Raw genomic sequence first — 204,763 nt, 5'->3', positions numbered from 1 at the left:
CTAGATTCTTCACAATGTTTTGTGAGTTAAATCACTGGACCAGGTGCTACACAAGAAGAAAAATTCATCAGTTCTTAGTTTTGCTTTGTTTTAGTTTTTTTAAGAGTATTTATTTTGAGAGAGAGAGAAAGCAAGGGTGGGGCAGAGAGCGAGGGAGAGAGAAAACCCCAAGCAGGCTCCATGCCGTCAGCGCAGAGCCCCATGCAGGGCTCAAACTCACAAACCATGAAATCATGAGCTGAGCCGAAATGAAGAGTCAGATGCTCAACTGACTGAGTCACCCAACTGCCCCAGTTCTTAGTTTTTTAATAATAAGACTTGGTTGGGTGAAGGGATTTCTTTGTATATAATGGCACTCTTTAAACTTATTGCCAGTTTGTAGCATTTATACCAATGCTACATCTGTGCCCATAATCATTTTAATATCTTGAATAACACTAGCATTTACTTGCTTTTAATTTAGCATTTATGGATCACTTTGAAGTGAGAATAATCTCACTTCATCTTTACAATCCTAAAAGTTAAGGCACATATTATCTGCTTGATACAAGAGAAAACTAAAGCTTCAAGAAGCCAGAACATTTGCAAAAAGTGGAAACTCCCAGGAACAACATGGCAGATTTCTGCTTACATGTTATTGGGCCAGGACTGGGGTCACAGAATCATCCCTGGCTACAGGGGATGCTGGTAAATTTAGAATCTGGTAAAAAAGAATGGATTTGCCTTGACTGGTTTAGATAAATCATGATTTATCTCCTGGGTTTGTACACAAACAGATTTTGTTAGCAAAGAAGGGGGAATGGTTGTTGGTTCAACAGCCAAGAGCCCCTGCCACACTGCTGCAAAGGAATTATTGCTTTTTGACCACTGATCTTGTATTCTATGGAATTTTCTCATCTAAGAGTTTGTGGGGTTTCTATTTAAGATTATACTATTTTCAAATAATGATGTTAATTCCTCTTTAATCCTTTTACAACCTACCTCATTTCTTTTTTCTATTTAACTGCTATAGCCAGGATCACCAACATTCTTTTGAGCAGTAGCAGCCATAATAGCAAGCACTCACTGTCTTGTTCGCAATGTTCAAGAAAATGCTTAATTTTTTCAGACTTCCAACTCCATGATAAAAATCTCAAAGCCACTATTATGCTAATATTAGCCCTTTGCTAATCTCATTGCCAATCCTAACACTCAACTCCCACTTCAACTACCATTTGACCACTGGTACTCAATTAAGATAACTTTCTATCGCTAGTTTCAATGGTTTTCGTCCCGACTAGGTCCTGAAATGTATCTGTCAAACATGTTGAGACTTCTCGAATTGGAAAGCGATTGGCAGTGGCCTGATTACAAATCTGCCCCTCGCTCTGCCAAAACAACTCAAATCAAGTAGAACAAATAAAAACTACACAGGGTTCATGCCTTCATTACCAGAAGACTATAACTTCAAGTTTCCTGTAAGTAGCAGGGGAAGTTCCAGTACGGGATCCTGCTGTTACCGTAGCGTGAGGAAGGAGGTTAAATCACCCCACAGAGCAGCGGGAGTAGTGGACTTAGAGGAAGCACACGGAATCTACAGGGGAAGAAGGAAACCGCAAAATACCACAGTTTGGCCCTTGGTAGATCACAGTCCTCGCTTTAGGGAAAGGTTTGAAAATGTGTGGGGTCAGGAGCAGCAGCATCATAGAGGCCGTGTTTCGGGGAGGGGGGGAATCAGTAGTGAACAGGCAGTGAAAGAAGGGGAGATGTAAGACTGACAGAGAAACAAGGCCTATCAACCTTTCTTGCAAAATTCTTAAAACTTCACGAAATGTGCAACGGACAGATAAGGGCTCTGAAACTAAGAATTCTGTCCATGAAATTGTTTGGAATCGGGTACAGCCATCCATGTCCTACAAGACTATTGCAAAAAGTCTGAATATGTAAATTAGAACCTTTCTGGGGGCGCCTGGGTGGCTCAGTCGGTTGAGCATCTGGCTCTTAATTTCGACTCCGGTCGTGATTGCGCCATCATGGGATTGAGCCATGTATTGGGCTCTACGCTGAGCGTGGAACCTGCTTAGGATTCTTTCTGTTTCTCTCCCTCTCTCTCTCTCCCTCTGTCCCTCTCTCCACCTCCCGTGCACTTGCTCTCTCTCAAAAAATAAAAATAATCTGGGGCGCCTGGGTGGCTCAGTCGGTTGAGCGTCCCATTCCGGGCTCAAGTCATGATATCGCAGTTGGTGAGTTCGAGCCCCACGTCGGGCTCTGTGCTGACCGCTCAGGACCTGGAGCCTGTTTCGGATTCTGTGTCTCCCTCTCTCTCTGCTCCTCCCCTGCTCGTGCTCTCTCTCTCTCAAAAATAAATAAACATTAAAAAAAAAAATCTGTTAAAACCTTTCTGCTGGTGAAAAGTCTCCCCAGCAAACAACCACAAAGTTAAAGAAAAGACATATCCTTTTAAAAGCATCTGGGGGCGCCTGAGTGGCTCAGTTCATTGAGTGTCTGACTTTGGCTCTGGTCATGATCTCAGGGTTCATGAGTTCAAGCCCCACCTCAGGCTATGTGCTGACAGCTCAGAGCCTAGAACCTGCTTCAGATTCTGTCTCTCTCTCTCTGCCCCTCCCCTGCTCGCGCTCTTGTTTCTCTGTCTCTCAAAGATAAATAAACATTTAAAAAACATAAAAAGTTCAAAGCATCTGAGAGGGGTGCCTCGAAGGCTCCGTCAGTTCAGCAACCAACTCTGGATTCAGCTCAGGTCATGATCTCGGTTCATGGGTTCAAGCCCCTGTCAGCATAGAATCTGCTTGGGATTCTCTCTCCCTCTTTCTCTGCCCCTCCCCCATGCATGCTAACACTCTCTCTCTCTCTCTCTCTCTCTCTCAAACTTTAAAAAATAAAAATTAGAAATAAAAGCATCTGAGAAAGTGAAAAGCCATCCTAAATCAGAAAACAAATGACAAAAATGATGAATCTGACCACGCTAAAGACGTTTTGCATGACCAAAAAAAAGTACAAATGACAACTGGGAAGAAATATCTGCTCATATATCACCAATAAAGGGAAAATACTCCTACTAATGTATAAAAACATTTGAAAGAGGACATGAACAGACAATTCCCCAAAAGATTTAAAAATGGTTGTTAACTGTGTAAAGTTGTTTGCTTTCACTCATTAAGAGAAATGCAAATTAAAACTATGTTGAGAGGCTCCTGGCTGACTCAGTCCGTGGAGCTTGCGACTTGATCCTGGGGTCGTGAGTTCGAGCCCCACATTGGGTGCAGCATTTACTTTAAAAAAAAAAAAATGCCTACACTGAGCTGTCAAATCGCTACGTTGTACACCTGAAACTACTGGAATCCTGTGTGTGTCTGCTATACTCAAAGAAATTTTTAAACTTCACAACCTACATTGAGGTACAATTTCTCATCCAATAGTTGGGCAAAAATTCAGAACTTGGCAATAAACTTCATTGGCCGAGGTGTGGGAAAACGTGCTCTCCTACATTGGTGACGAGAATGCAAAATGAAAACTCTCAAGAAGAGGCAACGGGCAGTCGACAACAAAAGTTCATCTACATCTCTTCAACCCGGCGACCCCACTTCTAGGAACTTACTGTGAAGCTATGCCTCAAAAAAACAAAAACAAAAACAAAACATGTTCATGATTTTAGTCATCACAGGGTTGTTTGTGATTGCAAAATATTGGGAACTCTCTAAATGCCCAAGCACAGCAGACTGGTTGGATGAACCAGCACACACGGTGGAATACTACGCAGCTATACGAAAAGAATGATGGAGGAAACAGCCTTTCGGGCTCTCTCTGCTCCGGAAGCCACAGAAACAGCTCAGAGAGTTTCCACACTCACCGAATTTTCCAGGAATGCAACTACCGCGTAAATGGAGGGCAGACTGCTTTGGCGTGTTTGAAACTTTACCAAGGAAGCTGCTTGTTTGGGAGAATGAGGTCACCTGTAGCAATGCCACCTGCCCGCGGTATTTGGCCAGTACCCACACCTTCGTCACTCTGCGTTTGAATTTTCATATGCAACTATGAAACGGAGCCATTTGGAGTCTCTTTTCAACTGCCTTACAACCCAAAACTTACTCAGTCATCAGAGAGACCTGACTACAAAGATCTAGTTTCATTGCATTAAACGGGTTCTAAAAAAAATGAGAAAGATCTCTATGAACTGTTATGGAATGACTTTTAGATGTTATTAAGTGAAAGCAAAGGGCAAAAGATCGAGTTACTTTTTATGTAAGAAAAAAAAGGGAAATAAACATATGCATCTATCTGCTTGTCTTCACAAAAGGAAACACTTGAAAGGACAAACCGGAAAATAGTGAAGTTGGTTACCAGTGAGGGGTGAGGAGGAGTGTCATGGAAGGGATTCAGGGAGAGTGCCACCTCTTTGAGTATACTGTTTGTAATATTTTCACCTTTGAGACATAATAATCTGTTACACATTCGAAAAACAAGAATGGAAGGGGAGAACTAAGATTGAAATAAACAAATGAGCCTAATTACGTTTCAAATGAATACCGTGACTATCCTGAGACAGGGAGGGGAGAGAGGCACTAGGAAGAATTAAAGTAACTCGTGAACACAGTATTTGGCTGTATATGCTCAGACCTTGGGTAGGGAGGGGTGTGAGGGTAGGGATAGAGGGAAAAGGTACAAACAAATTTTGAACTCTTTAGTGGATGTGCTTTCGTAGTATGGGTCAAGCGACTGGGAAACTTGTTTAAATACATTACAGGATTGAACAAATGAATAAACACATTGATATCATTAGGGATCAGAGTTCTCACTGGGGAAGAAGGTATGTGTAAATCTGGAGAAGAAGAAAGCAAGAAACAACCCTGTGGGGATTAATTGGAATCAAAAATATTGTTTTAAACTCACGGTTTCTAAAATATGTATATGTATGTGCATATGCACATGTATATGTGTATCATGTGTGGGGTTGTAGGTATGTGTATTTACATGCATATATATTCACCTCTGTCCACTGAAAGGGCCAAGAGGCAAAGATAGCCTAGTAGCAATGAGCACACTTAGTGTCAAATCTTGGTCTCATACTGAAAGAACTCAGAGAAATGGCCGATTCTAGAGTTAGGACAGGAAAAGTACACATCTTGCTAAGCCAGCAAGTAAGAAAGAGCTAAAAAAAAAAAAACAAACAAACAAAATGATGGAGTTTTATCACAAGGATGCAGGAACCAACTTGAAGGGACTCCCACTGGCCAAGCCTGAGACATTTGATCCCCAAATAAATACAATTGAAATGAATAAACGAATTATAAGCCATTTGGAGAAAAATAAGAATTCATGAGCCCATGCCAATAATTAAGAGAGAAAGAAGGAAAGAAAGAAAGAAAGAAAGAAAGAAAGAAAGAAAAGAAAAGAAAGAGAAAGAAAAAGAGAAAGGAAAGAGAGAGGGAGGGGGGGAGAAAGAGAAAGAAAAGAAAAAAGAAAGGGGGTGCCTGGGTGGCTCAGTCGGTTAAGCATCCGACTTCAGCTCAGGCCATAATCTCAGTTTGTGAGTTTGAGCCCTGCATCGGGCTCTCTACTGTCAGTGGGGAGCTCACTTCAGATCGTCTGTCTCCCTCTCCCTCTGCACCTCTCCCGCTCATGCTCTTTCGCTCTCTCTCCCTCTCTCTCTCTCAAAACTAAATAAACATTAAAAAAAAAAAAAAGAAGGAAGAGAGGGAAAAAGGAAAAGAAGGAGAGAAGAAAAGGAGGGTGCTTAGGCTACTGTAACAAAAACACTGTAGACCAGATGGTTCAGACAACATTCTCACAGTTCTGGAGGCTGTGAAGTTCAAGATCAAGGTGCCAAGAGATTCGGTGTCTGATGAGGGCTTGCTTCTTCATTCATATATGGTGGTTGTCTAACTATGTCTTCAAATGGCTAAAGGAGTGAGAGAGCCCTCTGGGACTTCTTTTATAATGGCACTAATCCCATTCATGAGGTCTCCACCTTCCTGACCTAATTCCCTTCCAGGGCCCAGTCTCCTAAAACTATCACATTGGGGGGTTAGGATTTCAACCTATGAATTTGGGGAGGACACAAGCATTCCACCATTGCATTCTTCTTCTGGCCCCCAAAATTCATGCCCTTCTGACATGCAAAATACATGAAAAGGCATCCCAACAGCTCAAAGTCTTAGCTTATTTCCGTATCAACTCAAAAGTCTAAAATCCAAAGTCTCATCTAAATATTATCTAAATCAGATATGGAGACTACAGTTCATCCTGAGGTGAATTCCTCTCCAGTCATGAATCTGTTAAACCAAACAAGTTATGTGCTTCCAAAATGCAATGAAAATAAGAGAGGAGTAAGAGAGGATAGATGTTCTCACTCCAAGAGGGAGAAATAGGAAGAAAAGAAAAGAATGAATGGCCCCAAGCAAGTCCAAAACCCAATGGGGCAAATTTCATTCGACGTTAAGGTTTGAGGATAATCCTTGTGGCTCGATGCCCTGCCTTCTGACCCACTGGTAGCGATGCCTGGTAAATATGAAGCACGTGCTAGTCTCGTCCTGTAATAATGATAGTAATGATTGAATGAGGCAAGAATCATGAGTGAAAGGGAGTGGGAGGTGCAGGCTTCCAGTTATGGACTGAATAAGTCACAGGGATGAAAGGCACAGCATAAGGAATATCGTCAATGATACTGTACTAGCAGTTGTATGGGGACAGATGGTAGCTACACGTGTGGTGAGCACAGCATAATGTATAAACTTGTTGAATCACTATGTTGTACACCTGAAACTGATGTAACATTATGTGTCAACTAAACGTAAATTGAACACAATATTTTTTAAAGAATTGTAAAAAGAGCAGCACTGGCTGAGTGTGACTCTTGATTTCAATTTCGGCTCACGTCATGATCTCACGGTTCATGGGTTCAAGCCCTGCATTGGGCTGTACGCTGACAGTGTGGAGCCTGCTTGGGATTCTCTCTCTCCCTCTTTCTCCACCCCTTCCCCTCCCTCTCTCCCCCTGCCTTTTTTCTCAAAAATAAATGAATAAACATTTGAAAAAAAAAAAAGAATTGACAAAAGAAAACAATACATACCACTATTTGGCAACCACCATACTGATAATTGTTTGGGCCAGAATGATTGCTGAATGCTAAAACTAATGAGCAGAAATGTGAATGAGAAACCAGATACATACATAGTCTCAAAGTACCTCACCACCAGATGCTTATTATTTTTCCCTTCAAAATTAATAACCTTTAGGGACACATGGATGGCTCAATCAGTTAAGTGACCGACTCTTGGTTTTGGCTCAAGTCATCATCTCTCGGTTCATGAGTTCGAGCCCCATGTTAGGCTCTGCACTGACGGCTCAGAACCTGCTTGGAATTATCTCCCTCTCTCTCTGCCCCTCCCCCTCTTGCTTACACGCACATGCTCTCTCTCTCTCTCGTAAGATAAGAAGAAATTTAATACCTTTATGGTGGAGAATCTTGGCAGATACTGCCTTTAACCACGTGATCAAAATTCATCTCTGTGATGGGAGAAGGAGCTGTTACGTGCTTCCTGACAGGACGCATGGAGAAGCACGTGGCATCACTTCTGGATACACTATTCCCACCCAAAATGCATAACGTGAATCTAAGTATGAGGAACTACAAGACAGACTCATTTAAAAAAAAAAAAAGATTTTATTTTTAGGTAATCTCTACACCCAACGTAAGGCTCAAACTCCCCACCCCTGAGATCAAGAGTTGCATGCTCTTCCGACTGAGCCAGCCAGGCACCCAAGACACTCATAATGGGGACATTATGCATAAGGAACCTGTAATCTTCGCAAGTTTCAAAGTTATGAAAGACCAACACAGACGAAAGAAGTGTTCCAGATAAAAGGAGACTAATGGACGGGTAAATGCAGTGGATGATACTGGATCAGATCCCGGTCCAGAATTTTTTTAACGTTCTTTTCCTACACAGCACATAAGTGAGCAATTAGCAAAATTCGAAAAAGGGTCATAGATTAAATAAGAGTGTCGATGTTAATTTTTTTATTTTGATAACTAAAAAATAATAGAAGGCAATAGACTTATTGTTAGAAAACACAAGTATTTAGGGGCAAAGGGACATTATGTCTGCAATTTATTCTCAAACAATTCTGAAAAAAAATCTTTGCGTGCATGTGTATGCACAGAGAGAGAGAGAAAGAAAAATATACAGTAAATGTTGTAAAATGTTAACATTTGAAGAATCTCAATAGAGAACAGATGGGGATTCTTTGTATGAGTTTTCAACTTTCTGAGAAATATTTCAAGATAGACTGTCAAAATGATACACATATTGTAAGTCTATTTATATAGCTATTTTAAAAGAGAAAAAAAAACTATGTTTAGGGATGCATATACATTGATACAAGTCTTTTTTTTTTTAATTTTTTTTAACGTTTATTCATTTTTGAGAGATAGAGACAGAGTGCGAGTGCGGGAGGGGCAGAGAGAAAGGGAGACACAGAATCCGAAGCAGGCTCCAGGCTCTGAGCTGTCAGCACAGGGCTCGAACCCACAAACTGGGGGATCATGACCTGAGCCAAAGTCGGACGCTTAACCAACTGAGTCACCCAGGCGCCCCATATACAAGTCTTTTTAAAAAGCAAGAAAAATACTATACAAGTCGGGAGAATAGTCATCTCAGGAGTAGGGAGAGTGTTGTGACCCAGAAGACAATCCAACAGCCTTTCTGGTGTTAGTATTGATGTTGGTTAGACAGTTGTTTGCTCTATCAATATTTGTTCAACTGTACATCTAATATTTTTCTGTATATGTGTTATATTTTAAATGAATGTTTTTTTAAAAAAGACAATACCCTGGAGGGAAATAAAAATCATAATATACTAAAAACTTTCCTGTTTCTCAGACTGGCCTACGCTCCCCTAGCTACTGAATAGTGATAGAAATTTTAGAATGAGGGAGATACAAAAGACTGACCTTTGGGAACTCCGGAGTTCCTTTCTTTTTTTTTTAATTAAAAAAATTTTTTTAATGTTTATTTTTGAGAGAGAGAGAGAGAGAGACAGAATGTGAGTAGTGGGGGAGGGGCAGAGGCAGAGAGGGAGACACAAAATCTGAAACAGGCTCCAGGCTCTGAGCTGTCATCACAGAGCCGGACACGGGGCTCAAGCTCAGGAACAGTGAGATCACGACCCGAGCTGAAGTCAGATACTTACCCAACTGAGCCACCCAGGAACCCCTGGAACTCCGGAGTTTCTCATCCAAATTTCAAAAATATAGTATCCACCCTAGTGGATCACTTAGGAGATATTATAAAATAATAACCATACATGCAAACCAAATCTTTAGGACATATTACATGATACATGCTTTTATTTTTTTTTATTTTTTTTTTTAACGTTTATTTATTTTTGAGACAGAGAGAGACAGAGCATGAATGGGGGAGGGTCAGAGAGAGGGAGACACAGAATCTGAAACAGGCTCCAGGCTCTGAGCGGTCAGCACAGAGCCGGACGCGGGGCTCGAAGTCACATACCGCGAGATCGTGACCTGAGCCGAAGTCGGACGCTTAACCGACTGAGCCACCCAGGCGCCCCAATACATGCTTTTAAATAAAGCACTGGATACCTAAAACATAGACCGTTAAAAAATATGGGGTATTTGAGGGCACCTGGCTGGTTCAGTTGGTAGAGCGCACGACTGTTGACCTCGGGGTCATGAGTTTGAGTCCCACGTTGGGTGTGGAGATTGCTTAAAAATAAAATCTTTTTTAAAATATATGGGGTATTTGATTGTCACAATGGTAAGAAGCCACATTTTATTCCCTGCCTCATATCCTTCCTCCCTTCCCTTCCCTTCCCTTCCCTTCCCTTCCCTTCCCTTCCATGCAAGTTAAAGAACAATCAAAGGAATGAGAAAACATACAGTTAGATCAAGACCTTGTGATTAGCAAATATGTATAAACACACAAAAAAGAACGAAACAGAAGTTCTACTTGGTTACAGGACACTGTCTCCAGAGAAGAGGCTTATTGGATTATGAGGTTTGTGTGCACGGCAAGAATCCTGCGGAAAGAAGGGTATGTCTTCCTTTTGAGGTTCATATCATCCAGCTATGAGATCCTGTTGCCTGCCTTGACTCCTTCAGCTGCCAACCTTCCAGGCCCCCCTTCATTGTGAGTTATGTTTGGGCATCTTTGTATCTTCCTTTCCATCATCCTGGGGGGGGGGGGGGTGGTTCACGTCCATGCCTCACCTTTCCTCAGCCTCTTCAGTTCTTAATGATCTTCAAATCCATAGACTTCCACCCACGATCATGCAAGGGGGCTTCCCTGGCTGAGGACCTACTCCATCTCTCACACTCTGGTTCCCAGGATTCAACTCTCTGACCCATAAACTTAACTCCCCCCCCCGCCCCGCCCCCAGCTTGCTTACTTCCTTACTCCTATTTCCTCCGTCAGCTAGTTCTTCCTGGAGGCAAGACCCTGTTCATTTTTTTTTAACCCATTTTGAGGGGGTGCCTGGGTGGTTCAGTCGGTTGAGCGACCGACTTGATTTCGGCTCCTCATCTCATGGTTGGTGAGATCGAGCCCCGCATTGGGGTCTGTGCTGACAACGCAGGGCCTGCTTGGAATTCTCTTTCTCCTCTCTCTCTCTGTCTCTCAAAAGAAATAAACATTTAGAAAATAAAAACAAAGGGGGACCTGAGTGGCTCAGTCAGTTGAGCATCCAATTTCAGCTCAGGCCACGGTCTCAGAGTTCATGGGTTCGAGCCCTGCATCGGACTTTGTGCTGACAGCGTGGAACCTGTTTTGTATTTTCTGTCTCCCTCTCTCTCTGCCTTTCCCCCACTCGTGGTCTCTCTCCCCCTCTCTCAAAAATAAACAAACATTAAAAAAAATTAAGAACTAAACAAAACACACACACACACACACACACACACACAAACCCATTTTGATTTTCTTTTTTCCAAACTAGTCTTGGCTTCACAATCATTTAAACCAGGGGCTGAGAGAGAAACTAGAATGTTGCCAGAAATTGAGTGATGCAGACCCAGGGCTTAGCTGGCTCCACCACCATAACAAAATACCATAGGCTGGAGGGCTTAAACACCAGAAATTAATTTTCTTGCAGTTCTGGAGGCTGGAAAATCCAAAATCAAGATATGGGCAGGGCTTGGTTTCTGGTGAGGACTCTCTTTCTGGCTTGCACATGGCCACCTTCCTGTTGTATCCTCGCATGGCAGGAGAGAGAGGGATCCCACTTGCCTCTTCTCATAGAAACACCAATCCTATCAGATCGGGAACGTACCTATCTGATCTCATTGAACTGTACTATTTCCAAAAAGATCCTGTTTCCCAAAACAGTCACATTGAGGGGGAGGGCTCCAACAGGAGAATTTTGAAGGGACACAATTCAGGCCATAGCGCCTGGGTATTAAAGCTATTATAGGAGATGGTAGAGCCTGTGACAAACTAGGGAAGCTCAGGCCTGGTCGCAGTTGCCCCTCACCCCCAGAAGATACTGCTGTAGAGCAGAGGCCGTTAACAATAATTGTGCAACGGAGCGTTTTGACAATCTCATCAGGCCTTTGAATCCCTTGTTCAAGTAACATTTTAAACGCACAAAATAGGGCAGCTGGGTGGCTCAGTTGGTTTGGCGTTGGACTCTTGATCTCGGCTCAGGTCATGATATTGGGGTTCATGAGTTCAAGCCCCGCATCAGGCTCCCGGCTGATGGCACAAAGACTACTTGGGATTCTGTCTCTCCCTCTCTCTGCCCCTTGCCTGCTCACTGGCTCTCTCTTTCTCTCAAAATGGATTTTAAAAAAAAAGAAACCTTAAAAAAATATAGATAAATGCACAAACTAAAAGCACATACACTCAACACATTTGGACTAGAAGGAAATTTCCTCCACTCGGTAAAGGGTACCTATGAAAACCCCACAGCTGACAACATGCTTAATGGTGAAAGACTAAGAGTTTTTCTCCTAAGGGGCGCCTGGGTGGCTCAGTCGGTTAAGCATCTGACTTTGGCTCAGGTCATGATCTCACGGTTTGTGGATTCAAGCCCCATGTCAAGCTCTGTGCTGACAGCTCAGAGCCTGGAGCCTGCTTCGGATTCTGTGTCTCCCTCTCTCTCTCTGCCCCTCCCTCGCTTGTACTCTGTCTCTGTCTCTCAAAAATGAATAAACATTAAAAAAAAAAAAAAAGTTTTTCTCCTAAGACCAGGAACAACACAAAGTTGCCCACTCTTGCCACTTCTATCCAGCATTGCACTGCAGCTTCTGGTCAGAGCAATCATCGTGAGAGAGAAAGAAAAGGTATCCGAAATGGAAGGAAAAGGAGTAAAATCATTTTTACTTGCAGAGAACATGATCTCTTTTGCCAAAACATCCCCCAAACTGTTGGAATCAACCAGTGAGTTTGGCGAGGCTGTAGGATAACAGATCAACACACGAAAATCAATTGTATTCCTACACACTAGCAACAACAATGGAAAACATCTGAAAATGAAATTAAGAAAGCAATTCCACTTACAATAGCAGCAGGAAACAACAAGAGAATCATAGGAATGACTTTAGCCAAAGGAGTGCGAGACTTGTACACTGGAAACTACGAAACTTCATGGAGGACTCTGGTGAAAATGGCACAGCAGCAAACCCCAAAAGTCCATCCCTCCACCAAAGCAGTGAATAAACGGGCAAAAGTGGTCAACTTGACCGGAATTGAAGACGGGTCAGCAGTTTCCAGCAACCAGGCCCAACGGGTCAGTTGAGGGAAAAAAAAAAAAAAATCTGGATCTTGGTAAGAGAATTTCATGGTGTTTTAGCTTTGGCCCCATCTTCCGTCGCCTGGCTCAGCAGTGCTTGCCTGAAAGACACGGCTTGCTTGCATTCCCTGCACAGGTTCCTAGTGCCGAAGGGAGCGGAATGGCTCGCCTTTACTCCTCCCAACTCGGAACTCTCCCAAAGTGGAGGCAGCTACCCCGGGGACACGAGTCAAAAACATTTAAGGGCAAGTGTATTAGCCGTGGCGGCCCAGGGCAAGGGATAACTGACAATGTCTTATTTCAGTTCCTTGCGATTTCTCCAGGGTTTTTCGCAGCAGCCTCCAACTGCGCTCCCTGACTCCAGTCTTGCTTTCTCTCGAGTTTTTCATATTGCGTGCAGAGTGAGAGTGATTTTCCTAAAAGGTAACTGTGACCCTGTGTCTCTTGCAGGCTTACACTCCTCAGAGGCGCTCCTCCCTCCCCCGCTTAGGGTGAAGCACGCACCTCTGTGCACAATATCGCAGTTCGCTGCAATTGACCCTACCCTCTTTAGATCAGTGCTCCTCAGAGGACGACCCTCAGACCAGCAGCCCTTGCTGGTAGCCTCCCTCCAACCAACTAAGTCAGAATCTCCAGGGATGAAGCCCAGGAGTCTGTTTTCACACGGGTGGTTTTATGCACATTCAAGTTTGAGAACCATGACTCCAAATTGACGTCTTCTGGTTTCCTTTTTCGAACGCCATGCTTCCGCCATGCTGAACTACCGATTTCTGGAAAGCGGGTGCTGTCTCTCATTGCCCCCGTAATTTCCCCTCTCCCACCTCGTCCCCACAGTGCCCTTTATCTCAGCCCTTAGCCCATTCCAGGGGCTTTGCCTATTCTTGCCTGTTTTCCCCACCCCTGTGCAAACTTTGAAGGCAAGGGCCCCGTCCTATCACTGCATTGGGCCCCGGCAGTGCCTGTCGCATAGCTGGTCCTCAATAATGATGTCTGTAATGGCTACTGAGGTTGAGATGGACAGAAAACCTAATTGCTGAAAGCAGGCAGCAGTCAGCTACTGGGACTCAGGAGGCAGAACCCAGTGACCTGTGCTATCGCTTAGGAATAAATAGAATCAATGTATATTCTATCTACTTGCATTGTACTCCAGCCCTGCTGAATAGCATTGCCAAGTGATCACTTAACTAAGTTGACAGGGGGAATAAGAGGAAATGACAAATAAAAGGCAATGACAAAATGATATTGTCAAGGAAAATCAGTACAAATGAATGGACACGGGGGCAGTATGTTCAACTCAGGATCTCATGTCTTATATTTTAATCCAGACGGCCAGAGTCCTAATGTCTGAGTGCCAGCAGCATCAGTCAGCCTGCGTTGAGCACCTAGTAGGTACGAGACTTTATCTGTGTTAATCTTCACAACAACCCTAGGAGGTGGGTATTAGTATTGGAAAACTGAGACACAGTTATTAAATATTTGCTTCAGGGGCACCTGGCTGGCTCACTCAGTAGAGCATGCAAGTCTTGATGTTGGGGTTGTAGGTTTGAGCCCCATGTTGGGTGTAGAGATTATTTAAAAAAAATATTTGCCTCAGATCCTACATAGTAAAAGCACTGCTTTAAAACCTAACTGTTAGTGAGTTACATGGCCCCGAGTTACATGGCCCCAAATTACATCCTGGCTCCTGACGTTGACAGACTGACTGATCACAGTGAGGCCCCCAGATGCAGGTGAATGGATCCTCCAAACTTGAGGAACAGGTGTTATTTATTTTATATATATCCATTCTTTTAAGTTTATTTATTTTGAGAGAGAGAGAGACAGTGCACACAGGAGGTGGGGGTGGGGGCAGAGAGAGGGAAAGACAGAGTCCCAAGCAGACTCCATGCCATCAGCACAGAGCTGGACATGGGACTCAAACTGATGAACCATGACATCATGACCTGAACCGAAACCAAGAGTCAGACACTGAGCCCACTGAGTCACCCAGGTGCCCCAAGGAACAGGTCTTTTGATAATGGTTCATATGTGTCATCTTTGACCAGAAAACATGAGCCATTATTATTATGTCATAAGATCTAAGGGCAATTGTTGGAGTAATAAGACTTGGGGACAGAATTTGCTTGCTCCCCTAAGATATGCGCCCATGGTCACCAGACCCTCTGTTACCTTAATTCTCAACACAGAGTAGTGCAATTACTTGGTAAGGATGGAATTCGGTTTTCCCACTCACTGTAGCTCCTCCAGCACAGTACCTCGCAGGGGAGGTTATCCCAATCTAGTGCCAAACAAGCCAATCTGGGACTAGCACAGGCTCCTTAACCTCGCCTGCTCTGCCTAGTCACAAAGATTTTCTCTATATGTATAAAATCAAAACCACACTCAAATACCACCTCATGCCAGTCAGAGTGGCTAAAATGAGCAAATCAGGAGACTATAGATGCTGGAGCAGATGTGAGAAACGGGAACCCCCTTGCACCGTTGGTGGGAATGCAAACTGGTGCAGCCGCTCTGGAAAACAGTGTGGAGGTTCCTCAGAAAATTAAAACTAGATCTACCCTATGACCCAGCAATAGCACTGCTAGGAATTTACCCAAGGGATACAGGAGTGCTGATGCATAGGGGCACTTGTACCCCAATGTTTATAGCGGCACTTTCAACAATAGCCAAATTATGCAAAGAGCCTAAATGTCCATCAACTGATGAATGGATAAAGAAATTGTGGTTTATATACACAACGGAATACTACGTGGCAAAGAGAAAGAATGAAATATGGCCTTTTGTAGCAACGTGGATGGAACTGGAGAGTGTTATGCTAAGGGATATAAGTTATACAGAGAAAGATGGGTACCATATGTTTTCACTTTTATGTGAATCCTGAGAAACGTAACAGAAGACCATGGGGGAGAGGAAGGAAAAAAAAGTTAGAGAGGGAGGAAGACAAACCATAAGAGACTCTCAAAAACTGAGAACAATCTGAGGGTTGATGGGGGGTGGGAGGGAGGGGAGGGTGGGTGATGGGAATTGAGGAGGGCACCTGTTGGGATGAGCACTGGGTGTTGTATGGAAACCAATTTGACAATAAATTTCATATTAAAAAAAAGGGATGGAAAGTCCAAGTTTACTTTAGATACTGTGGATTAGAATTTAAACTCCTGTGCTTGGGGGCGCCTGAGTGACTCAGTTGGCTAAGCGTCTTACTCTTGATCTTGGCTCAGGTCATGATTTCATGGTTTGTGAGTTTGAGCCCCACATCGGGCTCTGTGCTGACAGCTCAGAGCTTGGAGCCTACTTCTGATTATGTCTCCATCTCTCTCTGCCCCTTCCTGCTCGTGCTGTGTCTCTCTTTCTCCCCAAAATAAATAAACACTAAAAAAAAAGTCTAAGGAGAGAAAAATTCTCCTATTTCCTCATCTCCCAGCTACTTGTTCTTCTCTCCTTGGAAGCAACCACTGTTATTTAATTGTGTATCCTTCCAGGAACATGTTTTATTTTTTTATTTTTTAAAAGATGCTTTCTTTTTTTTTAACTATCATTAATGTTTATTTATTTTTGAGAGAGAGACAGAGACAGAGCGCAAGGAGACACAGAATCTGAAGCAGGCTCCAGGCTCCGAGCTGTCAGCACAGAACCAGATGTGGGGCTCGAACTCACCAACTGTGAGATCATGACCTGAGCCAAAGTCAGACGCTTAACCAACTGAGCCACCCAGGTGCCTCTCCAGGAACATGTTTTAAGTGTATACAAGTACATATGTAAAGACATTTTTTCCTCTCCTTCCTTCCACAAATGGAATCACATCATAAACATTGTTTATATACCTTTTTTGTTTTCTCACCTAATATATTTCAGAGATAATGCTCTATCAGGGCATGTAGGTAGACTTCCTTTTTTAATGGCTGAATGCTATTCCATTGTATATTTGATAATAGAAAGACAGCAATAACAATAACATTTAATATTTATGTAGAAGCTAAACACTATTCTAATTGTCTTCAATTAGCATATTTAATCCTCTCAACAATGCTATAAGATAGGTATGATTATTATGCAGAAATGGTACCTGAGGTACTGACCATTTAAGTAACTTGCCCAATGTCACAAAATTAGTAAGCAATGGACAGGACCAGCTACTTAATTTGAGGAACCCAATGTAAAATGAAAATGTGGATCCCTTTATTCAAAAAGCAGGAAAGAGTTACCATTAAAGGTACTAAAATATAAAGCCTTTTCTTTTCTTTCATGGTCTCTGTCTTGATTTGTCATGGTGTTTTTCATTTGCTATGTCATCTAAGTAAAGAAAAATTAAAAATTTAAACCATTAGATGAATTACACCATCCGTCTTTATATTGTGTGATGCCAGTCTTCCAGTTTTAAAGTCATTTAACTCCTATGCTGAGACACCGAAATTATACAATTTATATTTTGTAGCTTTTATTTAGATGTGCATTTTGTTCTTACCAGGACAGTGGGGACTCTGAATAAAGTAACTCAAATGTTTTGATTTCACTTTTTGATACACACACTTTCTACCAACACATTGCTTTTCACTTACTGATGAGGAACAAAGGATGGAAAGGGTAAGGAACACTGACTTGGCTGCCTTCTCCTTCTGCATCCTTTTAGCAAGAGTGATGGACTTATACGGAGAAGTAACACCAGTAAGAAAAGATAGGATGTGTGTCCTTGGTTTTTCGTGTTTCTTAGAATACCACTGTCTTCTTTCTGCGTTTGAAGCAAGTTCTAGTTTGAATGGAAAGCATGGCTTCTCAGGGCCCATCTCTTCAGTCATCCATGTAACACACTTACCTTGCACTCACTTTGAGTTTTGCTGAGCTCCTGTGTATCACGGACCCACCAGAATTCTGTGTTCATGGGCCATCACCAATGCTGTTTGTGAATGGGATGGCAAAGAATGGTGACACCTAATTGTGCCTGTCACCTCCGCTCATACGTTTGCTTCATTGTCCCATCATACTTCCTGTACAAAACCCAGGTTCAAAAGTAAAATTGTTGAGTTTCAAAATGGTATCAGCAGAATGTGTGTGTGTGCTTGCACAGGGTCACAGGCCAATGAAGCCTTCAAATCATAATTTATTGAACCAGTCCTGTAATGATGTGCACTTAGCTTTTATTTTCCTCATCTGTTGTTATTACAAACAATTCAAAACAAACAGATAACTGCGTTTATACAGATTATCTGAAAATTTGGAGGTAGGGAAAATACTTGTTATGCTTTGTTTCTTTTTATTTAACGTGATCTGATATAATTGTAATTATATATATTCTAGGTTGAGATTCAAACCTTCCTCCTCATAAACCACTCCATGGTAAGAATGAAATAAATAGCCTCATATTTCCAAACTTTTCAAAGAATATATCAGCAAGTTAAATTCTAGAGCATAAAACAGTGCCTGTTACATAGTAGGTGCTCAATAACTATTGGGGTAATAAATAAATACATTTCTAGAGAGAGGATTTCTGAATTAAAGAGTTGTTTGCATTTATCATTTTGATGTCTATTGCCTAACTGCCCTCTGTAGATATTGGAACAACTTATATTTTCTCCAGTGATATATGAAATAGCTATTTCCTCCTCCACTGTCAACACAATGCATTAGCAAATGCTGTTTATCTTCTTTTTTAAAAAGTTTATCTATTTATTTTGAGAGAGAAAGCGTGCGTGCACGAGCAAGGAAGGGACAGAGAGAGAGGCAGAGAGAGAATCCCAAGCAGGCTCCACACCACTAGCACGGAGCCTCTCACGGGGCTCAGTCGGACAACCGGTGAGATCATGACCTGAGCTGAAACTAAGAGTTGGTCGCTTAACGGACTGAGCCACCCAGGCGCCCCGTTTTGTCCATTTTTCTAAAGAGATGCTATTTTAAAAAATATTTTCACTGTGAAATGTAGCATACATACAGAAAAAATATATAAAACTTCTTTTAGTACCCTTTAACAAATAGTTATAGAGCAAGTACTTGTTCACCCTATTACCTGACCAAAAAGTAGAACATTGCCAGCCCCTGAGAACAACCCCCACTCCCAGACAAAATTCCCTCTGCCCCCTACTGGCCCTCCGGGCTTTTATTGTATTCACTTCCTTTTCCTTAGAATTTCATCACCTGCATATGCATCCTTCAACAATATAGTTTGGTCTTGCCTGCTTTTGAACTTTATATAAATAGACTCACACTATATAGTTTGGATCTTGCTATTTTGTGTGTGTTCAATATTACCTTTGTAAGAATTTATTCGTTTTGTTGACTACGACATAATCATAATTTATTAATTTTCATTGCTCATATATACCACGACTTAACCATTTTATGGTTAAGTTACCTGTTTGTAGACATTTGGAATGTTTCTAGTCTGGGGCACTGAGGAACAGTGCTGCTATGGATGTCCTTGTACAGTAATTCCAACACATAAAATTCTGTATTTCCTTATAATATGTATCCAGTGGTGGGGCTGCTGGGTTCGAGTATTCGTATCTCCAATTGTCTTCGAGTATATCAGTCTTCCCAAGTGGCTGTACTAGTTTACATTCTCACTAGCAGGGTATGAGGATTGCTGGCCTTTATTGATTTGTAGAAAGTCTTTAGATACAGGATTATGGACATTAGCTCTTTGTAATATGAGTAGCCAGAATATTTTTCTGAGTTTACAATCCTTTTAAAGAGGCACTGAGGTTTTTTCCCCCACTAGAGGAATGAAAATGTAACTGGAGTAGTAGAGCATTCTAATTTTGAAGAATTTAAATGAAAAACAAGTGTTCAGGGTTAACCCCTTATCGCTACTCATTTGCATTAATACAAATAATCATACCAGAAATTTTCATGGAATGACCTGGTTTGCAAGAGGCTAAATATAAAACAACAACAACAATAGTCATTAAAATTGAGTGTTTAGCCTGTGTCAGGTACTATTTTACATCCATTATGTGTATTAACTATTTAATACTCATAAAACCGTAGGAGGTAGGTACTATTTTCCCTCCACCACTTTACAGACAGATGAAATAAGGAGCTGGATTGAAGATGTTTTCTAGGACTGATTTAAGCAAAATTCATCAACTCAGGGAAACAGTTTTTTCTAAGCTGATACAGATGTTTTCTGTTTATAATGTGTTTTCCCTCTTGGGCATGAATGATACCCCATCCTGGGCTCCTTTTCATCATCTTATCACATCCGCAACATACCTCATAACTTTCTCTTTGTTCTCTGAGGAAAGACAAGATGTGTGTACCTCTCTTCCAAATGTCATTCAGAACCTCTTGTTCTTTGTGTCACAGGGACATTAGACATCTGTGAACAGTCAGAGAGAGTGCTGGGAGCAAGTGGGGGAAGGGAAGAGAGAGACGGAGACAAGGGGTGAAGGCAGAGTCACATTCCTATGTGGAAGTGTGGAGGGTGGGAAGAATGATTTCTTTAGGGTATCGGTTTTTGTTTTTTGTTTTTTGTTTTTCTTGACCGTCTGTTTTGTAGGGTATCGTTTTTTAAATCTGTCCACAGATTAGGAAACTCATGAACTTTGATCAGGAAAAGTAATATGCCTTTATTTGCCAAGGTCTAATGAAAATCAGCATTACCTTCAATTCCGGGTGGAGACAACAAGCCAAGCAGTATTAGTGGTACCTGTGACCTTGTCGTTAACAGAAATCATAGCTGTTTTCCTATTTTATGACAGTTGTTGCAAATATCTTGAAATATTATTTATGCTCATCTACTGCCTCAAAATTATGGTGGTGATTAGGCCTGCCATTAGATCTTGTTATTTAATACATTAATATAAAGCATATATATTACTATATCACACTTCTAAAAATATTTTGTTCTAATATAATTGGCTTCCTTTGAATTTGTAGGTATGTTTCTTATGCATTCAAAATATTTTGAGAAGGGTCCATATGTTTCACCAGACTGCCAAAAGCTTCCGCTGTTTGAAAAAGTTAAGAACTCTGCTTTACAGGTGTTTTCTTGGCTTTCCTTCTTCTTGAATGACCCTGAAGAGGGTCCCTGAAGTGACCCTCAAGCCTGGTGAGGCTCTCACGGTTTCTATTATTCTATTTTTCCAGAGATCCTCCCTCCCTTAATTTTCAACATGCATTGTTTTTCTTACCTCGCTGATCACCTGTTTCTTCTCATCTTCCTGACTTTAACTGCGGGTGTCTTTTTAAGCTTCTGTGGGGAGTTTATCCTTTAGCATGTCATTGATCACCATATTTCGGTGGAGAACTGGAAATCTCCCCTAGTCCAGATTGTCCACCCTCTCCCAGTTCCATAACCCCACCTGCCTCTGGGACATCTCCACTTGCTTTTATCACGGATATCTGGAAGGAACATATTAAAAACTACGATTCCTCTCCACACCTGCATGTTGTCCCACTTTGCCTGGACGACCATCTTGTCTGTCCTCCTGGCTTTGTGGCCTTAGAATTATTTAAAGGTATAAATCAATAGATTAAAAAAACACAACAACAAAAAACCCTGGAGCCTTTGTGAATAGCACAAAAATCAGAAGATACAAAAGGATATGCAGTGAAACGTTAAGTCTTCCTCCCACCTGGTCTCCTAGGCACTCAGTTCCCCTCCCAGGAGGAAACCACTGTTCCTAGCTCCTAGAGTGATTTTTGATTCCTTCTTATTTTTGGCTTTATCTCAAGTCCTTCCCTGTTTGCAAGATGAGTGCCCTTTCCTCTCCAGGCCCTCGTGACCATATATGTGGTTGACTTTATATATAAGTACTGGTACGTGTATATTTTATGTATATGTATAAAATCTCCCCCTGTGGCCTTCCGGCCTCGAGTTTTCATCGCGTCGCTTCCTGGATGAAGAACCTACAGGGGTGAGGGGCCGGGGTTGGGGGTGATGGAGAAGAGGATCTACAGGGCACTTAGGTAGGGGTTTGGAGTGGCAGACTGGTGGGAAGCTCTGCCAGGGCTCCTATTTCTATTCCTCCCGCCTCGGGCCCCCTTCCAGTCCTCTTGTCCAAATGTCTCTCGTTTCCAAGAGCCCAGACAGAGACAGAGACAGCGAGATACACAGAGACGGAGACGCCGAGGCACCAGCATCCCTCTCCCCACTCTGTCCCGCCCCAGCGCTCTGACGGACATCCCCCATCAGCCAATGGCGCTCGCGATGTGCCCCGGAAGGGCCAATGGGAGATAGAGGAGGGCGGAAGGTTTCCCCGCCCCCACTTCTAGGCTTGGTTGAGCCGTGCAGGTAGGTCCGGGGCCGGGGGAGTCGCCGTTGGCACTGGTGCCCGGGGGGGTGGGGGCACGAGTCGGTAGGGGTGATGGTGGGGAAGGGGAGGCGGCCCCGACTGCGGGAGTTTGAGGGGGAGGCCCGGCCGGGAGGCAGGGGGCCGAAGGGCCCGGGGAACGGGCGCCGCCGAGGGCCCTGGAAGCGGCTGGGCTGGGGGAGCGGGGACGCGTGTGTGGGGCACCGGGACCCCCGCCCCGCGCCCACCCGCAGGCCTGGGCCGCCGGCTGCGGGCCGAGGGGCCGGGGGGCCCTGGCTGCCCGGAGGCGGGCCGGGGCCGGGCCCGGGGCCGGGGGCGCCGAGCAGAGCCCGGGGCGCCAGGCCGAGCCGAGGTGGGACGGACCGACGCGGAGAGGAAGGGAAGCTGCATCCCGCGGGCCGCCCCTCCTGAAGCAAGCCGGGGCAACGGCCGCCGGCGCCCCTGCCCTGAGCCCACTCCCCCACTCGCCCCCACCCTAACAATGGGGATGGGGCCGAAGGAGTCGCCCCTCAGCGGGAAGGTGGGGGGGGGCTAGGTTTGGGACTAGGGTCCAAGGTGGGGGGAGGGGTGGGAACTCGGGCTCTCCCCTTTCTCTTCTCCCTTTGGCTTTTGCGGTGAGGATCTTGGAGGGGCTATTAAACCCTCCTGAGACTTGGGTCAAGAGTCAAACTCCCCCCCCCCCCCGCCCCGACTCCGCCCTCCCCCCAAATCCGATGAGCGGTGAGGAAAGTGATGCCAAGTCTTCGAAGCAGAAGTGACAAGCGCATAGCAAGAACAAATCTACTCTAGAGGTTTTTATTTTTAATTTTTCTTAAGAAATCAGGGTACTGTAGCCTTTGATTTTTCAAAATTTATTTTTGCGGGGTGGGGGTGCTGGGTTTTTTTTTTGTTTTTTTGTGTGTTTTTTGTTTTTGTCCCTGCTCGGGCAAGCCTCCATTTTAAGCGAAACAGTAACTGGTTAAGCTGGAATTTTCATCCAGGCCTAGGACTTGAACAAGGATCCGACAAGAGGTCATTTAATCGATCTTCCTTCCTCCACATAAACTTGCCTGCTCCCCATCCTCAAAATTAAGTTGTTTGGTCTGCTTTTAAAGATCCCTAGGAAAGAAGGGCCTTTTATTTGCTTGCAGCACTTAAGTCAAGAATAGATTTTTCATGTAGAATGGGCTCTGAAACTTAAATTTCATAAAATTTAGGACCATCAGGATGATCAGAGAGGTGTTAATTTATTGGATAAAATTAAATGTGGCAAGGGTCTTTTTAGATGGTCCGTTAACAAATCACTTTTCAATAGTGTTTTTGAAGTACCCTGGATAATCATTTTTTCATCTGGGTTTTTGGTTTTCCAATTATTTATTTGATAAGCAATTTTATGTTATCTAAAGTGTTACACATTTAATCCACATTTTATGTAAAATACATTTCTGCATATAGATGGAGATATACATACACACATTTGCCCTTTTCTAAGCGGACTGTGTTTTGTACATCTTTTTAGGATGGTGAGGCAAATAGTACTTTGAATTTCTGTCCAGATAGCTTAAACTGTTGGCTTCTTGATTAGTTTTTAGTCTCACTGAAAGTCCTCTCTTTCAGATACCTTCTTGAAACAAAAAATTTTCCTACCTGCTCATACTTGGTGGCTGAGGGACTACAGAGACTCCCTTCTTGCTCATTTCTGAGTATTGTCTGAACTCTTGTGACACTATGACTGCTCTTTGGATGCCTCTCAAGGTAAGATGTGTTGTTTTTAAAATTAAAGTTCTCATTTTATTTTTTTTTTCTTTAGAATTGAGAATATTCCAAAATCCTTGAATCTGCAGCTCTTCAGCCCTCTTGTCTGACACTCCTTTCCCTTCCAGAACTCCTATTGTGTGTGCTTCCAGGACTGATTAGTTACTCCTTACTTTGGCTACTTACTGTTCTTGATTATTGGTGTTAAAGTATTAGGGAAGTTCTCAGATTAACTTCCATTATAATGATGTGTTTACTTTTTAACTTTAAATCATGACAACCCACACACAGTTGTAAAAATTCTGTTCCAATCTCATAGGATGGATTGACAGTCAAACATCCAGGTCTACTTTCAAACAGGTACTTTAGAGTCATAGGTACTAGGGTGTGTCCCACTGTTGCAAATCTGTAGTTGATTCATGTGTTACAAAAGATGTGTCATTAACCATTTGTTTACTCTGAAACTTCATATAGTAAGTAGATGAGAACGTTCTAAGACCTGTTGGTTTACCCGTACTCTGTTGGAGGGTTCTCCTACTGCCCCCTGGTCCTGTGCATTTGAATTTACACTATTTTTCTCAAACGGGTAGCACTTTGTGTCGAGTTTCATCTCACAAGATAAATTTCTTGGACGGTGTGGCTAGATGATCTTGAGATGGAAAAGCCCTCATTGATAATCATGGTCCTCCAGTCTCTTGGTTCCTTCTGTCTCTTGTACATAGGTGGTCAAAGGACTTTGCGTTAGGACTAAACAGAGGGTAAAGCTTAAGACATATGTAGGGAGGAAAATGGGAGGAATGATGGAGAGAGAAAGGTAAGGAATGATGGATACCCTCTGCCAGCTTTACCAGGTGGCACAGGTTGCCTTCCTTTCGAACTAAATCCTAGTGTAGTTGAGACTATTGTGTGGTGGTCTGCCCTGTGGAATTCCAAGTTAATGCAGTGGAAAAATCAGAGAATAATGCAGTCTGTGTAACTAAATATTTAGACTGAGGGAAATCTTTAGGTCAATGTAGACTGAATTCTCATCTTCATTTATGTTCCAGCTGCTATTGTTGGATAATGAGTGCTTATATTACTATAAAGGAAGCCAAAGTGACACTGTTGCCAGCCATTCTCTTTGTAGAGTTGGAGGGGTTGCATGGGGAATCCAGCCAGCAGTCCTGAACCCATGAGAATTAGAGGACCTTGTACAAGAGTATTTTTCTTTGGCACCGAGTGTTTAGTGCCAGGACCTGGTGGCCCCTATTATCTTCAGGAAGTAGGCAAGGGGCTATGAATGGGTACCAGTTCTCTAGAAACCTAAGGAAATTGAGACCCAATATATCAGATTTTATTTTACAGTCACCTTAGTTTTAACTAAGCTATTAGGTGCTTAGAGGCCTGGTTTTGAAGATGTATATGATGTTTAAAATGTTAACTCTAAATCGCTGAACCTGGTGTGTTACAATATAGTCCCACAGCAACCTCTGAAGTCGTACGAAAGGCCTCTGGCTTGGCAGGCAAACAGAATGGAAGTGAGTGTTCCATACTGTGTGAGTTACCACCTGTTACCTACTGTGTGGCTGCCTCACCAGTTCTTTGATCACTGGAAGACCTCTTTTGAGTCTAAACAAATTTGTTTGCTATCATTCTCCTATTCCTTTTATTGCTTAAAACAAAATAGAAACAAACCATCTTGAAAGCTATAGTGTTTCATCTGGGCAGGAAAAAAAGGGCAGCTTTTGGGAAGAAGAGGATGACATTGAATTTGAAGGATAGAAAATAAAAAAGGGAGAGAGAACTCTCTCTTTTGTTGTGAATGTCCTTAAAATGTTTCTGAGATATATTTTCAGATTACAGCTGCTTATTTTTGAGTAAAAAAAAAAAAAAAAAAAAAATGGTCGGCTAATTAAAATGTATACTTTGGAAACAAAATGTTTGTTTCTTATAGCTCATATATTTTGTTTCTCATTGTCATATTTCAGAATGAACTCCAGTTATATCAGGCATTACTTACATGTTAGACCTGAGTATGTGCTTGTTTCCATGCATTTAGAAAATAGCGCCAATACGCACCCTTTTCACCAACCAAAGTACCAAAGGAAAGATAACAAAAGGAAAAGAATGCCAAACAAAAACTCCTCAAGGCGGTTAAGGCACTGTTGTTAATTAGAAATTACTATGGAGTGGTGCCTGGGTTGCTCAGTTGATTGGGTGGCCAGCTCTTTTTTTCAGCTCAGGTCATGATCTCACTGTTTGTGGGATCAAGTCCCGACTCAGGCTCTGTGCTGATAGCTGGGAGCCTGCTTGGGATTCTCTCTCTCTCTCTCTCTCTCTCTCTCTCTCTTTCTCCCTCTCTGCCCCTCTCCAGCTCGTGCACATGCTCTCTCTCTTTCTCAAAATAAATAAACTTAAAAAAAAAAAATGGGGCGCCTGGGTGGCTCAGTCACTTGGGCGTCTGACTTCGGTTCGCGTCATGATCTCATGGCTTGAGGGTTTGAGCCCCATGTCGGGCTCTGTGCTGACACCTCCGAGCCTGGAGCCTGCTTGGATTCTGTGTGTGTGTGTCTCTCTCCCTGCCCCTCCCCCACTTGCGCTCTGTCTCTCTCTCTCTCTCTCTCTCTCTAAGATAAATAAATGTTAAAAAAAAAATTCCCATGGAGATTATGTACCCCTTTATATATGTCAGGGATCTACAGCTTTTTCACTGCTAGCCATGACTAAGCACTATGGATGATGTTTGATGTTCCTAGGTCCAGTGGTCAGGGTTGGGACATGGGTGAGATGGGAAAGGAATGGAGAGGAGGGGGAGGAGAAATGGGCAAGTTGGAGAAAAGAGCAAAGAAAAGATGAGGGGCTGGGAGAAGAGCTGTATGGGCCCTGGCATGTGCTATGACACCACCATCACTTGCCTCAGGTTGCTTTACGGACTGCTGGTTGCCTTGTGTTTGAATTGTGATTGAACTATGATGGAAGCAAGTAAAAAGTATTCTTGACCAGGAGCGCCTGGGTGGCTCAGTCGGTTAAGCATCTGACTTCAGCTCAGGTCATGATCTCACACTCTGTGAGTTCTAGCCCCACATCGGGCTCTGTGCTGACTGCTCAGAGCCTGGAGCCTGCTTCAGATTCTGTGTCTCCTTCTCTCCCTGCCCCTCCCCTGCTCATGCTCTGTCTCTCTGTGTCTCAAAAATAAATAAAAACATTAAAAAAAAATTTTTTTTTTTTACGTATTCTTGACCAGGGGCGCCTGGGTGGCTCAGTCGGTTAAGCGTCCAACTTCGACTCAGGTCATGATCTCACAGTTCGTGAGTTCGAGCCCCGCGTCGGGCTCTGTGCTGACAGCTCAGAGCCTGGAGCCTGCTTCACATTCTGTGTCTCCCTCTCTCTCTCTGCCCCTTCCCTGCTCCTGCTCTGTCTCTCTCTGTCTCAAAAATAAATAAACATTAAAGTATTCTTGACCAACGGGCAGAACTAAAATATAATTCAATATGATATGGAATGGTCTCCAAGATACATAGTTAAGTGATCAAAGCAAGATGCAGAATAGCATGTGTGCTATATTACCCTTTATGTGTTTTGGAGGAGAAAAAAGGAGAAAAGAAAATTTGTATTGTCTCGGTGTATAAGCCCTTAAAAAAACTTTAGAAGAATAAACAAAATGGTGACTTTGGTTACCTGTTAAGTCTAGAAACTGGGCAGGTAGAGCACAGGGTGAGAAGGAGATTTCTTACTGTACTATATTTTTTATACTTTCTGATGTTTGTATCAAAATAAAAAATTTAATACAAAATTTACAAAATCCTTCAAAAATAGTATCTCAGTTTTACATCTCTTCTCGTCCTGTGTCTGGAAGTCAGAGAAACAGCCAGGGCCACAGCTGAGAGAGCAGATGGCCTTTGAACAGTGGCTGAAGGGATATATATACACAAAGGGTACTGTCATCTAGGACACATATTCTCCTGAGATCTTGACGAATTTTCAGCTTATAGATGTATATTTCTAGTATTGAATTGGAAGGTCAGGCCTTTACACGTTTTACTTGCTCTTAAAGTTTTAGTAAAAAGATTTTCTTTGTTTACTCCTTCATGTTGGTAGTTAGATACACTATCATGTTCTTGGCTGTGTGATCTTAGGCAATTTCTTAACCTCTCTGAGATTCAGAGTCTTTCTTTGTATTGGAAATAATATTAATATTGCTGTGTATATCATAGCTATAAAGGCCATGGTATCTGACTTAGTGAACTACTACTGTTATTATAATAATTATTATTAATAATAGTTCCTTATAGCCTGGTGGTAAGAGTGGGGGCTCTCGCTGATGTTGGGCAAGTTCCTTTACCTCTTAGAGCCTTGGTGTCCTCATCTGTATAAAGGGTATAATTACAGTATCTAGATCCCAGGGTGGACTTCAGAAGAACTAAGAGTTTGCTGTTGCAAAATTCTTAGAAAAACACTTGGTGTGTGCTCACTAAACATGAGCTGCTAATTTTCTTTATGACATCTGTTTGCTAGGGCTGCCATAACAAAGTGCCACAAATTAAGTGGCTTAAACAACAGAAATGTATTGTGTCTCAGTTCTGGAGGCTAGAAGTCTGAGGGCAGGGACGTGCTCCCTCTGAAGGTACTAGGGCAGGATCTGTTCAGGCCTCTTCTAGCTTCTGGTAGTTCCTTGGCTTGTGGCCACATGACTTCAGTCTTTATACAGAGTTCTCCCTGTGTGCATGTCTTTGTGTTTAAAATTTCTCCTTTTAAAAAGGATAACAATCATACTGGATTAAGGCCCACCCCAATGGCCTCATTTTAACTTGATCACTTCTGTAAAGACCCTATTTCCAGTTTTGCTGTAGTGGGCATCAGGAGTCCAAAATCTCTTTTGGGGGCATACAGTTCAACCCATAACAACATCCAGTAGCCTTGTCAGCCCCACAGACTTTCATCCCTCATCATGGGTGACAGACCCTCAGACCCTCAACAACTATCTATACATAGGAAATGAAAATTTTGGTGCAAATTGGGAACATGATTTAAAGAAGTAGATTATTTCCTTAGGCTTCTCATGGATTTATCTCTATTATGTATAGATTTTTGTTACCATTGAAACTTTAGGTTTATATAAAATCAAAATTTTACAAGGTTAGATTATTTTTTTTTAAACTGAGTAAAATTCTGATTTGAAAAATTAAGGTCAAGACTACAGTCTTGCTCTCCATGTCTCATCCTTTGTGGAAATTGATATTTGGGATTTCCTTAGGCCCATGTGTCTGTCTCTAGGTGTTTGGGAGCTAAGGATACCCAGTAATGTGGAATTAACAGTGTCCTCACTGTGTGTTTTCTATGCAATCAGATGCCATATTTGAAGAAGCTGGCGTGGTTATCCTCTAACATTTGGCTTCAAACTGTCATTTTTGGGTAGACAGAATGGGTCCCCCCAGGAATAGCAAGACCTTGAGCAAGTTCCTCCTGTGGCTTGACTGATTTGGTTAGTCCTCTGCTTCCATTCCTCTCCTATTTGCCGTTAGGGTAAAGTTCAAACTTTTTAACGTAGGATGTAGACCTCTGATGATCTAGCTGCTGCCAACCTGTTTTGTTTTTAAACCTTACTTTTTGCCACTGGCCTGTATGCACCTTTGTTTAATGATTTCCTTCTCCTGAAACGTCTAGTGCTAAGACTTAAAAAGTTAACATTGAGGTGAAAATTTTTCTAAAGGTGTTACATGCTTCTCTGCCTCCTTAAAGGAAGCACCTTGAACAAAATTATGTCTTTTAATAATAATCCAGAATTATGAAACATCCTCACTATGCCTAGCAGTTACTGTACTGGGCTAAAATATAATGTGCCTTTAGAGACCAAAAAAATATACTGTATAAGTGAGTGGACTAGAGTGTATGTATTACATACTCTGGGGTTATTCTTTTTCTTTTTTTTTTTTTTTGGGGGGGGTATTCTTTTTCAAATTTTATTTTATTTTTTATTTTAAGTAATCTCTACACCCAACGTGGGGTTTGAACTCATGACCCTGAGATCAGGAGTTGCATGCTCTTCTGGCTGAGCCAGCGGGGCATCCACTCTTGGGTTATTTTCTATATTCTTTTGTCTATTGTCATCTACTTTCATGACTTCCTACCTTAGTGTCAGGCGGTTATTGTCCTTGTTCTTGTTCCAGCCTCCAGCAGCTCTCCCCGCTATTTTAATGCTTTCTTTCTGTAGTAGATTGGGATACTGGCAAACTAAGCTTATATAAATTATCTGCCAAGGAAAAGTAAATAGATCTTTAGTGATAGCTGGAAGGACTTTGCTATAGATAAAATATATGAAGAGTGACAAGTTTTTGGCAGCCTGGTTTTGCTTTTGTGCATTTTATGGAGAGGAAGCATCCATTGCTTTTATCGGATTTTTACATTGCTCTGGGACTGTTCTGGATAAATACGTATTATGAAATTGCTTTGTGAGTTGTCATCAGAGGCTGGTTCCTAAATTCCTTCTCCTATCTCCCTACCCTGAAGAGAAGGAGTTCATAGTGTTGGGTAATCGTTTGGACTATGGGAGGAAGAGCCATCCATCTAGGCCAGAGAGTGCTGATGAGGCCTAGGCAGACCACCAGAGGTAGGGGCTGGAGCTGGGGAGAAAAGTCAGGTAGAGAGTAGGAGAGCAGTGCTGGGCCTTGTTGACTGGTTTGCTCTGGAGGACAAAGAGTAGCCATCGTAATTCTGGAAGCTCAAAAAATTATGCAGGTACTTGACTTGAAGAGATTGAAAAATACTATCTTTTAAAAAAATTATCTTTTTATTCTGGACAGCCTAGTGATTTAAGTTTTTGCTGGATTTTTTTCTTCCTTAGAAATCATCTGGTGAAATGTTTCAGCCTAGATTGTAATTTGATAAGTGAGGCAGCCAGATGAGAGTGGAAACAGGGCTAAAAGAATCAAATAAAACATTTTAATTAACATTATCATTCCGGAAGCATCTTACTGTGGGGGCTTCTTTGGAAGTCAGACAGCTAGCTGCCTTGCTTATAAAGGAAATCGCCCTTCCCCCAGTGACTTTGTCTCTTGGGTCAGAGAGCACACAAAGCCTATCAGGGAAGAAGCCCTCTCGGGTCCACTGTCCCTGTGTCTGTCTTTGCCTCTTCCCATGCTAGGCCCACCCCTCTGGCCGCTTGAGCTATTTTCTTCCTCCTTGTAGGGACCTCTGGCTGTCAGTCGTCTCTTTTCCCAACCAATTTTCAGCCTCCCGTGCCCTGTCGGCTCCTGTTCTTCAGCTTATAAATACATTCAAGTCTCTTACTTTTTAAGAATACAAAACCCTACACTATAACCATTGGTTCTTGGCTAGATTCTACCTATGAGTTCCCTTACATGTTCATCTCTGTTGCCAAATTCAGAGGATCTCTTTTGGCCATCTTCTGAGACCTCCTTGTAGTCTCTGACACTGTGGATCGTCCCCCCTGGTTGTGGTGGTGGTGGTCCCTCCTGGCCTCTTGTCTTCATTTCTGAGAAGCAGTGTAGAAGAGTGACACAGGATATGGACTCTGGATTCAGAATCCTAGATTCAGATCTCAGCTCTTCCACTTATTGTATTACCTTGAAAAAATTATTTAATGTCTCTGTGCCTCAGTTACCTCATCTGAAAAATGGGAAAAATAATAAAAATAATAGCACCTCCCTCAGAGGACTGTTGTGAGGAGGAAATGAGTTAATACATGGAAAGCACATGGAGGGGTGCTTGACACAGAGTAAAGTACAGATGATGTGACTTCAGCCTCTTTCTGGATCATTGTCATCTCTGGCTGCTCTGTTTTCTTTGTGGACTCTTTTCTTCTTTCGCATCACTGTTTACCTTAGCTTGGCCCTCTCTCCTCTTACCCTTTGCATTTTCTCGGGGACATTTTAAGAGCAGTTTTTGTCTCATTCACCATCCATATAGTGATGATTTGCAAATGTGTTTTTTCTAGATATAAATGGTCTTCTTATCTCTGATCCCCTACACGCAGCTGCCTCCTGGACATCTCTACTTGGCTGTCCCATGTTCACTTCCAAATGACCTAATCAGGGGCACCTGAGTGGCTCACTTGGTTAAGTGTCTGACTCTTGATCTCAACTCAGGTCTTGATCTCACGGTTGTGAGTTCAAGCCCTGCATTGGGCTCTGGCTGGGCGTGGAGCCTACTTAAAAAAAAAAAAAAAAAAAGACCTAATCAACTACTCCCCCCTGGTCCAACCTCTTCCCATTTTCGTGTCCCTGTGAGTGGTACCATCACTCACCCAGTCACCCAAGTCAGGATTCCTCCTTGTGGCATAATGGTCACCATGTTCTTGAGATCCTAGCTCACAATGTTTTCTTAGTCTCCTCCACTTCTCTCTCCTGAGTTCAGACCATTGTCACCCTTTGCCTGCATGACCTCTGTCACCTTATGATCATTCCACTTGACTGCCTTCTGTCTTCCAAGTTGCCGCCAGTGTGATCCTTATAAAATATCAATCTCATCATCTCATCATATGCCTGATCTAGGTAGAATTCAAATGCTTTTGCCAAGCATCCAGGCCCTGGTGATCTGGCCCCTGCCAGATCATCTGTCTCCTTTCTGAGCACCCTGAACTCAATGGTGCTGAATTGCTTGCAGTTCTTTCTGTGCATCTTACTGCTCCTTTGCCCCTGGGCCTTTACATAAGCAGTTGCTTCTGTTTAAAGTGACTTCTGCCCTGTTGTAGAAACTTAGTTCTCCCAGTTCTTTAATAACAGTGATGATAATAACAGTAACAGCATAGTAGCTGACACGGACAGCTTCCTGTGTCCCCAGGCATTGCCTTTGGGTGTGTGTGCACATAGCTGGCACTTCTGTTGTACAGTGATTGCAGGTTTACTTCTCACACCCATCTAGCTTCCAAGTCCTTTGAGAGTAGGGCTTGAGTCTTGTCTTTTACTATCACAGCTTGCTGTTTATGGCACTTGGTGAGTGAGTGTATGTTGAACGGATGGTCTAAGGACTACATTGCCCCGTTGAAGTACTTCTTTAGGAGGCTATCAATCAAAAAGCTGAGTTAGTCACATACATTCGCCAGTCCTGGCCTTACCCTTTGGAAATGTAGGACCCAGCTTGTTGGGTGTAAGCAGCTGAGTAACTTGGAATAAGAATTGCAAGGAAGTTTTTGTTTTAAATTTCCATTGAATAGGACATAGGTGTTTTTGTTTTCTTAGTTTTGCTTTTAAAAAAGAGATCAATTTGCCAACAAGCCAGTGTCACCTGGTAACTAGAATGTTTTCACATTATTAGAATAAAATATAGGAAAATGAATATTATTTAGGCTTGTGATATTCCAACCACGTAGTGTATTTGGTAGTGAACTGATTAGAATTCTTTATTAGTGATCAGGTGTCCCCTCCCTCCTTTTTCATCAGTGCTCTGTTGAGTTTAGACACAGAACTGTTTTATCACTGTATAAAAACTGTGTTTTTAGCCAACAATCCAGAATATGGACAAGCTTATATGTTTGACTCTTGAACAACGCAGGAGTTAGGGGCGCCAACCCTGTACAAAGATCCACATATAACTTTTGACTCCCCCACAATTTATTAATAGCCTACTGTTGACTGGAGCCTTACCAATAACATGAACAGTTCATTAACATGTATTTTCTATGTTACATGTATTCTGTACTGCATTCTTAGAGTAAGGTAAGCCAGGGAAAATAAAATGTTATTAAGAAGATCATAAAAGAAAATACATTTACATTTACAGTACTTTACTGTATCAGTATTATCAGTTTACATTGTCTCTTTATAAGATGAATCATGTAGGTGTTACATGACAAAATACTGCAGGTGTTACATATATTACTAATAGTAGACATCAAAAATGAAAAGATAATGTACAGTCTGTGTGTATGTAAGTTTGATAAATTTTAAGTTTTATAGTTCATATATATTTTGTGGTAGTGATAAAATAGACTAGTATCTGTATACATTTTATGCATTCATGATATACCCTAACATTTTATTTATTTTTTAATGTTTCTAGACTATGTGGCTCCTCTGCCAGTTTTTTTAAATTGTCACAAATTTCCAAAAATTTTTCCAATATATTTATTGAAGGCAGTCTATGTATAAATGGATTCACGAACTTCAAACTCTTGGTCAAGGGTCAACTGTGGTTGTAGCCTGTATCTAGGTTTTGATCATGTAGTAATTTTTTGGCCAGCAGGGGGAGCCGAAGTCACTGATATGTGACTGCATCACCAGTTTTCAAAGTTTGTTATGCCAAAGGAAAGTAAGAAAAGCCTTACTGACAAAGAATTAGTCAGAGTTCACAAGGAAGAAATACAACTGCCAAGAGGCATATAAGAAACATATTTATTCTGAAGTAATCAAAGGAATGCAGATTAAAATGATATACTTTTTTTTTTTTGAGTAAACTCTACCCCCACTGTGGGGCTCAAACTCATGACCCCCAAGACTAGAGGCACAACTCTACTCACTGAGCCAGCCAGGTGCCCCATAGAGTTTTGTTTTTTTTTAACCTATCAAATTGGCAATTGAACTATGTCGTCAATGGTAGTAAAGGGGCAGTCTCCAAAACTGCTAGTGAAGTGTGCATTGGGCCCAATTTTTCTGGAAGATATTTTGGCAACATGTATCGAAAAACCTAAAGGTGTCCTTTAACTTAGTTATTCTACTAGGAATTTACCTTAAGAGGGAGAAAAATAGAGATATACAGAAAGATTTGTGAACAAAGGTATTCATTGTAGCACTATTTATATTGGGGAGGACTGAGAATAAACTTGAATGAGCAGTGAGATTAATCGGTACATTATGGCATATTTAAGGATGGATGATTATACAACCATAAAACAGTGTTTTTGAAAACTTAATGTCTTAGAATGTTGAGTGTGTGATAAATGAAAAATTCAGTGTATAGAGCTATGTAAGGATTCTAAATGTATAAAAGATAAAGAAAAATATAAAAACACATATAAATAAAAGAATTAAAAGAACTATAGCAACAGACCTCACTGAGTCTGTTAGACAGAGGTCATTAGCCAGTTATTCTGTCACCAAGACATGTTTTGAGGTGAGGCATTGTTACCTTATAAGCCATTAACCCCAGAGATTTAGGGCCTCACTTAAGGTATCACTTGTATCCTGTAGGACCCCAGAATGGACTTAATATACATAAGTTTATGCACTTCTTGAGTATTCTTAACCCTAAATCCCTCTTGGTGATAACACATTCCACACATTTCTTTTTATTTATTGTGGACAAAAAGACTACCTTTTGAAGTTTAAAAGCTTAGTTTATTGTACTGAGATCTGGTGAATAAATTAGTATATTTGCCATATTGATACATTTTCAGATTTTGGTCATAGTGCCCTTGGCTTTCATGTTTCTCCGTTGAAGATGATTGATTTTAAGTTGTAATCTCTGGGGAAACCTCCTTCAGCCTCTTAGTCATTCTGTTTACACTTTGGATCCTTGTTAGCATTGCTTTGCCTTTCCGGATTTATGGTAACCAGTCAGAACTACATTTTGAGATATAGCCAAATTATTATTTGCTAGAAAGATAGGAAAATATGTTCTGTTTTTAGTCTTTTCCTTAACAACCCCTCCCCATCCCTTCCTCCGCCTTTGCACAGAACATCACAGTATCTTTAGGGGAACATTCTATAATTATTCAAAAATTCATTTTTTTGACTGGAAGCCATGAATTCTTTGGGGACAACTTAGGTTTTTTCCCTGTAGGTGCCTTACTTTCCATTTGTCCATGCTGTAATAATACCTGCCATTCTCTTGCCTGTGGTATCTTAGCTTCCTCTATCTCACTGGGATCTTAGAGGTAATTCAGGGTAAGAATCACCTTTTTAGTTAGGTCTGATGGTCAGAAAGCTTGACCTTATGTTGAGTTGAAATGTGCTCCTTCTGCAATTTCCACTTTGGGCCCAATTTTGTCCACACAGGAACTGCAGCTCTAGTTTCTCTTCTGCTGGACAGATCTTTTAGATATTTGGACAACTTTCAGGCTTGCCAACGTATTCTCTAAGCTGAAAATAAATCCCAGGTTTTGCAAATGTTTCTCATTTGATACACTTAAAACTCCTTTCCGCCTCTCCGTTCCCTTATTTTTACAGCTCTGTATTATTTCACTATCAGGGAGCTCGTCATTCCATCTGCAAAATGGGGAATTTCCTTGTGTCTTGAATATAATTCATTCAAATATCACATATAGCATTTCCAAAAATGCTACCTACGATCAGTCTTGTGCTTATACTTCTTCGTTTGGGGAGGTGCCTCAGCATCTACCCATAATATTCTGTCTAAATCACAACCTATCTATGGTAAATATTCACAATTTTGGAGTCACTCAGGCTTACAAAAAATGACCTTTTACTTAGAATCTTGTCAAGACTTTTATAAAAGCCCATTATATTATATATTATATTCACATGCTTACTTTCTTCTCAGAGAATTTGGGTAGACTGGTATGATGTGATTTCCTCTTTTAGAAGCTGTGATGTCTTTTCCTCAGAAGGTTATTCATGCTGATGCGTCTTCTGGTCCCATCCCCTGTTAGCAGTTTGCCAGCTCGGTCAATTTGAAGCTCGCAGCCAGCACCCTTCTCTTGAGTACATGGGAGTTATATTGATGGCATGTTTCTGTTCATTTTTGTTCTGCAAATATATTTTGAGTGCCTAAATGTGCCAGGAGTTGAGCAAGGGGCTGGATAAATGTTGATAAAGGAAACAAGTCTGGATTCCATCTTTCTGGTGCTTATAGGAGGTCACTCCTCTCATGACTATTGGCCAGTTAAGTTCTTCCCTGCAGTTTTATAATTTTATACTTACATTGTTTTAAAATGCAGAGGATACTTTGGGATTCCATGACTACCTAACATCTGATATATTAGTTTGGAAGCATCTCTTTGTGGCTTTGCATTTTCTTGCAAGATTTTAATTGTTTTGCCTCCGTATGTCTTAGTGCTCCTGCTCAGCTACAATTTGTCATCTTTTGTTGCTTTTCCTCACTTTTTGTCCTTCTATTCTGAGTAAGTTGTTTTTTCCTTCTTCCACTAGCCCCTTTCCTCCCCTTCCCCACCCCCAGACTAGTTAGCGATTCAAAATATAAACATTTCTACAAAATTTGGGTTGAGCTCCTAATTTTTTAATCCCTTGCGTTCAGGACAGTATTGTAAAGTCCATCTCTTTGTTTTGTATTACGCATTTGCTTCTTAATGTTAATTTTATCTAAAGTCTACATTTTTTTTTGCCAAAAATAGGGAACCATATAATACATTTTTTTTGATAAGCACATTTTTTTTATGAATGTGTTTAGGACAAGAAGGGGCTGGGCAGAAAGGAGAGGAGGCAGGGAGGTAAATGTATTCAATATAAACATTTAAAATTTTCCCTCACTCTACAGAATGTTGGTTAAGTGTGCTTTGTATCTCTGTTCCTAGTGGGTCATAATATGTCTGTTCCTGATTATAATTTAGAACCAAGTTTTGTAATTTGTATATGTTGTAGGTTCTAATTATTTTTGGGAAAGCATTATTGTGTTACTTAAAATTTTCTATCAGTTCCCTCCCAAAGAAGTTTTGTGTTGTTAAACACATAGATTGTTGAACCCCACATTATTGTTATTTTTGTAGTTTTCGGGTTTCTGAATCATTGAGTGTTAGAGTTAAAAAGAAATCTTGGGGCGCCTGGGTGGCTCAGTTGGTTGAGCGTCCAACTTTGGCTAAGGTCATGATCTCGCAATTTGTGAGTTCACGCCCAGCGTCAGGCTCTGTGCTGACAGCTTGCTCAGAGCCTGGAGGCTGCTGCGAATTCTGTCTCCCTTTCCGCCTGCCCCTCCCCCGCTCACACTCTGTCTCTATCCCTCTCAAAAAATAAATAAACATGAAAAAAAATTTTTTTAAAAGAAACCTTGATTTAACTAGTCTAGCTCCGTTGTTTTCTACATCAAGACAGAGAGCGGTGCTGCCATTTCCCCAAAGTCACATAGGTACCTAGTGGCAGAGCTAGAACTTGAATGCCAGTTCAGCATTCATTTAATCAGTCTGACGATTGCTGGGGATAGACTTATATGCTAAACACATTTATATTGGAGCATATACAAACAAAAAAGAATTGTTGATTTATGGGGGGCGGGAGGGGGACAGATGATTAACCTGGCTTGGAAATGAGTTGACTGATCAGCATACTTTCCTGCTCAACATATACTCTTCCTCTCAGATCCTGGATCTGTGGATCAGGGTATCTTATTTATATTCCAAATAGTGCTGGGGATGACAATGCCAAATTTTTTCTTCTTGAACTACCCATGTATAGAAGCCTTGCCAACCATCTGTTATAAAATTCTTAGGGCAGAGTATAATATTGTTGCTTTTGTTTTGAGCTTTTAAAATAGCAATACGTTCCAATCCTATCTCATTGAAGATGACTTTTCCAGTAATAGGATTTTGTGTTCCTTAACCTCTTCACTCATTGAGGTTCTAGTTTGTATTTTCCTATAGATGACTGATTGTATTGCTGACATGTTGGGTCCTCCTCATTTCACTCTCATATTATTTAGAGTAAGTCAGGTTTGATGGGAACCACATTTTTTTTCTTATGTATATTGCTGGTAATGAGTTTGCAACTGTAACATGAAGGCAAATTGGTGCTCTGAGGTAATCTCTTAAGCGGAAAAATAAGTATGGCTTGCCTTCTCTTGACATTTTTGCAAGCGGTTCAGCATTTTTTTTTTTTGAAAGTGAAATTGTTTAGAAATTAAGTATTATTTGGCTCCATCCATTTTTGTTTTTACAGCTTTATTGAAAGACGCTTCACATATAAAATTTACCCATTTAAAATGTACAGTTGTTTTAGTGTATTCACATGCTTGTGCATCTGTCACAGATGCACCGTTCTAATTTTAGAACATTTTCAACTCCCCAGAAAGAAACCCTATATCTATTAGCAGTCACTCCCTATTCCCTTTTGTCCCTCAGCCCTTGACAATCACGAAGCTACTTTCTGTGTCTGTAATTTGCCTATATTGGACATTCATATAAATAAAATCCTACAGTATGTGTTCTTTTGTGGCTGGCTTCTTTCACTTAGCATGTTTTCAAGGTTCATCTATGTGGTAGCATAGATCAATACTTTACTCATTTATTTTTATGGCTAAATAATATTCCATTGTATGGATATGCCTCATTTTGCTTATTGTTAATCGATTGGTGGGCTTTTGGGTTGCTTCTGTCTTTTGGCTATTATGAATAATGCCGCTATAAACATTCTTGTATAAGTTTTTGTTTGGACACCTTTTTTGAGTCTATACCTAGGAGTAGAATTGCTAGGTTATATGGTAACTCTGTTTAACTTTTCAGGAACCACCAAACTTTTCCAAGGTAGATACACCCTTCTACATTCACACCTACAAATTTCTTCACATCCTTGTCAACGTGGTTTTTTTTTTTTTAGGTTTATTTATTTTTGAGAGAGAGAGAGAGAGAATGTGAGCGCAAGTAGGGGAGGGGCAGAGAGAGAGACAAAGGGAGACACAGTCTGAAGCAGGCTCTAGGCTCTGAGTTGTCAGCACCGAGCCCGACCTGGGCCTCGAACTCATGGACTGTGAGATCATGACCTGAGCTAAAGTCAGATGCTTAACTGACTGAGCCACCCAGGCACTCCCCTTGTCAACATTATTAACTGTCTGTCATTTTGATTATAGCCATACTAGTAGATGTAAAGTAGTAGCTCATGGCTTTGAACTTATTTTCCTGATGACTAATGATGATGAGATGTTTTTATGTGTTTATTGGCTATTTGTAGGTCTCTGGAGAAATGTCTATTTCTGTCAAAACTCCCCCCCCCCCTTTTTTAAAGTTTATTTATTTATTTGGAGGGGGGAGAGGATTGGCAGAGAGAGAAGGAGAGAGAGAATGCTAGGCAGGCTCTGCGCTATTAGAGCAAAGTCTGACATGGGGCTCAGACTCATGAACGGTGAGACTACAACCTGAGCCGAAATCGGGAGTCAGTCAGATGCTTAACTGACTGAGCCACCTAGGCATCCCTGCCCTTTTTAAAAACTGGATTGTCTTTTTTATTGTTGAGTTATAAGATTTCTTCATATATTCTGGAAAGAAGTCCTTTGTCACATATGATTTTCAGATATTGTTTCCTATTCTGTGGGTTATGTTTTCACTTTCTTGATGGGGTCCTTTAATGCACAAAATGTATAATTCTCATGAAGTCCAAACTACATGTTTTTTCTTGTTACTGTACTTTAGTGCTGAATCTAAAAATGAAGATTTTACCCTTGTTTTCTCCTAGGAATTTTATGATTTTACCTTTTAAATTTAGGTCTATGATCCATTTTGAGTTAATTTTTGTGTAAGGTGTGAGCTCTAGGGGTCCAGCTTCATTCCACTGCATGTGAATATCCAGTTATCCCTGCACTGTTTGCTGAAAAGACTACCCCCCATTCCCTTTTGAATTATTGTGGCGCTCTTGTCAAAAACCAATTGACTATGAATGTGAGGTCTTTTTTCTGGACTGTCAACAATACTTCATTGATCTATATGTCTGTCCTTATGCTGGTACCACACTGTCTTGATTTCTATGGCATTGAGTTAGATTTTGGAATCAGGAAGTGTGAGTCCTCCAACTTCATTCTTCCTTTTCAAGATTATTTTGGATATTCTGGGATTGATTTGAATCTATAGATCAATTTAGGGGGTAACTGCCAGCTTAATAATGTTATATCTTCCAATCCATGAACATGGGATGTCTTTCCACTTAATTAGGACTTCTTTCACTTCTTTTGACAATTTTTGTCATTTTCAGAGTGCAAATTTTATAAATTTATTTCTAAGTATTTTATTCTTTTTGATGCTATTGTAGATAATTGTTTTTTATTTCATTTTCAAATTGTTCATTATTAGTGTACTGAAATACAACTGATATTTGTATAGTGGTCTTACATCTTATACTATTGATGGAGTTGTTTTCTAGCTCTAACAGTTTACTTGTGGGTTCCTTAAGGATTTTTTATATACAATATTATGTTATGTACAAATAGATTAATTTTACTTTTTCCTTTGTAACTTGAATGCTTTTTATTTATTTTTCTTGCCTAATTGCCCTGGCTAAAATCTGCAGTACAGTGTTGAATAAAAGTGGTGAGAGCTGACATCCTTGTTTTGTTCTTGATCTTAGAAAGTATTCAGTCTTTCTCCATTAACTGTGATGTTAGATGTGGTTTTTTCATAGATACCTTTTGTCAGGTTGAGGAAGTTTTCTTCAGTTCTTGGTTTCTTGTGTGTTTTTATCATGCAAGGGTATTGGATTTTGTCAAATGCTTTTTCTGCATCAACTTGAGTGATCGTGTGGTTTTAATCCTTTATTAGTATAATGTATTACATTAATTGACTTTCAGGTTATAGACCAACCTTGAATTCCTAGGATTAGTCACACTTAGCAAAGGTGTACTGTCCTGTTTAGATGTTGCTGGATTCATTTGCTAGTGTTTTGTTGAGGATTTTTACATCTATATCCATAAGGGATATCGGTCTGAAGTGTGGTTTTTGTTTTTTTGATTTTGTTTGTTTTTCTTTTTATGTCTTTCTCTGCTTTAGGCATCAGGGTAATAACAGCCTTATCATGTGAGTTGAGATGTGTTCTTGACTTCATCTCGAAATAATTGTGGCTTAACTTTGGACATTCATTTAGCAGTAGCAAATTCTAATTGCCTAATTAGTAGAATGGAGATAATAGTTAACATAACTAATGTTTAAGAAATGATGTGTTTTTGAATCCATGGCAGTCAGAACTAAAAGCATCCCCCCAGGGCAACCACAAATATTTGAGAATGAAAAGGGGGATGCAGAATTAAGTACAATTGGATTAGGTCACAAATTTTCCTCTTCTAGACCTTTGCCTATCTTGAGACATGCAGGGTAGAGGTTCTGAGTCCACTACTTAAGATCCTTGCCTCCTACTTGGTTCCCTTAACTTCTCTTGGTTTTATTTTGGGGTACTCTGTTACCTCTTTCTGGTTATGCCTAATTTTAGCATCCTAATTTTAGCATCCTTGGAGTGGTTTAGGCAAGCTTCACAAAAGGGATCAGAAGAGAATGGAGTTGGAAGCATAAAGCACTAAAATTTTGCTAATTGTTCTCTTATGACTTCTTAGCTTTGAATTTTTAACCATTTAAAATGTCAATGAATAGAAGGAGTTTTTCTTGGCTACCACATAACTTATGATGGTGACTTAGTATTTTTTTTTCCAGAGGTACGACAGTGATTGGCATTTGGTAGACAGTCAATAAATGTTTATGAATGAATGGAAATGAATGTTAGGGCTTTAAGGGGATATCCAGTTTTACTGAAAAAGAAAGTCCTCCAAGGCAGGAACGCTAGTACTACTGTTGTCATGTTATAAAAATTTAATGACTTAGGCTAAATATTACCAGCAAGACCACATTTTGATGTTGCCAGTATAGTTATAATAGGAAATGTGAGTTTAATCCCTTCCCCTACACAGAACATTTTATTCTTCTTGATACCACAGAAGATACACTTTTTACACTTGATCTTAGCCAAAAGGCCGAGAAGCAACGAAGATACACTTTTTACAGAAAATGTTTATTTTAGGGGCACCCAAGTGGCTCAGTTGGTTAAGCATCCGACTTAGGCTCAGGTCATGATCTTGTGATTTGTGGTTTGAGCCCTGTGTCGGGCTCTGTGCTGACAGCTCATGAGCCTGGAGCCTGCTTCGGATTCTGTGTCTCTCTCCCCTTCCTCTGCTTATGCTCTTCTCTGTCTCTCTCTCAAAAATAAACAAACATTAAAAAAAAAAAAAACAACCCTTTTTTTTTTTTAATGTTTATTTTAGGAGTACCTGGGTGGCTCAGTTGGTTGAGCATCCAACTCTTGATTTTGGCTCAGGCCATGATCTTGTGATTTGTGGGTTTGAGCCCTGCATCAAGCTCTGCACTGACAGCATGCGGAGCCTGGTTGGAGTTCTCTCTCTCCTCTCTCTCTCTCTCTCTCTCTCTCTCTCTGCTCATCCTCCTGCTTACGCTAGCACATGCACTTTCTCTCTCTTTCAAAATAAATAAAAATAAATACCTTTATTTTGTGCTGGCAGCACAAAAAAAAAAAAAAGCCTGATGTGGGGCTTGAACTCATGAACCAATCATGACCTGAGCTGAAGTTGGATGCTTAACTGACTGAGCCACCCAAGGTCTCCCAGAAGTTATACTTTCATTTAGCTGTTTTATTTTTTAAATTAAATTTGTTTGTTCTGCTAGTTGAAGTTAGTTCATTTGGGACAAGTTTTGTTAGATAAATTTGTGTCTAAATTTGATTGTGGGAATTAATTTGGAATATGGCTGAAAATACCAAATATTATATTTTATTATTTTTGTCTAATTCAGAAATGAGAAAAGATTATTGTTAAGGAGATTATATTTGATTTCTTAGTAAATGAGTGACAGAGATAAGACAAGGACTTTAGCATTTCCTGAATTCTAGTCATGTTCTCAGTAGCTTATGGACTCATTTGTAATATTGTATCCATGACAATTTTTATATAAGATCTCTCCAAGTTATATTATCTTTATGGAGGGATTATGTTCAGGATTTTTTGGGATACATCTTTATCCATAAATGATCTAAAGCATTGTTTCTCCTACTTTCCTTTAAAGTACCCTCAGTCTAGGGTTGTCCAGAGCAACTTCACACGAAAAGGACATTTCTCTGAAGACTCCTTTATCTTGAAAAAAATGAGAATTTTGTATTTTGCTACATAATATATTTGTGTTTATTTTAATAAAAGTATATGCAATTTTACTACAATCTTTGATGAAATTGACACTCCAGCAAGGTGTCTCTCTTGATTATTCATTGGCTTCAGTTACCCCCTATTTTATATCACTGTGCTCATAGTGTACATGAAAACCTGGTTCAAGAATCCAGAAATTAGTGGTTTAAAAAGGTATGTTCCTTTTCAAGAATGGTGTGCCTTTCCAATGGAGGGAACACGTGTGGTGTCTCCAAAATCCCTAGGTTTGTTCTGCCATCAGAGCGAGATTTTGGAAGTTGCATCTTAACTTTGGACTTAGCAACTGATTTAAAGTTTTGTTTTTGTTTTTGTTTTTGAGAGAGATTGAGAGAGCCTACCCACGAGTGGGGGAGGGGCAAAGAGAGGGAGAGGGGAGGGGACAGAGAGAGAGAGAGAGAGAGAGAGAGAATGAATCGCAAGCAGGCTCTGTGTCCAGTGCAGAGCCTGACCTGGGGCTCAATCCCACAACCATGAGATCATGACCTGAACCGAAATCAAGAGTCTGTCATTCAACTGATGGAGCCACTCAAGCACCCTGGACTTAAAAATTTTTTAAGTGACATTTGCCTTGTGCACCTGTTGTCTCCTTTTCTCTTTGAACATTTTTCCCCCTCTGACTCTCTTTGTCAGGCCTTCCACGAGTTGGCTGTTCATGGCTGCCTTGAAGTTCTTCTGCATGTTTACTTCTATGTTTCATTTAGAATAGAAGCCAGGCAGTTTCTTGGAAAATTTTGGGCAAATTTTGACATTTAAGTTTATCATCTGAAACAGTGTTTAGGTCCTAGACAGATTGCTTCATTTGACATTGCCTCGTCAGCTAAGTCAGAATATTGGAGTACTCCTTTTGTTATGTTTGGTCAATGAACTTTTTTTGGTTAATTCTAATTATTTGAGAATTTTTTTAATGTTCTATATTAAAATTTAAAGCAGCAGAATTAATTAAAATCCACCTAAATAATCAGTGTAGTTTTTGACAACTTGAGAAACTTTATTAAAATATTTCATATAAAGTCTTCATTAAACTGCACGCATTAGAAAGAAGTAAGTGCCTGTGTTGCTACTTTCAAATCTGGTACCATGGAGGAGAAAACCTAGATCTTAACGTAGCTGGTGTGAAAGAACCCAACTTGTTTAAGTGTTACAGTTATATTCAGTTGCTATCTTCTGAGTTATCCCTAAATAAAGTATTTATAGATTTAGAAGTGTTTTCAGAGTTAACCTGTGACTTTAGTTATTATTATTAGTAACAATTATTATTACTTACTGCCTAAGATTAGTTTTTCTTCTCAGTGAGTTATTGGATCACTTCTGTGGTGAAATGGTAAGGTAATTTCTTTATGTAAATTTGACAGTGTGTATCTCTAGTATGGAGAAGAAATTTATCTTGTTTTTAGGTGGGATTGAAACTAAGGAATGCCATGCATTCTTATACTACTTTGCCATTTACAAAAGTTTTTCACATGCCTTAAGCTGTTTAATCTTACTGAAAGTTTGTTGCTAGTGGACTGAATACATAAGAATATATATTTTGAATGAGTTGAGACCTCCACTTAATGAAAAAAAAAATCTTGATTTCTGAGCCTTACAATTCTTGTAATCAGTGTGAGGATTTTCTTTCTGGCTAAATCTTGACACTTGTGAAACTATGAAATAGGTACTATTGTTTGAGCTTAATATCTTTGTCACATTTGTAGTTCTTATTAGTCAAGTAAGTAGCATGTTTCTGTTGGGAGAATGTAACTCTGGAAGGCAGGTGATATAATGGGAAAGTGAGAATTGGAGACTGACCTCTGATCCCATTGTGTCCTTCTGCTGTGGGGCTTAGGGTAGAATCTTAACTGTTCTCTCTTGGCCTTACCTTGTTTTCCCACTAATAAAAGTTGGAGGTTTAGCTAGATGACCTTCCATATTCCTTCTACATCCAAAATTTCTTTGATTTAAATTTCTTACTATTGGCTCAGTTCATTCAATTCTAGCTTTCTACTGAATATTTAGCTGATAACATATTAACATGAGAGCATGCACCAATTTCAGTTTAAAGTTGTTTCTTTCATGATAGAATTTTAATGTTGTCTTAAATAGATTGACGTGTTCATTTCTGTGACATCTGGAACAGGGTCTTGAGCTTAATAGATACTCACTAAATTTTTGTTGAATAAATGAATTTTACCTTTTTATGTGGTTTTGGATTTATGAATGTAAATCTTTTTCAGAATTAGAATATGCTCTCGGGGAGCTCAAAGTATTTTTATGGATAGTGTTATCTGAGTTTATGAATGAAAACATTGTTTGCTGGAGTGTGTAGATAGGGATTTGAAGTTTGAATTAGGGAAGAGGTGCTGACCTTATCTCATATTTTAACCTCTTCAATTATTGAACTTGGGAAAATAGCTTCATTAGTTAACTAATAACGATAATAGTTAAATTTATGAGGTAGGCATCACTATCTCCTTTTTGCAGAGCAGAAACTGGGGCTTATAAGTTTAGTACTTTGCCCAAAGTAACACAGCTGATAAGTCAAGGAGGCAGGTAAAATCTAGGGCTACCCCTGGATCCTATATTCTTAGTTACCACACTATAGCTTTCTTCATTTATTCAGCAAATTCTTACCAAGTGCCCCCTTTTGCAAGGCTCTGGACTAGGTCCCCAGGATGTAATGATGCAACAATAAATAACAGAAACTGGGTCCCTGTTCTTTTGAAACTAAATGGTTTAGGCTTTAGGACTTTCTCCTTAGTTTTAATACATATTTTTAAAGTGCAAAACAAAACAATCCCTTGTCTTTTTGAGATTAGTTTGGACATATGAAGTACTGAATTTGTGATAGAATGTTCTGTTTAGGACTATCTGGCTTGTTTATATATATATATATATATATATATATATATGGTGAAGTTATTAGAGAGTGCCTTCTTGGGATATGTTTATTGTACAGGTGAGAGTTATAAATCTGAAGTTGGAATAGCCATAGTTCCTGCCTTTTAGGGCTTTCAGACCAGCTTCAGAGGTAAGACTGATAGATGAAAACAACCTCAAAGGAATTATAGAGAGCCTTTAACTATTATAGGGCCAATTATCTACCTTGTTAAATAAGGTATGTAAATGAAATGGTGGAACATGTCTTGAAGGAAAAATAAGTCGCAGTGGGTTGGGGGAGAAGAATGAACAAGGAATGGTTGTGAGGAGGGATGGTCCTCTTTTTCTAGGCAGAAAGAACATATAAAGACATGGATGGGTACAGAGTTGTATATAGAAGGAAAGGACTTTTCTGAGGAATAAATAAGCTTTTATATAATATGACAATATGAATAATCCAAGTAATATAATATAGGTGCTCTAAAACATGAGAAATTAATTAGAATTTTTTTGACTTCAGGTATAGAAAACCTAACTTAAATTGGCTGAAACAATAAAGAAATGTTGTTACATTGTTCTTGTGTAGCTGAAGTCCAGTAGTCTAGCAGAGGTCAGGATTATTTGATTTAATGGCTTAATGCTGAAAAGTTCTTGCCAGCTCTCCATTCTGCCCCCTTTGATGAGGATTGTGGCATCTTCAGGCTTCTTGTAGGGTGACTGTAGCAGTTTGAGGTGTCATTTTTCGCACAGCCTAAAGAAGAGATAACTGTTTCTCATTTCATTTTTAGGAATGAAGATGCTTTTCTCACACTTCTCTCTAGCAGGCCTTCCAGTGGGCTTCTACTCATGTCTCAGTGGCCAGGATTGGGTTTCATGCCCATTCCCAACCAATCATTGGCAGAGGGGATGGGTTAAACTAATACAAATATCAACTTTGAGAGTCAACCATAATGACTACTCCAAGAGTGTTATGAATAGTAGGGTGTATGTGTGTGTTTAATCAGCCTTGACATCCACTGTGTTTCTGGGGTCAATTTTAAGAAAATGTATCTCTCTTCTTAAGATTTTTGCATTTTAGTGGCTTACCTTTGAATCTTTTTATTTGTAAAAATTGGTGCCTTAGGAAAAAGACATCTGGTTTGAGATAAGAATGTAAAACATGTTTGACTGATTTAAATGCCATAAACACTGTGAACTCCTGGCTCTTGGGCTAAACATTGAGAGAATGGGAAAGTTGGAATTTATTTTTCCCCAAAAAGCATGTTTTAAAATGAGCATTCCCACCTTTTTCCTAATCCACTGAATAAAAAAGTATTTCACAATCTTCGTTATTTGGGGGCCTAATTAAATCTCACAGTTGAGTTTTAGGGCTAGGCCCAGTCCACTTACTAATCAGTAGTAAGATTAATTATTTTGTGGTGGGTGTCTTTGAACATAATATTTTTAAGTATATGCTGGAAGGGGCTTTGCCTTATTCGGTGTTTTTCATTTGGCTCATTTAGATTTCAGAATCCTTAGATTAGGACTTGAGTTTGCCATCTGTTGGTCTGTGTTTAACACCTTTCTGCTATATTTTATGGAATTCCTATTTATATGGAGATATGTGTATACTTTTTTAATCAACTAAATTTTCTTTCGCAGGATTATAAAAAGCCAAGACCAGCATCTCTTTTGGATGGTACACTTATATTAGTTTATTCTTTGTGTAATTTGACCGTGACTTCATTGTAGTGTGATTTTAAGAGTACAAATGGGAGCTCACTGACATACAGGTGTAGATGCTATAGTTGCTGGTAACTTTGTGGGAGGACTACAACCGAGAGGGTGTTTGTTTGGCTAGCAGAAGTGAGCATACCACCGGATATTGGTTCTGGTAAGCCACAAAACAGTATTGAGCATTTCTTATCTTCCTTTTCATAGTAGAGCATACCCTTCCTGTCTTGCTGAATTTGATGATTTAATTGTTGTAATCATTTTTTCCTTCAGTCATTTAAAGCACATTCTGACGAATCCTAGAGTTCTGTTTTAAAATCTCAAACCACTGAAATAATCTTTCGGCAACTTTTTTTTTTTTTTTTTTTTGGTTTTAAAGGATGGTGGAATTATACTTTGTGTAAATGTGACACTTTGCGTTATATTGCTTAACTTTTTTAATCTAGAAAAGGTTCCATTATTGTAAGGCCCTGTTTTGGGAAACAAAATACTGTACCGACAAACTGGTCATGAGAAAGATAAAGTGCCACCACTTTAAACCAACTCTGGTAGGAAAAGTGGGAAGTTTGCTTTTTGTTGTGAGATTTGGTTTCTCTGTGGAGTTCTTTGTTAAACTTTTAGCATAGCAGTGAACTTCCTTTTGGTGGCGACAGGAAGCATAAATACTCATTGTGTAATGCCATTTGCCTGCTTTGGCGGATCTGCCAAACCATGACACCCAAAACAAGACGCGTGCTTCTTAACGAAAACTACAGTTCCCAGCGGGCCCGGCGCGGGTGGGTCATCACTTCCCCTCTAGCTCCCGGTCGTCCCTTCCCGGGCTGGCCCGGCGCGGGCCCTGGCCTGCGCCTGCGCAATGACGACGTGCGCCTTTTTTTTTTTTTTTTTTTTTCCACCCTGGCGGCTGCGGAGCGCTGCGCTGGGGCTAGTGCCCAGGCGTGCTGCAGTGTATCGAGGCAGTCGCCTAGGACAAAGGGCGGCAGAAAGCGCTTCGCTGGTCAGGGAGCTTCTTACCCGATTCAGCGCGCGTTTAACCCTGGAATAGTGTGGCACCGACTGCATTAGCCTGTTTACTACACAGTGCAAACAGTTCCTCGCTCACGTCCTCTTGCTCCGCCGCGCCTGCCCGCCTTGCCCCCTCATAGCCTGCGCGCGGCCCCGCCAGCCCCGGCGCGGAGGGAATGTGACGGCGTCAGCGCCTCAGGTTAGCCTCACCTCGGCCGGAGCGAGGGCCCTCTCCCGCCTGCCGCAGTGCCCCGTGCCGTGGCCGCACGTCTGGGAGCAGCTGGGTCCCGGCGCCGCGGCCTCCGCAGATGGAGGTGCAGAAACAGCGGCCGCGGCAAGGAGCCATGACTGAGGCGGCGGCGGCCGCGCCTCCTGGCGGCCCGCGGGGGTGGCGCGGCGGGCGCCCCCTGGCGGCGCGCCGGGGCGGAGCGGCCCTTCGCCGCCGCAGCCGCAGCCGGCGGAGGCGCTGCTGTCCCTCCTCCCCGTGTCCCCGGCGCTCGCCCGCTCGCTCGCTCGCTCCATTCTCCCTCCGCTTCAGATTAAAGGGGGGGAGGGAAAAGGAGCTCGGCCGCCATTTTCCCAGTGCCGCCGCCACCGCCGCCACCGCTCGCCGAGCCGGCGGGAGAACCGAGCACCGTAGCGAAGCCGACTCGTCTCACCGCGGCGGCGCGGGGGGCGGCCGGAGCGCGCTCCCCGGCCGGGAAGAGGCGTGCGGGGGTGGCGGCCGGGGTGCGGGCTCGGGCTGCAGACGGCGGTGCTTGTTTGTGCGGGGCGGGGGGGCGGCTTCACCCTCTGCCCCCGCCCGCCAGTCCTCCCCGCCGGGCTGCGGTCCCCGACGGTGCCCAGGCCCCGCCGGAGCCGAGGAAGGCCGGAGAAGGGGCCCGAAAGAGAAGAAAAAGCGGCCGCTCCCCGCCGCCGCCGCCTTCCCCTCCCCCTCCGCCTCGCCCCCCCCCCCCCGCCCGGAAAGTCAGGGCGGCTCCGGGCGCCGGGGGGGAGGAGAGCGGCGGGCCCGGGCCGGAGCCGCCGCCGCCGCGCGCCCCCGCCTGCCGCCGCCGGCCCTCGGCGCTCAGGCCGGGGGCTGTTTGCAAACTGCGCCCATTTTGTGGGGCTGAATCCGCCCGGGCAACGCTCCTCCATCACGTGGTAGGTGCTGCTGCTGCTGCTCCTCTCCTCCTCCTCCTCCCGCTGCCCTTTCTCCTTCTCCTCGCTCTCCCTGTGGCTCCCATTTCTCTCTCTCTTTGTTAGTTGTAACTAGAAAGGCAGGGCAGGGCAGGAAAAATCCCCGGAACTTTAAATGGCCTCACCGGGCTTCCCCGCTGCGGGTCCGGGGCTGGGAGTCGCCCCAAGGGCGGGGGTGTGCGGGGGCCCTTCTCTACCAGCTGCCGCCTCGTTCGCCAGCTTTTCCTTTGGCGTTCTATTTAAAAATGCGGCCTTAAGAACACGATTTATTCCCGTAAAAAAAACCCCAAACAAACTCTGGCTCTTGGCTTGAACTTCTCTTGACTGCAGAAGGCCTTTTTCTGCTCGTAACACACATCTTGCGCGGTGCACGGTGTGTATCACAACTCTGATTGTTGTGAGATGATTATTTGTTTCATTTATTTATTATTTTTGTTGTCTATATATTGAGGTCACTTATGTTTTCAGATCTAGTCTCCCTTAGGCGGACGTGTTTGTTTGTTTAAAAAAAAAAATCCAAAGAGGAAGAGGCATTTATTTGCTTTTAAGTGAGTTTGGGGGGCCTGTTTTCCGGCTGTCTTTTGATTCTTCAGCAAATAGTTTGATTGTTTTCCATACGATAAACAATCTTAAGCGCATGTCTTACTTAAAAACCCTTTTGTTTTCCATTGTCGGGCCCCCAGTGTGGTGGTTTGTTTTTTTTTTGTTTTTTGGTTTTTTGGTTTTTTTGGAGAAACACGTTACTTAACTATTGCTTATTGATTGCCTTAGGGGAAAGGGGGTGACATGATGGCGCCACTTTAAATTGCTCTCTTTCCTCCTCTGATTTACGCCTCTTTATCCTGGAGGTCACTAGAGCATTTTTCGTGATCTGTTAATAAGACTGTATTTGAGAATGTTAACGTACAACTTGTAGAGCTAGAGTTTGGTACCTTAAAGGTCGAGAGACCCGAATCTAGAGGTCCCCAAAGTTCCGAGAAATCTCCCTAGTCGTCCTGCCTCTCCTCCCTCCCCTCCATTCACAATCCTGGTGTTGCCATCTCCTTTGTCACGTGGCTAGCAGTCATTGTGTTTTTTTGTTTGTTTTGGGGTGTGTGTTTATATTTTTAAACTGTAGCCCAGAAGAAACTATCCCCTCCCCATCGGAGAGATGAAAACGTTTTAGTTGTTTTAGTTTGAGAGTAGGAGAACATTTATAATAAATGATAAAATTACATAATCTTCGCCTTGCATAATCATGATATAGTTATAGATTGTTACTGAACTTTGTCTCTAAAGCACTTTCAAGTATGGACAGTAGTACACTGGAATATCTTTTACACTTTTTAGAATAGTCTGTAGTTTTGATTTTTCCCAGCTTCTTGGGTCTTTTAAGTACCACTGTTTACAAAGGCTTAAGTGGGTGTGTTTTTCTCCTCCCCCCCTCCTATACCATATACTTGGTTCCTTTTCTGATAAACTGTCTCACCAGTTTAGAAATTTTCAGTTGTCTGCAGGCATTGTCAGTTAAAACTATTTTTATTTTCTCCTAACAACAGGGAATACTTTTGAGTAATAATTGTTCTCCAACTGGAGTATTACATTATGTTTCTGTTGCATTTTTGATCCAGACAATTTTTGCTTTTAATTCTTGAGGTTTGGAAGAATGTTCTGTTATCTGTTTCTTCATATCAGTTTTCCCAGTAATTGGGTAAATTCCTATTTTGTAAAATATCAAGTACATTTTTCTGTTGTTCCTACATAGGTTACTAGCTACTTTTCCAGTTAATAAAAAAGTCTACTGTAATAGAGTTAGGAAACATCTTCAAAAATAAAAAAGGTAAATGTGAAATGTAGTGATTCTTAAGTATGCATTGATTCATTTCCTCTTAATGTATATTTTCAATGGTTTGGGCCATTTTCTTTGCTAACAGTTACATCATGTCATGTGATATGTACAGTGTGATGTGTAGTTCTAAAAATAAGGCAAGGTAAAAATGCTCATCCCTTGGGAATTTAAAAAATGTATTATATGTGGGGTAACTGTCCTCAGTCATGGAATTTCAATTTCCGCTATGTTTATCCAACAAAGTATGCAGTTTCTTTGACCTTTCTTGTGTTTGATGTATTTGTTAGTGATCTTGTGATTTGAGGTGGTTAACTTTTTATTTCTCAAGTATGCACTACTCAGAGGGAAACCTTAGATATGACAAAGATTGTTAACCTCTGTATTTTGGTGAAGATGGTTGGTTTCTGATGACTACTACATTTAACTGTATGTAAGTATTTTTGATTTGTGTCTGTAGATAGTTGAGTGATCAACTAAGTATTGATAGAGCTTTGTGGTACGATCGGGTTTTTGGTCCTTTCACTTATATGAATCTGTTGAATGAAGTTTTTAGAAGTGTCCCTGCATCTTTACTGAAAGCCTTATTCAGAACGTTAGTATTTAACTGTGCTTTACCAAAGTGAGATGTTAAATCTTTGTCTGATTTTCTTTATTCCTGCCTACACACGTTATTTCTATGGTTAAACCTGCAGAGCGTTCTTTGATTGTTAGACTTATCATTATCGTGTTGAGGAAAATTCTGGAAGCTGGAAAATGAGTACGCCTTACAAGTTCACTTTTGAGCTTTTATCAAGGTGAGAAGAAAGGAAAATATTCCCATTTTTTTCCCTTCTTCAAACACTGCCAAAATACTCTTCCTTTTCTAGTAATGCTACACTATAACCAGAGGCTGTACATCCTCTCCATTTTATTGGGTTGACCACAGATTTTAATTGTATTTTAAACTGAAAAACAAGTTTTAGATTTGTTCTGTTTGATATAACCTGAATTATGTAATCTGTAAACATAGAGCCATTATGGGTGGTGATGCTGGTTTGAGAAGGCATTTAGCTTTGAGTGCAGTAAAGCGTAGTTGCCTTGTTTTACTGGAAAAGCAATTTTAAAATGTAAAAAGATGCTAGTCCGTATTGGATTTTCTAAAGAGTTTAAAAGAGTAATGCTTACTCCTCTTATATTTAGCTTCCTTGGGGGGTTTTGTAAAGGTTATTTTTTCTTCTTGGTGAGGCCATTAAGACACAGAAACTAAGTGATTTCCTTCCTGGAGAGAGAGAGGGAGAGAGAGAGGGATTTTAAAAAATTAATTTTTTTTTTTCCAAAGGATCTCTCCCTTGAGTTTGGAAAGGAGGGAGTAGTGCAGAATAAGTATGTGGTCTGTGGCAGATTGCCCCAGAACAAAACCAAATCTCATCATTAAGTGGTTTATGTAGAGTTTTAAGGCACCTTTTCTCTACCCTCTTTCTCTATTTTAAGTAAGTTTCTTCTTTGATTGGTTAGACTGTTCTGGGTCTCAGGAAGCATATTTTACTTTAGTGCCCTATTTGATCACTTTATGAAGGAGTACAGTGCAGGTGTCTCAAGTAAAATGGCCTTATACACCTGGCCTGCGTACTGTGTCGGTGCAAAGAGTACTTGGACCATGTCCTTTTCCTAAAAATAGGACTTTACTCTTTGGAAATCTAAATTCGGATTGGTTTTTGAGTCTTCATGTTGCTTGTGAAGATACATGTTTGAATTATAGTTTCTATCTTAAGTGCTTATTAGTCTTTCTTTGGGCATACTAAAAGTTGTGCAAAAAATACTCCTGCCTGAGTGTAATAATTCGTAACACAAAATAAGACTCTTTCATCAGTACTTCCTATTCCTTGGAATGTGACATCAACTCAGTGAACCACAATAATAGTTAGAAAAGACAAATATTCCACTGTACTAGAGGTCCCCAACTTTTGAAGGCCACAAGAAGGTCCTTGGGTGTTGCTTGCAGATTGTGTGTCATAGGAAAAAAAGACTTGTTGTGGAAGGGTCACTGTTAGTTACTCAGTTATCATTTGTTCCTAAGATACGCCATGTAGCCTGTTTATTATAACGTAGGGTGAAATGTATAGAGGAAAATTAGCCAGTTGGTGTGATTTTCCAAAAAGAACTGAAGTAGATACTTTTTATGTGTTAAGCTTTTTCACCTCTTTGATAAAGGTAGAGCTAAAATGCAGAGTATGAGGAAACCAACTTCAGTGTAGAGAACACAACTCATGTTCGTGAATGAAAAACAAACAAGCTTGGGTAGTTTGAAAGAAAAAGTTAAATATTGTGTATGAAGGTTTTAAGTTTTTATGCAAAGAGGCCTTTCAAGGTTGGAGTTGTTTTAAATTCTTGATTTATTGTTGGGTAGCAGTGTCTGGCAAATGATAGTTGTTTAATAAATGTTACCTTCTGCAAGCCTTGCTTTTCCAAGATTATAAGATAGCTCCATAAAATTTAACATTTGAATGCCTAATGCTTCTAGAGAGTTAATTTAGCTGGGAATTATTTAGCTTTATATTTTATGTTGTTGATTGTAAACTTGCCCATTTTTCTCTAGTCCTAATTTTTTTTAAGAATTACGGTTGCCCCTCAAGTTTTTGAGAGTCGGGAAATGTAAGGTGGAGGTGAATTCAGTGCAGTTTTATCTAAATGTTATCAAAAACTCTGGTTCTTGTTACTTGAATAGGAATCCCAAATGAGATCTCATTCTGAATTTTAAGTACAGCATATTCTGCTCTTGTTTGGAAAAAGTTGTTTCTGAGTGGCATCAAACTTAATGGAGTCCCTTACTTTTTAATTTCTTTTTAAAAAGGGAGCAGCTTAAGGTCAGACCTGGTTAAATTCAGTTGGAGAAGTGTTGAGGAATAAAACAGATGAATAATGATTTTGTTAGGATGTTACACCAAAAATTGCTAAAAACTGATATCCCAGGCTTTCTTTTGCTACTCCTATTTGGCCTTTGTGACTGCATATTAGCACTTCCATGGGAGGTTGTGAAGGGATAGAGGTAAAGCTAATTAGTTTCTGATGTTTGCTAGTAGAGAGGCTTTGTAAAAATGCTAGTTGATTAAGTTGAACTGTTAGGGAAGTTACATTAAACTGTTCGTATATTACTGTGGAGAACTGAGGATGTTTGAAGACCTCAAGCATATATAAAAGAAATTGGACTGCTGTTTTTTGCAGTTATTGATTTACTGCTTACCTCTTAGTTTTTCCTTTGACCTCCCAAGGGAATGAAAGAAGGATGGTAGTATTTCTTTCTTGCTTTTTTTTTTTTTTAATGTTTATTTACTTTTGAGAGACAGAGACAGAGCGTGAGCAGGGGAGGGGCAGAGAGAGAGGGAGACACAGAACCTGAAGCAGGCTCCAGGGCTCCGAGCTGTCAGCACAGAGCCCGATGCGGGGCTCGAACTCACAGACCATGAGATGATGACCTGAGCTGAAGTCAGATGCTTAACCGACTGAGCCACCTCAGGCACCCCTAAACTCCATTATTTTGATACATAGTCATTTTTCAAAAAAAATTTCTGTTTCTGTAGTTAAAAAAAAATTTGTTTTTAATGTTTGTTTATTTTTGAGAGGGGGCAGTGAGAGAGGGAGACACAGAATCTGAAGCAGGCTCCAGGCTCTGAACTGTCAGCACAGAGCCTGATGCGGGGCTCTAACTTAAGAACCACGAGGTCGTGACCTGAGCCAAAGTTGGACCCCTAACCAACTGAGCCACCCAGGTGCCCTATCTGTTTGTATAGTTTTTAACATAAATGGGATTATACTTAAGTGGCTTTTTTTTTCATGTTGCTGTATATCGTAGAGATTTTTTTCAAATCAACACATACAGTTCTCTTTTTTTATTTAAAAAAAATTTTTTTAATGTTTATTTTTGAGAGAGAGAGACAGTTTGAGCAGGGGAGGAGCAGAGAAAGACATGGAATCTGAAGAGGCTCCAGGCTCTGAGCCATCAGCACAGAGCCCGACACGGGGCGCGAACTCACAAGCCGTGAGATCATGACCTGAGCCGAAGTCGGAGGCTTGACCGACTGAGCCACCCAGGCGCCCCCAGTTCTCTTTTTTTAAATAGCTGCATAGTATTCTAGTGTTCCTTTTTAAGTGTTGTGGGTTTTTTTTTTTTTGTATTACAATTCTTCATTGAAAGAATTATGATATTTCTATATCTATGAGAATATTTCTGTTGGATAGGTTCCTAGACTGCAGTTACTAGGTAAATGTTTGGGTAATGGCATGAAAAATTTTGATAGATAGTGCTTTCAAAAGGCTTATGTAACCAAATTTAATAGTTTTAAAAGTACAGTTAAAAAGTTTGCTAGTCTGAGTGCAGGTGCTTGGCATTGTAAATGACTAGAACTTGAGGTAGATGAAGTCTGTCCTAGATTCAGTTGATGCCTGCTCCTTGTTAGGTTGTTATCACCTTATGATCAGACATATCCATTAACTTCATGGTGGATCTCCATCTGATGCATTCAACATACAGTGTTCGGGTTAACTAACATGTATTGGTCTACTTTCTGCCAGGCATGGGACCACCTGTAGAGAATAAAGATAAAACAAGCCATAACCCTCCCTCTACACCCCCCCCCCATTTTTTTTTTTTTTAAGAAGTATATAATCTAGGGAGGGAGGGGACAGACAGGATGACAAGATGGGGAGTTTATATCATGAACTGTTGCCCAGGGTATCATGGGAGTGCAGATAAGACCCTAGAGAGGGAAGGACCCCTAACTCAACCTGAAATAAATGGTGAATACTTGAGAGGACATGTGATCTCTTGGAGCTGAACCTTGAAAAGAAAGTGTGAGCAAAGGTGCAAGAGCATGGAAAGAGCCTGAAACTCTAAATAAGATTCAGGTGTTTGGAGTGGGGAGAGGTTGGAGATGAGGCTGAGTATAAAAAGGGGCCCAGATATATCCTGTGTGGAGAGTTTGGATTCATCCTTACTCTAGAGTCAGTGAAGGATTTTTAAGAGGAGCACAGCATAGTCAGATTTATGTTCTGTTTCTCCTTCCTTTCTAATAATCATTTTGGTAGTGGATGCTAGATTGAAGGCTTGCTGAGACAGGAAGAAAGAACAGTTGGGAGATTATTACTGCTTGAATTACTGTAGTACATAACGAGGCTTTGAACAAGGCAGTGGCATTAAGGATGAAATGAATGTGCCTGTCATTCTGTCTATTGAACCCTCCCTATTTAACCTTCAAAATTCAGTCAGAATGTCCTCCTTTTCTGGAAGCCTTCCTTGATCTTTGTAGGCAAAACAGTGCTTTATCATCTGGGCTTACCTGTGCATGTACTTTCTATCCTCTTATCTTTGGCATTAATGAAACTACTCCAGTAGTCTTTCTGTTGTTTGTATCTGGCATTAGTATATATTTAAATGAGGTATTTATGATAGATGGTAAATCAGTAGTTGAGATCAGGATTCACTCACATGGGGCATGTTGAGGGGCCGGAATTGGTTTTGGATTTGGTATTGGGGGAGGGAGTGGATTTGCATGTGGGACGCTTGCAGTAACTGTATGAGTGATGCTGGACCCTAGTTATTCTTTAGGTATCAATGTAGATGTTGTCTCCTGTGGGAAGCCTTTTATGACCTTACTGACTCCGTTTGTGTGAGGGTCCCTTAAGGTCCCCTGGGATTCTCTGGTCACATAGTAGTGTCTGTCTTAAGTGGCCCTTATCAACCTTGTAGGCACTTAGTGCAATAATTTGAATGTTGTAGGCATTTTTGTAAAATGTTTATTAGAGAGATTCAGTATTCCCTCTCTGGCTTTCTTCTAAAGACTAAACAAAATTCGAAGTCTAGTGTCCAGCAGTTAAGGTCCTTCCAGTATATATATGTAAAATAATTACATATATATTTTTTTTAATGTTTATTTCTGAGAGAGAGACAGAGTGCGAGCAGGCAAGGGGCAGAGAGAGAGGGAGACACAGAATCCGAAGCAGGCTCCAGGCCCCGAGCTGTCAGCACAGAGCCTGATGCAGGGCTTGAACCCATGAACTGCCTGGCCTGAGCTGAAGTCAGCTACTTAACCGACTGAGCCACCCAGGTGCCCCAAGCCCCTTCCAGTTTAAACCTAGCCTTAAACTACTTAGTATAGTAGTTAAAAGCATGGGGTTTAGAACTGGAGATTTGAATTGGAATCCTGCCTCTGCCGCTTGGTAGTTGTGTGATCTTGGACACATTACTTAACTTTTGGAGCTTCAAACTTCATCTATAAAATGCGAGTAAGAGTACCTTATAACGTTGTGAGGATTAAATGAGAACATATGTATAAGGCAGTACAATGACATGGTAAAAGGTCAGTTAAGGTTTGTGAACAGCAGTCGTAGTAATAATCTGTCCTCCAGTCAGAGAACTGTTTCCCTTAGTAGTTACAAACCGTATTCAGTTATGAGAAGCCCTGTTGGCATGGGCACATGTTAGGGACTGGGGTGGTGTACTGTCCACAATAGTGGGTTTTATCATAAAAATTTTGCCTCCTATTCTCTATTGTATTCTATAACAAAACATTTGTTTCCATGTAAAAGAAGTACTTTGCAGTGTGTCCTGTTCTGTAGCTTTCAATACCTCATTACAGATCACTACTTGCTACATTCTTCCTCTTCTTGAGAAGGTGTACATGTACCTCTTGGTTCATCCAGCAAGTTCTGTAGATCATCTCTCAGATCCTTTCCCATTATTTTGATTGTGTTGGTTTCTTGATTAGAATTTCCTCATCTTTCTCTGCATAGCAAAATCTTATTTATACTTGAAGGCCTACCTAGCCAAGTCTTTTGAATGCTCTAGCCCAGTCAGTAAGTGCTTACAAGTGCTTACTATGTTCCAATTTTTAGATCAAGTTAGTGAGCATGCAGAAGGATGTTAAGGAACTTTGTCACCGTGGAAATAGAATTTGTAAATTGACAATTGGGGAATATTCAGATAATTTGAATTGCGTGATGGTGACTTTAAATGAGTTTTACAATTTAAGCAGGAAGAAAGTGATGGCAATCTAAACAGCCTGCAGAAGTTTTTGTGGAAATGCCATGTATTGAAGGATTAATTAAATTTTGAGCCTAAAGGTTAGAAGGGTCTCCCAGGTAGAAGCACCGGCATAGGCAAAGATTATGGCTTTGGGAATCTGGGGGAGTTCTAGGTCTACCCAACCTGATGCATTTGCTGTGATATTGTGTTAAGTTTCATCTTGGAGAATTTGGACTCCTGAGAAAGGTACAAGGAGCTATTCCAGAGTAGAGAAGTGATGTGATAAAACGGTATGGACCAGATTGAAGGACCAAGGCTGTCAGGAAGCTGTCAGGCTAATTTAGGTGTGAGTTAATAAGGCCCCAGGCTGGGTTGGGGTTGATAATGTTAGGAATGGAGAATATATGAAACCTGAATAGCGTCATTAGAAATAAATGGAAAGATTTTATCATGAAGGAGATAAGATCCTTTACGTTTTTCTTTTTCTGTTATTTATTTGGCCCTTCTGCAGACTTTAGCCCCTTCCAGTTTCTGGATTTAAGCTTGAAGGAAATTTTGCTGTTCCTGCTATGGTGAACACCTTAGTTGAGGTCCGTGTTGCACCCTGTCTGGATTATTGCAGTAGCTTCATCGATGGTTTTTGGCTTTTTACTTTCTTTTAATCCATCCTATCCAGCTGGTCTCTAAAGCACAGTTCTGATGTTACTCCCTATTTGAAAAATCTTTAATGACATTCTGCTGCCTTTAAGTCTGAGTAAGGGCTGGTTATTCAAGGTTGTCCATTAATGATCTGGCTTCAGACTGCCTTTCCACTTTTTTCTATACTGTTTCCTCTGTTAAAATATACTTTATATTTCAAGCAAACTGATCATTTCTTTTAACCTCCAGGATGTCCTGTGTTTTCCCACAGCCTTGCCTTTTCCCATGCCGTTTCCTTTCACTAGAATGCCACATTTACCATTCTCTTGCCTTCGCCTTTTACATGATGACATTTTAGCTAATTTTCAAGTTTCAGTTGAAATTTTGACAACTTCACAGACACTTCCCTAACCATTTTTCCTCCTCCTATTTCTCACCTTTGTGCAGAGTAATGAGGTAATGGTGGGGAAGAGGTTAGTAGAAGCCACATTATGGGCATACTTTTCTTCCCCATCTGATTTGTGCTTCTGTTTCCAGTGAAAGTGTGGTTTGCTGGCCAGTCAAATGACCAAAGCCCTCCCCTTGGGTTTCTGCATTTTTGCAGGGTGGATGCTGCTGGGTTGTTCTTGTATACCTGGAGTCCTGTCTTGGGAACTTACGAGGAATAAAGGCAAGGTTTTCATTTGTAGGTGTAGAGGTCTGACTTGAAATAGTTGAAGTACCGGGATAGGTTTTGCTTTCTGGGAAGAATACATCTACATGTAGATAGTCTGTATCTAGGCAATGGTTTTCTAATGAGAGGTGTGATTTTTTACCCCCTAGGGGACATTTGACAGCTCTGGAGGCATTTTTAGGTGTCATAATTGGTAGAAGGGTGCTACTGGCATCTAGTAGGTGGAGCCAGGGATGCTACTAAATGTCCTACAACACACAGGAGAGTCCCCTTTCCCCACTCATACGATTTGGCACAAGATATTCATAGTGCTGGGCTTGGGAAACTGCCTGAGGGGTATACTTTTTGCTTTCCCAGTGTACTTGTGTTACGTGGAAGTTTTCCCTTGAACCTATGTTGCAATTTAGACTTAAGAGTCATAAGCATAGGAAGAGACCCTGAAAGTCACATGTTTGAATTTTATCCCAACTTGTATCCCTCAGAACAATGTTCTGCAAGATACTAATAGGTATAATAGGGGGAAAAAGTGTTTGGTTTGGTAAAGGCAGGCATTTGAGCATTCAGTCTGATGAAGTGCATTGTGAATTTCCATCAGGAACGTTTTTCCTAAGTGTGTTTGTCTGCTGAACCTATCTGACATCTTCCAGTCCCTAGAATGCTTCCTTGGAACTAGGAGAGAAACCATTAATATCTAGCTCAATCTTTTATAGCTCTTTGGGTTTTTTTTGTTGTTTTTGTTGTTGTTGTTGTTGTTTTTTTGGTGTCTTTAGGTTTACTGCAGAATCTTAATGTCAGTGACAGCAGGTACATTAACTCCATCTGTATTTATTTGTCAAATTGTGATTTATAGATGAACTAAAAATTGGGATACTTTAGGTTTCTTTATTAAGAATGTGCAGTACAACTTTATTATCTATTCCCACTAGTAAATTGGAAGTTGTAATCCCAGCCCCAAACCTACTGCCCAGGTTATTATGAGAATTGATAAGTTAATTGTAGCTTTTAATACTTTGTATTCTTTGGAGAAAGGTTATTTATCATAAGCTGTTCTGTTCTTGTAAAATTGCTTAAGTTTGACAATCTTTCTCTGCTATAAATTATTGAAGAGTGAAGCTTTTGGGATTCAAGTGGGATGGGAATCATTGCTTTTAATCAACATTTTGCTCAGTATGTTAAATTTAAGAACGCTGCCATGACATTTTGCCTTACTCAGATTCTTTGGCTCTTTAAGAAGTTGCATTATTTTCTTTTTGCTTCTTTTCCTTTTATTATACAAGTAATACATGTTTATGCTGGAGACATTATATACACTAGAAAACAAAAGACAAAAGAATCTTACCACCTACCCTTTTAAAACAAAAATGAGGCCATAGTATACGTTTTGGTTTTTTGTAATGCCTTTTTTTCATTTAACAGTGAAGCAAGCACTTTTTCAAGTCAGGAAATACTGTTTTACATTGGTTATTATTCATGGTTGCATAATATTCCATTGTATGGCTATTCCAGAATTTAAGTGAATTATTGGGCATTTGATTTGTTTTGTTTTTATTGTAAGCATCATCATGAAGTACTAAACGCAAATCTAAATAAAAAAAAGGAAATCTAAACTTATAGCAAAAATTAAAATTCTAAGCTTTGGTAGTTTGAGGCAGGTACAGCTAATATTGAGTGCTAACTAGATTTGCCAAGTCCATTTTTACATGCACGGGTCTTCAGGTACAGCAATGTTTTAGGAGATTACTTACTTTCTATTTTTCCTGTGCATTAAGAAGTCTTGCTGAAATTCCTTTTATGTTTGCTTTTTGTCTATAGGTTATAATAATAGTGCAAATAATGGGTGTTGTTGTCAGGCACTAGGCTAAGTAAGTAATGGAGAGTATTTTCTTTAATCATCAAGCAGTCTTGTGAGGTAGGCTCTGTCATTTGCAGATGGGGAAATTGAGGAACAGCATAGTTAAATAATTTAAATGAGGGTAGAGCCAGAATGTGAACCCAGACCTGTTCCCCTTACTTAACAAAGTGAGTGCCTTTGGGGGTAATATTGAATCTCAGCATACTTACAAAGTGAGTGCCTTTGGGGTAAGATTGAATCACAGTATAGTATTTCAAAGTTTATAAAAAGGGGGAGGGATGAAGACTTCAATCTTTTTTTTTTTTTTTTTTTAAACAGTATTGTTTGGCTATAGAAAGATAATTATTTAGGAGTTAGGAATGGAATTCCTTCTGAAGAGGTCGCTTTTTCCCCTTCTGTCCTTTTCCTCCTCCCTACTTATTTAGATGATTGTTTTAGTAACTGCTCTTTGCAGTGCATCCTGTGGGGATATTGAGACCAAGGAGAGCGGGTGTAAACAAAGTAAACTCTTGCCTTTGAGATGTACGTGATTAATGTCAAGTTCACAGATGTACTTCGAGGGTCAGAGAAATCTTGAAAGAGATGGGATTCGAGCCAGCAGATTTTTAAGTTGTGAACTTTAAGGAATTGTATAACTCTAAAATAACTTGGAATGTTTGCTGCTTAAGTACCTTCTGTGGTGTGATGTTAATTATGACCTTTTTTATGTGTGCTGGGTGAACCTGGGTTTTCCTAAGTTTTGTGTAAGCTATGTAACATCTGTGTCCTTGCCTGGATCCCCACGGGGAAGCTGTTTCCTGCCATGGTTGAGACTTAACTGCAGAGCTCTGGGTTAGTAGGCTACAACTCCTCACAACTACTCTTCTCACACGTTGTACCGATCATCTTATACTGATAATGTGCTTTCCTTCATTGCTAGTATCAACTGTGTATTGGTATGAATTCAAAAGAGGAGGAGATGGAATTGATGGGAAAGACCTGAGAGTGATTTTTGTTTATGGGAGAAAATTCTTTGCATGTTATAAAACTAACTCAGTGTATTTTGAACGAATAACTTAAACATTGGTTTGTTTACCAGTTGGTCTATAGCACAACTATTTATGCCATATTAGGAATTACTGCTAAATTTAAAATTTGAAATAGGAAAAGTAGACATAGAACAGTTTGTGTCACATAGAATGCCGTATGCCCGAAAGGTCCATAAGGCTCTGTAAGCCCTAGAAGATCTAGTTATCCATAGGATGTTCATTAAAATACAATCTTAGAACAAGAAACTTTTTGGCAAGTATAAGGAGCAGTAGATATATTTGGTCTTTAAGTGTATTGGTATTTCTCAGTCATTTACTTAAATATTTCAATATTTGTAATTTGAATTGTCATCCTGTAAAGAATCTTAGTGTATTCCTATAGGGCCTAATTTCCTATGTTGGTATTGATCTAGAGATAAAAATGTTTGACCAAATTGGAAGTTGCCCTTCTTTATTTTTTACTGGGGAGAAGGTTGCTTTAGTTCAGTGATCTACAAATTTTTTGGTCTCAAGACCCCTTTTCACTCTTAGAAAATGTTGAGAACCACAAAGAGCTTTCTTGCGTTATCAATAGTTGCTGTATTAGAAAGTTTGAGAAGTTTGAAAAATAATTATTTACCAATTCATTTAAAAATGAGAAACCCATTACATATTATGAAAAATAGCTTTTTACCAGAACAGAAGAATTTAGTGAATGGGATTGTTTGTTTTTGCAATTCTTCTAATATCCAGTTTAAGAGAAGACCGTTCTTGTATCTGCTTCTGCATACATTCATTCTATTGTGATAGGATGTTTTGGTTGAAGCAAATCTGAAGCAAATGAAGAAAATCCAGCCTCCCACAGATAGGTAGTTAGAAAATAGAGAAGTATTTTAATAGCTTTTTCAGGTAAGTGTGGGTATTCTTTGACGTTACACCCATACTCGACAAGTAGTTTCATAAAGGTTAGTTGCAATGTAGAACCTAAAACCACGTCTGTGAATTTTACATGTTCTGTTATGTTAAAGTCCATTTGTCTGTCTTGCATTTGCTTTTACGTGCATGGGTTTCTAACATACATTGGTCATTTGGTCATTCACTGAGTTACACAGATCTTCCTGATGTTGATACATTTCATTATGTGGTATTGAAAACTGAACATTCATTGATATCAGCAGTAATCTGTTTAATCAGAAACAAGCTTTTTAAGTATAGGGGAAGTGTTCAAGCTCATGGTGGTGGATATAAGTTTTCAAAATACTTATTTTTGCTTGAAAACTCAGATTTTATCATTGGCAGCAAACATCAGTGGTTTTTCTTGAAGTGACAGGTTCGCTTTGTTCATTTTTGAGAAAATACTAACTGCTCAAGTCTTAATAAACCATAGTTTGTCAGTTCTGCCAAGTAAAAATAGTGTTCTGTGAAAAAACCTTCTGGTTCAGCTTGCAACTTCGTTGTATTAGGTGCCTTTTCTCATAGTTCTTAAAGCAGCAGAAGTTGTTTTCTGCATATTTTTCCTTTTATCACACAGTATTTAAAAAAATACACTCAAGATTGGAGATTTAATCAGATTCATAATTTCATCAAAGATATTAAGTGGAATGGACTTTTTAAACTGTAAATGAATTGAGAACATAATGACCAATAATTCCTCTGCATTGATTTATGTGAAGGTACCAGCAGTTTTGCTCAGCCTTGTTTTTGTACCCTCTTTGCAAACTTCAATGCAGTGAAAAAAGGCAAATAATGTTTTAGTATTCATATGAAAATAGCTTTGATCTTGTGGCCCCTTGAAATGGTCTTGGAGCTCCTAAGTCTGTAGACCGTGCTTTAAGAATAGCTGGCTTAGCCCCTATGTTTGTGGTAGCATTATTTGCAATAGCCAAGATATGGAAGCAGCCTGAATGTCCATCAAGTGATGAGTGGATGAAGAAGATGTGGCATGTATATGCACAATGGAATATTATTCAGCCACAAAAAAAGAATGGAATCTTGTCATTTGCAACAACATGGATGGAGCTAGAGAGTATAAATGTTAAGTGAAGGAAGTCCGTCAGAGAAAGACAAATAGCATGCGATTTCACTTATCTGTGGAATTGAAGAAACAAGACAAACAGGCAAAGGGAAAAAGAAAAAGAGACAAATCAAGAAACACTCTTAACTGTAAAGAACAAACCGAGGTTACCAGAGGGGAGGTGGGTAAATAGTAAATGGGTGATGGGGATTAAGGAGTTAACCATCATAGTGAGCAGAGTGATGTATGGAATTGTTGAATCACTATATTGTACACCAGAAACTAACACTGTATGGAATTAAAACAACCCCCCCCCCCAAAAAAAACTTAAAAAAATAGTTGGCTTAGTTCTTTACATAAATTTCCTTTTGCTCTTAAACCAGTTAAGTCAAAGGGGATATAGAAGAAGCAGGTGACTGAGGTTTTTAGTTTGGGCTACTAAATGAAAGCAACACCATTACCGGAGATAATAAAACAGGGTGAGGAGTGTGTTGGAGGAAGAGAGTGAATTTTGAGTTTCTGGGAGCTTGAGGATCCTAGAGGTAGGAATGTTGATCAGTGAAGCTCAGCAAGCGGAGCATTAGGAGGCCGCACTCTACTAGTGGTTGTTGCTAAGGAAGCGAGTTGAGAGAGAAGGGCAGAAGGGACCTTGGTGTCAAGGACATCTGGAAAAGAGCATTTCGAGAAGAATGGGGTGGTTAGCACTGCCTAATGCTTCAGAGAAGTTACATAGATTGGGGACAGAGATTTGACCATTGGATTTGATAATGAGATCACTAGTGCCCTTTGCCAGAGCAGTAGGATTAGAAGCCAGATTATGAGAGAGAGAGTGCAGAGGCAGCTATTTATACTATTCTTTTAAGAAATTTTGGGGTAAAGAAAAAGAAACGAATTGGGCAATTAATTTGAGAGGTGGGCTGTACTGAGGACAGTGAAAGAAAAACTTGATGAAACAAACTGGTAATACAGATGCGATACAGTTAAGCCTTTAGCATGAACTATCTTTCAGAGAAGCGAGAAGCTGATAAGCACTGTATTCTCTGGCTAGAGAGATGTGCAGATCTATGACATTTTGCATAGCAACTTTTTGGGGAGTTCCTTACTAATTCTTCTCTGTTTAATTGCTAAGCATTTGATACATTTGCTTTAAATCCACCAATTTCAAGAAGTTGTAAAGTATTATTTTTTTTTAACGCAGATGATTTAACTTTAACAATCTGATTCTTTCAGAATGGAACTTCTGTTTTGGCTGCTTTCAATCTGTGGTAACAAGGAACAAAAAAAAAGAAGGGTGGAATTCTTTCTCTGTGCAGGAATTGTCCTGTCCCTGTCCTTCTTCTGCCCCTATCCCCATATTCGAGTATCCAGAATAGTCTGAGTGTTTTTCTTTCTGGAGGCAGAGTGAATTATAGCCTCAAGTGGTGTTTGTATTAAAAACGTGTGTTGTTTTCTAGTGTGCGTATATTTCTAACTTCCTTTTTTTCTTTCTCTTTTAGTCTGTTCTCTGGGGAGGCGGTAAGGGGCCGTGGAACTGGCCTCGGCACCGGGAGAGGCTGGACTTCCTGTCTCTCTGTGCTGAATGGCTGCGATGGCGCCCGCTCTCACTGACGCAGCAGCTGAAGCACACCATATCCGGTTCAAACTGGCTCCCCCATCCTCCACTTTGTCCCCTGGCAGTGCCGAAAATAACGGCAACGCCAACATCCTTATTGCTGCCAACGGAACCAAAAGAAAAGCCATTGCTGCAGAGGATCCCAGTTTAGACTTCCGAAATAATCCTACCAAGGAAGACTTGGGAAAGCTGCAACCATTGGTGGCATCTTATCTCTGCTCCGATGTAACATCTGTACCCTCAAAGGAGTCGTTGAAATTGCAAGGTGTCTTCAGCAAGCAGACAGTCCTTAAATCTCATCCTCTCTTATCTCAGTCCTATGAACTCCGAGCTGAGCTGTTGGGGAGACAGCCAGTTTTGGAGTTTTCCTTAGAAAATCTCAGAACCATGAATACGAGTGGTCAGACAGCTCTGCCACAAGCACCTGTAAATGGGTTGGCTAAGAAATTGACTAAAAGTTCAACACATTCTGATCATGACAATTCCAGTCCCCTCAATGGGGGAAAACGAGCTCTCACTTCATCTTCTTTTCAGGGGGGTGAAGTGGTGGCATCTGAATCTGGGGACTTGAAGGGGGGTATGACCAATTGCACTCTTCCACATAGAAGCCTTGATGTAGAACACACAACTATATTTAGCAATAATAGCACTGCAAACAAATCTTCTGTAAATTCCATGGAACAGCCGGCACTTCAAGGAAGCAGTAGGTTATCACCTGGCACAGACTCCGGTTCTAACTTGGGGGGTGTCAAGTTAGAGGATAAAAAGTCTCCCCTGTCTTCCATTCTTTTCAGTGCTTTAGATTCTGACACAAGGATAACAGCTTTACTGCGGAGGCAGGCCGATATTGAGAGCCGTGCCCGCAGGTTACAGAAGCGCTTACAGGTTGTGCAAGCCAAGCAGGTGGAGAGGCATATACAGCATCAGCTGGGTGGATTTTTAGAGAAGACTTGGAGCAAACTGCCAAACTTGGAATCCTTGAGGCCCCGGAGCCAGTTGATGCTGACTCGAAAGGCTGAAGCTGCATTGAGAAAAGCTGCCAGTGAGACCACCACTTCAGAAGGACTTAGCAATTTCCTGAAAAGCGATTCAATTTCAGAAGAATTGGAGAGATTTACAGCTAGTGGTATAGCTAACTTGAGGTGCAGTGAGCGAGCGTTTGATTCAGACGTCACCGACAGTAGTTCAGGAGGAGAGTCTGATATTGAAGAGGAAGAACTGACCAGAGCTGATCCTGAGCAACGCCATGTACCCCTGTGAGTAAAACCTGTGCATAATGTCATTCTTGAGAAGTGTTGGGACAAGGGAGAAAGAATTAGTGAATTCCCACCATGGGGAGAATAGGATTCTTTGTAGGTAGGTGCCTATGTTCCATTTGTCTTTTTTCTGATTTTAGGGAGGTGGATGCATATACCTGCTAGTGGAGAAACGAAAGATATTTCTGGCAGAGTGTTATGTTGCTGTAGATCTTGTTTATTAAGAAAAAAACTAGAAGACCTCCTATTTGTGAAACTACATACCTCTTTCAGAGTGACTGGTTAGATTTCTTTTGAAATTGTATGTAGGGTATTTTTGTAGGTTTCTATAACTTGACTTCAGATCCTGTTGTTTCTGGTTAAGTGGGGACAGAAATTCAGCTGATGTAGTTAACTAAGCTGGAATTTGGTTTTATTTTTTATTTTTTTTTTAACATAAACTCCACCCCCCCAGCATAGGGCTTGAACTCAGGACCCAGAGATCAGGAGTCACATGCTGTACTGACTGAACCAGCCAGGCACCCCGTAGTTGCTTTTAATTGAACTTTCAGCAGAGAATGTACCCAGTCTTCACTTTTAATACTTGAGATTTCCTTACCTGTTAAAGACTAATAATCAGAAAATGCTTCAGAGTATTTTATTTATGGGTTGCTTCCAAATACAATCTGCTTTCACAACTTGATTTACTTCCTAAAAGAGCCCATCTTGATCACATTTGGATTTTATTTTTCTCTCAGCTAAGTTTAAATACATTGACATATTTGGGATAGGTTCTTACTGGTTTTTTTTAAATCTCTTGTTTTGAGAAAAATTCTACACAGGCTTTGGGTGGCGCTCCAAATTGGCACGGTGAATCCAGAGGTACCTTACTCATGTCCTTCCGTCCTGCATTTGGCTCCTTCCAGATAAGCAAGGGGGTATAGCATATCTCCTTAAAGATAAATCAGCCTGCCTTATATCTACTTAAAATAAGTGTTAGACTTACGAGAGAGGGAAGCACGAGATGTTGGAAAAGAGGGGCAGGAGAGTTGACTCCTTCCATTTTCTCTTTGGGCCAGGGATGTTACTAAGGTTGGGATTACTAAAGTAGGCTGAAATAGATGGATATGTTGGAATAATTGGGTTTTCCTTGCCTGTGGTATAAAGGTGACCAAGATTTTCGCTGGAGACTGTTGAGATAGCCATGCTTTAAGCATAAGTAAATTTCCTTTTTTCTCGATTTTGTTTATATTATTCACATGGATAACTGTGCTGTATCTGAATATGCAATTTTGGTTTCTGTTACAGGGGGAAAAGTCTGGATTATTTTGCTGGAATTTCTTCTTTGTAGATCTAGTTCATTACCTTTTGTTAGCTTATTGTACTCAAGTGTCCACTTCTGTATTCAGATCTAAAGTAGATCTATTTCAGTGGCTTGCTACTGCTGTAGCATAGTTATCTTTCCTTAAATGGATTAGTAATTTAAATCAGCTTGCAGATATTTGTGGCATTATCCCACTGACTTTGTTGCATAAGCCACTGCTTTAAAAAATCTTGGTTAACGTTGAATATTTTATGTTTTAAAAGTAATTTCATGAAATAAATACTTTAGTTGAAGCATTTTAAGTTTCATGTACTTTGTGTATTTGAGGGGAAAAAAATCTAGAATCTGTAAGCTTATTGTTTTCAGGATACTTTGTATTGGAAACATTTTTAAGTTTTGGTAATGTTGTGGGAAACCGTTCAATTCAGTGAGATCAGAATACCTAAGAGAGAACTTTTCTTCCAGGGAATAATCTGATTTGAAAAGACTGTTTAGGCTTAGTCCATTCACCTACTAAATTCTGAGCATTCTTATCACGTAATGCTTTGTTGATTGGAAGGTTGTGAAGTGTAAGGATAGCTAAGGGATCATTTTAGGAAACTTTGGAATCATTTGAATCTTTTTCAAATTAAGTCAACTAAACAATGCTTTAAAAAGTTGAATTTCCATGTACCCGATCATATTAAAGTAAGGAAAATTGGAGCACTAAAAGTACTATGGAGTAAATAAACTTTTTGCTCTTTATGATATAATTGAATTTAAATTAAAACGACCAGTAAAGCATAAGTACTTTAAAGTTCTTGTTGAGCCAGGTCACCAGATTGACTCCTAAGGCTGCTATTTAGCCAGGTGTTGACCTTCTGAGTACTTTACAGCTTTTCAGCAATTGGCCACTGAGAATGGAGGCATTACTTTGATTAAAAAAGAAAAACGGGGATGGGGAAATAGTTGTTTGGACACGGAGAATCCTTTTGTACGAGTGTGTGATTTAATAGTTCTTCCCAGATCTCTTCACCACATTTATAATTTGTAATTCTTGAGTCCTACAGTAAGAAGTTAGTTAACTCTGCAGGAGATTGACCCATCTGGTGAATTTCAACTGTTTTTCCCCTTCTAGTAGCTTAATATTTCACTCCTTTGCTGAAATACTCCTGCCAGAGACAGCTAGATTTAGTCTAGGCAGCCATGATGAAAATATTTAGCACATGAGGTTGTTGAAATGAATTGTTTTTAAATGATGGTGCTTAAGTTGCAAGTGGATGGTTCTGTGAAAATGACCAGCCTTCACCAAGAATTTGTGTTTTTTCTTCTTTCCTACCTCCAAAAGGAAAAACAGTGATCCATTGTAAGTCATAGGCACATGCTAGCAGTAGTAGAAATGATTGATTTTTATGTTGAGTTTTTGGCAAATCGTATGTTTATCATTGTATTATACTTTATAGTTAGTAAACTATATTGCCAGATGAGGTATTTTAGAGAAGTTTTTTCCTCTTTATTGATTAACCTTTTGGTTAACTGATTTTATTTAGTTTAAAACTGGTATTCTACCTTTTTAAGTTCTTTTTGGAAAATCATCCTGAAATGTTTCCTATGTCTTCCTGTCTTGGTATATGTAACTACTTTGAAATTCTGCACTACACTGGGTTTGACCTTTATCGTTGTTTAGTAACATCACTGTGGAAGGCGGAGGAATTTAAATATTATCTTCTTGATGGAGGAACTAGCAAGGAAGGCACATGTTTCAGTAAACACCTTAATTTTTAATTCTTAACTTTAGAAGTAGAAATAAAAGCATCTAGTTATCTCCTGTGGATGTAATACAGTTATTGAGTGGGCATGTGTGTTTGTGTGCACATCTTTTCCACTTTAGTTTTTCTTTATGTTCCACCTTCTCTTTAAGAGTTTTGTTCTGCTGTTTTGTTATGAACTCCTGGACCAGTAAATTTTGCTAAATTTGGTTTTTATTTTCTTGGCCCTTGTACTTAGAAACTTCTATAGTAAATGCTTGCTGTTAGGAAAACACCTTTTTTTCCCCCCAGATATTCTCTTAAATGCTTTCTTAGGTCAGTAGTGTTCTGGGTACCTGGACATTAATTATGTAAACCTTTTTTTCCTAAAAAAAATATTTTTTTCTTTCTGAACTGTTACTATAGGCTTATCTTGAGGATCATTATAAAAATCCCATAAAACATTTAATTAGGACTACTGAAATATTTGTTGTTTTACATATATCGCATATATCTTTATATTACACAGTGCCTTCTTTATAAGAACCTCAGGGAGAAAGATAACACAACCAAGACTTAAGTGTATTTTTTCCTAAGCTTTTACGTCTGTTTCTGTTACTTGGATGCTATAATTTGTGTTGTTCGCTTGGTTTCTGTTTTCCTATTGGCTTTTCGAAGTTTAGAGCCAGGCTCGTAGGTCTTGTACCTTTTTCCAAGCCTCATTCTTGGCTTCATTTTGTTCTTCTTGTTCTTGTTTTATTTTCATGCTTTTATTTCTGGTTTAATTTACGCTAACCTATGTTTTATTTGATAGCCTCCTGAGGTCTGTTTCCGATCAAGCTTGGGTAAAAAATAAACTAGATGCTCAGTTTAGTGATATTAAAGAAGTTGTTTGAATTTTAGGTTATCTTGATTGCAGTGACTTTTCTTTATTTCTGGGGAATTTCATTCTCTTGGAATCGTTAACAAACCGTGAGATAATGACCTGAGCTGAAGTTGGAGGCTCAACTACTGAGCCACCAGGTGTCCCTAGCTTCGATTCTTTTAATGCCTGTGTGTGTGTGTGTGTGTGTTAAATAGTCCATTAAAGTGATTACTGAATTTGTTACTGTGTGGGATGCATATGTGGGAATAATTCCATTGTGTATAATGAATTACTAGTGTGTTTGTAGGTTTTGCTTTTTAGATACTCTAGCCAGGATGCTTTGTGTTGTAGTTTCCTATTTGAATTTATTAAGCACACACGAGTGATGTTGCTAACAGTGGTAGTCAACATAAATTGTCCTTATTTTCCTATTCTTTATGCTTTCACAGCATGATGGAGCGAGAGTAGTATTAGCCAGAACTAAGTCTTATCTAACCCTTCTCTGCTACAGACTAGCCATAGTGCTAATCATCTAGCTACTTTTATAATAAAAATGAAGGAATTGACTAGATAATTTCTGAGACTCAAACACTTTTGAATTCTGACCACTCCATCTTTAAATAACATGGGTGGATGGAGCTGTTCTCAGCACTGTTTGTTTCTGTTTTTGCATTTGGGGAAACTGAAGCAAAAGTCCCTCCCTATAAGTCACTGGTGTAACGTGAAACAAAACAACCTTCTTGATTTGTGACTTAGAGCTTTGATTCTTTGTTTTTAAATGTTTGAGAGAGAGTACAAGTGGGAGAAGGGCAGAGAGGAAGAGGGGAACAGAGGATCCTAAGTGGGCTCTGTCTGTGCTGACAGCAGTGAGCCTGATGCGGGGCTCAAACTCATGAACCGTGAAATAATGACCTGAGCTTCAACCCACTGAGCCACCCAGGTGCTCCTAGCTTTGATTCTTTTAATGCCTTAGTGTGTGTGTGTGTGTGTGTGTGTGTGTGTGTGTTTAAATAGCTTATTAAAGTGATTACTGAAATCGTTATTCTGTGGTATACATGTGTGGGAATAATTCCATTTTGTTTTTATAGAAGTTACTTCAGAGAGGAGTAAACTTTAATTTGTGGAACATCTTTGATGGTTGATTTAATGCCCCTTGTTTTTCTGCTGGACTTCATATGACATCCAGTGACAGAAATAGCTTCTGTGTTTTCCCCCTACCCCCCCCCCCCCTTAAGTATGTAGATAGAATTTATTCTTGGTGTTTCTTGTGTGATTCTGAAGGAGAGAAGTTAGGCAACGAGGAATTTAGGGATTACCTATTTGCTGCAGGTCTGGTTGCTGCAAATGTTTTCTGTTGCCTTGTGACTGGTGTTTTCATTCTCTAAAATTGAGTGAAAGTACTCTTCACCATCATGCTAAAGTGGTCATGTAATAAGTACTAACTGAGTAAATGTTTAAGATGCAAGAGATGAGGTAGGTGAATAAACTTCCTCAAGAAGTTTACAGTTTAGATTTGGAGACATGGTGTAAAGCAAAGGTGAGTACTTAGCACAATGCCTGGCACCTAGTAATATAAGGCAAATGTTTGATGACATAGTGAAATAGGAAGAGGTCACAGCTGGTTGATGGAACTGGAAAGAAAGGATATTAGAATGAGCCTTGAAAGGTGGCTAGGATTTTGGTAGGAAGTTTTGTTTTGGTTGTGGTCTACCGAAGTAGGTCAGTACAGGTAGAAGGCATAACATATAGAGGACAAAGGCTAAAAGGCATTGGGCTTTGTTGGCTAGACTGAGAATATTTTAGAGACCTAGCAATATAGGTAAGAGTGATAAATGTATAAAAAGGAAGGCGAAAATTGCGGAGATGATGCAGAAGTAGAGGTAGTGGGACTTAACAGTGAATGTTTGGGGGCAATGAAAGAGGGATCATCATAGATGGAGTTTCAAGCTGTGGGTGACTGGAAGAATACATTTTGCAAAATAACCCTAATAGCTCATGAAGGTCCAGGTTCTTCACTAGTGTCTTAAAAATGAACATTTCTGTATTCCTTTGCATGTTCCAGCAAGTGTTAAAAATCAGGAAATGAGCTTCCAAGTAATCCTGGGTATACAGAGAGTGAAGAGTTGACTTGTACCTCAGAGCCTTACATTGGAAACTTTGGAATTGATGAACTCATTTATCAGATGTATTGAATGCCTACTATGTGCTGAGGGTGCTAGGTGGTAGGGATATATAGTAGTGAGTAAGACACAGTCCCTGCTCTGCCCTGCCCTCATGGACAGTATAGGTTAGAAAGAGAAAATAATTGTTTAAGTAAATCACATAGTTAATGATACATTTGCAGTGGTTATGTGTGCTACAGAAACCAAGTTCAGAGTGCTATGGGGGTGCATATCAGGAACATCTAATGAAGATGGGTGGGGATATTATAGCAAGTATACTGATGAAGTAATAAGTAAGCTGAGACCTGAATGATGAAAATTAATTGGTGGTAAAGAAGGGGAGTGCTACAGACTGAAGAGTCAGCATATGCTAAGGCCTGGGAATGGGAGATGCTTGATACTTTCAAAAACAGAGCACTGTGTAAGAAGAGTGATGAGAAATGAGGCCAGAGAGGTAAGCTAGAGGCCAGGTCATACAGGTGGTTTTGTTGGTCATCTCACTTTTATTTATTTATTTAAAAAAAAAAATTTTTTTTTTTTACATTTATTTATTTTTGAGAGACAGAGACAGAGCACAAGTTGAGGAGGGGCAGAGAGAGAATGAGACACAGAATCCGAAGCAGGCTTCAGGCTCTGAGCTGTCAGCACCGAGCTCAACGTGGGGCTCGAACTCACAAACTGTGAGACCATGACCTGAGCTGAAGTCAGACGCTTAACTGACTGAGCCACCCAGGCACCCCGGTTATCTCACTTTTAAAATCATTTTTTTAAGTTTATTTTTTTTATTTTGAGAGAGAGAGAGAGCATGCACACGCAAGCAGGGGAGGGGCAGTCAGAGAGGGAGAGAATCCCAAGCAGGCTTTGCTCTGTCAGCACAGAGCCCAGCGCATGGCTTGAACTCATAAACCATGAGATCATGACCTGAACTGAAACCAAGAGTCAAAACGCTTAACCGAAAATGTTATTGTGATGTCTAAACATCATTGGATTTTTTTTAAAGACCCCTCTTAATTGTGTGAAGAGTGAAGTGCGTGTAGACTTTGGGGGACCAGCTAGGTGTTTGTGGTAAACCAGGTAAAAGAATGGTAGACTCAGCCTTTGTCAGGAAGGAGTGAATTGGATACTGGAGGTAGGATGACTAGGATTTGTGATTGATTGGATGTGATGAGTGGATGTTGAGAGAGAAGGAAGAGGTATTATGAATGATTACTAGATTTTTGGCAGGAGTAACTGGATTGGATGACTATGTTGAGATGGAGAAGGAACCGTTGGAGGGCCTTATTCAGTGCGGTGGGCACTAGCTAATTTTCATTTCAACACTTTTTGGCTGTTGGGTATGTCCAGAGGTTTCATGGTCATTTGCAGAGCACCCTGTTAGGTTCCATGTTCATGTTAAATTATTTTACTAGAAAAGGGAAAGCTTGGGGCCACATTTTATATCAAATGAATAGTAACCCAATTAGTTTCTCTACTGTCTGTCTAAGCAAAGACCAAAATGGACCAGATTATTTTGCAAGTTAGAAATTTATACCTCAGGTCATGTCCTTTTATGTCTGTCAGTTCATTCTCCTTTTCCTGTTTCCCGTATGTATCTGGGAAAATTATGGTCATATATTCAATGTAAAGAGAACATTGAGTTTCTCAAAATTTTAACTAAAGGGTGCAGTATATAACATATATCAAGTGACTGTGCTTCTGATTGCCATTAATGCTTTGTGGTCACTTTAGCCTGTTTGATTTTATATTTGTTTAATTATAAAGGGTTTTGCATCACAATAGTAAACAAAGTCGCTTTGAAAACAATTTCAGTCTGATAAAAGTGTCTGGAGAGTCTCTTCCTCAAACAGAATATACTGAAAAGTTGTTGATAAAATATGAATGTTGTGGGTTGCTCTGGTAGCCTATTTAGTAGTATTGTAACAACTGTATAGATTATATTCAGAACTCTCAGGTAAGAGGATTTGTGGAGAAAAGGTTGGGGGGGGTGAGGATTTGAGGAGTGACAACTAGGAAGGAGGAGTTTATTCAATTTTAAATCATTTTCTTTTAAGTTGTTTTACCGTTGTCTAATAGAATAGAGGACACGAGCCAGGGGATTGAATGATAGTGCATACGTGTAGTGACTATTTTTTTGGTCACCCTTTAATCCTTTTCTTCCTGTTTGTTCTTCTGGCACTTGAGAGACGCATCCTGCGAATATAGAAACTGGGGGAGACAGAGCTTAAGACTATTGGGACTAAATTAATCTGAAACCTGGGAGATCACAGAGCCCCAGGAGAAAGTGATTTGGTTGAATTAGAGAACAGCATTTTTAACCTACCTTGCTAATCGTACAACAGAGTTGAAACATGTTAGGAAAAAAAATAATAGCCTACCTTGGTTGAATATTTTGAGGTGTAGACAGTGTTAAAAGTGCTTTATACTCATTAACTTATTTAGTCCTCACGGTACAATGAGATATAGGTATTGTCTTAGTTTTACAGACTCAGAGTGAGGAATGAAAAGTTTAAGTAACTTGCTTAATATCTTAAAGCTAAGAAGAAATCAAGGTATTAATCTAGGCTGTTTACCCACAGCATGGGTAAACAGTTTATGGGACATAAACACTAAGCTGTATTAGTGGAAACAATCAAATTGCCCTTTAGACTTGGTCAATGAAAAGAAATTTACCAAATGTAAAATATGGTATTTAACTTTACATTCAAGAGACTTTCTAGTAATAGTAAGTAATTTGGTAATAAATTTTGAGGAAAGGTAAATGATCTGTCTGTATCTTAACCAGATACACCCTTTAGCCTGCAATAACCTGTTCTTTATTTCTTTTATTGGAATAGAAGTTGTATGGGTTGGGGAGGGGCATTGTTCTAGGGCAGAGATAACATCTGGGAATTGGCTGGAGTGACTTTTTAATTTATTTTAACATTTGTTTTTGAGAGACCGAGACATAGCATGAGTCGGGGAGGGGCAGAGAGAGAGGGAGAGACAATCCGAAGCAGGCTCCAGGCCCTGAGCTGTCAGCACAGAGCCCGATGTGGGGCTCGAACTCACTGACCGACTGTGAGATCATGACCTAAGCTGAAGTCAGACGCTTAACCAACTGAGCCACCGAGGCGGCCTTGGAGTGACTTTAAAAAAAAGAAATGGAAATGAGAATTGGTGCGTATTGATCACACTTTCTATATGTTAGGTGGTTTACATTTGGTATCCTGTTTAGTATTTAAGACCTCCAGATGATGAAGGTGATCTTCCCATTTTACGGTTGAGGCCTAAGATAATAGACATGATAAATAATTTATTTGAGTGAAGATAAAAGCTAGTTCCTTGTACCTGCTCTTTCTACTAGTATTTTTCTTCTAAACTGATTGGGAAGGAGCAGAAAGAAGATTTTGTTTTGAGAAATGGAGCAAGCTGAAGTCATATAGCTCTTTAGATGCCTCTCCTGACTGTCCAGTACAGTGATGGCCATTGCACTGACCATGAGGGATGATGGGAAGGGTAAGTTGTTTTCCCCTACTGTAATAAATAATCCAGAGAAGTGACCTAGTTCATAATTTTTCCCATCAAATGGATAACATAAATATCTTTGACATTCTAAGGGGATGATTTGTATTTCAACTGAATTTATATTTCAACTTATATGGAAAAACCTTATTTCCCCAGTTGCTGGAAAAAGAAATCTTTTAAAATATGAAAAGTATTTTATGTTCTTTTTCCTTTAGTCTTGCATTGTGCTTAAGGCTGTTAAATGAATTTTAAGCATGTACTTAGTGTTTATTGAAGTATTTTCCTCAAAAGTTCTTTTTCTGGTAAGTCTGGTTATTATAGGAAGTTGAAAGGCATAAAAGAGCAGTTAAATAGCCTGATTGGTTTTCCACGCGCTTCTATGAGTTTTTGTTGTTTCCACGTCTGAGTATGGAGTTTATGATTAACATTCAATATCTTATGTTTATTGATTTGATAATCACCAGAAAACCTGAAGGGTGAACTGGAGGTTATTATTTTTCTTGGCATTTGTGAGATTAATACCAGAGAGGGAGCAATATAATAAAAAGAATTCTAGACTACCGTTGAGAATTGTTAATTTTAATTTTGTCTTTTAATCTTCCTAGGTGCCTCACTTATAAAGTCTAAAATACACTTTTTTAAAAAATGTCATTTGTGGTTTTGTAATGATGAGACCCAGACTGGGATGGGAAAGACTTTTGTCACTGTTAGGCACACCGTACGACTTGTTGAGGTATGCCGAATGGCCAGGTGATCTCCACGGAGCTCATACTGCCTGTATTTCCGTAGGGAGTCTGCGCACTGGGTCCCATCAGGGAGTTGGTGGCAGGGCTGCAGCAGTCCCCTCACTTGTTTCTCTCATGAGGCAACCTGGTGCCAGTGTGTTGGCCTGTAGTAACTGTCATGTTTTTGGGTTTTTTTCCTTTTTTCTTAAGTGTTCCACTTAAGGCATTGAAGAAACCTGAAAATAAAGTATGGACCCTGAGGATGGGGTATAGTGAGAGAGTGAAGACAGAGGTCTTTAACGGAAGGGTATCCTTTTCGCTGAATAAAGCTATTAGAGTGTTATGCTTTGGAAATAAATATCCCTAATGAAAAACAATCCTCTGTCTCTCCCCTCCCCCAAAGTAAGCAAAACAATATAACTTTTTCATTTTTGGTTCTTTTTCGAGCAAAACAGCAAAAGTTTTCTTTTATTCCCGTTTCTTTCCCAGAAATAATTGATTGGAAACCATTACAGATTGTAGAGTTCATCTATATAGAATAAGAGACCAGTTGCCCTTTGACCCTGTCAAATAACAAAGGCAGAATTTTAGTTATTGCTTTTTAGGTGCATAAAGTTAACATTAATTCACTTTTCCATTGATTCGTTTAGTTGCTTTTCATAGAATTTCACTCTGAGGATGAAAAGATCTGGGTTTTTTCTAAAAAAATTTTTCTTCACATCTTAAGAGTGTTCAGCTGAGTGGCTGTAACCACTGTTTCTAGATTTCCAACTGGGTGAAAATGTTTTTCTTTTTAAATTGGCACTTCCCCAGCAGATTTTTTCAACCAAGTATTCTTTGGGCGCACCCTTTGCATAGTGAATTTTGTAAGATCTTTATTCACAAGGCTGGAAGACAGGCCAGTCTTCTCTTTGTAAGATGAAAACAGAGTGAGAGTTGCTTAAGACTCATTTTGCTTCTACCCAGCTGTATTTGAAATTGATCTTTTATGTGAATACATTCAAGCATTCACAGAAGAACGTTGACTTGGAAGTTTAAGTGGAAAGGCTAATTTTATATTTGCAGGAAGTTTTCTTGGTGCGATAATTTTCCTCCCAGTTGAGAATTCTCTTAATTTGTTCCTAATGATAACTTGATAGTAACTGGGTCTCAGACTTGAAAAGTATGAGGTGACTTTGATATTTGCAAGTGTACATTCAAGACATTGATGTGATCTATATCTATATTTATGTATATGTACGTGCGCGCGCACGCACACACACACACACACACACACACACACACAGTTGATCCTTGAACAGCATGGGGGTTAGGGATGCCAACCACCTATGTAGTCAAAAACCCACATATAGCTTTTGACTCCCCCAAGGCTTAACTACTAATAGCCTGCTGTTGACTGGAAACCTTACCAGTAGTATAGTCAGTTAACACATATTTTGCATGTAATATGTATTAGATAAATAAGCTGATATAGTAATAGTAATAATTTGTAGTTTAATAAGCTAATAAAGTAAGCTAGAGAAAAGAAAATGTTATGGGAAATAAGAGAAAGTATGTTTATACTAATGTACTGTATTTATTGAAAAAAAATCTGTGTATAAGTGGATCTGCAGACTTCAAACCCATGTTGTTTAAGGCTCAACTGTTCTTGGTTTTACATTTTATTAGGTGCAAGAGGTTATTATTTCCATTAATGTTCAAAGCAGTGTTAGATTATTTACATTTCCATGGTTTATTCTAAATAGTGTAATGGTATTACTAGATGAGACAAATTAATTTCATCCATAAACATTAAGATTGGCTGACAAACTTATGGAAGGGTAAGATATACAGTATTGCTCTTGGGTGTTTCCCAGCAGGCTAGCCTTCAAAGAGCTACATCTTCTATTCCTTTAACACATAATCCTTCATCAGTTATAGGAGTAGCTATAGTTGATAATATCAATAGAAACCAAGATGTGTCATCATTGAGGATAGTCAAAAGTGTCCCTGTGACAATTCCAGAAAAGGAGATCTGGAATTCTCTGAGCAAAGAATAATAAATATAAAAATTTTCAAGGTAACTCAGTTATTTGGAGACTAGCCTTTCCGGATCATCTATCATCAAGATTAACCTGGCCCCTAAAGGGCAAGAGAAACACTTCTCTGATAGTAAAATAAGGAATGATGAAAACACTTCAGAATTGAGAACTTGGTTCCTGCCTTCAAGGAATAATTTATGTGACTTGATTTTTTTTTTCTCCCACATTCAAGTAGAAAAGGAAGCATTAGAATTAGGCAGTGAGGGGCGCCTGGGTGGCGCAGTGGGTTAAGCGTCCGACTTCAGCCAGGTCACGATCTCACGGTCCGTGGGTTTGAGCCCCGCGTCAGGCTCTGGGCTGATGGCTCAGAGCCTGGAGCCTGTTTCCGATTCTGTGTCTCCCTCTCTCTCTGCCCCTCCCCCGTTCATGCTCTGTCTCGCTCTGTCCCAAAAATAAATAAAAAACGTTGAAAAAATTAAAAAAAAAAAAAAGAATTAGGCAGTGAATGCCTTAATTGTAATTAGATAACATGGTACAGCACCAAAAGCTGAGATGAGACTTGGAGGAAGGAGTGATTACTGTGGGCTAAGGGGATCAGAAAACCTGAGAAGAGTGGAACTTTAGTTTGAATAGGGATGACACTTAGGTTTCCAAGAGAAAATGGGATGTTCCAGGTCCAAGGATGAGGGACCTCAGATGAAGAGGTTGTGTTGGATAACAGGGAAGAGAGCTATCCGCTAGACATAAAAGTTTCAAGAAAGTAGAAGATGAAATTGGAGTATTAAGCTTTGGTCAAAGGCTGGTGCATGTGAATTTTATTCTAAGAATAGTGCAGAATTATTAACATGGAATGGCATGGTTGGAGTGCACATAAAAGAATCTTTGCCAGTGATGTGGGGTGGCTGGATTGGATATGTAGGATAGTTTGGAGCCAGGGTAAGAAAGGCAAGTAGCCCAGCTGTGAATAAAAAGTCTTTTGGGGGAAAAAAAGTCTTTTGAACCAGAGCGATGGACACAGAATGGAAAGATAGGTACAGATGCAAGACTGATTAAAATATAGAGCTTACTGTGGGAATAGGCACAAATTTGTCATTTACAGATGAGAAACCTAAGGACAGAGCGATCAAATGATGGTGCTAAAGATTATTAGGTTAAGAGTCAAGGTTGTACTATAGTTCTTGACTCCAAATCTCACATATTTCATTAATTGCACAGTTGAGTAAACTTGGTGACATGACTGGATTTTCATGCTAGAAAATTGGCAAAATACTGATGGAACTGGGAGAGGCAAGAAAAGATGTATGTCAGTGTTTGGGAAGGGAAAGAAATGTAATGAAATTATCTGGAGTGTAAGGCCTTTTGTTGGAGAAAAGGAGCGACTGTATGTAACTTTTATGTTTAGCTTTTAAAATTGGTTTTCTTTTTAACTGAGATGGAAGTGACATATAATGATTCACTATATATATATATATATTTTTTTTTTTTTTAAAGGCTGCCCTTTCAAATTTTCTTTGCTTATTTTTAAAGTTTATTTATTTTGAGAAACAGACTCAGAGAGCATGAGAGGAGAGAGGGAATCCCAAGCAGGCTCCATACTGTCAGTGCAGAGCCCCATGTGTGGCTCGAACTCCCGAACTGTGAGATCATAACCTGAGCCAAAATCAAGAGTTTGATGCTTAACCAGCTGAGCCACTCAGGCACCCCACTTTTTGCATATTTTGCAAAATGATCACCATAGTAAGTCTAGTTAACATCAATCACCATAAATTGTTACAGATTTTTTTTTTTTTTACTTGTGATGAGAACTTTTAAGATTTAGTCTCTTAGCAACTTTTAAATGTGCAATACAGTGTTATTATCTATATTTGCCATGCTGTACATTGCATCCCCATGATTTATTTTTATAACTGGAGGTTTTTTACCTTTGACTCTCTTCACCCATTTTGCCCACCCCCAACCCTCTGCCCCTGGCAACCACCAGTCTGTTCTCTGTAACTATGTTTTGTGTATGGTTTGAAGTAACATTTTAATCCCGCTACCCCCTCCATGGATGACCAGTTGTCCCTAAATATACTATTTGCCATAGCTTTAAATACTGATAGAGTAACTGCACTCTTCTATTTAAAATTATATATATTTTTTTGTGAGGGTGCTATTGCTCATTATCTTCTTCCACATTATAATCAATTTATCGGCTTCCTTAAATCCATTTGGATTAAGACTGTTTTGTGACTGTACATTAATTTGAATGGAGATAGGACATCTTGACAACATTAGGTCTTCCCAGAGTTGTGATATTTTCCTCTACTGAGGTCCTTTATATCTAGAGTAAAATTTATACTTTTTTATAGGCCCTGCACATTTCCCGTTAAATTTATTTGTAGATATTTTGCAGATTTTAATGCTACTAAGAATGAGATAATTTCTTGTTGATAATATGGGAAAACTATTGATTTTTATATGCTGATTTGTTCTTTGACTGCCTTACTGAATTTTCCTACTCTTAGCAATTCTTTGACTTATTTCTGTTTGATATTACTAGATGAATATTCACCTGCATGATAGATGGTCATGTTTTGTTTTCTCCTTTTCAGTTGTTAGATTTTGTGTTTATTGAATGCATTATTATTTGCCAGGAACTCTTCAAGACACTGGAGAAAGAGCAATGAGCAAAAATGGAAAAAAAAAAAAAATCTCTGCTCTCTCTGGAGTTTGCATTCCAGGGGGGAATTCTTAGGCTAAACATGATCAGATACTGACTATCTGGATGATTTGGATTATTATTTTAATATATGTCAAATGGGATTTAGGTGATTTTGTGGGGATGGAGTACTGATTTTCCTCCCCCATCTTCATAACTTGACTGACCTATAGGGTATTTTTAGGCTGGCTGTGGTTATGGCAAGCTCGTGAACTGATTTGGTAAATTTTCCCATCTTTTTCTTCACTTGGAAGTAGTTGACAAGGATTAATCTGTTTGCTAACATTTTGCTAGAAATGTCTGAACAGCATAGAGGCCATTTTATAATTATGAATGGGTCTTTGCTGACATTTAAATTACTTCTATGGTTATTGGTTTAAGGTTTTTAAATCTCTTCCTTCATGACCCAATTTTGGCAACATTTTAATTAAAAAAAATTTTTTTTTAGGTTTTACTTATTTGTTTTGAGAGAGAGCACGAGCAGGAGAGGGGCAGAGATAGAATCCCAAGCACACTCCACACTGTCATCGTAGAGCCAAATTCAGGGATCAAACTCCTGTGAGATCATGACCTGAGCTGATCAAGGTCAAGAGTTGGACGCTTAGCTGACTGAACCATCCAGGAGCCCCAGCAACATTTTTTTTCCCCCAGCAACGTTTTTAAAGAAAATCACTCATTTTGCCTAGATTTTAAAATTTATTGCCACAAAATTCTACCTGGAAATCTCTTAGGATCTTCTCGTAGATTTATTGTGTGTATTACTTTACTCTGTTGTTATTTCTGCTCTTTCACTTCTGTTTTCTTTTCTTGGGTACAGAGTCTTCTGCTTTATAAATGAGGTTCTTACAGAAACTTTTGATTATATTGATTGAATTTATCTTTTGTTAATATTTATTTCATTGGTTTTGTATTTATCTTTATTCATTTCTCTGCTTTCTTTGGATTTTTTTTTTTAAGCTGCGTTAAGTTACACATTTAAGTCATTTATTTTCAATCTGTCTTATTTTCTTCCATAAGCATGTAAGTTTACGGCATTTCCTCTGAGTTAGCTCTTTGGCCAAATTCTAAGAGTTTGGTCTGTCATATATTCATTGTTGTTCATTTCTAAATGGAACAATTTTGGTTTTTCTTTATCAGAATTACTTAGAAAGATGGGTTGCTAAATTTTTCCATCTATTTTTTTCTTTTTTGCTACCCTTTTAAAAATTGTTGGTTTCTAGGGTTTTTTTGCATTGTGTTCAAAGAATGTGGCCTGAATGCTTTCTGATTTTTGGAATTTGAACTATGTCTTTGTGACCCGTTACATGGTCAGTTGTTAAACTTTTTATGAGTGTTTGAAAAGTCTTTGTTCTCCTTTTAGGTGTAAAATTCCATATGTATCTAAGAAGTGGTCATGATTATTTTTGCTAAATTCATAATACTCCCACCAAATTTTTACTTCAGTTACTTATTGCATTCAGTGTAGCACAGTGTGCGAAACTTTAGACGTGCTCCACTTGGCTTTGAATCTAGGCTCTCTGATTTGCTAGTTCTGTGATCTTTGCACCTTAGTTTCTTCTGTAAAATGGGATTTATAACACTTAGCATATGGGTTTTTTGTTAGGATAGAGGAAATAATATATGTAAAATGCCTGTGTCCATTCCTGGGTCTGGCACATTAAAAATAGTAATGATACCTAGATTTTTAAGTGTGTAGATTTTAAGCATTATAATATGCATTGAGTACTTTTGCAAAGAACTTGTGTTCTTTCTTTTAAATTGGGTTCTCTTGGCAAAGGATGGCATCATTTTTGTGGCTGTTTTTACCCCAGATTGCTTTCTGAAAGAGTTGTCTCACTTTATTCTGCTGTCACAGATAGATGAGTGTGCCAGTTTAACTTCAGGCTTGAGTGTTATTACTATTATTTATAAAAATGAATTTCATAGGTTCTCATTGACACTTTACCTGCATTTTAAAATAATGCTTGGGAGGACAATCTATTTTTCTGACATTTACAAGTTTTTTTCCTGACATTTGTGACATTTTAATTTGTCATTTGAGTAACAGCTGCCATAAGATAGTATTGTTGTTTTTAGACTACCTTCGAAAATAGGTTTCTTATAGACTGTAGGGACTATATATACTCCATTACCCTTCTTTTCCATGTTTGTGTGGTTTTCCAGAAATGAATTTGTTTGGGTAGGGTTTCCCAACATAGGTGCTCCTGACATTTTTGGTCAGATACTCTTTTTTGTGGGGGAGGGGGCTGTCTTGTGCATTGTAGGATGTTTAACACAATCTCTGGTTTCTCCCCACTGAATATCAGCACCCTCCCTCCCTCCCTTTAGTTGTAACTATAAAACGTGTCTCCAGACATTGCCACATGTCTCCTGACAAAAATAATGTGTCCTGGGGGGTGGAAATCACCCTCAGTTGAGATCCACTGGATTAGTCTTTATCTCTCTTTGGAAGGGAAAGGCACTTACTATCCTGGATGCCTGGAATGCTCTTCTATATAGCTATTCCATTTTTGATAATATTCTCTAGTTATGTTAAGTTTTGTATCTGTTTCATAGATGAAGAAACCAAAGCTGAGATCAAATCTTGAGAAGGCATCTTGTAAACCGTATAATAGTATTTTTGCTCTGCTTGTTTACTCCCCCCCACCTCCTCCCAACCACACATTTGTCACCAGCCTTAAGAAAATATACCAGAACTGTGTTCTGGTAGTGTTGAGGGGTTTGCAGTGAATGAAGATGGACAGTGATGCGTCAGACTGCAATTTTATTTTTTTATTAAAACATTTTTTGGGGCGCCTGGGTGGCGCAGTCGGTTAAGCGTCCGACTTCAGCCAGGTCACGATCTCGCGGTCCGTGAGTTCGAGCCCCGCGTCAGGCTCTGGGCTGATGGCTCGGAGCCTGGAGCCTGTTTCCGATTCTGTGTCTCCCTCTCTCTCTGCCCCTCCCCCGTTCATGCTCTGTCTCTCTCTGTCCCAAAAAAAATAAATAAACATTGAAAAAAAAATTAAAAAAAAAACAAAAACATTTTTTATCTCTTTTGAAAAAGTTTTTTTAATCTTTATTTTTGAGAGAGAGAGAGAGAGAGCAGGAGGGCAGAGAGAGGGAGACACAGAATCCGAAGCAGGCTCCAGGCTCTGAGCTGTCAGCACAGAGCCTGACACGGGGCTCAAACTCCGAACAGTGAGATCACGACCTAAGCCGAAGTCAGACGCTTAACCAACTGAGCCACCCAGGTGCCCAGGAGTTGTCTCTTTAAAGCCCTTGCATACTGAGGCATATGAAGTTGTTCATGAAATAGGCAGTTCAACTCTTTTTGCTCTCTTACCTGTCCTGATTTAGGCAACAAACTCCTGGGGCTGAATTTTTCCCCCACCTTGCAGTTCCTTTTGGATCAGATTTTCTTAGCTACTCTCTCATCTTCTTACTGATATTTTCTTTTTTTGTTTATTCTTGTCTCACCAAATTAAAAGGAGTGAGTGGGTTGCAGGCTTTCAGAGTTTGTAACTTGCTCCTGAATAAGTGACCCTCATCACTTGATGGTCACAATGGTCTTCGATGCCTATATCTCTAGATGGCCCTTCCACGTTTTCATCTCCTCTTTCTCTATGCTGGCAGTTCTGTTCCTATTATATGAGACTCCTGTACGTGGAAACATTTTGTAAACAGCCAGTGGAGTTCATAACCTGTGCTGTTTTGTGTTTGTTTCCAGCCCACATTTTGGGAATGTGTATCTATGGCTTCATTTATTCACTAGTTAATCCCAGAACATTGTTTTCCATAGGCTCTTGATAAAAAGAGAAAGTTACTAATAAGAGGACAGTACTTTTTGTAGCGTAAAATGACATAGCAAGCTAAAGCTGCCCCTGTGCCCATTGTTATAGAAGGGAAATTAACATTTTTTCCAAGTCTGATCATTTTGCATTTACTCATGTTTTCTTTGCATTTCAAGCCCAGTCTCTTCAACTAAAATGGGCTGTGGAATTATGTACTTGCAATTGTCTCTGCATTTTCTCACTAAATTTACTTGGCTTACTGGATAGGGGAACTGAATAAGACAATATGACCAAGAAGTCAAACCCTGGAGACTTCATAGGTAGGTGTAGTCCGTCTTTCTTCCCCCAATGCCTTTTAGATTTAAAAACTGTTGTTCAAGTTTGTGATGTTCTGTATCAAGTGGGCTCATGATCTGGTGCTTCTGTCTCAGCAAATCTCTCTATATGATCAAGAGTCCAGACAAGAAGGGTAGGTGAAACAAGTTCCTTGGTGATTCTAACTATCCCAACATTTAAAATTATTTGCCATTATGGACTTTAGCATTGCTGGATTTATTTTTCTACAACTATGTAGCATTTTGGTGTTTTGCTCTCTTACCCTGTTAAACACTTTTTTTAAAAGGGGCTACTCGGGTGAGGATATAAAAACCAATAACCTGTAATAATCTGGATTGGTAAAAATGATGAATTGGCTCATTACTTGATGTTTGCTTATTGGACTTAAAAAAAAAAGTACCACCTGTGGTCTTGTCTGACACTTGCTCTTTTCAAGTCCTTGTTGGCATGATCTAAACAAATCTCTGAAATTCCCCATCTCCTTCCTTCTTTTGTGTGTGTTGTCAATATTAATTTCACCTAAATCCACTGTGTGTCATACTGTATAGCAGTGGGGGCTAAATGGTACAAGTACATTGCTTCAAAGAAGTTTTTAGCAATAAAACTACAAAGGACTTCTTCATAGTTGTAATATGCTCCTTGATTAGTCATCAGAGAGTATTTTGTCATTCTTTTGATGTATTTAGGTTTTAGCTAGTATATTATTAACAAATGAGCTTTTGTATGAAATCAGTGTGTTTTAAATGAAAAACCCGATTTATGTTCTGGGGGTAAAAGTCTGAAATTTCAGTGTTAGATTAATATTTAAGTTAGAGAGTTAGATTACTCTTTATGTAAAATGATTCTATGACATAGAACTAGTCATGCACTTGTATATTAATATGTTTGCCAGAGGTGCTAATTCTTTCAGAAATCTTATTTTTTAAATTTTATTTTCTTCCATATATAAGTGGCTTTGAGAAATCAGATCCATTTAATATCTGTTGCTTCCAAGTTGCAGCTTTCAGTTTTTGCTGTTTACTGGAATCACCTGGGTAACTTAAAAAAAAAAAAAGGCAACAAAACCTGATGTTAATGCTGTACCCAGACCAGATAACACACGTCATGTCTGGGGTGGGACCCAGGCATCTGTATTTTTAAAATTCTCCAAGGAGATTCCATGGTGTAGCCAAAGTTGTGAATCATTGCTCCTACGATGTTTTTGTGATTAGGGACTCTTTAAAGAAATGCTGGAGACTTCTCCCTCCCAGAAAAATGAGTATAATGACTCCCTGAAGCTACAAATTAAGAACCTCTGTCCTAGGGGTAGCCTTGACATTGCTAGATTTAATTGGAAGCAGTTGATTATAAGAAGCTATGTAATTTGTGATGATGAAGGACTATGCCTCATCTCTCATACACGTGTAATTCATTTAACCAATAACAGTTGTGTATCCTAGTATGCTGTATGTTCCAGACATTATTTTATTTGCTAGGGATACAGCTGCTAATAAGAAATTGCTTTTTTCATGAAGTTTTACCCTAATGTGAGAAACAGATGATGAATAAATGACCAAAGGCTAGTTAACAATAGCTATAATGAGAAATAAAACCAAGTAAGGAAATTGAAAGTGATGGTTGCTTCGTGGGGGTGATTGTTTTAAATAGGGTGGTCAGGGAAAGCCTCTGAGGAGGTGAGGTGTGTGCTGAGATCTAAATGAAGGAAGAGGGGAAGTCTGTAAAGACTTTGAGGAAGAGCATTGCTGGTGAAAAGAATAAGTGCAGCAGCCCTCAGGTGGGACTGAGCTTGGCTTGTTGAATTTTCAGCAAGAAAGCCCGGGTGGCACGAGCACATAAGACAATCAGGTGTAGAATGAGCACATATGACAATCAGGTGTAGAATGAGCAGTAGAAAAGGAAGTCAGAAAACCTTGTAGGCCATTGTAAGAAGCTTGACATTTTAATTTGATAGGAACTTGATTTGATTATAACTCATTGTTAAATGTTTAGAGTTATGCCTAAAATAATTTCAAAATAATCTTCATTCATTCTTTTCAGAGTTAGCTGGAAGGTTAACACTCAATATGTTGTGTTACTTATCTGTGAAAGGATCACCACCAGACTGAATTTCTCTATAACAAGGGACCATCTATGTCTTTATTCTTCATAGTGCTGAGTAGAGAGGATGTTCACCATTGTTTGCTGGACAGAATAGGGACCTTGCAATCAACTTAGGTGTCTTTCAATTTATATGAAAATCATAATGCATAATAATTTACTCCATGCCTGTTATGTGCTAATAGTTGTTCCTAGTCCGGTCTCCTCTTTCCCCCAGGTGTAGGTAGCGTTAATATCTATTTAACCAGGGAGGAAGTAGAGACTCAGCAATGGCAGAACTAGGATTTGAATCCAGTCCTTTTATGCTCTTCCCACTTTACTATTTTGCTTTCTGAGTAATGAGATTGAGACTGATTTTTGAAGGCATAATTTGTAAAGCTAGTGTCATTAGTTTTTATGCAATATACTTTATTAATACAGAACAAGAAGGCCTCAGGCTTCTTCCCTTAAAAGTGCTGTGTGTTATGTCAAGAATTTTAATTGTAGGAATATTTTCTTTGAAAACAGTAATAATTTGTTATCTAAAATACTTGTTGAGTATAAAGTACTATGGGAAACACACAGATGAGTCATAAATCCTGTCCACAATCTTAAGAGAGCTAAGATACTTACATAATTTACCATGGTATAAGAGATAAAACAGTCATTGTCACAGAGGACGAATAAGGTGCCATGGAGGTTCTGCTAAGAAAGAGTTTCTTGATAAAGAGGAGGGGACTTTTTTGGAGGATGGGTAAGATATAATAGATTTGGATTGGAGTGAGGAGAGCAAGGAAGGTGTAGGTGTTCCAGAGGGAGGGAAAGAAAGGTCATCAGTTCTGTATACAGATTGAGTAAAAGCATGGAATTGGGGAACTGTAAGGAACCACACCAGGGAAATCAATTTGTCTGTAATGTAGGTGGAGGGAAGGGAAAAAGCCATTGATAATGAAAATAAGACCCATATGGAGGAAGTCTTTGTGTATTAGGCTAAGAAGTGTTCTTTGAAGAAAGGGGACTTCTGACCAGAAATAACATGATCTACGGTAGAGTTTGAGAAAGCTGTAGTCAGTTGGGTTGGTAGGGATCAGCAATTTGGCCTGTAAGCAAAATTTGGCCTGAAGTTAGTTTTTGTAAATAAAGTTTTATTGGAACACAGCCATGCTAATTTACTTGCATATTGTCTATGGCTGTTTTAGTTATACAGTGGCAGAGTTGAGTACTTGAGACAGAGACTTTATGACCTTCAAAGCTGAAAATATTTACCATCTGGCCCTATACAGAAAAAGTTTGCCAGCCCTTAGATTACAGGGGTGGAGACAGAAATCCTGTTGAGCACTGTTGTTCTGGCCAGGGTCTAAACCTGTGCCTTCATGTCAGATGAAATGAGAGCCAGAATTGCAATAGCCCTAGTAGTAGAAAAAGAAAGGAGAAAATGGATCAGAGAAGGATTATTGAGTTTGGCAGTTGATTAGATTATCAAGATTCTAGGGAGAGGAAGGTATCATGTTTTGTCTTTGTTTTATTTTGGTTTTTTTTTTTTTTTTTGAAAGTGTGATTGAGGATGATGGTTTTTTTTGTTTTTTCAATGTTTATATATTTTTGAGAGACAGAGCGTGAGTAGGGAAGGGGCAGAGAGGGAGGGAGACACAGAATTAAAAGCAGGCTCTAGGCTCCGAGCTGTCAGCACAGAGCTCGACGGGGGCTTGAACCTACGAACTGTAAGATCATGACCTGGGCCAAAGTCGGACGCCCAACCGACTGAGCCACCCAAGAGCCCCTGAAGATGGTGTTTTGGGATAGAGTAGGCTTTAAATTGTAAGCCATTCTGTGTGCTGTTCTCTTAAAAAACAAAACAAAACAAAACAAAAAACACCTTTTGTGAAATATTGGTTCAGAGCTCTGATCTTTGGGAGTATGAATTTTCCCTTCTTTTGATAATCCATATATAATTCCTTCCTGTTATGATTAGGAGTGGGTTTTTCTCACTCCTATAGGTGATGATTATATATGTAAACATAACAAATTGTATATAATGCTTAACTTCTAGTCCTTGAAATGTGACCAAACTCTCCAGTTTGGCCTGTTCTTGAAGGAAAGGATGCTGACTTGTGCCCTCCTTCCCATCCCCTTCAAATCTCGTGACTCTCATTTTTAAAATGGTGCTTTCTTTTGGGAGTTGTAGGGGAAGGAGTGAAATGACAAAATAATGTATAAAGCTTGGTATGCTATTTGCTAATGTTAAAAGTGTTAAGTCTTGGGGCACCTGGGTGGCGCAGTCGGTTAAGCGTCCGACTTCAGCCAGGTCACGATCTCGCGGTCCGTGAGTTCGAGCCCCGCGTCAGGCTCTGGGCTGATGGCTCGGAGCCTGGAGCCTGTTTCCGATTCTGTGTCTCCCTCTCTCTCTGCCCCTCCCCCGTTCATGCTCTGTCTCTCTCTGTCCCAAAAATAAATAAAAAACGTTGAAAAAAAAAAGTGTTAAGTCTTTATAAATAGAGGAAATTTGCCACCATAGTTGCTGCTGTTTATTACTTACTGTGTGTTTAAACTGTATGTTAAGTACTTTCTATAAACCATCTCCTCTAATGCCTTAGGACTTTTCTATGAAGTAGGAAAATTGTCCCTACCACCCCTGTTTAACATTGCGAAAACCAGGGCTTAGGATAAGTAATTGCCCAAGTTGTGCAGCTACCAAGGCCAAGGTTATTTTTACCCTAAACTTGTCCTCAGTTTGTACCCTGGTGGTTCTTAATGTTCATTAGAATCACCCCAGCACTTAAAAAATACAGATATCTAGGCCTTTTTCTGCCAGAGATTTTACCTCATGGGTAAAAGTAATATTTGTGATCCTTGTACCAAACTTGGAGAAAACACTGCCATGTGGACTTCTATTACCAGATACTGCTTCATGTGGAAAACCACTAAATTCTGTCCCAGACCTATTTCCATACGGACCAAAGTTTTTGGTTTTTATAAACATTTTGATACATTTGTTAAGTTGGTCAAGCAGAAGATAATGTGTTATGTAGTATCTTACCAGTTGAGATTTTTCCACTCTTTAAAACATGTTTAGAATTTTAAACCAGTAATACAAAAAAAAAACACATACTTTTTTTTTTTTTTCTCTCTATTACATTTGAGCACATTTACTTTTTTTTAATTGGATCGTAATTTTGTGTCCAGGTACTATGACTTTTCCAGGTCATTCTGATTTGAAGCAACACATTTCTTAGTCAATTGAAAGAAGAAACAATCTAGATATGAAGAATCTTAGGCCTTTCAAATTCCTGTGATAGATACGTTTCAGTTTTACACTTAGGATCTGTATAGAGGAAGGTGGAAGAGCGATGGACTGTCAAAGGAGCATGTACCAGCTGAGTCAGTTAGTTACTTCGTGATCTTGGCTATGCCATATAGCCCTTCTTAATCAGTCTATCTGTAATTTAGAGGTGACGCATGGCTTGATGGCTTGCCCTCTTTCCTATTGTTTTGATCAAATGAGTATGTGAATGTTTCTGTAAAAACTAAAAGCCTATTCATATATGAGGCCATAGTATTTTCAGAAGCTTGTGGATGAATGATGCATTTAAAGTGCTTTTCACAGTGTCCTAATAATGAGTGCTTCCTGGGGGGTTGCTTATATTGAAGGTACACTGATTTGTCTCTTTAGGAGATGTTTTTAGCTATCCAGAATGGAGAACAAAAGGCTTTTGAAAAGCTAATGTGGATGGAGCACCTCCATGCTCATCATTGCATTTAGAGCTTAAAGTTATTTTAGACACACTTTAGGTAAGTTTTATAGTTTGGTTTCCTACTTCATAACAGATGGGGATTCTATAAGCTATACCAGCTTGACAATTCATGGTTTTTTAATTAAAAAAAAATCTTACAAGCTATTTATTTCATGAAAATTCAGACCTAAGCATTGGTTAGCCCTGAAAATAAGGCTGTGTTTTGGCAGAGCACAGCTCTGTTCCTCAGGAAGATAATTTTCTGGATAGCTATTATCTTTTCACAATTCCTGATGATGGAATTCTGGGGAATTTAGAACTGTTTCCAGAAACTACATTATCAAATTGGTTAAGTAGGAATAGAAAATTTGTTGCATAAATCAGTGGAGTTGTCTTCGGAAGAATCTTAAAAAATAGGAAAGGCCAGATGGTGGTGTCTATATTTAAAATAGAGATGGGGCCCATTGAGGGTGAGTTGGCACATGACAGTAGGTGAACGTGGACTCTTAACTGAGTTTACCAGTGCTCTTAAGTCATATTAGAAAACACCTTTACTTTGATACATGATCACTCCCCATGGCTTTTCTTTGTGTAGAGTGGGTTTAAAGCAGACTCTAAGCAGATTTTTGGATGGGAAGGTGGAATTTGTATAGTACCTGTCAGTCCTAAAAGATCTATTTTTAGCCAGATTCTCTCTTTTCACCATCTAATAGAGTTTGACCGTGTTTCCACTGTTAAGAATTGGAAACTGAATTTAGAATATCTAACTCCTAGTGAACTTTAAAACAGATTAGTATTTATCTTGATACTTTATTCTTTATCTGCTGTGTGCCTTCCAAATAACTTTAAATAAGGGAGTTAGAAGCACGATTTGTCCTGTGTAGAAAAAAGCATACGTTAGCAATAAATTTTGGCCTAGAAGGTTTAATATTCTCTCTTCTCACATAGAAAGTTCAATGCAGTGTCATTATCATTCCTTTCTGAAGGAGGGGACTGCAAAAGTAAAATTATAACCAGCTGTTCTAAAGGGTCTTAATTTCATTTTGGGGATTATTTTGTGCTGTGTAGTGTCCCTAGCTACATTTATTGAGGGGGTGGGGGGGGGCAGCCTCTTTGTAACTGGTGCTCTTCATAAACTGTCATATACAGGCAACCTACACCTGTAATTTCTGGCTGTTTATAAAGTTTCAACAGAACCTTCTCTTAAGTACTTTCGTTTTCATAATTGGTTAGAAAACACCTTTACTTTGATACGTGATCGCTCCCCATGGTTCCCCATGGTATTTTTGTATTGAGTTCATTTAGAGAGCCATAGATATTGGCAGAGTTGGTTCAATTTTGGTTTAAGTTTGAATATGGAATTAGTAGTCTACTGGTATTTCAGAAGTTTGCTTTTGTAGGTCTTTGTACTTATGGGGGAGACCTGGGATTTCTTGTTCTATTTTAACTTAGTATTTGTTCATTCATTCATTCATTCAACAAACATTTCTTGATTATCCCTTAGAGTTTTGGCACACCATGGGAAATCTAGAATTGTATATAATCTGCATCTGCTGTTGGGAATAATAGAGATCTTGAAAGGACTGGGAAAGCAAACCTTTGAAAATGATAGTTCTATATTTTATCCTTCCTTGGGTTAATTAAAAAAAGTTATTGTCTTTTCCTGATGACAAAGTAATAAATACCTTGTGTAAAAAAACAACCTCTGTTGTGAAACAAGTGATGAAACCTATGATACATGAAACAAGTGTTTTACCTCTAAAGTTACGTGTTACGTGATGCCACTGTAGAAAACATTCCCTTCATTTAGAGTACTGTGGAGAGCATGTGATTTGGAATCAGACTTCAGTTCCAGCTCTATCATTTGACTAGTTCTGTGGTCCTCGGCACGTCACTCAACCGCTCTGGACCTCAAGTATTCCCATCTCTCCTTCTGGGAAAGACCGTAAGTCACGGAATTGTGGTAATTTTAATGTATGAGCATATAATATGGTATTTGACTCTTAATAGGTATTCTTAACCTACTTTTTTTTGCTTTTCCTTCCATTTTATCTGAAGGTCCCATAATTTTAGTTTGTGTCGTGGCCTTTGAGGACTTGTTAGTTTGAGTGTACTGTTGCTATATGAATGTGTTTGTCTTTGCAGTGTCCTTGTGGTGTTGGATTTTTAAAAATTTGCGATATTTTGGTATCCATTTGATTGGACATAGTATGAAAAAGGAAGGCATAAAAGGTTTTCTTTACTGCATACTTATGCTTTACTATTACTCTGTTGATGAAGTTTTCTAATATTTGTTGTTTGTGCTTAAAGTTCTTGTTTTTTGTACTAAGTTGTCAGAATCTACAGAAGAGGGTTTGAACGGTTAAAAAGACTGCATGTATATCTTGGGTTAATTCATTCATTGTCAGTTGTATTCATTTATACCAGTAGTGTATGGGATTGTTTGTTTAACCAGACTTCAGTTAACATGGAGAATGATCCTTTAATGTGTGCTAATAAACCAGTGGGTGAAAAATAACATCTTTACTTAAATTTGCATTTAAAATTATTAGTGAGGTTGAACATTCTGATCTGTTTTAAAAGGAGTCTTGTCCATTTTTATAAGACTTTGATACAGTGGAGATATTGAAAATAGTGGAAACAAGCTTGGATAAGATACAAATTATAAATATTTAAAATTTTTGTCTTGGGGCACGTGGGTAGTTCAGTTGGTTAAGCATCTGACTTTGACTCAGGTCATGGTCTCACTGTTTGTGGGTTCGAGCCCCGTGTTGGGCTCTGTGCTGACAGCTCAGAGCCTGGAGACTGCTTCAGTTTCTGTTATCTCTCTCTCTGCCCCTCCCCCACTTGTGCAGGCGCACGCGCGTGTTCTCTCTCTCAAAAATAAATAAACATTTAAAAAATGTTTAAAGCCTCTTTTAAAAAAATAAAATAAAAATTTTGTCTTTTGATCTTTTCTCTTCTTGAGTTTTCTTGCTCAACCTAAAATAATGGCAATCCTTCATCTCTTCCAGACATTAACAGGAGAACTTCTTCCTGTTTTCTTCTAGATGGTTTTAGTGGTTTTATTTTTAGAAATTAGCCCCTTAATTCATCAAAACATTTATTGTTACACGCTATGATCTAAATAAGTCCTCTCCACCTCATTTCCCAAATAGCCAGCTAATGTCTGAGAACCATTTATATTTATATTACTTCCCTTTTGGGACTTTTGAAGTTGCATTAAACCTACATGTTAATTTGAAAAGAGTATATATTACCATCCAGAATTTGGATTGTCCAGTTTCCTTTATACTCCTATAGTCTATTTTATAAGGGCATTTTTGAACATTCTGTATTTTTTTTAATGCTTTTATGAATAGCATTACTTTCATTAGAAGTTTTTATTGCTGGCAAATAACAAAAATACTAAATACTAAAAAAATAATTTTTTGTTTTTTATTTGGTATTTTATCTACTGAAAAAATCTAGACTAAGCAGCAAGTAATAGGAAGTAATTCATTTGATAAGCAATTTATAATTGTATACATGCATGTCTCCTGTTCCTCTCTCTAATAGGTTGAAAGGGTAAATGACAGGATAGATATTTTAAAGGAAAAATATCTTGGTGATTTAAATTCTCATGCGATGTGTGAAAGGCTGGATAATAATATTGCACATCTTTAAAATGTTAAACAAGGTAATGTAAATGAAAATCACTGCCTGTCATCTAGTAGGCACTAATGGTGGTCTGTTTACATTTCCCCTTTTCTAAGACTTGTGTGAACTATTGCTTTTGGTAAAATTTATCCATAACTATGGGAATGCAAACTGGTGCAGCTGTCTGGAAAACAGTGTGGAGGTTCCTCAAAAAATTAAAAATAGATCTACCCTGGGGCGCCTGGGTGGTGCAGTCGGTTAAGCGTCCGACTTCAGCCAGGTCACAATCTCGCGGTCCGTGAGTTCGAGCCCTGCGCCAGGCTCTGGGCTGATGGCTCGGAGCCTGGAGCCTGTTTCCGATTCTGTGTCTCCCTCTCTCTCTGCCCCTCCCCCGTTCATGCTCTGTCTCTCTCTGTCCCAAAAATAAATAAAAAACGTTGAAAAAAAAATTTTTTTAAATAGATCTACCCTATGACCCAGCAGTAGCACTACTAGGAATTTACCCAAGGGATATAAGAGTGCTGATGCATAGGGGCACATGTACCCCAGTGTTTCTAGCAGTGCTTTCAACAATAGCCAAGTTATGGAAAGAGCCTAAATGTCCATCAGCTGATGAATGGGTAAAGAAGATGTGGTTTATATATACAATGGAATACTACTTGGCAATGAGACAGAATAAAATCATGCCATTTGCAGCACATGGAGGGAACTGGAGGGTGTTATGCTAAGTGAAATAAGTCAGAGAAAGGTATGTTTTCACTCATATGTGGATCTTGAGAAACTTAACAGAAGACCATGGGTGAAGGGAAGAAAGAAACAGTTACAGAGGGAAGGAGGCAAACCATAAGAGACTCTTAAATACAGAGAACAAACTGAGGGTTGATGGGGGTGAGGGAGAGGGGAAAGTGGGTGATGGGCATTGAGGAGGGCATTTGTTGGGATGAGCACTGGGTGTTGTATGTAAGCCAATTTGACAATAAATTATGTCATAAAAATTTGTGCATCCTTATTTAAAATACTGCCAGTGTTTTCTTTTGAAGTGATAGTTCTGTGGCCTGAAAACTAAATCTGGCCAGTCCATGTGCTCTGATGAAAATGGTTTCATTTTTCCTCTTTTACATAAGTAATGATCTTAGAATCATGGGATTTGGTAGGAATTTTAAGGAGCCTTGGGTGGTACCTGCACTACTCTCTTCCTCTTATAGATGGAGGAACTGAATTCTAGTTAAATTGTCAGTGGCAAACTAGCAACTGAAATCATATATGTAGCACGGACTCACTCATAACCCTTTATAGTAACTCTCCTAAAAGGATTGCGCATACTTAGTTTGAATAGAGACCACTGCTTCCTTGGACAACAAGGAAAGCCTTTACATACCTATGGGAAAATTTTTTCCCCCTGTAACTTCAGTGATGGTGCTAACTTTGTTTCTTCTCCTCCCTCACTGTATGTCTTCTCATGATACCTGCTCAAATATATAAAAGGCATTATTTACCTATGGACTGACACTTGACTAGCTTGTGATACTAAACACTTCTAATCTGGATTATTTCATTTAATGAATCCATGTGCTTTTGTTTTCTGTCTAAATATAGCTGGTTTCTTTTAAGCATTCTTAGGTCTGATAGACCATACTTGTTACTTCCTTTTGTGTTTCTCCCTGGATCTATCTGTGAGAACAGTCTTGTGGCGTAAGTGGTATTACAGAGTCCAATGTAATCACCAGCCCATATTCTGATAACAGTACTTTTATTATTGCATTTTCAGCTGCTTTGGCAGTCTTATCCCGCCTGGTGTCAACTTAAACCTTTGTCTTTCTCATATATAGTCTTCCTCATTTTGTCTTTGCAGCTGGCTTTTTGATGCCAGCTGTGGAAATACGGATTGTCCATAAAGTCTAAAGTAGAGACTGCTTTAATATGATGTATCTGTAGTTGATTAGTTTAATTTTTCTTCAACTGGTTATTATCTTTCCAGAAGAGATAGGACTGTGAGAACCTTCTGCTTGATGATCTAAAGAGCTTACTTCTCTTCAAATTTTAATTTAGTTGGGAGAAATGGTCAATTCATAAAGGTCTGGGAAGGATTGGAAGGTGATGTTTGATTATTAAAGCTTGCTCTTTGTGCCACTCATGTACAGTAATTTAAAACAACAAGAAAGAGTAACAGTGTAATTATATTCCACTGTTTGGAATCTAAGGTGAACATTGCCTTCTTTTTCTTATTTTTCACCCAGTGTTTTTAGTAGCCCAGTGGAATATTTTGAGCTTAGTATGAGAGACCTTTTGTGAACTCAGGATACTGTTTGGAAGTATTTATTTACCTTATACATCCCCTCTTTCCTCCCTTCAGTGAACTTGACTTAGATGTGCAGACAGCTTTGAAGGAAGAGAAGAATACTTTGGCTGTTTTCTTGTCTACATCTAAATCTAGAGTTCTGTGAAATGTTTCCTAGTGGCAGAACTTGTGTATGGACCCTGTTCCATGAAATTGCCTCTGAGTTTAAATGTGTATGTTCCTTGTGTAGTAAGACCTATTCACCTTTGAAAAGTAGCTTTATAATTTGAAAATTGAGCTGGCTTAGGTTCCCACTGTTGAGGGGGAGGGGTGGATAGATTTTAGTCAAGTTTGGGTGTCTAAACCATATGTTGGGAAGTGGAATGTGACCAGAAACTGCCAGACTTCGCTGTTTCACATCTAGTAACCCACCTACTTGACCTAGCTTTTAGCCAGTAAATAAAAAATTCTTACGGCATACAACTATATCTTCCTTTTTCCTAGCTCAAATATGTGTTGTTAGTGATCAGTGGCATTGATCCTTGGAACGGCACACTAATGTCAATGGCTGGATTGGATCACAGAACTGCAATGGCCGTTACTGAATTGTGCTAGGGCAGTAGGGAGGTGACTTGAAACCCCTGGGTAGGAGTGATGGTGGAGGGTCTGAAAAGGCCTGAGAGGAGGTTTGCTTTCATTTTAGCAATAGAAACATTTTTGTTCAGGGTTCTGACATAATGGAATAGATATTTTAAGATGAAGAATCTCACAAATGTATGCACTTAGTAGGACAGAGGAAGGGGCAGAAGACGTGAAGCTAAAAAACATTTTTTCAAGTATTTAGTTCACTGTGGTAGCCCTCAAAATAATAGGTAATTTTACCTCATTACTTTGTAAAATTACCAGTGTCCCTTGATATGTAGGCCTCTGCATTCCTCCCGATTTTCTCTGAAATATTTTTCTCCTGAGAACTGTTTATCTCAGTTGTTACTGTGTATAAGACCTTTTTTTTTTTAAGAACAAATACCAATGAACGCAATTTATTTTGTATCCATTATAAATTTTGAGAGGCCCAGCTTCTTTCAGTTATATTGGCCTACATGGTTTAACTCTACTCTATAAACAATTTTTTAAAAAATACCAAAGAAGGGACACCTGGGTGGCTCAGTCGGTTAAGCGTCTAATTCTTACTTTGGCTCAGGTCATGATCTCACAGTTCTTGAGATCAAGCCCCACCTCGGGCTCTGCACTGACAACATGGAGCCTGCTTGGAATTCTCTCTCCCTCTCTATCTGCCCTTTCTCCCATTTGCATGCACTCGCTCGCTCTCAAAATAAATAAGTAAACTTTAAAAAAAAAAAAAAAAGAACACACGAGCAAAACCCTTCTACCTTCAGCCTTTTACTTTCCATCCCAAATATACACTAAAGTGTCATAAAACCATACTAATATTATCCATTATATCTAGACCTTTAAATTTGCCTCTAGACTTAACTTTAACAGTGGTTCTCAAGGTGTGGTCCCCATACCAGCAGAACGCACATGACCCAGGAACTTCAGTTCTGGTTAGGAATTTCTGTCTTAGGTCACCAATACAAATTCTCAGACAGTACCCCAGGTCTACTTAACTAGAAACACTGGGGATGAGGTTTAACAGTGTTTTAACAAGAAAGCCCCACCAGGTGATTCTGGTGCAAGGCCAGGTTTTGAGAACCATTGATTTGAGAAGCAAAGAAAGGGTATTACTTGTTTCTTCTTGAATTATTTCAGAATCTGAAATTCAGAAGGAAAGGGATGGGATAGAATATATAATTCATGACTTTTGTGGGTTAGTTTCACTGCTACAGTGGAGGCTGTGATTACTCTTCATTTCTCCTAAACTACAAAAGTAATTTGTCAAAACAATTTACTATTAGTATTAATGGAGAAAGGTGAAGTTTTGGGTGATTTTTGTTCACCTGAGTGGCCCTTCTGTAATGAAATCTCTTGCTAGATCACTTTGTTTAAAGATTTTTATTCCTAATCCAGTTCAGAATACTGGCTAGAAGAAGCATTATAAAATGATAGCAGGTATTTCCAGGGTCAGCAGTGGAAATATTTCACACTGATTATTTGGGCACTAGGCTGTGTTTCATCTTCATTTAATATGAATGAATAAGAGTGTGTGTGTGTGTGTGTGTGTGTGTGTGTGTGTGTGTATGTATATGTATTTTAATAGTCTTATCGAGATATAATTCATATACCATGTAATTCACTTGTTTAAAGTATACTTCATTGGCTTTTAATGTATTCACAGAGTTGTGCAAATATCCGCATAATCTGGTTTTTTCCTAATAAATTCATTTACTCCAGATATTTACTGATCACATAAAAATTAAAGTCAGTGGAAGCAACTGAAATGTCCTTCAACAGATGAATAAACAAAATATGGCATAAACATAAAATGGAATGTTATCCTTAAAAGGAAGCAAGTTCTGACACCTGCTACAACATGAATGAACCTTGAGGACGTTATGTCCTCATTATGCTAAGTGAAATAAGCCTGTCACAAAAAGACAGATAGGTATGATTCCACTTACATGAGGTACCTAAAGCAGTCAAACTCACAGAAAGAAGATACAGAAAGTTTGCCAGGGTCTGGAGAGAGAGGAGAATCAAAAGTTGCTATTTAATGGATGTAGAGTCTGAGTTTTGCAAGACGAATAAAGTTCTGGAGATGGATGGTGCTGATGGTTGCACAGCAGATTGAAAAAAGAAAAAACTAAATCAACAAGACATGATACATTTCTAGTTATATGAAATATCTTTGTAGAATCTTCTTTTATATAAGCTGGCAGATTTTAGTGTTACAGCATTTTCATGAGTTGCCAGGTACCAATTCACATTTAGTGTGATGTGATACAGAGATTTGAAAGAATTTTATTATTTTTAAATTGAGGTATAATTCATATTATCGTAACATCCATTTTTTAAAAGTGTACAGTTCAGTGTGTTTCAGTGTAGTTTACAGGATTGTGCAGCTGTCATCACTAATTCTGAATCATTTTCATCATCTCTAAAACCCTCTACCCATTAGCAGTCATTCCCCCCATCTTTTCCTTTCCACAGCCCCTTGCAACCACTAACTAACCTTTCTGTCTTTGAATTTGCCTATGCTAGTAGACATTTAACGTAAATGGAATCACACATTATGTGGCCTTTAGTTTTGTGCTTTTTTTTCATTTGGCATAATGAAAACATTTTTCAAGGTTTATACATGATACAGCATGTATCAGTATTTCCTGTTTATGGCCAAATGATATCCCAGTGTATGATTATACCACATTTTGTTTGTTCATCCATTGCTGGACTTTCTACCTTTTGGCTGTTATGAAAAATGTTGCTAGGAACATTCATGTACTAGTTTTTTGTAGACCTGTTTTCAGTTCTCAGGTGTGTACTTTGGAAGTAGAATTGCTAGGTCATATGGTAATTAATTCCATGTTTAATTTTTGAGGAAATGACAAACTTTCCCATGCTGTATGATTTTACATTCCCACCAGCAATGGATAAGGGTTCTAGTTGTTCTACATCTTTGCCAACACTTTTTATTGTTTGCCTTTTTGGCCATATTGGTGGATGTGAGGTGGCCTTTCATTGTGGTTTCATTGACATTTCTCTAGTGATTAATGATGTTGATCCATTTGTATATTATTGGAGAAATACCTATTTATATCTTTTGCCCATTTTTTAAAGTGGCTTGTTACTTGTTTTTAATTGTTGAATTGTGCTTTTTATATATTCCAAATACAAATCTCTTGTCAGATTTGCAGATATTTTCTTCTATTCTGTGGACTGTTTTCACTTTCCTGATATGTCCATTACACAGAAGTTTTAAATTTTCAGAGTCCATTTTGCCTTTTTTTTCTTTTATTCCTTTTGCTTTTTGTGTCATAGCATGAGACACTATTGCCTAACCCAAGGACCTGCAGAATTTACTCTTATGCTTCCTTCCACTTTTATAGTTTTTACTCTTAATCCTGTGATCCACTTTGTGTTTAATTTTGTATATGGTGTGAGGTAGGGGTCCACATTCCCTTTTTTTTTTTAATTTTTTTTTTTTTTACATTTATTTATTTTTGAGAGAGTGAGACAAAGTGAGAGTAGGGGTGGGGAAGAGAGAGAGGGAGACACAGAATCCGAAGCAGGCTCCAGGCTCTGAGCAGTCAGCACAGAGCCCGATGTGGGGCTCAAACCCACAAACCGTGAGATCATGACCTGAGCCGAAGTCAGGCTCTTAACCGACTGAGCCACCCAGGCTCCCCCCCCTCCCTTTTTTTTGGCCTGTTGTCTCACCATCATTAATTGTAAAAACTATTCTTTGCCCATCATGTGTTTTGAGATGAAAATGTGTATAATTTTAAAATGGAAACATATTCTTTAAATTTTGGTGGTTGTACAGGTGATATTTTCTTTGCTATTTTTTATCTTTCAGTATCTGTAACAGAACTTTGGTAACAAAAATACACATACACCAGAGTATTAACAGTGACTATTTCTGAAAGTGGGGATGGGTATAGAAGAAGAGGAGATGTTGACTTTTGTTTATTTAATACTTTAAAATTTTATTATGAGGTTTTTTAAATGTAAAAAAGTAGAAAATCCTTCTTATCACTCTTCATTATACTGATTTACTTAAATAATTATGGCAGCTCTTAGACCAGGACCAAAAGTGCTTTAAGTGTGTGTGTGTGTGTGTGTGTGTGTGTGTGTGTGTGTGTGTGTGTGTGTTTTAAGGACAGTGTCTTCTAAGAATGCTTTCTGTTGTTAGAGTGAGTTTCCAAAGTCATTGGGTGCTATTATAGGATAGGGAAGTAGGAAGGAAACTTAACACTCACTTAGTGCCTGTTACTGACACTATGCCAGATAGGAAAAATGAGTACTAGACATCATGAGTAACTTACCACTGTCCCGTAGCTTAGTAGTTGTGGGTTAAAAGCAATAGCTAGAATAAGGGTTGTATCACTCTGGTTGTATCACTCCAGAGCTTAGGTTTTCTCTGTACTGACTAATACATAGTAAGGAATTCATTGAATGCTTTGAAACCCATGTGGACATATAGATGGAAGAATAATGGGTAGAAGAATCCTGGTGGAGAAATAAATGTTAAAGATAAAAAAAAAAAAAGAATGGAAATTGTAAAGTGTCTTGAGGAATCTATGACTTGATGAGAGCAAGCATTTAATTGTATTTGTCATAATATCTAAAGCATGTTAGGGACTGTACATTTCTTTGGCTATGAAAGAGTTTTTTCTTTAAGTTTATTTATGGACTTTGAGAGAGAAAGAGAGTGAGCACGAGCAGGGGAGGAACAGAGAGAGAGAGAGAGAGAGAGAGAGAATCTCAAGGAGGCTCCACACTGTCAGTGTGGAGCCTGATGCAGGGCTCGAACCCACAGACCGTGAGATCATGACCTGAGCTGAAAAGAGTCGGACACTTAACTAACTAAGCCACTCAGGTACCCCAGCTGTGAAAGATTTTTAAACTTGGTTCCAAAGATTTGGTAAGTGCCATAAGGGGACAGAAAATAATGAGAATACTGTGAGTTAATTTTAATGAAGATGAAGAAAATTTTCCTTCACTTAGTAAATAGACATTATGTTCCAGTGATGTCCCATGTATCACTCTAGGTTTGGGGGTGAGTAGCAAATAAAGACTGAGTTTTTCTTTTACTTGCTTTCCCTTTTACTGAATTGACACTAGTTTCTTCTCAAAAACTTCAGATTTCATAGCAAATTACAGAGTTAATGGTAATACTTGGGTGCCTTTAGGATTGATTCTTAAGCAGCTGGAGGCGGTGGAGTGTGAATAGGTTTAATGAATTCTGTGACAGGATTCCTGGTTAGAGGTAAAATTTGTGTGAGTCCTGTATTTCTGTTACTCATGAGTTCTCCTCACCTTGTGAGTACGTTGGTGGGTTACTATGATGATCGATCCCTGGACTCCAGTTCTTGCTGTCTGGTGAGGGAGGCCTCTGATCAGGTGAAAAGTACTACCTCATCTTTGTATTGGGTTTAGTGTTTTTAAAGGTCTTGGAACCTCTGGATGACTATATATCCAGATAACCAGGTTTGCTCTTGATTTAGGGAACTGAAGGCTGGTATTTACTTTAAGTGAGAGGGAGCAGTGTTCTCCTGAAGTTAAGTGAGGAGTCAGGAAATGTGAATTCTGTTCCTGGATAGCTTGTGGTACCTGGGGCAGATCACTTAACGAGTCTTAGCGGCAGTAAGCCACTGTTTACTTCTGAGGGCAGCTAGAAAGGCTGGGAAATGATTATAACACTCTTCAACCACCATTTCATCTGGATTTTTCCACTGAAGGATGAATCATTCTTGTGAAATCAGTTTTCAAAACAGGAAGATGAAAGGTACATTGTCAAATTGTTTAAGTGCACATTGAAAACTTTTATGACAATTGTTTATATCTAGAGGGGCGAATTCACCTTTTCCTCCAATAAATATTGTGTCTGCTAAAAAATTGCAAAGATTTTTTGCTGGGCTCTGAGGATATATATGCTATAGTCCAATTTTGAGGATGCAAAATTGGATATATGTATATAACACTGTGATGAATGAAGGGCAGAGATAGCTATGCACTCTAAACAATGTAATAAGCTTCTAAGGTTTAGAGAAATGGGCAGATGATATCTGGTTAGAATATCTGGAAATAGTTCAGAGAATGCTTTGCATGAAATACTATTTCAACTATTAGGGATTAGAGAGAATAGGACTGGGTAGAGAATAAATCAGAGTATAAAAAGGAAGAAGGAAGGCCGGGGGACAGAAGTAAGCTGAGGGAATAAATGTGAACAGAAGCCCAGAAGAAGAGATAAGCATGTTTTGGAAGAAGGGTTTGACACACTTCCTGTGGGGCGTCTGCTCTCTATTTCTGTGTCACTGTACTCTACCTCTGTCATAACCCCACCCCAAATAACAAGTGTTCAGGAGAGGTATTTTAATCTGGAAATAATTGAAGAATGTGATTTTTTGGTATTTTAAGTTTGGTTTGTGGGACTCAACTCCTAGCCCAGAAAATAAAAGTAACCATGAAAAGTGCTTTTTTTTTTTTTTTTTTTTTAATTTACAGATTCTAGGAAATACTGTGTGTTGGCTGACATAATTTGATCCATATTGGCAGTTAAATTGCACTTGTGTTTTGCTTTCAAAGTCATTAGTGTTTTGACCTTCTAGTTTTCTTCCCTTGGTTTTATTTGATTTTGAGCCTAAGGAGGAATGATACAGTGTAAATTTAATGAAAGAGTCCCCTTCCCTTTTTGGTTCCTTCTGAATCTTCACAAAACTTTTTGGGAACAGAGGGCCTGAGTGGGGTGGGCAAAGAGAATGGCCTACAAGTTTGGTTGATATGACATCAGGAAGAAATGTGGGGCGATTTGGCTTTGGGCAACCAGTCTACTTAGTGCATTTATGTCGTGCATTTTATTTACCATTGAGGATTTCGATTTAAATGGGAGTCCTGATATTTCCAAATTTCTTCTACCTGTGGATTATTTTAGGTCATTTCTGGGGGAAATTTTTTATTTTTGATGGATTTGTTTCATCTCTGTTTACTACTAAGAGGGATGACTGTGGGTATGTGAGCATATGTGTGTGTATGTAAAATAAAATTTAAACTTTGTAGTGAATTCAAAATAACCCAGGTTGCAGAAAAAGGTTTTGATCAAGATAAGGGTCTCTAGCTTATATAGAGTTCAAAGCACTCAGAAGAAAGTAATACTGTATTTAAAGAATGTATAGATTAGGAATTTTTATCTTGAAATTTGGGTCTTTTATGTGAAGATTACTATGGATTATTTTTTTAAATACAATATTCTAATTGGTTAGTGTATAGGGTTGTGACTCAGAACATGCAGTGCCCAGTTCCTTACCGCTTAACTACTGGGCCTAGTGCATCTCACAGAATGTGTGATGACTGATTTTTTTTTTTTAAACTAGTATAGGAACATTTGATGCCTGCTCTGTTATGTGTGAATGTTTCATAGCTCCACAAGGTAAAAGAGTCTCAAAATGAAGAAATTTTATTAAATCCAAGTAGATGTCTTAGGAAATGAAAGTGTTGTGTAGAGCCTAGTTTGCTATAGCCCTTTGGAGAATTGTTGAGTCACTCTTTTGGTAGATATGTGCCTGATTTAAGCACCTATGACACATTTTAAGACAGTAATACATGGTTTAGGAAGAAATCTTTCACCTTTAAAGTTCATTGGTGTCATGCCTTTTATCTTTTAGAATGTCTGGGTCAACCCTGTGCATCCTTGATCGTATCTTTACCTGGATAACATCAAGAGGTTTCCTTTAGGCTGGTGTTTGCCGCTCCTTAGCCCCCTTATGTTTTATTATTGAAAATGTCATCTTATATACAAGTGGAGAGGAACCCCATTGTGTGTATCACCCAGCTTCAACAAGCATCAATTCATAGCTATTCTAGTTTTACCTAGACTATTCCACCATACCCACAAATACATACTTTGATTATTCTGAAGCCAATTCTCTACAACATTATTTCGTCTAAATATTTCAGAATCTGTCTCTAAAAGATAATAGTTATTTTACTGTCCCCTCTGGTCTTATTCTTTTTTTTTTTTTTAATTTTATATTTTTTAAAATGTACATCCAAATTAGCATGTAGTGCAACAATGATTTCAGGAGTAGATTCCTTAGTGCCCCTTACCCATTTAGCCCATCCCCCCTCCCATAACCCTTCCAGTAACCCTGTTTGTTCTCCATATTTATGAGTCTCTTCTGTTTTTTCCCCCTCCCTGTTTCTATATTCTTTTTGTTTCCCTTCCCTTATGTTCATCTGTTTTGTCTCTTAAAGTCCTCATATGAGTGAAGTCATAAGATTTTTGTCTTTCTCTGACTAATTTCACTTAGCATAATACCCTCCAGTTCCATCCACATAGTTGCAAATGGCAAGATTTCATTCTTTTTGATTGCCGAGTAATACTCCATTGTGTGTGTGTGTATCTTCTTTACCCACATACTACATCTTCTTTATCCACATACCACATCTTTATGCATTCATCCATCGATGGACATTTGGGCTCTTTCCATACTTTGGCTATTGTTGACAGTGCTGCTATAAACATGGGGGTGCATGTGTCCCTGCGAAACAGCACACCTGTATCCTTTGGATAAATGCTGAGTAGTGCAATTGCTGGGTCGTAAGGTAGTTCTATTTTTAGTTTTTTGAGGAACTTCCATACTGTTTTCCAGAGTGGCTACACCAGCTTGCATTCCCACCAACAATGCAAAAGAGATCCTCTTTCTCCACATCCTTGCCAACATCTGTTGTTGCCTGAGTTGTTAATGTTAGCAATTCTGACAGGTGTAAGGTGGTATCTCATGGTGATTTTGACTTGTTTTTCCTGATGATGAGTGAAGTTGAGCATTTTTTCATGTGTCAGTTGGCCATCTGAATGTCTTCTTTGGAGAAGTGTCTATTCATGTCTTTTGCCCATTTCTTCACTGGATTATTTGGTTTTTGGGCATTGAGTTTGATAAGTTCTTTATAGATTTTGGATACTAACTGGTTTTGTTCTTTTTATTTTTTTTAATGTTTATTTATTTTTAATTTTTTAAGTGTTTATTTATTTTTGAAGGAGAGAGAGAGTGTGTGTGAGAGTGAGGAGGGGAGGGACAGACGAAAGGAAGACACAGAATCTGAAGTAGGCTCCAGGCTTTGAGCTATCATCACAGAGCCCAGTGCAGGGCTCGAACTCACAAGCTGTGAGATCATGACCTGAGCTGAAGTTGGACACTTAACTGACTGAGCCACCCAGGCACCCCTAATGTTTATTTTTGAGAGAGAGAGACAGAGAGAGAGAGAGACCGCGCGCGCGGGTGAGGGGCAGAGGGAGAGGGAGACACAGAATCCGAAGCAGGCTTCAGGCTCCAAGCTGTCAGCACAGAGCCTGTCATGGGGCTCGAACTCAGGAATGGCGAGATCATGACCTGAGCCGAAGTCGGATGCCTAACCGACTGAGCCACCCAGGTGCCCCAGTCTTTTTTTTTTTTTTTTTAAAGTATTCCTGTGTTTGTTGAAAAAGATATGAAGGAATGACAAATAGTATGGATGGGATAAAGAGTAGAAATTAGGTCCAACTGTTACTTGACTTTGAGATAAGGATTGGGTAGACCCAGAACCATAAAGGGGATATCAACTTGAATCCATTTAATTATCACAATATGGTACATTCCTCGCCTCTCCCTTCCCCTCTGCCTTATAGGCCTCTCTATACAGATTTGTGGCTCCTCTTCTTTCCCTACTGTTTGAATGTTAAAGTGCCTAAGGGTTTAGTTTTCAGGCCCAGCTATATATCATTTCTGAATTTAGATTCATATCCAATGTCTGTCTTATTCTGTTGTGCTTACTCTATTGTGAATAAGCTCACCCACCCCAACTCCACCTCCACCTCCCTATCCCACCCTCATTACAGTACCTAACAAAGTCTAGGAGTCACCTTTGCCTTAGTTGAGGCTGCTATGACAAAGACCCATAGACTGGGTGGCTTATAAACAGTAGAAATTTATTTCTCAGTTTTGGAGGCTATACATGGAGATATTAGGATCGGCACTCTCGGATTCAGGGTTGCAGACTTCCTACTTTCTGTTTATAGGGAAGAGGGCTAGAGAGCTCTCTGGCATCTGTCTTTACAAGGGCACTAATCCCATTCATTAGGGCTCCACCCTCATGATCTAATTACCTCACAAAGTCCCAACCTCCTAAATTCATCATATTAGGGTTGGGATCTTAGTCTGTAACAACCTTGGTTCTTGTTTGATCATTCCTATGCTCATTCTTCTACAAGACTTTCTGATTCTGTCTCCAAAATCTCTCGAATCTGTTAACTTCATCTCCTCAGCCATCATTATCTCTCCTTGAACCACTGTAATAATCTCACAACTGGTTTCCTTGTATTTACTATTTCTTCCTAAATCTGTTCTTCATATTGCAGTTGGAATGGACATGTTAAAACATATTGTTACTTCCTTGCTTAAAAATACTTCCACAAGTTTCCCATTGTTCTTAGGAAAAAAACCCAAAGTTCTTGCCATAGCCTTTAAGGCCTTACAAGATGCCATTGTTCCCGATTGTTTTTTCAGTCTCATCCCCTACTTTTTGGTACTCTAGCCTCTTTTCCTTGAACCAATCAAATTCTTTCCTAACTCAAGAGTTCTTGCACCTACTTTCCCTGTAAACACCCTTTCCTCAGCTCTTAACGTGCTGTCTTACTCTCTTTCACAGGAAACGGCTTAAAACTTGCCAGTGATGCCTTTCTTGACCACCTTTTCCAAGATGGTTTTCCCCATTAATTTTGTCCCTTATCCAATTTGCATCATAGAACTAACCATAAGTTCAAATTAATAAGTTAATGTATTTGATTGTTTTGTCTCTTATCCACTATGGTGTAAGCTCTGTTAATGGTACTTACTCTGTAGCTCAGTGCTTAACACAAGGTTGGCAAACAGTACATATTGTATGAATAAAGATAATAGAGAAAGTAGAAATTAATGATGGATTTTGTTTTTCTGTTTTCTTCTGGTACCTTTTAAACAATGACACTGGAGATTGCAGAAGAATTGATAATATTTAACTTGGTTAAATTAATGTGGGATTTAAGTCACCAGATATGTTTACTTAAAATTTTTATAATTAAAAATTCTTACAGTTAATTTAGAGTAAAAACACCTTGTTATTTTCATTGAGTTTTTAAAAATCTGTAGCCACCCTAGTGAGCTGATAATTCACTATATCAAACTTCTCCCTATTCCCAAGAGCCTAGATCAGGAAGATTGAATAGCAAATTTTTTTTATACTTGGGTATCTGCAAAATTACCTTTTCCATATCTGTGTCTCCACACTCTGACATATGCTTCTTTCTGTCTCTTATCTGTTTTTGTAGTATGTTGTCTTCTTCTCTTCCTGGTTAGAGTGCAGAACAGTTTACCACCTCTCTTCTGAGAGTTGCTTTTTAAAGTAGTAGTAGTTTCTGGTTATGTTTCATAGTAACATTACTGCACTTGAAGTGGTGTAAAAAGACTTAATGTCCTTGATTGAAGGAGTCTTAAGGCTCTTTCAGTACTGCTCCCTTGTACAGGTTGGTAGTAATAGTTCTAGTAAAGATTTGGGGATCACATACTTAGGTTTAAATGAGATGTTAGTTTTACCAATATTTTAATAATTAAATGATGAATAATAATCGAGCAACCTTTAACAAATTACTCCCCTGAACCTCAGTTTTTCTTCTGTAAAATGGAAGCCTTGCCCTGTTTGGGTGATAACAAGTGTCCAGCATAGTATCTGGCATGTAATGGACCCTAAATAAATACTCTCCATTATTGTTATTTTGGGCAAGTCACTTAGTCTCTAGGTTTCTACTTCCTTATTTGTAAAGTTAGGAGATTTGACTAGAGCATTGGTCCCCCAAATTTAGTGCCCATTGCCATCACCTGAAGACTATTAAGACACAGATTGCTGGGCCCAAAATTCAGAGTTTGTGATTTGATGGGTCTTAGGTGGAGCCCTAGAATGTGGGTTTTAAAAAGTTCCCAGGTGATGCTGCTACTGCTCATCTGGGATCCAAGCCATGAAAACCACTCAACTTGATAATCAGATAATCCTGCCAGCCCTCAAATTCCACTGTTGTCTGACAGTAGTGATGGTAATAGCCAGAGTTTGAGACTATGTCCCAGGCATGGCACAGAGCACTTTACATGTTCACATTGTTTGGTTTTCATGGTGATCGGTAGTTTTAACTTCTTTTAAAGGGTTAGGTAGATTGTTGAAGTTCCCACAGCTAGCTAGTAAATGGCAAAGTTGAGACTGCCCTGTTCTGCTTGCATAGACACAAACCACCTTTCTCTTGACCCAAATGAATGGCTTTTAACTTGGGCTTCCCACATAGAGTTTTTCTTCTTAATTATTTGGCTTACCAACAGTTTGTTGTTGTTGTTTCTGAGACTCCAAAGCTGGAACTGCTATTCAGAACTTGATTTGTACTTCCTGATGTAAGCCTTTAATATGTGTTTTATTGCTATCTTGCTTATCTCCTCAAAGTTATAAGCTTCTTGAAGATATGGACCCAGTGTTTTGGTCATTGTACAGTGCTCAGCAGAATGCTGTTTACACTGTAATGGTCCAGATGGTGAAGGTGATGGATATTGTAATCATTTTGGCAGGTACCAGTTAGGCATTCAGGTTTAATGTATAGGGTGTACTCATGACATTCATCTATTCATGGCATTCAAGTTCCTTACCACCTTGCTGCATTTAAACAATTAAAATAAGACAATGCTAATTAAATAATTTTATTGAGAAAATTAAAAACATTTTTTTTAACTTTTTTTTTTTTTTTTGAAAGAGACAGAGCGTGAGCCGGGGAGGAGCAGAGAGAGATGGAGACGCAGAATCCGAACCAGTCTCCACGTTCTGAGCTGAGCTGTCAGCACAGAGCCCAACGTAGGGCTCAAACCCACGAACCACAATATCACAACCTGAGCCAAAGTCAGATGCTTGGCTGAGCCGCCCCAGCACCCCGAGAAAATTCTTAATTGGTTAGATGAACTTTAAATATAAACATTAAATGAAAGGTCCTGTGTTCTGATTTCAATTTTCTTGAAACTGGTTGAATAAGAACAATGGTGTAGACCCCTTCAACCTAATACTATGCCCTAAAATCTTTCCATTACTTTATTTGAATTCCTCTTCAGCTGTCATTTTGACTATTGAATTAATTTACTGTAGAAGGATCTAAATCATTGTAAAAACCAGATTGTTTCCCACCTTTTACCCCCCTCTCTCTTATCATTGATGGTAGATAGGGATCAGTCAGTTCTCTGATATTTAAAAATCAGGGGCACCTGTGTGGCCCAGTTGGTTAAGTGTCTGACTCTTGATTTCAGCTCCAGTAATGATCTCACAGTTCACCAGTTCTAGAAAGTTTTCTCTTTCTCTCTCAAAATAAGTAAATTTTTAAAAATCAGTTTGAACATCTATAATGAGGTATACATAGATCAGCTTGTCCTTTAAAACTAGGACTGAGGGTTTTAGGGCATATTAAAAAGAAACTATGGCAGCCTTCTTCAGGTTTTCAGGAGGACGGAAAGGTGTATCAGTTAATTAACCAAGGTTTTGCTTTGCTCTCTTGTGCTGTATAGAATTGCTTGCTTGCTTGCTTTCTTTCTTTCTTTCTTTCTTTCTTTCTTTCCTTCCTTCCTTCCTTCCTTCCTTCCTTCCTTCCTTCCTTCCTTCCTTCCTTCCTTCCTTTTCATTTCTTTCTTTTCTTTCTGTTTACATTTGAGAAAGAGACAGAGTCAGAGCTGGGGAGGAGCAGAGAGGGAGATAGAATCTGAAACAGGCTCCAGGCTTTGAGCCCTCAGCACAGAGCCCAACGTGGGGCTCGAACGCGCGAACTGTGAGATCATGATCTGAGCCGAAGTCAGATGCTTAACCGACTGAGCCACCCAGGTGCCCCATGCTCTGTAGAATTTCTTAAAGAAATTTGTTTTGGTGCACCTGGGTGGCTCAGTTGGTTGAACACCAACTCTTGATTTAGGCCCAGGTCATGATCCCAGGGTTGTGGGATCTAGCCCCAAGTAGAGCTCTGCACTGAGCGTGGAGCCTGCTTGAGATTCTCCCTCTCAAATTAAAGTAAATTAAAAAAAAGAAACTTGTTTGTTTTGATGGCTGGAAATGTTTTTAGTTTTACAGCAGTAATTGCTGTTCTAGAGATTTAAGGCAGCTTTTCAGGAAGACCTTGAATACCTCTCTAGTGTATTGGTCTAGTGTTGTTGCTGGGAAATGTGGATGGGGTTAACCAGGGTTTTATTTATTTATTTTTAAAAATTCTGGGGGGCGCCTGGGTGGCTCAGTTGGTTTAGTGGCTGACTTCGGCTCAGGTCCTGATCTTGTGGTTCGTGGGTTCGAGCCCCGCATCGGGCTCTGTGCTGACAGCCCAGAGCCTTCAGCCTGCTTTGGATTCTCTCTCTGTCCCTCCCCTGCTCACAGTGTGTCTCTCTCTCAAAGAATGAGTAAAAACATTAAAAAAAAATTAAAAAATCTGTTCTGTCCTTACTTGAACTGTTTGAGTATTTATGAAACCAAACTATTTACCATTCCAAGTCAAGTATTTTTATCTGCTTTGCAAAATGCCCACTGTGAGCTACATGTTAATATGAGGGCTCAACTTTGTTGACTCAGATGTTGAGTTTTGGGGCAACTGGATGGCTCAATTAGTCAGGCGCCTCACTTCAGCTCAGGTCATGATCTCATGGTTTGTGAGTTTGAGCCCCACATCGGGCTGTCTGCTGTCTGTGCAGAGCCCACTTCAGATCCTCTGTCTCCCTCTCACTCTCTCTGCTCTCCCCTCACTTCTGCTCTCTCTCAAACATTAAAGAAAAAAAAAAGATGTTGAGCTTCTGTAATAGTTTTTTATTTAAAACTACTTTGATCTTTATTGCTGTAGGTTGGTGGTTCACAACTTGAGTTGCTAAATAGAATTATCTGGGAAGCATTTAAAGAAAAAGTCCAAGCCCTGCACCCAGTTAAATTTAGTTTTATCTGGAGTGGGTCTCCAGCATCCATTTTTTAATACCTCCCCAGATAATTCTAATGTATGGCCAGCATTGAGAAATACTGCCTTAAGTTCTGTTTTTAAATTTCTTGGAGGAAAATAGTTCCCCACAACCCCCATCCCAAGTAGCTCCTACAGAGGAGGTGAAGGAGGTCAAATCTGAATCTTACTTAAAATCATAGAAATTTAGGGGCGCCTGGGTGGCGCAGTCGGTTAAGCGTCCGACTTCAGCCAGGTCATGATCTCGCGGTCCGTGAGTTTGAGCCCCGCGTCGGGCTCTGGGCTGATGACTCGGAGCCTGGAGCCTGTTTCCGATTCTGTGTCGCCCTCTCTCTCTGCCCCTCCCCCGTTCATGCTCTGTCTCTCTCTGTCCCCAAAATAAATAAACGTTGAAAAAAAAATTAAAAAAAAAAATCATAGAAATTTAGTCCTGTAATTTGCAAACTACATGAGTAGGCTTTGAGTCATTTAAAAAATAATTTTCATTTTCCTCTTTAACAGAGTTTGCTTGCTAAGCTTATTTTGTCTCTTAAAAAATTCAACATGCTTTGATTTATGACTGATGTATCAGATTCCTGATATCACGGGACTCCAAGGACCTCTAGCTCTCTACTTGATGAAGCAAGTTTGTCAGTTTAAATAATCATGTCAGGTGGTGTAGCCAATCTTGTAACTCACAAAAAAGCAGTGTTGTTCAGACACTGATTCATTTCCCTAAAATGAACCGTTTTCATATATATTCCATTTTCGGACAGGTGGTCCTTTGAGGTGAATTTGCAAGTTCAGTGACACACAGGTCTCCAGTTTCTTTTATTTGGGAATCTTTTAACTTCCCCTTCTTCTCCTAAGGTACTTAATTTCTATGCCTGACATTGCCCTTGTATTTGCCGGCAAAAAAAGTAAATGCTTGTATTTTTATTCTTTTGAGAAATAGTCTGTTATTCGTTAGTTCATTCAGCTAGAACATACAACACTGCTGCTGGACCTGAATAAGCTGAACATGTTCCTGGCTTTTATAGTGGTTAGATACTTTCTTATAGGGGTGACAACAGGCATCAGATTTTTCTCTTTCATCTCCACATTCTGATCCGTTGGTAAATCTGTTGGCTCTGCCTTCAGATTACATTATGAATGTAATTTCCCATTTCCATTGCTGTCAAACCAGTCCATGCTATTGTTATCTTTTGACCAGACAACCTCAGCAGCCTCCTCATTTGTCTTCCTGCTTCTGTCATTAATCACCTACAGTGTATTCACACCACAGCCAGAGTGAGCTCAAAAATGTAAATGATAGCATATTGTTTCCCTGCTCAAATTTCTCCAAAGCCTTCATATCATACTTTAAGCTAAAAGTCAAACTCCTAATCATGGGCTACAAAAGCTCTATAGAATCTAACTTCTGTCTGCTTTGGTTTACCTCTTTTATCATCTTACTACTTTTCCCTTAGCTCACTGTGCTCCAACAACACCGGCCTTATTACCCTTACTCTAGTGCACTCCTGTCTGTACATTTACTACTCCCTCTGTCTGGAAATCTTTTTTTTTTTTTTTTTTTAATGTTTATTTTGGAGAGGGAGGGGCAAAGAGAAAGGGAGACAAAGAATCCAAAGCAGGCTCCACACCGTCAGCACAGAGCCCAACGTAGGGCTTGGACTCCCAGTGTGAGATCATGGCTTGAGCCAAAATGATGAGTCGCATGCTTAACCAACTGAGCCATCTAGCTGCCCCTGTCTGGAAATCGTTTGTGCAGGTCTCCTGTCACCTTTGTTTGGTTCTTCATACTGTTCAGAACCCTGCCACTTTTTATTTTTTTTTATTTTTTTATTTTTTTAATTTTTTTTTTCAACGTTTATTTATTTTCGGGACAGAGAGAGACAGAGCATGAACGGGGGAGGGGCAGAGAGAGAGGAAGACACAGAATCGGAAACAGGCTCCAGGCTCTGAGCCATCAGCCCAGAGCCTGACGCGGGGCTCGAACCCACGGACCGCGAGATCGTGACCTGGCTGAAGTCGGACGCTTAACCGACTGCGCCACCCAGGTGCCCCAACCCTGCCACTTTTTAAAGAGCTGTTCCTGACCACCAGTTACAAACAGCTTCACATCACAGTGCTATTTTTATACATACATGCACACACACACATTTTTGCTTACTTACACACACATTTTGTATTGTCTTTCTCTACCTCTGGAATGTAAATTTCTTCCTATTAGGGACTTTGTCCTGTTCACCACAATAACAAAAGTATCTTGAAACATAATAGACATTTTAAAAAATGCTTGAATTAGATGATTAAAATTATAACTATGAAGAGTATAGCAAAAGACAGAGTTCCATGAAAAGAGGCTGCCAGAGAATGCTCCTTTGGACTCTGCCAGTTTGGCCAGGGCATAAACTAGCAAGGAGAGGTTTTGAGAGTGGTTCCTAAAGATGCTGAGGATATGCGCAGGACCTTTGGTCCTAGTTAAAGAACTAGGGAAGGAATTGCCTTTTTTTTTTTTTTTTTTCTTAAGTCCTTCATGTAGATATTGTATTCATGTAGATTCATGTATTGCAGTGCTGTGTGTGTGTGTGTGTGTGTGTGTGTGTGTGTGTGTGTGTGTATGTATGTGAGAGAGAGAGAGAGAGAGAGAGAGACATGTTTGTTTATCTGGGGGGAGAGAATCCCAACCAGGCTCCGTGATGTCAGTGCAGAGCCTGACTCAGAGTTCCATCTCACTAATGGTGAGATCATGACCTGAGCTGAAATCAAGAGTCAGACACATAACTGACTGAGCCACCCAGACACCCCACACTGAGTTCATAGTTAGATAAGGGTGAAGTATGAAGTTTTCTCTCTTTTCAGGTACTTTAACTAGTAATTGGCTTGGGAAGATGTCTTATTATGGATAATAGAGAGAGAGAGGTGCTATATGTTCATTCATCAGATTTTACTTTTTCTTACTATTATTTGATGCTGTTTTGAAGGTGATGAGCATAGATTTACAGCTCATTTTGTATTTTCTTTTTTTCTCTCCATTTGAGTCATACGTGATTTTTTTTCTCCATTATTGGGAAAGGAAAATTCTCCAAAGAACACAATTAAATTCCTTCTCAGAATATCTGATTACTTTGAGCTGCGATTGGCCTTCTTATCCTTGGAGTGAAAATAATTTTTGAAATCTCTTACAGGAAAGTGATGGTGTTGTGTAAAGACAATTAAATATGGTTGTTGCTGGCTTCGAAAATCCCATCATGTCACTTGACCTCTGACTGGACCCAATCTTATGAATCTAATGCGAGCCAGTTATAAATTACTTGTTGAATTTCCTGTGGCTTCCCTCTCTTCTTCTTTATTAACATGATGACCCAATTGGATGTATTACTTAGAGGTTGGGGAATGACCATGACCAATTTTTGAAGGAAAGATGCCATATTGTGGTGGGCATTGTTGATTAGTACCAGCAGAAACATTTTCACATTACTTTTTTTCACTTACCAAAGGAAATAAATAACTGGGTTATTTATGTATTTGCTTTTAGGGTACTCCTATATCTTGGAGGAAAGGACTGTGGAAAATTGAGGCCTAAATTAATTTAATATAAAGTTGGGGGAAAGTATTGCAATTCTTAGTAGGTAAATATTTTCAGATTTTAAGCCCCTTTCCTTTATTTTGCTAAAATATTCTGACAGATAACGCCTTGATATTTTCCAGAACCATATAAAGATATGCTTTTTATTTCTGTTGTAAGGATCTCAGTTTTGACTAAGAAAAGCAGTGTGATCTAGTGGAAAGAATGCAGACTTTTTTTTTTTTAACAGCTTTACTGAGGTATGTTTTAGAAAGACTTTTGAGTTATACTTGTTTGAATTCTGCTGTAATTGATTAACTGGATGACTTTGTTCAGATTGGTCCGTGGAATACAATAATAGCCTTAGAATATAATATTTATTTGCTAGTTCTTAAGATTAAAAAATAATACATGTCAAGTATGAGGCCCTTGAGGTTTCAATAAGTGGCAGCTATTTTTAATATTAACTAATGCTAGCATCATGTAGTATACTCATCACTTTCTGTCCTTTGAGATTTTAAAGCCTGGGAACTGAAATGAAATAGATATTGGTGAACAATCATACAAATTGATCTGAAGGGCTGGAAGTGTTGGTTCTACTACATCGTTCCTTAATTCCTCTTTTCCTAGTCAGGGTTAGGGCATTTATTTTTTTATTATTACTATTTTTTTTTACTGTTTATTTTTGACAGAGAGAGAAACCAAGCATGAGCGGGGGAGGGGCAGAGAGAGAGGGAGACACAGAATCCAAAGCAGGCTCCAGGCTCTGAGCTGTCAGCATAGAGCCCGATGCGGGACTCGAGCTCACAGACCACAAGATCATGATCTGAGCCAAAGTTACATGTCCAACCGACTGAGCCACCCAGGCGCACCCCCCCCCCTTTTTTTTTTCAACGAGAGAGCACGCACATGTGAGCCAGCAAGTAGGGCAGAGGGAGAGAGAGGATCCCAAGCAGGTTCCATGCCCAGTGCAGAGCCTGACCTGGGGCTCAATCTCACAACCCTTGGATCATGACCTGAGCCGAAATCAAGAGTCTGTGCCCCCTAGTCAGGGCATTCTTCTATAAGAGTTGGTTTTATTGTATTAAAGGACAGGGTTTTCTTATTCTGCCCATTTTATGAGAGATTCCCACTGAATGAGCTGTCTTGCAGGGAATAAAGAATAATGAGATGTGTTACTGTATGTATAGTATTTTATGGTTCTGCTGTCTCCACTCTTGCCACCTGATTCTTCGGACTTTGAGTGGTACCCCTATATAAGCAGATGTATTTGAAGTCTAAAACTCCAGATTTAGGAGAGGTACTTACTTTTATTTACATTGAAGCTTGATAATGAATATAAGTTGTTTGATTTTGATTAGGCTTAGTTTACTGTTTCTAGCCATGCTTGTAGTTGATAGAAGATCCCTCTCCCATATTTCTCAGCCAGGTAATCTTGTAACATTTTTGTTATGAATATGATTAGAAATGTTTCATATTTCACACTGTGAATGCTTGTTTATCTTTAAGCACTTAAGGCTAAATACATCTTTGTCTTTATTATAGCAGCCTAAATGTTTGTGTCCCTTACCCATAATCTCTTCCTGTCTGGTTTACTTAGTGACTGTGTAAGGGGCTAGTAAGTAGATGGGGGAAGTTCTGTGAAGACAAAAGCCCAACATGTTAGACTGTGGACATTTTTTTCTAATAGAAGAACCTCTGAAGCCTTTAAGAAAGTGAAGGAACTTTTGTATTTCCAGAATCAGTCACTAAATTGTCGATAATTGGGACTTTGTCTGTTTAGGCTGTAGGTGCTGGCAGTTAATTCTGGTTTTAATTTCCTACCAGTACTCAATGATATCACTTTCAGGACCCATCACTTATTGTTGAAGACCAGGTACTTTGTAGTTGCTGCAGAGAGCAAAACAGATAAAAGAGAAGTCCCTGCCCTTATTTTCTAGTTGGGGATCAAGATCATAAATAAGTAAAATATATGTTATGTTAAATGGTGATACATTCTGTGGAGAAAAAATAAAGCAGACAGGAGGGATAAGAAGCGCAGGGAAGGAGGGGAAGGAATGCAGCATTAATTACAGGGTAGTCACATGTGAGATATGGGGAAGGCATTTTGGGCAGGGGCATCAGCAGGTGCAAAAGCCCCATAGGCAAAGCCTACCTCAGTTTTTACTGCATTTTTATTCCAAGGTGGATAAGCCAGTGTCACCTTTGAGTAGAACAGTGACATGATCTGACCCAGTTTGAAAGAAACACTGCTGTGGACAGGAGTAGGGAAACAAGTTAAACTGGGGACTACCGTTAATATTGTAGTGAGAGAGAGGGATGGTGGCTTAGGTGAGGGTGTTCAGGGTGGTAGAGTTTGTGAGATGTTCGATTCTGGTTATATTTTGAAAGCAAAACAGGTAGAATTTGCTGATGGGCTTAGATGTGTGGGTGGTGAAAAAAATTTTTTTTAGTCTCAACCAGCAGTAGAAAAGTGTTCTTTACAGAGATTAAGAGTGGGAAAAGTAGGTGAGGGCAGCGGGATGATTAGGAGTTTCATTTATAATACTGTGATAAGGATATTGAGATGCTAGAACATTTCTCTCTTTGAATTTAGTATCCTACATTAAAAACGTAGTGCTGGATACGTGTCATACAGTTATAAAAACCCAAAACAAAGAGTGAACCATAGTGTAAAGTATGGACTTTAATTAATAATAATGTATCAGTTGGTTCATCAGTAACAACAAATGTCTTACACTAATACAATATGTCAATCATAAAGGAAACTGCAGTGGAGGATGAGAACTCCATACTTTTTGCTCAATTTTTCTGTGAACCTAAAACTATACTAAAAAGTAAATTCTCTTGGGGCACCTGGGTGGCTCAGTCGGTTAAGCGTCTGACTTTGGCTCAGGTCATGCTCTCACGGTCTGTGAGCCCGGCATCAGGCTTTTCTGCTCTCAGTGAGGAGCCCACTTTGAATCTTCTGTCTCCCTCTCACTCTCTGCCCCTCCCCTGCTCATGCTTGCTTGCTCTCAAAAATAAACAGACATTAAAAAAAATAAATAAATAAATTCTCTTAATTTAAATAAAGAAGTCATGCTGATATATGCCTTCATGCTTTTTCCAGTCTTAGTCTTTGGTTTGTCGCCAAGGCCTGTCTTTTTTCTTTTGCAGTAGCACATCAAATTGCCTTTTCCCCCTTCCCCCAGTTCAGATCTGTTTCTAACATAATTTCATACCAATTAGATGCCCAGAGTAGACCTCTCTTTTATTTAGTAGCTCAGTTACTTCTGAATTCTTTCCTCGACCAAAGTAAGGATTACCCCTCTTTATAGCATTCTTGCCATAATTTTTTGCCCTGGACATGACCAGTATCTTATAGCTCAGTAAGTTGTTGTGAATAGTAAGTGACATATATGAGAAACAAGAGAATCATATGTGGCAACAGGCTTAAAAACATGATTTCACTGATTTTTTCGTTGTTTTTGTGGTTTTGTTCAGTCTATTATCTGCACCGTCTCTTGCTTTGCAGAGTCATTTACACATTCCTCGGACCTCTGCCAGGTTTTATAGGCCAGTCTTGATGGTCCCTTCAAAGGATTACAGCTAGCACAGTCTTGACTTTCCATCTTTATGCCTGTCTGTGGAGGCTGAGTTTAGGATGAATTGGATATCACTTTGTTTTAAATGTTGTATCTTAAAAGGCAGGGACTAACGTGTTTTTATTTTGTTGATCTCACACAAAGACATACAGTGTTATTAATGTTGTTATAGTGGAATGTCTCCTTCCTTATGTAATTGAGAAATAGCATTACAAGAATTTCAAGGTTTTTTATATAAAATATGTTGCTTTTTAGGTGATTTTCAGTTTTTGGGATATCGTGTTGTGGGTAGAAACCAGGGTAATATTGAGAATGTATAGCTTGTCTCTACTGAAAGTTGCTTCTTGTGATGAGAGATTTAATTTATGTTGAGAGTTTATTATGTGTGTTGTGGAGCCAGGGGAAAAATGTTAACAAATACAAAATCATTTGGGTGTGTATTTTCTTTTTTTCTGATGCAAATTTTTAAAAAGAAAATTTTATTTATAAAATACTTCATTATAAAAATAATTTATTAAAACATTTAAAAACATAGGAAACAAAACAATAAATTACTGATAATCCTAATAACCCCTGTTTAACACATTAGATGATAGGATAAAGAAGAAAGGAAAATGTTAATGTTCTTACAGTGCCTGTACTTTTATGCTAGGGGCATTAAAGACATAAATCTCTATAATCACCACAACTCTGAAGTTAGGTAGTTTCTCAGAAAAGAAACAGAGGGTCAGGGGGGGGGGGGGGGGGGGGAGGCACTTGCCCGGAGTCACACATAAGCAGCAGAATCAAGATTGGATTCTAGTTGTCTAGTTGTACCTTTGGTCTTTCTTCTTTAAAGTGCTGCCTTTCTTGGGGCACCTGGGTGGCTCAGTCGGTTAAGCACCTGCCCTCAGCTCAGGTCCTCATCTCACGGTCCGTGGGTTTGAGCCCGGCATTGGGCTCTGTGCTGATAGCTCAGAGCCTGGAGCCTGCTTCAGACCCCCCCCCCCGCCCCCCGCTCTCTCTCTCTCTCTCTCTCTCTCTCTCTCTCTCTCTCTCTGCTCCTCCCCTGCTCAGGCTCTGTCTCTCTCTGTCTCAAAAAAAAATTTTTTTTAAGTGATGCCTTTCTCTCATTTTATCTGCTTAAGATATATACCTATTGCACTACCTTTAAAAGTAGTTGCTAGTGTCTCACTCGCCAGATACGACTCTTAAGAAATCATGGTGGTAGACTGTTCTATTGTGTGAAACTACGTGGCTTGTATAAATATACTTGAGGAAATTGTGTTGCTTTCATTTAAGCTAAAACCATGATTCTCCTGTGACAAACAACTTGGAGTTTGTTCATTTCAAACAGGAGGTTTGTTCCGGTCTCTAAAACTTTGGCCACCCTGACCCTAGAGTTAAGAGTGAAGCTTACCGTGGTTGGTGTTTATTATATTGGGATGGCTCAACAGTAAAGGTAGTTCCCGGCCCCCCAGCTTTATAGAAATGTAATTGATATATAATAACATTGTATAAAATTTAAGGTATACTTAAGGATTCTTTTTAATCTGTTAATGGGTAGATGAAAAAGGGGTTTGATGTTTGAATGTTTTAGTTTGAAAGCTTGTGGTTTTATACTTAGAAATGATACTTTTTTTAGGTTTCTCCTTGAAGTTTTTCTGTCTCAATACCTCTCTCTTCTCCTTCCGAAATAAGGAAAGTTCTTTGTCTGTATTGGTGTGTTTTAAGTAGAAGGCTTGTCTGTGTGTGGAAATTGAAAAATGAGTCCAAGAGATAAGTAAAGACCTTGAGTTGAATTCCCTGCAGTTGGCCTTTGACCCAGAGGCTGAGGAGTACTGCAACCTTGGTTGGGGGAGGACTAGAAGCAGAAAGAGTTATTTTAAGGACTGGTTATTTTAGAGACCAAGGGAAGAAATGACTAAAGGACTTTTAGGTTAATTGAATTAAAAAGGAAAAGGACAGGTGTGAAATGTAATGGGACTTAATTATTTCAAGAACTTCATGATTTCAGGGGCGCCTGGGTGGCTCAGTCGGTTGAGCGTCTGGCTTTGGCTCAGGTCATGATCTCACGGTTTGTGAGTTCAAACCCCACATTGGGCTCTCTGCTGACAGCTCAGAGCCTGGAGCCTGTTTCGGCTTCTGTGTCTCCCTCTCTCTCTGCTCCTCCCCTGCTTGTGCTCTGTCTCGTTCACTCTCAAAAATAAATAAACATTAAAAAAAATTAAAAAAATAAAAAAACTTTATGATTTCATACCTGAGCATCTGAGTAGGAAATTGAGAATATTGACCAATTTAAAGGAAGAGCTCGTTTGGGATGACATTTGGAAGTTGTTGATGCTGCATTTCAGATGGTGAAGGCAGTTGAGTGCAGTGGTTGGTTATAACTGAGGGCTCTGGGGTCAGAATGTCAGGTTTCAGATGTACGTCTGTCTTGTTCTTTGGGCAAGTGAAGTGCCTCATATTCTCCATCTGCAATATGGGGATAGCAGGCACTGTTGAATAGGGTTGTTATAATGATTAAATGATAAAATTTATATTGAGTGCGTAGCAATGCCCAGAACAAAGGAAGCATTCAACAAATTGGTAGCTACTGTATATAGTGACCAGCTGGAGAAAAATCAAATTCAGTAGAAAACATTAGGGCTGGTAATACACATTTTTGTTGGTCATAAAATATTGGCGCTGTAAAGTATTTTATTTTTACAATTTTTTTTTGTTAAGTTTATTATTTATTGAGAAAGAGAGAGAGAATAAATGAATCCGAAGCAGGCTCTGCACCAACAGTCCAGAGCCCTATCAGGGGCTCAAACCCACGAAACATGAGATCATGACCTGAGCTGAAACCAAGAGTCGGATGCCCAGCCCACTGAGCCACCCAGGCACCCCAACCCCTATTGTTTTATACATGATGTGTAGAAGAGGTAATTAAAACTTGGAAAATAGATAAAACCCATGAGGAAGAATGTAGGATTAAAAAATAGGACTAAGAATTTAATCTAGGATTATTACTAAATTTGATGTGGGGCAGCGGGTTTTCCACCTCTGGTAATTAAGGAAGGAGGTGGTGCTGTGATATCTGCAGTGATGGTAAAACGGCTATAGGCAGTGGTTGTTAAATTATCCATCAGGTTTTCTATGCCGCTGCCTCTCCCCCTCCTCACCAACCCCCCCCCCCCCCCCCCCGAATTCACAGAGGCTGGGCCCCTCTCTATCTTGGGTGAGGAGGAAGCTTCATTAATCTAAGGTTCTCAAAGTGCTTTCTCTGGACCAGCAGTATTATCACTACCTAGGAATTTGTTGGAGATGTAAATTCTGGAACCCCACATCAGAAACTGGGGGTGGGGCCCAACAGTATGTGTTTAGAGAGTCCTGCAGGCTCAAAGTTTGACTTATTAGGGTTTCCAACTCTGGTAAGATAATATAAAGGAATCAAATTTTTAGAATGGGGATGATTTTGAACTGAGTCATATGCCACATCTGAAGGGACCGTCTACTGTTTAGCTAATAGTCATTGAGACACTTACAGACCCAGCATTGGCACATCATCTTGTCTTTGGGTGTAATAGATTTTAAAGTGTTGGCAACAAACTGAAAAATTTTGATCCCCTTATGGGCTAATAAAACCAACTCCCAACGATGTGACCTAAGTTGTGATCTTTTATGTAGGAGTTTAAAAAACATTGTTGTAAGTAAAGCTTGCTTCATAGCACAGATTATTATCTTAGGTTGAATTTCTAGATGAGGAAATTTATTTTGGTCTTGGGATAGGGACAGTTTTAGTTTTTGGTAAGAGTTATATTATCCAGAATTGAACGGCTGTTTTGTCACTAATGTTTTCCTGAAACCTAGCAGATATTAGATTAAATTTTTAAAGACTTTGCATTTTGATAGGGAAAAAAAGGCATCCTTTAACTTTTTAATTTTTTTTTTTTTTAAGTTTATTTAGAGAGAGAGGGAATCCCAGGCAGGTTCCACACTGTCAGTGCAGAGCCTGCCATGGGACTCGAACGTATAAACCATGAGATCAGAGCCAGAGCCAAAATCAAGAGTTGGATGACTGAGCCATTCAGGTGCTCCCTCCCCCTTTAAATTTTTAATTGCTTTGATTTAGTAATGTATCTTAACCCTTGCTTTGTATTTTTTGGCCGTTTATATTTTTCATATAAACAAATCTGAAATCATTTGCTTATATCTTTTTGAATTGACTTGTAAGTGCAAATTGTTTTTCCTAGCTTTTTATTTGTCTTTTAATTTGTATGGTTTTTGAATTGCAGAAGTTTTAAATTTGTCTACTAAAATCCATCCATCTTTGTCAAATTCCCTCAAAAAAATTTTGCTGGGATTTTAATTGGAATTAGATCAAATCTGTCATAACCCCCCCCCCCCCCGAAGATTTTTGGCTGTCTTCAAGCATGTACATGGTTATATGCACAGGAACCACTATGTATTTAGGATACACCTTTTCTCAGCTCCACCCACCAGTATTCATTCACTTAAAACATTTATTGAATGCTCACGTATGAGGAGACTATTAAACTTGTGGAGCTACATTAGTAAATAAAACATACAAGAATTCCTGCCCTCTTGGAACTTTTGCTAGGGGAGCAGAGGCAGTAAACACATGTCAGGTGGTGAGTGCTGTGGAAAACAAAACAGGGTTGGGGGAGGGTAGTGGTAACAGCAGCAGCTCTACCAATTTGTGTCAGTCAAAAAAGGCTTCTTTGATAAGGTGACCTCAAGTAAATAAGGGAGTGTCTAGGATATCTGGGCTAGCTGCAGAAAAGGTGTTCCAAATCAAATCAGTTTAAATCAGAAAATGAGAGGAGATGTGAACTAGCCAGGAACTTTATAGGAACTGTGGCTTGTTTTACTCTGCGTTCCATGGGAAGGGCCTGAGCCAAAGGAGTGACAGGTAGGTCTGAGAAAGAAGGACTCCTCAGGAGATTGATGCCATTTCCAGGTGGGAGATGATCACTTGCTTGAAGTGATCAGGAATGGTCTGAGATTAGATGTACAGTTGACCCTGGGACAACATGGATTTGAACTGTATAGGTCTACTTATATCCAGATTTTTAAAAAATAAATATAGTATAATACTATAAATGTATTTTATTTTTCTTAACATTTTTTTCTGGCTTTATTGTAAGAATACAGTATACAGTACATATTAGATACAAAATATGTGTTAATTGACTATGTTAATGGCAAGGTTTCAGGTCCACTGTAGGCTATTAGTAATTAAGTTTTGGGGTAGTCACAAGGTATACATGGATGTGTTCTGCTCAGGGTTAGCTCACCTTATGCCCATGTTCAAAGGCTAACTGTATTTTGAAGGTAGAACCAAAAGAGTTTCTGGTAGACTAAATTGTGAGAGAAAGAGAGGAATAAGTTTTTAAGCTTGAGGACCTGGAGGAAGACTATTTTGTTATGATTTTAGGGTGTGTGTGTGTGTGTGTGTGTGTGTGTGTGTGTGTGTGTACACATGTGCTCATGCTTACAAAGGAAGGGAAGACCATTAAAAACAGTTTTGGAAGGGTGTAAGAATTTTAGTTGGGCGCATTTATTTTGTACCTCTTGTAACCTCTTTTTTTTTTTTTTTTTTTTTTTTTCCTCTTGAGATTTTTAAGATAGCCCATGACATTGCCTAGGAGGAAAGGCCTTTGCAAAGGTCCTGGTGTTTTCAAGTAAACAACTTAATGGATTCCTCTCAGTGTTGACCTGGTTGCTTTAAATTGCTATTTCCAGCTTCATATATGTTACTGAGTAGAGTCTCCAGCCAACTTGCTGATATTGACGGTGTTCAGATGTGCTAGCCTGAGAAAGGATCTTCTGTCTGATTATATCACATTGCCTTTCCATTATGAGTAGTAACCCAATGCAGTCTGTGATCCTTTCCTTGCTAGAAACAGTGAGTACCACTTCCCCATCATTTTATCAGCTTCAGCCATCTTCTCATTGTCAGCTGAACATCTTTGGATATCAAATACAGTTTTCTACCTGCTTTTGTCTAACTTTCATTTCATTATTTGAAATTTAATGAAGGACAGAAATGAGGGGTTTTTTGTTTTGTTTTGTTTTGTTTTGTTTTGTTTTGAAGTTTGCTGAAGGGGTTGGCCAGTAGATCCCCGTACTGTCTTTGGTTACTGAAGATTTTGTATATGATTCAGTGGTTGAAAATGGAAATCTGTCTTTCCTTATGTGTCCCTATTTTTTTTTTTTTGCCTTAATGCTGCTTCTCAGAAGTTTTGATTATTGGGTATTTCTCTGGGTACTCAAAGATTAATCAGCATTCTTAGTTTCTTGCTCTGTGAAACTGTAACATTCTTGTTTTCATGAGTATCTAAAGGGAAATTGGTGGAGGGTATATTGGATTTCAATATCTGCTGGCTTAAACTAGAAAAGGCATTTTTCTTAATGGTAATGTGGATACTCCTGCCCCTAACCCCCATTCTATCATAGCATGTCCTCCTATTTTATGTACTCCTGTGTATATGTGTATGTTTCTTTTTTTCTTATTTTATCATTTATTTTTTGAGAGACAAAGAGTGAGAGAGCATGAGTGAGGAGGGGCAAAGAGAGAGGGAGACACAGAATCCGAAACAGGCTCCAGGCTCTGAGCTGTCAGCACAGAGCCCGACGCAGGGATCGAGCTCACAAACTGTGAGATCATGACCTGAGCTGAAGTCAAGACGCTTAACCAACAGAGCCACCCAGGTGCCCGTGTATTTATTTCTTTCTAATTTAGACCTCTGGGCTCATGACACTGTTACTGGTCCATGTATGGCTTTATTTCAAAAGCAACATACACCTGTGACGCCACTGCCCAGCTCAGTGACTGCCGATACCAAGAACTTATCTGTAAGTAAGATCCACCCCCATTTTCAATCCTAAGTTATCATTTTCCTTTTTTTCTTTTTTTAGTTGCATCATGTATCTGTGTTTGCCTAAAACAATTACAAGGAAGAAAACAAATAGCATTTCTGTCCCTCCAACAAGATTCTAAGGCAATGGTAAAACATGTACACACGGCTTTTAAAGTTTCTCCAGGGATCTCTAGGTTACTCTTGCTTAGCCTTAAACTTTACAAAAGAGAGTATACTGTAAGTTGTTTTATGGGACTTGGATTTTCAACATTATGTCACTAAAATTCATCTGTGCTATTTCATTAACTTGTAGTTTGTTTTCATTGCTCCGCTGAGCAAACATACCCTAATTTATCCATTCTCCTCTTGGTGTGTGTTTGGGTTTTCCCTTGAGTTATTTTATTTTATAAATAATGTTCAGTGCCCTTATTTTGAAAAAGCTTCCTGGTATATGTGTGCTAAAGGTTTTTGGGTTTTGTTTTTGGTAGGTATATAGAATTACTGGGATTACTGGGTGGTAAAGTGTGCCCATGTTCAACTTTATTGGATAATGGCTATTTCTGTTATTTTTGCTGCTTAATAAGCCACTTCAAACTAAATGGCAAGGTTTATATTTATCATATTGTCTTAGATTCGGTGGGTCAGAATTCAGGAAACCGTTGGAATCGCTTGTTTCTGTTTCAGGATGTCACGGGCTTAGCTGGAGAAGATCCAAAGACTGGTGGTCAACTAGAGGGTCACTTCCAAGATGGCATCTTCACTCATGTGTGACGCCTTGTTAGGGAAGCCTAGAGTGCTTTGCTCAGCTGGGACCCACTGGCCAAATGCACCTGCATAACAGCCTCAGGGTTATCCGGCTTCTTACATGGCATCTCTGTGTTTTAGCAAACAAGGGCAGAATCAGTCTGTTCATTTATAACCTGGCCTGGGAAGTCCCCTAGCATCACTTTCACCATTTTTTATTGGTAAGCAGTTATAGGCCCTCTCACATTCAAGGGGGAGAGAGAGAACCCTACCTCTCAATGGAAGAAGTGTCAAAGAATTTGCAGCTATCTCTTAAAGCTGTTACGGTACTTTTTTTTTTCAAAGTTGGATGTTTTAAAACCTGTTTACAGTTTTAAAAATGTAATTTAAATATTCTAGCATTACTGTTGATTATCGAGATTGTTTGCCATTAAAAAAATATTTTAGAGGCTTATAGACCTGTTTTTGTTCTCTGTATAAAGTAATTCCTGAGGGTGGGTGCTTGGGTGGCTCGGTTGGTTAAGCATTTGACTCTCGATTTCAGCTCAGGTCGGGATCTCATGGTTTGCAAGTTCAAGTCCCTCTTCTGGCTCCACGCTGACATAGCGGAGCCTGCCTGGGATCCTCTCTCTCCCTCTTCTCTACGACCCCCTTGCTTGCGCACTCTAATAAAGAAACTTCAAAAAATTTGTGGATACCAAGTCTTGAAAGAAAATGATGGAACTTGTACTCACCATTAGAAAAGTTTTTGAACTCTCTTGGAGAATAGAAGTTGGAGGACTGTTAATGAAGACTTTAATGGGAAAGTTGATATTGCACTGTGAAAGGGAGTCACTGATAGAGGCTGAACAGAGGAGTCACACAGTGAAAGTGAATTGAGTTCTGTATCTTCCTGAACTACTTTGAATGTTTAGTGCCTTAATAGGAAAAATTCTAATAGTTTAATGGGTTATTCGACTTTATCAGCATTTCCTTTGAGGAATACCATAGCCCCCCGCTTACCCACAGTTTCACTTCCCGAGGTCCGGAAGCAGATTGATACTCCTGACATATCACCAGGTCAATAATAGGCTAATGCTGCATCATTTACTTTATTTCATTTAATCATATAGGCATTTTATCGTCTCACATCGCAAAAAGGGTGAGTACAGTACAGTATTTTGAGAGAAAGAAGGTGACCACATTCACATAACTTATTACAGTATATGGTTGTAATTGTTCTATTTTATTATTGGTTATTGTTGTTAATCTCTTATTGTACCAGATTTATAAATTAAACCTTGTTATAGGTACATACTTACAGGGAAAACATAGTGCATATAGGGCTCAGTGCTATCTGAAGTTTCAGGCATCCTCTGGAGGTCTTGGAACATATCCACCATAAATAATGGGGGACTACTTACTAGATGTGTAACCAGGCTATTCCTCACAGAATCTAAATTACTAAATGTTTAATTTTTGTGTGGTACAAAGTCCTTCCTCTCAGTTGAAAGTTGGGTCTAGTTTTCTACCATAAGTCTTGGCAGATCAGTTGTCCTATCTGTGAAAGACTTGGTTCCTGGGGTTCTTTTCTTTTCTTCTTTGGTTCTGTAATTAGTAATATGAATTCTAAAACTAATCAGAAAATGTGAAGTGAACCAGACTGTTTCTGTTCTACTTTTCAACCCTGGAGGCTCTTTCCCTGCTGCATCACACTGGTGATAGCCTGATGAATAACCCACTTTCCAGCACTTTTATAGCGTTTGCCTGGTGTCTATGAACAGCTTAAGCATTTTATGGCCATCCTGTATGATAACCCTAGTTGATCCCTGGGGAAACGTTAAAAGTTGTATGTGCATGTTTGGCAATTGCCATAGCATTTCTGCTTACCCTATCTGTTGGTTCCCTTAAAGATATTTGGATTGCTTGAAGACACTTTTTGATGGGAGTGGGAATGTCCTACAGATAAACTCTCTCATTTTGTAATGTCCTGGTGAAGTTTTTGTCTTTATTTTGAAATCACATATAGTTGTCTGAAAAGCTATATATGCCTGTGCCATCATGTAATACACCTCTAAAATCACCGTCATCTCTAAAATGTATATTTTCCCTAGGATTTCTGTTTAGCTTTCATGAGCTGTATAATTGGTGGCTGGGGTGGAAGGGTTGATCTAGAACTGTTGAGTGTTCTCTACAGCTTTATACTTTTTCTTCTTTTGCAATAGGGAAGAAAGAGCAACTGCAAACTTTTTCTGTTCTTTAAAGTAATTTTGTTTGCCTTATTAAAAAAAACCAGCTAAGTATTGTAAAAAGAAATGTTGGAGCAAACTTAATTGTGATGTTTAGTAAAAAATTCTAATGAGATCAACCTCTTTCTATCTGGACAGATCTTTAGAGCGTGTCTAATTTTAAAAGGAAAGACCATAAAAGAAAAATTGTTCTAAAGCTTTATCCAGACTGAATTTCAAAGTGATGTAATTTTTTTTTTTTCTTCCCTGTAGCTAGTTATCTACTCACGAAGTTGTCAGCTGTCAGTCAAGAGTCTAATAACTTAACCGGGCATTGTTTTCATTTTGTTATCTAGTTTAAAAATGGTTCGCCATTCTTTTTCTTTTAAGCATTCATATCAAGAATTATTGAATTGGTATATTAGAGACATTTTGTCTTGATTACAAGATTGTAATAAATGTTAACACGTGGTCATCACTAAACTGGGGAAGCATTATTATAAACTATCAAAAATGTAATATTCCTATGGAAAACTTGAGAGTGGCATGCTTAGTGTTAGTTTTGCAAGTTAGGAAATTAGTATCTTTATTCCTTCTTTAGAATTCATATGTAAGAATAAGATTTTTTTTTTTTTTTTTTTTTTTTTTTTGATACCTAATGAGTCTGGTTTAGATAGATGTTCTAGTTTTAGATGATGGGTTACTTAGGGTCTGTTTAAGCTAATAATGGATTCAGGGTTCTTAACAGTAAAATTTGATAAGTACATAGTTCCTAGTGCAGGAACTCTTTAGGATAAAGATAAGTAGCTTCATAAAAGCTAACTAAAGAGACAAAGGTTACTTTGACACACCAGTTATTTTGGTTTGTTATTAATTAGTAGGCACCTTGTTTGCAGGACGTGCAAATATGCCTTAAACTGGGAACAAACTGTTGAGTCTTCTGTTTGTAATGTGACACTTAGGAGCAAAGAGGAAGTAGAATTTTAGAGCTAGAAGGACCCGAAAGATCAATTTTGCGATTGAGGAGACTTGAGGGCCATGCAAGTATGGAATAGATTGGGGGCTTGACTTCCTTCAATGGTGGAATTCTTTATTAGTTCAGTATAGATGTTGCCGTTTGGATGGTCAGTGTGTGTTTTCCTATTATTCATGTGGCTCCTGCTTGTTTCTAAGAATAGATCATTCGTCTTAATTTTATGTATTTTTATACATAATGTATATGTATAGAAATGTCAGAGAAGGTGGTACTGATCGAGTAGTCTTATTTCTGAGTCAGTAAAATAATTATTAAATTTTTATCTTATTTTTTTTATTTTTTAATATTTATTTTTTTAATTTACATCCAAGTTAGCATATAGTGCAGCAATGATTTCAGGAGTAGATTCCTTAATGCTCCTTACCCATATAGCCCTTCCCCCCTCCCACAACCCCTCCAGTAACCCTCTGTTTGTTCTCCATATTTAAGAGTCTGTTTTGTTTTTGTCCCCCTCCCTGTTTTTGTATTATTTTTGCTTCCCTTCCCTTGTGGTTGTTAAATTTTTAAGAGATGACATTTGAGTCCTAGTTACCAGTGCCAATTAGTTAAAGAAGCCAAAATAATTTTTAAAATCAGAATTTAAGTTTTTTAAATGTTAACAAACATGTTAATAAACATATTTTTGAGACAGAGAGCGTGAGTGGGGGAGAGGTAGAGAGAGAGGGAGACACAGAATCCGAAGCAGGCTCCAGGCTCCGAGCTGTCAGCACAGACCCCGACATGGGGCTCACACTCATAAACCGTGAGATCATGACCTGAGCCAGAGTTGGATGCTTAATTGACTGAGCCATCCAGGCACCCCAAATCAGAATGTAATTTAAAAAAAAAATTTTTTTTTAATGTTTGTTTATTTTTGAAAAAGAGAGTGTGAGCAGGTAGGGGGGAGTGAGGGGGTGGTGCAAGGAGACACAGAATCCAAAGCAGGCTCCAGGCTCTAGGCTCTGAGCTGTCAGCACAGAGCCTAATGTGGGGCTCAAACTCACAAATTGTGAGATCATGATCTGAGCCGAAGTCAGATGCTTAACCGACTGAGCCACGTAGGTGCCCCCAGAATGTAATTTTAAGCTCATGTTGGCATGCCAAACTCTTCTGAGCATCTTTTTCTGATAACTTGCTTTAAGAGCTTGACTGACAGGAAATTGATTTTTGACTCACTCTGTTGGGACCCATTTTGGTTTCATTTTGACCATTTAAAAAATAGAGATGCTTAGAGATAATCTCTGAGGTTTCTTTTGGTTTTAAATTTTTTGGCACTTTGAGAGAGTGATTTAGATTTAGACTTGGCATCATAACTTCATCAAAATCTTAAGACTTACAGAGTCTGTATGAGTCTTATAACTAAGGGAAAGGATTTTGTTAAAAAGCCTTTTCTTAGTGAATTAAGCACACTCCCCCTTTTTGACTTCATTTCTGAAAAAGTTAATTTGGCAATGATACTCTCTTAAGTTTATACTATCCCAGCTGTTAAGAATAGGAACTCTGGGCCTGGGTGTCTAAGTCGTGTCCTGGCTCTTCAGAGTCTTTTTGTTGTTGTTGTTTTGTTTTTAAGTTTATTTGTTTTGGAGAGTGAGAGAGAAGGAAAGTGTGAGGGAGGGGCAGAGAGGTGGTGGAGACAGAGGATCCAAAGAGGGCTCTGTGCAGACAGCAGACAACCCAATGTGGGGCTCAAACTCACGAACCCAGGAGATCATGACCTGAGCTAAAGTTGGACACTTAACCAACTGAGAAGCTCTTCAGATTCTTAGCAGTATGAGCTTGGACAAATTACTTCCACCTTTTTGCATTAATTTCCTTAAATTCCTCATTGTATAGTGGGGTGATGATAATACCTATTTGAGAGAGTCTAAATTACATGAATTAATATATGTGATATGCAGTGTTTTGTACATAGTAAGTACCATATTTGTGATTTTTATAATTTCTGTTACTTAAGAAGAAATAGTAAAATGAAGTAAACCGTAAGAGCTCCTTATTATGTGATCACTGCTTTTTCTCAGACCAGTTGAAAATCAGAGACTCTAACATAACTATATTGCCATTATTCTAGGAGCACAAAGAAGATTTTTCCTGTGTGCTTAGGTTTATTTTGTTTTTGTTTTTGTGAGTATTGCAAGAACAGGTTCTTAATGAGTTAAGATGAACAGTTATTGTGGTTACTTGTCAGTGATCCTGAATTGGTGGTGGGTGTATCATCCACTTTTTTTTTCAGCGAGGGACCACTACAGGATAATCTGTCTGTGAATCTCTTTCCCTCATCATCTTCCAGTCCTCCATATGCAGAAGATACTTGGTGTCACGTTCCTGTTTCTCAAGACAAAACAAATGCTTGTCATTAGATAGAAGGGCATAGAGCATCTTGTGGTAGCTTAGTCAGTCAGCCAGGCCTGGTAGTCAGAACTTAGGAAGGGCAGCAGCATCTACCATTTCTTGAGCACTTACTACTGTATGCTCGTGCATTGTGCTCATTAATACTGCTTACTGATATCTCTCAATTATTAAGACAGTGAAAGTGTCTTTCTCTGTGCCTTCAGTCGTTCTTTTTTTTCTTAAATGTTTTTATTTATTTTTGAGGGGGCAGGGAGGGGCAGAGAGAGAGGGAGACACAGAATCTGAAGCAGGCTTCCCATTCTGAGCTGTCAGCACAGAGCCTTGACGCCGGGCTCGAACCCATGAACCGCAAGATCATGACCTAAGCTGAAGTTGGATGCTTAATCGACTGAGCGACCCAGGCACCCCATGTGCCTTTAATCATTCTTTACTGCAGGTTGGTTTGATCTCTGAGGGCTGACTAGGTCATTAAAGATTAATTCTTCAGGGTTTGAAGGTGGGGTGGGGTGGGCAGGGAGTAGATTTATATACTATGTGGTAAAGAAGAACCTGACAAAATAATTCTCAAGTCATGTGGAAGAATGTTCAAAATGAAGGAAACTTAGAAATAGAATATTTTATGTATGTCCTACAGTTCATGATGCTAACTCGTTAGGAAACAGTTTGAAAGAGTGTGGGAACTGAAATGTGAGAAGTTGGTCTTCCTTGTAAAAGCATCTAGAAGATTTATAATCCCCTCAGTAAGCATCCATTCAAGTGGTGTACTGTTGGTGTTAATATGGGTCAGATACCTCGCTGGCAGTTTTCATTTTGTGATACTTTGTCACCCATTTCGGTCAGGAGAGGACAGAGTTATGTCCCAGGCTGTGGAGGTCAGTTGGCACCAATTGAGAAAGTAGGTTAGCTTCACTCAAGGATTACTTTGGTTTTTATGTATCATAAGGAAAAGTTAGGACCACAGTTCTAACCTGTCTCCTCCCCTCTTTACCTTCCTGTTTTCCTCCTTCCTTTCTACACGTATTGGACTACCAACTCCGTGCCAGGCATTGTTCAAGACACCAAGGATGTGCTAGTAAACAAAAGTCCCTACTCTTCCAGAAGGGGTTCTAGTGGGGGGAAACAAATAAGTAAGATAGATAATGAAAATATTTTACAGGAGGAGGGATGAAAAGGAGAGAGAATTACGTGTTTGGGGAAGGGTGAACACTTGCAGTTTTAAGATAGGGCAATAAAGGAAAGTCTTCATGGAAGTGACTTGTGAGGAAAAGACCTGAAGAAAGTGAGGATGTCTGCTTGGGGATGGCAATTAAAAGGCCCTGTGGTTGATAGCTAACCTGGCAAGTTCAGTGAACAGTAGTAAAAGCAGTGACTACGTGGAATGAGCCAGGAGAGTAGGAGATGACGCCAGTGAGCTAGCAGGGAGGGGTGGTAGTAGGTGGTGCATGACCATTTGGGGCCATACAGGTCATTGTAAGGACTTGGGAGTTTTTAGTGGTTTTGGTTTTTGGTCTTTGGTCATTTTGACAGATGGGAAGCAACAAGAATTGATTTTGGGGAGAGGAGTGGCGTCTTCTAACTTACCTTTTGTACAACAATGTTCTGGCTGCTATATTAACACTGAATAGATGAATTTGGTCAAGGATGAGAGCCAGACCAATTGGCAATAATCTAGGCTGTTTGGACCAAAGTAGTGATGGTGAGGTGACAAAAAAGTATTGGCGAATACTGGATATATTTTGAAGATAGTTCCAGTAAAAATTTGCTGATGGACTGGATGTGTGTGTGTTGGGGGAAGGAGGAGGTGTCTGTGAGAGAGATAAGACGGGGTAAGGGGTTTGAAGTCAAGCATAACACCAAGGTTTTTCACCTAGACACATCAATCCAATTGAAGCATGTTTGGAAAGGTATAAAGGATGGGGAAGAAGGAGTATCAGTTTTGAATAGTAAGATTGAGATGCTTCTTAGACATTCAGGTGCTGGTGTTGAGTTGGCAGGTGTATACAGGAATCTGGAATTCAGGGGAGCAGTCCTGGCTAGCAGTAAGAATTTGAGAGTTAGAAATGTAGACAATACTTAAAGCTATGATATTTGATAAGATCCCCTAGGAAGTGAGTGTAGAAAGGTTTAGAGTTGTGGGCAGTTGGAGTCTTAAAAAGAATTGAAATAGGCAGGAGAAAAATCAGGTTAATATGATGTCTTGAAAGACAAATGAAGAAAATATTTTGATGAGTGATCACCTGTGTTAGATGCTGCTGATAGTTTGGGTGATAAGGACCGAGAATTGGATTTAGGACAGTGGAGGTCATTGGTGACCTTGAGTAGCAGTTTCAGTGCAGTTAGTGGGGGTGAAAACTTGGATTTAAGAGAGAATGGGAGGAGAGAGATTAGACATAATGAGTCTTTGTTGTAAAAAGTAAAGAGAGAAGTGTAATAATGTTTTCCCCTGGCCTCTTATTGTTTGCTGACCTCCTGATCCTTCCCCTTTTCTGTTGCTGCAGAGCTTGCCTGATACGGTTGGGGGTGGGGATGGTATTCCTATTCCATCCAGAGGAGTGATGAGCCTTTCTGGGCCACTTTTGTTGCTAGGCCGGAAGTTAGGAAATTCTAGGCCAGGGTTACCTTTGATTGAATGGGAGTTTTTAGATGCAATGTCACACTCTTGTTCTAGTCTTGAAGTCCCTAACCAGTTCCTCTTCCTTTTCCCACTTTTCAGAGCTTTTCGAAAATTTGGTTGCCTCTTGGGTTATTTCCAGGGATTCTAGCTGTGTTTTTTGCAGGGATGTGCTGGAAGAAGAGTCCACACCATCTCTCCTGGACCAGAAGTTCTTCTATTTTAAGAACTGTTAAGTTAACTAACAAATTGATTTTTGATTCAACTTCATGTTCTTTAAGATGAATCCTTTCATTTCTGAACCTCAGTAGCTCTGAGTTATGTTTCTGAAAGTATGGTCTTGCACATTTCTTGCCTGAGAACTATCCAAGAGGCTTCTTTTCATGCAAGTCCCTGGGACTCATTTTAACTCTCCGATAGTTCTTATACACACTGAAGTTGGAACATCATTCCTGGACATTGAGCATTGATAGGAATGTTGGCTCTTTCATATTTCCATACCTGGCTCAGTGATTATAGCTAGCTAGCTAAATGGTAGGGCCAGGATTTGGAATTTAGCATTTACTAACTCCATACACTATATTCTTTCTAACAAGCTCTATTTTGTTATTAAAGTGAGGATTAAAAACATTTCCCTATAGGAGTTCTGTTATTATATAGTTACTCTGTGAGGCTGAATCCATAGATTTTCATTGTTTTAGAGATAATCAGAAGCAAACTGTCCCCCATGGAATAAGAAGTGCCTGTCATCCTCCACTTTAACTCCCAGGGCTGGGGTGTTGGGAAATGCTGAAGATAGGATTGTTTCCCTTTCAGTCTTTATTGTGATGTTTATGAGAAGTTTCTAAGTCCCCTGCTGCTTACAATAAGTACTTTTAAATTGTAAGATATGCTCCTTGTCAGTCTCCTGCTTAGGTGAGTGAGCTAGATCAAAAAATAGCTACTCTTAATACTTTAATTTATGGGCTCTTGAACAAGTGGGTTTATTTAACTGTTTAGGAATATTCTAACCTCAGTTTGATTTTTGAAAGGTTCTAAAATGGAATCCACTCTAAAACAGTAGACTCCATAGGCAGAAAAGTAGACAGAAAATTGATTGGTTCACTCTGGAGTAGCCACTCTGGGGTAGCAGTTTTTGAATAACTGAGAGTCGTTCAGTATTAACTTTGTCATTTTGCTTTATTCTTGAAACATAACAGAGTCCCATTCTCTGAAAAAGATACCGTAACTAGGCCAGTGTTTTGTTCTGAATCTTCACGCTCAGATTCTGTCTAGTCCTACAGCCAGCCAAGAGGAACTATAAGCCACTTCCATCCTTCTTTGTCATGCTCTTTCTCCATTGGAATACTTCAGTGTGTCAAAGGCATTCTGGGTCTTTCAAGCTTCAGTTAGGTGAGGTTTTTTGTGGTTTTTGTTTTGTTTTGTTTTGTTTTTTACAGTTTGAAAATTAAGCAGGACAAGCCATTGCCTGAATAAGTCTCATATGTTTTAGATTTCCTGGAAGTTCTTATTTGTAAACTACATGTATGCAGACAGATAATCATTGAAAATTGATCTACAGTTAAAACCACATGGTAGGTAGTGCCGATAAAGAGGCATGGATAATCTAGTTGAAGGCCGATCAAGGTCTTCATGACATGACTTGGAAATATAGAACACATAAATAACAAAAGAAGAGGGTCACACTAAGCTTGAAGAATACAAAGTAATCAATTCCAAGCTAAAGTTTGCCAGGAAAGATGTCCCCAGAGGAAGGTGAGTTTTAGGCATAAAAGATGCACCTGGATATTATCAGGTTGGAGACTTAATTGAATGTGACAAACAGATTGATCTGAGTGCTGCTAGGGGCTCTGCTGAAGAATTGTTACATTTTTTGTTTTTACTGTGCATGGCAGAATTATATATTATGTGTATGTTACCATGATTAATAAAAAGCCTGAGAAATGGGCATTGAGAAGAGTTTGGAGTACTTAAATCTCTAAAGGTTGGGTGTGTTTTAGCACACCTCAGTCTTAAACATGTAAAAATGAAATGTTCGAAAGCACCAATAATTTGATCTGTACTAAGTAAACACTAAATAACAAACTTAAAGTAGTTTAAAGATTGAGTTTATAAAGTTCAAAAGTGTGGGCTTTGTGACAAGGATAACAATCAGTAAAATCCACTTTTTGTCCCTTAAAAGGACAGATAGTTCTGTTTTTTCTACAAATAAATTGCAAGGAGAAAAAGAAGAAATCTGTTCCAAATTTGAGATGCATTAACCAAATGCAGTGTGGATCTTACTTGTCTTTGATTTGGACAAACCAATTGAGACAGTACAGGATATTTGACATTAAGGAGTTCCTGTTTTTCAAATTATGAAAGTTTATAGCATATTATACTACAAATATATGATACATGGTATGGTATTATGTGTGTATGTATATATAGTGTAGTATATAGTATACTATATTTTAAGTGAATTTATCTTTTAGAGCTACATGTGGAGATATACACAGGTGTAATGATCTGATAGTGGGGATTACTTGAGAATTAATGGAGATGAGGGATAAATGAGATGAGATAGGATTGGCAAAAAGTTAATAATTCTTGAAGTTAGTTGATGGTTATGTGGGAATTCATTATCCATTAGCTTGTATTTGAAATTTTTCATTTAAAAAGAGTCCAAGATAAATGTAAGAACATAGGACAAGACCAAGACTGCTTAATACTGTTTCATAAAATTGACATAGATTACAGAGTTTTGTAGATCTGGCCCCACCTACCCATAACCAGTGTCAACAACTCCAGTGCATTCTTCCCCTTGTTCACTGTCTAAGCTCCAGCTGCACAATCTTGTATACATGTTGTTTCTTGTTAAGACACACCACAGCCCTCAGTATCTTCTACACCTCCCCACATTCCCCTCACCACCCCTGAGACCTTTCGTCCACAGTAAGTTTGCCTGTCCAAGTCCTGATTTATTCTTTGGAGCTTAGGTTAAATGTTTATAACACAGAGACATCTTCTAGATCTGATGTCATAGTTATAATCTCTTAACGTTTTGCATGATTATCTGTTTATTAATATTGTCTTGCCCATTAAACTCTAAGCTTAATGAGCCACAGTTCTTGTTTGTTATTACTGTATCCCCAGCACCTAGTACAATCCCTGGCAGTAAATAATAGGTGCTTAAATATTTATCAAATGGCATTGGGAGGAGGAGGAAGAGTTTGTGATCGTTGATAGTTTGGCTGAAATAATTCGCCAAAATACACAAATCTCCTTTCAGTTTCAGAGGTAATCTGGTTTAGGCCGTAGGACAAAAGGGTCAAGTGTAAGTGTTCAACCCCCCAGAGTCTTTATCAGGATGAATTGGCAGTTTAGAATTGGTCTGGTACATTTATTTCCTATTACTACCACAAACCTCTCTAGAAAACTGTAATAACCAGTTAGAATGACAGATACAAACCGTTTCTTAGCCCATTCTCCTCTAAGTTTTTTATTTTACAGCTAAAACATGAAAGATATTTGATGGTAGACTGCCCCCCTCCCTCTGTACTTTATTTCCTCCATCTCTGTATATTTGGGCAGAGGCTAATGTCATTGAAGTTGTCGCTGAATACAGTGGTCTGTTCTAATGAACTGCAGTTGAATCTTGAAACAACAGGTGTTTGAACTGGGAGGGTCCACTGTACGTGGATTTTTTTTCTATGAATACAGTACTATAAATGTATTTTCTCTTCCTTATGGTTTTCTTAATATTGTCTCTAGCTTCATTGGAAGAATACAGTATATAATACACATAACATGCAAAATGTCTATTAATTGACTGTTGTTATCGGTGAAGCTTCCGGTCATTAGAAGGCAGTTAGTTAGTTAGTTAAGTTTTGGCATCCCTAACTCCGTGTTGTTATTCAAGGGAAACTGCACTTTAGTTTTGCTGTGTAGAGTGGAGCTTCCTTTGGATGACTCTGAAGCCAAACACTCAAATTCAGAATTCTGCTAACTGAAAACCTCTATTTCCTATATTTGTCTGCCTCTTTGAGATTTCCTTATTTCTCTTTTCCCTTCTTTTGTATCTTTTACGAGACAGAGTTGAAATTCAAAGTTATGTTTATTTAATCTTTTCTAATACACACATTGTACTTTGCAGTTAGGATTTTATCATTTTATGAATGCCACATTCCTGTGAGGCAGATGTTGCAGTTATTTCCAGAGGCCAGTTTTCATGTTTAGGTTCACATAAAGTAAATAAAAGTGAGAACTTGCTTTTAACCTGTGTTCCTGCTCTTTCCCCTGTTGGTTTCATACTGCTTTTGAACTAGGTAGTGAATCATTGTATATACATTTTTTAAATATGGCTCTCAATAATGTCAAGATTTTCTATTCTTGTGATCCTGACTCTTGCCCTGGATACTGTGAATCTAGCAACTGTATATTCTGTGTGTTCAGTGATAATCTGAATTTTACTTTATTCGTTTTATAAGTCATCTAAAGAACCTGGAGATTCAGAATCTAGGTGTCTTAGATTTTCTTGCATTCTTGGAAATAGCACATAACTCTGTGAAATAATTTAGGTGCCAGTTTTTGAACATAGTACTATGTGGCTTGCTGTGAGCAGTCATTTTTACTTATAATTTGGTACTAGAACTTTTTTTTATATAGGTGAAAGAACTGGAAATAGAAATGAAATAGAATCAAAGATGGGATTACAGGTCTTTCTAGCATGTTCATGATTATTTAATGAAAAAAAATTTTAATTCTGGGTCAGGGAAAAGTATCACCCACCAGCATTGTTCTGCTGGATTTACACATTTTCCGTCTTTGTCTAGAAAGAAGTGATTTCATTTAAGACTGTACTAAGTCAAGTATGACATGATTCAGTGCCTAGCTTTAGTGTTACTTTTAGATAAGTCAGCTTTTGCTTTAGTTTATTTTTGAGAAAAAGGTATCTACCACTGCTGTTGCTCTGCTGTCTGTGGCAGTGCTGTAGGCATTGAAGATAGGGTTTATCAAATAGAAAGAGTTGTTATATTAGTAACCTCTTTTGTCGAACTCATTGACAGTAAGTTAGCAGCGGGAATGGTAAGGGGCATAGTATTGCAAATTCTTAACTTTTCTCTGTTAGCTGAAATTGCATTCCTTAATTTTTTTTTCTTTTTTTTTTTTTTTTTTTTTAAGCAAAGTTAGTAACCACCTCTGAGTTGATTCAGATCATTACCTCTTCTGGTGCAATGGGAGAGGTTTTTTTCAGTGATACCTTTTGAGGATTCAATGTATAATTCCTAATTTGTAGTAAAAATAGGAGGAGCTTGGTTGCCACATTTAAGAGAGGTTAAGCCTCCTTACATAAAAGTCCCTGTGTTGATCTGTTTCTCCTCTTCTAATGAAACATTTCCATTAAAATCACCATTCAAGATGATTTTTAAAAAATTAAAAACAAAACTCACTTTTTCGTTTTCCGTATTGGCCAACATGTAAGCTGAACCCTAAATTTTCAAGTGCTTTCCCATTGTGTAGTTTCAAAGTGTTTATAAATAAAAGAGCTTTTTTAGAGGAAATGACTTTTTGTTCAAGTAAGTACCATAAATATTCTATACTCTTGGATCCTATTAATCATCCTAAATTCTGGATATGTGGTAATATTCTTCTAACCCACTAAAAAGAACCATTAAAGTATAAATTCACATAGCTAAAAAAGAAATCTATACAGCATGTATAGTTTTATACAAATAAATACTGGTACATAGCTGGCAACATTAAATATATTATTCATGTGGTATTACCAAAGGAAATATTGGCACTGTATCTTCCTGCATTTATGTAACCAAAAATCAATCCAGAGTGTAAAATTTTAATAGATTTTTTTTATACAGCACATGGCGACAAAGTAAATTTACCATAAAATGCTTATAAAAGCAAGTGGCAAAATATGAGTTAAAATGAATTCCCACTCAAGATAGTAGCCTGGTATTTACAGACAGATATTTTTATATAAACTGGAGTAAAGCACACAGCAGAATAATAGATTGGGAGGCATTTTAGGGGGCACCTGGGTGGCTCGGTTGAGCGTCCAACTCTTGATATAGGCTCAGGTTGTGATCTCACAGTTTTTGGATCAAGCCCCATATCAGGCTCTGCTGAGCATGGAGCCTGCTTGGAATATTCATTCTCCCTCTCTCTCTTCTCTCCCCCTCTCTCTCCCTCTCTCTCTCTCTCTCTCCTTCTCTCCCCCCCCCCCACTCCCTCTCCCTGCTTAAATAAATAAACATTAAATTAAAAAAATTCCAGTGTCCTGCACAGATAACACAGTTAAAACAATTATTTCACTAATTGTTAGCACAGAATAAGCAACAAGAAAGAATTGAAAGACTCCTCTGTTTTGGAATCCATATCTTTTTATTCATCATTTGTAAGGACTACAGTAAAAACCAGTTCATTGAATAATCATCACTCTGCAACCTTAGTTATGTGCTCTTCTTTGAAGTTTGTATGACTGATACTAAATCGATGCCTCTTGTTTTTAATCTGTAAGTTATCAGAGTAATAAATTTACATTTCGAATATTGGGAAATCCACCTCTACCCCTGGTAAACTGAGATTCTGTGGCATGTTGTGTCTGAAACGGGGGGAAAAAAGATGTGAAGATCTTACTCTTGCAATAATGTTTTATGTTCTCCTCTATCACTGGAGTGTGGTAACATCTTCATAGCTACCTCTGACTCGTTAACTGTGTACCTCTCTCACCTTTGCTAACAGTTTAGCTTTTGCCCATATTGCTGGTATTTTATTTTATTTTATTTTCTCTTCTCTTCTCTTCTCTTCTCTTCTCTTCTCTTCTCTTCTCTTCTCTTCTCATTTTTAAAGTTTATTTATTTTTGAGAGGGAGACAGAGCATGAGTGGGGAAGGGGCAGATAGAGGGAGACACAGAATCAGAAGCAGGCTCCAGGCTCTGAGCTGTCAGCAAAGAGCCTGACACGGGGCTTGAACTCACAGACCACGAGATCATGACCTGAGCTGAAGTCGGAAGCTTAACCAATTGAGCCACCCAGGCTCCCCTATTGCTGGTATTTTAAACACAAGATACTTTTTGGACATTGGGGGTAAGGTTTTCCATTTTTCATTAATTATGTTATAATACTGTGACAACTTCCTATTGAAAATCCCTTCCAGTTCTAAACTGTCATATGACAAGTGTATTTGTAGAATGAAACCTGTTCATAATTTGGGAATTTCAGTATTCCCTTAATGCTGCCTATCTTTAATTTATTAGCCAATTTCCAAAAAATCTTACTAGGAGACTCAGTTTATTATTGATATTTAGGAAAATACCTATATAGCAGGCTTGGTAGTTTTGACCTTAGGAAAATTTAGAAGGGCTATTCCTTAATATCAAAGAAAAATAGTACTTACTCATCAAAGTTCTTATGAACTGAAATGTTTTAAGTAATTTTCTTTTCCTTTTATATTCTCAGGCTTTCAAACAGATTTAAAAGTGTTTGGGTTTATTATCTCTCCTCCCCGCCCCCGCCTTGACATCAGACAAGAAAGAAAAAAAAAAAAGAAATCTTTTGGTTAAGATGTATCTAAATTCAGAGATAACAAATAGGTTTCATCTTTTCTCCCAATTTAGAGTGCTTGGTGTCCTGGAACACTGTCATGAGAAGCATTATGAGCTAAGTTCAGGATCATTGGGAGAGACTGCCAGGATTCTTTGTCCACCAAGAGTGACTGAGGAGGAAGTGCTGTAAATTTGCCAAGAATCATTCTTTCTTTTGCTTTAACTTTCAACGTTAGGGTTTTGTTTTGGCTAGCCACTGTCAGTTAAAATAAATTTGTGAATAAACTGGCATTAAATGGGTGTTGTGTTAGTTTTATTAATCACTTTTTGTCTTTGAATTGCTGTCTTTTACAATATTTGACTCCCCTTACACTTTGTTTTCTTGAAAGCTTAAGATTTGAAAAGAAGCCACAAGAACTGTACGGTTCCTTACACATAAGAGTGATGGAAGAAATGAGGTTTGAGGGGAGTTTATTTAGGAAAAGTAGAGTATGACTTACATTAGGAGTAGTAGCTGAGGAGGTTTTTGGAGTAGCCCAGTGGTGATATGGTACATGGACATTTGGTGCTGTGGTAGCTTCAGGAATGAATGATTTGTAAAACCAAGAGATTTTGCCAGATAGGAAGGGGGTGAACCTTGTAGAGGAGTGAGAGTTCGAAAGTGGCTCTGCAGGTTAACTAGCCTTGCCTCTTAGAAAAGGGAGGACATTTTTATAGTTCAGGAATGATCCTCAAGTGGTTATACTTTACCTCTTGAGGTTCTTTCCTGAATTTGAGCTAGAACTAGACCTGCAGCCAACATTAATCCAGATAATTATACTTTTTAAAAAAGTATCTTTACATCATATACTGATTCCGTCATTATTAGGTACTATAAAATACCTTCTTTCTGAAAGAGAAATAATTGGATAATACTTTATGACAGTGATTGGCCTGAGTGGCTTATTTTGGACCATATAAAATAAAAGTTAGTAAAATACCATTGCTGTCCTTGGTCTTAATTATAATGGTGTAATTAAGAACTCATTTCTGGGACACCTAGGTGGCTCAGTTGGTTAAGCATCTGACTTCGGCTCAGGACATGATCTCGTGGTTTGTGAGTTCGAGCCCCGCATCAGACTGTCTGCTGTCAACACAGAGCCTGCTTCAGATCCTCTGTCCCTTTCTTCCTCTGTCCCTCCCCTGTGTGCTCGCTCTCTCTCTCAGAAAGAAATAGACATTAAAAAATAATAATAATAAATAAAAGAATTAACTCATTTCTAACCCTACCACGGTTAGATGTATTCTCTTTTATTATTGACATTATGCTGTTTTTTTACCCCATTAGTAGACTTTGTGAAAGTTCACTTAATAGCCACTTAAAATTTTTAGTAATGAGTATGTATATCCTGACTGGAGGTGGGGCTATGGTCAGTGACTGCTGCTTTGTTGAAAAAGAATTTTGTGGAGGATTATTACATATTTTGATTACAGAATATACCAGGTGCCATATACCTGCTTTAATATTTAAGGAATGTTAAAATGTTGTCATTTCTATCAGACTTTTTGTTTTTATTTTTATTGTGTTTTTTAAGTTTTTTATTTCTTAAAGTAATCTCTGCATCCAATATGGGGCTTGAACTCATGACACCAAGATCAAGAATGGCATGCTCTTCCAAGTGAGCCAGCCAGGTGTCCCAGACTTTTGTTTTTATTTTATTATTATTTTAAATGTTTATTTATTTGGAGGACGAGAGAGAGAGAGAGAGAGAAAGAGAGAGAATCCCAAGCAGGTTCCATGCCCAGCACAGAGGCCATTGTGGGGCTCAATCTCACCACCGTGAGATAATGACCTGAGCAGAAATCAAGAGTTGGACACTTAACCAACTGAGCCACCCAGGTACGGGTACCCCTTGACTTTTTTATTTTTTAATTTTTTAAAATGTTTGGGGGGGGGGGCGGTGCAGAGAGACACAGAATCCAAAGCAGGCTCCAGGCTCTATGCTACCAGCACAGAGCCCAATGTGGGGCTCGAACCCACAAACCGTGAGATCATGACCTGAACCGAAGTCAGGCACTTAACTGACTGAGGCACCCCTGTTTTTAAAGAAGAATCAATTATTACATTATAGGTCAAGCTAAAATCTGACTTCTCCATTCCCCTTCTCAGGACCTTAATCCTCAATTGTTGAGTGTCAGTTCTATGCATGTTTTTATACTTACTGTTTATGTATTGGCAACAGTTCTTATTTTATGTTTATTCTTTTTTAGTTTTCTTACAGTTTTCCATTCCATATTGTTGAGATTTAGTCATGTTGATAGATACAATAATTAATAAAAATAAACAGTATTCCATTAAATTCTTTTACTATTCTAAAGATCTTTTGTGTATGGCATTAGCATTTGTTGGTGTTGTGAATAGTGCTTTTTTAAAAAAATGAGTATTTTCTACATGTTGGCACATAGCAGCACTTCAAGTTTTTGTATCATGATCTGAACAGTTTTAATTGTTACATTCTAAGAATTCTTAGCTTTAATAATATGCGGTGTCTTTTGGATTTGCTGTGTAGATAATCTTTATTGTTTATATGTCTTATGTTAAAGTAGAAAATACTTCACTGTCTCCTGAGAAATCTGAGAATATTTCTCTCTCTTCTCTGAAATTTATGCAGGATCAGGATACTAGAAGACAGTTGCAACTAGTTAATTTGGGAAATATCTATATGTGAAGTGCCCTCCATGTGTGTCCTCTGACACACACACACACACACACACACACACACACACACACACACACAGTCTTGGTTTTTCTTGGTACTAGAGTCAGTTGGTATACGGGCATTTAGATGTTAAAACCCTCCCTGTCCCATTTGCTGTAAATCTTACTGCTACTTTTGGATTTCACTCAGTTTCTTTCCTTTTAGGAGGCGCAGGTCGGAGTGGAGATGGGCTGCAGACCGAGCAGCTATTGTCAGCCGCTGGAACTGGCTTCAGGCTCATGTTTCTGACTTGGAATATCGAATTCGGCAGCAAACAGATATTTATAAGCAGATACGTGCTAATAAGGTAAGAGATAAATGTCTGGTCTTTTTCAGACCAGTTAAAAACTACCATTATCCCTTTTTTCCCATCCCTCAATAACTCTTAGCTGTGTCAAAGAGCATGGTTTAATGTGATCTGTAGTGGTTTAATTTGTTTAAGGGCCTGATGTTTAGTATAGCACAGACAACACTGTTAGTTAATGTTAAATTGAACATGTGTTTAGAACAAAACAGTTCCTATATTTGGGCTAATAGGAAACATAAGAAAAAGACACTATATAATGTAAGCCATTGATGTAACTCATATTTGTTATATTTATGGAAAAGCAATGATGACCTAGGATTTCATCTTGGTTTTTTACTTTGATGCACTTCTGTTTTACCACTAAGCTTCCCTTGCTTTCTTGAGAAAAAATAGGGTTTTTTGTGAAAGATTGTTCCAGGGAAATTAGACATTGGTGTTTGGGATTTTGGTTTTTTGTGTCCTCCTATCTGCAGAGTCCTGATTCTTACCATAGAACTTTTCTCTTTGATAGTGACAGTGTGGTAGTTTTTCTTCTTAAAAATCAACTTAGAAAAAAGTCCCTTACTCAGTTTGGGTTTGACTGAGGGATAAATGTGCATGGAAAAGCCATCCGTTTAGCACACAGGTGAGTGCCTACTGTGTACGAGGCACTGATCTCATTACAGGGGGTCACAGGGATAAATAAAAATCCTCCTTTCATGGATTTTACATTCTTACAAGATTTTGGTTTTTCTGTGTCCTCCTATCTGCAGAGTCCTGATTCTTCTCATAGAACTTTTATCTTGGATAGTGACACTGGTAGTTTTGTGGTAGTTGAGCCAGTCTCCATGACTGGACTCTGGTCTAAATGTAGAGTTGACTGTTCCTAAAATAAGTGTCGCAACACTCTTTTGTCCCACCTTGGTGCTGGTCAAAGCCTCCAGAGAACTGCTGTACTGTGGACTGTATGCATTAAATTAACTAGTAGGCCAAAAGTTAAAGAGTAACCAGCTGACAAGGTACAGTGATGAGTTTGAAGTAAAAGTCTGCGGCCTCCCACACACGTCATCTAAGTTTGTATTCCAGAAATCCCCCTGGAGTGCTCTTCTTGTTGCTTTTTGGGGGGAAACATTTTAAGGACTACATTCTGTTGCCTTATTTTGGTGGCGGTTTTAATTACGCTGTTATTAAAATTATAGGAGCACCTGGGTGGCTCAGTCGGTTGAGCGTCTGACTTCAGCTCAGGTCATGATCTCGCGGTCTGTGGGTTCGAGCCCCACGTTGGGCTCTGTGCTGACAACTCGGAGCCTGGAGCCTGCTTCAGATTCTGTCTCCCTCTCTCTCTGCCCCTCCCCCGCTCATGCGAGAGCGCGCGCGTGCACGCGCTCGCTCGCTCTCTCTCTCTCTCTGTCAAAAATAAACATTAAAAAAAATTTTTTTTAATTATATTATAAAGCATACCATAATAAATATTTTTAGCTAAATCACATCATGGGTACTTTTATGTTCAGTTTTAGGAAACTTTCAAAAGTGTTAGGTATTTCTAAATATCTGGAAAGTATTCTGGGGTTTTGTACATTTATTGACTATCCAAAAGTTTCATTATTCAGAATATAATGTATTAAAGAAATGCCAGGCTTGGACTTGATAATCTTTGGTTCTCGTGCTCTCTGCTACCATATAGCTATATAAGGTTGGGAAGAAAAGCCACTGAACCTTTCTGATCCTCAGTTTTCATGGTCTGTAAAATAAGGCATTCATGATTATATTTTATTGCTCTGCAGTCTGAATACACAATGCTACAAAATTGTGACAGGAAGAGTAAAAGTTGAATGATGATCCTAATAAATAATATGTCCTAATAAGTAATATTTCAAGAAAATTGACAACTTTATTAAATATCTTTATTTATACAATGTCTGTTTAAAACAAATGTATTAGTTTCTTGGGACTGCTGTAGCAAAGCACAAATCGAGCAGTAAACTTAAAACAACACAAATGTATTTTCTCACAGTTTTGCAGGCTAGAATTCTGAGATCAAGGCGTCAGGAAGGCCATGCTCCCTCTGAAGAGTCTAAGGAAGGAGCCTTCCTTGCCTCTTCCTAAGCTTCTGGTGATTGCTGGCGTTTCTTGGTGTTCCTGCATTCATAGCTGCGTCATTCCACTTTCCTCCTCTGTCCTCACGTGGCTGTCTTCTCTCTGTGTGTCTGTGTCCACACTTCCCTTTTAAAAGAACACCAGTCATACTGGGATTTAGGGCCCACACTAAAGGGTTCATTTTAACCCAGTTATATCTACAAAGACCCTATTTCCAATAAGGACACATTTTTAGGTTCTGGGTTATATAAATTTTGGGGGGCTACTGTTCAAGCCTATATGACATATAAGCAATGAAATTTACCCCGAAGATAAAGTAACAGGCATTTAGTCTTCATATCACTATAATAATAGAAGTTGTTGGGCATTTACTATGTGCCAGGCACTGTGCTAAGCATTTTATTGTTACTTACAAATTTAAAGGTATACCAGTGGAGGGTCAGAGAGGTTAGCAGTTTGTTCATAGTCAAGTGAACATGTAATCACAGAGCTGAGATGTGAGCATCTGTTGCTCAAGTTGGCAGTTGCTTCAAGTGCTCGGCTACTTTTTGAGTTACTAAAATGGGAGGTTTTTAACTGCCTGTGTTTTAGTAAAGTGGATTGATGTTTTCATTTCCTATCCTGCTCCAAGATTTGCCAGGATTGACTGGGTAGTACAGACCTTTTCATGAGATGAATCCAGGTTTGGTGGTCAATTGTAGGTTGTCTTAGGTTGGGGAATTAGGGGGTGAGGGCTTTTTCTTTCTAAAGATTTTCTTTCTGGCATGTTAACGTTAATTTTCTTAAAGTAACATATTCCAAAAAAGAAAGCATTTGAAAACTACCACTAGTTGACTACCAATTTCTCTTCTGTTAGAAGTTAAGTGTTAACTTCCAGATTGAGAGAGTCTTGAGAGTTTCTTTGGTAGTCATGATTTCCTTTTGCTTTTTGGAGAAAAGATAGTGTTTAGGAGTTCCTCTGTACTCTGCTACTTACTCCCACCGTCCCCGCCCTTAATTTGAGAGGTGGCCGGGGAGGGACAGAGGGAGAGACCAAGAGAATCTGAAGCAGGCTCCAGGCTCAGGTCAGAGCCTGGTGCAGGACTCTATCCCATGACCCTGGGATCCTGACCTGAGCCAAATTCAAGAGTCGGATGCCCAGCCAACTGAGCCACCCAGGCTCCCCAAGTATTGTATTTTAATTTTCATATTCAGTGAGCTTGTTTTGTTTTGTTTTGTTATTTTAAAACTCCCATGCCTTAAAGTGAGAAAGGAAAACAATGTATGTACCTGGAGTGTGTACTGTATACGGGTATCTTCATGTATGTTAAATGCACAGAGCAAATCTTACAGCTTACAAGCTTGTAAGAGGCAGAGCTAAATTTGAACCTGGAGCAGCTTTTCTGAGTCCAGAGCATTTTCTGTCTAAAATTTCATACCTGCTACATAAAACTGAGGGGGGAAAGCACAGGGACCAGATGGGTTCTGTTGCTGAAGGAGACTTTCTCGTAGCACAGTCTTCAACATCTGTGTCTAATACAAAACATATCATTTTTCTTTTATCTCTTCCTTGACTGATCTGTGAAATTACATAGCAGCTGCTAACTAAAAATGGACATATTATTGGGAATGAGAGGTGGAAGAGCATTGAAGCTTCTGGATAGAAAAGGAGCTGAATGGAATAGCAGAAGCCTAGAAATACACCATTGTCTTCAAAAGTGATGTTAAGCAGTTTATCTTCCCATCTCAGTGGGGTTATAAGGCATTGTGGACAGCTGGGTCTTGCCTGGGTGGTAGCCCAGGATGGTTCTTGTGGAGCTGATGTATTAGTGAGGTCACTGCTTTATCTTAAGATGGGTAAGGGACATTGACCTACTCAGAATGAAAAAGGGAGCAAGTAGGTGAAATTACATCTTAATTCTGTATTATAAGTTAAGAGGTGATGTTTTTTAATCTTGTACTTTGACTCCTTCTGTTATGCAAAATTGGTGAAAGAGAAGCAATTAACCCAAGTCTACAACTTTAAGTTTTTTCTGTTCTTCCCTTTTTGCTTGCTTTCTTTTGCCCTGTTTTGTCATCAGGCTTAGCATAATTCCTTCTACCATTCCTTCCTTTTTAAATTCTGGTACATATTAATTTTTTTCTTCCTTTTTTTGACATACATGACAGCTTTGCATTTCCACAGAGAAATAACTTATAAGGCTACGTTAAGACTGCGTGCAACTCTAACCCATCCCAATTCCTTTCATCCTTATATAGGAGTTTGCTAGGCCTGGGCAGCTTGGGCATGACCCTGGTTCTGACTCGGGGAGCAGTGAAGAAGGATGGGGAGACTCTCCTGGTCTTTTTACCTTGGCCTCTGCCAGTTTGCTCTGTCTATTGTAGAGTGCAGTAATAGCACTGAGGTGCCCACTCCCATTTAATCCTTACACTGTCCCTTTATTTTTAGCATTTAACATCTTCTAATGTACTGCATAAAATTTACTTACGTGTTTGTTCATTGTCTGTCTTCCCCAGTATTAGAATGTAAGCGTTTTATGGGATGGGTTCAGGTGGTGTGGGGGTGGAAGGATAGGTCTCTCCTTCTTTCCTGTACCCCCAGCAACTAACAAATGTAGATAAATGGGTAATTGATGGCTTGATTTGAATGAATAAAAAAACAACAGTAGTTTAACCCAGCCATTAGCCTTAGTTTTGCCATGGATTGGCCTGTTGACATGACCTTCAGCCTGCATCCTCTCTGGGTCTGTAAAATGATGGGGAATAAATGGGCCCTACGAGGTCTCATAAAGTCTCAGGAGAGTATCCTTGTTGTCTCTCAGAGAGGTGTTTATTTTAAGAAATTAGGGTTTAAGGAAAAAGTTTTCTCTTTGGAAAATATTGGCTGTTATTCCTGACTTACCTTCTCACCTAAAAAAATTGAGGGAGTAACTTTATACCTGGTAATTGGATTATTTAGGCTTCTGGCTATAATTAATATAAACTTAATATTTTCCTATTCAAAGAAAAAACCTTTTAACCTAAAACTCAAAAAATAATTGTTACATATTTCCATTCTTGGTGTATGACTCTGCTAGGGAATATGGGATTCAGATATATATGTATTTTGTCTAAGTCTTTAAGAGCTTAACATTAGTTAATAAGCAACAAATTGGGGCGCCTGGGTGGCTCAGTCACTTGAGCGTCTGACTCTTGATTTCCACTTAGGTCGTGATCTCACTATATGTGAGATCAAGCCCCACATAGGGTTTCTGCGCTGACATAGCGAAGCCTGCCTGGGATTATCCCTCTTCCCTTCCGCCACTCACACTCTCTCTCACTCTCTCAAAATAAACTGAAACAATAACAACAACAAATTGAGGCAACAATAAATAAAATGAATATTTTGACCTAAGGTTCTGCTCTGGAAATGAGATTCAGATACACAGAATGTAAGACAATCACAATACTTTAGGACCTCTGGTAATGTGGATAGAGCAAGTAGGGCTCAGTTAACCAGGGACATTTTCTTGGAGATGGGATTTGGATCTGACAGGGTCTTTGAAAGGATGAATGACAGGGGTACTTGGGTGGCAAGGTTGGTTAAGTATCCAACATCAGCTCAGTCATGATCTCACGGCTTGTGAGCTTGAGCCCCTTGTTGGGCTCTCTGCTGACAGCTCAGAGCCTGGAGCCTGCTTCGGATTCTGTTCTCCCCCTCTCTCTGCTCCTCCCCCATTCACTCTCTGTCTCTCTCAAAAATAAACAAACAAAAAAAAGGATGAATGACATTTTGGATAGATAAATATTTTTTAAAGGCAAGAACCAGTATGAACAAAGGACATAAGAACAGGTAGTATTGTAATCTTTAATTGCATTTGTTTACTTGTAACTATATTGTAATAACCCCCACCTCTCAGTGATAACAACTTCATATACATTCAGACATTTTCTGGGGGATAGAGATTGGCATAATTGTAACCAGGGCTCTTAAGCAGGGAAGATATTGAATGCAGTATTTTGAGAATGGAATAGTGTGCAAGATAGCTTTCTCTTGCAAATAGTTTATGAAATCTGTTTTATGCTTGTGATTGAGACAAAGTACTTTGCGGCAGAAATTCTTATAGCTAGAATAACTTCATTTTGAAGTCTAGGGCACATGTTTCTTGCTTATTATTAGTTAATGACCTTTCTCCCCTTTTCTGTGGAGTTTCCACTTCACTTTCTACATGGGCGGGTCATAGTCTTATTCCAGGATAGGTAAATGCTGTTTCTCTTCCCTTTGGGCGGGGCCAGGAGGGTGTTGTAACACTTATTTTTCATATTTATTTTTTAAATTGTGGGGTGTGTTTTTTGGTGTGTGTGTGTGTGTGTGTGTGTGTGTGTGTGTTTGGACTGAGGTAGAATTCCATTGTCCTTTCTTATTTATTTTTGAGAGAGCAAGAGACAGAGCATGAGCTGGGGAGGGGCAGAGAGAGAGAGAGAGAGACACACACACACACACACACAGAATCCAAAGCAGGCTCCAGGCTCTGAGCTGTCGGCACAGAACCCGACTCAGGGCTCGAACCCACAGACTGTGAGATCATGACCTGAACCAAAGTTGGACGCTTAACCGACTGAGCCACTCAGGTGCCCCCATTGTCCTTTCTTAATGTCAGCCCTCCCCCTACCCCATTTCATCTCTTTGCATCCCCTATTTCATAGAGATTTTTGAGTTAGACAGGAAAGGGATCCATCCCTTGGATGGATCATGTGGTTCATTGGCCTATAAGAGCTTGTGTCATAATGGCTAGGGAGCTCAAATCAATAGTCAAAATCTCTAGGCCCTAAAATCTATATTTTAGGATGTTTACTGGGGGACCCTGATGCTGAGTCAAGACTGATCAACTCTAGTGTGTTTCAACTTAGAACTTGCTTTAGGATTTACCAGTGGAGTTTTTTAAAACTGTAGAATACCCATCCCTAACCCCAGGGACTCTGAGTAGATTTGATGATGAAACTGGGCAAGTATTAGCTTGATGAGTTTCCCCAGGTGATTTTAATACAAAATTACCTTTAAAAGATACTTATCAGTCCGCTCTCCTTATTTTCTGGATCAGAGAAGGAGAACCAAAGACTTAAAGCCCTCGTTACTTTCATCTCAGTCTTTCTATTACACAGTATCAGAACTTGATTTTGGTTACCTCTATTTGAGTTCATGGGGAGATTCATGTGTGTGGCTTTTTGTTTGTTTTTCACAGCAAGCTCATTTCTGCCTTTACCAAGCTGGGCCCTTGCTGACTATGGATAGGATTTGTGGAGTCGTTTTAAATTTCTTTTTACATTTTTTATTTCTTGGGATGAACATAAGATCTGATTTTGAAATTGTGGAGCAGGAACCCAATCTGGGGTGATTTTTATGCATATGAGAAACAGGTGCCTTTGGAACACTTTTTGTTTTTTAAGTTCTTGGTTTGTAATATAGGGACTGGACCGTTCACCTTTGTAGTAGTTTTGGCTGCTCAAATAGTTGGCTTACTTATCACTTATATTTGTAGCACTTACGGTAATGCTTAAGCCACATCTGTGATCAGGTTAGCTAGAAAATTACATTGCTGCTGTTCTTATAGTCTAGTCTAGTTGATAATACAGTGTAAAAGTACCCTATTTTGATAAAGATTCCAGATCTGAAAGATGTGAATAAAAAGATGCCAAAGGTAACAAGCTGTGTAGGTCACAGCATTCAGGTGGAGAAAAGGGGAAGTTTGGGTCTGACTTAGGCCTTACTCATTGCTACTTACTGCTAGGCTTTTTGTTGAAATAACTCTTGGGAAAGTAAAGCTGCTGGTGTAGTGTATTTTGTTTCAGAACCCTAGGAGAAGAAGGGAAGAGGCCTCTGCTAAACCAGTCCCCTGTCCCTAACCCTTGTCATAGTAACTCCTTCATTAAATCTGTGACTTACAATACCACTCACTTATGCTGCTTTTCTCTCTGTCCTGCAGGGGTTGATAGTTCTTGGGGAGGCACCTCCCCCGGAGCATACACCAACAGACTTATTTCTTCCACTTAGTTCTGAGGTGAAGACGGATCATGGGAATGATAAATTGGTAAGTGTAAAAGACAGAAAAGGGGAGATGAGTGAGAATTCAGGGGGTAGCATCAGTACACAGTTCATTCTGTATGGCAGGTATCCTGGCATTGGCTGAAGGAAGAGGACTGTGTCCCCTTTTATCACTTTTGACATTTCAAGGTCTGAATTCCTGAGTAGAGCAGCACAGGTCCCCTCCTGCAGCTCTGTAGTTGACCTTGAATTTAAAAGCAGTTCCTAACTCAAGACATTACAGCTAGAGCAAGTAAGGCATCATGGAGTATTACTGAGAATCGGGAGAGCACGTGGCTCTGATACCTTTGAAGAGTAAAGACAACCTTTCTGAGAAGGCCACCATAAGATGAAAAGGTGGGACTAGAGGTTTAACTCAAAAGGATGTTGAAAGTGCTCTGAGTTACCCTCTTTAGTTCTGTAATGAGGATAAAGCTGTCGTTTTCTGTAATCTTCTGTATCCTTAGAGCCTAGCTCAGGTCTCCCTCTTCCATGATTTCTTCCTTTATTTCTATTTCTCTCAACATCCAAATTAATTTCTTTAATTTCTGAATCCCCAAGAGCACTTTTTTATTTGTTTCTTTCACTTTTCCCTCCTCTCTTGCCCCAGAAGCTCTTTGGCTTTTATGAATATTCGTATTTCTTGATTTAAGTCATTTGTTAGAAATTCCGAAGTCCCGTGACAGCAGTGTGTTTGGTAGGCTAGAGTGTTGGCTTTTGAAATCGTGCGTTAAACCAGCTAGTCTCTTTGCGTCTGCACATCAACAATTTTTTTTCCAAAATGGAAGTATTTGTTGCCTTTTTTTTTTTTTTAATTCCTCCTTCCCTTCAAGAAAACATTTGAAGACTTGTGGTGTAAAAATAATTACATCAGAAGCATTTGTTTTGTTGTGTTGTTCATTTTTGCATTTTCATTTCTGAAATTCACGAAAAAGCCAAAGCAAATTTTTCAACGGTCAAAATACAGTTTTAAGAAGTTAGACAAAATTCTAAAGAAAAATGCAGTGTAACTTACTGATGACAGTGAGAATGATGAGTGCTAGAATAGGATTACTCAGGAGCCTACAAAACTTCTAATACCCTGTAAGAATAATAAAGCCATTACCTTTCGAGTCATGTTCTCAACTAAACACAGATCAATTTTAACTCCTCAGTGTTCTGAAAATAGACATCCAACTTAAGGCATCTAAGCCCTAATCCAGTGTAAATAAATAGTAAGTAATACAAATTTAAGTAATTCATCGAGAGTCCTGTGACCCTTTAGTGGACTTGTTAGATGATGTTCAAGTGTTAATACTGAAAGGACTTTCATCTTTTTGCCTATTTCCAACCTGAATGAGTGTTTTTTGATGGACGCAACATATAATCTGCTTTGGTTGTGGGCGTTGTACAGATATTGCAGAAACTAAGTGATTTGGGAGACTGGATGCACGAGTGAGCCTTTTTTGAGCCATGGAGACAAGCAGGAAATGTTCCCTGAGATGGAGTGAGTTTTGTTTTTCTGCCACAGAGTAGAGTATTGAGGTAGAAGAAGGGAGGAACTCCTAGAGAAATGCCCCTTAACGCAAACAGACTTCAATCTGACTCCTTACTAAAGGCAGTTTGAAAGGTAAGAGTAGGCAGAAGAGAGAAACCAAAGGGCCTCTGGCTTTGCATCTGCAGGTGCTGATAAAGTCAACTGCTGCACTAATAAATTCTGATATGAAATAAAAAGCCTTCTGAACAAAAAGGGTGTGTTCCTGGAAAGGGGGATTGTCTAAAGCTATTGAGAGTTCTTCCATGTTCTAAAACATGCCCTTTCCTTCTTTCTCCTCCCACTCACTCTCTTGAATAATTAGTAGTCCCCTTTCCCCCAATTAAGAATTAAACAGTGAATAGAGCTAACTTGGAACCTATGCCTGTTACTAGGTAGGAAGAACACAGTTAAAAATTACCAAAGAAAGTCAACAAAATTTCTGACAAAATATTCTCACAGGGCCTCCTCTGTCCCGTTGGTACAGGGTTTTTTGGACTCAACTAGATAGCCACCATCTCCTTAGCTTTCATATTGTCAGAGGATGGAGGTCATAGCTGCCAAGTAGCTAGAAGCTGAGGGAGGAAATAGTGGCAGAGGGGGACTCATGGGGGCGGAGGGCTTAGTCCCACATTCTGTGTAAGTAACTGTCACGTCCTTCAACTGACTTAACCCCTGATCCACAGAGTTCCGTAGAGTTTAGATAGAGCCAAGTAGAAAGCAGCAGTTGGAAGGCTGAAAGAGCAGAGTAGAGAATGTAGTCATTGCCCGCTGCAGCAAAGAACAGAATTTGGAGTTTGAATTCCAGCAAGACTTGATAAATACCTTCGACTAGGGCCTTATACTGAAACCAAAGAAGACTCATGATTTAGGAGTTAAAGACTTTCCCAGGACTAAGGAACTCACCCACCATAGGATTAAGAAATCCCAAATAAACCCTGATAGGTTTCTGTGAAAGCCTGAAACTAGTTACACAAAATCAAGGTTCATTTGATATGTAACCAATTAGAAATTTGCCTACTAGAGCAGAAATCAACATGCTTCTGGGAAATTTAACTGAATTCAGAGTAACATATCATATACAATAAACAGGAAACTATGTTCGTTATCATGCAAGAAGATGATAGAAACTGATCCTGAAATGGCTCATAGTAGAATTAAATAGAAATATGTTTGAAGGAGTGCCTGGGTGGCTCAGTCAGTTAAGCCTCTGACTTCGGCGCAGGTCATGATCTCACGTTTCGTGGGTTCAAGCCTCACATGGGGCTCTGCGCTCACACAGCACAGAGCCTGCTTCAGATCCTGTCTCCCTCTCTTTCTCTCTCTGTCCCTCCCCAACTCTCTCTCTCTCTCTCTCTCTCTCTCTCTCTCTCTCTCTCTCAGATAAAAACATTTAATAAAACTTATAGGAATATATTTGAAGATTTAAAGTAAAAGGTAGCAAAAACATGGGGAAATATCAGCAAAGAGGTGAAAACAAAAAAAAAAAATCACGTGGAACTTGTAGAACATAAAATTGTGGAATTGAAAAGTACAGTATCCAAGTAAAAAATTTACTGGTATACTAAACAGCAGATTGAAAACTTACACAAGAAGGGATCCGTACACATAACAGATCAGTGGGAATTATCCAACCAGAAGACAGAAAAACTGAACATAGAGCTGCTCAGAGATGAACATAGTGCTGGGGGAACAGTAAGTATGTATAATTCGAGTTCCAGAGGAGGTAGGGGGGCTGGAGCTGAGGAAATAATGACTGGATATTCAAATGAAAAAAATTTACAGATTGAAGAAACTCCAAAAATAGTAAGCAGGAGAAATACAACATGGTGAAAATGAATGCTGAAGAAAATCTTGCATGTAGCCAGAGGGACAAAAGATGCATTCCATATAAGTGAACATTGGTAATGTTTGGTGACTTCTTTTCTGAAACAGTGGAGGACAGAAAATAGTGGAATGGGATCATTAAAATAGGGAGCGGTGCCAAAAAAAGTCTTTAAAAATAAAGGTGAAATAAAGTCATTTTTAGATGAGATTGAGAAAAATCTGTTGGCAGAGTATGTGCACTGAAAGAAATGTTAGAGAACTTTCTTTAGGATGAAAGTGAATAATACCAGTTGGAAACTCAGATAATTGGGGAAGAAAAGCAGGGGAAGATCTACTTTATGAACAGTAAGCATAAGAAAGCTACTGTGTGTGTATTAATATTAGCAAATCGTTTTTAAGACAGGAATACCAGAGATACAATTCTCAGACAGTTACCAGAGATAAAGAAGGACATTTTAGATAATGGGATCATTTCACCAAGGAGACAGAAGAGTCATAAAGGTGGATGCCTCAAATACATGAAGCATAAAATATATGCAAATTAAAGGGATAGACAAATCCATAATTATATTTCAAAATTTTCACACTTGTAACTCAGTAATTGACAGAATTACTAAACAACAAATCTGAGTGTAAAAGATCCAGACAACACTGCCAACTTGAGGTGACTGATGTTCGTAGAACTCTACCTCCCCCCGCCACCCTCCCCAACACCCACACTTCCCTTCTTGTGCAAAGTAGGAATAATACTGCAGGTCCAGATCCCCTTATCTGCATCTCCAAACTCCAAAGATCTGTGAGAAGCAGAAGTGATTCTCCCTAAGGTCTCCATCAGGTCATTTGTTGACAAAATTTGACCTGAAGTGATAACTTGATGAGACTTTACATTCTTAATTATGCATACCTTTTGAAGCAGAAATATTAATGTATTTGATTTTTTAAAATTAAAGGACTATTTTTGGGGGGCAGCATTTTAAGGTTGATAGCAAAATTGAGCAGAAGATAGAGACTTCTTAATATACCCCCTGCCCCAGCATGGCACGCCTGCTTCGGGTAGTCTCCGTTGTCAATATCCCCCACCAGAGTGGTGCGTTTGTTACAGTTGATGAGCCTGCACTGACATATCACAGTCACCCAAGGTCCATAGTTTACATTACAATTCACTCTTTGGGTTCACACACTCTTTGGCTTTGGATTTATATTTAATTTTGAAGCACTTACCCAGAACATACAATGTGTGACTTTTTAAAAGTCTGTGTAAATTTCCATAACACATCTGCCCTCAAGGGCCTTAGGTAGAAGTGGCTCTGTTTCCGTACCTCTTTGGTGGAGTTGTTGATAATTAAGTATTGAGGAAGTACAATGTGCTTCTAACAGTGTTTGGTCCATAATAAACGGTTGGTAAAAAGCTTGCTGTTCCAGGCTGTGCTGTGTGTCTAGAAAACACCTATTAGCATAACCAGGTATCTTCCCTTGAGGGCTGCATGGTGGTACAACAGACCTATAACCGAGGAGTCTGGGGGGCAAGAATTCTCACTTCTAAGGGAGGTCGGGAAAGGTAATAGAGAAGGATGTACTGTGTTTGCACTGAGTCCTTGTACATTTGCTGAAGGATGGTATTGAGAGTGAGTTTTTACAGGGAGGGTACTGCATGTAGGATATGAAAGAGGTTTGAGAGAGCCTGGTGTGATAGAGGAACTACAGATACTTTTCTTTGATGGACTGTTGGATGATGGGGCCAATTCATGATGGATTTTGTATTTATCTGAGTGAACTGTATACTTTATCCTGTAGGTGACAGGAAGCTGTAGATTGATGCCACATTTGGGTATGAATGAAATTTGCTTTATTAATGCTGGATAAACTTTTCTTCATTCTTTTTTTAAACTTTAAAAAAAAGATTTTAAACTTACAGAAAAGTTACAAAAGTAGCACACCGTCTCCACATATCCTTTACCCAGCTTCCCATAGTGTTGTTAACTTGAACTACCATTGTACAAAGACCAAAACCTGGAATTAACATTGACAGAGTACTATTCAGATTTTATTCACATTTCACTTGTTTTCTCACTAATGTTTTTGGCAGGGGGAGCAGGAGGAGAGGGTCCACAATCATAACTGCATTTAGTTGTCCTGTCTCTTTAAATCTCCTCTTAGTCTGTGATTGTTCCTCAGTCTTTGTCGTCTTTCATGGCCTTAATACAGAAATACTGGTCTGTTATTTTGTGTAATATTCCCTCAGTTAGAGTCATCTGACGTTTTCTCATTATTAGAGCTTGCGCACTTGTACTGTGCCCTTCTCAGTGCACCATATTGGGGGTACATGATGTTGGTTGGTGATACCTTTTTTCACTTGGTTGAGGTGGTGCCTACCAGCCTTCCCCACTGTTAAGTCAGTATGTTTCCCTTTGTAATGAATGTATCTCCTAGGGAGTTACTATGCAATATTCTGTTGCTCATTATACTTTATTCCACAATTTTATCATCCACCAGTGGGTTTTGCCCACAACAGTTATTACTGTGGTGTTTACTAAATGGTGATTTTTCTGTTTTCTACATTTGTTAATTGGAATTCTGTTAGGAAGAGCTGTCTTTTCTCCCTCATTTATTTAGGTATTTATTCTGTCATTCAGTAATGTTTATATCAGAATAGGTTCATTTCATTTTATGGATTATAATCTGTTCCTATTTATGATTCATTCATGCTCCACTTGTCTCAATTTTTGGTACCAGGCCTCTTTCATATTGTTTCCTGTGTCTTTTCAGCATGCTCCCCTCGGTTATTGAGTATTCACTTTCAGGCACCAGAAGACATTCTGAACTCATCCTGTATTTTACCTGCTCCAGCCCTGGTTCTTTTTATTGGACAACAGTGTTTAGAAACCAAGATCTGAGTACTAGTTGTGCTCATTGCTACTTGGTGTCATTGCTTCTGGAACTTCCCAACAGCCAAAGCTGGGAAACACACGTGTGCTAAAGCATGCATGCATACACATGTATCAGTGTTTATTTACCCATTTGTATATACGTTAAAAACTGTAAGTGCATATGAATACCAGTCCAACACCACAGCCTTCCTCATTGATACTCATTTTTATCACAGAAAGTAGTTTCATAGTTGCCATCTCATATCCTTGTGAGAAATGTATTTATTAAACAGAGTACAATATTGTGTACAATGTCTTTGCCCTATAATACGCAGTCAAAATACTATTTCCTGAAGTTATACTTAGTTTTTTTTCCTTATCCTTTTAGTGTGATATGTAATTGTTTTGTAATGCAGTTAAGTTTTTGTTACCTCTTTAGAGTTATTCTAATACTGGTATTCCATGTTTTCTCTCCCAACACAATAATTGATCTTTATTATTATTTTTGAGTATGTGAAGCATTACTATACTTCTAAGAATCCAAGCTGTACAAAAGACCATCATTCCTACTGCCTTGTTCCCATTTTCCCATTCGTTCCATTCTGTTCCCACTTCCTTTAGGTGGCCATTTTCATTAGTTTTTGGATTACCTTTCTTTTGTGCAAATGAGCAGGTAACAAGTATATTTTCTTATATACCTGTTTTTCTTCCAGGAAAGGTAATTACTGGGTGAATATTTGAAATTGAAGTTCTCTTGTTTGTTTTAGCAAAATATTGCTTCTGTGGCTTTTGACAGATGACTTCATTATTTGTTTGTTTCAATTTGTAAAATAAGCCTTGTTCTTTTACCCTTTCCTTCCTTCGTGGAGTGATAGTGATAAGTCAGAGGATAAATGCTTTCTCAGAAGAAAGGCATGCTAAACATGTAAACTATTGCTATTTCTTTTTAAACAGTTCAAGGTATTATCTTCCTACCATTGGTTAAGCAAGAACAACTTCTTTTTTTGTTGTTGTTTGAAGTTTTGCAGTCACCAGGTTTAATGAATAGTGCATTGGCCCAACAAGGGTTTTGAGATAGAGAATAGAGGGGTAGATACTGGCTGGGGAATATTTGCTCTACCATATATATTTTTTTAATGACTAATTAGGACTATTAAGATAAATTGCATTGTGGATAAATAAGTTGAATAATAAGAATTTATGACTGCTTTTGCAGTTCCTTTATTTCTTTAGATTCCAGCTGCCTGTTTTCAGTGGTGTAGGTAAATATAAATCTTAGGCATTATGCTGGTTGAAATTTTTCAAAGTAAGTAAGTCTTGGGCGCCATGCTGGCTCTGTCGGAAGAGCGTGTGACTCTTAATTTCAGGGTCGTGAGTTCGAGCCCCACATTGAGTGTAGAGGTAACATACTTATATCCATACATATATAAAATACAAACATATTTATATATGTACATATATAAAATGCAAACTTCAAAAATAATTCAAAATTATTTTCATACAATTGTATATATTTTAACCTCAGTATAGAGGCATAGGAAAGTGAGGCACAAAATAGTCCCATTTTATATATGCAAAAATGGAAGCCTAGCTAACTAACTTGATGGAAGTGGAATTTTCAGAAGATTCCGCTCCCTATTTAGCACAATTTCCTGGCCATGTTGCTAGTTCGTGGAAATGACTGGTACACTGTTTACAGGCCAGCAATATTTTGGTGATTTTAAGCAAGATTATGTTGAGTATCATTGAGATGAGCTTGAATCATGAAGTAATTCATATAAAGTCAAAAAGTAATTTATTTTGATCCAGGAATAAAAGTTGAATTCTTTTCCATATACCTAGCCCTTTCAGTCAGGGAAGAAATCACTTCTAACCTTCCTTGCTACTTTTAACTCCCAAAAAGTCACCCCCTGAACCTCTGCTTTTGGGAGAAGGGAAATTAACAGAAATTCTCTACTACTGCAGCTTTTCTGCTCTCTTCTTTCTGGCTGTGGGATGTATGTACCACATAAAATTCAAGAAAGCTCAGTAATAACTCCTGCTTTCTGGATAGGAGAGCCTTTAAATTCTTTGATCCTTTTTACAGTTTCTCGTTGGAAAACAGATATGAGTCATGTGTTAGTTTCCTGAAAATACTAATGATGTAAACCACTGCAGTAGTAGTGATCAAGCTTAAATTAGTATGTGGGTTTAATATTTGTAAAGTGTTTATTAATGTATCTCCACTCTCTGTCTTTGCAGCCTTTTGGACTGCAGGATAGAGAATGTTTACTTTTACTTAAGGCAGTGTGAAGATATTTAAGAAGCTTTAAGTAAATTTACGTGTGTTGTGAGCTGTGGTTTTCTTTTTCCAGATGGAATGCTGTTGGAGGATGGGGTTAATATTTTAAGCGCTTTACATTTGGAAATGAATGATGAACCTAGTTGCCCCAGTGCCCTGCTTTTGGATTTCAGTGTGATTATAGAATATCCCACGGTCCTCTGATTATTCAGTGCCTGCTTGTGTGATTGGGACTGGAACCTAGGCACATTTCCCTCTGTGAGGTTCATGCTCTTGACTGCTTGCTGTGTGCTGCCTTATCTGTGACAAACATTTCTGTGCTAAATCATGTTTTCTCTGTTGCCTTCAGTTTTAATTTGGGGACTGAATTGCCCCCAAATCAGTAAAATTCACACTGAAGATTTATGGCATTTAAGTATATATATGTATATGTATACGTAGGCATGAAAAAAATAGGCTGTTTGCAGCAGTTATCTGTAGGTCATGTGATTATTGATGACTTGTGCTTTTCCTTCAGATTTTTTTTTTTTTTATTTAAAAAAAAGTTTTAACGTTTATTTATTTTTGAGACAGAGAGAGAGCATGAACACGGGAGGGGCAGAGAGAGAGGGAGACACAGAATCTGAAACAGGCTCCAGGCTCTGAGCTGTCAGCACAGAGCCCGACGCGGGGCTTGAACTCACGGACCATGAGATCATGACCTGGGCTGAAGTCGGACGCATAACCGACCAAGCCACCCAGGCGCCCCCAGATTTTTATAAGAAAGATAAATTTGTTTTGGGACCCCTGGGTGGCTCAGTTGGTTAGGCATCTGACTCTTGATTTTGGTTCATCTCACGATCCCATGGTTGTGGAACCTGCTTGGGATTCTCTCCTCCCTCCTGACCCTTAGTTGAAGACTCTTGTTATTATGTAATTATTTTGCTAAGCTTCTGTTCCATGGAATCATGGAACTTACTATTAGTCTGGAATCATGGAACTTACTATTAGTCTGTAAGTAGGCACTTACTATTAGTCTGTTAAAATATTTTGGTTCCTTACCCTTCTTCACCCCAAAGCAAAAGCCAGTTCTCCTAGTTAATTTTCCTTTTTCCTCATTCATACGAGTTTTTTTAGTTGATATCAGAAATTTTAGATGTTTCATTTAAGTGATGAAATGGTGCTGCTTTTCATTCTGGATACTGTTGGTTAAATGTTATAATGTATTTTTAACTTTCTTCTCCTTATTTAGATCGAGCCTGTTTCTCAGCCCCTGGAAAACCATGGTGCCTCTGGTCATTCAGAGTCATTGTCTACTAAATCATGTGGAGCATTGAGACCTGTTAATGGCGTTATTAACACGTAAGTTTTGTGTCTACTTCCTGTGCTCAGTAGGCTCATAAATGATGAATTTGGGACTCTTAGTTATCCCTAGCCAGGACTAACCCTGGTTTAAAGTCAGAAACCTTATTGCTTAATAATACTGTGCATGCATCTTACAGTAGCAAGTATATTTTAATTAGCATATTAATGTGTTTCCCTTTTACTTACTGTAGCCTAAAATTAACTCACCATGGAGAAAAAAGAAAAGGTCCTACAGTTATTGTGAGTCGTTATGGTTGGTCCTAGTCTTGGTAGAATTCTTCAGAAGCATGTACATAAAATCTTTTACTCCAGGACAGATTAGATCCCTAAAGGCTGTGTTTGTAAATCTGTATTTATGAAAGTTGAAGGAATCCCTCTACAAGTGAACAATGTGTATACATCCCTGAAAGTCGAATTTTATAGAAGAACTATTTCTTAGGTAGCCCATTAACATTTGCAGGATTAATCATTTTCTTACCACTTGCAGTTTTCTACAGCTAATTCTTCATTCATGCTTCTGTTGTAGAAGAGAACTTTATCACTTGGAACCTGAATTTGTCACTTACTGACTTACACTATTCAGACATGGTGTTGTTGTCCACCAAGAGTCTTAAAGATCAGCACAGACACTGCATGCACGTGCACATGCACACATACACACTCACTCACTCACTTAGATTAGCAGATACCAGCATCAAGAAGTGATGTGCATCTGTCCTAGAACTTGTTTGTGTCTGTGAACATGTGTAAGCAGAGGAGGTTGAAACAGTATCAAAGGCTTTGTTTCCTTGTCTTCTGAGACGTGAATATTCTTCCTTCCCATTGTATAGTCTTCAGCCTATCTTGGCAGACCACATTCCAGGTGACATCTCTGATGCTGAGGAACAATTACAAAAAAAGCAAAGACTGAATCTAGTTTCTTCATCAACTGATGGCACCTGTGTGGCAGCCCGAACACGTCCTGTACTGAGCTGTAAGAAACGAAGGCTTGTTCGACCCAACAACATCGTTCCTCTTTCCAGGAAGGTCAGTACTGGTGAGACTTGGTCATTGTTAAACAGTGAGCCAGATGCTCAGATAGAATTATTAGTCTTTTGCCAACTTTGGTTCATTTAACTAGTGTTTTCCAAACTTCACTAACCACCCAAGTTTCCTGGGGAGCTTGACAAAGTACTGGGTTCTGAAGTTGGGCCTGGGACCCTTGTTCTCAGAAAAACAACTCCTAGATGGTTCTTCAGCCAGATTTGGAAACCACTGACTTGAACTTATTAATAGAAATGGGGAAGAAGAGGTTTAAGTGCTGCCATCAACACTTTGAAGGAGGGTAACGTGCTTCCTACTTGTCCTGTTACCACTGAAAATGGCATGCTTTCCTTTCAAATAAGAGTCTCTCTTAAAATTTTTACATTAATGTGACTAAATGAATGGAGGTCAGTTAACAAATGTAGGAAACTTTTGATTGCTGCCTCTTCAAATAGCACAGTTGGACTTCATTCCAAAACTGATGAAATAATACTTCAGTAAAATTCATACCATGCAGTGGTTAAGAGCATTACCTTTAAAGAGGATAAACTTGGGTTTGAATCATGACACTGCTACTTAATAGCTTTGTGATTTGGAGCACGTTTACCACCCCCACACTCCTCTCCCCGTATCCTTCCCTTCGCCCCAGGCCTCAGTGACCTCTTCGGGTGGTTTGAGGGTTAAATGAGACGTATGTAACTTGCTCATTGGGATGTCTGGCTGATACGTTCCTGGTACAGAGTGGCTGTTACTGTTAGCACTTGTGTTGTTCACTCATTCAACAAATATTATTGAGCTCCTACAGTGAGCGGGGTCTGTTCTATGCCCTGGGAATACAACACTAAACAAAAACAGATAAAAATGTTTGCCCTCCTGAAATACTCGAGTGGGTAGAGACAGAAAATAATAAATTAGGTATAATGGTAAGTCCTATAGCGTTAAGTGCTGGGGAGAAAAATGCAACAGATGAAGGGAAATAGGGACTGCCCGGGAGCTCCGATGGAATGGGGCCTGGAGGCCTTGCAAGGGGAAGGAAGAGACGGGGAAGGAGTGACTGGTGAAGTGGAAGGAAACTGAAGGGAGTAAGGCACATGGAAGACGAATGAAGAACGTGGGTCAGTGAGGAACAAGCGGTGGTGTGTGAGGTGCCGCAGGCAGGCCCAGCACAGGAAAGGTGCTAAGTGACCATCATGTATGGCAGGGTTAGGGTTGTTCGAGGTCCGTGTGAGCTGTCTTGCTAACGGGAGGAGAGCGAAATTCTGCTTGGAGTGGAGTGGATTCAGGAGAGAAAGGGGGCAAGGAGTTGAGATGTATTCAAAGCATTAAAGAGAACTGAATGCTTCAGTTGAGAAACGTTCTAGATAACTCAATATTGCTGTATAGGAGAGTGGAGAAATCACTTATTTGAAGGGAAATGTTAAGATAGAGCTAACTATTACAATACACTTGCTGATGAGAAAAGTGATAACATAAGAAGAGGGGAGAGAATTGTCAGAACCATTACTGGTTAGACAGTGGATTATCGGTGCTTGGCTTGTTTTGTTATAGTGTGCAGTTGGACCGGATAACCTTGCCTTTATCTTTTTTGTTTGTTTTTAAGGAAAGCACAGTAAAAATTAACTATCAGATTGTACCATTTTTCTCATGTCTGTTCCTTAGAATGCCTGCATTACCAAAATAACAGAAAAGAGAAGGGTATTTGGCAAGTTTCCCACATTGACATTTGTGGTCTCAATTTTTTATGAATAGACCTATAAGTCAGAATTTTTTTCTCAGAGGTTAAAGAGTTGATATTGAGAAAGCAAGAAAACTGTATATTACTGTCAAATGTAAGAAAGTCGTTTTTGATCATGTCTCTATGCTTTTGACAACAAAAAAACCTCAACCAAACAACAAAAAAATCTCAAGGGGTAGTAGTGTCCTTTCTCGGGGCAGTTTGCTAGTCTCACTGTGTCATGACATCTAGGGATTTTGTAAAAAATTTTCTGTGGTGTAGGGTGGCCTCCTGGATTCTTTTTTATCTGTATGGTAGCAAACCTTCCCTGCTCTTGACAATAGCTCCTTCTGGTCCATGCCTAAAATCAAATGTACTTGTGAAGAGACATACAAAGCATACTAAAAGACCCTTTGATTCCAGCACCAGTTTCTATTTCTTTTTCTTTCTCTTTCTTCTTCTTCCTCCTCCTCCTCCTCCTCCTCCTTCTTTTTTAGTATTTATTTTTGAGACACAGCATGAGTGGGGGAGGGGCAGAGAGAGGGAGACCCAGAATCCAAAGCAGGCTCTAGCTGTCAGCACAGAGCCTGATGCGGGACTTGAACTATGAGATCATGATCTGAGCAGAAGTCAGATGTTTAACCGACTGAGCCACCCAGATGCCCCCAAGCGTCAGTTTCTAAAACACAGTCATCCTGACCTGCAAAAGTAAGCTACATGGTAAATAAGACAAAAGAAACAAATTGAGTTCAGGAAATAAACCATTTGCTGGTTGTAGCAGAAATACTGGAGTTCTGCCAGTGTTGGAGGCAAAGGCCATTCTGTCTTGATTGCTCACTATGTCTTCTTGCTTGGTGATATTTGCTGTTGAGCAGGCATCTTGTCTTTTATCATTTTGAGGTGCTGGATTTGCCAAGCAAATTTATTCAGCACTGTGTTGAATCCCCAGTGTGCTCCAGGTATTCTTGTGGTTTCACTGGTGAACAAAGTGCTTGCCTTCATGGAGCTTACTTTCTAATGACAGAGCCTAGATAGCAAAGAAGGTAACAGATAAGCCATTCTCTGATATTATTAAACAGCATTGAGTTCATACTTTAATAAGATTTGCTTCCAAGTTTTTTTAAAAAGAATTTTAATAAAACAGGAACTACATCTCTCTGGATTAACTCAAATTACCCTTGTTATTGCCCTTCCCACCACATTTCTACCTATGCAGGATAGATGGTTACTAGTATATCTACATGTAGAGAATGTAAAAAACACATGTTTAATGTCAATGTTACTGGCTTATCTACATATTTTAAATTATCTCTAGTGCACGCTAGAACCAAATATAAAACTCACTTTAGGGAACTCATTCAGTTTTACAGAGCAGTCATCTTAGTTGAATCACAGCTGGAATTTTATTCTATCAAGTTTTACCAGCATTTCTGAAATTACAATATATCTTATAGCTGAGATGTACTTTTAGTGTAGTAGCACATTTCTTTTTGCCTCTAAAAGTCTGTTTTTATGTCATTAGTATCTTAAATTCAGTGACTACAACAAAGGATTTAGTAAGATGAACTTGTTGGAAATAAACAGGATTGAAATCTGTCAGTAAATAATGAAAGGCTTTAAATGACGAAACTGTTGACTTTAGGTTAGAGTTTTGAGCAGTGAAGTATCATAAGCTGTTTTTTTTTGTAAAAGATAAATGTACAGATAGGTTATGTTTGGAGTAGATTGGCGGTAAGAGAGACTGGAGTCTGAAAGAAAGAAAGAAAGACTAGTGACAATAGTAATCCTAGTGGAAGTAATAGTCTGAAGGCTCCAAAGCTCTCAGGATGCAATAGTTTTGAAAACTAGTCCTAAGGAAGAATCACTAGGGTGTTGTGAGTATCAGAGTTGGGAGGGCAGAGAGCTTTGAGATTGGGAGAGTGGGGTTATCTTCCATGGAAATCTGTAAAGCCTGGGGAGAATGTGGAGGTTATTTCCTATTGTGATTTTATTGTAATATTAGTACATATGATAACAAGTTGCCCTTAATTGCTGTTTATTATGTATTTCATCACTTTTGGGGGTCTGGTATGGTAGATGTTAGCAATTAGGCCAGTGAAGAAACACTCAAGTGACAAATTTTTATAACATGTTATCACTATGTTTATTTCCTATCCTGCTGCTTCTATGAGGTATAGTTATAGCTCAATCTAAAACATTAGTTTCTAATATACTGAAATTTCAAATCAGTAAAAGTTTTAAAAGAAATGTGGGGCCAATATAGGGTTGCTTTTTATTTTGTTAGGTAAAGTTATTTTGTATATTAAGTATATCACAGTACAGATAGTATTTTTTTAATGCTTATTTACTTATTTTGAGAGAGCTTGTGCACATGAGCTGGGGAGAGGGAGAGGGGGAGACAGAGAGACAGAGACAGAGAGAGAGAGAGAGAGAATGAATCAATCCCAAGCAGGCTCTACACTCAGCATGGAGCTCAATGCAGGGCTCAATCTCATAACGGTGAGATCATGACCTAAGCCGACATCAAGAGTTGGACACTTAACTGACGGAGCCACCCAGGGGTCCCAGTACGAATAGTATTACAAAAGAAAAAATAACATGCCTTGAGATTTTTGGATTGGCCTTAATAGCATTTCTTTTTAATCTCTTTTTTGAGATCAATACAACTTTTTTTAATTCCAGTATAGCTAACATACAATGTTATCTTAGTTTCAGGTAAACAATATAGTGATGTAACAATTCCATACATCACCCAGTGGTCATCATGACAAGTACCCTCCTTGATCCCTGTCACCCATTTCACCCATTCTACCACCCACCTCCCCTTTGGTAACCATCAGTTCTGTATAGTTAAGAATCTGTTTCTTGGTGTGTCTCTGGTTTGTTTCTTAAATTCGACATATGAGTGAAATCATATGGTATTTGTCTTTCTCTGACTCATTTCACTTATTAGGATTATACTCTCTAGCTCCATCCATGTTGTTGCAAATGGCAAGATTTCTTTTTTTTTATAGTTGAGTAATATTCCATATGCATGTGTGCGTGTGTGTGTGTGTACTTACCACTTCTTTATCCGTTCATCTGTCAGTGGACATTTGGGCTGCTTCCATAATTTGGCTATTGTAAATAATGCTGCCATAAACATAGGGGTAGCATTTCTTACCAGACGATTTGACAGTGTTCTGGTGTGATTTTGGAATTTTATAGTCTGTTGGAGGATAATTATGTAGGAATGTTTGCTCTGGGTTTTATTTTAAAGTTGGATTCTTTAAAGTGGTCCTCTACCACTTCCTCGTGTATCACACTTGAGGACATAACAGGACATTACATATCAGTAGGACATTCTCTTAAGGCCTAGTGTCGTGACATTTGTGGATGAGAACTAAAGAACTAAAGTGATTTTGAGTTTGTATTAATAGTGAGTAATTTGGTATCAAATAAAATATGTTCTTTATTGACAGGGGCTTCTTGTGATAAATTTTGGAAGCCTAACTTTTCAATACTAGTTGAACTTTTGGGCAGGAGCAAGAGTGCCATATGGAAAATTGTAGTTTATTATAAAACACACACAAAATAAATTTTGAAAGGCTGAGATAAAATACATAGAAGTTGAAGCTCTGATATTTTATTTGTAAACTGTCCTCAAGCTAAAAGAATTTTTTTCAGTGCTTGAACTAATACTCTGATTAACAGAGAATGACGAGTAGAGAGCTTTGGTACTAGAATTTTTCATGTGCACTGCATTGAGTTTCTAATGGAAATTCCTTCAGAGAGAATTAATGTAATTTATAGTATTAAAGGAACAGAATTTCTCCATGTATGTATCTTATCTCTTCATTCAATTCTTACATATTTCCTACATTCATGTTATTTTGTGATGCAAATGAGATCTTTTCTGTTAGTGTTATTTCATGAGTGCTGTTGAGTTTTGTAATTGAACACTTCTATGAACTCTGTGTTCTGGTTGATTATTTTTAATTTTCTACATAGTCTATCTGTCACCAGCAAGCAATGTGATACCTCTTTATACACTTCTTACTCCTTTTCCTTGACTAGATACACTTCAGAACAGTGTTAAGAAATAGTTGGTTGTAGTGAGGCATGTCATTCCTTTTTAGAAGTTCACTATTAACTTTGATGTAGGGTAGCTTCTTAAAATGAATTTGGATACTTTGCCATTTGCTATGCTCTGGAAAGCTTTAACACATTTTTCTGGGAAGTATCAGTTTCTTTAAAATTTGTTGGAACTTAAGTCAAAAACCATCTGAGACTAACACCTATTTATTGTACAGAAAATTGTCCATTTATCAGATTTTTCAAATTAAGTCATACAGAATTTTATAGAAAGCATTCTTAATTTTTAAATCCTTGTTACCTGTGGTTATGTCCATTTCTCAGTCTTAATTATATTTGTCTTCTCTTTCTTCATTAATCCTGTCAGCAGTTTTCCTGTTTTATTGGTCATTTCAAAGATCAGTTATTTGCTGGTAATTTCTGCTTCCTGTGGTCTTGATTTTTTTTCCCCCTCCTCTCTGCTTTTATTCAAATGCTTGGTTAATTTATTTTCTGTTCTTCTGTAATAATAAAAGCACTTAACTTTTTGAATTTTCTTCTGAGTATAGTTTTTGGATGGCATTCCACAGCCTTTGATGTGTGAAGTGTTCTTTTTGCTATTTGTAAGTTGCCATTGAGTTTTTGCGTTTTTTTCCCAAGAGTTACAAATTGAGTTTCCAAATTCTAAATGGTTTTTCTTTTTCAACCTTGTGTTATTTAATTACTAATTTTTATAGCATTTGGTCACAGTACGGTTTGTGTAGTTTCTGCTTGTATTTGTAGTCTGTTATGTTGATTTTTTTTTTAATGTCATTGGTGTCTAGTGTGGGGTTCTCTACAGTCATATCTTCGTGACTTATGGCTTCTATCTCCAGTAGTTTTTGCCTTACATTCTACTTTCCTTGATACTAATGTTATGTAGTATGGGATTTTTCTCCCCCGTTTACTTTTAAGCATTTGTTTTCTGTGTGTTTTTTGAAACATCATAAAAGCAGATTTAGGTGGTGGCATTTTTTTTTTTTTTTTAATCTCAAAAAAGTCTTTGGTTTTAATGGAGATTTTATTAAATAGAAAAGTTTTCCATTTTATATTCATTTTAAAAACTGGATTTAAAGGCTTATTTAGGCTTATTTTGATTGTAACATTTCATTATTTATTGATAGTTCTCTTTATACCTTAATATACCCATTTATTGAGTTCTTAATTTGAATTTGTAGTTCTTCAGGATTAGAACAAGTTTGACCATGTTTCAGGTTTCTTAGCTCATAACCTTTGTCCCTTAAAACTGTTCCACTGTCTTTTGGCAGTGGGGGTGATTATTTGTTGTTTTGTTTTGGCATAGAGTTCAGATGATCTTATTGTCATTCTTTCATATTGGTAACCAGTTCTGCTCCGTGCTGTCCAGTTTGGTAGCTACCGTAGCCATATGTAACTATTTAAAATGAAGATAAAAAATGTGGCACAGCCACATTTCAAGTGTTCAGTAGTCACATGTGACTAGCTGCTACCATCTTTAAGTCACATAAATATTGAACATTTCCATCATTGCAAAACTGCAATGGATATTGCTGCGGTTTTTTTTTTATCTCACTCTACCAAGTTTTCTTCTATTATAGCTTTGGTTTGTGGTCCGCCTGAGTTTACAGGTACAAACTAAAGTGTTCCAGTTATCTCTGTATTGTTTTCTATCCTGTTTGTTTAGCTCTTACTACCTGCTCCTCAGTGTAATCATTAAATTAAACGTGGGAAGTGATTGGACTAGTTTGAATGCACATAATAAGTATTCAGATGTTAGCTGTTAACATTTCTGTCATTGTTTTCATCTCTTTGGTTCTCCCATAGTGTAAAGAAAGAAAGAAAAGTTTATTGCTCACGTCCTGTTTTAATTCTCCAGATCGTCAGTCTGACCTATAGTACCTCTTAGGTAGGTTCTAGTTCTGTTACCAAGGGTGGTTAAGACTTTTTTTTTCTTTTCAGATTTTATATTTCCTTTTTATGTCATCTTATTGCCTTTCATCTTCCCTGTTTCCATGCCATAGAGCCTGTGTTGTCTTTGACTCTGTTGGAGATGTGGGAAGTTTGATTGTTTCACCAAACTTGTTTAACAGTTTTCCAGGGGTGTGTTTTTTCTGAATTTCTCAGATTTGTTTCCTTTTCCCTTGTTCTGCAGTATTCTACTCATCGTCCCCATGCTGAGGATTTTTTTCTTTCATTATTCTTAAAAAATGAGTCAATTTATCCAGACTTTGTGTTTATGACTAGAAAAATTTAGTAGCTGGGTGTGTTTCCCATCCTAGTTCTGGAAGCCAGAAGTTTGAAATCAAGGTGGCAGCCCTTGCTACCTCTGAAGGCTCTCTAAAGAAGAATCCTTTCTTGCCACTTCCTGCTTCTAGTGGTTGCTAGCAGTCCTTAGCGTTCCTTGGCTTGTGGCAGCATATCTCTTATCTCTGCGTTTGTCTTTACACAATCATCTTCCCGGTGTGCCTGTGTCTTTGTGTTTTCACATGGTCTTTTTTTTTATGTTAATTTATTTATTTTGAGAGAGTGAGTGAGAGGGGGAGAGGGAGAGAAAAAATCTCAAGCAGGCTCCGCACTGTCAGTGCAGAACCTGACATGGGGCTCGATCCCATAAACCATGAGATAATGACCTGAGCTGAAATTAAGAGTCGGATGCCACCCAGGCATTCCCACATAGTCTTATTAAAGACACCAGTTGTTGGATTTAAGACTAATTCAGTATTACTTCATGTTAAACTAATCACATTTGCAAAATCCTGTTTACAAATAAGGTCACATTCTGTGGTTCTGGTTGGGCATGAATATTGATTGGGATGGGGTCTGGGGTAAGGGGCACTATTCTACTCAGTACACTGGCCATTGGGCCTTGTCTCTGCTACTCATGTGATGGTTGAATCTTTTTCTCAATTCTAAATCTGGAAAGGTGTTATTACTAATTCAATTCCTGGGTTTCAGCAACTTTTCATACTTAGCATACCTGTGCTGTAGTTAGAAATAGTTGGACTTCATTTTACTCCCACTGCCAATTTTCTGGAACTCTTCTGCACCACTGAATTTATTGTGTGAAGAATTTCAATTCCCTGAGTATGGAAAAATTTACCAGATTTAATGTCCTCCTTCCCTATTTTTTTTTTTTTAATTCTGTAAAGTACAAAGAATGATGTAACAAACATCTGTGTACATAACCACCTTAAATGTTACTAAGCTTGACTTTTTTTCTTTTTTTTAATATTTAAAAGAAAAATACAATAAACATTAATGTTTCTTTTATTTTCTGTCATCTCCTCTACCTGCTTCCTTCCCCAGAGGTAACCATTATCGTGAATTTGGTATGTATACTCCCAGTTCAGGCACTTAGGTTTTTACTACACATCTGTGTATCCACGAGCAAAATGCAGTATGTATTGTTTAGTTTAATGTTCATAAAAAAATTTATATAAATACCATCATGGTGTACATATTCTGCAACTTGGTGGGTTTTTTAAAATTCACTGTTGTCTTCTCAAGATCTCCGTGTTGGTAGGCATAATTTCAGTTCATCTTTTGTAGAGTCCACATTTCCTTAAAAAAGACAGTGTTTGGGTGTGAGTATATCCATAACCTGTTTGTTAACTTCACGGCTCTAAATTTAACTTCTAGTTTGGGCTTAATCATTGTGTTTGTATCTTCTGTGTCCTTTGGTCTGCTTTCTATTTGTCTTTGCAGTGTATTTGGTATGTAATATTGTATAAGTTTAAGATACGCAACATGTTGATTTGATCATTGCTATTGCAGTGTGCCTGCCAGTTGTAGCCTTAGCTAACATCTCCATCATGTCACACAATGATCATTTCTTCCTTGTGGTGGGAATAATTAAGATTCTAGTCTCTTAGCACATTTGATGTTTATAATACAGTAGTGTTGTCTCCATAATCACTGTACTGTGTATTCGATCTCCAGGGCTTCTTTATCTAGTAAAATACAAATTTATACTTTTAAACAACTTCTCTTATTTCCCTACCTCCCATTTCTTCTTCTTCCTCCTCCTCTTTTTTAATGCCTATATATTGATATAGTTCCAGGATGACTGGTTAGGTACATACAAGTTCATGGTTGTTATTTCTTCTTTGCCATCTTTCCTTTCATCATTATATTGTTCCCCTTTTGGTCTCTTAACAATGCTTTTACTTTAAATAGGGATCTTGGGGGGCGCCTGGGTGGCTCAGTCGGTTGGGCGTCCAACTTCGACTCAGGTCACAATCTCGCGGTCCATGAATTTGAGCCCCGCGTCAGGCTCTGGGCTGATGGCTCAGAGCCTGGAGCCTGCTTCCGATTCTGTGTCTCCCTCTCTCTCTGCCCCTCCCCCATTCATGCTCTGTCTCTCTGTCTCAAAAATAAATAAACGTTAAAAAATTAATTAATTAATTAAATAGGGATCTTGGTAAGTACTTGCTAGATACACCTTTTTCCATCTCTTTGTTTTCACTTTTTCTGTGTCCATTTGTTTTTGGTGTGTTTTTAAGAGGTGAATTAAACATTTACATTTACTCTGATTACTATTATATTTGGAATCTTTCTTCCATAATTTTTTTTTAAGTCTTCTCTTTGCCTTGTTTTTATGCCTTTTCTGCTGTTGGGTTACTTGAATCTTCATTTCTTGCTACTTTGGAACAAGAGGACTTTAGAACTCCTCTATTTATGTCTGTATTTTCAAGTTTTTATTTAAATTCTAGTTTGCTAAAGTATAGTGTAATATTGGTTTCAGGAGTAGAATTTAGTAGTTCATCACTTACATATAACACCCAGGGCTCATCACAAATGCCCTCCTAATACCCATCCTCCACCCATAGAATGCCTCTTTTTAAAACATCTTTTTTTCTCATCTATTATTGATCTTTAATATTTTACCTTGAATTTCAACCCCACCCAAATCAGTCATCTGTAAATTCATACTTAACATTTACCAACACGTTTGCCATTCTTATTTGTTCTGGAGCTTCTTACGTCCCACTCTATCCTTCTTGCTGAGCGCCTCCTTTAGTAGCCTTCCAGCAGCGATCTAGGAGTTGTAAAGCCAGTCTTTATTTTGTGTCTGAATGTATACATATGTGTGTTTGTTTGTTGCTGTTTTTTTAAAAAAAATTTTTAATGTTTATTTTTGAGAGACAGCAAGCTAGTGCAAGCGGGGGAGGGGCGAAGAGAGAGGAAGACACAGAATACAAAGCGCCTTCCAGGCTCTAGGCTGTCAGCACAGAGCCTGATGTGAGGCTCAAACCCACGAACCTCAAGATCTTGACTGGAGTTGAAGTTGGACACTTAACTAAGCCACTCATGTGCCCCTACATATACAGTTATAAATTGCCTTTATTCTTGAGTGATGGTTTAACTGCATGTAAAATTTTTATATTCAGCAGTTTGAAGATACTTCATTTCCTTCCAGTATTTATTATTGTTGATGAAAATTCTGATGTCAGTTTGTCCTTTTTATAGTTTATCTGTACCTTCTCTCTAGTAATTTAAATTCCCCAACTCCCTACTTTCAGTTTTGTTTTTATGTTTTGCAGTATTAAGGGTATATTTAGATGTATGAATTAGTTTTTAGCCACTTAAGGTCTTGGCTTACACCCTCATTCTCAGTTCTTGTCTGTTCTTGTCTGTCTTGGGTTTTGAAAATTTGAAAATTGTTAATTTCTTTAAACTTTTCCTCTCTTTTTTAATACGGTATTGTATTATTAGATTGTCATAGATCTTGCCATTCTCTTTTTCTTTGTACACTTCCCATTTCCATCTCTCTGGCTTGTTGTGTTTTATTTCTGTCGTCTTGGACTCTTCCGCCTAGTCATCAGGGTTCTCTCCAGCTGTATTTACTTTACTATCGAACCTGTCAGTTTGGATTTTTTTTGTATTTTGGTTTTTTACTGGAGTGTGTGCTTTTCACTCAGAATTTGTGGTTACTTTCAGAAACATCCTTTTTCTTTTTTTTTTTTTTCATCCTTTCCTGTTCTTTTATGGTGTTTATTCCTTCCTTTATCTCTTTGAACAACTTTAATATACTTATTTTAAAATTGCTTTCAAATTATTCCATTTCCAGGGGCACCTGGCTGGCTCAGTCAGTAGAGCATTCAGCTCTTGATCTCAGGGTTTTGAGTTGGAACTCCATGTTGGATGCAGAAATTACTTTTAAGAAATTAATCCATTTTTAGCTTCTTGAGGACAGATTCTCCCCATTTTTGCATCTGCTGACTGCATCACATCAGTCTGTTTTGTATGATTTGTAATCTTTCACAGTGAGCTCATCTGGGGCAAGGGTTAAGGAAGGCATGTTTTCTGTAGGAGTCTTGTGTGATCCCTGGACTGTGGAAGTGTCCTTAACGCACAGTTTTCCATGGGTCATCTTTTCCTTTTTTTTTTTTTTTTTTTCTTTTTTTAATTCATTTGGAAATAATCCGCTTTGCTACACAGTAAGCTGTCATATATTCTTTGGTCTAGTTCTCTTGTTTAACTTTTCTGTATCTTAATTACTGTAACTTTAAAATACTTTTAATATGTGGTAGGGCAAATTACTCCCCTCTATCTTTGCTTATCAGAAATTCTATGGGGACTTTTCCCTTTAAGCATATATTCTTTCAGTTGCAGTTTTTAAGGTTATTTAACTCTTGTTTGCCTTTCTCCTTCCCCACCAAAACCTTACTGAGTTTAAAATTATAGGTTAATTTATAGATTATTAATAGCTGTAAAAATTAAGCTTTGTGTTTACGGGGCGCCTCGGTGGTTCAGTCGATTGAGCATCCGACTTCAGCTCAGGTCATGATCTAGCAGTTCGTGCGTTCAGGCCCCACATCGGGCTCACAGATGTCAGCCTGTCAGCATGGAGCCTGCTTCAGATCCGCTATCCCCCTCTCTCTGCCCCTCCCCCGCTTGTGATCTCTCAAAAGAAATAAATAATAATTTAAAACTTTGTGTTTACAGGTTTTAAGCTTAGCTAGAGTATTTTTTATTGTTACAATCAAGAATAGAATCTTTTTTTTTTCACTTACACGTTTCTAAATAACAGCCATTTTTAAGAAGACCTGAGGTGAGAGGAATGACAGTGGAACTTATAGAAGAGCCAAGTGCAAAGGCCTGTGATTTAGAATTTTGCCTGCCATATTGAGAAAATAGCAAAGCGGTCAGAGGAACTGAGCAAGGAGAGAAGTGGGAAATAAAAGGAAATGCGGTCAGAGAGGCAATAGAGGTGACAGATGGTATAAAGCTTTTGTGTGCAGCATTGCAAGAACTTTGGCTCTTATTCCTCATGAAATGACGAGCCTTTGGAGCATTTTGAGCTGAGGACTGGTAAGCCAAGGTTACACCTACTACTGTATTTTGATTAGTTGGAAGGAGGGGCAAGCAGGAAGACCAGTTAGAAGTTATTTAAGAAATTCATATAACAGGGGTGCCTGGGTGGCTCAGTCGGTTAAGCACCAGACTTTGACTCGGGTCAGGATCTCACGGTTCATGAGTTTGAGCCCCACGTCAGGCTCTGTGCTGACAACTCAGAGCCTGGAGCCTGCTTTCGGATTCTATATCTCTACCCCTTTCTGCTCTACCTCGGCCCCCCACCCCACTCTCAAAAATAAACAAACATTTTTTAAAAGTTTACAATTCATATGAGAACAGATACTGACTTAGATCAGGGTGATTGCAATTGAGATGGTATATAAAGCAATTGGATTCTAGATACATTTAGAAGATGGAGACCATAGGATTACATCATGATTGGATAATGGGGTTTCGTAAAAGAAGGGAGTTTAGGATGAGTCCAAAGATTTAGGACTGAGCAGCAAAAAATTGGGAAGAGTAGGAGTTCAGTTTTGAACTGAGGTGCCTATATAATAGCTGTGAAGGTATTGAGTGAGCAGTTAAATACACAAATAAAATTGTGTTAATTGGTTTACTAATATTGAATAGTCTTGATATTCAGAAATCTCCACCTGGTCATTTATATTTGTTGTTTTCTTTAATTTCTCTCTCTTTTTTTTTTTAAGTATTAAAATACTCTTTTTTTTTTTTTTATGTTTATTTTGAGAGAGAGACAGGGACACAGAGAATCTGAAGCAGGCTCTGTACTGAGAGCAGAGAAGCCAGTGTGGGGCTTGAACTCATGAACCATGAGAATGACCTGAGCAGAAGTCAGACCCTTAGCTGACTGAGCCACTCAGACGCCCCTTAAAATTTGTTTTCTTATTGTAAAATATACATTGTGATTAAAAAAAGAAAAACATAAATAGGTTCATGCATATAATTTAGCATCTTATTTATTTATGAATGTGGGTCTTTGTGTAGTTAATAAGCATATCTGTAGGATAAATTCTAGCTTTGCATTTATGCAAAGCATGTGTGAATGAAGTAATTTTATTTTTTATTTTTTTAAATTTACATCCAAATTAGCGTATAGTGCAACAATCATTTCAGGAGTAGATTCCTTAGTACCCCTTAACCCATTTAGCCCATTCCCTCTCCCACCCCCTCTCCAGTAACCTTCTGTTTGTTCTCCATATTTATGAGTCTCTTCTGTTTTGTCCCCCTCCCTGTTTTTATATTATATTTGTTTCCCTTCCCTTATGTTCATCTGTTTTGTCTTTTAAAGTCCTCATATGAGTGAAGTCATATGATTTTTGTCTTTCTAATTTCACTTAGCATAATACCCTCCAGTTCCATCCACGTAGTTGCAAATGGCAATATTCCTTTCTTTTTGACTGCTGAGTAATACTCCGTTGTATATATATACCACATCTTCTTTATCCATTCATCTATCGATGGACATTTGGGCTCTTTCCATACTTTGGCTACTGTTGATAGTGCTGCTGTAAACATGGGGGTGCATGTGCCGCTTCAAAACAGCAAACCTATATCCCTTGGATAAATACCTACTAGTGCAATTGCTGGGTCCTAGGGTAGTTCTATTTTTAGTTTTTTGAGGAACCTCCATACTGTTTTCAGAGTCCAGAGTACTCACCCTTACACAATGGTCCATACTGTTTTCCGGAGTGGCTGCACCAGCTTGCATTCCCATGAATGAAGTAATTTTAAAGTTGTCCAAACCGTCCTTCAAAAGAGTTCAAAATTTATCTTTCAATAAATTGTATTAAAGATATTTTTTATACTTTTAGCTTGTGTTTATTAATATTTTACTTCGCAGGTTTTTGTTCAAAAGTGAGATTGATGTTTAAATTACATATGTGCACAAAACTTTAGTCAAATTTTTGTTAGAATTTTATTTTTCTCAAAGGACAATAGAATTCTGATTTCTTTATGTCAGTATCAGCCATTTTAATTGAATAGAAGATTGTCTCTTCTTTAATGTTCTTAAAGACTTCACCAAGGAAATACACTTGTCTGAGCCTCTACCTTTTTATAGGCATGAGTATGGTATTCCCTTGTTAGATGGAATACAAAAATATGTAACATTTAAACATTATAGAAATGCATAAGTGTGCACACATATTACATATACACACATGGTTTCCAGATTTTCACTTAACTAGTGCTTTTTTGAGTTCTTATACATATGCATTTATTCCTTTTTCTCTTCATTGATCCAGTCTTATAGTTAATCTGTCTGTTCCTGCCCACCCCACCCTTCAGGTGGATTTAGGAAGGAAGAAAAAAGGAAAGCTCCCAAAGAACAGCTCTTAAATTTGCTGTTTCTAGCATGTATTTCCTCTTTTGGCAATTTCAGCTTTGATTTAATCTTTTAGTGTTTGTTACTTTGTTATCTTTGCTATATTCTTTTTACTCTATACCTCATCTGTTAGCTGTTGGTTGACTCAAGGGTGAACTGTAGCCATAAAATGAAATGTTCATTTTTCATATAGAGAGATAATTGGTGTTGTGTGTTACTTTATGAGGGGAAAAAACATACCTCAATTTTAAGATTTGTTATTTTGATTTTGGTATCTTTTTCTCATCTCTTTTTAATGTTTTAAGTTTTGGTACAATTTTTAGATCCTAACTAATTACCTAAATCCTCCCATTCATCCACAGTGTGGTGTGTGGTTTTTGTCTCTGCCAACATATACTCTCTCTCTTTACCTCTTTATCTCTTCCAAAAGCCAACCCTGATTAAACAGAGTGCAAGGGATATTTTTTCCCAAAACAGTACCAGTTAATGTTGTCTACACGGTAGTATCATGTTTGGTTGGTATGATTCCCTTTCAGTGGCATCTACAACTGCAGCTTATTAGAATTCTTCTACTTTAGTGCAAGTTACCCAGTCTGACCTTCACAGCCCCTTTTGTTGTTGTTTTTAAAAAAGTTTTTTTAATGCTTATTTCTGAGACAGAGACAGACACGAGTGGGGGAGGGGCAAAGAGAGAGAGACACAGAATTTGAAGCAGGCTCCAGACTCTGAGCTGCTAGCACACAGCCCGATGCGGGACACAGACTCCTCAACCGTGAGATAATGACCTGAGCTGAAGTCAGACGCTCAACCGACTGAGCCACCCAAGTGCCCCCACAGCCCCTTCTTTCCATGCCACCCATCTACATGGTTGCAAGAAGGGGAGGCGGTTGGGGAATGTTGATGAAGACCGCATTGTTCTCATATTTATCTTTCTCCTATACATGTCTGTAAAGGCAAATAGCTTTCAAGAGATGTCTATGTAGTGACGCCTGAGTGACTGCGTAGGTTGAGCATCGACTTCAGCTCAGGTCATGATCTCATGGTTCACGGGTTCAAGCCCCGTGTTGGGCTTTGCACTGACAGCGAGGAGCCTGCTTCAGAGTCTCTGTCTCCTGCTCTCTCTGTGCCCGTCCCCTGTTTGTTCTCGTTCTCAAAAATAAACATTTAAAAAAAAAAAAAAAATGTTTGTCCTGAACCTAAATGCAGCTCTTACAGTTGTTACAGCCTTTTTGCTAACAGAATTTTGATGCTACCCTTGCTCAGAGCATCTCTTCTCATGGTGCTGTTCCACAGGCAAGTCCTTTTCTTCTAGGACTCTATGCTGCCCAGATGACTTTTCATAGATCACGATTTGGCATATGCTGGAGTTGTTCACCCTGACACGAGAGCCTAGGGATCCTGCATTCAGCATGACCTAAATTTTTCTCAGAGCGTAAAATTGTTTAACCCCCGCCTTTTTAAAACAGAATTAAGTCTTTTGAAGATTTAGATTTCATTTCGCTGTGAACTTAGCAGGAGAGGTTATTTCTTATCCTACCCACGTGTGTACAGAGGAAGTTTAATGGAAATAATTTTTGTCCCCGTGGATTTAATAATCTGACACAAAGACTCCGGGTGTCAACACTCACCATACCAAATTTATTTTCATTATTCAGGCACGAACTTTAAAACAGTAGGTCTTAGGTTGGGTTAAATAAAGTAGCTAATGAGTTCTTTGTAGTCCTCGAAAACTTGTCATTTGGTTTGAGACTACCTAAAGTCTTCAGAAGGAGTTGTGAAAAGCACAGGAGACCGTGTGATTGGTTATTCAGGCCCTTAGGTGGATGAAATTGCTGAAGAAAGCAAGTCATGTCCAGTAGCTTTAAGCTCACAAGTTTGGCACCTAGATGAGCACTTAGGGCTGCAAATAATTGGATTTCATCATTGAAGAAGAAACAAGTTCATTACTTTGAAGGTTAGGGTGCAAAAAAGGGAATCTTCTAACAAACGAATCAAACTTCTGTTAGTAGTGTCATACAGGTATCTAGAAAGCGTCTTTTGAATCTTTGGGATAATGAGTGAGAGCTGGGTTTGTATCAGACAACGAATTGTGTTTTGTTTGGCTTTTCGCAGGTTCACCGGAACAGCACAATGCGCTCTGGCTGTGATGTGAACCCCTCCTGTGCGCTGTGTGGCTCAGGCAGCACTGTCACCGTGCCCCCAGAAATTCACTACGAAGCCCCTCTGTTGGAACGTCTTTCCCAATTGGACTCTTGTGTTCACCCAGTTCTAGCATTTCCAGATGGTAAGAAAGGCCACAGAATACAAGGTTTTCTTGAGACTTACAGGATTCAAGTGAAAGAAAGTCAGCCAACATCCTGGTACAACCTGCGTGCCATCCAGAGAATCCATTTCACTCACCAGAGTCCCTTAGAATTTTTGCAAATAGGGTGCAGCAGATGTGCCAGACCAGAATGTGCTACTAAAAGATTGCACCTTGCCAGGAGAGAGATTTCCCCCCAGCCTTTCAAGTGGCTGTGGGTGGGCCTAAGGACAGTTGCTTCCAGCCACAAGCAACCTGGTCCATTGTCTGTGTGTGCCATGGTGTAAGTAGGAAGGGCAGCACTCTTTTGAGAGAATGTCTTCCTACTGGGGCTGTATGTATCACTGTGCTTACATGACTGGCTTTCCAGGGTGTGTGTACATAAAGAGAAGGAACCGTATTTTATCCCTACTCTGTCCTTCATAACACCCAAAGGTAGTCTGTACAAGTTTTTGAAAGGAGGGTAATTGAAATAGGAGTCTGAGGAATAAGAATTAGTGTGGGATTTTAAGATTTACTTGGTGGTATGAAAAAAAAAGCATTTAGCATGAATGGTTTATAAACATTTACTTAAAGGGACTGCCACTATAGCACAAAAGCAGCGTTGACAATATGTAAACAAATGGGCATGACTGTGTTTCAATAAAACTTTATTTATAAAAAATAAGCATGACTGATAGCTATCCTAGAGAATGCCCTCTTCTATTTAATAGTTGGTCAAACATTGGTTTACTATAATCCCCTTTTCTTTATGTGTTCTTCAAATGACTGAATTATTTTTTGGCTACCTAAATCCTGTAACTACTCCAGGCCATGTTATCAGAACTCCCTTGACTGTAAGGGCATGATCTAATATTCCTGTTACGATAGGACTTCTAATAAGAGTAGAAATGTTTAGGAAACTTGAATCATATGGCTTGCAAGCTAGACAGGGTTTTATTTAGGTCAGGAGTGGTAGAGCAGTAAATAAACTTTAGCACACAGTGAGTAGAAAACACTAACACGTCTTCCTGTGTACTTCAGATTCCAGGGTCATTGGCTTTTACCTTCTCTTGCATTTGGATTATAGCTCGTGTAACTGAAGATTTTATTTGTATAGCATTTTATGGTTTACAAAGCACCTTTCTCATACTAGTTTTATCTGCTTCTCACACTAATCCTGTAAGGTGTTAACTTCAGTTTGAGAGATCAAGAAACAGGCTTAGAAAGGTTGTACTTTTTCAGACTAAATGGCTAATTAGTTTAGATGGTTCTAGAATTCAAACTTGGGTCATCTGTTGCCTGTCCTTTGTTTCACTATGTAACATGCTTCTTCCTGGCTGGGTTATTAAGAGAAATCAGGTTTCTACCCATTTCTAGATTGTAACTGCAGACAGAGCCACCAGGAAGACCTAGGAATGTTTCTTGGGTTACGGTCTCAGGATTCACAGTACTGAATTGTATTGTCTCATATTTGAATAAGGAAGCCTGAAGTCAATAGTTATATTATGGTTCCGATTAGGCCTCTTCCATACTCCCTGCATACCAGCTTATAAACATGGTGATCTTTCTTTGTCAACAGTATTACCATATACAGTTGTGAATTTCCTTCCCATCCCCCAATCACATGTACTCAATTGTGTGATGTCTCCTGTTCAGTCAACATCTCTACTTGGAGGAACCCATTCCCTTTCAACACTTTCTTTTCCTTCTGACTGGTTCATATCTATAGATCTGAGTGCTGCCCTTACACTTCCTACTCCATCCCATTTCAAGCAACTGGAGGTAGCATTGAGGGAGAAAGACCTTTCTCTGGTTTTTAGCATCTTCGCTTTCCTGCCTGCCTTTAAATGCTTTTTCGATCTCTTTTTCTCCCTGTCTCACACAACTCCTAACCATGACATTGGAGTTTAGACAAGAGAGATAGTCATTAAATCTCCTTAGGAGCCTGTAAAGAGGATGTGTGAACATATTTGCCTATGGATGAATTAGACTTTCTGTGGGTTGACCTGGGGAACTCTGTTAGCATTGCTAATATTGTTCCTGTTGGGATATTTTTGCTTTGATCCAAACAAATAGCGTGGTAAGGTTTTCAGGGCCACAGATATGCCCAACTCTAAAGGGTACCATTATTCTATGTGAAGCACCTCCAAGATTCCCCATATATCATTGTGTAGAATAATAAGTAACTGTGAAGACTTAGCAGCCGGCCTAATACTGTGAGGGTCAAACATACATGCACCAGACCTGACCTCTGGGCCACCCTTTTACAGCCTGTTGTCTAGAAGCTAGAAGATGGCAGGCTTTTCAAGCAGTCTTACTAATGTTTCCGCACCAGTTTCTTTGTAGTTAGGTTGGGAACCACCTGCACCTCTTCATTTTAGACTTGTCTCCCTTGTTGACCACACCTCCAACATTCCCATTAAGTGTGGTTAGGGATGATAGAATTCTTGTCACCCCACTTAATCAAGCCAGTTAATCCTTAGCTTGAAATGTAGAGGATGAACAAACCCTTGGAGGAAAGAATGTTAACTTGAGTTTGGGCTTCATAAGAGCACCACCTGCTGGCCAGATGATCTATGCTGTTGTGAGAGAGCTTACTTAAGACTCTATGTACAAGGCTACCGCAGTTTTACCAGCAGGAGGAGGAAGGGAGTATTACAAAACAACTGTAGAAAATGTGCTTGAGAAAATGGTGGATAGTAATGAGCAAAACAGTTAAGTGAATCCTGGAATGTCAGACCCTGGTGAGCGTAAAGTCAAAGTCTTTTTATTTTGTCTGAGGAAATAGTAGCTTAAAATGGTATTCGTTTCCTTCTATTTCTTATTTCCTGTCTTAACACTTCTGTTTTCCTGTTGTTGTTGACCTAATCAAGTATCTGCACCCTCTTCTCTTCATCACAGAAGAATTACCTGTACAGGTACAAAATGTGTGAAGTCCTCTGGCCAAATGAGTCCCTGTTGTATTCTCTTCTGTTTCATACCCTTTCCTTGCTCACTTTCAGGTCCTGCATATCTAATCCATTTCAGGGCTTCAGCTTTACGTGGATCCCAGGTGTTGTTACTTAACCACTTAGAGCATGAACTAAGACCATCAATCCCTAAGAGATCATTTTTGTTCATTGACTGGGGGATTTAACTGACTTCCTGTTCATTCTTATATGAAAGCAGTTAACACACAGCAAAGTGTGTTAGCATCCTGAGTCCTTCCAGCAGTTTGTTGTTATCCCTAACTGCCCATGCAGTGGGGTTGGTTATAGGGGAAATTGCTCTGGATTCTGCTTAATACTTCAACTCTGGGGCTCAGATTGGTATTCTCCCATTGCAGCAGCTTCTACTTCAGAGCATTTAAGTGAGGGAAGGGGATTAGGTGTGGAACTGAAATGTCTGACATAACATGTTAAGAGCTGAGAGACTCTGGGGGCGCCTGGGTGGCTCAGTTGGTTAAGTATCTGACTTCGGCTCGGGTCATGATCTCACGGTTCCTGAGATCGAGCCCTGCACTGGGCTCTGTGCTGACAGCCTGGAGCCTGCCTCAGATTCTGTGTCTCCCTCTCTCTTTGCCCCTCCCTGGCTCACGTGCTCGCTCGCTCGCTCTCTCTGTCGCGATCTCTCAAAAATGAATAAACACTAAAAAAAAAAATAAAACGTAGTCATTCTTTCTGGTCTAGCGGTAACAAATTCCTCTCCTGTGCTTACTCAAATGGATTCATAGCAGTTTTCTGGGTTTAACTAAGTCATTTTTTGAGATGGATCTGAGGTCTTGGGATACAGTAGGAAAGAGTATTCTGATTGTTTAGCTTTTGTCTGCAGCAGAGGAGGGGAGAGCTAGAGCATGTGTGCTGGGATGTCACCTGCCCGGCTCTAGGCCTGCTGCCCCTTCTCACAGATGAAGCTAAATGCAGCCAAGTGGTAGGTTCTTGTTTTTGCCTTCTAACTCGGTGTTGGAATTAGGACCTGACTCCAGGCCTGCTTATTTCCAGTCTGTTGCTGTTTGCATTATAAATCAGGTTGCTCGTTTCCCTACCTCCTTTTATCCTGGCTTAATTTTCAGGTTTGGGAGAGCAATGACTGGGGAAAGTAAAAGGAAAAAATGAAATCACAAGGCTTTTGTTGTCCCATCATATAGACTTCGCCAATTCTTCTGTTGACAAAGGGGTGTCCTGGGATATAGAGGAAGTGTTTTCCCCTTTCTGGGGCCTTTATGCATTCCAGTTCAGCTCAGCTTTCAGAATGCCTCTAGACAATGCTTTATTTCCTACACACCCTTTTCCCTAACCATTCTGAATTAGAGTAAAAAATATTTGCCACTATTACCTTAACTCAGTCCTTGATTGTTTATTAATAGGAAATTCTTTTGTTTAAACATTTGACCTTTTTGGGGAAGGCAGGGGGAATCAAACCATTTTATTGAGGGCTTGAGGGAGGAGTGGAAGGGCTGGGAACACCATGAGAGCCAATGTCCTTGGCCTGGTTGGGATCTCCCCAACTTTGAAATTGCTGAAAGCTGATCTGTGTCTTTTAACGGTTGGAGTAGGTGAATTTTTAAGTGTGGGAAAGAATGATTATGCAAAAAAGTTTCAGAAGACAGCACTGTCCTCACAGACTGTATCTCATTACTTGGACGTATAGCAAATATTTATTATCTTTAAAAACTTCAGTAGTTTTCCTAATCTGTTTGGCTGCTATTAGCACATTCCACCTCAGAATTAAATCTCTCCATTCCCTGGGCCAAAGAATAGTCTCATGGTGTAGTGGCTAAGAGTGTGGGCTTTAGGGTTATACAAACCTAAGTTTGAATGTTGGTTAACTAATACTAAAGTGTGTAACCTTGAACAGTTAATTCACCTTTCTGAACCTGTTTTGTCTTTTAAAAAGGAGCTTAACGGTGCTTACATCAAAATGAAATACATATTTTAAATTAACTCTTAGGTATAAGACCTCTAAAATGAAAACTGCCAAACCCTGCTGAGAGACAATTAAAGAAAACTAAATAGATAGATACACCACATTGATGGCTTAAAAGGCTTGGAATTGATGGCAGACAGAAGGCATTTCTCCCCAAATTGACCTATAGAGTCAGTGTAATACCACAATGAGGTTTTTTGTTTTTGGGGTTTTTTTGCAAAGCTTAAAAGAAAAAGCCACTGCCTACTATTCAGGAAGAATAAGATTCCACCTTGTCTGCAACACTGGGTGTTAGAATATAGTGAAGTAATAGCTTTAAAGGTCTGAGAGAAAAATGGTTTTAGTTCTGGAAATATTTTTTCTAAAGAAATTACTCAAAGCCCCATTGTTAGGAAAATAAATGAAACTAAGAAAACGGAAAGGTATGAGAAATGGTGAATCAGAAAATGGTAAAAAATCACAGTTAAGCTTAAGAGATTTATGATACTGAATATTAACTAATCAGGTAAAAAGGTAGATCATCCCTAGGTGAGGGGTGAGGAGCTAGGGAGGAAGGAGGGTATAGTACTCAGCAGACAATAAATATTTCTTGAATGAATATGTCCTGAATAACTGTTGGTAGGATCAGGCTTTAATGTTTTAGTCTCCAGGAGGATAGAAACGGGATGCTTATCAGTCTTTCACACCAGTAGTTTAACAAACTTAGCAGAGTACGTGAACAAGGAAAACTCCATCCATGTAACAGAAGGTGTTTTAGATGGGGTGTTCGTTTAACATGAAAATAAAAGGCAAAAGTGACTTGCTTGTGAGGAAAAGAAACAACCTTCAGTAAAGTTCCGATCAACAGACCTTCCATATGACAGTGCTTTTGCCCCGCTGGGTCATCGTGCCACTCAGCACATAAAGGAAGGGTGTGCTGTAGATCCCCGCCCACTGGAGAGCCAGGGGTACTGGTGAACACACCTCTCTTCCTGAGAGAGGAGCCCAGAGGCCAGGTGTCTGGACTAACCCGCAGTGTTTCGTGTTCCTTACAGATGTTCCCACAAGCCTGCACTTCCAGAGCATGCTGAAATCTCAGTGGCAGAACAAGCCTTTTGACAAAATCAAACCTCCCAAAAAGTTTTCACTTAAGCACAGAGCACCCATGCCAGGCAGCCTGCCAGATCCAACTCGTAAAGACAGGCACAAGTTGGTCAACTCCTTCCTAACAACAGCCAGTAAGTTTCAGGGGACCAGAGAGTCTTCCTCCAGTTACTTCTCTATTCCTTTTATATTCTTTTATAAAGAATTACTTTATAATTCTTTATAAACGTTACTGTTTTGCTATGGCAGTGTGTCGGGGTTGGGAGAGGCAATTGACCGATACAAATTCAGCTCACAGTCTACTTCTGCCTGTCTCGGATGTTCTCAGATGGACTCTGAAAGCCATTCCAGACACCATGCATCTTGGGACAGGACCCAGAGTGCTCGAGGAACAGCTAGCAGTGGCATGGCATTGGGTCCATGTGTGGGCAGGCCGTCTTCTGTAGCTGGTGTCAGATTTCTCTGGTTGAGGGCCCTGTGGGCTGCCTGGCCTATCCTGGCCATTGTGCTGTTTGCTAGAAGCTTCGGTCCCAGAGGACTCTCCTGCTGCCCTGAGTGTCCATCATTGGCCTAGAGAGAACTCAAGAGCTTGGAACTCAAATAAGAAAAGATTGAGAGAAGATTTCACAGCTCTTTTTCTGTTCCCCTCTTCAGAGCTGTCCCATCACCAAACCCGGCCTGACAGGACCCACAGGCAGCACTTAGACGATGTGGGGGCCGTGCCTATGGTGGAGCGAGTGACAGCGCCCAAAGCAGAGCGCTTGCTCAACCCACCGCCACCTGTGCACGACCCAAACCACAGCAAAATGAGATTGCGAGACCATTCATCTGAGAGAAGTGAAGGTAGGGCCAGGCCCGGCACCTCTACCTGCATTTGCATCTGCTCAGGGCTTTCTGGGGCAGCCTGGGCATCTCTCAATTGCCCCCAGCTTTGTCCTTCACTTTCTAGGAAGGCAGAGTAGAGGGACCCTACTGCTTCTAAGTGCAGGTCACTTCTTACTGCTACAGCAACCTCTGCCCGGTCCCCTACCTCCCGTCAACCAGTTTGCTTCACCTTTTTATCCTCTAGGCTTAGAATGCATTTTTGCTTTTATGAATTGCTGGCATTTGTAACTTGTGCTAGAAGTAGAGCCGTTTGAGGTAGCCACGTATTCCTTTTTTGTTGACTTCTGCAGTGTTGAAGCATCACACGGACATGAGCAGTTCCAACTACTTGGCGGCCACCCAACATCCACCGCACAGTCCCCTGGTGCGACAGCTCTCCACCTCATCGGACACCTCGGCACCCACCAGCTCTAGCCCACAGGTTACGGCCAGCACGTCTGTAAGTACCTTGGGCTCGGCTGCACAGTCCCTCCGCAGCCACGGTTCACCGAGTGGCTGGCTCTGGAGGACAAGGTAGAAGGTGGGATTTGGGGGGAACTCGGCTCGCCGTGATGTGCCATTTTTTGTCACAGTAGTGGTATTTGACCTGTTTTCCTTGAGTTGTTTCTCATAGTAGGAAGCTTGATGCTGAGACAGACTCTGAAGGCGGTCTGGGCCTGTTCCAGGTCTGTGGGGCTGGGTTTCAGATGGGACTCCGCCGGGCCGAGGCTCTAATCCTGTGGGTCCGAGAAGTTCCCACGAGAGGAGGAATGGAGGACAGACACTTAGGAGCGTTGGAGGCACTTCATTTCCTTGTTTTCGTTATGCTGGGGGGCAGGGGGAGCTGGAGCGCTGAGAACCAGCCCTGACGTTAGGGTTCCTGGAAGGGAGGGAGAAGGCAGAGCCTCGCTTCTCAGGCCCCAGAGCGGAACTACAGGTGCAGTGGGCCCTGCCTGCAGTACTTCCTATGGTGCGCGCAGGGCGGCGGGCAGCTCTTCTGGCGCCACGCTCTGTCCTGAGTGCTGCTCGCACGGCCGTTGCAGACACGGTCCCGCTGATTGCTTTCTGATACTTGACTTCCTCGGTGTGGGCCTCCTGGAACACATGCACCTGTAGTTGCTCTGTGCCTGCTGAAGGGCCCTTTAGGTGGTAGTTACAATAGCAATGGTGCTAGTAATAATAAAATGCTGCAACTACGACGTTTATTGTGTCAGTTCTGCCTGCTTTACCTGTGTTACCTCATTCAGTTCTGATCGTGCCCTTTGAGATGTAAGTGGTATTGAGGATTCTCATTTTGTAGGCAGGGAGACTGAGGCTCTCTAAGGTTAATAAGTACATTGCATAAAGTGAGGCAACTTGTGAGGCTTACAAATGCAGTTCAAACCGAGGCAGTCTGACCGCTCAGCCAGCTCTTAAGTGCAAGCCTGAGGCCAGGCGTCGCGGAGGTCCCCTGTGTGGGTGCTTTGGATCCCCTTTAGAGTGGACATCAAGAAACTCCCAAGCCCACAAAACGGCCTCCTGTTGTTCTGTCTTTGCTCTTAAAAGTCAGACAATCTTTTCCGAATGACCTCTTCGTTCCTCCCTTCTTCACCTCCTGCACCCACAAGTTTTGTCTAAATAGGTATGTGGTATCTTAACCACGAACTCCATTATCCTTCAGAGGGTCTCAGACAACCAGAGGATTTCAAAGACAGAGAGTCTGTCTCTGATTCTCAAGTTTGAACTCTTGACCAGTTCTTGGGGAGACTTCAGTGTTCACTCACCCGGCCAGCCCTCCTGTGTCTGGAGGATGTTAACTTAGGCCTGGATCACTTGACAGTTTTTCTTCTTACTGAGTACACATTTTGTATCTGTGCTCACCCTTAAGGCTGTCACTGCCAAATGTTTTCAAAGAATATGGATTTATTTGTAGTAAGAAGAATAGTAGGCCAGATCCTGAAAATGAGGTAGAGAAGCTAGACGACACTGGAGAAAGTTGGGGGCGGGGAGGGCTGGGGTAGGTACGGCCGGCTTTCCAAAAGCCGGTGTATACCTCAGTATCACCTCAGTGGTCAAAAAGGAGGAAATCTCTGAAGATTCTGATTTGATAGAGGAGGGGCCCCAGACCCGCATCCCCCTTTTTGCCTGGTAACGCACTCCTCCCTCTTGCTTCTGAGGAACCACTTTCCATCCCCATCACCCGTTCTGTACCACTGGCTCTAAACGGGAGACAGTAGTTAAGTCAGACCAAGTGAGTGCCTGGCGGAGGAGGGCACTCAAGCCTATTGAACCATTTTTGTTTTTTCATAGTAGAAAGCTTGATAACAAGACAGACTCCGAGGGTGCTGTCTTGGGCCCACTCCCATATCTTTCCCTTGAAGCTACTAATAACAGGCCCACAAGATTCAGGGAATATACACACCTGTTTCCACCAGCTTCACATTCATTCTTGACCAAGATTTAGGGAAAACAATCTCTTGAGGCTTCCTTAAGGTACACTTCTTGTAGTGGGAAGTGTAATTTTAAAAGAGATGGGACAGTGGCAGAGGGTTTTGGGCATGAAGTCACTAATCCTTAGCTGCAGAACTCAGCCAGGCAAGATTTACAAAAGTCTTTGAACAACCAGTTACTCTAAATTTGTGAGGCAGATGACAGTTTGTTCTCATTTGATAGAGAAGGATGTTGAGGTGAAAAGACATCGTGGTAACCTGAGATCATAGGTGACCGCAGCCAAAATCCTGGCGCGGAAAACACTGCCTTTCACCACATTCTCCGAATGTCCCGAGATGATGGGATGAATCCATCCTGTATCGCCCTCCAGGAACAGAGTAGTAGACGGGTTAGTTGTAGGGAACAGCTTCTTCCGCATCTTGCTGTTCGCTAACCCCTTCCCTCTGAGCTAACCACACTTGGGGCTTGGGTTTGAGTGCAGCCTCTCGGGTGTTTCCAGCTGTATTGTCACCATGGCAGCGTGTGTGGCATCCTGCCGTTTGCCTCTGGCCCCTCTCGGCTGCCGGTGTCTGTTTCAGGGTGGGGTGTTTGTTATCTGGGCCCAAGCAGCTGGTGGACTTTTTCCTCCATGGAAGAAACCAGGTTTTCCGGCTCCCTGCTTTACTCCTGCTCTGGCCTCCGGGCTGCTGTGGGTGCCCACCTCCTCCTCTGATAGTGGATCCTTGTTAGTCTTCTTTCTTCCTGAGAGTTTGATCTTCTCAGCCTCCTGGAGAAGCAAATCTCCATTCTCCAAGAAACTGTGGAGCCAGGTCCTCTTCCTGCATTTTCCTCCATTCAGCTCCACTGGTAGAGCTAGAAAGCTCTCCACCCTTCCCCAAGAATAACAGCCAGAAAGAGGGGGAAATCACATAGGCTGAGCACATGGGGGGTACAGACTTAGCTGAAGAGTTCAGATCTATAAGGAGGAAGGGCTATTGTGATGTCCAAGGTTAGAGGATCTGTGGAGCTGGACCTGTCCTCTGAGGTCTTTTCCCGATAAGGGAACTCGCATTTCTAACCTGAAGAGTCCCCACTAGGCCCAGTTAAGCATTAGGAGCCACTATGGGTCTGAGTGACAGATAAACGGGGGAAACAGAAAGGATGACTTTAAAGGAAGGGGATAAAGGTGTATACAGAGGAGTCAGAACCTCAGCACTAGGTTCGAGGCCCCAGGATGCCCACCCTGTAAAATTCAGCTGAAGTCTTTTTCCACGTGAGCCCATAAAGGAAGAGGGTGACCAGTGAGACTTGTGAGCTGGAGGTGCTCCTCAGGGCCACCTCGCATTTCTCCTGAGGACCTTGTAGTGGCAGATCACCTCCTTGATGTAGACGGTGGCTGCTGCAGGGCCGGCCCCCACCCAAGGACCAGGTGCCTGGGGGCTGGTGATCCAGTAATGTTTGAAGTCTTAGGTGTATGATTTGCTGTTTGCAAAATTGCACCTCCCTTTTAAACTTACCTTCGTCTTACAGCAGCCAGTGAGGAGGAGGAGGGGAGAGAGCTCATTCGACATTAACAACATTGTCATCCCGATGTCTGTTGCTGCAACAACTCGTGTAGAGAAACTACAATACAAGGAAATCCTTACCCCCAGGTAGGGGCCCTAGATAATTGGCTCCTCTCCCTCTTCTTCCTGTTCTTGGCCTTTTCCCCTTTTTGTCACAGACCTTGGGGTTCTAGCCTTAGGTTTTCCCTTCTCCTTAAGAGAAAGTCTTAACCTGATAGGAGTGAAATTGTTTCTATATACAGTTCTCTATTATATGAGCACCAGCCAGACCACAGGCCACAAACTGGCTGCAGCTATGTTTGTTTGACAGCACTGAGGAGTTCGTTGTCGGCATCAAAGCAGGATTTCACGTATGAATCTTTGTTTCTAGCCTTTGTTGACAACTCAGAAATTGGGCAGCCCCGTACAGGCACTCTCACAGAGTGGCAGTCAGCTGGGACTGAATAGCGGTGGTTCCCTCTAAACAGTCCCTTTGCTTGAGTTTGTCACAGTCTCCCAGCCTGTGTCCTGTTGGGGCATTGGAGTGTGGAGCCTCTTTCAGAGGCCTTGGGGGCTACCAAGGCCGAGCCGTGAGAGGGCAGGGTCGTTCACAGGTGCCCAGCTCTCGTTCTTTGCACAGACACACTAATTCTGCCCCGGTTGCCTAGCCCTTACAATTGTCCCTTCTTGATTTTGCAGCTGGCGGGAGGTCGATCTTCGGTCTCTGAAGGGGAGTCCTGACGAGGAGAATGAGGAGGTAACAGCATGGTCATTCTCTGTTAGGAGATGCGCGCGCGCGCGCGCGCACACACACACACACACACACACACACACACACGTGCACACATCCCAAGTGCCTCAAGACCCATGGGTGTCAAGTGCAAGCTCATTGCATTCCTGTCCGGATGGGGAAGAGCCTAGTAAGGGCTGGGGCTTGTTCTAGAATTGATCCACCCATACTTAAACTCGGCTTGCTGGAGGGGAGAGGGGATCAGTGAAGCTTTTCTCTCACAGGTCGAGGATCTATCTGATGCAGCCTTCGCCGCCCTACATGCCAAGTGTGAGGAGATGGAGAGGGCTCGGTGGTTGTGGACCACGAGTGTGCCACCCCAGCGGCGGGGCAGCAGGTGATGGGGCAGGCTCAGGTGGCCAGGCCTGTGAAGGGAGGGTGGGCAGGGAGTTGGCCGCTGTGTCTGTGGAACTGCCACTGCCCCACAGGCGCTCTGCATACTCCCCCACTGGCAGTGGCCCTGAGTGCAGAAGTTCCTGGTGTTTGGTGGAACTGATGAGGGCACGTGGTCCTGTGGCTGGGTCCTTGCTGAGTTCCGGATGACTGTCCAGTTGTGGCAAACTTTCATGCTCTCCTGGGCTCCGGGCGCCAGCTGTCTGTGGCATTAGGATCGCTTCTCGGCCTTTTGGCTAAGATCAAGTGTAGTGTCTGTGGCATGAGGAGGCCATTTGCGGGTCGTGGTGATTTAACCAGGGGAGCTTCGGAGGCCTCACCCAGGGTAACCTTCCTTAGGACAGTGGAACGGGGGGTGGTGGTCGTGCATAAAAGAACTGACCCATCCTGTTTCCATTTATTGTTAACAGTGGCAGAAGCCCTCAGGATTCTCAAGTAGAAAGATTTAGGGCTCTTGTTTTTGCCTTTTTTCCCTTGACTACAGTTTTCAAAGTCTAGACTGATTTCCCTTTCCTGGGAATTCACTGGGCACTGTGCCAGAGAGTAACCCCTGGCATTGTTCAGCCGTGGCCTTCTCTTGGGATGATGGGCACACAGGGCTCTTACGACTGTCCTGTGTGCCCCCTCCACCCACCCCGCCCCCTACATGGTGGTGGGAGGAAACGAGAGGACGTGTGGTTTCTGGGAAAGACCCTGGGTGTCCATCTCCCTCGGCTCCTCTGGTTGGGATGCCCTTTTCATGCCTCCTCCCCATCCGCCCAAGATAGAGCGTCATCCCCCATTACCCAGGCACTCAGATTTGCACTCGTTGCACTCGTTGTACAGGTCTTACAGGTCATCAGATGGCCGGACGACCCCTCAGCTGGGCAGTGCCAACCCCTCCACCCCCCAGCCCGCCTCCCCTGATGTCAGTAGTAGCCACTCTTTGTCGGAGTTCTCCCACGGTCAGTCCCCAAGGAGCCCCATTAGCCCGGAACTGCACTCGGCGCCCCTCACCCCTGTGGCTCGGGATGCTCTACGACACCTGGCCAGTGAAGACACCCGCTGTTCCACACCGGAGCTGGGGCTGGATGAACAGGTGAGGGACACACGGCCTTTGCGTGGGGGTTGGCAGGGTGGGGGGATAGAGCAGGGGAGGGGGACAGCCCCTGCTGAAGATGGGTCTGCGTCCTAGGACTCCCCTCCCCATTTTATTTTACTTTTATTTTATTTATTTATTTATTTTTACTCCCCTCCCCATTTTAAAGGGGACAAGGGGCTGCCCTTGAAATTGATCTTCTGAAGGTGCCATGGAACTGCCGGCTCTGTAAGGGCTCTTCCTGGACCGCTCCAGGAAGTCTGGAGATGGGTCATGGACTTGAATCCACACGTCTCGGGCCAGGGCCTTGGGGCGGAAACGTAGTCTGGAACCGGCTTCTCACCATGGCGGTTTTGTCTCCCCACAGTCCGTCCAGCCGTGGGAACGGCGAACCTTCCCCTTGGCATACAGTCCCCAGACGGAGTGTGAGGACCAACTGGATGCACAGGAACGGGCAGCCCGCTGTACTCGGCGCACCTCAGGCAGCAAGACTGGCCGAGAGGCAGAGGTGGCCCCCACCTCGCCCCCCGTTGTCCCCCTCAAGAGTCGGCATTTGGCGACAACAGTCACAGCTCAGCGTCCAACTCACAGATGAGCGGGATACGAGAATCTAAACAGACTCACTAACTATTGGCATTAAAGCTTCAGAAATCTCTGCGTTTGATATTCAAACATCATATGCCGGAAATTTTCACAGTTTTTAGTGAATTTAAGGAATTTAGATTCTACTTTGGTATTTTTGTTTTGTTTTGATTTTTGTTTTGTTTGGTTTTGGTTTCCATGTTTTGTTGTCACACACCTGAGCACTTCCTCCAGTTGGCAAACAGAAGTTCAGGATAAGACCCTGCTGGCCTGGTCCTGGCACATCCTCCGCACTGTTGAATCACTGGACTTAGCGATGTTAGGTGACCACCCCCCCACCCCCCCACCCCCCCCCCCCCCCCCCCCGCACCTGTGGACAGGGTGGGACAGCCACGTGGGCAGAGGGAATGGCAAGCTCCCCGCTCAGCGTTGCCGCCTGAGGTCAGGGTAGGGGGAGAACAGCACGCTCTGGACTCTCGCCCTTTCTCCTCTCCTCCCCTCCCATCAGCAGCCCGGCCCAGCTCTGGCCCTCCTGGCCGGGTCCCCCTTGGCCATAACCGCCACCTGTTCCGAACTCTCAGTCGACAGAACGGCTTCCCTTTGTCATCCAGATCTTGGAGACCTAGTCTGGGTTTCCGCTGCGTTTGGTCCTCTCTGTTTTGACTCCTCCACTGCAGTAACGTGACTGCGGCTGCTCAGGTCCCTGCCCCGCCCCTTGCGCTCCCTCTCTGCTCCCCGATGCCACCCGCGCACCCACACACACCAGGCCTTCCACCCGGATGTTTTTACCAACTGTGTCCCCCGTCTGTGAAGGTGGGTTTAGGGCTACTTCCATTCCCACTCCTCTGCAAACCGGGGGGTCAGGGACACGAGCAGTCATCTCCCCTCTAGGATTCTGTCGTCGTGGATTCATTTGGTCCCATTTCCCCCACACGCACTTCCCTGTTGGTGTCCAGCCTTTCCTCTCCCATGCTCCCCTTGCCTGTGGAACGTTGTCTGGTCCTAGCTGTGGTTCCCATCACTCCCTCATCACCCCCCTTGGTCAACCTCGTGCCTGTCTCATGTATGATCACATCACCAAAAGGGGGGGGGGGGCAATAAGAACTTCTTTATTTTTATTTTTATTTTTTTTTTTTGCCATTTTGTAATCGTATAAAAATAGTAGACAAACTGCTTAATGGTTGGGGTTTTTTCACAATTTTCAACATTAGTGATTTTTTTTGATTCTGTTTGCAAGTTAAAGGGTTTGTCATTGTTTCTTTAAAAACAATAATGCACCATATCCCTATGCATAAAGTGCTTCTTCTATTTATAAGGTTGAAAATTCTGAATAACCCTTTTAGCATTGTTAAAAAAAAAAAAACAAAAACAAAAATGGAAAAAAAAAACCTTGTATTTTGTAAATATTTTCTTTTCCTGCTTTGAGCTGTGTATTGGCAGCGAAACATGTAGCTGTCTTTGTTCTATAGAAATGCTTTTCTTCAGAGAAGCTGATCTTTGTTAATGTCTTGATTCTGTTCGCAAAGCACAGACTAGTGCTTAAAAAAAAAAAGGAAGGAAAAATTGAAAAAAATAAAAAAAAAAGTTACAGAACGTTGTGTTGCCAGGCCTTTGTTGACATTGGACCCGGTCCACGTCGGGGGTGGCAGCTTAGGACCCTGTCCCACTGGAGCAGTTAGTTCTCTGGGTCCCTGGACTTGCTCTGAACCTTGGGAAGTCTCCGTTCCGTCCTTGGGCACCTGGCAGGGCCACCTGATGGTCACCAGGGAGAGGATGGAGTCGGGGTGGGGGGGCAGTAAGGGGTGCCCAGGGTATAGGGGGCTCTGTGTAGATAAACTTTTTGTTGGGTGTAAGCAATTGGTCATTGCCTCTTGATGTTCCTTCTCTAGTGAGGCCAGCAGTATGACATCTTAGAACTGTTCTGAATTGCTCTCAGGGAGATCCCACCTCTCACCGCTTTTTCTGGGGTTGGGGTCAGTGAGAATGTACATACTTCGTAGCATCGTTCTTCTGAGGAGCCTACGGGCTGGGTTTTGTATGTACGAGACAAAGACGCCGGCAGGCCTCATTCCCTTTTTCCACGGTAGTCATCTGGCGATGAGCGCTGAGTCGTGAGGGAACCTTTCTCTCTGGCCGCCCTGTTCCTGCGTCTGTGGCTGCACTTAAGACCTTCTCTGCTTAAGCTTCTGCCCGCAGTGGCTGGAGTGAGCACAAGGGGGAAAGCGGAGAAAACCGGTATTTTGAAACTTTGTATGAAAATTGAGGGCTCCTTCTTAGGACCTTGACCTAATTACTAAAGAACAGGAATTAATATGGCTACTGTTTGGTATTTGTTTTCTTTGTGGCATTGCTAGGGGCTATCTGCTATCTCCGTGTAGCGGACTCCTTCCCCAATCTAATGAGGACCCGAAGGAGAGAGGAATGCAGCTCCAGAAGCCTGGAAGGAATCTAAGCCTTGGCGGGCCTAGTGTTCTGCTCCAGCCCCGGGCCTCTGGGAGCAAACGAGATCTCCTACACCCGCTGCAGCCACGGCCCCTCTGAATATGCCGGTGTGGGTCTTAACAGACTCTGGAGTTGGAGTGCAGCCTTGTGAGCCCACCTACAAGGGTACTGGCCTTTCTTTGAGTTGGATCGGGTCGGACTCCCAGCACCAGAATCAGAATCGAGTGAAAATGAACGAGTCTTGAGAACTCTTCCTGCACCTGCAGGCCCCAGAGAGAGATTTTAGCAACCTTGACATTTCCTGCTGGGAGCAAAGTTCTCTAAGGTTAGGAAAGGACTTGGACATCGTACATCCTGAATCATTTTCTTGTCCTTTGAATCCATGCACGGAGACCTTACTTAATCAGTAATAACTTTATTTCCAAATTCACTTTTACAGCAACAATCAGTGTAAATCGTTTGTTAAAACACACAATACATCATATGGACGTTCACAGACAGGAAGCTAAGCTAAGATGGTTTCATGTCCCTCCCCCCACCCTCAAAATTACCAAAGAAATCATGGGACTTGCGAGTGCCAGAGATTGTCCTGCCCAACACTGCAAATTCACAGGGCTAAGTCCATTAGGAGGGGGGACTCTGGGCCGGTGCCCAGGGTAACCCTTTTCAGAGCTGAAGAGAAACCAGAAGTCTCGAAGCCACAGGTCTGCAGGTGCGACGAGCTGACCACCTCCACCTCCACCCTCATCCCCACCCGATGGCCTGACTTGGGGACAAAGACAAAAGAGGGGGGAAGGAAGAAGGAAGAGCTCTCAGCAGCCGCTAGCACAGGCTGCACGTCCGCAGCAGCAGGTGGGAAAGGTGGCACGGAGGCTCCGGCGGCTTGGATAGATGGAAGGATGCCGGAGTCTGCGGTAGGCGGGGCTGTGGGCCCGGGGACCCCGTGAGGGGGCAGCTCTGTCTCCAGACTCCTCCCCAAGCCTCGCTGCCTGCCCCTGGCGGGGAAGGAGACTGGGCCGGCTGGCGGGACCCCAGGGACCTCTAGCAAACGTGGGTGGTCCGAAGAAAAGGGTTACTGCCCTCCAAGACTTCCCTCTGCCCATGGTAACTATCTTACAGGTTCCTCCCCCCTCCCCCCAGAAGCACGACAAGCAATCGCAAGCAGGATACAGTCTCCGCGTTGAAGTCCGTTTAAATAGAACTACGGATAAGTGAGTGGAGAGCTTGAAGGAACCAGGCGCACAGCACACCCCACCCAGGGGACGCGGACCGGACATCGGGGGAACGGGGGTGGTCGAGAGTGCCCAGCCTGGTGGTGGCGGGGGGAGGGGGGGATTGTCCTCATTGAAGGTCACAAGCCAGCATCCCTTTGCAATCTCCCTGCCTCACTGACCTGGTCACCCTAGACCGTGATCTCTAGGCCGACCCCAGCAGTCCCCACCCCGCCCCCCTCCCCGACGAGGGAGATCCCGGAGCCCTCTGAGCAAGGCCCTCAGGATAAGGTAGGGCAAGTGCAGACAGAGGCGCAGCCAGAGTCCGTGGCAACGCTGCGGGGCCGCATCTCTAAGAGCTACCAACTCCGAACCACAGTTCCCTTCCCTTCCTCAGAACCCTTCTAAGAGCAGCTGGGGACTCCAAGCGGCAGAGAGCCTCACGGCGGGTTAGTTCTGGGCCCAGATGACTCCTTGCACAGAAAGCTCGAGCTGCAAATGAAGCCGCCAGCCCTAGAAAGGCGGCCCTGGACGCCCACCAGCCCGCAGGGGTGCCTTAAACGGTGCCCAAACCGGAAGTGGCAGAACTGGGCCTGAGGTCGCTGAATTTCTTTAAAATGGCGATTTTCCACAAAGGCTGTCTCCTCTCCCCATGGCAGCAGACAGGGCTTGTGCAAGGTCAGCGGGGGCCCCCACCAAGGCTCTGGGGACGGCATCTCCTGACTTGTCACCCTGCTGCAGTCAGGCAGCGCGGGCCTCTGGGGCTCATCGGGGGCGGCCAGTCCATCCAAGCCCTGCTGTGGCTGGAGGGCGCTTGGTGGGGAGGCTGGGGCTGCCCTTCCAGGGGGACAGCTTGCAGTGGGACCCCAGGCCTCTCCCCGGCTGGTCCCGGGTTCCTTTCTCTTGTGACACAGGGTGTCGTAAGACCCTCATGGCTGCTGGGGGCTTCTGGCTGTGACCGGAGAGGGCCATCTCCTCGCTGCAGACCAGGCCGGCCACAAGATCCACCTCTCTCTGCCCCAACAAAGGGAAGTCCCAGCCGGGCGGCAAGGGGCACCGTAGCTTCTGCCCCAGGATCCTGTCCCAGTCCTGTGCTCTGGGCCTTCCTCCAAGCTGAAGGTTCTCCAATGTCAGAACCTGGTCCCAGATGCCCCAGAAGCCTTTCAGATCAGGAGGTTGTGACCGGGTAGAGCCACACCAGCCACCCGGAGCCAAGCCCCCCGTGTGGGAGGGAGAGACATCTAGGACCCCCGTGGGGTGGGTTAGAAACCTCTTCACAAGCATTTCAAGATACATGCGTCCTTTTTTTTTTTTTTTTTAACCTTTTCATTATCAAAGTCACTCTGGTGAATCCAAGCATAAACAGACAAATCAGACTACAACGCGACAGGGTGCAGACGGGGAGGGAAAGGTGACGTCTATGTATATGTTCAGCTGCTCCAGCAGGACAGACAGCACTGCTTCCAGCTAGGACGGGGGGGGGAGGCGGGGGGGGGGGGGAGGCGGGGGGGGGCGGGGGGGGGGGAAGAACCATTTCCGAGGGGGCGTGCTCCCCTCCCGGGGTATGCAGGGCTGAGCACTGGCGGGGCCCTCGGAGAGGCTGGCAGTCACAAGCTCGGGTGGAATCGGGGCACAGAGTGTGGCCCTGCCCCAGGGGCCTTGCCTGCCTGACCTGCTGCCGCCTCTGGACCCAGGACTGCCAACCTGCTGCCAGTTCAACTCAGGAAGGGGACCAGGCCTTCTGGGAGGAAAAGGCTCTCCAAGTAGAAACAAGGCCAAAACATCCCAGGTCATTGCTGAGCCCACCCTGGCTCACGTCTGCGAGGACAGGTGGGGGGTAAGGGACGGAGTACGGTCATCAGGTTCATTGTGAGGGGACACACCGGTTGGGTGAGTTATAACTTAAACCAAGGGACCGAGATCTCACCTTGTGCCTGGATTTTGCCTTCGCTCAGACACCCCTTTATTTGAGAGCAGGTGCCTCCTGTGTCTGAACAACGTCCAGTGCTGAGAAAGGGGCATGGTGAGGCTGGGAACTCGGGACAGTGTGACATCATGAGAGGGACAGGCAGTGACTGGGCTCCGCACAGCAGACACATGGGCATGGTGGGGGGAGGGAGGACAGGTGGCTGCAGTGGCCACGGGAGGGACAGGAGGCTCAGGACCCACCTCCCAGACCCCAGCACGCTCCAGGGATGCCAGAGGCCCAGGCTTGGGAACAGGCGGATGCCCCCAAGAGGCACGAGTCCTTACAAAGAGAACTGGTTTAGCCCTAAAGTCCCAGAACTGTGAGGTGGCCAAAATCGTGGCTGCAGTTCCAACCTTCAGAACTCAATAAAACAGGGTTTCCGTGGGGCCCCCACCCTGCGGGGAGGGAGAAAGAGGCCAGCGCTTGGGACGTCAAGGTCAGTCTTCTCCGAGGAAGCGATCCACAGGGTGCCCCCCTCCCGCCAACCGACCACCTCCTCCCGCCAACCGGAGCCTTTCTCCCACGGGCCGCCTGCGGGGACAGTGGCACACGGGCCCCGCGGCGGACCCCGGGCCACCGAGCACAGGGAGGCCGCCTGGCGTGAGCGAGCTGTGGGCAGCCAAGGCGGTCTGCCCTTCCCGCTGTCCTTCCAGGCAGAGAGCAGTGGCTCCCTGCCCCCCCCAT

The 204,763-nt window shown here is 40.1% G+C and overlaps 1 protein-coding gene across 5 annotated transcripts; it reads left to right on the top strand.

Moving 5' to 3' along the window:
- Positions 1-21,840: 21,840 nt before the first annotated feature.
- Positions 21,841-200,050, top strand: KANSL1 (KAT8 regulatory NSL complex subunit 1). 5 transcript variants are annotated; one of them, XM_027052018.2, is made up of 16 exons: positions 21,841-21,970; positions 23,586-23,723; positions 66,786-68,157; positions 147,985-148,126; positions 156,145-156,249; positions 165,962-166,071; positions 166,905-167,100; positions 184,638-184,809; positions 190,749-190,931; positions 191,452-191,640; positions 191,973-192,121; positions 195,601-195,722; positions 196,314-196,371; positions 196,629-196,741; positions 197,623-197,875; positions 198,243-200,050. In XM_027052018.2, the coding sequence occupies exons 3-16, from the start codon at positions 66,869-66,871 to the stop codon at positions 198,468-198,470; spliced, it is 3,309 nt and encodes a 1,102-aa protein (XP_026907819.1). In that variant the 5' UTR covers positions 21,841-21,970; positions 23,586-23,723; positions 66,786-66,868; the 3' UTR covers positions 198,471-200,050. The 5 variants fall into 5 exon arrangements, with proteins under 5 accessions (XP_026907819.1, XP_053067689.1, XP_014942795.2 ...); XM_015087309.3 differs by lacking the exon at positions 21,841-21,970 and adding an exon at positions 22,636-22,780 and having other exon boundaries at positions 198,243-199,006; XM_053211714.1 differs by lacking the exons at positions 21,841-21,970; positions 191,452-191,640 and adding an exon at positions 22,635-22,780 and having other exon boundaries at positions 198,243-199,006.
- The last annotated feature ends 4,713 nt before the right edge of the window (positions 200,051-204,763 follow it).

The sequence above is a fragment of the Acinonyx jubatus genome, chromosome E1 (assembly GCF_027475565.1).
Source record: "Acinonyx jubatus isolate Ajub_Pintada_27869175 chromosome E1, VMU_Ajub_asm_v1.0, whole genome shotgun sequence".
NCBI lineage: Eukaryota > Metazoa > Chordata > Mammalia > Carnivora > Felidae > Acinonyx > Acinonyx jubatus.
This window is presented reverse-complemented; position numbering and strand designations above follow the sequence as displayed.

Excerpts from the sequence above, each read along its gene's own strand:
- KANSL1 (XM_027052018.2), top strand. The coding sequence starts at position 66,869 with ATGGCTGCGATGGCGCCCGCTCTCACTGACGCAGCAGCTGAAGCACAC. Across the intron at positions 190,932-191,451 it reads CTCCTTCCTAACAACAGCCA|AGCTGTCCCATCACCAAACC; the intron begins GTAAGTTTCAGG and ends TCCCCTCTTCAG. Across the intron at positions 195,723-196,313 it reads AAGGAAATCCTTACCCCCAG|CTGGCGGGAGGTCGATCTTC; the intron begins GTAGGGGCCCTA and ends TTGATTTTGCAG.